General features: G+C 46.1%; 2 protein-coding genes across 5 annotated transcripts in view; one reads left to right on the plus strand and one right to left on the minus strand.

The window, feature by feature from the left end:
- Positions 1-291: 291 nt before the first annotated feature.
- On the minus strand, positions 292-178,599 carry B4GALT4 (beta-1,4-galactosyltransferase 4). Of its 2 annotated transcripts, none has more exons than XM_089654744.1 (7): positions 178,501-178,599; positions 93,289-93,711; positions 68,135-68,367; positions 63,686-63,873; positions 24,837-24,959; positions 17,029-17,133; positions 292-7,342 (listed from the first exon to the last, which is right to left on the minus strand). In XM_089654744.1, the coding sequence occupies exons 2-7, from the start codon at positions 93,557-93,559 to the stop codon at positions 7,207-7,209; spliced, it is 1,056 nt and encodes a 351-aa protein (XP_089510870.1). In that variant the 5' UTR covers positions 93,560-93,711; positions 178,501-178,599; the 3' UTR covers positions 292-7,206. The 2 variants fall into 2 exon arrangements, with proteins under 2 accessions (XP_089510870.1, XP_089510871.1); XM_089654745.1 differs by lacking the exon at positions 178,501-178,599 and adding an exon at positions 138,188-138,292.
- A 38,067-nt stretch (positions 178,600-216,666) lies between these two features.
- TMEM39A (transmembrane protein 39A) overlaps positions 216,667-250,165 on the plus strand; it is an 83,598-nt gene continuing 50,099 nt past the window's right edge. The window contains exon 1 of one of the 3 annotated variants that reach the window (XM_089654746.1): positions 216,667-216,873. The gene's annotated coding sequence lies outside the window, so the exon portion shown is untranslated. Of the gene's footprint in view, positions 216,874-217,432; positions 217,456-219,205; positions 219,223-250,165 lie in introns of those variants that run through there. The other 2 variants (XM_089654747.1, XM_089654748.1) reach the window with 2 other exon arrangements.

Consider the following 250,165-nt stretch of genomic DNA (forward strand, 5'->3'; position numbering starts at 1 on the left):
AGCACACACTCCTTCCTTTGCTTTCACTGCGCTCAGCTATTGAGCAGTCTAACGTCTCCTAGTGCCAATGACAGATCCGGTCTGAGCTCTGAGCCTGCTCAGCAAGACGGCCCTGGGGGACACACTCGCCCCCACCATAATTTCCACTTGCCATTGGGGAGCAGGCGAGTGGAAATTTCAAGGCCTGCTGTAAGGCCTCCTGCAACCAAAAACCTGATTACTTTTTGTCTTGAATGACTTCTGAGCCTAAAAGAAAGAAGTAGCAGAAGTACAAAGCGGCACAGGTGACGATTTTGTTGAAAAAAAACAGTCTATATTTTTTATTAATTGTTGGTAGAAATACATAAATAAGTGTGTGCAATGTACCTGGTAAGAAGTGTAAAACAAAATGGGAGAATGTGATTTTTGAAAATTCCAAATATTAAGATCAACGGTGTGGAATCTTCACAAGCGTCCTTGGAATTGTCTCAAGACACAAAATGCACTATGAATGTTGCCAAGGCTCTTCAGTCCCAAACTGAACTTTGTATGGCACAGTAAACCTCTCTGAAACAGAAGGTATGCACATGTCTTATTCCATCACGTATCCCAAAAATAAGAGGACGGTTCCTCATTTCTGGACAAGGGGTGGAGCCATGAAATACATTCCTTCACACCCTATTGGCCAAATGCCCATCCAGAACCACTGTTGTATAGTAAAAATATAGCCAGATATTAGAGCCATTTGGAATCTATAACAGTCTCCAAACTGTGACCCATGGAGCACTGTGTCCTCCACAGATATTGCACTATTCTTTCCATTGACACCAGTGATGGGGAACTATTCCTCCCACTGACACCAATGATAGGGCACCATTCCTTCCACTAATACCAATGATGGGGCACCATTCCTACCACTGACACCAATGATGGGGCACCATTCCTACCACTGACACCAATGATGGGGCACCATTCCTCCCACTGACACCAATGATGGGGCACTATTCCTCCCCTGATACCAATGATGGGGCACTATTCCTCCCCTGACACCAATGATGGGGCACTATTCCTCCCGTAACACCAATGATGGGGCACTATTCCTCCCCTAACACCAATGATGGGGCACTATTCCTCCCACTGACACCAACAATGGGGCATAATTCCTCCCACTGACACCAACGATGGTGCATAATTCCTCCCACTGACACCAAAGATGGTGCACAATTCCTCCCACTGATAACCAATGGAGCACTATTCCTCCCACTGACACCAACGATGGGGCACTAATCTTCCCACTGAAACCAATGATGAGGCACCATTCCTCCCATTGACACCAATGATGCGGCACTATTTCTCCTACTGACACCAACAATGGGGCATTATTCCTTCCACTGACACCAACAATGGGGCATAATTCCTCACACTGAGACCAGTGATGGGGCACAATTCCTTCTCCTACTGACCACAGGCACTCTGTAATTTATTTTTTCACATTGACCACCAAGCATGAGACATGGTCTACTCCCACTGGCCACAGTCCGATTCCTCCCCTAAAGTCTTGAGGACAGTAAACTGGACCTTTGTTTCGACAGTTCGGAGACCCCTGCTACATAATAGTAGGCTATATTTGCACTATACACCAGTGGTTCTGTAAATCTGGTGGGTGTAAAGGAATGAAAATAGGAATAATCATCTTATTTTTGGGGGACATGATGGAATGAGACACGTGAAGACCTTCTGTTCTAAGAAAGCATTGCTATGAACAGATTTGGTTGAAGGGTTTTTCAATCCCTTTAATCTATTTACTGGAATGGTTATAATATCTTGTAAGCAATCTTTGTGTGATTCAACATGATATGTGGTCTTCGGAAATTTGGTGTTTTATACCATAACCTGTATAATAGTCTTCAAAGGGTCAGTCCACTCACAACAACATTCGAGTTTTTGATGGATCTGGAGAGTCTGAGTCTCCAATAGTCTCTTCCATCTCTTGAGGACTCTTTCAGTGAGATCTTTGTCCTCAGTTCCTGGGTCTGCACACCTGATGCGCCCACTATGAGGGGTTCCCAACATCTCTGCTAGTCATTGTACTTGTTTTATACTATGGAAATTTAACTTGGGGATCCATTATACACAGTATTGGGCAGAAACACCCAAAACTTCTAGGTGAATAGGAATTATGGCAGAAAGAGCTCACTGGTTGAAGGATCCAAGACACAAAGAAGGGCAAGGACTGATTCAGCCCACAAGGATCCAGCTTTAGGCTTCTGGGCGGACTGACCCTTTAAAGGATAACTTTAATACGAACAAGCTCCCAGCAATAGGTGGCAGGTATGCTGCTAATGTATAGGCAACTGTGAGTATTAATAAGTAGTAGAAATTGTTTGCTCACCATCCAGGCTTGTAAAGGGTCAGTATCACCATCCTCCTGCATTAGTTGCAAGATATGGGCACCTAATCCATGATAATAATGGGTGGCAGGGGACTGTGTCAGGCTGATCATTATGGGCCTTATATTGACCAGGTGGCCTTATATAGAACAGGTGTCCCCCACTGAGCATGCTCCTACCCTAATTTACCAATTATAGAAGTGCCAGCAGGCACAAAGGCTACTTTGCTCCCAGACAAGTCAAGCAGATGTATGAACACATCAGCCACTCACATAAACATATATACATATACATTGTCAGCATAAAGGCCATCTATTCCACAGAAGCTTCTTCACATTAAGCTTAGCTACAGCCAAATCCTGATTATTTTTTTCAGCTTTGGATAGATGGTGGAAGGTTTTCCTATTGGTCATTTTCTTATTGCATGTAGAATAGGTTACCAAGCACACCTTTGTGACATACACCTTGATAGTGGAACCCATTGTAATCAATCAATATAGTGATTTATTAAAGTGCAAAGTGGATAAGCAGCAAAAGGCTAAAGCAGCAATTTTCAACTGGGGTGCTGCTAACACGAGATGTAGTTTGCCCTGGATCAGCGTCATGTATTGTAATGGTGCAGGTAGGCCACCAGCACCATAGCACCCAATGAAGTTCTTGGGCCAAGCACCAAACTCTTGACATCGATCCAGGGAAGGTGACATGCATGGCTGCTCCCAGCATTCAGGAGAGAACAGAAGTGCACCTCTGTCTAGATCTGCTGCGCCTTCTGCATTTCTCAAATGGGGTGCCACTAACATGAGACACAGTGTACCCTGGATCAGCATTATGTGTTGCAATGGTGCTGACAGTCCAGCCACCAGCACCATAACAACCAATGAAACTGTAGGGCCGGGCATCAAACTCATGATCCTGATCCTGGAAAGACGACATGCAGTGCTGCCCCAAGCATTGGGTAGACAATGGAAGTGCACCTCTGTCCAAGTCTGCTCTACCTCCCGCCCTCTGCCATGTTGCTGGAGCCATTAGCTATAAGGCTTCTGATGGAAAGAGAGTCTGTGATGGGTGACTTTCAATAGAAGGGTGTGATTTCAGGATTGATGGAAGAATTCTGTGATGGAGGGACTTCTAATGGAATGGATGGGGGGGGTGACATGTACTCGGAGGGAGTCCAATGTGATGATGGGACTCTAGGAAGGGGGGACTATGATGGATGTGATCAGGGGAACTTTAATGAAATGGGAAAAGGAAGGGAAGGCTTCTTATGTGATAGGAGACGCCGAGGAAAAGGAAACTCTGACATGAAGGTAGCACCTCTAATGTAAAGCGGTATTTCTGATAAGAATTTTATTTCATCAAGGAAATTGGTTGCATCATCCCTGGTTCAGGTTTCCCATTGATGGCAAGTAACATTTCTCATTTCTGTATGGTGTAAATGATTGCATAGAGGTAATTAAAAGCAAGCCTTTCCTTCCACTTTAATAAACCACTATATTAACTGAGCATATTGGTTTACAATATTCAGAACATCACATCTCTTTATTATGTGCTCTACGCCAATGGTGGGGCACCTCCTCCCACTGACCAATGATAGGGTGCTATTCCTTCCACCAATATCAGCAATGGGGCAGTATTATTCCCACCAATAGCAACAACGGGGCACCATTTCTTCCACCGATCCCAACAACAGGACACCATTTCTTCCACCAATCCCAACAACGGGGCACCATTTCTTCCATCGATCCCAACAACGGGGCACAATTTCTTCCTCCAATCCCAACAACGGGACACCATTTCTTCCAACGATACCAACAATAGGGCACCATTTCTTCCAACGATACCAACAACAGGGCACCATTTCTTCCAACGATACCAACAACAGGGCACCATTTCTTCCAACGATTCCAACAGGGCACCAGTCCTTTCACCAATACCAACAATGCGGCACTATTACTCCCACTAAGACCAATGATGGGGTATTGTTTACTCCCACTGGCCACAGTTTAGCCCCCTAAAGTTTGAAGGATGGTAAACTGGCCCTTTATTTAGAAAGCTTGAAGACCCCTGGTCTACACTAAAATAAAATATACTTCAAATGAAGAATGTGTACTTTCAACATATTCTATGTTCTCAAAAATGCCCTTCATTAGTTAATAAAGCACCTTCCCCGTAAAGGTTTGGCCCAGTATGGTGTCCGGGGGAGAGTTATTGTTCCTATTTCGAGGACTTTATCTCCCTTCCTGTCTATTTGATGGTGGTCAAATATAACAGACAATAAAGGAGAATGTCCCTGCTTCCACTCTGACATGGTGTCAGCACAGAACATGAACCAGGAGGTGCTAAGGAGGAGCTGCGCATGTCACATTGTAGGACATTTTATGCACGTGCCTGTGTCTGCTGCAGTCACAATAAGCAGACTAGTACTACTATCACTGTGGCTGTATCACCGGTGCTCAGGCAGAGGCAATGGTCAGTCCACCAAAGAAAGCTGGCACCATGGTGAATGCTCTGCAATCATAGGCTTTATTCATACGAGCAACAGCCATAAGATGTCAACGTGTTTCAACCAATTACAGCCTTAATCATGACAGAGGCCGTAATTGGCTGAAACACGTTGACATCTTATGGCTCTTACGTGTATACCCACTAAAAAAATAGCCTCTGATCAGGGGCGGACTGACAACTCATGGGGCCCCCAGGCAATAGGGGGTCATGGGGCCCCTGTGTCCTTGCCCAAACTCAAAAAAGCCTATGAAAAAAGGTACTAAGGGCATCCCATGGGGCCCCCTACTGACCCGGGCCCTCGAGCAGTGCCCAAATTTCCAAATGGTCAGTCCGCCCTTGCCTCGGATTGGTATTCACCTTGGTGTCAGTTTCCTGTGTCTATTGCAGCCCTTTTGCCAATGATGCAGAACATTTATAAATATCTAAGTAAACATTCAAATTTCACATTCACAGACGTTTGCTGTGCAGCCTATGAAAGAAGACATTTGAGACTTTAAAAAAAAAAAAAAAAAAAAAAAAGAGTACGTTGGCAGTTTATCTCTGGAAGTTGTCTGGACTGGAAATCAGCTGTAATAAAATATTGATCTCCAGTGTGACGTCTTCATTTGGAATGTACTCATTTATGAAAAGTCCCTGAAAAGGTTTACATTTGTATTCATGAACATTACTAAAAGTTCTTCCACATCTGTGAACTTGAACCTTTAGCACTCTTTACTGCATTGAAGTACATTGCAGTTAGGCAATCCATTCATTTTGAATGCACTGCCCATGCAACACAACGCAGATTTTAGTATGGGCACAGGTTGGGTTGGGCTCCATGATCCCATTCACACTAGTATGTTGCAAAACATGTGTGTTATGCTGCTTGATACAGCAACACATGAAACATGGTGTTGTCCTTTTGTGTATTATAGAAAAAAAAAAGAGAGAGAGAGACAAGTCCAGCTTAAAGGCTCAGTCCATCTTTTCCAACAAATGTAGTAAATGTAGCAATACTGAGATTATTGATCCAATGTGCATTTACTACTTTTTTTTTTTGCATTAAAGCAGGTGCAATGCACAGGTTCTTACAGGGTTTACCCCCAGCCCCAGATTTGTACAGAGGTACAAACCTTCTTATGGGGCCATCACTGCCCTGCTAAGTCCTTCTGCCAAGTTGGTGGATGGAACTTGAAGGAACTTCCATTCTTCATTCCCAGACCTGGATGGCATGGCTAACAAAACCCAAATAGCAGCACTGAATAAGATAAAAAAAAGACTCCCCAGTATGATGCACCCCGTAATTCAGGTAAGGAGGTGGTGAGGGTTCAGAGGTTGGGTGATGTAGCCATGTTTCATTTAATACGCTAAAGGTAGACATACAAACACCAATGTGGGAATATTGCAATTATTGCACTGCTGCAACATACTAGAGTGAATGGGCCCATAGTGCCCCTTTTAACTGCACCTGTATGCCATTATGAGCAAGAAACAACTCTCAGCCCATCGATCTTCTAGGAAATAGTAAGGCAGGAGTGATGTCACCAGTTCCTAGTGATTTGATAGGCAACATTCCCCATATGATTGGTTTATGGCTCAGAATGGATTATCTTTAAAAATGTTCAGTGAAGTCTTCATCTACCTGGAAGAGGTCTCCAACAAGATATATTGGTGGAGCACTGGACCCCAGGCCAGGAAGCTATGGAGGCGAGTATTCAGCTTTTGGAGACAGTTCTCTGTCAACTGAGGTGTCCTAGGGGGTCCCTGGAGTGGTTTGAAGGGCAATAAAAGGAAGAAAGCACCTCAAAACGTAAACAAGTCCAGTAACATTTTTTTTTTTTTCCTTTCACAAGAGGACAAAAAGCCAACATGTTTTGGTGGCTCAGAACTCCCTTTTTATCAGGGGTTTAAGGAGTAAATTAAAGATATTGAACAACAGTTGCAAAGTGAGACAGTGCTTTAGGTTGCCAGATTGAAACCAAACCCTGAAACGCTCCTATTATCTGTTGACTTTCCAGCTTTACTGTTATCATTCATGCCCAAGGAATGGAGAGCTTTGAGCCCTGAAATGTGTTGCCTTCTTCACCTCTTGTTGAAAAAAATTAGATCTTACTGGACTTGTTCAAGGCTTGTGGAGTTCTCATCCATTTAATGTTCTCCTGATAATAGTCTTTAGAAAAGATTTTCTTCCCTTGGAGTTTGAATTGTTGATTGGTGGGAGTTTTCGGAGCTTCTGCTCTTCTTATATGTGAAACGGAGCTAGAGTACAAAATATAGCTCTGTAGCATCAGGTCAGTTCCAGTTGCACAGCCTGCAGTCTCTATAGCAATACTAGTCATGAGTCAAGGTCCAGCTAATACTGTGGCTTTCCTATGTCCACTGTGAAGTTTATATAAAGGGGTTCATGTTCAATCGACAGTAGCTTGTAGGTACAGGAATTCAGACCATCTGTCTTCCAGACCTTGGACACTTCCTTCAAGAGCTTCATCCTGTGTATGAGAAAAGAGATTATGTGATATGTTGATTGATGGAATACCTTAATGCAGTCTTTCTCAACCATTTTACCCCAAAGAAACCCTTGCAGTGATTTTCAGATATCAGGAAACCCCTGCTAAGACTAGTCTACTGGTGGTCATTAGGGAAAATTACTCTTATATTAGTGGTGGTCAATGGGAGGTTATCGTCCTGGCTCTGTCAAGTGGTGTTGGCCCTGGAACTAAGCAGCCACCATCACATACATAGGAGGCCAGTCATCCACAATTCAAGGAACCCCTGGCCAACTCTGGAGAAACCCTAGGTTTCCACAGAACCCTGGTTGAGAATGGCTGCCTTAAATTACAAACCAGTGTAGATCTATGCCTCTGGTGCCCAACCTGCAGCCCTTTGGTATTTTTTGTGTGGCCCTTGGACCCCATCAGTTGGTAATGGCTTGTAAAGGAGAAATAGCAGTGATCTATACTAGCCTCAGGTCCCTAGTCTCCCACTGTCTTCTGAAGCATGTCTCCATCCTAACCACAGGCCCTGACCATCATCCCCTATAGGCAAGCTTTTCTCAACCAGGGTTCCTCGAGTTGTGGCTGGCTGGCTGGCTGGCCTCCGATCCGATTGTGCCTGCATAGTTCCAGGCCAACATTGCTTGGCGGAGCCAGCGACATGACACCAATAATCTTTTTAGCGGTCTGTGAGGGTCGCATTCTGACCACTACTGAAAGGGGGATATTCGTTCCACTGACCATCAATGTAAGGGGAATGTTCCCAATGACCCCTATGCATTATTTTAGCAGGGGTTCCCTGAGACCTAAAAAAATATTTTAAGAGTTCCTCTAGTGTAAAGATGTTGAGAAAGGCCACTCTAGCCTATTAGCAGTCTCTGACAGTCCTTTCTAGCATTACATATACTGAACATCATTATATTAGTGCTGCTCTTTGCATCATTGATGACTGCACACCACTGGAGAAGATCCACTAAGAGACAAAGGGACCCTGCCTGTAACTTGACTCAGCCCAAAGACTTCTGGAAAAAAAGTAACTGTGGGCCCATTAAAAGGTTTGCTTTAGTGCTAACCCTAAAATAAATAAATAAATACAAAAAGTAAAAAAATTAGATATACACTGCTCAAAAAAATGAAAGGAACCCATTTTAATCAGAGTCTAGGATCAATTCATTGAAACTCCTGGAATATCATTCTGGTCAGGTAAGTAGCAGAGGGGGTTCTAAATCAGTTTCAGCTGCTTTGGTGTTAATGAAATTAACAACAGGTGCACTAGATGGGCAACAATCAGACCACCCCCAAAACAGGAATGGTTTTACAGGTGGAGGCCACTGACATTTATTCCCTACTCATCTTTTCTGACTTTTTCACTAGTTTTGCATTTGACTATGGTCAGTGTCACTACTGGTAGCATGAGGCCATACCTGGACCCTACAGAGGTTGCACAGGCAGTCCAACTCCTCCAGGATGGCACATCAATATGTGCCATTGCCAGAAGGTTTGCTGTGTCTCCCAGCACAGTCTCAAGAGCATGGAGGAGATTCCAGGAGACAGGCAATTACTCTAGGAGAGCTGGACAGGGCCGTAGAAGGTCCTTAACCCATCAGCAGAACCGGTATCTGCTCCTTTGTGCAAGGAGGAACAGGATGAGCACTGCCAGAGCCCTACAAAATGACCTCCAGCAGGCCACTGGTGTGAATGTCTCTGACCAAACAATCAGAAACAGACTTCATGAGGGTGGTCTGAGGGCCTGACGTCCTCTAGTAGACCCTGTGCTCACAGTCTGGCACCATAGAGCTTGATTGGCTTTTGCCATTGAACAGCAGAATTGGCAGGTCCACCACTGGCACCCTGTGCTTTTCACAGATGAGAGCAGGTTCACCCTGAGCACATGTGACAGACATGAAAGGGTCTGGAAAAGCCGTGGAGAACGTTCTGCTGCCTGTAACATGGTTCAGCATGACCCTTTTGGTGGTGGGTCAGTGATGGTCCGGGGAGGCATATCCATGGAGGGTTGCACAGACCTCTACAGGCTAGACAATGGCACCCTGACTGCCATTAGGTATCGGGATGAAATCCTTGGACCCATTGTCAGACCCTACGCTGGTGTAGTGGGTCCTGGGTTCCTCCTGGTGCATGACAATGCCTGGCCTCATGTGGGGAGAGTATGCAGGCAGTTCCTGGAGGATGAAGGAATTGATACCATTGAATGGCCCCCACATTCACCTGACCTAAATCCAATACAACACCTCTGAGATATCATGTTTCAGTCCATCCGATGTCGCCAGGTCGCACCTTAGATAGTCCAGATCTGCTCTGGTCCAGATTTGGGAGGAAATACCCCAGGACACCGTCCATTGTCTCATTAGGAGCATGTCCCTAAAATTTCCCTTTTCCTGGTTCCTGTCTTCGGGTGCCTCCATTCTCTTACAGGCCCCATGGAGCCACCTATAGTGCATGTTCCTTGCTGGCAACACAATAAATTCTCCTTATGTCTATACTAACGCACAGTCCTGGCCACAAGTCACTCCCCTGCTTCCCTCTTCTGCAAGCTAGTGACTAGAGCCTGTACTGTCCCTGCTGCTCTGTGCATGTGACAGGCACAGGGTGCACATTACCAGGAAGTTCAGGGAAATATTGTGGGACCTAGTGCCAGCGAACAGGGAACATGCAGTCCTGGCCACAACTTATTCCCCTGCTCCCTCCTCCTCCTCCGGAGTGATTGAAACCTGTGCTGTCCCTGCTTCTCTAGGCATGTGAAAGGCACAGGGTACACGCTGCAAGGAAGTTCAGGGAAGCGGCACTGTGGGACATGGAGTCAGCGACGGTGAACATGGAACATGCAATCCCAGCCTGCTCCCCCCTCCTCCATGTGTTTGGAGCATGTGCTGTCCCTACTTCTCTTTGTATGTAAAGGACATAGAAAGCACACTTCCAGAATGTTCAGGAAAGCGGCATTGTGGGACATGGAGTCAGCGGTTGTGAACAGGGAACATGCAGTCCTGGACAAACCTCATACCCCTGCTCCCCCCTTTTCCAAGTGTGTGGTTGGAGCCTGTGCTGTCCCTGCTTCTCTATGCAGGAAGTACGGTGAAGGAAGTTCAGGGAAGCAGCACTGTGGAAACCAAAAGGAGAAGTGAACAGGGAACATGCAGTGCAGGCCACAACTGATTCCCCTGCCCCTACCACCCCACCCCCCCCTCCATTGACATAAACTCAAACCTCAGAGAACATGTGATTGTATAAATCCATGAGCAGAGTTCTGACAATATGGCAGGGGGCAGTTGTATTGCGGCCAAATCACCTTCTAAATTCTGCAGCCAGCCTAAATCTGCAGCCTCAATTCCCTGGCTAGGTGAGGGTTATCTTCTCTGCCATTGCAGCTCATCTGATTCATCTTTGTTCCCGGATATTGTGATCCGTCTGTCAGGAAATGCCACATCAGTCTGCACATTCCCTGAAAAACAACTCCGCCAGATGCTGGAAAAGAGCATCTGATTGCTGGTCACATCTCACAGTGATAACCTGACGCCACAAAATACGGCAACTCCAGGGATCAGGGGAGATCAATCAGTGATCTGTCAATGCTATCCGCTGAGATATCCTACCCCTGGATTAAAGAGACCCTGTCACCAGACCATTCATTTCAACAATTGTTCCATAAGATAATATTTGTCTTTAACCACTTGCCCTCCAGAGGATTTACCCCCCCCCCACCCCTTCCTGACCAGGCGCAGCGTTACTTTGACAATTGCGCGGTCGTGCAATGCTGTACATAAATAAAATTAATGTCTTTTTCCCCATAAATAGAGCTTTCCTTTGGTGGTATTTGATCACCTCTACGGTTTTTATTTTTTGTGCTATAAATAAAAAAATGCCGACAATTTTGAAAAAAAAAAAACAGTATTTTTTACTTTTTGCTATAAAATATATCCAATAAAAAAGTTTTTTTTATCAAATTGCCTCATAAATTTAGGCCAAAATTTATTCTGCTAAAAAAAAAAAATCCAAATACGTGTAAATTAATTGGTTTACATGAAAGCTATAGAGTCTACAAATGGCGGTATAGATACTGGAATTTTTATTTTTTTGTACTAGTTATGGCAGCGATCAGCGACTTATAGTGGGACTGCGGCAGGCATTCTGGCACTGGGGGGGGGGAACTGACTAACTGTCACTGACATCCCTAGTGGCACTAATACAGTGATCAGTGCTAATAAAAAGCACTGACACTGTACTAATAGCACTGGGCAGGAAGGGGTTAACGTGTGGCAATTAAGGAGTTAAATATGTGCCTTACGTGTTTGTGTGTGTACTGTGTGCTGCTTTTACTGTGGATCTAGTTGTTTAAAATCAACTAGATCGCCTGTCACTGAACACAGTGACACAAATACAGTGATCAGTGCTAATAAAAAGCACTGACGCTGTACTAATGGCACTGGGCAGGAAGGGGTTAACATCTGGGGTGATCAAAGGGTTAACTGTGTGCTGGGTGTGTTTTACTACAGAGACATGCCGCTTTGTATTTCTGTGATGTGCAGAGAGATACAAAGCAGCATATCCTTGCTGGGAGGAGAGAGACTTGTTTGTAAACAATACGACAATCACCAGGTGGTGGCGGGGAATCTCCACCCCGGACCCGGTGATTGACATCCTTAGCCGCCAATGGCGGTGTGGGTAGGGCGGCGCACACACCCCCTACCCAGAAATGCAAATCACATATATATACACACGTGATTTTGTGCAGCCCCTGTAGAAGTAGTTCTACTATAGGGCGGCGGGCAAGCGGTTAACATATGTTATCCATTTTAACTACCTGTAGGACCCTCTCTCACATAGACATCCAAATACCCCGAGACTGCTGCTGGGTGCCCCCAGCTTGCATGTGATGTCAGCAGACACAGAAGTCTCAGAAATGTGTCCCCCTATAGTATTCTCCCACGATCCTTCCCCGGCGGTTATATAAAAGGTTATGTAGGGAGGCAGGAATGAAGTAAAAGATCATATAGTAGTCCGGGCTGCCAGCCCATATGGATAGACCAAAAAAACAATTATTATGTAAAGAGCTCTATTGATAAATTAATCATTTCTGTAAAGGGCGCTATTGATAAATTAATAATTTCTGTAAAGAGCTCTATTGATAAATTAATAATTTCTGTAAAGAGCTCTATTGATAAATTAATAATTTCTGTAAAGGGCGCTATTGATAAATTAATAATTTCTGTAAAGAGCTCTATTGATAAATTAATAATTTCTGTAAAGGGCTCTATTGATAAATTAGTAATTTCTGTAAAGGGCTTTATTGATAAATTAATCATTTCTGAAAAAAGGCGCTATTGATAAATTAATAATTTCTTTAAAGGGCGCTATTGATAAATTAATAATTTCTGAAAAGGGCTCTATTGATAAATTAATAATTTCTGAAAAAGGCATGATTGATAAATTAATAATTTCTGAAAAGAGCTCTATTGATAAATTAATCATTTCTGTAAAGCGCTCTATTGATAAATTAATAATTTCTGAAAAAGGCGTGATTGATAAATTAATAATTTCTGTAAAAGGCGCTATTGATAAATGAATAATTTCTGTAAAGGGCTCTATTGATAAATTAATAATTTCTGTAAAGGGCGCTATTGATAAATTAATAATTTCTGAAAAAGGCGTGATTGATAAATTAATAATTTCTGTAAAAGGCGCTATTGATAAATTAATAATTTCTGTAAAGGGCGCTATTGATAAATTAATCATTTCTGTAAAGGGCGCTATTGATAAATTAATAATTTCTGAAAAAGGCGTGATTGATAAATTAATAATTTCTGTAAAAGGCGCTATTGATAAATTAATAATTTCTGTAAAGGGCGCTATTGATAAATTAATCATTTCTGAAAAGGCGCGATTGATAAATTAATCATTTCTGTAAAGGGCGTTATTGATAAATTATTAATTTATCAATAGAGCCCTTTACAGAAATTATTAATTTCTGAAAAAAGGCGCTATTGATAAATTAATAATTTCTGTAAAAGGCGCTATTGATAAATTAATAATTTCTGTAAAGGACTCTATTGATAAATTAATAATTTCTGAAAAAGGCGCTATTGATAAATAATTTCTGTAAGGGCTCTATTGATAAATTAATAATTTCTGTAAAGGGCTCTATTGATAAATTAATAATTTCTGAAAAAGGCGCGATTGATAAATTAATAATTTCTGTAAAGGGCTCTATTGATAAATTAATAATTTCTGAAAAAGGCGCGATTGATAAATTAATAATTTCTGTAAAGGGCTCTATTGATAAATTAATAATTTCTGAAAACTCTATTGATAACCACTTGGAATATATTTATCAAATTAAGATTATATATAAAAAAAATACTTTATAAGCTGCTGGGGTCTACGCGTTTCAAATAAAAACCTAGAAAGTAGTTTTCCACAAAATGCGTAGACCCCAGCATTTATAATATATTGGACTTCAGTTCTTTCGATCATGGAGTCCCAGCATCACATGTGGGCATTACCTGTGTATAAGTAGCCTGCCTAAGAACACCCACTTCTCCAGACTGACACCCACCCAAGGAAATTTGATATTTGTATAACTCCTCCCAAGAGCGGAGGAGCCTATTGCTTGCATCAGGGCTCTTGAGAGGAGTACTGAGGCAGGTTGTTGTGATGTTTTCAGAAAGCTATGTACAGCACCCTGTTAGCCACTCCCACAAGCCATGATTTGCCTGCATTGCATAGAGAAGCAAAGAGAACCAGTGATGATGTCACTATGTCTGATTATATAGATTATGTAATTTATATTATTATACAGTATTTATATAGTGCCAACAGTTCGCTCAGTGCTGTACATTACAATGGGAGACAATACATGAGACAGAACAATAACAATACAATGAGATACACGAGGGGTTCGAGGGCCCTGCTCCTTGGAGCTTACAATCTAGGAGAAATGTAATGAAATGGTAAGCACTTAGCATGTCGATGAGAGGGAAAGGAGGAACATGGAAAGGGGGAGGGAGAAAGGAGGAACTGGGGAATGCAAAATATAGACAGATTAGACTTTATCTTAACCCCTTCATGCCTAAGGGTAAAACAAATCTAAATGCCTAAGCACAATTTTGCAATGTTGACACGTGTTAGTAAAACTGTACATATCATCACAACTACTTTGTACATCCAGGTGACTTATACCGCTTTTTTTCAGGACAAATTGGGCTTTCATTTGGTGGTAAATGGTAATGGATATCTCCTGATTTTTTTTTTATTATCAAAGGAAAACTGGCCCAAAATAGTAAAAAAAAAAAATTTTTTTAATTTAGCTGTGTGTTTCTTGTTACTACCATAACGTACCACCAAACAACAACCCAAAATAATTTCTCCAGCTCTTGACGATCGCAGTGATACCATATATGTGTACAGGGGCAGACTGACAACTCATGGGGCCCCCGGGCAATAGGGGATCATGGGGCCCCTGTGTCCTTGCCCAAGCTCAAAAAAGCCTATGAAAAAAAGGTACCAGAGGCATCTCATGGGGCCCCCTACTGACCCTGGGCCCTTGGGCAGTGCCCGAGTTTCCAAATGGTCAGTCCGCCCCTGTATGTGTATGTTATTTGTTGTTTGTACCCAGAGTACAGCCCAGAAACAATTGTGCACATCTTGTTTTTGTCTTTTTATTTTTTTTTTTTACCTAAAACACACTGACACCAATACCATTTTTTTTTTAAATCCTGACCTTTGACCCCAACACTAATCCTGGCACTGAACTAGATCAAACCTTGATCTAGGTATTTTTTCTTTATTTTTTAATATTTATCTTTTTTTTTAAACATTTTTTTATCTCTCTATGCCAGGAGTTAGAGAGATACAATGTATCTCTTTTCTCCATTCACAGAGATAAACAAACAAGGGGGCTGGGCTGCACAGTGACTGATCACTGTGATAGCCAATCAGAGGCTATCACAGCAATCACGTGACCCGGAATCGGGAGTCCCGGGTCCCGATCGTTAGAACGGGACCCGGGGCTCTCAGTGACACCGCGGTCTTTGTGCTGGGAGCGCGCCGTGTGGCAAACTCCCAGCACAAAGACAGGTACAGAAATATGCAGCCCCACGGAAAAAAGCCCAGTTCCTTGAGGCCATCGGCGTCAAGGGGTTAAAGTGATATTAAAGTCTTGAGGTTTTATTTGTAATAACAAACATTATTATTATTATTATTATAATACAGGTTTGCTCAGCGCTGTACATTATAGTGGGGGACAGAACACGAGACAAACATGTTATACTTACCTGCTCTGTGCAGTGGGTTTACACAGAGCAGCCCGGACCCTCCTCTTCTTGGGTCCCCCACTGGTGCTCCTGCTGCCCAAGCAGGCACGCTCCTGAGCCGCGGCTCTGCGTGTCCAATCACAGAGTCGTGGCTCAGCCCCGCCCCTTCTCTCTTCTGACTGGCTCACTGGCTGTGACTGACAGCAGTGGGAGCCAATGGCCATTCGGGAGAGAAAGTCCCCAGAGAACTGAGACTCTCGTGGACATCGCTGGATCAGAGGAGGGGGCTCAGTAAGTGGTGGGGGGGTCGCTGCTACACACAGGTTTTTTACCTTCATACATAAAAAAAAAAAAAAAATTCCTGTTTTGCTACAAAACGCCTAAATTTCATTTTACCTGCTTGGAAGATGAAGATTAATCCCTGGTTCACACTGCTGCAACTTCTGGTGTGAGTTGCTGTGACCTGTGACTCACAAAGTCGCAAGTAAAAACACAGTCATTTCAATGGCCGCCATTTTATTTGCTGCGACTCAAGTTGCTGTGACAAAAAAAAAAATAGTTCCTGCACTACTATTCTGCATCTTTGGTGCGATACGAGTGCCGTAGACTACAGTGTTAAAATCACACAAGTCACAAGGTCGTCATATCTGTCTTATCTTTGCGACTTCAGAGGGTTTTTAAATCCAACGTTGCAAAATATTGAAGTCGCATCAGGTCGCAAGCTAATCACAATGCAAAGTTGCAGTGGAAGTTGCATGACTTGGGGGGTCACAGCAGTGTGAACGGGGGCCTAAGGTCCCATTAACACATAGTGGGAATTAGTCATTTTGTAATTTTCACTCAACTTTCATGGCAAAGAAGCTCAGGGACCAAGTCTTGGCCCTGAGCCAGGCATGATTTACGCACTTATTTTGTCACGCGACAATTGCGGCAAAATCACACTGCATTTGGGCTGCCAGCAAGGTTGGACTGACAGCTCATGGGGCCCCCGGGCAATAAGGGATCATGGGGCCCGTGTCCTTGCCCAAACTCAAAAAAGCCTATGAAAAAGGTACCAGGGGCATCTCATGGGGCACCCTACTGACCCCGGGCCCTCAATAGGGGATCATAGGGCCCCTGTGTCCTTGCCCAAACTCAAAATAGCCTATGAAAAAGGTACCAGGGGCATCTCATGGGGCCCCCTACTGACCCCGGGCCCTCGGGCAGTGCCCGAGTTTTCAAATAGTCAGTCAGCCCCTGGGTGCCAGTCAGGATGCTTGCCACCCAAACGCATGTTGTGCGTTTTGACACGTTTTGGAAGCATGAATAGGTCCTAATGCAGTCATGGAACGGGGACCACGGCATGTAGTATTTGGCTGGAACACTCAGAAGGGATAACAAGAGCCGAGTACAGAAGGTTACAATGTATCACCATCTCACCGCCTGTTGTTGATCTCATTTCCGGAGTCTCTGGTGTGAAAGACCATGGTGTATCGGGCAATCTCCGAGGCCGGCCGGACTACCACCATCTTATTATAGGTCACCCTGGAAATAAACATGAACGCTGGGTTTAAATAAAGACTTAAAGAACAACTACAGGCATATCACAAGCAGCAATTAAGTCACCGATCACACCACTGCGATTTAAAATCACGCGATTTGTGTGCAATTTCTGCACGATTTCAGCTGCGATTTTCAATGATTTCTTGCAATTTGCAGAGCGATTTCCATTATATTCTATGTATGTGAAATTGCAACAAAACTGCAGAAAAAGTAATGCAAGAGCTACTTTAGAAATCACGCTGCAACAAATCGCACATGTTAAGACACTGACATTCACAATCAGTAAATGCGATTTCAATTCGCAAATCGCATCTGAAATTGTACCGCTGTGACTGGGCACTTACATGATTAACAGAAAGGTAAAAGTCTTTAGAAATGCTTGTCACAAAAAAAACAAAAAGCCCTTTATGTGTCTTTCACTAAGGCTCCCTACCTGTGTGGTCAGCATTAATGTTACCTATGGAATAAATAAATATATATATATATATATATATATATATATTTATTTGGACACAATTTTAGATTTTTTCAGGTATTGACCAAAACATATTCAAGCTATAGTAATGGATATGGGCTGAAAGTGCGCACTCTCGGTATGTACAGTTGTGTTGAAAAAAGTGAATAAAGCTGAAAATCCTTCTAATAGCTTTTATTTCCATCCACACAAATGCATTGGGAACACGACACATTCTATTCCAAATCAAAACAGGAAGAAAAATACATCAAATTTGTGTTGTTCCTCTAAAAAAATTGAAGAAAAGTGAATATTAGACGGTTCAAAAAAATCGCAGTGTTTGTGTTCTTCTTTACAAACTCAAACATTCACTATATAAACTGAGAAATGTTTGAAGATTTTGCTTTCCTTTGAATGACTTCATGAATATTTAGTTGTAGTCGCACTGTTTCTGAGAACTGCTGTACATCTGTGTTGCATGGAGTCACCCAACTTCTGGCCCCTGTGATCAGGTATTCCAGCCCAGGATGATTGGACCACATTCCACAGTTCTTCTCTATTTCTTGGTTTTGCCTCAGAAACGGCATTTTTGATGTCACCCCACAAGTTTTCTATTGGATTAAGATCCGGGGATTGGGCTGGCCACTCCATAACGTCCATCTTGTTGGTCTGGAACCAAGATGTTACACGTTTACTGGTGTGTTTGGGGTCGTTGTCTTGTTGGAACACCCATTTCAAGGGCATTTCCTCTTCAGCATAAGGCAGCATGACCTCTTCAAGTATTCTGATGTATTCAAACTGATCCATGATCCCTGGTATGCGATAAATAGGCCCAACACCGTAGTATGAGAAACATCCCCATATCATGATGCTTGCACCACCATGCTTCACTGTCTTCACAGTGTACTGTGGCTTGAATTCAGTGTTTGGGGGTCGTCTGACAAACTGTCTCCGCCCACTAGACCCAAAAAGAACAATCTTACTTTCATCAGTCCACAAAATGTTGTACCATTTCTCTTTAGGCCAGTCAATGTGCTCTTTGGCAGATTGTAACCTCTTCAGCACACGTCTTTTTTTCCAACAGTGGGACTTTGCGGGGGCTTCTTGCAGATAGCTTGGCTTCACATAGGCGTCTTCTAATTGTAACAGTCCTCACAGGGAACGTCACACCTTCTTTCATCTTCCTGGAGCTGATTGTTGGCTGAGTCCGCGCCATTTTGGCTATTCTTCTATCCATTCGAATGGTAGTTTTTCGCTTTCTTCCACGTCTTTCAGGTTTTAGTTGCCATTTTAAAGCATTTGTGATCATTTTAGCTGAGCAGCCGATCATTTTCTGCACTTCTTTATATGTTTTCCCCTCTCCAATCAACTTTTTAATCAAGGTACGCTGTTCTTCTGAACAATGTCTGGAACGACCCATTTTCCTCAGAATTTCAGAGAGAAATGCACTGTAACCAGCATGTACAACATTTGCTGCCTTCCTTCCTTAAATAAGGGCAATAATTGCCACCTGTTTTTCAAAGAATGAATGACCTCACTAATAGAACTCCACACTACTATTATTTTGACCACGCCCCTTTCAATGAGTGATTCAATGACACAGAATCAGCCGCATGCATGTCATGACTGTTGGGTCTGTTGGATTTCTATTACTCTACTACACCTGCTAGGAAATTATTTGCCATGTAGAAATATCATTTCTACCAAAAACAGTGATTGATCCGGTTAGTGATGTCTGACTGCTATTATTTTGAACACAACTGTATATATATATAAATAAATAAAAGTTTTTATTTTGATATTGCATTGAGAGAGAGACGAGACAACATGCATACGTCCTCCTTGGTAAATTAAGTGATATGGGACATTGACCTTTAATTGGCATTGTAACCCGTGTGTGTCACCTTGTGTGTCTGTACCAAGGCCAAACATTCCAGGGGAGGGAAACCTTTGTTCTGGCCATTTAGGTGATTTCTGTTATCATTATGATTTATAAGGCAGTGAACAACTATGTGATAATAAATGGCTTCATACCATCACTATCCTTAACCCCTCACCCTCCAGAGGATTTAACCCCCTTTCCTGACCAGGCCAGTTTTTGCAATAAGGCGCTGCATTACTTTAACTGACAATTTCCCCCCCACAAGTAGAGCTTTCTTTCAGTGGTATTTGATCACCTGTGTGTTTTTTATTTTTTTGCGCTATAAACAAAAATAAAACGACAATTTTCGAAAAAAAACAAAACAATATTTTTGACTTTTTGCCATAAATCATGTCCAGTAAAAAATGTAAAACATCAAATTTCGTCATAAATTTAGGCCAAAATGTATTCTGCTCCATGTCTTTGCTAAAAAAAAATCCCAATATGTGTAAATTAATTGGTTTACTTGAAAGTTATAGCATTTACAAATGGCGGTATAGATACTGGAATATTTATTGATACTGTAAAAGCAATCAGTGTAAAAAAAAAAACAAATCTTCATCACCCCCCCACTAGTAGTACAGTGTCACCATGGTGACACTGTACTGCTAGGGTGACAGTATATAGAAAAAAATAAATCACAGCTCACACAGTAGTTCTCAATGGCTGCAAGAATGCAGCCAGAGAGAAGGAGAAATTATTGCTTTTACAGCCTTTGTGGGTGTAAAAGCAATCAGTGTAAAAAAAAAAAATCTTCATCACCCCCCCACAAGTAGTACAGTGTCACCATGGTGACACTGTACTGCTAGGGTGACAGTATGTAGAAAAAAAAACAAATAATATTAAAAAAAAATAAAAATGTAAAAAAAAAAAGTTTAAAAGTTATAATTTTGGTTATAAACTAATTTGGGTTATTTTTTTTTTTTTTTACTAAAAAGATAACTGAATACATTTTGGCCAAGATTTATGATGAAATATTATTTATTTGCAAAATTTTATAAGAAAAACACTTTTTTTTCCAAATTTTTGGACATTTTTATATATATATATAGCAAAAAAAATGAAAATCCCAGTGGTGAATAAATACCACCAAAATAAAGATTTATCTGTCTCAAAAAAATGCTAAAAATTTCATATGGGTAAAGTGTTGCATGACCGCGCAATTGTCATTCAAAGTGTGATAGCGCTGAAAGCTGAAAATTGGCCTGGACAGGAAGGGGGTGAAAGTGTCCGGACTGGAAGTGGTTAAAAGTTAGTAGCATAGCCACATCAATATTTTTGAATTACAGGATCCAAAATGGATGCAGCAAAACAAAAAAAGCAAACATGGCTCCTGATCAACGACATGCTCTCTCTGCTATCAAAATGGTGACGAAACAACTACACAATGACTATGCCAAGGTGCATTGTGGGAAAGTGGGGGTTACAAATAGCAAAGTGGTGTTTTGTGCTAACACAAATGCTAATGTGGCTAAACGCTAATAAATGTGGAAAAACGTGCGTTTTTAACATGACTTTATACAGCTAATGCTACTGCCATTTTTTAAAATGCTCAGTGTGCATAAGGCCTGAGGTTGCAAAATCTATGATTCTTGATAGGCAACTAAGGCCCCATGTACACGGGACATTTCTGAACGATGGAAATTGACTGCTGCGTTTATGCGCGTTTAGAAGCGTTTTTTAAAGAGAAGCACAGGAGAACCTCCCAAATGCCCAGAATGCACTGAAAACTGGTAAATGATTAACTATTTCAGACTGTTTCAGAGAAATACAGAGAGTAGAAGCAGAGACAGCAGTACGTGTTGAGATAATTAACTGTGAGTTGCTCATTAAACATTTCTTTTGTTTCCAAGGGTGGGAAAGGTGTCTGGTGGAGGGAGTCATTAAGGCCACCTGGCAGGGGGTCTTCATGAGGAATTTGAGTTGTGAATGGTCATTAACATATCTTTTGTTTCCAAGGGTGGGAGAGGTCTGAGGTGTGAATGGTCATTAACATATCTTTTGTTTCCAAGGGTGGGAGAGGTCTGAGGTGTGAATTGGTCATTACAATGTGTGACAAACTTGGTAGGAACATCCTGTGTTCAGTGTTTTGTCCATCTGAGCACCTTGAAAATGCTTTGCATGCATTTTTCATGAAGAAAAAAAGGCTCTGGACAGCATTGGGAACTGGAAGAGTTAAAAAAAACATTTCAAACGCAAATGCTTATAAACGCAATTTGCTGCATTTAGACGCATTTGCAAGCGTTTTGCGTTTGAAACGCTGATAAAATCGACAACTGAACGCAAGTTTGTTGCTTTAAAAAAAAAAGACTGTAAACTGAACTGCCTGTAATGACTGTAAACAAAGATGTGTACATGGACACATAGAAAAACATTAGGGTGAGTTCAGGGGCTGCTGAAAAAAACGCTGAACAGATCCTAAACGTGAGTTTACCAGCTGCAGCGTACATGAACCCTAAGAGATTGTAAACTGGGTTCTCCCTTTTGAAAAAGTCACCCATATGCATGTCTTCGCTTCTCTTTTAAAAATAAAAAAAAAATTAAAATGTGTTTTTTTTCATGTATACAGATTTACGAACGTCTGCTTTATTTACCAGTCTTGTCCTCCTATAACCTCCCATTGCCCGGGCCCAGTCCAGTCCACTGAGATCTGTACGTCTTGTGGGATTAATGGATGGTTATTAGGTAATCGGTTTTCTGCCTGAACACGTTCTCCATTCATCCAGGGACAATGTGGACTGTTCATGGGCTGATTTCTCATACTGATAGGGCGTCCTCATTTCTCATAGAGGCATTATACCTTCCACAATCAACATTTATTTCATCAGGAGCTTGAAACAGACGGAAGGAGGGAAAGAGGATTTTCATGTCCGCTCATACAGAATCGAAAATTATCATACGTGGATTTAAGGATAAAAAGTTTGGGGAGATTTTCTAACATCTAGACATAAAATAAAGCTGATGTATAAAGAAGCGACTTCCTGTTCATAATTTAGTTGGACGAATGTTGTCATACTGGGCCCTCCATTTGCCTGACATAGCAGTTAACAATGACACCGAGTGCCGGAGCCTGAGCATATACCTGGAGATCTTCAAGAATGCCCTCTTGAGTGCAGTATTGGGACTAGCATCTTTTATTGGTAGGTGGCATGATGAAATCATGCCGTCAAGGACCAATCAGAGGTTGGGTACAGGCTGTGAAATTTTGGGCAATCCAGACTTTTCCATTTATAGATCTCTGGAGGTCTCCTCAGCTCTGGATCAGTGCAGGGGCTTCCTATTTAAAACTGAAGAAAGGCTTGAGTGGCTTCATAGCCAACCAAATCACTTCTACAGTTAGACAGCCCAGCCATGAAATTTAAAATGAAGTTCACTGATCTGGCTGCAACCATGAGCTGGTGGTCACTTGGGGTCCAGGCATAGCATATTTGACCTTCAAATAAAAACACACACATAATTGCACACTGTGAAACTGGTAAATGGTCCTTTGGAACTTCATACCAGTTCATTGAGTTAACTGGTCCATGGTATAAAGAGCTGAATTCCTGTTCCTAATTCCATTGGACTAATGTTTCTGTGTTGGGGCCAACTTTCACCTAACGTGGCAGCTGAACCAGTGTGCATATACCTGGAGGTCTTGACGACTGCCCACTTCTAAGCAGTTTTAGTACTGGCCTCTCCGACTGGTAGGGGACATGCCTTCTAGCTGCAATCAGAGGTTGGGTACAGGCTCTAAAATTCTCGACAATTACAGCCTTTTCAATTTTTAGATCTCTAGAGGTCTACTGAAGTAGGAGTTGAGTGGCTTTGTAACCAACCAATCACTTTTTCAGCACAGTCACAAAATTTGAAGGAAGGATCATAAATTCCATTGTAGCTATGAGCTGGTGTTGTAATTTGGGTTCCCGGCAAAGTATAATTGGCCCTTTAAATAAAAGAACTCACATAAATGTGTACTCTGAGCTGTATCAGGATTGGCCTCATCGATTGATAGGTGGCATGACAAGGTCATGTCTCCTAAGACCAATTAGAGATCTGGAACAGGCTTTAAACTTCTGGGCATCCCAACATTTTCTATTTATAGATTTCTGGAGGTCTCCTCAGCTCTGGACTAGTTCAGGGACTGCAAAGATACAGAATCCTGAATTTTCCTGCTTACCTAGTGCCGGGAAACAATGAGAAAATACTTAGTGGTCTTCAGGACCGCTGACTTCTGAGAAGTAGCAGGACTGGCTTCTCTGATTGTAGGGGGGCATGGTGAAGTCCTGCATTCTAGGACTAACCGGAGGCTGGGCAAAGGCTTTGAAATTCAGGGCATTTCAGACTTTTCTATTTAAAGCTTTCAGGTGCTCTCTCCAACTCTGGACCAATGCAGGAACTTCATATTTAAAGCTGAAGAAGTTGAGTGGCTTGAAATAAAAAGTAGAGTTCCCAGATGCAGTTAAAGCCAAGATCTGGTGTGGTCATTGAAGGTCCATGACAAACTATAAAATGTCCCTCTAAATAAAAGCATAAATATAGCTTTGTACTCTGCAATATTGGGGTGAACTATTAAATGGTCATTTAGACCTCCTTACTTCACTGAGCAAACTGGTCCATGTGACCTTGTTTTTGTCCCAACCTAGTATGCTGTCATCAATATTTCCAGCCAAAAGGTTTTGACCACTTCCTGATCTTTTTATTTTAAATGCTTTTTATTGATATGGAAAACGTCATTGGAGCAATCTCTTGGGCATGGTGTCCACAAACAACAAAAAAAACCTAGTCTTAACCCTTTGAGGACCAAGGGACGTATTTGTCCCATGTTTTTAATTGCGTGTATCATTTGATTAAGAATTTAAAACTCTTTTTTTTTTTTGGTTTGAGTCAAAATATTAGTTCTTATCAACAAACAACAAATAGATCTAGCTTTTTGCCAATTATTTCATGAAATGGCTTAGTTACAGCAACTGAAGCGTACGAACTTTAAAAACAAAAAAATGTATTCTTTTGGCATTCCAAAATCTTACGGTCCTCAAAGGGTTAATCCCTAGTTTTGCCTACAGGTTTACTTTAAGCAAGGATACGAACTTTATTCTTTAATGTGGAAATGGATAATAGAGGGTCCCGTTACCAAACTGTATACACAAATTAGGTAGCGAAATATGAAACACAGCAAACATGTTTTTATTTTTCAGAGATGTACAATTTACAGCAGGGCTTAGGAGGATAAAATTGGGTGGAGTAAAGTAGTGATAAAAGGTCAATAAGCTGCATCACACAAAAGTACAGCAAGAACCTTGCAGTCCACCGGGCTGGATATTTCCTCACCTGAGCCGTAGGTCATCGTCCTCACCTCCCCAGCCCCAGTAATTGTTCGAATAGCCGTTCACCTTGGCAAACTGGTTCCTGGTCATGGCAGTGACGCCTCCGAAATACCCTTTATACAACAACCTGCAGGGGAAGAGACACATGAGTCAGAAGGGAAGGAATGCAGCAGATTCTCAAAAGAGAACAAATGTCAAAGAAATCCACAAAAACATATCACCCTTTAGGTTATGTACTCTTGTCATGCGATTAATGTAAAATCTGAGACATCTCAAAAAGTTAAACCAAGCATTATACCATTGAAAGTATTGTTCAGCAAGTACAATCCTGCCAGAAAACTTGTGAGCTGATAAGTTCCTGTGTTCTGTGGCTGTGTTGCACTCTTACCAGTTAGCATTGTTCATGGTTCCCAACAATGTCGTTGGATTACAAAACACCTTATGGAGAGAAGAGGAGAAGGAGGTCTTCTGTAGTCCTAGTCTAGGGTGGCATTGCAGCTCCTCCATGGATACAGTATGGAGAGTGAGTGTTGTCACCTTAGCAGAGGCAGTGTGCTACTAGCAGGATCACCAAGTGAACATAATGGAAACCAATCCTGAAAAAAGGAAAACAAATGCAACTACGTCTAAGGACTGGTAAACTGTAATAGAATTTTTTGCTTTGAATTCACTTTAAAGCAGTTGTAAAGTCTACCACCATTTTTTTATGGCTCCCTGTAGTGTTATTCCAGAATGTGCTAGTATGCACCATATACTATCACACTATGGCAGTCTTACTGCCAGGAATCACACCCAGGTCTTGGATCACCTGCTGATGGCAATGCTGCTTCCAAAGCCAAAGGGTGCAGTTCCAATGGCCACCAGCGGTTGTCTCTCGCAAGCCATCTGATGTCAGTAATTAGGCTCCTCCTGATATTGGCTGCTGGGAAGACAGTCCTTGGTAGCCATTGACACTGCGCCATTTGGCAGGGACTTAGTTTTACACCACACTAGCTCAAGAGCACGGCTATGTCTTGAGACTTCTGATGTCAGTTTGCTAGGGTTGTAGCAGCTGAGGCCTAAATCTGTATGTAGAGAGGAGGGCAAGCGTGTTTAGAGAGGATAGGCTTGAGCCGTTGTAGACAGAAGTGGCCAGGTTAGGGGAGAAAGGGGCTTAGGTTTTTGTTGTAGTCCACAGCAGAATAGAAGGTTAAAATTCCCCACCTTTGACAGATTTTAACCACCTCCATCAGTGCCCCATCATTGGTATTAGTGGTATAAATAGTGCCCCATCATTGGTATTAGTGGTATAAATAGTGCCCCATTATTGGTATTAGTGGGAGGAATAGTGCCCCATCATTGGTATCAGTTGAAGACCTAGTGCTCCATTGTTGGAGTCAGTGGGAGGAATAGTGCCCCATCACTGGTATTAGTGGGAGGAATAGTGCCCCATCATTGGTATCAGTGCGAGGAATAGTGCCCCATCATTGGTATAAGTGCGAGGAATAGTGCCCCATCATTGGTATCAGTTGAATACCTAGTGCTCCATCGTTGGTGTCAGTGGGAGGAATAGTGCCCCATCATTGGTATCAGTGGGAGGAATAGTGCCCCATCATTGGTATTAGTGGCATAAATAGTGCCCCATCATTGGTATTAGTGGGCGGAATAGTGCCCCATCATTGGTATTAGTGGTATAAATAGTGCCCCATCATTGGTATTAGTGGTATAAATAGTGCCCCATCATTGGTATCAGTGGGAAGAATAGTGCCCCATCATTGGTATCAGTGGGAGGAATAGTGCCCCATCATTGGTATCACTGGGAGGAATAGTGCCCCATCATTGGTGTCAGTGGGAGGAATAGTGCCCCATCATTGGTATCAGTGGGATGAATAGTGCCCCATCATTGGTATCAGTGGGAGGAATAGTGCCCCATCATTGGTATCACTGGGAGGAATAGTGCCCCATCATTGGTGTCAGTGGGATGAATAGTGCCCCATCATTGGTATCAGTATGAGGAATAGTGCCCCATCATTGGTATTAGAGATGAGCGAATCGAAGTATCCGAAGTGGAATTCGAGTCGAATATCGGAAAAATTTCGATTCGTGCCGAATCCGAAAAACAGCCTAATTCGGACGCGCGAATCGAAATTTTTCCGAAAATGGCGGCTGACATGTGCGGCGACGGAGCGGGGATGTCGGGGAAGGCGCGCAGACAAGGCGCGCTGCCCCATAATGCATTCCTCAACGACATGTGATCGCATCAGCCAATCAGCAGCCAGCCAGCCAGCACTGTGTAATGGTCGAGGTATATATAGCGGCCATTTTGGAAATCTTCATTTGCCTGCAGTCATTGAACAGAGGCAGACCGCTCTGTACTAGGGACAGGGACAGAGTTAGGGCCACAGAAACGAGAATTGGGGACAGAGAGAAGTTACTTAGGGACAGAGAACCATTACTCAGGGACACAGACTTGTTAATGAGGGCCACAGAATCGTTATTTAGGGACAAAGAAACGCTAGTTAGGGCCACAGAATTCATACTCAGGGACAGACAGAATTTTCACTCAGTGCCAGAGAATTGTTACTTAGGGCCACAGAAACGTTATTAGGGCCACAGAATTTTTACTCAGGGACAGACAGAATTGTTACTGAGTGCCAGAGAATTGTTACTCAGGGACAGACAGAATTGTTACTGAGTGCCAGAGAATTCTTACTCAGGGCCACAGAATTCATACTCAGGGACAGACAGAATTGTTACTCAGGGACAGACAGAATTGTTACTGAGTGCCAGAGAATTGTTACTCAGGGACAGACAGAATTGTTACTGAGTGCCAGAGAATTGTTACTCAGGGACAGACAGAATTGTTACTGAGTGCCAGAGAATTGTTACTCAGGGACAGACAGAATTGTTACTGAGTGCCAGAGAATTGTTACTCGCACAGACACAAAATTGTTACTTGCACAGACACAGAATTGTTACTCGCACAGACAGAATTGTTACTCAGGGCCACAGAATTCATACTCAGGGACAGACAGAATTGTTACTGAGTGCCAGAGAATTGTTACTCAGGGACAGACAGAATTGTTACTGAGTGCCAGAGAATTGTTACTCAGGGACAGACAGAATTGTTACTGAGTGCCAGAGAATTGTTACTCAGGGACAGACAGAATTGTTACTGAGTGCCAGAGAATTGTTACTCGCACAGACACAAAATTGTTACTTGCACAGACACAGAATTGTTACTCGCACAGACACAGAATTGTTACTCAGGGCCACAGAATTCATACTCAGGGACAGACAGAATTGTTACTGAGTGCCAGAGAATTGTTACTCAGGGACAGACAGAATTGTTACTGAGTGCCAGAGAATTGTTACTCAGGGACAGACAGAATTGTTACTGAGTGCCAGAGAATTGTTACTCGCACAGACACAAAATTGTTACTTGCACAGACACAGAATTGTTACTCGCACAGACACAGAATTGTTACTGAGTGCCAGAGAATTGTTACTCAGGGACAGACAGAATTGTTACTGAGTGCCAGAGAATTGTTACTCAGGGACAGACAGAATTGTTACTGAGTGCCAGAGAATTGTTACTCAGGGACAGACAGAATTGTTACTGAGTGCCAGAGAATTGTTACTCGCACAGACACAAAATTGTTACTTGCACAGACACAGAATTGTTACTCGCACAGACACAGAATTGTTACTCAGGGCCACAGAATTCATACTCAGGGACAGACAGAATTGTTACTGAGTGCCAGAGAATTGTTACTCAGGGACAGACAGAATTGTTACTGAGTGCCAGAGAATTGTTACTCAGGGACAGACAGAATTGTTACTGAGTGCCAGAGAATTGTTACTCGCACAGACACAAAATTGTTACTTGCACAGACACAGAATTGTTACTCGCACAGACACAGAATTGTTACTCAGGGCCACAGAATTCATACTCAGGGACAGACAGAATTGTTACTGAGTGCCAGAGAATTGTTACTTAGGGACAGACAGAATTGTTACTGAGTGCCAGAGAATTGTTACTCAGGGACAGACAGAATTGTTACTGAGTGCCAGAGAATTGTTACTCGCACAGACACAAAATTGTTACTTGCACAGACACAGAATTGTTACTCGCACAGACACAGAATTGTTACTCAGGGCCACAGAATTCATACTCAGGGACAGACAGAATTGTTACTGAGTGCCAGAGAATTGTTACTCAGGGACAGACAGAATTGTTACTGAGTGCCAGAGAATTGTTACTCAGGGACAGACAGAATTGTTACTGAGTGCCAGAGAATTGTTACTCGCACAGACACAAAATTGTTACTTGCACAGACACAGAATTGTTACTCGCACAGACACAGAATTGTTACTCAGGGCCACAGAATTCATACTCAGGGACAGACAGAATTGTTACTGAGTGCCAGAGAATTGTTACTCAGGGACAGACAGAATTGTTACTGAGTGCCAGAGAATTGTTACTCAGGGACAGACAGAATTGTTACTGAGTGCCAGAGAATTGTTACTCAGGGACAGACAGAATTGTTACTGAGTGCCAGAGAATTGTTACTCAGGGACAGACAGAATTGTTACTGAGTGCCAGAGAATTGTTACTCGCACAGACACAAAATTGTTACTTGCACAGACACAGAATTGTTACTCGCACAGACACAGAATTGTTACTCAGGGCCACAGAATTCATACTCAGGGACAGACAGAATTGTTACTGAGTGCCAGAGAATTGTTACTCAGGGACACCTAATCGTTGAATTAAATAGTATGTCAGACAACATGCAGAGGAGTGGCAGAGGAGGCAATGTTTTAGGAGCGAGCAGACGTGGCAGCAGAGGAAGGGGTCGAGGCAGCAGTATTCGCAGCCAGAGGCCAGTGCTCCCGGTGTCATCCAGCGGTCGTGTCTCCACCGACAACCCTGCCGTCATTGATTGGTTGGCTCGGTCGTCTTCCTCTTCCCAGGTCACCTCTGACACCTACAGCCAACGGTCGGTGGGTACGTCAGACACAACCGTTAGTTGGCATGGCCCGGGAGCAAGCCCACTGAAATCACGTGTCCTCTACCTGCCCCTGTCCTTTGCTGTTCCCTCACCAAGCGAAGTATCGCATGCTGTGGGCTCAGCCCCACTGTACAGTGAGGAAGAGCTAACAGAGGGCGGTCAGGAACGGGGGGAGACATCGGCCTTTTCAGCAGCCAAGCGAACAAGTACTGGCGAGGAGAGTGGCTCGGTAGCCGGTCTAGAGACAGGTCTGTCTCCTGACCCAGACGCAGCCGAGGGGGCTAGTAGTGAGGCGGAGACCCTACTTGATGATGAGGAGGTTGATCGCACTTGGCAGCCTCGTCGTCATCAGGCAATTTCTTCCGCATCATCAGGAGAAGAGGGTGGCAGCTTGGCAGCGAGCAAAACAGTCGGTGGGTTGCCCAGGAGACAGCAGCAGGGTCGCATCAGTGTCAGTGGAGCCAAACGTCCACGGAGTAGAGCACCAGCTCCACTGCAGCCTACCACCACGGCCAGTAGTGGTGCCGGTGCGCACGGAGGAAGTAGCAGTCAGCCAGTGAAGAGTAGCGGGGGCAAAGTTTCCTACTCGGTGGTGTGGCAATTTTTCCTCAAGCCGCCCGAGGAAGTAAACGTAGCCGTATGTCGACTATGTGGCCAGAAATGCAAGCGTGGCCAGGGGGCCCATGTTGGGACTACAGCGTTGCGTCAGCATATGTAGCGTCACCATTCGGTGGCCTGGGAAAACCGTGATAAACATACGGCGGTTCTGCCTGCCCCAGCCCCCGCTCCATCACCCGCTCCGTTACTTGCTCCGTCACCCGACGTCGTCAATCGCCCTCTATCAGCCAGTCAAGGCTCCAACACCTCTGCTGAGGGGAGTTGTCGCTCGTTGGCATCTTCCGCTCGTTCAGATGCTCCTTCTCCTGCTACTCCTCTTCTCGGATTCCGTCAACAGTCTTTCTTGGAATCCGTATCCAAGAGACAACAGTTTGCGAGCACGCACCCGACGGTGCAAAAGCTGAACGTCCTCCTGTCCAAGTTGCTGGTGCTGCAGTCCCTCCCTTTCCAACTGGTGGACTCAGCACCTTTCCGAGAAATGATGGCTTGTGCCGCGCCGCGGTGGAGAGTGCCAAGCCGTCATTTCTTTGCCCAAAAGGCAGTGCCAGCCCTGCATTCACATGTAGAAGAGATGGTGGGCCAGTCTTTGAGCATGTCGGTCTCTGCCAAAGTGCACGGCAGCGCCGACGTGTGGAGCTGTAACTACGGTCAGGGACAGTACATGTCATTTACGGCCCACTGGGTGAACGTGGTGCCGGCACAGCCGCACCAGCAACTTGGACAGGTCACGACGCTTTTGCCTCCACGTTTGCACGTCCTTGGTCCAGCAAGCATGTCCGCCTCTACCACCTCTTTTTCCGCCGTGTCCTCAGCCGCCACCCCCGTGCCAAGTCCCATTACCCGACCGGCATATCACATGTGCAGGGCGCAACGGTGTCACGCTGTGCTGCACCTGGTATGCCTTGGCGAACGTAGTCACACAGGGGAGGAACTGCTGAGTGTAATGAACAGAGAAATCGACAGATGGCTGTCTCCGCGCAAACTAAAAATCGGAACCATGTTGACTGACAACGGAAAGAACATGGTGTCTGCTCTGCGTCAAGGAAGGTTGTGCCATGCGCCATGCATGGCTCACGTGTTCAATCTGGTTGTCAAGCGGTTCCTAAAATCCACCATCCCACTGCAAGACATCCTTAAAATGTCACGTAAACTGTGCATGCATTTCAGCCATTCCTACACCGCAAAGAACACCCTCATTGAGCTGCAGCGGCAGAACGGAATTCCACAGCATCGCCTGATCTGCGACGTTGCAACAAGGTGGAATTCAACCCTACACATGTTAGACCGCCTTTACGAGCAGCGAAAGGCCATCACCGATTTCCTGATGTTACAAGCGGATAAAGGTACTCCCCTGTGTAACTTAGATGTCAGCCATTGGCAGCTCATGCGTGACACCTGCCGCTTGCTCAGGCCCTTTGAGGAGGCCACGCTATTCGTGAGTCGGCAGGACTATGGGATGAACGACGTCATTCCTCTGTTGCACGTCCTGGAACAAATGCTGTTAACAATGGCTGGTCAGGGTGCGGTAGACGTGGCGCACAGATCTCAACGCCACATGACCCCTGTGGGGGCAGGACAGGAAGAAGAGGAGGAGGTAGAGGAGGACATTTGTGCTCAGGAATTATTGAGTGAAATGGGTGGTTTTTCCACTCAGCGGACAGGAGTGGAGGAGCAGGAGCATCTGGTAGAGGAGGAGGAGGAGGAGACAGAGGACCCAGACGCACCGTGGCAGTATGCTGTGGAGATGGAGGCAGGGAGTCCCTCGCATTCCTTGGCACAAATGGCCCATAGCATGCTCGGTTGCTTGCGTAGCGACAGCCGAATAATAACCATCAGACAGAGGGATGACTTTTGGCTGTCCACCTTGTTGGACCCTCGCTACCGGTCCAAAATGGTGGCCTTTTTCACACCTGCTGAGAGGGAGGCCAAAATTACGTACTATAAAAACCACCTATGTAGTCAGTTGGTCTCTGCCTTTGTGCGCCAACGTCCATCCTCAGACACTGTGGGCCCTGTGCGCTCGCGTTCCGCTGGCATGGCAGCAGGGGAGGGGTGGGGTGGTAGGAGCAGTGGCAGCTCCACCAGCAGCGGCTGCCTCAGTCTGCAGTCGATGATGAGTAGCTTTCTTCACCAGCGCAGTGAGGAAACTACTAACCAGCCGCAGCAGCAGCAGCAGCATCAGGTGGACCTGGAGCAGGAGCTCAAACAACAGGCTTGGGCCTACTTGGACAGCACCCTGCCAACCGAGGTAGACAATCCCCTTGACTACTGGGCAACGAAACTTGACCTTTGGCCCCAACTAGCTGAATTTGCCCTTGAAAGGCTGTCATGCCCGGCCAGTAGCGTGGCATCGGAGCGCGTGTTTAGTGCGGCAGGAGGTATTGTAACTCCGCGGAGGACACGACTGTCCACCCAAAGTGTGGAGAGACTCACGTTTGTGAAAATGAATCAGGCGTGGATTAGTCTGGATTTCAAACCACCAGTTCCTGACACAACTGACTAAATCCGCCATGAATCATGCCTCAAACATGTGCCACTTTCAGGTCTCCTCACACTGCTGGTGTGTTTAATTTTTTGACATAGGGTGCTGGCAGATTACGGGCCTCCTATAGCTGCTGCCAGGCCCCTAATCTGCCATAGGCCCCTATATACCGCCTCCTCATGCTGCTGCTAGGTCCAGAGTCTCTCATGGGTCCCTGTACGGCCTCCCATTGCTGCTGTCTCCATCGCCACACTCTGCTGCCATGTGCCACTTTCAGGTCTCTTCACACTGCTGGTGTGTTTAATTTTTTGACATAGGGTGCAGGCAGATTACGGGCCTCACATAGCTGCTGCCAGGCCCCTAATCTGCCATGGGCCCCTATATACCGCCTCCTCATGCTGCTGCCAAGTCCAGAGTCTCTCATGGGTCCCTGTACGGCCTCCCATTGCTGCTGTCTCCATCGCCACACTCTGCTGCCATGTGCCACTTTCAGGTCTCTTCACACTGCTGGTGTGTTTAATTTTTTGACATAGGGTGCAGGCAGATTACGGGCCTCACATAGCTGCTGCCAGGCCCCTAATCTGCCATGGGCCCCTATATACCGCCTCCTCATGCTGCTGCCAAGTCTAGAGTCTCTCATGGGTCCCTGTACGGCCTCCCATTGCTGCTGTCTCCATCGCCACACTCTGCTGCCATGTGCCACTTTCAGGTCTCTTCACACTGCTGGTGTGTTTAATTTTTTGACATAGGGTGCAGGCAGATTACGGGCCTCACATAGCTGCTGCCAGGCCCCTAATCTGCCATGGGCCCCTATATACCGCCTCCTCATGCTGCTGCCAAGTCTAGAGTCTCTCATGGGTCCCTGTACGGCCTCCCATTGCTGCTGTCTCCATCGCCACACTCTGCTGCCATGTGCCACTTTCAGGTCTCTTCACACTGCTGGTGTGTTTAATTTTTTGACATAGGGTGCAGGCAGATTACGGGCCTCACATAGCTGCTGCCAGGCCCCTAATCTGCCATGGGCCCCTATATACCGCCTCCTCATGCTGCTGCCAAGTCTAGAGTCTCTCATGGGTCCCTGTACGGCCTCCCATTGCTGCTGTCTCCATCGCCACACTCTGCTGCCATGTGCCACTTTCAGGTCTCTTCACACTGCTGGTGTGTTTAATTTTTTGACATAGGGTGCAGGCAGATTACGGGCCTCACATAGCTGCTGCCAGGCCCCTAATCTGCCATGGGCCCCTATATACCGCCTCCTCATGCTGCTGCCAAGTCTAGAGTCTCTCATGGGTCCCTGTACGGCCTCCCATTGCTGCTGTCTCCATCGCCACACTCTGCTGCCATGTGCCACTTTCAGGTCTCTTCACACTGCTGGTGTGTTTAATTTTTTGACATAGGGTGCTGGCAGATTACGGGCCTCCTATTGCTGCTGCCAGACATGTAATCTGCCATGGGCCCCTATATACCGCCTCCTCATGCTGCTGCCAAGTCTAGAGTCTCTCATGGGTCCCTGTACGGCCTCCCATTGCTGCTGTCTCCATCGCCACACTCTGCTGCCATGTGCCACTTTCAGGTCTCTTCACACTGCTGGTGTGTTTAATTTTTTGACATAGGGTGCTGGCAGATTACGGGCCTCCTATTGCTGCTGCCAGACATGTAATCTGCCATGGGCCCCCGTACCGACTCCTCATGCTGTGACGTTGCAACAAGGTGTAATTCAACCCTACATATGTTAGACCGCCTTTACGAACAGCTAAAGGCCATCACAGATTTCCTGATGTTAAAAGCGGATAAAGGTACTCCCTGTGTAACTTAGATGTCAGCCATTGTCAGCTCATGTGTGACACCTGCGCTTGCTCAGGCCCTTTGAGGAGGCCACGCTATTCGTGAGTCGGCAGGACTATGGGATGAATGAGGTCAAATCGGCCATGGGCCCCCGTACCGCCTGTTCACGCTGATGCTGGTCCCACAGTGTGACCTGGGTCCCTGTACGGCCTCCCATTGCTTCCACTCTGCCATGTACCTCTTTGAAATCTCCTCACACTCCTGCGGTTGTCCATTTTGTCATAGGTTGCTGGCAGATTAGCGGCCTTCCATAGGTGCCGCCAGGCCCCATATCGACCATGGGCCCCCGTACCTCCTGGTCACGCTGCTGCTGAGCCCACAGTGTGACCTGGGTCCCTGTACGGCCTCCCATTGCTTCCACTCTGCCATGTGCCACTTTGAAATCTCCTCACACTCCTGCGGTTGTCCATTTTGTCATAGGTTGCTGGCAGATTACAGGCCTTCCATAGGTGCCACCAAGCCCCATATCGGCCATGGGCCCCCGTACCGCCTGGTCACGCTGCTGCTGGGCCCACAGTGTGACCTGGGTCCCTGTACCGCCTCCCATTGCTCCCACTCTGCCATGTGCCACTTTCAGGTCTCCTCACGCTCCTGCTGGTTTCCATTTTGTCATAGGTTGCTGTATGGCCTCCCATTGCTGCTGCCTCCACCGCCACACTGTGGCTCCAAACACTGGTTTTGGCCCCGTGACTGGCCAAAGGAGTGAAGTGTGCAGTGATTCTAAGATCGACGGCACTCATCTGCATGTCATACTGACAGACAGTATTATTTCTCTTCCCCAGCAGACTCCAAGGGCATTTAAATTAAAGGTACAGTGTTCTGCACTAATATTAAGTCTCTCTGAAGCCTAGAAACACCCTTTTTTAAGTTAAATTCACAGCGAATTTATTCGACTCGAATCGAATATTGTCCACGAATTCGCCGAATCAGTCGAATCGAATTTTTCATTTCTTCGCTCATCTCTAATTGGTATCACTGGGAGGAATAGTGCCCCATCATTGGTGTCTGTGGGAGGAATAGTGCCCCATCATTGGTATTAGTGGCATAAATAGTGCCCCATCATTGGTATCAGTGGGAGGAATAGTGCCCCATCATTGGTATTAGTGGCATAAATAGTGCCCCATCATTGGTATCAGTTGAAGACCTAGTGCTCCATTGTTGGAGTCAGTGGGAGAAATACTGTTGCATCATTAATATTGGTAAGATGTATAGTGCCCCATCATTCATTTCGGTGATAGGAATTATGCCCCAATGTTGATGGAGGAATAGTCCCCAAGGGCCAGATAAAGGCAAGCAAAGGGCCGTATCTGGCTCGGGCCACAGTTTGGAGACCACTGCCCAAGACTGCAGGTGTTGAAGAAATACAGCATCACCTGGGCCTTTGCACACAGGACCTTTCACAGCTGCGTCTTCAGGTTCAGGTTACGGAATTTTGCTGTCACTTAACAACGTATGACTGGCCAGGTCAATGGGACAAAATGTTCTTTAATGTCATTTCTCTTTGGATAGAAGACAATAGAACATAATACACGCTTCTGTAAACTCTGGCAGGCTTCCCGCACCCTCATACGGTGAGGAGATGAAGTCAAGGACAGCAAGATTCAGCGGTATTAAACCCAAAACCAAAAATGTTATATATTGCAACTTACCATTCATTAGAGGTGGTGGCTGCATTAGTGTTTTTTAGGCCTTTTTTCTCTGTTTTCACCTGGTGATCCAGCAAGTAACACCCCTCCTGTATTAGAGCACCCCCCCCCACTCTGGATGAAGGAGCACAGGGGGCACATTTGGACAGCAGCATTGTCATTCTAGAGGGGAGTGGAGTGTTAGATGTGCTGGCAGGTTTAAATACACTAACACATTGAAGCCAAAATCCAGCTCACGCTTTATAATCCGTTACAGCACACATTTTTTTCTTTTGGGATAAAGGTTTTACACAAATAAATAAAAGCGGAGCATTGTAAGCACCCCTGTTAGTGATAAATGGTTTGTCTCAACCCTCTAAACGGCTACATATGCAGGAGAGCTTGTTCTGTTGAAAAACAAACTTACTGGCCAGATCACTTGATGAAAATAAAAGAAAGCCTGAAAAAGAAAACTAATGTAATTAATCTAAGACATGGTAACCTGCCATATAATAAAGGTTTGCTTTTTGGGTTTAATACCGCTTAAAACAAGCTCATTGCTGCACCCATGACCTTGGTATAATTTTTTTCAGCCAATGATCGGCTGTTCTGTAAAAGTGAACAATGGCCCAGATCAATTTTACTGAAGTGAGAAGAGAATCCACCCTCTACCTGCCGCTGTCCACGATGGTACCTGGGCCCGTCTGTTCCTTTGTTTCCTATGGGACCCCGGTAAACTGCCACAACCGGGGGGAGCAGGAGGAGACAGAAGAACCAGCCGTTCTCCAATCTCCTCTGCAAGTATTGAATCTGGAAACAATGAGGATTTCATCACTTCTGGATTCAGTTTACTACTGTTATCGGGAAAGCAGCTAATCAAGCACAATCTGTGCTGTAGGCTATAATATAATTGTTCCCTCTGTTTTCACCTGGTGATTTGACCAGTAACACACCTCCTGTATTAAAGCACTCCTACTCTGGATGAAGGAGCACAGGGGGCACAGTATTGCCAGTCTGGAGGGAGGGGATGGTTAGGTGTACTAGTAGATTTAAATACACTAACCAACTGAAGCCAAAATCTAGGTAATACTTTATAATCAGTTAGAGCAAACAGTTTTTTTCCTTTTGGGATAAATGTTTTACATAAGTAAATAAAAACTTAAAGAAGAACTCTGGGATCATCAAAATTCACCCATTCGTACACCCCCTACACAAGGACTAAACAGTTAACATTTTTAAAAGCCTTACCATTGAGGAGAAACTTCTTATTGAATTTTCATGACCTCATCTCTGTAATTCAAAGATAACAGCATCTGCTCTGCCAAGGAGGAGGTATAGCAGCAGTGATGCATCATTTTCTCTCTCTTCTCTCTCTCCCCCCCTCTTCTCTCTATTTCTCCCCCCTCTTCTCTCTCCCCTCTTCTCCCCCCCCCCTCTTCTCTCTCTCTCTCCCCCCTCTTTTCTCTCTCTCTCTCTCTCTCCCCCCCTCTTCTCTCTCTCCCCCTCTTCTCCCTCCCCCGCTCTTCTTGCTCTCCCCCCCCCTCTTCTCGCTCTCTCCCCCCCTCTTCTCCCCCCCCCCCCTCTTCTCTCTCCCCCCCTTCTCTCTCTCCTCCTCTCTCCTCCTCTTCTCTCCCTCTTCTCTCTTCAGTAAAAAGAAACTGCAGTTCCCATCAACCACAGGGAATTGTAGTGAATGTGGGCAGGTACACTAGGCCTAGTGACAATGTTATCACCATGACAGGCAAAAAAGGAAGCCTGCCAGAGTTATGTTCTATTGTCTTCTATCCAAAGAGAAATGACATTAAAAGAACATTTTGTCCCATTGACCTGGCCAGTCATACGTTGTTAAGTGACAGCAAAATTCCGTAACCTGAACTTGAAGACGCAGCTGTGAGAGGTCCTGTGTACAAAGGCCCAGGTGATGCTGTATTTCTTCAACACCTGCAGTCTTGGGCAGTGGTCTCCAAACCGTGCCTCCAGGGCCAGATACGGCCCTTTGCTTGCCTTTATCCGGCCCTTGGAGACTATTCCTCCATCAACATTGGGGCATAATTCCTATCACCAAAATGAATGATGGGGCACTATACCTCTTATCAATATTAATGATGCAACAATATTTCTCCCACTGAAACCAACAATGGAGCACTAGGTCTTCAACTGATACCAATGATGGGGCACTATTCCTCCCAATGATACCAATGATGGGACACTATTCCTCCCACTGATACCAATGATGGGACACTATTCCTCCCACTGATACCAATGATGGGACACTATTCCTCCCACTGATACCAATGATGGGGCACTATTCCTCCCACTGACACCAATGATGGGGCACTATTCCTCCCACTGATACCAATGATGGGACACTATTCTTCCCACTGATACCAATGATGGGGCACTATTCCTCCCACTGACACCAATGATGGGGCACTATTCCTCCCACTGATACTAATGATGGGACACTATTCCTCCCACTGATACCAATGATGGGGCACTATTCTTCCCACTGATACCAATGATGGGACACTATTCCTCCCACTGATACCAATGATGGGACACTATTCTTCCCACTGATACCAATGATGGGGCACTATTTATGCCACTAATACCAATGATGGGACACTATTCCTCCCACTGATACCAATGATGGGGCACTATTAATGCCACTAATACCAATGATGGGACACTATTCCTCCCACTGATACCAATGATGGGGCACTATTCCTCCCACTGACACCAATGATGGGGCACTATTCCTCCCACTGATACCAATGATGGGACACTAGTCCTCTCACTGATACCAATGATGGGGCACTATTCCTCCCACTGACACCAATGATGGGGCACTATTCCTCCCACTGACACCAATGATGGGGCACTATTCCTCCCACTGACACCAATGATGGGGCCCTATTCCTCCCACTGATACCAATGATGGGGCACTATTCCTTCTGCTGATACCAATGATGGGGCACTATTCCTCCCACTGACACCAATTATGGGGCACTATTCCTCCCACTGACACCAATTATGGGGCACTATTCCTCCCACTGACACCAATGATGGGGCACTATTCCTTCCACTGACACCAATCATGGGGCACTATTCCTCCCACTGACACCAATTATGGGGCACTATTCCTCCCACTGACACCAATGATGGGGCACTATTCTTTCCACTGACACCAATCATGGGGCACTATTCCTCCCACTGACACCAATGATGGGGCACTATTCCTTCTACTGATACCAATGATGGGGCACTATTCCTCCCACTGATACCAATCATGGGGCACTATTCCTCTCACTGATACCAATCATGGGGCACTATTCCGCCCACTGATACCCTGGCCCTTTGTATATATATATATATATATATATATATATATATATATATATATGCCCAACCGATGCCTATTGATGTGATTGGTTTGATTATGCCTATTTAATTTTAAACCTCATCCTCCCCCCCACCCTTTCCCCCCCCCCCTCTTCCCTATATATTTGTCCTCTTTGTTCCACCTCACCTCATTATAATATTACCTTTCATATTCTTCCTCCATTCCAGTGCTCTTCTCTTTCTATTCTTTTCTTTCTCTCTTTCGCAGCCCCCTTCTTTATATTCTATCTAGCTATATTTTTCATCAGGTACGGAGCACTCATAGATGTACAGGTGTAACAATAATCCACAAAACTAACCCACACTTTTCGGATATGGAAACATAGAACACATGTGCCTTGAGATGACACTTTTGTCTTGCACTTCACAGTCCTGTTATTTGAGCTCTCCCTACACAAGGAATAGCGTACACCGTATTCATCTAAATTGCATATTGTTATCATTATTGCTATGGTTATATATAGAGATGAGCGAAGAAATGAAAAATTCGATTCGGCTGATTCGGCGAATTCCAGTGTGAAATTCGATTCGATGCGAATTTCTCCGCTACGAAGATGACTTATTTAAAGGGTTTCTAGGCTTCAGAGAGCCTTTAAATTAGTGCAGAACACTGTACCTTTAATTTAAATGCCCTTGGAGATGAGGAAGGAGAAGGAGAAGGAGAAGGATGAGAAGAAGGAGAAGGAGAAGGATGAGAAGAAGGAGAAGGAGAAGGATGAGAAGAAGGAGAAGGATGAGAAGAAGGAGAAGGATGAGAAGAAGGAGAAGGAGAAGGAGAAGGATGAGAAGAAGGAGAAGGAGAAGGATGAGAAGAAGGAGAAGGAGAAGGATGAGAAGAAGGAGAAGGATGAGAAGGAGAAGGATGAGAAGAAGAAGGATGAGAAGAAGGAGAAGGATGAGAAGAAGGAGAAGGAGAAGGATGAGAAGAAGGAGAAGGAGAAGGATGAGAAGAAAGAGAAGGATGAGAAGGAGAAGGATGAGAAGAAGAAGGATGAGAAGAAGGAGAAGGATGAGAAGAAGAAGGATGAGAAGAAGGAAAAGGATGAGAAGAAGAAGGATGAGAAGAAGGAGAAGGATGAGAAGAAGGAGAATGATGAGAAGAAGGAGAAGGATGATAAGAAGGAGAAGGAAGAGAAGAAGGAGAAGGAAGAGAAGAAGGAGAAGGAGAAGGATGAGAAGAAGGAGAAGGATGAGAAGAAGGAGAAGGATGAGAAGAAGGAGAAGGATGAGAAGAAGGAGAAGGAGAAGGATGAGAAGAAGGAGAAGGAGAAGGATGAGAAGAAGGAGAAGGATGAGAAGAAGAAGGATGAGAAGAAGGATGAGAAGAAGGAGGAGAAGGATGAGAAGAAGAAGGATGAGAAGAAGGAGAAGGATGAGAAGAAGGAGAATGATGAGAAGAAGGAGAAGGATGAGAAGAAGGAGAAGGATGAGAAGAAGGAGAAGGATGAGAAGAAGGAGAAGGATGAGAAGAAGGAGAAGGAGAAGGATGAGAAGAAAAAGGATGAGAAGAAGGAGAAGGAGAAGGATGAGAAGAAGGAGAAGGATGAGAAGGAGAAGGATGAGAAGAAGGAGAAGGAGAAGGATGAGAAGAAGGAGAAGGATGAGAAGAAGGAGAAGGATGAGAAGAAGGAGAAGGAGAAGCAGAAGAAGAAGGATGAGAAGAAGGAGAAGGAGAAGGATGAGAAGAAGGAGAAGGAGAAGGATGAGAAGAAGGAGAAGGAGAAGGATGAGAAGAAGGAGAAGGATGAGAAGAAGGATGAGCAGAAGGAGAAGGATGAGAAGAAGGAGAAGGATGAGAAGAAGGAGAAGGATGAGAAGAAGGATGAGAAGAAGGATGAGAAGAAGGAGAAGGATGAGAAGAAGGACAGTTCTGTGACAGTTTCTGTCTATTTCTGACAGTTCTGGGACATTCACTCCATACAGCGGTTTCAACCGCTGTATGGAGGGAATGTCATAGAACTGTCAGAAATAGACTATTAATGACAGTTCTGGGACTGTCCTTCCATGCAGCGGTTGAAACATTGTATGTATTTGTTTCCATAAATGGATCCATTTATGGAAACAAATACATACAATGTTTCAACCGCTGCATGGAAGGACAGTCCCAGAACTGTCATTAATAGTCTATTTCTGACAGTTCCATGACATTCCCTCCATACAGCGGTTAAAACAGCTGTATGCAGTGAATGTCCCAGAACTGTCATAAATAGTCTATTTCTGACAGATCTGGGACATTCACTCCATACAGCTGTTTTAACCGCTGTATGGAGGGAATGTCATGGAACTGTCAGAAATAGACTATTAATGACAGTTGTGGGACTGTCCTTCCATACAGCGGTTGAAACATTGTATGTATTTGTTTCCATAAATGGATCCATTTATGGAAACAAATACATACAATGTTTCAACCGCTGCATTGAAGGACAGTCCCAGAACTGTCATTAATAGTCTATTTCTGACAGTTCCATGACATTCCCTCCATACAGCGGTTAAAACAGCTGTATGCAGTGAATGTCCCAGAACTGTCATAAATAGTCTATTTCTGACAGTTCTGGGACATTCACTCCATACAGCGGTTTCCGGCAAAAAGTGTATGTGCAGAGTTCCTCTATTCTGCAGATACACTTAGAGGAGCTCTGCACATACACTTTTTTCCGGTTTGGAATTATTCTTATTTTCATCCTACTTCTTCTTCTTCATCCTCATCCTCTTCTTCTTCTGAGGATGAGGATGAGGATGAAGAAGAAGAAGAAGAAGAAGAAGAAGAAGTAGGATGAAAATAAGATTAATTCCAAGCCGGCAAAAAGTGTATGTGCAGAGCTCCTCTAAGTGTATCTGCAGAGCTCCTCTAAGTGTATCTGCAGAATAGAGGAACTCTGCACATACACTTTTTGCCGGCTTGGAATTATTCTTCTTTTCATCCTACTTCTTCTTCTTCTTCTTCATCCTCAGAAGAAGAGGAAGAGGAAGAGGAAGAGGAAGAGGAAGAGGAAGAGGAAGAGGAAGAGGAAGAGGAAGAGGAAGAGGAAGAGGAAGAGGAAGAAGAAGAAGAAGAAGAAGAAGAAGAAGTATAATGAAAAGAAGAATAATTCCATGCCGGCAAAAAGTGTATGTGCAGAGTTCCTCTATTTCTGACAGTTCTCTCACAGCTTCTTCACATGTACAGCGGTTGAAATATCTGTATCCTAAATGGAAACTAATAGATACAATGTTTCAACCGCTAAACATGTGTTCCTTCTGTCAGAGAACTGTCAGAAATAGCGGAGCTCACTGCAGGGACACTTTTGCCGGCTGATCGGGAAATGTTCGATTCGCGCACCCGAAGTAGGCAAAATTTCGGTTTCGACACGAATCGAATATTTCCTGAAATTCGACTCGAATTCCGGTTCGCCTAGTTCGATTCGCTCATCTCTAGTTATATATTTTGCATCTGCCTGACTGTGGAACTTCGTTTCTGGATGATCTACAATGTACTTAAATGTCTTGAGCCCGTCTGCATTACGGGAGAACATGTAAGATGTGCGCGGACTGCGATCCGTATCTGTCTATGACTTTTTTTGCCTGTCATACTTCAATAAAACTTTTTTGGAAAAAAAAATACATATATATATATATAGATGTGGTGGCAGTATTCTTTTTCTTTTTTAGGCTTTCTTCAATTATGATCTGGTGATCCTTGCTAGTACGTCTGTTTTTTCAAAAGCACATGCTGTCCAGCTGAGAGTAGCTGTATCGGTTCCAGGGATGAGACAAACCATTTTACAACTATTCCTTTTACAGTGAGTTTTCAGATTCATGGAAATGCACTACAGTCTATTTTCCATATTTCCTATGGGTCACCTTCACATCTGCGCGTTTTGAACCGGTGTATTTTTTTGTAGAAAGCGTCACGGAACTTTTTGCCCACGGCAGGCTGCCGTTTTGTTCCATAGACCTCAATGGAAGAGTATCAAAAATGCATGTAAATGCTTTCTTGGTGCGCTTGACAACATGACAATGACAACAGACACCTCCTCCTAGCAACATTAACACATCCCAAAAATCCATTATAAATGCATCAAAAAATTGCGAAAAACTGCAAAAACGCACCAGAAAAATGGACCAACTGCAACCTGCATAGACGTGAACATAACTTTATTTATTCATGTAAAAACTATCCCAAAAGGAACAAAATTGTTTGCTTTAAGTGCCTATAAAGTGTTAGCTGGAATTTGGCTTTATTAGTGTATTTCAATCTGCTAGTACATCTTACATTCCCCTCCCCCCAGACTGACAATGCTGCTGTCCAAAGGTGTCCCCTTTGCTCCTTCATCCAGAGTGGGGGCGCTCTAATACAGGAGGTGTACTATTGGCCAGATCACCAGGTGAAAACAGAGGGCAAAAAAAGCCTAAAAAAAAAAACGAATGCAGCTGCCACATCTAATGATTGATAAGCTGCAATAAATTACATCTTTGGTGTCGCTGTAAAACTTCAAACACAGTAGGGTGCCCTTTAAAGTAATAAAAGGTACAAAAAGCGTTAAACAACAATTAAAGTAAATACAGAGCAAAAACTGCTTCCCACGCGCCCATTGCCTATAGACCGCCTATGGGAAGCTGTGCCGAATGTCCAATTTTAGCTGCCAGGAACATAAAGTATATGAGATTCTGAGTAGGTCTGGAGGCATCAGAAATGGATTTGTTCAGAAGCGCAATTGTAGGGTTTTGATGACATTGATCATGGTCACTGGAAAAATCAGGGCATCAAATCATATCCTAAACCGCCTGACTTTAGGGCAAACATTTGGAAGATTTCTAAGAAGAATCTATTACTGATAGCAGGTCTTTGAGACCCAACTGCATTTAAAGTTATGTTTTGGGTTTTTTTTTGTTAAAATACAAAAATCATGTTATACTTACCTGCTCTGTGCAATGAGATTGCACAGAGCGGTCCCTTACCTTCCGTTTGGCATTCCCCTACCAGGGCTGTCTGCTTCTCCTTGCTATGGGTGCCTCCATAGCAAGCTGGGTGCTAAGGTGTAGCCCAAGCATGTGTGCTCCCAAACCAGGCTGTGTGCATCCATAGACAAGGGTGTATTTACCACAAGGCAAATAAGGCATTTGCCTAGGGCGGCATTTTTCAGGGGGGCAGCGCTGTCCCCTGAAATAAGGAAAGGAAGAAGGGACACACACAGCACGGGGACCAGGTGGGATCTGAGAGAGGCTGTGGGCTGCTTGATGGTGTATACAGAGCCTGACTCCTGTTCCTAGGGATGTCCGGAGCTGTGAAGGTGAGTGTCTTATCTCTTGTCGAGATGGGGGTTGCCAGTGTATGGGGGGCGGTGGTAGTGGAAGGCTCTCTTGGGTGGGGGTGAGGGGTGCTGAGGTGTTGTTGGTCAATGGGGGGAGCCAATTTTTGTGTTGCCTAGGGCAGCACGAATCCTAAATACACCACTGCATAGACACACACAGTGTTGATAAGCCACGCCCCCCCCCCCCCCCAACTCCCTCCTCACAGGAGTTTAACTGACAGCAGCTGAAGTCTATGGCTCCCACTGCTGCCTGTGTCTCCTGTGAGAGCACGGAGAGAGAGGGGCGGTGTTGGGGCAGAGACAGCGCTGCAACGGTGCAAGGAGCCAGGTAAGTGGTTAAGGAATGCATTACATAGTTAGTCTGGCTGAAAAAAAGACAAAAGTCCATCCAGTTCAACCATTGAAGTCCATCCACAGGTAAAAAAAAAAAAGACTTTAGAACCACTTTAGGGTCAATGAGTTCTGATGGGTGACCTGGCAGGCACCGTGTGTAGTGTGTACACAAGTCACAGTCATGGATTTATTTTCTGCAGAAATGACAGATACATTGATATACAGAGCGGATTAACAATAGTTTGTTGATTCTTTGAAGATGAAAAATACACAATATTGTTTGAATTATTTTTTTTTTTCAAAACGCAACATTGTTACCAGTTTGGACATTTTATGTTCCATTTGGTTGGGCAGTATTTGTACTTTGAAAGGCGCAAGCATCTGTAGAACTTAGGGGCATCATTTCTAGAGGGGTGTTAGTGGTTCCGGTTGTTATGTTGAATATTTGCATTGGGCTTGAAAGGATAAGTTCAGCTTTGGGAACATGTTACATGTTCTACCCATTTTAGGGTGCAACATGTAACATGTTTCTGCTCCTGCAGCCTTTCTCCGACGACCATCCCCATTGTGACAGCGAGACGGGGATCTTCTCCCTGCACCCGCTGTCACGAATTGAAAAAAGTGCGGCTATTCGAGGCTCATTCAAGTTCTGTGAATAAATACACTACAAGTACCGACAGGCTTTGCAGCTGGCGGATTGTCATTCTTAGTGAACTACCACGGCGCTGGTGAGCATCCTCATAGTTCATTGATTCTTCCTGGACTGAAGTAACTGCCTGCCCACATGAAGTACGGTCACACAGTCTGCAGGAGCCTGACATTGCACCCACGATCTGCTGATCATGGGTGCAATGCTTTACGGGCTCCTTAAAAGAAAAAAATGCACATTTTTACATGGCATTTATGTTTATTTAAGGTGAACTTATCCTTGAAGCTCTACATGCTTTTTGAGTACAATACTTTTTATCGCTAAATAAAAGGTGTTGTGGTTATTGCACAAAGCTGGTGCACCCTCTTTGTGTTTCTATGTATACTGCTTTTGGATTCTGCTGAAAAAAGGTGGGCAGCAAGACCAAATGGATGTTAGAAGACCAGGACCTGGGCTACGGGCCGGAGACACTTGGAATTTAGAGAAAGTTTCTTCATAAGGACTGGTGCCATACCTTAGCACAGAAGTGACATTGCTATATATTTTGTAGTTAATATACAGTGGGGCAAAAAAGTATTTAGTCACCACCAATTGTGCAAGTTCTCCCACTTAAAAAGATAAGAGAGGCCTGTAATTGGCATCATAGGTAGACCTCAACTATGAGAGACAAAATGAGAAAAAAAATCCACACAATCACATTGGCTGATTTGGAAAGAATTTATTTGCAAATTATGGTGGAAAATAAGTATTTGGTCACCTACAAACAAGCAAGATTTCTGGCTCTCACAGACCTGTACCACCTTCTTTAAGAGGCTCCTCTGTGCTGCACTCATTACCTGTATCAATGGCACCTGTTTGAACTTGTTATCAGTATAAAAGACACATGTCCACAACCTCAAACAGTCACACTCCAAACTCCACTATGGTGAAGACCAAAGAGCGGTCGAAGGACAAAAGAAACAAAATTGTAGACCTGCACCAGGCTGGGAAGACTGAATCTGCAATAGGCAAGCAGCTTGGTGTGAACAAATCAACTGTGGGAGCAAAAATTAGAAAATGGAAGACATACAAGACCACTGATAATCTCCCTCGATCTGGGGCTCCACGCAAGATCTCACCCCGTGGGGTCAAAATGATCACAAGAACGATGAGCAAAAATCCCAGGACCACACGGGGGGACCTAGTGAATGACCTGCAGAGAGCTGGGACCAACGTAACAAAGGCTACCATCAGTAACACACTACGCCGCCAGGGACTCAGATCCTGCAGTGCCAGACGTGTCCCCCTGCTTAAGCCAGTACATGTCCGGGCCCATCTGAAGTTTGCTAGAGAGCATTTGGATGATCCAGAAGAGGATTAGGAGAATGTCATATGGTCAGATGAAACCAAAATAGAACTGTTTGGTAGAAACACAACTCGTCGTGTTTGGAGGAGAGAGAATGCTGAGTTGCATCCAAAGAACACCATACCTACTGTGAAGCATGGGGGTGGCAACATCATGCTTTGGGGCTGTTTCTCTGCAAAGGGACCAGGACGACTGATCCATGTACAGGACACAATGAATGGGGCCATGTATCGTGAGATTTTGAGTGCAAACCTCCTTCCATCAGCAGGGGCATTGAAAATGTATCGTGGCTGGGTCTTCCAACATGACAATGATTCCAAACATACCACCCGGGCAACGAAGGAGTGGCTTCGTAAGAAGCATTTCAAGGTCCTGGAGTGGCCTAGCCAGTCTCCAGATCTCAACCCCATAGAAAACCTTTGGAGGGAGTTGAAAGTCCGTGTTGCCCAGCGACAGCCCCAAAACATCACTGCTCTAGAGGAGATCTGCATGGAGGATGGGCCAACATACCAGCAACAGTGTGTGCCAACCTTGTGAAGACTTACAGGAAACGTTTGACCTCTGTCATTGCTAACAAAGGATATATAACAAAGTATTGAGTTGAACTTTTGATATTGACCAAATACTTATTTTCCACAATAATTTGCAAATAAATTCTTTCCAAATCAGCCAATGTGATTGTCTGGATTTTTTTTCTCATTTTGTCTCTCATAGTTGAGGTCTCCCTATGATGCCAATTACAGGCCTCTCTCATCTTTTTAAGTGGGAGAACTTGCACAATTGGTGGCTGACTAAATACTTTTTTGCCCCACTGTAGGTGATAGATGGGAATCGGAGACATTTTAAGCTTAGTAGATCTAGCTCTTCAGAAAATAAATGATTTGGAGGAGAGGAGGCTTGCATTAGAGAAGGGTTGGGTGGGCATTTGGGCTGGTGGGGGTACTTCACCATTCAGACCTCAGCCAAAGCAGGACCTGCAATCAATGATACATTTTGGACTTTGCAGAGCTAAGTGCTCCTTGTTTAAACCCAAGATCACAGCAACCGTCAGAGGGAAGTCTTCCAGCATCAAGTCTCTCTGCAGCTCTGAGATATCTTTTGACCAAATGCTGAGAGCCAATGAAGAATGACTTGACCAGGAATTCCACGATAAGCCATGATGGTTAGTACCATCCACTCTTCCCCATGACTAATCACTTTGCATGGTAAACTTTCTTTAAATCGGTGTTTGGCCCCCAGAGGTTAGCAGTCCTCCATTGGGTTGGGAAGGGTCACGTGAGAAAAGAAGCTTGGCCATCATTTGGAGACAATGTGGTCACCTGGTTGTTGGCAAAAGACTGCGGCCAGCTATACTATTGTAATCTTCCCCCCATACACACACACGACTGCTGTGCTACAAGGATGCACTTTTTAATGCCTGTTACTACCTACTGTCTTCAAATAAACTACACTGGTGTCGCCCTCCACCCTGTGCTCTCTCAGGGTAGCTTGCTCAGTCATAAGAAAAGCAAGGAACCTGCAATTACTGACCTATGCATTTAAAATGTTGGCCCTCTTGTTCCAAAACTTGATCAAGACCTGAGAACTTTCCGTTTCAATTGAGAAATTGATTTACGGATTTTTGAAGGAATAGGTCAATAAAGCTGTTCTTACAGAGTACAGCGGAGAAAAAGGTTTAATGGAACCTTCAATCATTCTCATTTAAACAGAGCAAAGTTTTGTTATTCCTTGGGTGAGCTGCCAGCAGAGACGTAAATTTAAAGCTGAACACAAATGAGTGCAGCTCTAATCATCAATACATACACTAGATTGCCAAACGTATTGGGACACCTGTATTTACATGTACATGAACTTTAATGGCATCCCAGTCTTAGCCCGTAGGGTTCAATATTGAGTTGGCCCCGCCCTTTGCAGCTATAATAGCTTCAACTCTTCTGAAAAGGCCGTCCACAAGGTTTAGGAGTGTGTCTATGGGAAGGTTGGACCATTCTTCCAGAAGCACATTTGTGAGGTCAGGCACTGATGTCGGGGGAGGAGGCCTGGCTCACAGTCTCCGCTCTAATTCATACCAAAGGTGTTTTATCGGTTTGAGGTCAGGACTCTGTGCAGGCCAGTCAAGTTCCTCCACCCCAAACTCGCTCATCCATGTCTTTATGAACCTTGCTTTGTGCACTGGTGGTCATGTTGGAACAAGTAGGGGCCTGTTGGAGATACAACAGCATGTACTATTTAGTATTGTGTGTTAATATCACTTGACCAGTAGATGGCACTGTACACTAAGGTTACCAGTTGTGCATATGTGTAAAACTTGTTGGTTCTCTCTCATCCTATTCCTCTCTTCAAAACCAAGATGTCTGTTGAAATGTGTTCTGTATGTTGGCAACTTAAGCCACAGAAGTAAAACAGAGTTCTGCCTCATCACAAGCTACCAGTGTCTTCTCTAACACATAACCAACAGGGCCCTCCCTAAACTGTTCCCACAAAGTTGGGAGCATGAAATTGTCTAAAATGTCTTTGTATGCTGACGCTTTAAGAGTCGCAACAACTTGAGGCTCCGGGTCCTCCCAGAGGCCACAGGCCCGGATCAACTGTGAGACACTATCACAGTGATCTTTCGCAAAATTCTGGATAATACCCCTCCGGCAGACCTAGAGATAGAAGAGTACACAGGACGCTGGGCCTGAAACCTTCTGACCTGAATCACCCGAGGGATGTAATCTGTCGACTCCACCACTACACCCAGAAGGAATCTATTCTCCATAAAGTCTGGCTGCAAGGTGACACGGACTTTCATGGGGTTTTCATCAAGATCTTGCCTGACATCTCCTGGGCTACTTTACAGAGACATGCTCTACTTCATCCGCTTCTGGATAAGATTCGCCATGCTGGCCTGACCTACCACTGGGGATCCCTGTTGACTGTCTCAATACGAAAGAGGCCTCACTACTTTACCTTGCGATCCACGGAAGACCTGCCAGCACTTTTCTCTTTCATGGAGGTAGATCTGATTGAGGTGCCCAACTGGCTGCTGCTCTTGCCCCGGCAATTGGGCAGGCCTTCACAACTGGGCTCTCTCTCCGACCTCCCGCCCCGACCGCCTAGAAGACGTCATAGACCCCGCTCACCATCCGTTGAAGGTCGACATGAGTCCTGAACTACCCATCTTTCATATATGCAAATGGAAAAACCTATGCGCTGCTATTTTCCTACTATAGTAATAATATCAGGGAAGAAGAATGCTGCACTCACTACTCTGGTGTACTCACACTCAAAATTAAATAAATAACAAAAATGTGGTGCGCTAATCATAAATGGAACCATAAGCTTTAGAAACACTAAGTGACAGTCCAAGAAATATTATTTTTTTAAATTAAATTTTTCTCCAATAATAAAAGTCCAATCCAGTATATGTTGTGCTTGACTTGTGGCCTCACTCCCTGCTCACCTTGACTATTGACCTATAGATCATAATAGGCCAAAAACACACTTTATAAGGAAAATGTGTCTACAAACGTCTGATCTGTGACGTGTTCCTTCCACGTATTAGGCTTCTTTAAACTCCAAACGTCCTACAGGATATAAAGACCCGTATATGGAATTCCTTTCCATTGGATGTAGTGGTAAACATTTCCAGTTTTTGATTGTTATTTTTTTTATTTTTGCAAGTATAGCACTTTATTGCATGGATAGAAGCTTTTCCCATCAAAGAGTGTCCATGTTTTCCCAATTTATTTATTTATTTTTTTATTTACATCTTTAACATATGTCCAGTCATAGACCAATATACGTTAAACCGTGGAACGCCACCTGCCGATGAAAATACTGTATGCTCCTTCGCTAACTTTTCATCATTTACAAGGGCTTTGTACCTTAATTTTTCTTTCTCCCTCTCTCCCATGGGGAGAGGATCCCTGCTTTTTCAAGACATATCAACGGGGATGCACTATAATGTCTAATCTGGGCTCATCTTCTGTATGTTTCTCCGTCACATCCAACATCGCTACCATCAAACCCGCCCTGTAGGCCAGAGTACTTGGTGTCATTCTGGACTCCAACCTATCCTTTCAACCCCAAGTCCAATCTTTAACAAACTCGTGCAGACTCCACCTCCGCAACATCACCAAAATCTGCACGTTCCTAACCACAGAAACCACTAAACAGCTCATCCACTCCCTCATCATATCACGACTCGACTACTGCAACTCCCTCCTCACTGGCCTGCCTCGCCGCTGGCTATTCCCGCTTCAGTCCATCCTGAATACGGCTGCCAGACTCATTCACCTTTCCAACCGCTCCATCTCCGCCACCCCCCTCTGCCAATCCCTCCACTGGCTTCCGATTGCACAACAGATCAAATTCAAAATCCTAACACTGACGTACAAAGCTGTCCACCATACTGCCCCGTACTACATCACTGACCTAATATCCAAGTACCACCCAGCACGCACACTCCGCTCCTCACAAGACCTCCTTCTCTCTAGTTCCCTGGTCTCCTCCTCCCATGCCCGCCTCCAGGACTTCTCCAGGGTGTCACCCATCCTCTGGAACTCCCTGCCCCAACCCATCAGATTATCACCTACTCTCCTCTCCTTTAGGCGCACCCTGAAAACCCATCTCTTCAGGGAAGCCTACCCCACCCCCTGCTAACTTGCCGACCTCCTCCACTCTTCCTACCACTCCATCCCCCACAGCCATCTCCTCCTGTGCCACTATCCCCTCCCTCCTAGATTGTAAGCTTGAAAGAGCAGGGCCCTCGATCCCCTCATGTTTTGCATTGTATTGGTATTGTTCTGTCACATGTTCTGTCCCCCTTTGTAATGTACAGCGCTGAGCGAACTATTGGCGCTTTATAAATACTGTATAATAATAATAATAATACGTTTGTAAGGACTGGGAGTCCTAATGTTTTTAATGCTGGTTGGTTGGGGAGGAGTTCTCCTGCCCAGACTGGAGTCTTGCGGTGGGGGTGGGGGGCCCACCCTATCTGCCTCATGTTGATCTTGGGCTGCCCCTCGGGACATGATTGTTAGCTCTTCATTGTGTATGTGTCCTGGTTAAGGAGTTCCGCATCTGTATGGCTGGGGAAACTTGGGAGGCGGAGGTTGGACTACCCCGGGTGCTCTGTCTATATACCCCTGGGGCCCAGGCCATGCGACTTCATTGACTTCATTTGGGCAAAGAAAAAAAACGCGGACCCAACGTAAGCTCTTATCGCTACCTAAATGGTATGGAGGACTGGCAGTCCCAGACTTATGCAAATATTACCAAGCGGCACACCTGAGTAGACTGATAGACTGGTGCCACCATGGTGACATTAAATTATGGACAAACATCGAGCAGGCTCAAACTTGGGTTTCTCTCAGTAAGGCTCCATGGTGCAGTGGCACTTCTTCCCTCAAGATGCATCCATTGATAGGTATGACGTCTCGTATATGCTATTCTCTTTTCGCTTCAACCTCCCTATCACATGGAAACACAATTATTTTAGTAAATATAAACTGCTAAATACCTTTTCTCATCAGCAGTATATAGCAGTCTTCTGACTTCTATCAGTGTCCAGCAAAGCACTGATTAATCTTGTAGGAGGAGTTTTCATTCTCCTCTGACTGTCCTATCAGGCTGCATGACCCCTGACCCTCTGGACAGCGCTGATTGGCCCTGTGCTGATCACATTCCCCCCCAAAAAAAAACAAAACAGAAAACAAAAAAAAACAAGAAAAAAAAACACACCAAATGTGCAGCTTGCCCCTAAGGCTCTGTTCTATCAGATGAGTTGGGGACACTAGAAGAAGGGGGAGATCAGAGAAGACAGGATTAAACATCCTTTTTACACAATGCAGAGGATTAACCCCTTAGGTTCCACAGTGTGCATAACAAGCACAGGGGCGGACTGACCCTCTGGTCAGCACTGATTGGCCCTGTGCTAATCACATGCACCCTCCTCTAAAAAGCAAAACAAAGCAAACTGTGCATGTGCAAAGTGACTCCTAGGTCTCTGTTCTATCAGCAGATGAATTGGGGACAGTAGAAGAAAGGGAGGATCAGAGAACACGGGATTAAAAAGCGCTTTTTACACAATGCAGAAGATTAACCCCGTAGATTCCACAGTGAGTATAACAAGCATGCTTTATTGCATATACAGACTGATTGTACTGTAGGGGGTTTGGTAACACTTTAAAATTGTTCTCCCGTGGGCTGGAAATTCTCTGTGTAGGTGTATGGGGAGACTGGATGTGTAACCATCACATTCTATTAGGATCTGACAGTGAAACGTTCACAACCACCATTAGTGCCTGGTTTAGGTAACAGTAGAGTGCAGAGACCAACACTGTAATTAGCGGTAATCACAACCTGCTAAAAAAAGTAACACCTTAACCACTTGCAATTTTGAAATTTTCCACACGCATGCTATAATCAACATTTTTTGGTTGAAAATTACTTAAAGCCCCCAAATATAATATATTTTCTGAAATCAGAGGCCCTGGAGGAGAAAATGGTGTTTGCTGAAAACTGTATGATATTTGCGCAGCGGTTTATGGCATCCAAAATTTCTGGAAAAAAAAATAGACTAAAATGAATTGTAGGACACACAAACACAATATAATACCCGATTTTTGGTAAAATATAAAAAGATGATGTTGCATCGAGTAAATAGATACCAAACATGTCACGCTTTAGGCTTTATACACATTTGTCGTTTTTGACGCTACTGAGAGGGGCGGCAGGCTTTTTATTTTTTCTTTACTGCCTCTAAACTCTGCATTATGTTATCCTGGTGTCCATGCACACATAGGCTTTTTGCAGCATTTTGTGGTAGGAGCGTTTAGTGACAGAAGGAAAAAACCCACTGCCAGGGGCACCCTAGAGCACTAACGTTCTGGATGTAAAAAATGCTGACGCGCTTAAACACATGTAAACGCTCCTAAAAGTTACATAGCCAGGCTGAAAAAAGACAAAAGTCCATCCAGTTCAACCATTAAAAAAAAAAAAGTTATAATCTTACACCCACAGTTGATCCAGAGGAAGGCAAAAAACCCAGCAAAGCATGATCCAATTTGCTCCTACAGGGGAAAAAATTCCTTCCTGACCCCCCGAGAGGCAATCGGATATTCCCTGGATCAACTTTACCTATAAATGTTAGTTAAAAAAGTAAAAAGTAGGCGTGTTTATCGCTTAATGGTTAACCACTTGACCTCCAGAGGATTTACCCCCCTTAATGACCAGGCCTCTTTTTGCTACTCGGCGCTGCACTAATTCAACTGATAATTGCGCGGTCATGCAACGCTGCACCCAAACGAAATTTACGTCCTTTTTTTCACACAAATAGAGCTTTCTTTCGGTGGTATTTGATCACCTGTGCGCTTTTTATTTTTCACGCTATAAACCTCCCTATCACCAGAATGTTCCCCCCTCTACCCCATACTGGGCAATCCCAAATTTGAACCGGGCCTCCATCATGGTCCATTTATGTCCCTATACCGCTTGGGGCAGATTCAGGCCTGTCACTTCCTAGTAAACAGAACATGGCCCTCTCTACTACTTCTCTGTGATCCAATGGGCTCCTACAACCTGACTTTCTGGATAGCTTTCAAACTGCGACATTTCTTGAGCTCGCTTCCCTCTCCTGTTGGCTTCCGGCATCCGCTCACTGAGCTAGAGGAATACTGCTCTGCCGGGGGCGCTACGCCCCATGCCTTGTTTATAATCTACTTCTTGAGATGTCTGCAGACTTTACCCCCTCTTACCTTCTGAAGTGGGAACTGGATCTCGGAGGACCCTTCTCGGAGACCCAAAAATCGAATATTCTTTTATTCTCGCTGAAATCGTCTTTGTGCACGACAGTACAAGAGAACAACTTTAAGATATTGTCTCGATGGTACAGAACTCCTGTGGTGTTACAGATGCTCTCTCCCTCCAACTCTAATCTCTGCTGGAGATGTCAGCAGGCAGAGGGGACACTTCTCCATATATTCTGGTTGTGCCCTTGGCTAGCAAACTACTGGGCAGGGTTCATCGTATCATCCAAAAATTCACGGACTACTCCGTGCCTATCGATCTGGCATTTTTTCTGTTACATGTCACCAATGTACCACCCAGAATTTACAAGCGGTCAATTGTACATCACCTATTGAATGTAGCCAAATCTTGTATCTCATTATGTTGGCGAAAGATGCAACCTCCATCGCTTGGGCTTTGTCTACATAAAGTGGAGGAAACGAACCATATGAAAGACCTGATACTTACGCATCAACATAAACGTGATGTTTATTCTAAAACCTGGACCCTTTGGAACCTGTTTGCCTACTCGGAGGAGGGGAGGTCTCTCCTGGAAAGGGGGGAGAGGAGTAACCGGCTTCTACCTAGCATTAAAATAGTGTACATGTGTCGTTCCTGCCCCCCCCTCCCCCCCATACTGGCCCTTTGCTGATCACATGCATCCTCCCAAAGGAAAAACAAAACTCTCTAGCAATACACACTAACCTGAGCATGCGCAGGGTGACTCCAAAGACTCTTATCAGGAGATGAGTCGGGGGCAATAGAAGAAGGGGAGGATCAAAGAAGACAGGATTAAAAAACGCTTTTACACAATGCAGAGGATTAACCCCTTAGGTTCCACAGTGAGTATAACAAGCATGCTTTACTGCATATACAGACTGATTTTACTGTAGGGGTACGGTATTATTCAATTGTGCGATTGCCTAAAGTGTTATTAACACTGTGAGGACCCTGCATTCACTATATCTAATCTCCCCGGACCCTGCATTCACTACATGTGGTCTCCCCGGACCCTGCATTCACTATATGTGGTCTCCCCGGACCCTGCATTCACTATATCTGGTCTCCCTGGACCCTGCATTCACTATATCTGATCTCCCTGGACCCTGCATTCACTATATCTGGTCTCTCCGGACCCTGCATTCACTATATCCGGTCTCCCTGGACCCTGCATTCACTATATCCGGTCTCCCTGGACCCTGCATTCACTATATCTGGTCTCCCTGGACCCTGCATTCACTATATCCGGTCTCCCTGGACCCTGCATTCACTATATCTGGTCTCTCCGGACCCTGTATTCACTATATCTGGTCTCCCTGGACCCTGCATTCACTATACCTGGTCACCCAGGATCCTGCATTCACTATACCTGGTCTCCCAGGATCCTGCATTCACTATATCTGCTCTCCCCGGACCCTGCATTCACTATATCTGGTCCCCCGCAGTACACAGAATATGGAAACGCAATTATTTTAGTATATATAAACTTCTAAATACCTTTTCTCATCAGCAGTATATAGCAGTCTTCTGACTTCTATCAGTGTCCAGCAAAGCACTGGTTAATCTTGTAGGAGGAGTTTTCATTCTCCTCTGACTGTCCTATGAGGCTGCATGACCCCTGACCCTCTGGACAGCACTGATTGGCCCTGTGCTGATCACATTCCCCCCCCCCAAAAAAAACAAAACAGAAAACAAAAAAAAAACCTCTCTAGCAATACACACCAAATGTGCAGCTTGCCCCTAAGGTTCTGTTCTATCAGGAGATGAGTTGGGGACACTAGAAGAAGGGGAGGGTCAGAGAAGACAGGATTAAACATCCTTTTTACACAATGCAGAGGATTAACCCCTTAGCTTCCACAGTGTGCATAACAAGCACAGGAGCGGACTGACCCTCTGGTCAGCACTGATTGGCCCTGTGCTGATCACATGCACCCTCCCCCAAAAAGCAAAACAAAACAAACTGTGCATTTCACTGTTCTATCAGCAGATGAATTGGGGACAGTAGAAGAAAGGGAGGATCAGAGAACACGGGATTAAAAAGCGCTTTTTACACAATGCAGAGGATTAACCCCTTAGGTTCCACAGTGAGTATAACAAGCATGCTTTACTGCATCTACAGACTGATTGTACTGTAGGGGGTTTGGTAACACTTTAAAATTGTTCTCCCGTGGGCTGGAAATTCTCTGTGTAGGTGTATGGGGAGACTGGATGTGTAACCATCACATTCTGGTAGGATCTGACAGTGAAACGTTCACAACCACCATTAGTGCCTGGTTTAGGTAACAGTAGAGTGCAGAGACCAACACTGTAATTAGCGGTAATCACAACCTGCTAAAAAAAGTAACACCTTAACCACTTGCAATTTTGAAATTTTCCACACGCATGCTATAATCAACATTTTTTGGTTGAAAATTACTTAAAGCCCCCAAATATAATATATTTTCTGAAATCAGAGGCCCTGGAGGAGAAAATGGTGTTTGCTGAAAATTTTATGATATTTGCGCAGCCGTTTATGGAATCCAAAATTTCTGGAAAAAAAAAAATAGACTAAAATGAATTGTAGGACACACAAACACAATAGAATACCCGATTTTTGGTAAAATATAAAAAGATGATGTTGCATCGAGTAAATAGATACCAAACATGTCACGCTTTAGGCTTTATACACATTCGTCATTTTTGACGCTACTGAGAGGGGCGGCAGGCTTTTTTTTTTCTTTACTGCCTCTAAACTCCGCATTATGTTATCCTGGTGTCCATGCACACATAGGCTTTTTGCAGCATTTTGTGGTAGGAGCATTTAGTGGCAGAAGAAAAAAACCCACTGCCAGGGGGACCCTAGAGCACTAGCGTTCTGGATACAAAAAATGCTGACGCGCTTAAACACATGTAAACGCTCCTAAAAGTTACAGAGCCAGGCTGAAAAAAGACAAAAGTCCATCCAGTTCAACCATTTAAAAAAAAAAAAGTTCTAGTCCTACACCCACAGTTGATGCAGAGGAAGGCAAAAAACCCAGCAAAGCATGATCCAATTTGCTCCTGCTGGGAAAAAAATCCCTTCCTGATCCCCCGAGAGGCAATCTGATATTCCCTGGATCACCTTTACCTATAAATGTTAGTTAAAAAAGTAAAAAGTAGGCGTGTTTATCGCTTAATGGTTAACCACTTGACCTCCAGAGGATTTACCCCCCTTAATGACTGGGCCTCTTTTTGCTACTCGGCGCTGCACTAATTCAACTGATAATTGCGCGGTCATGCAATGCTGCACCCAAACGAAATTTACGTCCTTTTTTTCACACAAATAGAGCTTTCTTTCGGTGGTATTTGATCACCTGTGCGCTTTTTATTTTTCACGCTATAAACAAAAAAAGGCCAAACATTTTGAAGAAAAACAATATTTTTTACTTTCAGCTATAAAAAATATATAGTAAACTCAAAGTTAGTTATAAATTTAGGCCAAAATGTATTCTGCTCCATGTTTTTGTTAAAAAAAAATCCCAATAAGTGTATATTGATTGCTTTGTGTGGAAGTTATAGCGTCTATAAACTATGGTATAAATACTGCAATTTACGCCATTTTTTTACTATACAGCGCTGCGCTAGTTTAACGGACAATTGCGCGATCATGCAATATGGTACATAAATTAAATTTACATGCTTTTTTTCCCCACAAATTGAGCTTTCTTTCGGTGGTATTTGATCGCCTGTGCGGTTTTTATTTTCTGCGCTATAAGAAAAAAGGCTGACAATTTTGAGGAAAAAAAAACAATATTTTGGGCCTTTTTGCTATAAAACATGTTCAGTAAAAAAAAATGTAAAAATCAAATTTAGTCATAAATTTCTGTCAAAATGCATTCTGCGACATGTCTTTGCTAAAAAAAAAAACCCAATACATGTAAATTAATTGGTTTACGTGAAAGTTATAGCGTTTACAAATGGTGGGAAAGATACTGGGATTTTTAGGTTTTTTTTATACTAATAATGGCGGCGATTAGCGACTTATGGCGGCGATCAATGACTTATGGCGGCGATCAGCGACTTATGGCGGGACTACGGCGGACGTTCTGACATTGGGGGGTACTGACTTGGGGTCACTGACATCCCCAGTGACATCAATACAGTGATCAGTGCAAAAAAAAAACACTGACACTGTACTAATGGCACTGGGGAGGAAGGTGTTAAGTTTATTTTTCAGGGAAAGGGTTAACTGTGTGAGGGGAGTGTTTTACTAGGGGGTGTGTACTACAGGGAACACCGCTGATTGGGAGAGATAAACTCTTCTGTCCCGATCAGCGTGTCCTGGAGCTGTCAGGGAACTGACAGAAAGCACAGCTACTGCAGCTGTGCTCTCTGTCAGGGATTGCCGCCGATCACCGGGACATAGACTGTAACGACCGGCTGTGACCCGGCGACTGATATCCGCGGCTGTGATCGGCGTGACAGGTAGGGCGGCGGCGCGCCTCGCGCGCGCCCCCAACCTGTTTACAAAACACATGTTTTTAAAACATGCTTTTGCCCAGCCGTGCCACCCTGCCGCCGTATTTATACAGTGGCTGGGCGGCATGTGGTTAATTTGGTTCAATGGCCAGAATAAATTATTTATTCTGGCCAATGAAATGAATTAACATCCAACGTTTGATGCATGTAAACGTGTTTAAACACTTGTAAAAGCATTAAACAGCATTTTTCTGCAAAAACACTGATGGCTTCCAGCAGAGTTAAAAAAAAAAGTCCTGTGTTCATGAGGCCTTAAAATTGTGCACGTTTGTGACATGGCAACAAACTATTGTACCTAAATTCATCCATAGGTGGCGCTTTAAAAGCCTTTACAGATTATCAGTTTAGAGTTCATCGTGAATTAGGACCCTAGGATTTTTGCTCTCATGCTTGGACGTGGCGGCTTTTACATATTTTTCATTTATTGTATTTACATTATATTTAAATTTTTTTCATTTAACTTTATTGCTATCACAAGAACGTGAACCAGCAGGTTTGTGATAGCTTAGGGCAGTAACATATACTCTTTATGGAGAGATCAGGGGTTTATTAGATCCCTGATGTGTCTCCTGTCCTGGTTCTGTACCAGAATAGTGTCTGGTTACAGCAGAAAGTGTCATCAGGTGCTAGGACCCTTTTAGTTAGAGTCCTCCTGCAGTGGTGTCATGGGTGAGGCAGCTCCCACATATAAGCCAGGTTGGGAGGAACTCTTACTTTCTTGGAGCATGGGAGCCAAACACCCCACAGCAGCACAGATCTAACCAGAGCATGCAGGTCTGGGACAGGGCAGGAGGCCAGGGAGTAGACCTGCACCCAAGAGAGTTGACTGTAGACTTTCTGTCTCTTAGGCCCCTTTCACATGAGCGGACCGATGTCCGTTTTTCAGGCAGACCCGATCGGTCCATCCATAGACTTCTATGGACCGGCAGGTGTCAGTGGACTATTGCAGGCATCCGATCCGATCCTGTACGCCAAAAAGAAAAAACAGATAGGGTTCCATTCCCCATCCATCCTGCAGACTGGATGACAATCAGATGGAAACAGACTGGCGGTCCGTTTCCATCCGACCATTCCATTGAAATCAGCGGGCAGCATCTGTGTCTGCTCTGCAGCAGCAGAGCGGACAGAGACCTGCCAACCGTCTGCTCAGCAGGGATCAGCGGAGAGATCCCCCACTGAGCAGGCGGATTTGCGCCATCTGAAAGGGGCCTTATGGAGGTGGGGGCTAGGGTAGATTGCAAAAGGCCTTTTAGGCCAAGCCATGAGTTGTGAGGCTATTCCCCTGGAGGGTCCCGGCCAGGGGCGGACTGACAACTCATGGGGCCCCCGGGCAATAGGGGATCATGGGGCCCCTGTGTCCTTGCCCAAACTCAAAAAAGCCTATGAAAAAGGTACCAGGGGCATCTCATGGGGCCCCCTACTGACCCCGGGCGCTCGGGCAGTGCCCGAGTTTCCAAATGGTCAGTCCACCCCTGGTCCCGGCAGATTGGATGACAATCAGGTGGAAACAGACAGACAGTCCATTTCCATCCTACCATCCCATTGAAATCAGCGGGCAGCGTCTGTGTCTGCTCTGCAGCGGCAGAGCACATAGAGACCTGTCGACAATCTGCTCAGCAGGGATCAGCGGAGAGATCCCCCGCTGAGCAGGCGGATCACGCTGACGGATCTGCCCCATCTAAAAGGGGCCTTATGAAGGTGGGGGGCTAGGGCAGATTGCAAAAGGCCTTTTAGGCCAAGCCATGAGTTGTGAGGCTATTCCCCTGGAGGGTCCCAGAAGAGGTGTACCTAAAGAGAAGGTGACTAAAGACAGCACAGTCCTGTAAGTACTAATGACCTTGGGTGGAAGGAGAGACTGTCAGACGGAGATGACTGTTTAAAGTGAGGTATATGCATTTACATGTGACTGCTGCGAACTGTCCACTAAATGTGATTGACTGTGTATTGTCAAGTGACTCAGGATTGTATAGTGATGTGACTGGTATGCCATTCTTTGAATTCCTCCAGTAAAGTGCAGCAATTCTACTTACATATGTGGACATTCTTTCTTTGGGGATATAAAGGTCACTGTCCAGGAATGTCATGTGAAGGCCTCTGGCATGGAGTGGGGAACAATATGGTGGAGGGATTGGCGTCAGCAGGAGGGACAGTGTACTAGCAGGACAGGAGAGGAGGTAGGGATAGGTCTTGCCGCCAATTCCAGCCAACCTCAAAGACGCTCTTACAATCGATATCAGTTTTCCCAACTTCTGTGAATTACACAACCCCTATTCCCTTTGTTATGAAGATAAGGAAGTGTTTGCAGCCCAATAATCCTGTAGGTAAGCTGCAATATATCACCTAATGCTCTTAGGTTTAGATACACTTCAACTCACACATGCTGTGGCTGTGCATCCATACCCAAAACTTTGGAGAAGGTTAGAGTCAGGTTTCTCCTCACATAGACAATTAAAAAGAAAAAAACACTGACACTTCTAGCATTCCCACACTTAAGTTAAAAAAATGCATTTTTAATGAGGTCTTTGCTGCCCTTAGAGATTTACTTCCTGGGCAACCTTTTTCGCCAGATGGGAAGTGAAGGAATCTCTCCAATGGAGCCTCCAACTGCAGTAAGACCTAAGAGGAGATCTCATCCTCCTCCACTTTATACCCAAAACATTGTTTTTTAACATTTTGGATAGATACGTTTTAACCACTTCCTGTCCGGACACTTTCACCCCCTTCCTGTCCAGGGCAATTTTCAGCTTTCAGCGCTATCACACTTTGAATGACAATTGTGCGGTCATGCAACACTGTACCCAAATGAATTTTTTACCATTTTTTGAGACAGACAAAGCTTTATTTTGGTGGTATTTATTCACCGCTGGGATTTTCATTTTTTTTACTATGTAAATGAAAAAGTCCCAAAATTTTGAAAAAAAGTGTTTTTTTTAATAAAATTTAGCAAATAAATAATATTTCATCATAAATCTTGGCCAAAATTTATTCCGTTATTTTTTTAGTAAAAAAAAAAATCCAAATTAGTTTATAACCAAAAATTATAATTTTTACATTTTTATTTTATTTTTTTTATATTATTTTTTATTTTTATTTTATTTTTTACATACTGTCACCCTAGCAGTACAGTGTCACCATGGTGACACTGTACTACTTGTGGGGGGTGATGAAGATTTTTTTTTTTTTTACACTGATTGCTTTTACACCCATATAGGATGTAAAAGCAATCATTTCTCTTTCTCTCTGTCTGCATTCTTGCAGTCATTGAGAAGTACTGAGTGAGCTGCGATTGGTCACAGCTTGCCACATGGTAAAAGGCTGTTGTGAATAGCCCTGTACCATGTGACCTCTGTGATCCTTCACAGATTTCACACGTAGTAAGCAATGATGTCACAAGTGACATCTTGCTTACTACTTTGCATGTGATCACTGATTCGCCAATCAGTGATCACATGATCGGGACCTCGTACAGAGGTCCCGTCCGACGATCAGTGTTTCACTGTGTCCGGAGGACACAGCGGGCACCGGATCGCGGTGTTGCACGCTCCCAGGGAGCGCGCACAGCTAGAAAAGGCGGGTGCCGTTTATGAACGGCAACCCGCCCCTGGACTGCCACCGTCCTGCCCTTTATAAACAGCAGGCGGACGGTAAGAGGTTAAGTTAGGCCTTGGCATCTAGGCATCAATCTGGGCATGAAGGGTTAACTAAAAAAAACACAAACAAAAAAAACAAAGAGAAAACAAAAAACCCAACATGTATTAAAAAAGAAAAAAAAAAAGGCAACAGACTTGATGGACCACTTGGCCTAGCTTATTTATAATAAATGACTAATATTTCAAATTATAAAATGGTCGAATAGCCCTCATGCAGCTGAGGTGAGGAGCACCCACTGACCTAAAATTGTACAAATGCTCTCTTCTCTCTTCTTATAAACAAATATATCAGACAGGCTAAACCATCGACCAAACAAAATGATGGCTTGAGTATTTGCTTTCTTACTTGTATCCGGTGACGTTGCGGCCAACCACCAGGTGTTTGGGCTCAGTGTCGCACAGGTAGGTGTTGAAATCATTCTCAGGTACCAGGTCCACATCATGAAAGATGAAACAGTCCCATTTCTCCTCTTTCAGTGCTTCTAAGTAACCCACGTTGAGTAACTTGGCTCTGTTGAATTTCCCATCACCAACCTGCAGGGAAAATAAAACAGGACATTTTTTCTCAGTTACTAAGACAAGCATTTAAAGGGATACTTTAAAACAATAATTCTCAACCTGGGTGCCATAGAGCGTTAGGGTTTCTCCAGAGGTTGCTAGGGGTTCCTTAATAAGATTGACCTCCCATTTGATACTTCGATAGATCTAGGGCCAACAACACTTAGCAGAGCAGACACCAATGATCTTTTTAAGCTGTCTGTAAGGGTGCTATTTTGACTACCAAAGTATGGGAGAAATGCTTTCCTCTGACCACCACTGGGACGGTCCTTCTTCCCACTGACCATCAATGTAAGGAGCATTCTTTCCATTGACCAGGAATGTAAAGAACATTGTTCCCACTGACTACCAATGTAAGGAGCATTCTTCCCACTGACCACCAATGTATGGGACATTCTTCCCACTGACCACCAATGTAAGGAGCATTCTTCCCACTGACCACCAATGTAAGGAGCATTCTTTCCACTGACCACCAATGTATAGGACATTCTTCCCACTGACCACCAATGTAAGGAGCATTCTTCTCACTGACCACCAATGTAAGGAGCATTCTTCCCACTGACCACCAATGTAAGGAGCATTCTTCCCACTGACCACCAATGTAAGGAGCATTCTTCCCACTGACCACCAATGTAAGGAGCATTCTTCCCACTGACCACCAATGTAAGGAGCATTCTTCCCACTGACCACCAATGTAAGGAGCATGCTTCCCACTGACCACCAATGTAAGGAGCATGCTTCCTACTGGCCACCAATGTAAAAAGCATTCTTCCCACTGATCACCAATGTAAGGAGCATTCTTCCCACTGACCACCAATGTAAGGAGCATTGTTCCCACTGGCCACCAATATAAGGAGCATTCTTCCTACTGGCCACCAATGTAAGGAGCATGCTTCCCACTGACCACCAATGTAAGGAGCATGCTTCCCACTGACCACCAATGTAAGGAGCATGCTTCCCACTGACCACCAATGTAAGGAGCATGCTTCCTACTGGCCACCAATGTAAAAAGCATTCTTCCCACTGATCACCAATGTAAGGAGCATTCTTCCCACTGACCACCAATGTAGGGAGCATTCTTCCCACTGACCACCAATGTAAGGAGCATTGTTCCCACTGGCCACCAATGTAAGGAGCATTCTTCCTACTGGCCACCAATGTAGGGGACATTCTTCCCACTGACCAACAATGTAAAGAACATTCTTCTTACTGACCACCAATGTAAGGAGCATTCTTCCCATTGACCACCAATGTAAGGAGCATTCTTCCCATTGACCACCAATGTAAGGAGCATTCTTCCCATTGACCACCAATGTAAGGAGCATTCTTCCCATTGACCACCAATGTAAGGAGCATTCTTCCCACTGGCCACCAATATAAAGGGCATTTTTTTACTGACCCTAAATGAAGTAGTTTTAAGCAGGGGTTTCTCGACACCTGAAAATTATTTCAAGGGTTCCTCCATAGTGAAAAAATTGAAAAAGCCTTTTTCAAGATGAGAAAGAGGCCAGGCACTGACAACAGCAGGTCTTGCATCGTACGCTATTACTACACACATTAGACTATGAACAAGGGTGGAATTTGCATACCAGCGTTCTACATGTTTGCACAGAATTTTATTACCAACTTTGCAGGACTTGCTTTATTACAGTGGACAGTTTATATATGGCAGACTTTGTTTGTGGACATGCCTCTTTTTGTGACATTCATAGCCAGCTGCAGACACCAATGATCTTTTTAAGCTGTCTATAAGGGTGGTATTTTGACTACCAATGTGTGGGACAAATGCTTTCCTCTGACCACCACTGTAACGGTCCTTCTTACCACTGACCACCAATGTAAAGAACATTCTTCTCACTGACCACCAATGTAAGGAGCATTCTTCCTACTGACAACCAATGTAAAGAGCATTCTTCCTACTGACAACCAATGTAAGGAGCATTCTTCCCACTGACCACCAATGTAGGGAGCATTCTTCCCACTGGCCACCAATGTAAGGAGCATTCTTCCTACTTGCCACCAATGTAGGGGACATTCTTCCCACTGACCAACAATGTAAAGAACATTCTTCCTACTGACCACCAATGTAAGGAGCATTCTTCCCACTGACCACCAATGTAAGGGGCATTCTTCCCATTGACCACCAATGTAAGGAGCATTCTTTCCATTGACCACCAATGTAAGGAGCATTCTTCCCATTGGACACCAATGTAAGGAGCATTCTTCCCATTGACCACCAATGTAAGGAGCATTTTTCCCACTGATCACCAATGTAAGGAGCATTCTTCCCACTGGACACCAATATAAGGGGCATTTTTTTACTGACCCTAAATGAATTAGTTTTAAGCAGGGGTTTCTCGACACCTGAAAATTATTTCAAGGGTTCCTCCATAGTGAAAAAATTGAAAAAGCCTTTTTCATGATGAGAAAGAGGCCAGGCACTGACAACAGCAGGTCTTGCATCGTACGCTATTACTACACACATTTGACTATGAACAAGGGTGGAATTTGCATACCAGCGTTCTACATGTTTGCACAGAATTGTATTACCAACTTTGGAGGACTTGCTTTATTACAGAGGACAGTTAATATATGGCAGACTTTGTTTGTGGACATTCATAGCGTAAGGAACACAGTTTGAATATATGAAGCACATACAGGCAGGTATGAGCACAATATATCTGCCATGCTTACCTAGCCTTTGTGCCAATGGGATACATGAATGATGTGTAATATGAGATACATTGAAGTCTTTATGGATTTTTTCTTTTGAGGAGTCCACATATATGTAATTCATTGTTGTACTTGACCGAGGGTATCCAAATTTGCTAAACAAGGGGTCAGATTTAAATCTGTGAGGAATAGTGCCCCATCATTGGTGTCAGTGGAAGGAACAGTGCTCTATCATTGCTATCAGTGGGAAGAATAATGTCCTATCAATGTTATCAGTGGGAAGAATACTGCCCTATCATTGGCATTAGCATGTATAAAATGTGTTTTTTGCTGGATGAGAGGAGGTAAAAAGCCCATCGGATGGCAATGGCACCCGGTGTAATGTGTCTAACAATGGGTCGGAGGTCTTCAAACTTTTCAAAGGGAAAGTTTACTGTCCTTCAGACTTTAGGAGGACTGGATTGTGGTCAGTGGGGGTATGAAATGTTCTGTGCCTGGCATCAGGGAGAAGAAGCATGGCCTCAGGGTTGGTAACAGTAAGGGGAGGAGTAGTGCCCTATCATTGGTGTCAGTTAGAGGAATAGTGCCCCTTCATTGGTATTAGTGGGAAGAATAGTGTCCTGTGAATGGTATTTGTGGGAGGAATAGTGTTTATGTTTGCAAGCTCCATATAATGGATATAATGGATTGAAAAGCTTTGCAAACCTGTAAAAGTGGTTTTATAATGAACATTTGTTCATCTTTTCCTATTTTGTATTATTGGTTTTTTTTTTGTTTTTTGTTTTTTTTAACTCCAGTCAGCTCTTAAAATTGACAAGTCAGTGCCATCCCTTATATGAGCTCCCCTATCACCTTCGAAGGCCAAACACTGGGTCAGAGCTTACACAGAGCTAAGGACCTTCCCACTGTCCCCACATAACTGCTCTTGGGCCAGCAGATTGGTCATTCAGGCAGAGTGCTGCACTTTGGGAAGGGATGGGTAGGAGTCCCATATACATGCGTCAGATAGGGCCTGCCTCATTTCCTGCCTGGAGGATGCCCAGAATCATCTAGCCTTTTCCTCCCCAGTCAGGCTGTTCCTAGTCCATCCCCTTCATTCACTGAATTTCAGTTCTTTCAATTGGGAAGATTCAGCACCACATGTGGCCGCTACCTAGGATGGCCTGCATGCAAATGCAGCTTGCTTTTCATTCATTGGATTTCAGTTTTTTCAATCATGGAGGCTCAGCCTCACATGTAGGTATAACCTGGGACAGTCTATAGGCAAATGCAACCTGACTCGCAATACCCACACCGCCAGACTGACATCCACCCATCAAGGAATTTTAATATTTGCATAACCTTCTCAAGAGCTTTCCCACTGCTTGCATCAGGGCTGAAGGCTCTTGGGAGGAGTACTGAGGTTGGGTGATGTGATGATGTCACTGGATCTAAAATAAGGCATCTACTGAAAAATGGTATAAATGAAAAAACATTTTATGAAGTATGGGAAAGGAGGAACTAGGGAAGGCAAAATATAAGATGATTAAATGTCAGCATTAAATATAAGTCAATGTGGTCTCACCTGATGAATGACGTAAATGCCGTAGTCCAGCTGCTGCCTTTGCAGGAAGGGGTGGAGGTTGTCCAGTAGGTAGAGGAGGTGTTTTTCCCGGTTCCGATGTGGGATAAGAATGGCCACGCGTTGCTGGGCTCTGCAGCTGTCTGGGTGGTAGCGACCACTGTCCACTTTGGGGTACTTTGTCCTTACAACTTCTAAATTCAAGGCAGGGTCAAAAGAGAGTGGTATGGTCCCCTCTGTAAAATGAAAGGCCAGTACTGTAAAGGCAGTAGTCAATCCAATAGTATGTATTCCCTGTCTTAACCCTTTATGTCTACACAGGCTTGAAGTGTTCAAATGGTGAATGCACAGGATATACACGCATGATGATAAATACAACAGTACACACAAAGTGGATGGTTTCTCCCTTTCCGATGTCAACTGACATAGCAATTTGAGCCTTGACCCTTTCCCTCAAGATTTTAAAGCATAGCTCCAGCCAGTACAGTCTTTGGTATAGCAGAAAAGCAGATCTGGGAATGGGGGGGGGGGGCAGGAGAGCCAGCTGCCCAAGGCACAGTGTTTTTCATGTAGGGGTTCAAGGTCCACCAGAGATGACAAGTGTTGGGCAGATCCCCTGTTCTGCCAGTCTCACTAGCCCACCCAACTACATTGAGACCTCCATCAGCAGGGGATTGCCACTATCATTCGTGAGCACAGGAGCCAGCAGAGGAAGTCTTCCACTACTCCTCTCCTCTGCATCTTTGACAGTAGGCATCTATTGCAGAATGCGGCAGAGGAGGAGAGGAGGTGAATAGTGGAGGACTTCCCATGCTGGCTTCTGGTGATTGAGTGAGCTTTGGGGGGGGGGGGGGGGGGCGTCTAAGCTGGGTGGTCTGCTTCACATGAAGTGGGAAATTTTTCGGTGGTGTACTACCTGCATTAGGAGGAGGGGCTCATGGCAGTAATACACTCCAAGTGTGTGTGCAAGGGCGAATGTGCCTGTTTGACCAATGTGCTCATGGTATGAAAAAGGGGGGGGGCATGTCTTACTGGCACACTTTTCGCATGGAGAGGGCATACGAGTGGATCAACGCTGGCATGGGGGGGGCGGCATCAGAGTGAAATAGTCCGACATTGGAGTCTCCCAACTAAGTGCCTGCTCTATGAGCAGTTGACTCTTGCAGAGAGTTTCTTCCTTCAATAGTAGATCCCTTCCAGCAACAATAGACCGCCATGCAAAAATAGATCCCCTCCAGTGACAATAGATCCCCCCACAGCCAGCATTAATAGATCCTCCAGCACACCCCAGCACTGCTTGCCATTACATACATTCAGTACTGAAGGTGCCAGAACTGTGTTCCCCCACGTTACTGCTGAAAAAAAGCTCTGGTAGTACAAGACGCTTTACACTAGGAGGCCTCTATAAGTATTTTATTTTTACCTTTGTAGCACCCTCCTAGGTAGGTGCTAGTGTTAGATAGATTTTGGATAGATACTTTTTACTACCGTCTTAAAGCTCCACTGTTTGATTCAAGCAAGGACTCCAAACATAGCTTATCCTGAAGATTGGGTAAAGTCCTCAATGTATATAGTTCCTATTTTTTTGAGTATCCCACTCATCTCCCTCATCGCTATCCATGTTCTCCAAAAATAAAAATAACACCCCTAGACTGGTTGTTGGAGAAATGTGTGAATGAGCCTATGTGCCTGCCTATGAGGCATAGTAACTGGGGAGGACCTGGACAGTATTCCTGTGGCTCCTACAGGAGTAGCACTACACCTTCATTATTAATCAGTAGCTCCAGTCTACATGTACATTGTTGAATTCCTGGATCTCTGTGTAAAGTCCACATGCCCCATCCATAATGCTCCTCATCGTATGTTGTAGATGTGGATGTAATCTATTCAGCATACAAACGAATAGGGCTTGTTCACACCAGAAGACTCGTGTTAATGCATCTTGCCATACAATGTGTGGGACTATGCCCATTTGGAAATTAGAGTTTTCACGTCTATGGATATTGTCAATGCTGGAAAATGCAGTGAAATGTTACACAGTACAACTCATCTGGTGTGGACAAGCGCACTTCTTTGTTGGACTGCTATGTTATATCCATAGCTGTGTAGTTGTTACAGGATATACTGTTGGAGAATGACTGGCAGAACTGGTTATGTGAGAGGTCATTCTTGGATGGACAATAACAAAACAGCCAAGCGTTGTTGGTGCTGTCCACTGAACCAACACCCATAGGTTGGTAAAATAAAGATCTTAGCAATGGGTTTTACTGCAATGCCATTAAAATTTATACTAAAGTCAAACACAGTAAAAATTATATTGCAAGTGCTAAATCAGATAACATGTAGATATAGCCATTCTGATTTAACTGTGGGTTAATGGGATGCAAAGGAGGAAAAGCATTGGTTTATTCCTGACTGGTGTAATCCTCCATGCTGAACTGTACATGGAAATGTCTTCACTCATTGGCACCCAACTTGCCATTGAGTGCAGGGATGTCTTTTCCTTTTGTTCCCTGCAGCTACCATGTTCCACCAACTGCTTAGCCTGTAAGAGACAGGGGCCCCGAAGAGAAGATCTTCTGTATTGCCAGTCACATTGGGTCACCCAACCTCATACAGACCTCCTTCAGAAAGGGACCCAACACGGGATTTGACAGCTCACCCGATCGTCGCTGTCACTTGAAAAAAAACAAAAGCCGGCAGAGGAAGTCTTCTACTACTCAATTCCTTTGCTGCATTTTGCAACATATGTCATTAGTCAGAGCCACAGAAGAAGCGAGTTTTGGAAGATTTCCGCTGCTGGCCAACTTGATTACAAATGATAGCTATGACTGAGCGGACTGTCAAATCCCATGTGGGTCCCGCACTGATGGAGGTCTTGATGCAGTCAGCCTAAGCAGCAAAAGAAAGTATTTTTTAAGATCTTTTGCAACTATTCTCCACTTTCTAACTCTGATGTATGAGGGGCCTTCAAGTCAAACCAGGACCTTTGAGTGTATATAATAAAAAGGACAAATTTCAAGGAGTGGAAACTGTATTGATTTTTCAACATATTCCCCTGCTACATTTATACACTTATCTCAGCATTTAATTAATGCCTGGAAAGCTTCGGCATACAAATATTCATTAGTACACCTAGGACATCATCCTACATCCTAACACAGCCAGCTTCACTTCGTCATCATAGTGTTCACTGTTCCCACAGAAAGATTAGTCTCCTGTGCAATTTCACGGCAGGTTTTGTGTCGATTATCTGAGATCAGGCGTTCCACACGCTGAATGTTCACAGGAATGAATGCTGTGGGCTGGGAACCACCATGGCCTGGATCGTCACTGATGGACGTACAGCCATCTTTGAAATGTTTACACCATTCAGATGTCTTACTGTGGCTGAGTGTCTCATCACCGTACTGAGCTTGAAGTCTTCTGTAGATATCCGGAGGTTTTACACCTTCGTTCACAAGAAACTCCATCACCACATGCTGTTCCATGCACACACTAACACTGTTATCTACCATCTTGATTAATGGTCTCTGGACTGGCTCTTGACGTGCGCTGCTCATCAGTAATAGGACACACTTGCCACTTACTACTGCATGTACTACCGTCACACCAGCATCCCTTTTTATACTTGTAAAATTAAAAGTCCCGGTTTGATTTGAACACCCCTCATATGCTCCCTTTGCTGCAGTTTAGTCTGCCATGCTGTACAATCTCCATTCTGCACCTCACTACCTATCCACATAGAATATTCTGCACCAGCTAATTCCCTATGCAATGCTCTGCAATCCCTGTTCTGCACCACCTCATTAGGTATGTAATGCTGTACATTTCGTATTCCCTCATTCTTTATGCAATGCTGTGCATTCCCTATTTCACACTCCCTCATTCTGTATGCAAAGCTGTACATTCCCTATTCCACACTCCCTCGTTCTGTATGCAATGCTGTACATTCCCTATTCCACATTCCCTCGTTCTGTATGCAATGCTGTACATTCCCTATTCCACATTCCCTTGTTCTGTATGAAATGCTGTACATTCCCTATTCCACACTCCCTCGTACTGTATGCAATGCTGTACATTCTCTATTCCACACTCCCTCGTTCTGTATGCAATGCTGTACATTTCCTATTCTTTACACTCGCATTACATATACAATGTTGTACAATTCCTATTTCACACTCTCTCATTCTGTATGCAATGCTGTATATTCCCTATTTCACACTTCCTCATTCTTTATGCAATGCTGTACATTCCCTATTTCACATACCCTCATGCTGTATGCAATGCTATACATTCCTTATTCTACATTCACTCATTCTGTATGCAATGCTGTACATTCCTTATTCCACACTCCCTCCTTCTGTATGCAATGCTGTACAGTTCCTATTCACATTCCCTCTTTCTCTATGCAATGCTGTACATTCCCTATTCCACATTCCCTCATTCTGTATGCAATGCTGTACATTCCCTATTCTACATTCACTCATTCTGTATACAATGCTGTACATTCCCTATTCCACACTCCCTCATTCTGTATGCAATGCTGTACATTCCCTATTCCACACTCCCTCATTCTGTATGCAATGCTGTACATTCCCTATTTTTTACCCTTGCATTACATATACAATGCTGTACAATTCCTATTCCACACTCTCTCATTCTGTATGCAATGTTGTACATTCCCTATTCTACATTCCCTCATTCTGTATGCAATGCTGTACATTCCCTATTCTTTACCTCCCCACATTACATATACAATGCTGTACAATTCCTATTCCACACTCACTCATTCCGTATTCCATGCTGTACATTCTCTAGCTGTGGGAGCCGGCCTCCTCCCATTGCTTTCAATGGGGCCACCTTCCGCAGCGAATCGTCAGGAAACCCTGCATGTAAGCCACGTTAGGCTCATTTGCAAATGTGAATGTGGCCTAGTTGTCCAGGAACATGAACACCAGATTTCTGGCAGGATCAACATGTATTTTTCTGTGTTTAGAGAAAAGTTCTTAGCCTGAATAAAGAAAAATAGAGCAGTCAACAAGACTAAGGACTAGTAAGTTGCAATATATTGATTTTTTGTTCTTGGGTTTAGACATACCAAAGTTCCATTTGGTGAACGACGACTGCATTATCAGTCCCTAGATATGCAAACTTTACTAAAAACCAGATATTTCTGGTGTAGCCTACTTATTGCACAAAGTCAAGTGCTGAGATCCATATTGCATGCAAATTAGGGAGCTATTGTTGGGCGCACAGTCCTGCTAAAGCAGCTTTAGTGGAAAGAGCCGAACACCTAAAGAGGGACCATACAGCAGCCTTGTAGAGATCTTGTACTGGCGGTAGATGATTCATTATTGAACTGTGATCAGCCTGCCATCTTATCCCCTCACATACTTTCTCAGTAACAGGATCGCTTACAGATAAGCATCACACAACACATTCACTTCTTCCCAGGTAAGTTTACTTAGGTATTTAAACAGTGCCAGAGATAACAAATGTCAGGAAAAACCATTGATAGAAAGTAAACAGACAGAAAGCAGAACCAGTAAAAAACACAATCTCATTACAGGTGTTACTCTGTGGTGTGTTAAAAATTTAATATGTTGCAGATTACCAGCCCTTAGATGAGGCGACTGCTTTACTTTTCTTTTCTCAGACTAAGAACATGTTCAGCGAGTACAGAAAATACCCGTTGATCTTGCTAGAAATACAGTGTTCTTGTCATATCTTCTAAGCTGAATTGGAAGTAAAAACAAAAGGTTTCCAGGGGTTCCTTGGGAAATGAGAACTTTCTACCTCTCAGATAAGTAACCACTGACACCAATCTTCTTTTAAGCTACCTGTAAGAGTGAGATTTTTCTCAAAGACCACAAAGGTAAGGATTGTTCTCAATGATGGGGTGGCACAGTGGCTTAGTGGTTAGCACGTCTGCCTTGCAGTAAATGGGTCATGGGTTCGATTCCCGACCATGGCTCCTCCTGTATGGAGTTTGCATGTGCTCCTGGTGCCTGCGTGGGTTTCCTCCGGGTGCTCCGGTTTCCTCCAACACTCCAAAGACATGCTGGTAGGTTAATTGGCTCCTGTCTAAATTGTCCCTAATATGTGTATGTATGAATGTAAGATAGGGACCTTAGATTGCACGCCCCTCAGGGGCGGACTGACCATTTGGAAACTCGGGCACTGCCCGAGGGCCCGGGGTCAGTAGGGGGCCCCATGAGATGCCCCTGGTACCTTTTTCATAGGCTTTTTTGAGTGTGGGCAAGGACACAGGGGCCCCATGATCCCCTATTGCCCGGGGGCCCCATGAGTTGTCAGTCCGCCCCTGACGCCCCTTGAGGGTTAGGGACTGATGTGAATGTTTAATATATGTGAAGCGCTGCCTAATTTGACAGCGCTATATAATTACCTGAAATAAATGATATCACACCAATATGGTCAGCTGCTGACCAATCAGATGCCACCTAGCCTGAACTGTCATCGCTACAAGGAGAGGAAAGAAAGTGGTGGGGATTTAAAATTCCTGCCGCTGTCTCTCCTCTCCTACCACCAAGGTTCAGCATGGGAGGCCTGCAGGGAGGTTTCCTGCACCGCTTCTGTGTGAATTTGGGCAATGACAAGCCTGGGTTCACACAGGAACAGTGGGTTAACCACATGCAGTTTGGACAGGAATCGCATTCCTGTTCAACTTGCATACTAATCTTTGTGGTGCAATTTGCAGCCATTAACTCAAATCACACCACAAAATATTGGTTAATTGGTAACAGGAGTATTTTCGCAAGTATGAATACTAATGAAAATGCTCAGTATCGGTGTATCCTTAGTAGATATTGCCGTATTCTAGCCTAGGGTGACCACCATGGCAGTAATACAATGAAGGACTGAGCATAGCCTCCCAGAGAAAGGAAGTGTAATGCACCTCTAGTTAGCTAGGGGGAGCTAGATAGGTTTTTAAGATAGAGGATGAATAGCAGCCTGGGATGAAGCAGCCTTGGCATGAGTCAGCCAGGTCACCTTTGGGTCAGGGCTGAGGGCTCTGCAGATCAGTTTCCTGATACCTCCTCCTGCTCTTGAGAGAAGTTTCTAGAAGGCAGTGGGTGGGGGTGAGGAGGGGCTGATCTGCACACTTAAGGGACTCCAGCCAATCCCCTGGCAGGAGGCTTGGCATGGGGCTGGGGCAGCCTTTAAGTGTGATTGAGCCTGCTCAGCAGCAGGAGAGTTCGGGTGGAAGATAGAGTGAGGCTGAGATGCAGGAGCCCGAGATGGGGCCTACCTACAGGCAGAGTTGCTGGACAGGAGGACCACTTAACCTCACCCAGAGGATCACCTGCAGAGCCAGGGACGGAGCCAGCCAACCAAAAGGCTTGAAGGCAGCCACCAACTCAACTAGCCTGCAGATGAGGAACAGTAAGGAATCCTACACCCCTTGGGCCAGATAAGGGGAGAGGGCATTCTAGTGGGAAACCTGACTTGCCCCCATCCGGGACAGTGCATTTAAAGCAACAGATTCTATGAGCCCTTGCTCAAGGATTCCCTCAGTACAGCTGGATGAGAAGAGGATTCATCTGGGGTCTGGGATGGTACACCAGGAGAGGCTGGAGAGCTCTCCAAGAAGAGATCTGTTATAGAGACTAGTACATAGTTGTTAATGAGTTGTCCTCAGCTGCAGTTCACTTGGGCATCCCATACACCCCTCAACCCTATCCAAGTTCAATACACCTAACAAAACTACAAAAACAAGCTCAAGGACTGTTTACTGTCTCCTGTGTGTGAGGTCTGAAGAAAATGAGTGTTGCCTGGCTGTGCAGGACTTTAGGGGGACCCAAAACTCAGCGACTCCTAAGGAGGTAGTGCTACAGAAGCATGATATTCGAAGGATCAGCAGCTGAAAATAAAGAAAAATAGGAAAACTAATGCAACCACTGCATCTAATAACTGGTGAGCTGTAACAAATTACAGTTCTGTTCTTTGAGATTAGATATGCTTTAAGACAATGCCAGGTGACTGCATTTCCCAATGCCTCCTTGGACACTGTAAAAAGGAGATTGGTCATCCTGATTTCATGCTGTCACTAGGCTGTTGGAAGCCACAGTCACATGGCACCGAGGAGTAAGCATGTTGGCATTATGTATAGGTGCTGCATACCATGACAGCAAGAGACAGGACCCATGTCTGACCCAATTACTCGATACAAAGAAAACAAACAGAGGGTGCACCGGCCTAGTGCATTATCGTAAAAAATATTTATTAAAAGGATAAAAAGTAAGTATCGTACTTGCAACTGACATACAGGACAAAAGGCACATCACACTAAACAGCGGTGTCCAATCCACACTCCATAAAAGTCCATAAATGGAACCCTGGACTTCCAACTGGCTAACATGTGTTGAGGACTCAAAGGAAGAGGCTGAGTCCTTGAAACGCGTTAGCCAGTTGGAAGTCCAGGGTTCCATTTATGGACTTTTATGCAGTGTGGATTGGACACCGCTGTTTAGTGTGATGTGTCTTTGTTCTGTATGTCAATTGTGAGTATGATACTTACTTTTTATCCTTTTATATTCCAATGGTTTTTATTAATTTTTAAACATTTTATAAAACAGAGGCAATAAAACACGCCCACACAGGGGCTATCAATTGCACAGAGAGAAAAGAAAAAAAAAAATGTGCAAAATAAAAAGAAAAAACAGTGCTCTAACGCCAACAGGGCAAAAGGTACGCCCACGCAGGGGCTATCAATGGCACATAAGGTACAAAACATTAATGCAACTGACTCTAACAACTAAAGGCAGCTGTCCAGTCACACCAAAAACAGAGAGAGAAAGAGAAAGGGGGAAAAAAAAAAAAGGGGGGCAAAAGGCAGGGGTCCAAGAGCGCCAGTACCGAACGCCATTACATCCCCAGGCTAGCCGGGGGGAGTGTGGGAAAGGCATATGGCAGCCACGGCTCCCATATTTTCAAAGATTTACGGTGGGAGTCATTGCGGATACTCGACATGTGTTCGTTGAGCATCATAGTAGTCATACGATCCCGCACTCCCTGAATAGGGACAAACGGACTCTTCCATGCCTGAGCAATTGTTCTAGTGGCCGATAAAAACAAATAAGAAGCCAACTTCTGCTGGTGAGCCAAGAGGCCCGGTATGGGGCAATGAAGCAAGGCATACCGGGCATCCCGGCGTATGGAGAGATGGAACAAAGTGAAAAGGAGGCCAAACACACGAGACCAAAAGCGAAACAGTCTCGGGCATGACCACCATATATGCAATACATCTCCACGATGGCCACAACCCCGGAAACATCGATCACTACAGGCAGGGTTAGCCCGGGCCAACCGAGCCGGAACCCAGTACCACCGAAACAATACCTTATAGGCTGCCTCCAGCATGGTCGTATTAAATGAACATTTAGCTATGAGTGACCAGGCCTTATTCCAGTCCTCCGGATCTACAGCCATTCCCAGATCGCGCTCCCACTGAACAACATATGAAAGAGAAGTATGCGGCGAGCGTCTGTTCAGAGCTGCATAAAGAAGGGATATAAGGCTCAGAGCGCCCGGACGCTGTTGGCAAAGCTGTTCAAAGGCAGATTTCTGGTACGGGAAAGCAGAAGTGCCCCGCAACGAGAGTATCGAAAGAATTCCGCCGGGGGGACATTCCGCGATTCCCGAAGAGAGTTCCAGGTGGGAAAGGACCGAGAAACTTTTTATCCTTTTAATAAATATTTTTTATGATAATGCACTAGACCGGTGTGCCCTCTATTTGTTTTCTTTGTATCCAGTGACTTTGGACTACCCCGGTCCATTGAAGGCAGCAAGAAGTGCATATTCCAGGACATCTGAATTGTTACCATAGCCTTTGCTGAGTCCATCCCCAGCGCAGGAGTACAGAGTTTGCTGTGACCCAATTACTCACCAGAATTCCAGCCAGATATTTAAAAAATCCAATTGAAAAGTACAAAGATATAAGATGATAAATACTCCACAGAGAACTATTTGCATTGATCTCAATTCAATCCATCCAATGAGCCAGCTATAACATTGCATCACCAGTATATTACCGGTATATTACACTGCATCACCAGTATATTACCAGTTTGTGAGAGATAACTAGTCGACATGAGATGGATTTCAGCTAATAAAGGTTAAGAATTTATCACAAAAGTGACATTGCTGTTCTTAAGCTACCTGCCAAAAAAAGAATGTACTACAGTTACATAATAAAATTGACATCTTGTTGTACATTCAATAAAGTTTTGGAAAAGGTAACCATATCCTGTGTGGTTGGTGTGTCCACGCCAAGTTTATTCAGTGCGACATTGAAATTAAGGAGACACGATACTGTGTGGTTTGAAAGCGTGTGCCAAGTTTATTCAGTGCAATGCTGAATTTATGGGTACGTGATAATGGTGTAAAGTTCTTATATTGGGAACAAAAGGAGAGGTTCAACAACCAGCATTATGTGGAACCTTGGTGCCAAAACCGAAAATTCAAAATGTACTTGGTCGAAAACCGAAATGCGCAGTTTTTAAAAATGAACATATATTTTTTGGAACAAAATACACTTTGATTTAAAAAAACAATATATACCCTAATTGTTTTGTAAAATATGTTACAGCGAGTAAATAGATACCCAACATGTCACGCTTTAAAATTGCACACGCTCGTGGAATGGCATGAAACTCTCCATGGGTGATGCTTTAAAAAATTCTACAGGTCAGCAGTGTAAAGTTACAGAGGAGGTCTAGTGTGAGAATTATTGCTCTTGCTCTGATGTTCGCGGTGACCTCACATGTGTGGTTTGAACACTATTTACATATGTGGGCATGGCCTACATATGCGTTCACCACTACGTGCGCACCGGGGGGACATGGGCACTTTAAAAATGTATTTAATGGGTTTTTTTGCACTGTTCCTTTTAAAACAAATTGGTAATCACTTTTATTCTTATCACAATAAATGCATGCATCCCCTGTGATCGGAATAATTAGTGACAAGTTCTCTTTATGGAAAGATATGGGGTCAATAAGACCCCACATCTCTCCTCTGCAATGTAAAGAATTAGATCAAAAAAGCATTCATCTAGTGCACAAAAAAAAAAATGGCCGGAACCGGAAGAGACATTGCTCTGATCCTCCAAGGGCATAGAGATGTGTGGTGGCCATCTTTCCTTCACCATCTCTATGCCCAGCACCGGGATCGATGGTTTCTCAGGTAAGACTGAACTACCAAGCGACGGACAGGCGGTTTTGAGGGGGCGGGTTTTTTCAACACCTGTATCGGTGCTTTTTTTTTTAATTTCGGCCGACAGCCGAAAGGGGTGTTTTCAGCCAAAACGTTTCAGCCACCAGAATTTCGGTGCATCCCTAGTAGAGAACAAAAACAGAGCGCACCAACCTTGTGCATTACCTCAATAAACAATTAGTGGATTAACTGATTTAAGAGATATACTCACAAAAGTAACATATAACGGGCATATATAATCCAAAACCGAATCATACGATAAGGAGACACGTGCGAATCCCAATCGGAAGAGGAGACTCTCAGTGGCTCTGACGCGTTTCAAAGGGGGGGGGGTCTCTTCTTCATCAGAGCTAACCAGACGGAGATAACCCTCCTCTATATATAGTCAGTATCTACAGTTGCAAGAAAAAGTATGTGAACCCCTTGGGATTACATGGAGTTTTGCATGAATTGGGCATAAAATGTGCTCTGAACGTCATCTAAGTCACAACAATAGAAGAACACAGTCTGCTGAACATAATACTACACAAACGTTATATGTTGCCAAGGTTTAATTGCACATAACATGTAAACATTCACAGTGCAGGGAGGAAAAAGTATGTGAGGCCCTAGCCTAATGACTTCTCCCAGAGCTAATTGGAGCCAGGAGTGAGCCAACCTTGACTCCAATCAGTGTGATGATATTGGATGTGTTGCTGACAGCTGTCCTGCCCTTAAAAAACACACACCTGTGTTGCGTTTACTGGTTTCAAGAAGCACTGTCTGATGTGAACCATACCTCGCAGAAAAGAGCTCTCAGAAGACCTACGATCAAGAATTGTTGACTTGCATGAAGCTGGAAAGGGTTACAAAAGTATCTCCAAAAGCCTTGATGTTCATGTGTCCACGGTAAGACAGACTGTCTACAAATGGAGAAAGTTTAGCACTGTTGCTACTCTCCCTAGGCGCGGTCGTCCTGTAAAAATGACTGCAAGAGCACAGCGCAGAATGCTGCATGAGGTAAAGAAGAATCCCAGAGTGTCAGCTAAAGACCTACAGAAATCTCTGGCACATGCTAACATTTTTGTTGACACATCTACAATAAGGAAAACATTAAACAAGAATGGAGTACGTGGGAGGACACCACGGAGGAAGCCATTGCTGTCCAAAAAGAATATTGCAGCACGTTTGAAGTTTGCAAAAGAGCACCTGGATGTTCCACAGCACTACTGGCAAAATATACTGTGGACAGATTAAACCAAGATTGAGTTGTTTGGGAAGAACACACAACACTATGTGTGGAGAAAAAAAGGCACAGCACACCAACATCAAAACCTCATCCCCACTGTAAAACATGGCGGAGGGAGCATCATGGTTTGGGGCTGCTTTGCTGCCTCAGGGCCTGGACGGATTGTTGTCATTGATGGGAAAATGAATTCCAGAGTTTATCAAGACATTTTGCAGGAAAACGTACGACCATCTGTCCGCCAACTGAAGCTCCGCAGAGGATGGGTGATGCAACAGGACAATGACCCAAAGCATACAAGTAATTCAACAAAACAATGGCTGCAACAGCACAGAATACGCCTTCTGGAGTGGCCCAGTCAGAGTCCTGACCTCAACCCGATTGAAATGCTGTGGCATGACCTTAAGAGAGCGATTCACACCAGACATCCCAAGAATATTGCTACACTGAAACAGTTTTGTGAAGAGAGTGGTCCAAAATGACTCCAGATCGTTGTGCAGGTCTGATCTGCAACTACAGGAAACGTTTGGTTGAGGTTATTGCTGCCAAAGGAGGGTCAACCAGTTATTAAGTCCAAAGGTTCACATACTTTTTCCTCCCTGCACTGTGAATGTTTACATGCTATGTGCAATTAAACCATGGCAACATCTAATGTTTGTGTAGTATTATGTTCAGCAGACTGTGTTCTTCTATTGTTGTGACTTAGATGACATTCAGAGCACATTTTATGCCCAATTTATGCAAAACTCCACGTAATCCCAAGGGGTTCACATACTTTTTCTTGCAACTGTATGTGTGAGCCTTCCCAAATGGGCGGGACAAACACATCCTAGAAGGTGGGGCCAACGTGTTAAAAGATACAAATAAATATATATACCTTAGATTGTACGCACCTTGAGGGTTAGGGACTGATGTGAATGTACAATATATATGTAAAGTGCTGCGTAAATTGACAGCGCTATATAAGTACCTGAAATAAATAAATATATATATATATATATATATATATACATATATATAACATAAAAATGTATGTAGACATAAAATTTGAATAAAAATATACATACAATTGTAGATATAGGACTACCAATAAAAACAAGCTAAAAAGATTTGAAAATTATGTACATTATACTTGATACAATAATTGATTTGAACCAGGGGCGGACTGACCATTTGGAAACTCAAGCACTGCCCGAAGGCCCGGGGTCAGTAGGGGGCCCCATGAGATGCCCCTGGTACCTTTTTCATAGGCTTTTTTGAGTTTGGGAAAGGACACAGGGGCCCCATGATCCCCTATTGCCCAGGGGCCCCATGAGTTGTCAGTCCGCTCCTGACTTGAACGTTACTATAGTTATATGTACATACTAAATTTAAAAAAAAGAATATATATATACACAGTGGGGATCGAAAGTTTGGGCACCCCAGCTAAAACTTTAAATTAATGTGCATAAAGAAGCCAAGGAAAGATGGAAAAATCTCCAAAAGGCATCAAATTACAGATTAGACATTCTTATAATATGTCAACAAAAGTTAGATTTTATTTCCATCATTTACACTTTCAAACTAACAGAAAACAAAAAAATGGCGTCTGCAAAAGTTTGGGCACCCTGCAGAGTTAATATCTTGTACTGCCCCCTTTGGCAAGTATCACAGCTTGTAAACGCTTTTTGTAGCCAGCCCCCATGGATTTCGAGGTGTGTTTAGGATCATTATCCATTTGTAGAAGCCATCCTCTCTTTAACTTCAGCTTTTTCACAGATGGCATCAAGTTACCATCCAAAATTTGCTGAAATTTTATTGAATCCATTTTTCCTTCTACTCGTGAGATGTTCCCTGTGCCATTGGCTGCAACACAACCCCAAAGCATGATTGATCCAACCCCATGCTTAACAGTTGGACAGAGGTTCTTTTCATTAAATTCTGTGCCCCTTCTTTTCCAAACGTACCTTTGCTCATTCCGGCCAAAAAGTTCAATTTTAACCTCATCGGTCCACAGAACTTGTTTCCAAAATGCATCAGGCTTGTCTATATGTTCATTTGCAAAGTTCAAACGATGATTTTTGTGGTGAGGACGTAGAAGAGGTTTTCTTCTGATGACTCTTCCATGAAGACCATATTTGTACAAGTATCTCTTTATAGTGGAATAGTGTACCACAACTCCAGTGTCTGCCAGATCTTTCTGGAGGGATCGTGCAGTCAAACGTGGGTTTTGAATTGTTTTTCTCACAATCCTCCGAGCTGTTCTGTCTGATATTTTTCTTGGTCTTCCAGATCTTGCTTTAACTTCCACTGTTCCTGATGACTGCCATTTCTTAATTACATTCTGAACAGAGGATATTGACATCTGAAAACGCTTTGCTATCTTCTTATAGCCTTCTCCAGCTTTGTGAGCGTCAACTATTTTCAGTTTCAGTTTTCTAGACAACTGCTTAGAAGAACCCATGGTGCTGATTGTTGGGGCAAGGTCAGATGAGTCTGGGCATTTAAAACCTTTGAGATTGACATCACCTGGTCTTCCCAGACGATTATTGAGAACAATCCATGACACTGGCAGGTCTCAGCTTTGCAAAGGGGGCAGTGCATGCTATAAATTCTGCAGGGTGCCCAAACTTTTGCAGACGCCATTTTTTTGTTTTCTGTTATTTTGAAAGTGTAAATGATGGAAATAAAATCTAACTTTTGTTGACATATTATAAGAATGTCTAATCTGTAATTTGATGCCTTTTGGAGATTTTTCCATCTTTCCTTGGCTTCTTTATGTCTTTATGCACATTAATACAAATTTTTAGCTGGGGTGCCCAAACTTTCGATCCCACTGTGTATATATATATATATATATATATATATATATATATATATATATATATATATATATATCACAAAACCACGCCCAGTTCATAGGTACCATAAAAATTAAAACTTTAAATTAAAATTGATTACTGCAAAGGTAATAAAATGACCTGAATAAAATATTATATTATTATTACCTTAAAGGTTTAAATATGGTCACTTGTATAGTGGTTTATATTGATTTCTTTTTAGAACCAAGTAGAAAGGACTTTTAAAAGCTCTCAGCAATGACATTTTGAAGTTTTATACTATTTTAGATCGGTCAGCTAGTAACTGGAAGCCATTCTGGCAAAGTGTGCTGTTCCATGTGTCAGATTAGCAAAATGGCAGTGGAGAGAGGAATTTAAACTGAAGAGTTAGTTCAGGTGGCGGTGGAACGCATGCTGCCATCTGAGACCCTTCTGCACATGCACGATGCTGTCAGGGACCATCGCGACGCATGGGTCTACACATGCGTAGGTGTCTGTCAAGACATGCAGGCGGCAGGGCACTAGGACCCAGGCGCACCCGTCATCTATGACAGTACTGGGCAGGCATTAGGACCCAGGCTGCGCCTGTCAGGTGCAGTGCGGGCTACTTAAACCAGCCCTGCACAGACACTTGTTGCCGAATGGTCTTTGTGTATCCTGTTGCCTGTGTTGTGAGTACTCTGATCTGGATTGTCTGACCTTGTTGCCTTCTCCTGTCCTGACCCCTTGGCTTGCCTGACTCTGCTCCTGGATGCTCCCTTATAGATCTGATCTTCTGGTATTGACCCTGCGTGTGACCCGACTATCCCTTGCCTACCGTCTTGTACCGCACTGACCCGCTAGTTACCGACACGGCCTGTTTGACTCTGGCAGACTCCTCTACCTCTGGTAGAGATACCCGGTAGCTGCGACCTGGTCCTGGAACGCTCCAAGTCCATCCCCACCATCAGGGGCCCTGGTGAACAAGTGTTCTGGTACTTAGATTCCGCACTCTGGGGAGGCTCTATTAGGGGACTGATAGAGGTGCTGTCCGGTGGTCCGTCACAGATGCATTCCATTTTGACAAAGAGATCGTCACAAGAGGAACGGCCCATTTCCGCGCATGCGCACTACCCTCCGGGCACCGTTCAGCGCCGCTCATGTGAGAGTCAGAGGGGAGAGAAGAAACCGCGGTTGCACACAGCCTCAGGCTATTAGGAGCCGACTCACACAGGACCGGGGAGCACAGAGACACAAGTCTCTGTTCGATCCCCTAAATAAGGGGGAGGGGGAAGGAAGGAAAAAATAGTAATACTAAAATGGAAATAAGGTCCCTAGCCTATAATGAATAAAAAGTAGTAACCATGGGAAAACCGAGGGAGGAGAGGGGACAGAAATTGTGATTAATCTATAATGAGTGCTGGCTGTAAATTAATAAATAAGTTAATAAATACATAATTAGTAACTGAATAACCGGTACATTCTCAGTCTATCAGAATTGCCAGAAATAGAGATACATAATGAAATAAAATAGAATAAAGAATAAGAGAATTACTACAGATATTGGAGATATAGAGGATACTTAAGATACATAAAATTGAGTATAAAAATTAAGTGATAAAATTGCATAAGGAGTCCTTCCTGTATACAGTACCTGAAATGACAAATAAAAATTCTCATATAGACTATACCAAGGTGTGTGTTTCTAGATCATTCAAACCCCTAGGGGATAAAGTGTCTAATGTAAAAATCCAAACGTTCTCTCTCCTGCAGAGTCTTTGGTGTCTCCTGCCATTATCCAGATCTGTCGGTATGGCCTCTACCCCAAAGACTCTGATTCCACAGTAGTTACTCTCGTGGACTTGGGACTGAATATTTATCTTCGCAATTCTTAATATTACTTTTATGCTCGCTGGGGGCGAGACGTACGGCCTATATAGAGTAGGCCACATGGGCACATAAGACCATACACAACGAAAGACGTCCCACAGTTGATAAACTGTTTAATGGCATATTTCTTGCCATCATACCCAGTAATGTCGCGCTTGCGATGCCAGGTGAACTCGCAAGTGCCACAGTTAGGAACACCACATTTATAGTTGCCTTTTTGATCAAAGAAGCCAGACCATGCACCCAAAACCAATTTTGGGAGGCTTATGGACCTTCGAAGCCTACTATGGGCTAGAATACGTCTAAGGTCTCTGGGTTTCCTAAAGATCAAACAAGGTTTCTCTGGGAGCGAGTTGCCCGGGGTGGGATCATTCTTAAAGATGTTCCAATTTTTGGAAAGGATCTGTTTGATGGCCCAGAACAGAACCGTATTTCCAGTAAACCACCATTACTGTCGTGGCTCAGGGATTGTGAACAGGTGGTCTGGTTTGTAGAATAGTTATCGTACATACAGGGGCGGACTGACCATTTGGAAACTCGGGCACTGCTCGAGGGCCTGGGGTCAGTAAGGGGCCCCATGAGATGCCCCTGGTACCTTTTTCATAGGCTTTATTGAGTTTGGGCAAGGACACAGGGGCCCCATGATCCCCTATTGCCCGGGGGCCCCATGAGTTGTCAGTCCGCCCCTGCGTACATATGTAAACATTTATTGAATGCTGTCTCGATGTGCGTGTTGTCATAGCCCATCTCTTTAAATGTATTTTTAAGAATTGAACTTTGTTCAATGTAGTCCTATTTCAAAGTGCATGTGTCTTCTAATCTGCAGAATTGCCCATATGGGACATTCCTAATCCACTGTGGGTGAGGATTACGTCTTGCGTGTAAGTAGGAGTTCCCAGCTGTGGGTTTAAAGTGCGTTTTGGAGCAGGCATGTCCACTGTTATCATGTTTTAATTCAAGATCTAGGAATACTAGTTGGTTTTCATCTATCACATGGGTCAAAGAAATTGCATACAGGTTATTGTCACAATGATTCAGAAACCCTTGTAACTGAAGATCAGTATCATTCCAAATAAATATAATGTCATCTATATACCGAGCATATAAAATGAGATTTTTGCTGTAGGGATTGTTAGCCCAGATATAGTGGTTTTCCCAATAGCCTATAAATAAGTTTGCATAGCTGGGAGCAAATCTGGCTCCCATAGCAGTGCCTTGGATTTGTCTATAATGGGTGTCCAGAAATGAAAAGTGATTGTGTTTTAAGGCAAATTCTATACAGATAAAGAGAAATTGGGCTTGTGTGTAATGGAATGATAAATCCTTGGCTAGAAAATACTGTATTGCGGGTATTGCTAGTCTTACGAGCAATCTTGCCTGCTATATTGACTATTCCCTGAAAGAGAACGTGGTTAATCTTCCATCTTATGTTAACTAGTTGCAGACCGCAGATAGCCGAATGATGGCTGCACTACGGCTGGCCAGTTCTGGGAGGCCGTCATAGGACGTCCTCCCAGAACGCGCTCTCCTGCGTGCCCCCGGGGGCGTGCACCTGGCGATTTCCATGATCGCTGTGTCCTATGGACACAGCTAATCACGTGATGTTGGTAAAAGGCCAATCACAACGGCCTTTTACCACGTGATCAGCCATGTCCAATGACATGCTGATCACCGGGAAATGCAGTTGCTGGTTCTCGGCTGCACTTTCCTCACGCTGTCAGAGCGTGAGGAAAGTACTGCCGAGGACCAGCAGTTGTCAGAGCAGGGATCGGCACTGATGATCAGTGCCCTGATGATCGGTGCCCACCATTGCCACCCACCAGTTCCCCCCACAAGTGCCCAGCAGTGCCGCCTACCTGTGCTTTGCCGTGCCACCCTCCTGTGCCTAGCAGTGCCCACCAGTGCAGCCCAGTCAGTGCTGACTATCAGCACCCATCATCAGTGCCGCCTATCCATGCAGCCTATCCGTGCCGCCTATCAGTGCCAATCAATACTGCCTATCAGTGCCAATCAATACTGCCTATCAGTGCTGCCTATCAGTGCAGCCTCAGCAATGCACATCAGTGAAGGAGAAAAATTACCCGTTTGCAAAATTTTATAATAGAAACAAAGAAACTTTTTTTTTTTTTTTAATTTCCTTGCTCTTTTTTTTGTTTATAGCACAAAAAAGTAAAAAAACACCCAGAGGCAAGTAAATACCACCAAAAGAAAGCTCTCTTTATGAGGAAAAAAATGATTAAAATTTCATATGAGTACAATGTTGCATGACCGCGCAATTGTCAAAGTGCGACAGCGCTGAAAGCTGAAAATTGGCCTGGTAAGGAAGGGGGTATAAGTGCCCAGCAGGCGAGGGGTTAAAGACTCCAACCACATACTTGAGATACTATCTGAGTATACGTGGCAACAGGGATATAGATGGTTATCTTTGGATGTAGTGTCACTTTACACTCCCATAAAGCATGAATATGGCCTTAGAGCAATACAGTATTTTCTAGCCAAAGATTTACTTTTGTGAGCATCTCTCTTAAATCAATAAATCTACTGTTTACTGAGGTAATGCGCAAGGTTGGTGCGCTCTGTTTTTGTTCTCTACTACAGTTTGTATCGAGATTCCCCAGCTTCGTGTTGAAGCTGCACAACCTTTGATCGGTCTTGGACTCTCGTATTATTGGTCCATCGGCCCTCTACTGATCTGAGTCCCTGAGTGCAGGAGGTGTTGCATCAGTGTTCCCTCTAAAATTGTTAGGGTTCCTTAAGCAGTGAGCAATGGTGAATTGATCTCCCACCAACACTGACCACCAATGAAACGGGACAATTTTCCACTAGCCACCAATGTAAGGGGTCACTTCATCACAGACCACTAATTTTGGAAGACATTACACATTTTACTGCCTGCCTAACTTTTTCTGCAGCTAACATTTACTATGGGAATACCAATGAAAATTATTTCATAGGGGGTTGGTGTAACCTGGAGGAACCCTTGAAATAACATTTTGGGTTCAGGAAACTCCTGATAATAATTCTGTATCTATAGCCAGAGCTTTCACCCAAAAATAGTTGTAGGAACTGCCTACTTTGAGTCACCCCTTGTCTCTGCCCCCTGCCCACCTACGAGCACCATCCTTTAGTTCCAACGCCCACCCACCTACCAGTACCAACCCTTTTAGTGAATACAGAATCAAGTATCCTTTTGTAGTGTTAAAGGAGAAGTACAGCCAATCCTATGGATCACAGGAGTGCAGTTTGTTCTGCACTCCTGTGACCCGTTTTCAGCTGAACAGCGGGCTAAAGCCCACTGCTGGATGACAGCACTCAGCTGGTCCAGGCTGAGGAAAGATCCTGACTTTAAAGTCAGGATCCACCCCAGAGTCTGGAGCGGCACCTGGCTCAGCCTGTTAGTGATCTGCTGAGAAATTGAGCAAGACGCCCCCTCCACAGCCCAGCTCTCCAGTGAGTGGGTGAGTGGGGGGCGGGGCAGAGAGACACCCGTGACTGACTCTCTCACACTTAGAGCGTGCGGGGGACAGATCCAGCATCGGACCAATGCTTCATCCACCTAGGTAAGTATAATTTGAGGGGAAAATAACCCCAAACTTCTCTTTAAAGCAATTTGTATGGAAATTTGCTAAAGATAAAGTAGATCCCCCTGCTGCCAGCAACAAAATACCTCCCCAGCAACAATAGACCCACTTCAGCAACAATAGACCCCCACAAGCAACAATAGATTTCCAAGCAGCCATCAACAACAGACCCCTCCCTCAACAGTAGATCCCTCCCAGCAACAACAGACCCCGCCCTCATCAAGAGGTTCCCACCCCCCCTCCTTAGCAACAATAACTCCCCCAGCATCAATAGACCCTCCAGCATACCCCATCACATATATTTAGTGCTGGAGGTGCCGAAACTGCGTTCCCTGTATTCCCACTGGACAAAACCCTGTCTATAGCTCACAGTACATTACTGTGATGGTCAGTAGGAGGAATGCTCCTTACATTTGTGTTTGCTGGGAAGAATTACCCCCTTACTGATAGCTACAAATATCAGTGGTGTCAGCGGTTACTCATCTAAGAGGCAGAAATTGCTCATTGCTTAAGGAACCCCTAGCAGCCTTTGGAGAAACCCTAGGGTTCCACCTTGGTTGAGAAAGGCTTTGCTAGGTACTCTACAATACGTATTCTTATATTTAAAACTGTCTTGGTCATGCTAATATACTATAAGCTCTAAGCAGAAGAACCCTTTTTAGCATATGTTCCTCTGGGGTTCTTCTGGGGTAAAGAGGTTGAGAAAGGCAGGCTTAGTATAATAATAGGATATTCAGACAGAGAATCAAGGATAAAAAACCCAAGGGGAAAATATGGGTAGGCGGTGAGCAATGGATGAATGGATGGAATGGGTAGGTGGAGCAAGAAGGAAAGAAGAGATATTAAGGAGAAGAAGATTGGTTGGAGAAGGATAGGATCCTCATGGTCACAGATGTGGGTGAGGATGAGGCATGGTGCCATAATACCATCACCATTACATAGATATAAAATTACTCTGGCTGAAAAAAGACAAAAGTCCACCCAGTTCAACCATTAAAAAAAAGAAGTTATAATCCTATACCCACAGTTGAAGGCAAAAAAAACCCAACAAAGCATGAACCAATTTGCTCCTGCTGGGGAAAATATTCCTTCCTGATCCCCCGAGAGGCAATCGGATATTCCCTGCATCAACTTTACCTATAAATGTTATATCCAGTTATATTCTGTGTATCCAAGAAAGAATCCAGGACTTTAAAGCAATCCACTGAGCTGGCCAGAACCAACTCTTGAGGGAGTCTATTCCACATTTTCACAGCTCTCACTGTGAAGAAACCTTTATACCAGCCATACTGTACATTACTTACTTACCTTTTTTTTCATTCAGCCATGTTTGAGGTGGATGGGGAAATACTCCCCGTTGAGTCATTGTATGACAGCTGGTCTCCCCTGCCATCAAAACACACTAAACAGCACTGCAGCCTATTGGCTGCAAGAGCTGATCGAGTGGAAGTTTTCCAACAAGCCTGTCCATGAAAAGACAACCGATAGATCAACTTCTAATTATTATTATTATACAGTATTTATAAAGCGCCAATAGTTCACTCAGCACTGTACATTACAAAGGGGGACAGAACATGTGACAGAACAATAACAATACAATGCAAAACATGAGGGGATCGAGGGCCCTGCTCTTTCGAGCTTACAATCTAGAAGGGACGGGATAGTGGTACAGGAGGAGATAGCTGTGGGGGATGGGGTGGTAGGAAGAGTGGAGGAGGTTGGCAAGTTAGCAGGGGGTGGGGTAGGCTTCCCTGAAGATATGGGTTTTCAGGGTGCGCCGAAAGGAGAGGAGAGTAGGTGATAATCTGATGGGTTGGGGCAGGGAGTTCCAGAGGATGGGTGACACCCTGGAGAAGTCTTGGAGGCGGGCATGGGAGGAGGAGACCAGGGAACTAGAGAGAAGGAGGTCTTGTGAGGAGCGGAGTGTGCGTGTTGGGTGGTACTTGGATATTAGGTCAGTGATGTAGTTCGGGGCAGTATGGTGGACGGCTTTGTACGTTAGCGTTAGGATTTTAAATTTGATCCGTTGCGCAATCGGAAGCCAGTGGAGGGATTGGCAGAGGGGGGTGGCGGAAACGGAGCGCTTGGAAAGGTGAATGAGTTTGGCAGCCGTATTCAGGATCGACTGAAGCGGGGATAGCCAGCGGCGAGGCAGGCCAGTGAGTCTAACTTCTAATGAACAGGAATGGCAATACGTGGATCAAAATTCAACTGGTTACAAGGCTTGGTTCTGTATCACAGCTGGCTTTAGAACCAATTTGTTCTCCAGCTTAAGAGATCTCAATATACTTGAATAACATATACAGTATGTAAAATTTTGCCAGTAGATCCATATCTTCCGAAACCCATCCCCCTGGAAAGGTTACATTAGGATCATCCATGGATTTGATTATTGTCCAGTAGTTAACCATTGACTAATGGTGGTGACTGTTTCCATTTTGTTGGAAGGCAACCAAAACATAGCCTACCTTGTATATTATTATACTTATACATACAGACAAGATCTTTTAATGGAAAATGTACCTTTTCAGCATTGTTAGTTCTTGTCATGTGGGGTTCAAGTAAATCTAACATGAGATTAAAGTTATTTAAATCACATTTAGAGCTAAAATATGAAATATTTCCCTGCTGTGCTTGAATAGTGCAATATGTACTAGAAAGGGTAGGTACAGACCAGGCTACACTGGTACCAAAAACAAACCTCTATTCTAGTTTATAACTGATAAATTATGTTTATAACTGATATTGTTGCTTTCATTACACTATTGCTATTCTTAGTACTTTTTCCCCCAATATTTTCTAGAAGAGAGAGTGTCTTGTTGACTGCTTTGAGTACCAGCCTGTATATACGTCTTCATTACCAGGCCGTTTTTTACCGTGTTTCAGTGCTGTGATAGGTTGACTGACAACTACTACGTCAAGTAACATTGTACCCAATTGAAATGTTAAAAGGGTTCAAAATGATCCCGCACTGAATTTAACCCCTTCCCTCCCAGCCTCAGTGTCCCTTTATGTCCAGGAAATGGAGGCGGGCTGTCACAATGGTCACAAGATCGGGGATCCATCTCACCAGCTGCTATTCATAGCTAGAGACTGAGAGCTGTCTATGGCAGCATGGTCACCATCCTGGACATGCGCAATGAGCATGCGGTCAGCACAGAAACCTCGGCCATCCATGGACACATAGGTGTGGCATGTGGGCGTTAAAGCACACCCTCTTTTCCATCACACAAATGCCTTACGGTGGCGGCAAGTAGACCTGCGCGATTCAGTTAGTTTTGACTAGTTTTTCAGAAAAAAAAATTCATTTTCGAAGATTCAGATGTATACGAATCTCCAAATGGACACTGAAGCGAATGGCAACGAATCTTAAAAATGTTATAACTAAATTACCGAATGAATTTGTTTCAGATGACGTCACATGATACGACAGCAGTTCAGGCCCATGGGATAATGAATTACGTTTTCAAATTCGTTCCATAATTCGGATTTGGATAATGAATGGATCCAAATTTTTTTCCATTCCTTAATTCAGATGCACATGATGCCAGTCAATATTGTTCAATCAGCTCATGCCATTTCTCTTGGTGGGTTGGACTAGCGTCCGAAAATATTGAATTTGTCCAATTGGATAATATATCGAATACATACAGTAGCAATCCTCTGGGAAAAACTGCAAAATTTGTCTTATTCAACGAATATAGTAAATGAATGCTCAGGATACAAAGCAAATTACGAAAATGAATTGGTTCAACATGACAAAATGACAATCTTCAATTAACAAATGCATCCGAAATGAAACAAAAATTTCCAGCATGCACAAATCTAGCGGCAAGAGGTTTATTAAAACCTCCTACCGGGGGCGGACTGACCATTTGGAAACTCGGGCATGGCCCGAGGGCCCGGGGTCAGTAGGGGGCCCCATGAGATGCCCCTGGTACCTTTTTCATAGGCTTTTTTGACTGTGGGCAAGGACACATGGGCCCCATGATCCCCTATTGCCCGGGGGCCCCATGAGTTGTCAGTCCGCCCCTGCCTCCTAGCTTCTTTCATTATTCCCAACACTCATGAAACCTCATTCCTCCCCTTCTTCTGTTGTGAGAAGAAGGGGAGGGCTTCTAAATGTAAAACACATGCAGTGTTTATATTTGTAATAGCTGTGATTGGGCATCATAGCAATCACAAGGGCACAAAGTCGTTCAGATAGGCTTCGAGCATTTTGCCTGTGATCTGCGTTTTTTTAATGGTCGCGTGATCACAGGCAATCCAGAAATGTACATCCACCTTCCTGCCTTTTTTCCATGTGGCAGTAATTGTTTAAATATCCTCCCTTTAATTTACAACAAACAGCCTAAAATACTCAGTCCACCCCAGTGTCATTTTTAGTGTCTTATGGCCGTAACCAGAACACCGTAGTATACTCACTCAGATTTGGAGACAGAGCAGGGCAAACTTTCACCTCTGATTCTTCTTTGGTGGTCTGTTCCACAGACGATGGAGGGGTTTTGTCTTCTGCCCTCTTGTCAGCTGACGGGCACCTCCAAAAATGATCTGGCGGTTGTTTATATTTGGAGATATATTGTGCACTGTCCCGCAGGTAGAAGCTGGCCCAGCCAACTACTACCAAACACACAGCGATGAACAGCAAGAGTCTTATCCTACAGAAGAAATTGACAATGGTGCTACTCAGTCCCATCGCTGATTCCGATTTGCCGCACCACTAACACCAAATCACAAACTGCAGCGCAGTCCTATGTCAGGTCATCTCATCTTTGAAGGTTGACCAACAAGCAGTCCATCCATAAGGCAGGTCTCACCGCTCATTTTCCAACACACTGAGAATCCAACCTGTAAGAACGAATGAGATCAAATTAGTGCTTTCCAGCAATGCAAAGGATGTTTTCCTAACCTGGCCACTGAAAATGAAGTACCGGTGATAATCAAGTCTCTAAGGCAAAACCTTTAGAGCTTAGAGTGGTTTTAATTCTTTAAAGGAAGTGTTGGAAGCACTAGTAATGGCTGATATAAGATGGAGTATCACATGGACAGATTGTGGTCTTCAGCTAGTTCTGGAGTTACCCGTGACTTTCTTCTGTCTTCCCAAGTATGACCTGGCTTGCCTTTCACTGGTCTTTGAATGCTTGTCCTCCCATTGTGACCTCAACCTGTGTTTTGGATTCTCCTCCCTTGCCTTCTGGTTTGATACCTTTATTCTCAGCTGTAGACAGGACCAAACAAACGTGGGCATAACCTTTCATTCTGGGTACCACCAACAGGCCTCTTGCCCTAATTTTTCCTTCCACTATTACCAATGATGGGGCACTATTCCTCCCGCTAGTATCAATGATGGGGCACTATTCCTCCAACTAGTATCAATGATGGGGCACTATTCCTCCCACTGACACCAACAATGGGGCACCATTCCTCCCACTGACACCAATGATGGGGCACTATTCCTCCCACTAATACCAATGATGGGGCACTATTCCTCCCACTGATACCAATGATGGGGCACTATTCCTCCCACTGATACCAATGATGGGGCACTATTCCTCCCACTTATACGAATGACGGGGCACTATTCCTCCCACTGATACCAATGATGGGGCACTATTCCTCCCACTGATACCAATGACGGGGCACTATTCCTCCCACTTATACGAATGATGGGGCACTATTCCTCCCACTGATACCAATGTTGGGACACTATTCCTTCCACTAATACCAATGATGGGGCACTATTCCTCCCGCTTATACGAATGATGGGGCACTATTCCTCCCACTTATACAAATGATGGGACACTATTCCTCCTACTAATACCAATGATGGGGCACTATTCCTCCCACTAATACTAATGATGGGGCACTATTCCTCCCACTAATACCAATGATGGGGCACTATTCCTCCCACTAATACTAATGATGGGGCACTATTCCTCCCACTAATACCAATGATGGGGCACTATTCCTCCCACTAATACTAATGATGGGACACTATTCCTCCCACTAATACTAATGATGGGGCACTATTCCTCCCACTGATACCAATGATGGGGCACTATTCCTCCCACTGACACCAATGATGGGGTACTATTCCTCCCACTAATACTAATGATGGGGCACTATTCCTTCCACCAACACCAATGATGGGACACTATTCCTTCCACTAATACGAATGATGGGGAACTATTCCTTCCACCAACACCAATGATGGGGCACTATTCCTCCCACTGAAAGCAATGATAGGGCTCTACTGCTCCCCTTATTGACCAACAACCCTGAGGCCTTGCTTATTCTCCCTGATGCTAGGCCCGGGACATTTTCTACCCCCACTGGCAACAATCCAGCCCCCCTAAAGTCTGAAGGATAGTAAACTGGCCCTTGGAAAAGTTTGAAGACCCCTGGTCTAACTTAATGACTCCAACCCATTATTAGATGCACTACACCTGGTGCCATTGCCTCCAACCCATTATTAGATGCACTACTCCGGGTGCCATTGCCTCCAACCCATTATTAGATGCACTACACCGGGTGCCATTGCCATCCGATAGGCTTTTTACCTCCTCTCGTCCTACCAAAAGACAACATATGTGGCCCCACTAAAATGGAAACACAATAAAAAAAATTCTAATTTAACACGAGATATGAATGTGGGCAGCATAATGGAGAAAAACTGGGTACTACAATTGTTGCATTCACCGATTAAAACCAACAATAAATAATTATTTATCCGCATTGGGAGAACAGCTAATAGGCAGACTCAAGACCAGAAAGCCTGGGAAATGCTGTCCCCGTCCCTTTGCTATAAAACAGTTTTCAGACAGCAGAACACGGAATTTCCTATTGCATCATGGGAACGTAGCGATTTTGTTCCTGGATCAGCTTTAATATATAGAGGAGTAACAAGTACATTTTGATTTTTTTTGTTATCAGTTTAAGTGCAAATTACATTTTTATTTTTATCATTATCTTTATGATACTCTTGTACCGCACTAAACATGAGATTATTCATTACAGTAAATTACATACAAAGAGGAGTTTGGCATTTTTTTTAGCCTGTAAAAGCACCTCCATGTTAGCCTATGTGTCCCCAGGCATTTCCAGGCATATTAAAAAAGAAGCCTTTAGAGGCAGTAAAAAAGAACATAAAAACCGCTGGACATACCTAAACGCATCTAAAAGTATTTGAGAGTTATTGCATTCCAATGGCCAGAATACATTAATATCCTGTCCAATGGAATCCTTTAACGCTCAAATTCCTGACACACCTAAACTTGGGTGCAATACGCGGCTATAGGCACGCTTTTCAAGCGGAGGTGTTTAGAGCGGCTACACAGACATCCTGTGTGCATGAAGCCCTTGAGTGTCACAGACATTTCTATTTGGAATTATGAGGCCTTTCTTGAAAACTCCCTTCGGAATATGCAAGTTGCCTGGCTGTCTCTGTCTTGGGTGCTTACTGTGCCACTTACTCAGAACAAGCATGCAGCAAGTGAAGTCAGCACTCCCGATCTCAGGCCAGTTCTTGGTCAATGATTTAAAGCACTGAAGTGGGGTTCCAATGATGGATTTGCATGCACCTTCCATCATAACAGGTACTACCAGTATAGGAAGGGGAATTCTCTACAGTGGGGGCAATAAAACCTGAATGAGGTTTTAACTGTCTGTCTGTAATCTTGTTCCTCCTTCCTCGGCACCAGACTGCGATCTTGTTCCTCCTTCCTCGGCACCAGGCTGCGATCTTGTTCCCCCTTCCTCGGTACCAGACTGCGATCTTGTTCCCCCCTTCCTCGGTACCAGACTGCGATCTTGTTCCCCCTTCCTCGGCACCAGACTGCGATCTTGTTCCCCCTTCCTCGGCACCAGACTGCGATCTTGTTCCTCCTTCCTTGGCACCAGACTGCGATCTTGTTCCCCCTTCCTCGGCACCAGACTGCGATCTTGTTCCCCTTTCCTCGGCACCAGACTGCGATCTTGTTCCTCCTTCCTCGCCACTAGACTGCTATCTTGTTCCTCCTTCCTCGGCACCAGACTGCGATCTTGTTCCTCCTTCCTCGGCACCAGACTGCGATCTTGTTCCTCCTTCCTCGGCACCAGGCTGCGATCTTGTTCCTCCTTCCTCGGTACCAGACTGCAGTCTTGTTACTCCTTCCTCGGTACCAGGCTGCGATCTTGCTCCTCCTTCCTCGGTACCAGACTGCAGTCTTGTTACTCCTTCCTCGGTACCAGGCTGCGATCTTGTTCCTCCTTCCTCAGCACCAGACTGCGATCTGGAAGGAGGGAAGCCAGCAGCACTGTGGGATTGGGGGCACACAGGGGGCCCTGGGCTACAGGGGGAAACGTTTGGACTGCGATCTTGTTCCTCCTTCCTCGGCACCAGACTGCGATCTTGTTACTCCTTCCTCGGCACCAGGCTGCGATCTTGTTCCCCCTTCCTCGGCACCAGACTGCGATCTTGTTCCCCCTTCCTCGGCACCAGACTGCGATCTTGTTCCCCCTTCCTCGGCACCAGACTGCGATCTTGTTCCCCCTTCCTCGGCACCAGACTGCGATCTTGTTCCTCCTTCCTCGGCACCAGACTGCGATCTTGTTCCCCTTTCCTCTGCACCAGACTGCGATCTTGTTCCTCCTTCCTCGCCACTAGACTGCTATCTTGTTCCTCCTTCCTCGGCACCAGACTGCGATCTTGTTCCTCCTTCCTCGGCACCAGACTGCGATCTTGTTCCTCCTTCCTCGGCACCAGACTGCGATCTTGTTCCTCCTTCCTCGGCACCAGACTGCGATCTTGTTCCTCCTTCCTCGGCACCAGACTGCGATCTTGTTCCTCCTACCTCGGCACCAGACTGCGATCTTGTTCCTCCTACCTCGGCACCAGACTGCGATCTTGTTCCTCCTTCCTCGGCACCAGACTGCGATCTTGTTCCTCCTTCCTCGGCACCAGACTGCGATCTTGTTCCTCCTACCTCGGCACCAGACTGCGATCTTGTTCCTCCTACCTCGGCACCAGACTGCGATCTTGTTCCTCCTTCCTCGGCACCAGACTGCGATCTTGTTCCTCCTTCCTCGGCACCAGACTGCGATCTGGAAGGAGGGAAGCCAGCAGCACTGTGGGATTGGGGGCACACAGGGGGCCCTGGGCTACAGAGGGAAACGTTTGGACTGCGATCTTGTTCCTCCTTCCTCGGCACCAGACTGCGATCTTGTTACTCCTTCCTCGGCACCAGGCTGCGATCTTGTTCCCCCTTCCTCGGTACCAGACTGCGATCTTGTTCCCCCTTCCGCGGCACCAGACTCCGATCTTGTTCCCCCCTTCCTCGGTACCAGACTGCGATCTTGTTCCCCCTTCCTCGGCACCAGACTGCGATCTTGTTCCTCCTTCCTCGGCACCAGACTGCGATCTTGTTCCTCCTTCCTCGGCACCAGACTGCGATCTTGTTCCCCCTTCCTCGGCACCAGACTGCGATCTTGTTCCCCCTTCCTCGGCACCAGACTGCGATCTTGTTCCTCCTTCCTCGGCACCAGACTGCGATCTTGTTCCCCCTTCCTCTGCACCAGACTGCGATCTTGTTCCCCTTTCCTCGGCACCAGACTGCGATCTTGTTCCTCCTTCCTCGGCACCAGACTGCGATCTTGTTCCTCCTTCCTCGGCACCAGGCTGCGATCTTGTTCCTCCTTCCTCGGTACCAGACTGCAGTCTTGTTACTCCTTCCTCGGTACCAGGCTGCGATCTTGCTCCTCCTTCCTCGGTACCAGACTGCAGTCTTGTTACTCCTTCCTCGGTACCAGGCTGCGATCTTGTTCCTCCTTCCTCAGCACCAGACTGCGATCTGGAAGGAGGGAAGCCAGCAGCACTGTGGGATTGGGGGCACACAGGGGGCCCTGGGCTACAGGGGGAAACGTTTGGACTGCGATCTTGTTCCTCCTTCCTCGGCACCAGACTGCGATCTTGTTACTCCTTCCTCGGCACCAGGCTGCGATCTTGTTCCCCCTTCCTCGGTACCAGACTGCGATCTTGTTCCCCCTTCCGCGGCACCAGACTCCGATCTTGTTCCCCCCTTCCTCGGTACCAGACTGCGATCTTGTTCCCCCTTCCTCGGCACCAGACTGCGATCTTGTTCCCCCTTCCTCGGCACCAGACTGCGATCTTGTTCCCCCTTCCTCGGCACCAGACTGCGATCTTGTTCCCCCTTCCTCGGCACCAGACTGCGATCTTGTTCCTCCTTCCTCGGCACCAGACTGCGATCTTGTTCCCCCTTCCTCTGCACCAGACTGCGATCTTGTTCCCCTTTCCTCGGCACCAGACTGCGATCTTGTTCCTCCTTCCTCGCCACTAGACTGCTATCTTGTTCCTCCTTCCTCGGCACCAGACTGCGATCTTGTTCCTCCTTCCTCGGCACCAGACTGCGATCTTGTTCCTCCTTCCTCGGCACCAGACTGCGATCTTGTTCCTCCTTCCTCGGCACCAGACTGCGATCTTGTTCCTCCTACCTCGGCACCAGACTGCGATCTTGTTCCTCCTACCTCGGCACCAGACTGCGATCTTGTTCCTCCTTCCTCAGCACCAGACTGCGATCTTGTTCCTCCTTCCTCGGCACCAGACTGCGATCTGGAAGGAGGGAAGCCAGCAGCACTGTGGGATTGGGGGCACACAGGGGGCCCTGGGCTACAGAGGGAAACGTTTGGACTGCGATCTTGTTCCTCCTTCCTCGGCACCAGACTGCGATCTTGTTACTCCTTCCTCGGCACCAGGCTGCGATCTTGTTCCCCCTTCCTCGGTACCAGACTGCGATCTTGTTCCCCCTTCCGCGGCACCAGACTCCGATCTTGTTCCCCCCTTCCTCGGTACCAGACTGCGATCTTGTTCCCCCTTCCTCGGCACCAGACTGCGATCTTGTTCCCCCTTCCTCGGCACCAGACTGCGATCTTGTTCCCCCTTCCTCGGCACCAGACTGCGATCTTGTTCCCCCTTCCTCGGCACCAGACTGCGATCTTGTTCCTCCTTCCTCGGCACCAGACTGCGATCTTGTTCCCCCTTCCTCTGCACCAGACTGCGATCTTGTTCCCCTTTCCTCGGCACCAGACTGCGATCTTGTTCCTCCTTCCTCGCCACTAGACTGCTATCTTGTTCCTCCTTCCTCGGCACCAGACTGCGATCTTGTTCCTCCTTCCTCGGCACCAGACTGCGATCTTGTTCCTCCTTCCTCGGCACCAGACTGCGATCTTGTTCCTCCTTCCTCGGCACCAGACTGCGATCTTGTTCCTCCTACCTCGGCACCAGACTGCGATCTTGTTCCTCCTACCTCGGCACCAGACTGCGATCTTGTTCCTCCTTCCTCGGCACCAGACTGCGATCTTGTTCCTCCTTCCTCGGCACCAGACTGCGATCTGGAAGGAGGGAAGCCAGCAGCACTGTGGGATTGGGGGCACACAGGGGGCCCTGGGCTACAGAGGGAAACGTTTGGTGTACAGGAAGGTGATGGGTGCAGTGGGGGGCAGCTACTTGAACCAATCCCCTGTATGGCTCTCTCTACAGCAGCTGAAAGTCAGCAGGAGGGAGAGGAGAAGTAGCCAGCCTTCAGTTGCTGCAGAGGAAGCCACACAGGGGATTGGTTCCAGTAATTGCCTCCCTCCAACCGCTCCCTGGCCAAATCCAATTCATCCAGCTGCACTCAGACAAGGCCTTGGCCTGGGCGAATCCCTTATGGGAGAGGAATGACCCGGTGATTCATGAGTTTTCCGGTTTTGTCGACACCTTCTGTAGGGTATTCGATGTGCCGGCTCGCTCCGCCTCGGCTGCCAAGCTGCTCATGTCCATGCATCAGGGGTCACGGACCGTTGCCGAGCACACCATAGAGTTTCGTACCCTGGCGGCAGAGGTGGGTTGGAACAATGAGGCTTTGGTGGCTGCTTTTTCTCATGGTCTTTCAGATGCGTTGAAGGACGAGATTGCAGCCAAGGAACTGCCTGTAGAGCTGGAAGCACTCATTTCCTTCCTAATCCTGATTGACACCAGGCTCAGGGAGAGGCCTTCACTCAAGGATAAACCACTGATCACCGTTGTCCTTTCTTGGGCGGAGGGCTTGGTGACGGGCCAGGCGTTGGTAGATTCTGGGGCCAGCGGGTTGTTTATGGACAGCTTATTTGCCGCCCAGCACTCCATTCCCCTGCAGGCTCGAGTTACCCCATTGGTTCTCGAGGCGATAGATGGCAGGCCCCTGCAACCGCCGCAGGTTACCCAGAAGACTCTGCCGGTTGAAGTAGCTATCTTATGTAACGGCATGTTCGGTCTGTGCCCAGAATAAATCTCCACGGCATCTCCCATTGGGTCTTCTGCAACCCATTCCCAGTGGGGAGCATCCTTGGTCACACCTGGGCATGGATTTTATTGTAGACCTCCCTGTGTCTCGGGGTCATACGGTCATTCTCATGGTCGTCGATTGTTTTTCCAAAATGTGCCATTGTGTTCCGCTCAAGAGATTACCAACGGCGCAAGAACTGGCCACGGTTTTTTCCAGGGAGATTTTTCGCCTGCATGGGTTGCCCAGGGTAATTGTCTCGGACCGTGGGAGTCAGTTCGTGTCCAGGTTCTGGCGTGCCTTCTGCTCCCAGTTGGGTATCAGGCTCTCCTTCTCTTCGGCCTACCACCCGCAGTCCAATGGGGCTGCGGAGCATTCCAACCAGGCCCTGGAACAATTCCTTCGCTGCTATGTCTCGGACCATCAAGACGATTGGGCCGATCTCCTGCCATGGGCGGAGTTTGCCAGGAACTCGGCTGTCAACTCCTCCTCCGGGATGTCTTTCTTCATGGCCAACTATGGGTTGCAACCTGCGGTATTACCTGAGAGGTTCTCACCACAGGACATTCCGGCTGTGGAGAACCATCTTGCTGCCCTGCGTTCTTCATGGAGGAAGATCCAGAGGTCCTTGAGGGACTCGGCACAGTGCCAGAAGTTTCAGGCTGATCGCAGTCGGCTGCCCGCTCCTTCATACCAGGTCGGAGATCGGGTGTGGTTGTCTACTCGCAGCCTCAATCTTCGGGTGGCTGCACCCAAACTGGCCCCCCGTTTTGTTGGCCCTTTTCGCATCCTCCGCAAGGTGAATCCGGTTGCCTATGCCCTTGCCCTTCCTCCTGGGATGCGGATCTCCAATGTCTTCCATGTATCCCTGTTGAAGCCTCTGGTCTGCAATCGCTTCACTACCTCTCTGCCTTGGCCCCGTCCCATCCAAGTTGACGGTCATGAGGAGTATGAGGTGAGCTGGATCCTGGACTCTCGATTGGTGCACGGTCGGGTGCAGTTCCTGGTTCATTGGCGCGGTTATGGTCCCGAGGAGCATTCCTGGGTTCCTTCCATGGATGTTCACGCTCCTGCCCTCCTCCGCGCTTTTCATGCCCGCTTTCCTCAGAAGCCTTTTGTTGAGCCGCGGAGGGGGAGGGGTCCTTGAGGAGGAGGTACTGTCAAGGTCCTACCTTTTCCCAGAGGTTGTGCTGCTCCATGTGCTGGCATCCATCTTGGATTTCTGCAGAGCATGATGGGAGTCTTTTATGCCTTCAGGCCTCTGCGGTCCATCCCGCAGAGGGGTGTGGTTGATCACATATAAGCCTGTTGTCCGCACGTGCTCTTTGCATTTGTGTCTTGTATGTTCGTGTTGCAACAAGCTGTGTTTATACTCTCGTGGCTCTCCTGGAAACTGACTCAGCTTTTGACTAGACTATTCTCTGCCTTATCCCTTTATCTGACCTCCCGTTGCTGAACCCGGCTTGTGACCTGTTATTCTTGTCTACCGTTCTATACTGTCTGTCCCGTTGTTATCGACCCGGCCTACCCGACTACGCTATTGTCTTCTGGTTCCTACCAGCTATACGCCATTGGCGGTGGCCATTACCGCAGCTGGGGTGTCTCGGGGGCCGCGACCTGGTCCCTGGCTGCGTCAAGTCCGTCCCCACCATCAGGGGCCCCGGTGAAGGGCAGCCTGGGACTTAGACTCCACTCCCTGAGGGACTCCGGTCTGTGGGTGGTGGTTGTCGTCAGTCGGTGCGTGACCCTGCCATTAGGCCTGCCTGTCCGTTCCATAGCTCCGGTCCTGACAAATATAAAGCTGGACCCAATTAGATATACCTATTCGCTCCATATGACGCACTTTTTTCACAAAAAATGAGGGAAAATGTCTGTGCGTCTTATGGAGCGAATATGGTGCGTCCGGCCCGGTATTCCCACCGCGTTAGAATACCGGGCCGACCGCTCACCTCTTCTGTGCAGCAGAACCAGCTCCTCGGTCCTATCTGTTGCTCGGTCCAGCGTTGTCCTCACCGTCTTCTCTCCCTGGCGCCGGCATCTTTAGTGTGGGCACCCGGCTGTGACAGCTTGCGGCTTCACAGCCGGGTGCCCACTACGCATGCGCGAGAAGCGCTGGGCTTTGTGAATGGTCTGGCAGTCATCTGGGACCTGTCACGTGTCCCAGAAGACGGGGAGGGAGAACAACTCCGCAGAAGTGGCAGCGGGTACCTGTCAAATTCAGGTACCCACTCCCCATTCTGCTCCCCAAAGGTCTGCAGTCTCTGGTCATCCCCTGTACTGTGTACGCAGTCTCTAGTCATCTCCTGTACTGTGTCTGCAGTCTCTGGTCATCCCCTGTAGTATGCCCGCAGTCTCTGGTCATCCCCTGTAGTATGCCCGCAGTCTCTGGTCATCTCCTGTACCGTGTCCGCAGTCTCTGGTCATCCCCTGTAGTATGCCCGCAGTCTCTGGTCATCCCCTGTACCGTGTCCGTAGTCTCTGGTCATCCCCTGTACCGTGTCCGTAGTCTCTGGTCATACCCTGTACTGTGTCCGTAGTCTCTGGTCATCTCCTGTACCGTGTCCGCAGTCTCTGGTCATCTCCTGTACCGTGTCCGCAGTCTCTGGTCATCTCCTGTACCGTGTCCGCAGTCTCTGGTCATCTCCTGCACTGTGTCCGCAGTCTCTGGTCATCTCCTGCGCTATGTCCGCAGTCTCTGGTCATCTCCTGCGCTATGTCCGCAGTCTCTGGTCATCTCCTGCGCTATGTCCGCAGTCTCTGGTCATCTCCTGCGCTATGTCCGCAGTCTCTGGTCATCTCCTGCGCTATGTCCGCAGTCTCTGGTCATCTCCTGCACTATGTCCGCAGTCTCTGGTCATCTCCTGTACTGTGTCCGCAGTCTCTGGTCATCTCCTGTACTGTGTCCGCAGTCTCTGGTCATCTCCTGTACTATGTCCGCAGTCTCTGGTCATCCCCTGTACTATGTATGCAGTCCGTTGGTTCAGAATATTTTTTTTCTTGTTTTCCTCCTCTAAAACCTAGGTGCGCCTTATGGTGCGAAAAATACGGTAGTTGTGGGTCTATTAAACAGTAGATAGCGCGTCTTGAACCAACAGGATGGACAGAGACCTAATTCACTTGTGGCTTCCTTTCACTGGATTGAAGCTTAGTCCAGAGAGGTAAATGTAAAGAGAAAAGAGGGGAAAGCACCAATAAGTGTGAACTGGAAACTTTTTATTGCACATAAAAGAGAGCAACTTACAGGAGGGTAGATAAAAACAGGCACATTGATATTCCATCAATGAGAGTCCGCCACGGTGAACAGCATAGTGTGCAGTAGTCATCTGTCAGTATCAGGTGAGCTGGCAAGATGGAGAGGGCCGGGTACCGAAGTTAGGAACGCACAGCGGAGTGCAGCATGTGCGCGATGACGTCACCGGGCATCGCTGCAACGCGTTTCCTGCGTATGCGCTGTGAGATGACCGTCCTAGCGCACTCCTTTGTGAAGCTGACGGGATACAGGGAGGTTGTGCCTATATATATGTTATCAATAAACGATGGTTACAATTGTAAAGAGCTGTCAGGGATCCGGGTGTGACCAGAAATGTTTGGACTGACACAGGGAAGTAGCAGGCTTCAGGAACACAGGCGTAGTCAGGGCTGGAGAGGTGGAATGGTCAGGGGGGCCGTAAGGTGCTGTCAGGCACCGCCCGGCGGGATCTCTAGTGACCCACAGAACAGGATTCCCCAGGGCGCGGAGTCTAAGCCCCAGTCTGCCTTTTCACCAGAGCCCCTGATGGTGGAGATGGACTTGGCGCAGGACTGAGACCAGGTCGCGGCTCCTGAGTGCACCCAACTGTGGTAGAGGGGTCCGCCGAGGGTATGTACCGGGGGAAAGCCTGATGTGAAGGGGATGGCAGGTTTGGACAGTAGTGACTGGATCCGTGCGGGATGGATGGATCGTCTGGGTAGCGTCAGGCGTAGTCAGGCAGGCCAGGTCAGCAACGTGCGGGCAGTGAGGTACCGGAGGAGCAGGCAGAGAATAGTCAGGGTCACAAGCCGGGTTCAGTAACTCACGGGCAGCGCGGTACAGAGGATCAGGCAGAAGGATGGTCAGGCAAGCCAGGGGTTCAACAGGAGATGGTCAGCAGAGGTCAGGATCAAAGCAGGGTCAGCAACTAGGCAGATAGGCAGGAACACAGGATACCAGGTACAGGGGCTCATGGGAAACATACACCAAGGCCCTGACTGCAGGTCTGGCCATTCCTTAAATACACCTCCTGCAATCAGCCCCAGGTGTTGGCTGATTGCAGGAGTGAGCTTCTGGCTGCTGAGAGCACCCACTGGTCAGCCCTGGTACTGAAGCCCACAGGGCAGGTGAGTCCCACCACCAGTGCTGAGTCCATTCCTGACAAGAGCCCACTGGCTAATTTAAGCTGGATAATATATGTGCATATTCACAGATAATATAAAACAATAAAAAATAATTGAATAAAATTGTCATGATATATATACATATACTTAGACTAATATTGCCACATAAAAATATATTATACATACCAGCAAGGTATAATTTAAAAATGTAGAATAAAACTAAAATAGTGAAAGAATAATAATTATGGGATAATCCCTCTGCAGGTAAAATAACCATTGGATAAACAATTATTAATTTGTTGCACAACCAATAATCACTTCTAAAAAAATGATTGGGAACATACCGACAATCAATAAAATATAAATTAATATGGTCTATAAACAAATGGGGGCCCCTGAGAAAGCCCAATATGGTGGAGCTTAGGAGTTTTGAGGTCATCCCTCTTTCCCCCGGTTTACATATATGCGGCTGTGCGGGCCACGTTTTGAATGGGATCCCAGCCTCCTGACACGCAGGGAAGAAGTCTCTGCATGTCACGATCTGCCTGGCGGCGTCTCTATCGGTCCACAGCACGGATTTCCTCAGGGTGCGGGGTCTAAATCCCAATCTTCTTATTCACCAGGGCCCCTGATAGTGGGGATGGACTTGGAGCAGAGTGAGACCAGGTCGCGACCCCTGAGTTCGTCCGACAATGGTAGAGAGCACTGTCAGAGGAGTGCGGGGTAAGGAGTCTGCTGTGAAGAGGCTGGCAGACCTGGTAACCAGGAACGATCCCTGCGGGATGGATGGATCGTCTGGGTGGCTGGAAGCGTAGTCAGGCGGGCCAGATCAGCAACGTGCGGGCAGCGAGGTACCGGAGGAGAAGGCAGAGAGTGGTCGAGGTCACAAGCCGGGTTCAGTAACTAGCGGACAGCGTGGTACAAAGGGGTCAGGCAGAAGGATGGTCAGGCAAGCCAAGGGTTAAGCAGGATACAATCAGCAGGGTCAGGTACAAAGCAGAGGTCGGCAACGGAGTAACACAGGATCAGGTATCAGGAACAGAGCACAAAAGACCAAACGGCAATTTGACATACCTCTGTTCCCGTTTAAATAGCCCGCCCTGAGCTGTCATTGGTGCCAGGCGCGCGTCCGCGAGTGCGCATGCGCAGCCATCGCGATCGCCCGGGTCCTGCTGCCCGCTGATTAGAACGCATCGGTGTCCTGCGCATGCGCCGCCCGGCATATCGCGGCAGGGACACCGATCCCTGACACTGCACTTATTCTGAAAACGCAGCCCGCACGGGAACCTCGGTTCCCAGCACGGTTGTGTTTTCCAGTGCGGGTGGAGTGCCATTTGAACTAATGGCACTCGCTCGTGGGTCCGCATTGCTCTGTGCGGGTGGTGCAGCTGCACAGATTTTCGTGCGGATCCGAGCTGGGCCCTCGTAATCCTCCTGTATTCATTTGTATTGTAATTGTACTGTCTGCCCTTATGTTGTACAGCGCTGCATAAACTGTTGGCACTATGTAAATCCTGTATAATAATAATAATAATTCTGGGGCTTTTTTTCCGTCTCATGCGATAACCCTAGTTCTTGATTGATTGCCTCTTCCTTTAATTGGTTTGAAAAGCTTTGAATACAAAAAGTTAGAACAATGTTTTCATTGCATGAACGTTTTTTATTGCATGCTTCAACATTTTAAATAATATCCTTGGCACATATCCTGGGTTTTGGACAAATTGTCCTGCAGATGCTGGAGATTTCATCGCACTAGTGACTTGCCAGAAGTGTATGTTAACCTCTGTAAATGCACATTGAGGTCTAGCTATCTGGCTGTCAGTGCTACCGTATTTTCTGGCATATAAGACGACTTTTTAACCCATGAAAATCATCTAAAAAGTCAGGAGTCGTCTTATACGCCGGTATACGGCGAGCTGGTGTCAGGGCGGCACTTTTTCGGGGGGGCAGCGCGGTGCCACCCCCCCTTCCAATAAAAGGGACACTAAGTACAGGGGCGGGCAGGGGGCTGCTGTTTCTTACCTGGCTACGGTCCCGGTCCCACGACGATCCAGTCCAGGGAGCGTGGCTGCTCCTTCATTAAGTTTGGCCGTTGCACACTTACCAGCCGCTCCCTCACTCGATTTTCGCGGGGGCGCTCGGCTCCGCCTCCTCACCGGTAATTGGGCGCCAGAACTGTAGCTCAGGAAAGGCACACAGGCGAGGAGGCGGAGCCGAGTGCCCCCGCGAAAATCGAGTGAGGGAGCGGCTGGTAAGTGTGCAGCAGCACCATGCTGGAACACTATTGGCACTATTCCTCCCCCCCCCCACTGACACCAACGATGGGGCACTATTCCTCCCCCACTGACACCAACGATGAGGCACTATTCCTCCTCCCCACTGACACCAACGATGGGGCACTATTCCTCCCCCCCCCCCCCACTGACACCAACGATGGGGCACTATTTCTCCCCCCCCCCACTGACACCAACGATGGGGCACTATTTCTCCCCCCCCCCACTGACACCAACGATGGGGCACTATTCCTCCCCCCCACTGACACCAATGATGGGGCACTATTCCACCCCCACTGACACCAATGATGGGGCACTATTCCACCCCCACTGACACAAATGATGGGGCACTATTCCTTCCTCCCACTGACACCAAAGATGGGGCACTAATCCTCCCACTGACACCAAAGATGGGGCACTAATCCTCCCACTGACACCAATGATGGGGCACTATTTCTCCCCCCCCCCACTGACACCAACGATGGGGCACTATTCCTCCCCCCCCCCCCACTGACACCAACGATGGGGCACTATTTCTCCCCCCCCCCACTGACACCAACGATGGGGCACTATTTCTCCCCCCCCCCACTGACACCAACGATGGGGCACTATTCCTCCCCCCCACTGACACCAATGATGGGGCACTATTCCACCCCCACTGACACCAATGATGGGGCACTATTCCACCCCCACTGACACAAATGATGGGGCACTATTCCTTCCTCCCACTGACACCAAAGATGGGGCACTAATCCTCCCACTGACACCAAAGATGGGGCACTAATCCTCCCACTGACACCAATGATGGGGCACTAATCCTCCCACTGACACCAATGATGGGGCACGATTCCTCCCACTGACACTAATGATGGGACACTATTCCTCACACACTGACACTAAAGATGGGGCACCATCATTGGTGTCAGTGGGAGGAATAGTGCCCCATCATTGGTGTCAGTGGGAGGAATAGTGCCCCATCATTGGTGTCAGTGGGAGGAATCGTGCCCCATCATTGGAATACCATACCATATTGAAATCAAATCTGATGTTTTTTCATTTTTATTTGGTGTGCGTTGGAAGAGGGGTAGTCTTATACGGTGAGTATAGCCCAAACCCTATATTTTAACAGGAAAAGTAGGGGGGTCGTCTTATACGCCGGAAAATACGGTACTTACTTTCCTCGATCAAGAGCCACGTCTATTCCTAAGGTACGCAGCTGTGCACACTTCCAGTTTTTACCAAGAGTGTCCCGCCTATGTCCAGCCAGAGCTTGGACCACCTACTGTCAGCATGCAACTAATGGTCATCTGCTGCATTTTCCTTCCAACTTTCGGCTAGTTACTGGTTATGCATTTCTGCTGCCCGCCCCGACCTCTGGCTCACTCCTAGTGTAGTGCGATCCCCGAACAGGCCACTGAGAATATGACCAGATCCTCCTAAATTGTACAGAGGGTGACCGTCACACAAGTTTAGTTCCATGCGCACCAACTACTCAGGCGAAGTCTAGGGGATGTCTTTTTAGGGTTTATTGCTGAAGAACTTTAACAGGAGACGGGCTTAGGGTCACGTAATACTCTAAAACAATCAGTAGCAACCAGGGGAGGACTGACCATTTGGAAACTCGGGCACTGCCCGAGGGCCCGGGGTCAATAGAGGGCCCCATGAGATGCCCCTGGTACCTTTTTCATAGGCTTTTTTGAGTTTGGGCAAGGACACAGGGGCCCCATGAACCCCTATTGCACGGGGGCCCCATGAGTTGTCAGTCCGCCCCTGGTAGCAACAATAGGAGGACAAAACTTCAAATTAAAGCTTTTCTGGAGATAGCAGTGAATGGTCAGTATATTTAGGACCCTACCACAGCAGTCCATATAGCAACCTCTGGCACTTGCGCAGCTAATCCCCAGCAAGATCTTTACTCACAGTTTCCTGGAATTTGTCTGCCATCCAGCATCTGCAGGTAGATCATAAGTGAAGATTCTTTTCCAGACCCAGAAACTCAGTGTAGTGCCCTTCAACAAATGTAATCCTTAAGCAATCGTCCCCAGGCACTCACTCCAGCAGCTACTGAGGCCCAGACAACAATTTCTTGCCTCAGTAGAGCTGCCTTAAGGAGCAGAAACCCCAAGAGAACCTGGAACCCTCCATAAAGTGGTTGTAAACCTCAGACATAAAATGTGAACAATGCATATTTCTCTATAGTGTGTATTTGTCTCAATCCAGAGCACTATGTGTCATTACTGTCTGCTGCCGTTTTCCTTTGCTATCAGCAAGAGTATTTTCCTGACACCGAGAGAAAAAAAGGTGACAGGGGAGAGATCTCTAGCTGATTGACAGCCTCAGCTCTGTTCCTGTGAGCTGTAACGAGGAAGGAGTGTCCCTTTCCTCCAATCAGCTTTCAGAGCTCTCCTCATTAAGCTGTGCAGATTTTAGCTCTCCACCCCCTTTTTTCTGACAGCTCAGATAAGCTTTAAATATTCTGGACTTTGAATAAATATAGAGCAGAAAAGGTTTCAGATAAAAAAGGTACAACTTATGTAGGATGATTTGTTTTTATCTCTGTGTATCACCTGAGGCCAGTCACTTCACTGGGTATATGAGGGTTTACAACCACTTTAAAAGGGAAATAATAATCTGCTCAGGCCTCCTGCACATGTATCACCTCCCCAGCCACCTTCTGGATGCCTCCACCCAAGGATTGGCTGGGGCATGATAAAATATTCAGCTGGTCATTTGAATCTACCCATCCTACGCTCCGGAAACTTTTTACAGAGGCGGGTGGGAATAATCAGACCCTCATCTCAGGAAACTTCTAACAGACAATTCACTACGATGGAGCTAAAGACTAAACTTGCCTAGCAATATAGCCAAAAGAGGGCGCTACACTGGTTATTCGGCCTTTTGCCCATAATGACCTCTAGCTTGTTCCACACTATCCTTGCCTCAGTCAGCCCTCACCTCAGGACTGTTCCTGGTTACCCGACTTATGGTCACCTTAGGGTAGAGTGAACCCAACTTTCGCAACCTAGGGTCAACCTGATGAACGCAGACGTTACAATCTGCTGAAAACCAAGGTTCGCAACCTAGGGTCAACCTGATGAACGCAGACGTTACAATCTGATGAAAACCAAGTGTTGCAACCTAGGCTCAACCTGACGAATGCAGGTGTTGCAGTCTGATGAAAGCCAAGGGTCACAACCTAGGGTCAACCTGATGAATGCAGAGGCTGCAATCTGATGAAAGCCAAGAGTCACAACCTAGGGTCAACCTGATGGACGCAGACGTTACAATCTGATGAAAACCAAGTGTTGCAACCTAGGCTCAACCTGACGAATGCAGGTGTTGCAGTCTGATGAAAGCCAAGGGTCACAACCTAGGGTCAACCTGATGAATGCAGAGGCTGCAATCTGATGAAAACCAAGGGTCACAACCTAGGGTCAACCTGACAAATGCAGGTGTTGCAGTCTGATGAAAGCCAAGGGTCACAACCTAGGTTCAACCTGACTAATGCAGGTGTTGCAATCTGATGAAAGCCAAGGGTCACAACCTAGGGTCAACCTGATGAATGCAGAGGCTGCAATCTGATGAAAGCCAAGAGTCACAAACTAGGGTTAACCTGATGAACGCAGACGTTACAATCCAAACAATGAAAACCAAGTGTTGCAACCTAGGTTCAACCTGACGAATGCAGGTGTTGCAGACTGATGAAAGCCAAGGGTCACAACCTAGGGTCAACCTGATGAATACAGAGGCTGCAATCTGATGAAAGCCAAGTGTCACAAACTAGGGTCAATCTGATGAACTCAAGGGTTGCAATCTGATTAATACCATCTGGCTTCTAGACTCCGCACCCAGGGGGATCCTGGGTCACCTGCTCTCATGTGGGACCATCTTTCTATTTCAGAAAGTCTTGATCATATTATCTGATCTTAGCTGTTGCAAAGCAATCCTAGTTCAATTTCCAGGACTTCCTTTTTCCAGCGTGCTCCAGTGTGGTTCCTACTCAACAGACCCAGCTTCCAAGTCTAACCTGTTCAATGATGCTCAGCTCTACACTTCTCGGGTTGGGCTTCATCCACACTTGTGCAACTTCAAAATAGTGCGCTTTTCAGTGCAACTTTACAGTGTGACTTTGGCTTTGACCAAGGATAAATCTTTTTGCTGTACAAAGTCGCACAGATGTTGCATGTATATCATTCAGGTGCAACTTTGGAAGGTTTACATTGACGTCTATGGCCCTTAGGTCGCATGAAAGTAAGACCAAAGTAGTGCAGGAACTACTTTCAAGTCACTACGACTTGAAGTTGCACAGATATGAATGGTATTCATTGGGAAACATGGGGTGCGGACTTGTCATGTGACTTTGGACCCCAAAGTCGAATGACAAGTTGGCACAAGTGTGAATGGGCTAGCAGCTCTCATGGGGTATCCCTTACATTGTGGTCGGAGGGTCCATATTGGCACTGGTAAGTCTGAATTTCAGTTTGAGGTGGAGGACACGGCTTTCCTTCTGCAGAAGAGTTGAATTGCATCATGACATAAGCAGATATTTCAAGATTTAGGTTCAGATGTGTACATACCTTACATTGCCAGCTGCTGTGTTACAACCTAGAGAAAGGCGAAGTCCTTTTTTTCTTCAGGCGCATAAAAAACTACTCAGCTAGTTGATTAAAAAAAAAATAAAAAAAATGGCACCAACACAGGAGTCCTTCCAAAACTAGCAGAGTGCTTCACAAAGGAAGGCATTCCATCATGAAGGGAAAACACAGCTGTGCAACTTAACAAGCAGCTGACGTTCTTCCCATTCTCCCCCCTGAATACTAATTACAGAGGAGGTTCTAGCACTGCCCTGCCTGCGGGCTGACGTCCATCCCAGGCCCAAGAACCAATAAAGACACATCCCTGGGTGGGGGAGATGTAGAAACATACATGGACCCATGGAGCCTGGCCGCCCAGTGGGTTCAACCGGTCCAGGCTTCAAGAATGCGGTTAAAAAGCATTAAAACTATTAAGTTCCACAATTGTCCTTTTGTTTATTCCTTCTACCTAACCCAAGGTCCACACTTAAAGGCTCATGGACACTGCAGCTGAGAAACTCACGTTTAGGAGCTTTTCTGCGTTTTTTTTTCAGCAGCCCCTGAACTCTCCCTAATGTTTTCCTATGTGTCCATGTACACATCGTCGTTTACAGGCAGTTGAGTTAACCGTGGTTTTTTTGAACGCAGAAAACTTGCGTTCAGGAGGAGATTTTATCAGCGTTTCAAATGCCAAACGCTTGTAAACGTGGCTAACCGCGTTTATAAGGGTTTGCACTTGAATTTTTTTTTTCAACTCTTCCATTTCCAAATGCTGTCCAGAGCCTTTTTTCATTTATTTATTTATTTCAGGTACTTATATAGCGCCGTCAATTTACGCAGCACTTTACATATATATTGAACATTCACATCAGTCCCTAAACCTCAAGGGGCGTACAATCTAAGGTCCCTAACCCTCAAGGGGCGTACAATTTAAGGTCCCTAACCCTCAAGGGGCATACAATCTAAGGTCCCTAACTCACATTCATACATACAGATATTAGGGCCAATTTAGACAGGATCCAATTAACCTGCCAGCATGTCTTTCGAGTGTGGGAGGAATCCGGAGCACCCGGAGGAAACCCACGCAAGCACAGGGAGAACATGCAAACTCCATGCAGGAGGCACCATGGTCGGGAATCGAACCCATGACTCATTTACTGCAAGGCAGACGTGCTAACCACTAAGCCACTGTGCCGCCCATCATGAAAAATGCATGCAAAGCGTTTTCCTGGTACTCAAATGGACCCGGTACACCGTACTTTGATGTTTCTCATGAAAGAAAATATTTTAGACACAGCTGCAATAATTTCTGCACAGAAATGAGCTGGAACACATCCAAACACCACAAAAACAGCTAATCTCAACAAATACTGCTCTCTCTGCTTCTGCTCTCTTTATTTCTCTCAAAATGTCTGAAATAGTTAATTTTTTACTGTTTTTTCAGTGCATTCTGGGCATTTTGGAAGGTTTCCTGAGGTTACCTTAAAAAAAACGCTTCTAAAACGCAAAGGCTGTATGCAAATGAGGCTAAACAGATGTATTTAACCTACGTTTTCCAGCAGTCAGTTTCCATCGTTCAGAAGTGTCCCGTGTACATGGAGCCTAAGTGTTTTCCGCAGCGTTTTGCAGAAATGCAGTACAGTGCATGTAACATGATTTCCTATGGGACATGTTTACACCTGTGCGTTTTCACCAGTTGTTTTTTGGAAAGGGGGACTTTTTTGAACGCAAAAAGTTGCGCTTTTGGTTCTATAGACTTATTAATATACAGGATTTATATCGCGCCAACAGTCTGCTCAGCGCTTTACAATATGACAGGAGACAATACAGCAGCAACACAGTTCAATACAAGAGGGTTAGGAGCAGGGGCGGACTGACAACTCATGGGGCCCTTGGGCAATAGGGGATCATGGGGCCCCTGTTTCCTTGCCCAAACTCAAAAAAGCCTATGAAAAAGGTACCAGGGGCATCTCATGGGGCCCCCTACTGACCCCGGCCCTCAATAGGGGATCATGGGACCCCTGTGTCCTTGCCCAAACTCAAAAAAGCCTATGAAAAAGGTACCAGGGGCATCTCATGGGGCCCCCTACTGACCCCAGGCCCTCGGGCAGTGCCCAAGTTTCCAAATGGTCAGTCCGCCCCTGGTTAGGAGGGCCCTGCTCCTTGGAGCTTACAATCTAAGACTTCAATGAAAACGCTGCAGAAAAGCATGTAGTGCATTTTTGCCATGTTTTTAATGCATTTTAAATCTGCCTAGCAACAAGAAAAATAAAAATAAATTTAAAAAAAAAACCCGCAAAATGCTTAAAAATGTAGGTGCACAAACATGCATAAACAGCTCAAATGCAACCTACATAGGCGTAAGGCTGGCCATACACTGGTGGATTCTCCTGTTGGTATTGGGAACAAATCAACATTCATTTTTGACCAGATGGACAGGAAAATTGGAAGGCTCGGGATGGAAGTTTTTTTTTGTTGTTTCTTATCAGAACTAACAAACTGTTAATATGGTGTTTAGTTGGGGGAAAAAACATTTTTATCGTATTTCTATACTATTGTAAAAGGATCAAAAATCAAACAAAATTCTATGCATTGATATGGCAATCCAACGAAGATTTGTTGAGTCAATGATGGGCACACCAAATGCTCTGCTGAACGACTGAAGGCTGAAGTCAGACGGGTGACTCTGTTGCTACTGATCCTGCCACTGACAATCTGATGAAATCGCCAGCCACAGGATCGCCAAGAGGCTGCCGGCTTCTTTGGATGCAATCACTCCCCCTGTAGCTGAAGCAGGGAGATGTTGCTCCGATTGCTAGTGATTGAGGTTTAGCACCTTGCTATATCTTGTAGCAGGGGCGGACTGACAACTCATGGGTCCCCCGGGCAACAGGGGATCATGGGGCCCCTGTGTCCTTGCCCAAACTCAAAAAAGCCTATGAAAAAGGTACCAGGGGCATCTCATGGGGCCCCCTACTGACCCCGGGCCCTCGGGCAGTGCCCCGAGTTTCCAAATGGTCAGTCCGCCCCTGCTGGTAGCCTCTTTAGCGATCCTGCTGTTGGTGGCTTGTCTCTAGTGGCAGAAGTGCATATTTTACCATTGGCCTAACTGAAGCAGATAAAATCCAAAACTGATATCCGCCGATTTCCATGACGTTAGGGAAGAGGGGGACAAGGGATACCAATGACTCACAGGGAAGGGGGTTCAGCGGATGGCAAGGAGTCATAGGCAAAGTGGTACATGGGATGCCGAAGAGTTAGAGAGAAGGGGGTACAGGGGATGTAAGGAGTAAGAGGGAGGGGGTACATGAGATGCCGAGGAGTCAGAGGTAAGAGGGTACAGGGGATGCTTAGGAGTCAGAGGGAAAGGGGTACAAGGGTTGCCAAGGATTCAGGCAGAAGGGGGTACAAGATATGCCGAGGATTCAGACAGAAGGGGGTAAAAGGGATGCTCAGGATTCGAATGGAAGGGGGTACAGAGGATGCTGAAGATTCAAACGGAAGGGGGTACAGAGGATGCCGAGGAGTCAGATGGAAGGGGGTACAGGGGATGCCGAGGATTCAGATGGAAGGGGGTACATGAGATGCTGAGGATTCAGATGAAAGGGGGTACAAGAGATGCTGAGGATTCAGATTAAAGGGGGTACAAGAGATGCTGAGGATTCAGATGAAAGGGGGTACAAGAGATGCTGAGGATTCAGATGAAAGGGGGTACGAGAGATGCTGAGGATTCAGATGAAAGGGGGTACGAGAGCTGCTGAGGATTCAGATGAAAGGGGGTACGAGAGCTGCTGAGGATTCAGATGAAAGGGGGTACGAGAGCTGCTGAGGATTCAGATGAAAGGGGGTACAAGGGATGCCGAGGAGTCTATTGGAAGGGGGTGCAAGGGATGCCGAGGAGTCAGACGGAAGGGGGTGCAAGGGATGTTGAGGATTCAAATGGAAGGGGGTACAAGAGATGCCGAGGAGTCAGATAGAAGGGAGTATAAGGGATGATGAGGATTCAAATGGAAGGGGGTACAAGAGATGCCGAGGAGTCAGACGGAAGGGGTACAAGAAATGCAGAAGATTCAGATGGAAGGGGTACGAGAAACGACGAAGATTCAGATGGAAGGGAGTACAAGGGATGCCAAGGAGTCAAACAGAAGGGGGTACAAGGAGTCTGGAATAACAATCCATTCCTGAAGGATTCAAGCTATAAAATCAGAATATCTCAATCTCACCTGAAGTTCCAGCAACCAGCAGACATTACGCTGACCATGCAGGTAGCAGTGACCGGTCCTCACCTGGTGGAGAGTGTGCACTCCGAACATATCAGGTGAGGGCTGGGAGCACCTAGCTACCTCCGTATACAAAACACACCGCTACAGACAGGACGGGCCACATATCTGAAGGAGAAGGAATTCCGAGCCTTTCAGGGCCATAAATGACTGTGAAACTGATATCGACACATACGAAAAGACAAGAATGAGCAGCTATTGTTTCCAGGTTCATTCAAAACGTTTGAAGCGATTCAGACCATGCCACCTTCTTCCATTGCTCCGTGGTCCAAGTCTGATGCCCACATGCCCATTGTAGACTTTATTTTTTTTAGCGGAGGACACGGGTCAGCATGGGCACCCTGACTGGTCTGCGGCTACCTAGCCCCTTACACCGCAAACTGCGATGCCTTATAACTCTGCTTTCAACACATTGACTTCAGGGACAACATGTTTACTTGCTACCTAATATATCCCACCCACTTTCAGATGCCATGGTGACAAGATAATTGACTTAAAGTGGTTGTAAGCCTCGGGCAGGAAATATGAACAAAGCACATCCTTCTATAGTGTGTACTTGTCTCTATCCAGAGCACCAAGTGTCATTTCTGCCCACGGCTTTATTCCTCTGCTATCTGCATGAATCACTTTTCCTGACACCAAGAGTAACATGGTGACAGAGAAGCGCACAGCCTCTGATTGACAGCCTTCAACTGTGTGGAGGGGCGGTGGGGGTGTCCCTTCGCACCAATCAGCTCTCAGAGCTCTCCTCACTGAGCTCTCCAGTTTGTAATTTCAGCTCTCCTCCCCCTTTATTTGAAAGCTCAGATAAGCTGTATAAATTCTGGACTTTAAATGGATGTAGAGAAGAGAAGACTGCAGAAAAACAGGTACAACTTATATAAGATGATTTGTTTCAGCTCTGTGTATCCCCCTGAAGCCAGTCATTTCACTGGGTATATGTAAGGGTTTACAACTACTTTAAAGGATATGCAAACCCAACATTTCCTATTCCTGATATGTGCTGGCTGTGCCATGTACTTGTATGAAAAAGTCTCCTTTTCTCTTTCTATTGCTTCCTTTGTGTGAAATCCCTGGTGATCCTGCCAGTCCTTCTGCTTTCCTATTAAAACTAACCACACTAGGCATGAGAACACAGCGTGGTCAGTTCTCCAGCTGTGCTGTGAAATCAGCCTGCTCTCCTCCAATTCTCAGATTTGTCCTGAAACCCCCGTCCCCCCTTCTGGCCATTCACTGGGAAGACTAAGGACCTGATGTTTCTCCTCCCCCAGCTCTTAGGCAACTGATGCAGGGTACAGGTATTTAATGTGTATATATCAGGGGCGGACTGACCATTTGGAAACTCGGGCACTGCCCGAGGGCCCGGGGTCAGTAGGGGGCCCTATGAGATGCCCCTGGTACCTTTTTTCATAGGCTTTTTTGAGTTTGGGCAAGGACACAGGGGCCCCATGATCCCCTACTGCCTGGGGACCCCATGAGTTGTCAGTCCACCCCTGGTGTGTGTGTGTGTGTGTATATATATATATATATATACATACACACACACACACATACATATATATACATACACACGTTTTAGCGTTTATTTCTATTTTCACCATTTCAGGACCGTCCAATAGCAGATGTACTGCTACAGGGCAGCCGCGCAAAATCACATATAAATATGTGATTTTTCATTACTGGGTAGGGGCACGCACGCTGCCCTACCTGTGCTGTCATTGGCTCCCAGAGATGTCAATCACAGGGTCCCAACCAACGGTTCATGGCCGGGACTCGGTGATCGGCCCATAAGCTGACAAGAGAGAGATCTGTGTGTAAACAACACAGATCTCTCTCCTGTCGGCAGGGACGTGCTGCTAAGCAGAGATATAGAAAGCAGCACGCCCCCTAGTAAAACATTACACAGTATTCAAAAATCGCCCCAGATATTAACCCCTTCCTGCTCAGTGCCATTAGTACAGTGTCAGTGTCACTGGGGATGTCAGTGTCAGTTAGTGTCAGATTGCCTGCCACACTATCACAGTCCTGCTATAAGTGATCACTGCCATTACTTGTATAATAAATTAATTAATTAATTAATTAATTAATTAATTAAAATTCCATTCCAAACTGCCATTTGTAAACATTATAACTTTCATGTAAACCATTTAATATACACTTATTGGGGTTTTTGTTAACCTCCCTAGCGGTCTGATTATGTCCATATTTCTGTGCTCAAAACGTAAATTTTTTTTGCATGGAAATGTTTTTTTTTTTTATTGTAGGCCTGTAATTTTTAGGAATAACTCACTGAAATCTGTCCGAACAAGAGTCTAGTAAACATCCCGGGTATGTTAAATTTGAAACACGAAATCATAAATTATAATTTAAGAAATAATCATAAAAAATAATAATAATATAATAATAATAAATTTAATTCAATAATATAATCAAACCAAAAACACTGAAATGTGAAATATAGCGCCAAGTTCGCACATCGCTGAGCAAAGTCGCAAAATCGTTTTCAGTGTCTGATGATGAATTTCCCCCACGAATCATTATCACTCAATTCTGCAAGTGGTTCTGATTTACTATCGCTGTTCTCTAGCCGGTCTAAAACCGCTTTTGACCTAAAGGGACGCTTTTTGGACGCCATGGACGTTTCTCAGTTTCCAGGCAGAAAGAACAGTAAAAATGCAGACAGGGCGCCGGACAAAGCACTCGGGACAAAATGTATGTGAAATGGTTTGATACAGGAATGTTATACTATGTGATTTTAGTGTATTTAGTGAATGTCACTTTTTTTAATTTTCAAATTTCCTGCCATTCCGTCCCCAGTACGTCCCGACGTCCCAGGAAACGGAACCCAGAAGACAGATGCCGACATCGGCCAGAGGACATTACCGGGGACACTGCAGGGGGGACATCGCGGGAGCGCAGGACAAGGTAAGTGAAGAAGAGATCCCGGAGCAACGCCGCATGGTAAGCCCGAGTGTAGCTCGGGGTCACCGCTTGTGGTGCTGAAACTTTACCCCGAGCTACACTCGGGAATACCGCCGGGGGGGTAACCAAAGACATGGAGCAGAATACATTTTGGCCTAAATTTATGAAGGAATTTTGTTCTTTTATTGGATATGTTTCAGAGCAAAAAAGTCAAAAATACGGGTTTTTTCCAAAAGTGTCAGATTTTTTTCGTTTATAGCGCAAAAAATAAAAAACCGCAGAGGTGATCAGATACCACCAAAAGAAAGCTCTATTTGCGGGGGGGGGGAATGACATACGTTTTATTTACATACAGCATTGCATGACCGCGCAATTGTCAGTTAAAGTAACGCAGCGCGTATCGCAAAAAATGGCCTGGTCAGGAAGGAGGGGAAATCTTCTGGAGGGCGAATGGTATTTTAACCTGCCAGCGGTTACGCTATGGCTGGTTAGTGTACGTTATCCGGTGCGCAGTAGAATCCAATCTTTGTTTTAGAGGAATAATTAAAGGGGCTGGAAGAAGCAAAAAAAAAAGAAAAAAAAAGAAGAGGGGGATCCACGAAATAAATGAGTACACCATGCGGGTCTTGCAGCTCTGCCTAATGACTTGGAAGCAACGGTCAACAATATAAAACCAACAATAGCACAGCAACCTCGTGCAATACGGGCGCTTTAATCAAATTACAAATCAATCATTAAATGTATTCACAATTGTGTAGTATAAAAAGCGCCTATCTGAGGCCCAAGAAGTGATCTCTGTATGAAGTCCAGGAGCCCCGCTCACCATGGCCAGCAGCCATCACCTGGCGGCATTCAGGGATGCCGGGATCGGCAAGAAGAAAAGGGACCTGCTGTAGAATGTCCATGGTATGCCAAGCCCTGGTCACACCTGAGCGATGCAGAATTGTGAGCAAAATTGTGCAATTTTGCCCGCGATTCTGGATCGTACTAAAAACGCGTCAAAATGCACACCACATGTTATTGTTAGTAGTGCCCCAAATGCCAATAAAAGTTAGAATGTACTAACATGCATACATTTTATTTTAACCACTTGCCGCCCACCCACAGTACTTTGGCCAGGCTCAGCGCGGCAGTGAGCAGCTCCCGTAACCGCTGTGTCCTGTGATTCCTGGTATCTGACAGCATTGAATGTAGCCGGGGGGAAATCAAATGATCACAATGCCAACAAAGCTAATGAATTCCATTCATAACAGCTGTGATTCCTATAGTGATGCTGTGATCACAGCTATCACATGGTACTGGGCTAATCACAGCAGCACTAGAGCAACCACAGCTGTTATGAATGAAATCCATTTGTGATCATTCAAATTCAATGTAAAAAACAAAACAAACAAACAAAAAAAAAACCTATGTCGTGTGTTTTGTAATCCGATTGGGCCACTATTGATTTCGAAATTCAACCAACCAGGCCTTTAATTTCACCTCATGTTGCTACAGAAAAGAATTTTCTTTTCTTTTCAGGTCACAGCTCAATGTTATTTCTTTTTCAATTACATTTCTCGCACGATTCTCCCATCATTGATTCGAAATTAGTAGGTTTTTTTCAAAACATTTTCAACATGCCCGATCACTCAAATTTGATGGTCACTCAAAAATTGGCCGTTGCTGTGGCCCACTAACGGTGCAAGATTCGATTGAAAATTCTTGGAAAAGGTTTTCAAAAGAAATTTCGGAATTCGGCCCATGTATGGCCGGCCTAAAGTGTTCCTAAACCCTGGACCCTGCATTCACTATATCTGCTCTCCCGGACCCTGCATTCACTATATATGGTCTCCCCGGACCCTGCATTCACTATATCCGGTCTCCCCGGACCCTGCATTCACTATATCCGGTCTCCCCGGACCCTGCATTCATTATATCCGGTCTCCCCGGACCCTGCATTCACAATATCCGGTCTCCCCGGACCCTGCATCCACTATATCCGCTCTCCCCGGACCCTGCATTCACAATATCCGGTCTCCCCGGACCCTGCATTCACAATATCCGGTCTCCCCGGACCCTGCATTCACAATATCCGGTCTCCCCGGACCCTGCATTCACTATATCCGCTCTCCCCGGACCCCGCATTCACTATATCCAGACCCTGCATTCACTATATCCGGTCTCCCCGGACCCTGCATTCACTATATCCGGTCTCCCCGGACCCTGCATTCACTATATCCGGTCTCCCTGGATCCTGCAGTCACTATATCCGGTCTCCCCGGACCCTGCATTCACTATATCCGGTCTCCCCGGACCCTGCATTCACTGTATCCGGTCTCCCTGGATCCTACACATTCACTATATCCGGTCTCCCCGGACCCTGCATTCACTATATCTGGTCCCCCAGGACCCTGCATTCACTATATCTTGTCCCCCAGGACCCTGCATTCACTATATCTGGTCTCCCCGGACCCTGCATTCACTATATCTGGTCCCCCAGGACCCTGCATTCACTATATCTGGTCTCCCCGGACCCTGCATTCACTATATCTGGTCTCCCCGGACCCTGCATTCACTATATCTGGTCTCCCCGGACCCTGCATTCACTATATCTGGTCTCCCCGGACCCTGCATTCACTATATCTGGTCTCCCCGGACCCTGCATTCACTATATCTGGTCTCCCCGGACCCTGCATTCACTATATCTGGTCTCCCTGGACCCTGCATTCACTATATCTGGTCTCCGTGGACCCTGCATTCACTATATCTGGTCGGACCAAAGTAGTGCAGGAATTGCTTTCAAGTCGCTGCGACTTGAAGTCACAAAGATTTGAATGGTACTCCCCATATGGAAGAAAAATATATCTGAAATATATTTTTAAAATATTCTTCCCAAATAAATATATATATATATATATATATATATATATATATATATAGATAGATAGATATATATAGATATATATATATATTTTTTTTTTATTACACATACACACACACACACACACACACTGTATGTTGAAATGCATTTTTATTACAAAATATATTTTAAAAAAATGTTAAAATACATTTCAAATATACTGTATGTCTTTAAAAATACAGATCTACATTTTTTGGAATGAATTTACAAATATATGTAAAAATATATTTTAAAATGACTTTTTTATTTTTTTTTGTTTAAATATATTCTTCCGATTTCTTTTAACATATAAAAAAAGTAAGTTTAACATACATTTTTACATATATTTGTAAATGCATCCCAAAAATGTAGATTTGTACAGTATTTTTAAAGACATACAGTATATTTGAAATTTATTTTTTAAAAATATTTTTCCAATATTTTGTAAATCAGTTTGTAATAAAAATGCATTTCAATATATATATATATATTGTAATATATTGAACATGGCCAAAATTGTAGTATTTCAAATATTTGGCAATATATTTTGGGAAGAATATTTTGAAAATATATTTCAAATGTATTTTTCTTCCATGTGGGTCCTTGGGAAACATGGGGTGTGACTTTGAACCCCAAAGTCGAAACATGGGGTGTGACTTTGGACCCCAAAGATCGTATGCAAGTCGCACAAGTTTGAATGGACTCAAAGACACGTTTTTCTTTCGGATAATTTTTGCACGGACACTTCTGTGATATCACATATTCGTGTTATGTGATTTATTAATTATATGTAAGATTATATACTGTATGTATATTATATATTATATTTAATATAATAATAATTTAATATATAATAATAATAATTGATTATATATGTATATGATTATATATGTAGTATTATAGGTAAGAATTTATTTTTTCTAAAATATTAGTGCAGTGCTAAAAAATGCATGTCATATATTCCATAAACGCATGCGACTTACACGCATACGTGAGTAAAATGCTGAAATGATGTAAGAATTTATTGTTTCTATTTTACACGATAATGGCTTTGTAATCATCACTTGTTGATTTTAGCTCTGCTTTTTGTTTTTTATCCCGAATAATTGTTATCACAGTTCACAGCGGCTGCTTACCCACATGCATTGGTATCTTAGCGTGGATTTAATTTTGGTTATTAATTCAATCAAAACAATCAAATCCACAAATATTCGAGTAGCCACAACTTCCCTTTTCGATCGATTTTGATCACATCTGATTAATCCGAGTTGATAGGACAAAGTGGAAATCATTTTGCGTCAATCGGGGGGCAGGAATTTCACGTTTTGCCACAATACTCCCAAAGGGTTAAATACCTCGACAGGGATGCAGAAATTGTAGCTTCTCTCATCAGAACACTAACACCCAGGGGCGGACTGACCATTTGGAAACTCGGGCACTGCCCGAGGGCCCGGGGTCAGTAGGGGGCCCCATGCGATTCCCCAGGTACCTTTTTCAGAGGCTTTTTTGAGTTTGGGCAAGGACACAGGGGCCCCATGATCCCCTATTGCCCGGGGGCCCCATGAGTTGTCAGTCCGCCCCTGCTAATACCCCGGTCGTACCAAAAGCCGATTTTGAAATATTGCGTCTTACAGTGAAGTCGCACGATTTCAAAGTCGGGGTGACTTGTCGATTTGAGGTGCGATTTGCAAGACATCTGACATAGATGTCTATGCAAATCGTACCAAAAGCAGGGCATGCACTACTTTAGAAATTGGTGCGACTCCGGTCAAGTTGGAACCGCACAGATAGGACCGCTCTAATAGCGGACAATAGCGTGCCACTTGGCAAGTCACATGGCATGCAAATCGCATGCCAAGTCGCACCCGATGTGCCCGGGGTGTAAAGCCGGCCATACACGGGTCGAGTTCCGAAACAATTTTCTTTTGAAAATCTTTTCTAAGAATTTTCATTCGAATTTCACACCATTAATGGGGCCACAGCAACAGCCAATCATCGAGTTTGAGTGATCGGGCATGTTGCAGGTGTGGTTGCAGTCCAGGTGCGTTTTGCATGTGCATTTTTGGCTCGTTCTGGTGCATTTTTGACACGTTCCAGTGCGTTTTTAATGCATTCCAGTTCATTTTTTCCCCCTCTCTTTTTCTTCAATTTAATTAGGGACATGTGAGTTCCGGTGCATTTTACCGCGTTCCAGTACAATTCTGTGCAGGAAAAATGCAGCCTGTTGTACTTTTTTTTCTGCATCTGGAACTCACTGGAACTGCAAGCACTGATGTGAACTATGACATTGTAACCTCTAACATGTAGCCTACTTTCTGTGCATTTTGCATGCAGAAAAAAAAGCAACTAAAAACGCATGTAGTGTGAACTGGCCTGGAAATTTTTGAAAAAAACAAACGAATTTCTAATCATTGGGAGAATTGTGCGAAATGTAATTGAAAAAGAAATGGAGCATGAGCTGTGACCTGGAAAGGAAAGAAAATTTTTGGCCATGTGGCAACATAAGTTGAAATTGAAGGCTTGGTTGGTCGAATTGCGCACTTACACGGGAACAGATCAAACAAGGCATCAATCACGTGTGCTGATATGCTGATATGGGTGTGATATGGGATGGGTCTCCCTGATGAAGTCACGTGACAGTGATGTAACGCGTAGGTCGGAGAGCGGAATTTGGTGACGTCATTTCCGACACGAACGGGCGCAGCCGTATTGGTACACCCAGTACACCCATATCAGCACATGTGATTGATACCTGTTACATGGGAACAGATCAAACAAGGCATCAATCACATGTGCCAATATGGGTGAGATATGGGATAGGTCTCCCTGATGAAGTCACGTGACAGTGATGTAACGCATAGGTCGGAGAGCGGAATGTGGTGACGTCATTTGTGACATGAACAGTGGCAGCCATATTGGTACACCCATATCAGCACATGAGATTGATGCCCGTTACATGGGAACAGATCAAACAAGACATCAATCACGTGCTGATATGGGTGTGATATGGGATGGGTCTCCCTGATGAAGTCACGTGACAGTGATGTAACGCATAGGTCGGAGAGCGGAATGTGGTGATGTCATTTCCGACACGAATGGCCACAGCCATATCGGTACACCCAGTACACCCATATCAGCACATGTGCTGATATGGGATGGGTCTCCCTGATGAAGTCATGTGACAGTGATGTAATATGTAGGTCGGAGAGTGGAATGTGGTGATGTCATGACTATTGCACCAGAGATAGGCTCGTCCACTTCCCCATTATCACCATTACCGTTCCGCGCTAACCCCCTTCCCCTTAACCAATTGTACTAACAAAAGACATAACACCAATTTTGGAGTAAATGGCCAACATGGCCTTTTAATAACAACTCAAGTTACAATACACCAACCATTCCTTATAACAGAAACTCCCAGAATTGTTGTTGGTCTTCGAAGGCACCCCAAAATGATCCGAAATGCACCTGCGGACAACCATATACACTAGGCCTCCAGCCGCAACCAACCAGCTCGGAGACAACCATACCGTCCGCAGTGCAGCACCACCACCTACCAGTTAAACCTTGGTTAACTGGGAATGTCCCCGGGCATCCCATACCACCGATGGGTCCCACACCATTGTTGTATACCGTCCAAATAAGAACCGCCTCCAAAGACCAACAACCGCCACCAACCATTCCGTATAACAGAAACCCCCAGAATTGTTGTTGGTCTTCGAAGGCACCCCAAAAAGATCCGAAATGCACCTGCGGACAACCATATACACTAGGCCTCCAGCCGCAACCAACCAGCTCGGAGACAACCATACCGTCCGCAGTGCAGCACCACCACCTTCCAGTTAAACCTCGGTTAACTGGGAATGTCCCCGGGCATCCCATACCACGGATGGGTCCCACACCATTGTTGTATACCGTCCAAATAAGAACCGCCTCCAAAGACCAACAACCGTCCATGAACCAACATAATCCCCCCCTTCACCTGGAGGGACCCAAAACTCACCCAAACAGGGAGGGCGGGAGGGAAGCTCACACTCTTGCCGTCCAGCTAACTGACGCCCCCTCACAGAACCTCCCACCCTAAGGTGCAGCAAAACCCCACCTACACCAACCTCTACCAATCAGCTACCCCCCACTAACAATAACAAATCCCCCTGGAGCTACCTTAACCCTTTCTGCTCTCCTTCCCCCACTCTGGGCCTAGTCATGTATGCCCTGCGCTATTCTTCTTTATTTCGCTACGGGCATTTCTTTTCCGACATGAACGGCCGCAGCCATATTGGTACACCCAGTACACCCATATCAGCACATGTGATTGATGCCTTGTTTGATCTGTTCCCATGTAAGTGCGCATTTGTCTTTACAAAAAATTTTATTCATTTACAATATTACACTATGGAAGCTCTTTTTCTTGTCTCCCTGAGAATGCTGTGAGCTGGCTGTTTTTTCTGGTCCAACGGAACCCTGGCAGGAGTTCTGTGCGCTGGCTGATTTCCGTGTCCAAAGGGGAAAGATATATTACCACTGCTGAACAGTATGGTCCACCAGTGAGATGGATATCATCCCTACATTGCTGTTTGGGATTCCACTTCAAGGGCCCCTGCAGTGAGTGTCCTCAAAGCCTTTTGGCCCCTTGGGGTCTGGGCGCGGAGGAGAGAAGGCATTTTAGCCGGTGTGGGATGCATTAATCATTTACTTATCCAGGTTGTTTTTTTGTTTGGATGCGTTTTTGCTGGAGGTTTTTGCACGTGGACTTTATGTCGCATTTATGCTATTGTTTTAGTCACATTATTTATTTCTTCATTGTGTTATTGTATTTATGGTGCACAGTAATACATTCATTTGGTTTCACTGTGCGTTTGTATCACCATTTCCTGTTTTATACTAGTTGCACACTATATACAGATGAAACTCGAAAAATTTGAATATCGTGCAAAAGTTCATTTATTTTAGTAATGCAACTTAAAAGGTGAAACTAATATATGAGATAGACTCATTACATGCAAAGCAAGATAGTTCAAGCCGTGATTTGTCATCATTGTGATGATTATGGCTTACAGCTCATGAAAACCCCAAATCCACAATCTCAGAAAATGAGAATATTGTGAAAAGGTGGAATATTCTCAGCTCAAAGTGTCCCACTCTAATCAGATAATTAAGCCATAACACCTGCAAAGGGTTCCTGAGCCTTTAAATGATCTCTCAGTCTGGTTCTGTAGGAATCACAATCATGGGAAAGACTGCTGACCTGACACCATCATTGACACCCTCCATAAGGAGGGAAAGCCTCAAAAGGTAATTGCAAAAGAAGTTGGATGTTCCCAAAGTGTTGTATCAAAGCACATTAATAGAAAGGTATGTGGAAGGGAAAAGTGTGGAAGAAAAAGGTGCACAAGCAGCAGGGATGACCGCAGCCTGGAGAGGATTGTCAGGAAAAGGTCATTCAAAAGTGTTGGGGACTTTCACAAGGAGTGGACTGAGGCTGGAGTCAGTGCATCAAGAGCCATCACACACAGACGGATCCTGGACATGGGCTTCAAATGTCGTATTCCTCTTGTCAAGCCGCCCCTGAACAACAAACAACGTCAGAAGCGTCTTACTGTACCTGGGCTAAAGAAAAACAGACCTGGTCTGTTGCTCAGTGGTCCAAAGTCCTCTTTTCTGATGAGAGCAACTTTTGCATCTCATTTGGAAACCAAGGACCCCGAGTATGGAGGAAGAATGGAGAGGCCCAAGGACCCCGAGTATGGAGGAAGAATGGAGAGGCCCAAGGACCCCGAGTATGGAGGAAGAATGGAGAGGCCCAAGGACCCAGAGTATGGAGGAAGAATAGAGAGGCCCAAGGACCCCTAGTATGGAGGAAGAATGGAGAGGCACAAGGACCCCGAGTATGGAGGAAGAATGGAGAGGCCCAAGGACCCCGAGTATGGAGGAAGAATGGAGAGGCCCAAGGACCCCGAGTATGGAGGAAGAATGGAGAGGCCCAAGGACCCCGAGTATGGAGGAAGAATGGAGAGGCCCAAGGACCCCGAGTATGGAGGAAGAATGGAGAGGCACACACTGCAAGATGCTTGAAGTCCAGTGTGAAGTTTCCACAGTCTGTGTTGATTTGGGGAGCCATGTCATCTGCTGGTGTTGGTCCACTGTGCTTCATTAAGTCCAGGGTCAAAGCAGCCGTCTACCAGGAGATTTTGGAGCACTTCATGCTTCCTTCCGCAGACGAGATTTATGGGGATGCGGACTTCATTTCCCAGCAGGACTTGGCACCGCCCACACTGCCAAAAGCAACAAAACCTGGTTCAATGACCGTGGGATTACTGTGCTTGATTGGCCAGCAAACTCGCCTGACCTGAACCCCATAGAGAATCTATGGGGCATTGCCAAGAGAAAGATGAGAGACATGAGACCGAACAATGCAGAAGAGCTGAAGGCCGCTATTGAAGCATTCTGGTCTTCCATAACACCTCAGCAGTGCCACAGGCTGATAGCTTCCATGCCACGCTGCATTGAGGCAGTAATTGCTGCAAAAGGGGCCCAAACCAAGTACTGAGTACATATGCAGCTTCTACTTTTCAGAGGTCCGATATTGTTCTATGTACAATCCGTGTTTTATTGATTGCATGGAATATTCTCATTTTCTGAGATTGTGGATTTGGGGTTTTCATGAGCTGTAAGCCATAATCATCACAATGATGACAAATCACGGCTTGAACTATCTTGCTTTGCATGTAATGAGTCTCATATATTAGTTTCACCTTTTAAGTTGCATCACTGAAATAAATGAACTTTTGCACCATATTCTGATTTTTCGAGTTTCACCTGTATGTTTGCCACATTTATTTCTGGTATTTATATGGTCACTAATTAGTCGTTCTATGTCACATGGCCTTATGATGCACATTGTGTTATGACCCTTTAGTCGCATAGTCACATTTTTTTACCTCACTGTGCGTTGTTATCATTCTTCTGTGATAAGTAGTTTGTCCACTTTTTAAGCACTCTATTTTTCACATTTTGCTCCACTTTCCAATTAGTTGTATTCACGTTATTTCATTTCTGTGATGACGGACTCCTATGTCCCACTATTACTGTGATTTAGTTAATATTTTATTTGTCCCCGATCATTTCCGTGCGTTTTGCCCGCGGTCACGGTTTATTGTCTGTTACACCTTTTGTTCTTCATTTTGGACCTTTATTATTTCACCTTTCCCTCCACTCCCATGTTCCTTCCATTTCATTATGTGTCTTGGAATGTCTGTGGCATTATTGTGATTAGCAATACATGACATCACTTACAAAAAGTCTCATACAACTGAATAGAAGTTTGGAAGTTGTGTAACCTCTTTTTTTTCAACATGGAGACCGGCATGTAAAAACAAACAAAGAAAAAAACAAAAACAGATGATCACTTGTCTGATATTCTCGTCGTGTGTACTAGGCATCAGATAAAAGTCAGATTTTGGGCACCCCCTGCAACAGAAATGTCATTTTTGGTGAGATGCTCCCAAAGGGAAATCACGTCTAAAAGGGATGCAGACCCTGCAAGTGCAGCAGCTAATTAATAATTATGGAGTCACTCCCAGTCACATTCTCTCTGCACATGGACACAGACAGTTATTTCTTCAGAATAGCAAAAGGTAGGAATCTGCAACAAAGTTTGTTAAAATCCCTGCCATGAACATACTATATTGCCAAAAGTATTGGCCCCACCCTCCAAATCATTGGATTCAGGTATTCCAATCCCCTCCATGGACACAGGTGTATACAATCAAGCCCCTCGGCATGCAGACTGTTTCTACAAACATTGGTGAAAGAATGGGTCGCTCTCAGGAGCTCAGTGACTCCAAGCGTGGTCCCGTGATAGGTGGTCACCTGTGCAATAAGTCCATCCGTGACATTTCCTGGCTACTAAATAATCCACACTGAACTGTTAGTGGGATTTTAACAAAGTGGAAGCAACTGGGAACAACAGCAACTCAGTCACCAAGTGGTAGGCCACGTCACATGACAGAGCGGGATCAGCGCATGCTGAAGCGCACAGTGCGCAGAAGTCACCAACTGTCTGCAGAGTCAATAGCTAAAGACCTCCAAACTTGGTGTGGCCTTCAGATTAGCACAACAACAATGTGTAGAGAGCTTCATGGAATGGGTTTCCATGGCCGAGCAGCTGCATCCAAGCCTTACATCACCAAGTGCAATGCAAACGTCGGATGCCGTGGTGTAAAGCACGCTGCCACTGGACTCTAGAGCAGAGGAGACGTGTTCTCTGGAGGGACCAATCACGCTTCTCTGTCTGGCAATCCGATGGACGTGTCTGGGTTTGGCGGTTGCCAGGAGAACGGTACTTGCCTGACTGCATTGTGCCAAGTGTAAAGTTTGGTGGAGGGAGGAATATGGTGTGGGGTTGGTTTTCAGGGGTTGGGCTTGGCCCCCTAGTTCCAGTGAAGGGAACTCTTAAGGCGTCAGCATACCAAGACATTTTAGACAATTTCATGCTCCCAACTTTGTGTGAAGAGTTTGGGGATGGCCCCTTCCTGTTCCAACATGACTGCACACCAGTGCACAAAGCAAGGTCCATAAACACATGGAGGAGCCAGTTTGGGGTGGAGGAACTTGACTGGCCTGCACAGAGTCCTGACCTCAACCCCATAGAACACCTTTGGGATGAATTAGAGTGGAGACTGTGAGCCAGGCCTCCTCCCCCGACATCAGTGCCTGACCTCACAAATGTGCTTCTGGAAGAATGGTCCAACCTTCCCATAGACACCCTCCTAAACCTTGTGGACGGCCTTCCCAGAAGAGTTGAAGCTGTTATAGCTGCAAAGGGCGGGGCCAACTCAATATTGAACCCTACGGACTAAGACTGGGGGGCCAATAAAGTTCATGTGTGTGGAAAGGCAGGCGGCCCAAAACTTTTGGCAGTATAGTGTAGATCACCCAGAGGGGAAGGTTATTTTCTCACCGAAAGTGGAATTACTCTGTAAAGCGTCATGGCTTTGGAATGTGTCGCCTTTGTAGCTTAAGGGGAAGGGGGGGGGCGGGGGACAAAATACCGCTCCTGTTTTAACTGCCCCCCAAAAGTGTAAGTGCGCGAAGAGGGTATTTCCCTAATGATTCATTCATACTTGTGATTGGGGTGGGTGGTAAAAACACGTGGCCATGGCAAAATGAAACTCCATGTTGTGCTCAGCAGGCATTACCATCTACAGCTCTGGTGCTCAACCTGTGGCCCCTTTGGTATATGATATGCAGTCCTCGGACCTCAGCAGTCTGTATTTGGACCATTGATGAGGGTAACAGCATTGATCTCTACTAGCCGCATGTAACATGTTCCCAGTTTCGTACTGTCTTCCCCACCAACAATGTATCCAGTCTGCACTCTCTGACCTTCCTTTCCTCTATTGGGTCGGCAGTTTCTGATAGCCCAGCACTATATATATATTGAACATTATGTGTGGCCCCTTGGTGATGTCAGGGGCCACATTTAAAGCCCCCCCTTTAGGTCATAAATTGACAACCAATGACCTACAGACCGCAATCCATTCAAATAAATGGGGCTGAACTGCAACTACTCCACATGTGGTGTCATGGAGGTGCAGGCTTTTAAGGGTAAAAACAAGCAGCGAGGAGGTGACCAAATGCATCCTCATCATCTGTCAAACACCCTCTAAAAAGCGATCCACTGCAGATCACTCTTCAGAGGGCAACGCTAATGTAGACCCGCCCTTCGAGGGGAATTCCCTCACATTGATAAGGTATCCTCTTACTTCTCATTGGGGGGGGGGGGGGGTACTAAAACTGGAGCACTCGGAATCTGGTGCAGCTGTGCATGGCAGCCAATCAGCTTCTAACTTCAGCTAAACTTTGAGAATAAAACCTGGAAGCGGATTGGTTTCTATGCAGAGCTGCACCAGATTTAAATAATTTATTCTGGCCATTGAAATGAATTAACGCGCACGCAGGGGTGGACTGACAACTCATGGGGCCCCCGGGCAATAGGGGATCATGGGGCCCCCGTGTCCTTGCCCAAACTCAAAAAAGCCTATGAAAAAGGTACCAGGGACATCTCATGGGGCCCCCTACTGACCCCGGGCCCTCGGGCAGTGCCCGCGTTTCCAAATGGTCAGTCCACCTCTGCGCGCACGCTTGCCATTAATGCCAGTTCAGATGCGTTAACATGCGTTTACACGCAGAACTTTTTTTCTGCCAAAACGCCGCTGCTCCTGGAACGCTGGCAACGGAAGGGTTTTCTCTGCCTCTCAGCTCCTCCAAACGCATGTGTGCGCATGGTCATATAGGCCAACATGCATTTAGGGCCGGCTCACGCTACAGAGATGCAGTTCAGATGCGTTTCTAACGTGTTCCAGTGAGTTTTTTATGCATTCCAGTTATTTTTTTCCCCTCTCTTTTTTCCCAATTAAATAGGGACATGTGAGCTCCGGTGCGTTTCTGATGCGTTTTACCGCGTTCCAGTACAGGTCTGTGCAGAAAAAAATGCAGCCTGTTCTACTTTTTTTTTTCTGCATCCCGAACGCACTGGTGTGAACTATGACAATGACAACCATATAACTGACTTTCTGTGCGTTTTGGATGCAGAAAAAAAAGCAACTCATATGAACTGGCCCTTAGAGGCAAAAAAACTAACAAACCAAAAAAAAACACCAAAACGCCCCATCATCAAAAACATCCCGTGTGCATGAGGCCTAAGAAGGCCTGGATAGAACCCATCTGAAGAACATTCGATCAGAAGAGAAAATACCCAAACATTCGATTTTGCCCTATTCACACAACAGCCTCAGCTATGCAAGAAGAACCCTCAGGGCTCAGTCAGACGCGGGTGAGGTGTGGGGAGCAGGCGATAAAAATCGGGTGGTTGAGCCAGTTTTACTGCCCCCCCCCCCCCCAACATCACACCCAAGCAAGTAGATGCAGCCAGGGGCGTCCCTAGGGTTAGTGTCACCCAGTGCGATAACACTTGAGTGACACCCCCTCCGATGATCCCCGCAGGATGGATCGGATCTGCGGATTGAGAATAATGGATCAGACTCCGATCTAGTATGCTCCCCAATCCACAGATCCGATCCATCCTGCGGGGATCGTCGGCTTTCTTTACAACTTACCTTTTCTTGAAGCGGGTCCGGTGTCACCCCGTATAGGTTGCATGCCGACAATCCCCGCAGGATGGATTGGATTTGCGGATTGAGAATAATGGATCGGACTCCGATCTATTATGCTCCCCAATCCGCAGATCCCATCCATCCTGCGGGGATCGTCGGCTTTCTTTACAACTTACCTTTTCGTGGAGCGGGTCCGGTGTCACCCCGTATAGGTTGCATGCCGACGATCCCCGCAGGATGGATCGGATCTGCGGATTGAGAATAATGGATCGGAGTCCGATCCATTATCCTCCCCAATCTGCAGATCTGATCCATCCTGCAGGTATCATCAGATTGCAACCTACTGTATACGGGGTTAAATGATCTCTCCACGAGCTTCACAAAAAGGTAAGTTGAAAAGAAAGCCGACGATCCCCGCAGGATGGATGGGATCTGCGGATTGAGCATAATGGATCGGAGTCTGATCCATTATGCTCCCCAATCCACAGATCCGATCCATCCTGCAGGAACCGTCAGCTTGCTTTACAACTTATCTTTTCATGGAGCGGGTCCAGTGTCACCCCGTGCGGTCGGTGTCACCCGCTGCGGCCCCCCCCCCACATCTGCCTCGGGACGCCACTGGATGCAGCCGTTCAGGGCATAATGCATCAAAAACTAAACAATATGTTGCATTCAGATTCAGAAGGGGAGTGATTAGGATCAGGGGCATACTGACAACTCATGGGGCCCCCAGGCAATAGGGGATCATGGGGCCCCTGTGTCCTCGCCCAAACCCAAAAAAGCCTATGAAAAAAGTACCAGGGGCATCTCATGGGGCCCCCTACTGACCCCGGGCCCTCGGGCAGTGCCAGAGTTTCCAAATGGTCAGTCCGCCCCTGATTAGGATACAGATACATTTAGACTCCGTTCTCACTGGTGCGACTTCCCATGGTGACTTTGGACACATGAGAACCCCTCCAGCACCTGATAGATAAATGCATGAACACGCTCTTGAGATTTGCGCATAGGTACCCTATATCTTGTTTCTTTTGGACACAAAGTCGCATGACAAGTCACAGCCCATTGATCTCAATGGCACCTGTCCCAATCTATGTCACCTAAAGTTGCAGCAACTTTAAAAAGATTCCTGCACTACTATGATGCGCCTTTCTTGCGATTTGAGTGCCAGAGTGTAAAGTTGCATGAAATTCACATCAAAGTCGCTCTCGAAATCGTGCGCCAATGGAGTCGCACTAATGTGAACCGAGCCGCAACAAAGACAAACAAAAAAGCACAATAACAAAAAGAAACCACAATAAAAATGACTAAAAAGTCAATATATCAGCTTGCCGACCAGTAAAGCTACAGTGCGGGCCGGCTGCGCAGAATCAATCATAGATATGCGATTCTGTTCTTCTGAATAGGGGGCGCACGCTCCCACCTACCCGCAATGTCACCGATTCCTTTCCCTGATGATCAACCGAGGATTCATGGCTGGGACCCGCTGATCGTTGGAGCAAGATCTGTGTTAGTAAATAACACAGATTTCTCTACTGACAGCGGGGACGTGCCAGTTTTTGTCTCCCTGCAAAGCAGGGAATAAAAACAGTCACATCCCCTAACAAAACAGCACCTATTGCACACATTACACATAGTTAGGCACACAGTTAACCCTTTGATGGCCCCAGATGTTAACCCCTTCTTTCCCAGTGTCATTAGTGGGACTGACCAGGGATCAATATTAGTCCGGCACAGAGGCGGACTGACCATTTGGAAACTCGGGCGATGCCCGAGGGCCCGGAGTCAGTAGGGGGCCCCATGAGATGCCCCTGGTACCTTTTTCATAGGCTTTTTTGAGTTTGGGCAAGGACACAGGGGCCCCATGATCCCCTATTGCCCGGGGGGCCCCATGAGTTGTCAGTCCACCCCTGGTCCAGCATACTGTGCCTTCGTTTAAAAACTTAGCGGCTGCTCTTTCTATCCCTGTCTGTGCTCTCTGACTGTCCCGTTGTTCTGAGAGCTCTCAGCTTGGATTGGTATCCAATGAATATAATACAAAGATACGATATTTATCAAACATTTGTGTCTGTTGATCCAAGAGATCTTTATTGATCTTCAGCTGCAGCCCTTGACACTTTTTAATGAGTGTGTTTATGTGTTCAATGTGTATTCGCTTTTAACGAATTCATTAATAAAATGTATTATTAGTTAAAGATATTTGTCGGTACAGAGAATATTATCATTTTTTATTTTGGACAGATGAGTAAAAAAAATGTTTCTAGGGTTGAGGCGTTGAGTTAAATCCATGCTTTTTTATGTCAGAGTTTTTTTGTGCCCAGTGTCATTAGTACAGTGTCAGTGCATTTTATTAGCAGTCAGGGTTAGTATGCCCACCGCACGATCACAGTCTTACTAGAAGTTGCTGATCACCACCATTACTAGTATTTAAAAAAAAAAACAAATTCCAGTATATATACACCGCCATTTAAAAAAAAAGTCCAGTATATATACACCGCCATTTAAAATAAAATTATTCCAGTATATATACACTACCATTTAAAAAAAAAAATTCCAGTATATATACACCGCCATTTAAAAAAAAATTCCAGATATATACACCACCATTTAAAAAAAATTCTAGTATATATACCGCCATTTAAAAAAAAATTCCAGTATATATACACCGCCATTTAAAAAAAAAGTCCAGTATATATACACCGCCATTTAAAATAAAATTATTCCAGTATATATACCACCATTTAAAAAAAAAATTCCAGTATATATACACCGCCATTTAAAAAACAAATTCCAGTATATATACACCGCCATTTAAAATAAAATTATTCCAGTATATATACCACCATTTAAAAAAAAAAATTCCAGTATATATACACCGCCATTTAAAAAAACAATTCTAGTATATATACCGCCATTTAAAAAAAAATTCCAGTATATATACACCGCCATTTAAAAAAACAATTCTAGTATATACACCGCCATTTAAAAAAAAAGTCCAGTATATATACACCGCCATTTAAAAAACAAAATTCCAGTATACATACTGCCATTTAAAAAAAACAAATCCAGTATATATACCGCCATTTAAAAAACAAATTCCAGTATATATACACTGCCATTTTTTTTTACTACTAGTATTTAAAAAAAAATTTAAATTCCAGCACATATACAGCCATTTGTAGACGCTATAACATTCACGCAAACCGATTAATATACACTTATTGGGATTTTTTTTTTTTTTTTACCAAAGATGTAGCATTTTGGCCTAAAATTATGAAGAATTTATTTTTATTGGATATGTTTTATAGTAAAAAGTATTGGGTTTTTTGCTAGAATTTTTTTGTCCTTTTTATCATTTATAGCGCAAAAAATTAAAAACCCAGTGGTGATAAAATACTACCAAAAGAATGCTCTATTTGTGTGGAAAAAAATTATATAAATTTCAGTGTTGCATGACCGCGCAATTGTCAGGTAAAGTAGCGCAGAGCCATATAGCAAAAAATGGCCTGATAGTGAGGGGGGGGGGTAAATCTTCCAGAAGCAGAGGCGGACTGACCATTTGGAAACTCAGGCACTGCCCGAGGGCCCAGGGTCAATAGGGGGCCCCATGAGATGCTCCTGGTACCTTTTTCATAGGCTTTTTTGAGTTTGGGCAAGGACACAGGGGCCCCATGATCCCCTATTGCCCGGGGACCCCATGAGTTGTCAGTCCGCCCCTGTGCGGAAGGCAAGTGGATATACAGTGACCATGAATTAAAATAAACTATACAGTTAGCACAGCTCCAGGGGCAGTACTGCCACCGCATGCAATCCATTCAAGTGAAAGGGGCTGCATCGCACCTGCATGCAATGCATAAGTTGCATCGTGATGGGTCGCCATTTTTCAAGGTTACAACAGGTGGTGAGTTAGCAACATATCACCCACAAAATGCCTCTGAAAAGCGAGCCACCATGGATTGCTTTTTAGCTCTGGTTCGCATATATGTGATTTGGATGCATTTTGACGCACATGCAATTTGCATGACATCCAGCCGCAGTGCATATTTAAAAAGAGTCAGGTGCGATTTCAAATGCCATACACTTTTAAAAGCCTAGGTCCACCCCTGTGCAGTGCAGGACACCGTATGTAATTCGCGCAGGAGTTGTACCGCATTCCCTTTTTTTTCCCCGCACCCGATTCGCATCGCATGGTTGCCCACACCCACGCGATGCAAATTCTGGTACTCACTGCATTTTGCAATCTTTTTCGGGGTGTCTGTAATTTAACATTGACACCCGCACCAGATCGCATGGATGCCGTGCGATTGCAATGCAGTGTGGGAAACGCACAGGATTTGCTGCGTTTCCCGCACTGCGTTAGTGTGAACACCAGACTCCTTTGAAAAAATTTTTTTTTTTAAAAATCGCACTGAAACTGGCCCCGTACATATGTGAACCTGGTCCTAGAGGGGTGGTAACAATATCCGCATTTATGAATGAGCCCTAAAATGAAGGAGCGATTGCCGGTTCATTCTCACAGGACGAATGTAGATGCCGTATCACCGCACAGCGATGCGATTTTATTTTTATAAATACACCCCTTAAAGGCTTCACAGTGGACAAATATGGCGACTTAAAGGGTCTCCACTCACCGGACGAGTGTCATCCTTCCAAGCAGCGGATCGGGAGCTCCTCTCGGTGACAATGGGGCCTCTGTGCCGAGACTTTTCTGGCAGCTCAGAATAACTAGTGAACATCTCTGTGTGCAGAGCGAGCGAGGACTGTGTGAGGAGCGACACTCCTCCGATCCTCCCCCTCCTCCTCCTCTCCCCATGTACACAGGGCAGCCTCTGTGCCATGTGGCAGACAGCCTGGGTCGCTGCCTTACCACACAGGCACAGCAGAGGGGATTCTGGGGGCATAACTGGGGAAAGCACAATGTAGGCATGGGTGACGACACGGCGTATGCGTGCGACATAAGACGCGGCATTCCACACGCCTGTCCCGGCACGACTGCAGCTCACGGTCATTTCCATCACATTTGTTTTTTGTACGCTTTCAGTTTCACCTCAATCAGCATTTGTCCGTTTTTTGCGCTTTTTTTTTTTTTAACCAACAGGGGAAAGTGCAATGTAGGCATGGGTGACGAGACAGTGTATGTGTGCGACATAAAACGTCGCATTCCACACGCCTGCAGCTAACGGTCATTTTCATCACATTTTTTTTTGTACGCTTTCAGGTTCACCTCGATCTGCAGTTATCCGTTTTTTGCGCTTTTTTAACCAACTGGAGAAAGTGCAATGTAGGCATGGGTGACGACACGGCGTATGTGTGCGACATAAGACGCCGCATTCCACACGCCTGTCTCAGCACGACTGCAGCTCACAGTCATTTCCATCACATTTTGTTTTTTGTACGCTTTCAGTTTCACCTCGATCAGCATTTGTCCATTTTTTGCGCTTTTTTTTTTAACCAACAGGGGAAAGCGCAATGTAGGCATGGGTGATGACACGGCGTATGTGTGAGACATAAAACGTCGCATTCCACACGCCTGCAGCTAATGGTCATTTCCATCACATTTTTTTTATTGTACGCTTTCAGGTTCACCTCAATCTGCATTTGTCCGTTTTTTGCGCTTTTTTTTTAACCAACTGGGGAAAGCGCAATGTAGGCATGGGTGACAACACGGCGTATGTGTGAGACATAAGATGCCGCATTCCACACGCCTGTCCCAGCACGACTTCAGCTCACGGTCATTTCCATCACATTTTTTTTGTACATTTTCAGGTTCACCTCAATCTGCATGTTTCCGGTTTTTGCGCTTTTTTTTAACCAACTGGGGAAAGTGCAATGTAGGCATGGGTGACGAGACAGTGTATGTGTGCGACATAAGACGCCGCATTTCACACGATTGCAGCTCACGGTCATTTCCATCTCATTTTTTTTTTGCATACTTTCAGTTTCACCTCAATCTGCATGTGTTTGTTTTTTGTGCTTTTTTTTCAAACCAACTGGGGAAATCGCAATGTAGACATGGGTGATGACACGGCGTATGTGTGCGACATAAGACGCCGCATTTCACACGACTGCAGCTCACGGTCATTTCCATCACATTTTTTTTTTTTGTACGCTTTCAGTTTTGCCCTGATCTGCTTTTGCCCATTTTTTGCGCTCCTCCCAAACTCAACATATAGCTTCATTTTTGCTGCGAAGCAACGCAAGCGCTACAGGTGAACAGCTCTGCCCGCTGTCCATATTATCTATTGTAGGCTGCTTTGCGCCCCAAATGCCTGTTTCTAATGCCAGTGTGAACGGAGGCCTAAATGACCCCTGATGTCTCATTAAAGAAGCCCAGTCACAACATTACAACACTTAAAGGACGTTAGGTCCCCTATGTGATAAAACAACAATAAATTATTAATAATAATAGAATCTAAAACTGATTATATGCATTGGTGGGGTACAGTGCCATTTATTCTGATCGGCATCCCAACACATTCTGCTGCAATGCACTGGAAATTAATTGGCTGCCTAGGGCACCTTTAACACAGATCACAAGTCCAGGGCATTTTGCAGCCCAAGCAAATGAATGGGCCGTCAAAATACAGGTGGGAATCACACAGGAGTCTGATTCGGTGTGAACTGGCCCTTAGGCAAGAAACATATGTAACCTGGACAGTAGCTGAAAATTGCCGTGGAACTTCTTCTTCCTTTTTGCCTCTGTATTATCATTCAGCAGTGTGGACAGGGTTGAATTGAATATTCATTAATGCAGAAGGACAGCAGCCATCTTTAAGGAGACCACTTTGCAATGCTTGTCTATGGAGTGTCTCCAGTGCAGTGGCAGCCATCTTTGCTGGATCTGGATCGATCCTGGAAGGACGGTGATTGGCTAACACAAAAAAAGCAAGAGGAAGATATGCAGGCTGCTGGAGAGGAAGAGAGAGGACAGTCTTAAAGTGTTGCTAAACCCACAACAGTAAAATCAGTCTGTATATGCAGTAAAGAATGCTTGTTTAGGGGCAGACTGACCATTCGGGCATTGCCTGAGGGCCCGGGTCAGAGGCCCGGTGAGAGGCTCACTGGACACAATTCACTAAGTGGTATCTTACTGCATCCAAGTATGTGGTAGGATACCGCACAGCATTTTTATTTTTGAAGTTTGAATCCACCAAAAAACGCTACTAAAACACCACGAGTTATTTTATCAAGTCATGCAGCATTTTAGTAGTGAAAACCATGCGTTTCAGCTGTCAGCAGTTCCCCACTGACAGCTGAATATAAAAGAATTGCCGGCAATTAAAAAAAATATTAAAAACTGGCAAGGGGTCCGCCCTCCATCCATACTAAGCCCTTCGTGTCTGGTATGGATTTTGATGGGAACCCCCATGGCAAAAAAAAAAAAAAAATTGGTGGGGGTTCCCCCCAAAATCCATAAGAGACCCTTATCAGAGCATGCAGCCCGGCAGGTCAGAAAAGGGGGGGGGGGGGGAGACGAGCAAGCGCTCCCCCCCTCCTGAACCATACCAGGCCACCCAGATCCAGCATCCCTCACCCTATGTGAATGAGTATGGGGTACATGGTACCGCTACCCATTCACAAAAAAAAAAAAAGGGTAGTGTGAAAAAAAACAGGAGACAGTCTTTGACAAGTCCTTTATTAAAAGAAGAAAAATAAACAAATCTCCTAGATTGTAAGCTCCCAGGATCAGGGCCCTCCTATCCCTCTTGTATTGAACTGTATTGTTGCTGTATTGTCTCCCATTATAATGTACAGCGCTGCGCAAACTGTTGGCGCCATAAATCCTGTATAATAATAATAATGTCCCCAAAGTAGATCCAATGTCAATCACGATGCCTGCCGCCACTACCCGAAAAAAGAGAAAAAAAAAAAAAGTCTCTGTCCCCACGCTGGCTCCATCACATGTGACCCCACCCCTTGTGGTGTCATCAACTGGGGCATGCTGGGTCAATTAAGTCACAAGGAGATGGGACCACACGCGTGATGTCACTGGGCGGCCCCGCCCCTTACATATTTAAGAATTAGCAAGCTAGCGGAGCAATCAGACGGCCGGGAAGGAGCCTTTTTTTTCCCTTTCTCATTTGCAGGTAGCGGCAGCGGGCATTGTGATTGACATTGGATCTACTTTGGGGGACATTCTTTTATTTTTCTTCTTTTAATAAAAAGGATTTGTCAAAGACTGTCTCCTGTCTTTTTTCACACTACACTTTTTTTTTGTGGTACCATGTACCCCATACTCATTCACATACTGTAGGGGGGGCAGGGATTTGGGGGCCCCCTTGCTAAAGGGGGCTTCCAGATTCCAATAAGCCCCTCGCCCACAGACCCCACAACCACAGGCCAGAGTTGTGGGGAAGAGGTCAAAAATAAGTGCCAGGTCAAAAAAGGTATAAATACCTATCATGACTTCTCTGAGTCACCATAATTATAGATGTGGATTATTAACCGAACAAGTAGCATATAAAAAAGAAGCAGTTGATTAGAGCAAAGTGCAAAAAAGTCGGTGGATATAAATCCAAAGCAGAGTACAAAATACATCAATATGGATGCAAATAAGTATCTTTATTGTGATCGCAATGATCCTGTGAAGGGTATACTTATAACAAGGTGAACACACGGTCAATCACAGATAAAAACAGCGTACTAAAACAATGGTGCACAGCATACACGTCACTGAAAAATATAAAGCAGTGATGGGCTTGGAAACCGATATTCACCCTCTAGGGAAAAAGGAAAAATTCCTAGCTAGGAAAAAAGTGACAACATGACTGCATAGAATGATCTAGAGCAGTGTTTCTCAACCTTTCCTCAGTCAAGTCACCCTTTAAAATTATGGATAGTTTTGAGGCACCCCATTCTAAAATGTGAAAAACTATAATAGTTTTATATAACGCAGCGACATCCACACATGTAGGACAGCCAACATTAGAGAGGATTTATTCTTCCAAAGCAAATACACTTTCGCACCCTGGTACTGACTAGTATTCCAATGTTTCTCTTCTCCCTCAATGTTTCCTCCATCACTGAGCGAATGTGACCCCAGCACCGATGGAAAGGGCAAGCGAGGGTCAAACTAGGATGCTGTGCAGGCAACTGACATCCTCCGTATCAACTGATGCCATTGGTTGTCAGGAAGCTGGCGGCTAGAAGGTCGTAATGGTGCACAATGGAAACCTGTGGCTTTGTGTAACTAAAAGGCAGGCTTGTTCCACCCGCTGGTTTGTATACAAGTTTTGGGCAATTTTTAGACATTTTGCCAAGGTAACCCTGATGAAACCTCAAGGCACCCCTGATGAAACCTCAAGGCACCCCTGATGAAACCTCAAGGCACCCCAGGGTGCCTGGGCACCCCTGATGAAACCTCAAGGCACCCTTGATGAAACCTCAAGGTATCCCAGGGTGCCTGGGCACCCCTGATGAAACCTCAAGGCACCCCTGATGAAACCTCAAGGTATCTCAGGGTGCCTGGGCACCCCTGATGAAACCTCAAGGCACCCCTGATGAAACCTCAAGGTACCCCAGGGTGCCTGGGCACCCCTGATGAAACCTCAAGGTACCCCAGGGTGCCTGGGCACCCCTGATGAAACCTCAAGGCACCCCTGATGAAACCTCAAGGTACCCCAGGGTGCCTGGGCACCCCTGATGAAACCTCAAGGCACCCCTGATGAAACCTCAAGGTATCCCAGGGTGCCTGGGCACCCCTGATGAAACCTCAAGGTATCCCTGGGTGCCTGGGCACCCCTGATGAAACCTCAAGGTACCCCAAGGTGCCTGGGCACCCCTGATGAAACCTCAAGGCACCCTTGATGAAACCTCAAGGTATCCAAGGGTGCCTGGGCGCCCCTGATGAAACCTCAAGGCACCATTGATGAAACCTCAAGGTATCCCAGGGTGCCTGGGCACCCCTGATGAAACCTCAAGGCACCCCTGATGAAACCTCAAGGCACCCCTGATGAAACCTGAAGGTATCCCAGGGTGCCTGGGCACCCCTGATGAAACCTCAAGGCACCCCTGATGAAACCTCAAGGTACCCCAGGGTGCCTGGGCACCCCTGATGAAACCTCAAGGCACTCTGGTTGAGAAAGGCTAATCTAGAGTTCTCTCTGATTGTCATCAGGGTGTAGTGTCTTCATTGCTTGAGTACCTTACAGATTTCCAGTGATGGCATAAATAAAGAAAAATATTCATCAATCTTGGATAGTATAATGGTACATAGGATTAGTCCTGAAAGATCAACATATTCGATGAATCAATCGGTGAGATATAGGTCAATGCATTGCTATACATATCAGCAAAAAGGAGTCATGCATACAAGGGTTCAAGTTTCAACTACGATCTTATCGCTAGATTACTATGTGTATAGAACTCCATAGTCAGAAGATTGTAGTTGGAGCTTGAACTAATTTTTGCTGATATGTATAGCAATGCATTGACCTATATCTCACCGAATGATTCATCGAATATGTTGATCTTTCAGGACTAATCCTATGTACTATCTTTAGGACTAATCCTATATACTATCCAAGATTGAGGAATATTTCCAAGCGGTGAAACCACTTCTTTTTCTTTATTTATGCCATCACTGGAAATCTGTAAGGTACTCAAGCAATGAAGACACCACACCCTGATGATAATCAGACAGAACTCTAGATCATTCTATGCAGTCCTGTTGTCACTTTTTTCACAAGTGAGAATATTTCCTTTTCCCCTAGAGCAGTGGTTCTCAACCTTTCTAATGCCGCGACCCCTTAATACAGTTCCTCATGTTGTGGTGACCCCCAACCATAAAATTATTTTCATTGCTACTTCATAACTGTAATTTTGCAGTGGGAGGAGTAGTGCCATGTCATTGGTGTCAGTGGAAGGAGTAGTGCCCCATCACTGATGTCAGTGGGATGAATAGTGCCCCATCCTTGGTATCAGTGGGAGGAATAGTGCCCCATCGTTGGTATCAGTGGGAGGAATAGTGCCCCATCACTGATGTCAGTGGGATGCATAGTGCCCCATCGTTGGTGTCAGTGGGATGCATAGTGCCCCATCGTTGGTGTCAGTGGGATGCATAGTGCCCCATCGTTGGTGTCAGTGGGATGCATAGTGCCCCATCGTTGGTGTCAGTGGGATGCATAGTGCCCCATCGTTGGTGTCAGTGGGATGCATAGTGCCCCATCGTTGGTGTCAGTGGGATGCATAGTGCCCCATCGTTGGTGTCAGTGGGATGCATAGTGCCCCATCGTTGGTGTCAGTGGGATGCATAGTGCCCCATCGTTGGTGTCAGTGGGATGCATAGTGCCCCATCGTTGGTGTCAGTGGGATGCATAGTGCCCCATCGTTGGTGTCAGTGGGATGCATAGTGCCCCATCGTTGGTGTCAGTGGGATGCATAGTGCCCCATCGTTGGTGTCAGTGGGATGCATAGTGCCCCATCGTTGGTGTCAGTGGGATGCATAGTGCCCCATCGTTGGTGTCAGTGGGATGCATAGTGCCCCATCGTTGGTGTCAGTGGGATGCATAGTGCCCCATCGTTGGTGTCAGTGGGATGCATAGTGCCCCATCGTTGGTGTCAGTGGGATGCATAGTGCCCCATCGTTGGTGTCAGTGGGATGCATAGTGCCCCATCGTTGGTGTCAGTGGGATGCATAGTGCCCCATCGTTGGTGTCAGTGGGATGCATAGTGCCCCATCGTTGGTGTCAGTGGGATGCATAGTGCCCCATCGTTGGTGTCAGTGGGATGCATAGTGCCCCATCGTTGGTGTCAGTGGGAGGAATAGTGCCCCATCGTTGGTGTCAGTGGGAGGAATAGTGCCCCATCGTTGGGGTCAGTGGGAGGAATAGTGCCCCATCGTTGGGGTCAGTGGGAGGAATAGTGCCCCATCGTTGGTGTCAGTGGGAGGAATAGTGCCCCATCGTTGGTGTCAGTGGGAGGAATAGTGCCCCATCGTTGGTGTCAGTGGGAGGAATAGTGCCCCATCGTTGGTGTCAGTGGGAGGAATAGTGCCCCATCGTTGGTGTCAGTGGGAGGAATAGTGCCCCATCGTTGGTGTCAGTGGGAGGAATAGTGCCCCATCGTTGGTGTCAGTGGGAGGAATAGTGCCCCATCGTTGGTGTCAGTGGGAGGAATAGTGCCCCATCGTTGGTGTCAGTGGGAGGAATAGTGCCCCATCGTTGGTGTCAGTGGGAGGAATAGTGCCCCATCGTTGGTGTCAGTGGGAGGAATAGTGCCCCATCGTTGGTGTCAGTGGGAGGAATAGTGCCCCATCGTTGGTGTCAGTGGGAGGAATAGTGCCCCATCGTTGGTGTCAGTGGGAGGAATAGTGCCCCATCGTTGGTGTCAGTGGGAGGAATAGTGCCCCATCGTTGGTGTCAGTGGGAGGAATAGTGCCCCATCGTTGGTGTCAGTGGGAGGAATAGTGCCCCATCGTTGGTGTCAGTGGGAGGAATAGTGCCCCATCGTTGGTGTCAGTGGGAGGAATAGTGCCCCATCGTTGGTGTCAGTGGGAGGAATAGTGCCCCATCGTTGGTGTCAGTGGGAGGAATAGTGCCCCATCGTTGGTGTCAGTGGGAGGAATAGTGCCCCATCGTTGGTGTCAGTGGGAGGAATAGTGCCCCATCGTTGGTGTCAGTGGGAGGAATAGTGCCCCATCGTTGGTGTCAGTGGGAGGAATAGTGCCCCATCGTTGGTGTCAGTGGGAGGAATAGTGCCCCATCGTTGGTGTCAGTGGGAGGAATAGTGCCCCATCGTTGGTGTCAGTGGGAGGAATAGTGCCCCATCGTTGGTGTCAGTGGGAGGAATAGTGCCCCATCGTTGGTGTCAGTGGGAGGAATAGTGCCCCATCGTTGGTGTCAGTGGGAGGAATAGTGCCCCATCGTTGGTGTCAGTGGGAGGAATAGTGCCCCATCGTTGGTGTCAGTGGGAGGAATAGTGCCCCATCGTTGGTGTCAGTGGGAGGAATAGTGCCCCATCGTTGGTGTCAGTGGGAGGAATAGTGCCCCATCGTTGGTGTCAGTGGGAGGAATAGTGCCCCATCGTTGGTGTCAGTGGGAGGAATAGTGCCCCATCGTTGGTGTCAGTGGGAGGAATAGTGCCCCATCGTTGGTGTCAGTGGGAGGAATAGTGCCCCATCGTTGGTGTCAGTGGGAGGAATAGTGCCCCATCGTTGGTGTCAGTGGGAGGAATAGTGCCCCATCGTTGGTGTCAGTGGGAGGAATAGTGCCCCATCGTTGGTGTCAGTGGGAGGAATAGTGCCCCATCGTTGGTGTCAGTGGGAGGAATAGTGCCCCATCGTTGGTGTCAGTGGGAGGAATAGTGCCCCATCGTTGGTGTCAGTGGGAGGAATAGTGCCCCATCGTTGGTGTCAGTGGGAGGAATAGTGCCCCATCGTTGGTGTCAGTGGGAGGAATAGTGCCCCATCGTTGGTGTCAGTGGGAGGAATAGTGCCCCATCGTTGGTGTCAGTGGGAGGAATAGTGCCCCATCGTTGGTGTCAGTGGGAGGAATAGTGCCCCATCGTTGGTGTCAGTGGGAGGAATAGTGCCCCATCGTTGGTGTCAGTGGGAGGAATAGTGCCCCATCGTTGGTGCCAGTGGGAGGAATAGTGCCCCATCGTTGGTGCCAGTGGGAGGAATAGTGCCCCATCGTTGGTGCCAGTGGGAGGAATAGTGCCCCATCGTTGGTGCCAGTGGGAGGAATAGTGCCCCATCGTTGGTGTCAGTGGGAGGAATAGTGCCCCATCGTTGGTGTCAGTGGGAGGAATAGTGCCCCATCGTTGGTGTCAGTGGGAGGAGTAGTGCTCCATCACTGGTGTCAGTGGGAGGAATAGTGCCACATCACTGGTGTCAGTGGGAGGAATAGTGCCCCATCATTGGTGTCAGTGGGGGGAGTAGTGCCCCATCATTGGTGTCAGTGGGGGGAGTAGTGCCCCATCACTGGTGTCAGTGGGGGGAGTAGTGCCCCATCACTGGTGTCAGTGGGAGGAGTAGTGCCCCATCACTGGTGTCAGTGGGAGGAATAGTGCCACATCACTGGTGTCAGTGGGAGGAATAGTGCCCCATCATTGGTGTCAGTGGGGGGAGTAGTGCCCCATCATTGGTGTCAGTGGGGGGAGTAGTGCCCCATCATTGGTGTCAGTGGGGGGAGTAGTGCCCCATCATTGGTGTCAGTGGGAGGAATAGTGCCCCATCACTGGTGTCAGTGGGGGGAGTAGTGCCCCATCGTTGGTGTCAGTGGGAGGAATAGTGCCCCATCGTTGGTGTCAGTGGGAGGAATAGTGCCCCATCGTTGGTGTCAGTGGGAGGAATAGTGCCCCATCGTTGGTGTCAGTGGGAGGAATAGTGCCCCATCGTTGGTGTCAGTGGGAGGAATAGTGCCCCATCGTTGGAGTCAGTGGGAGGAATAGTGCCCCATCGTTGGTGTCAGTGGGAGGAATAGTGCCCCATCATTGGTGTCAGTGGGGGGAGTAGTGCCCCATCATTGGTGTCAGTGGGGGGAGTAGTGCCCCATCATTGGTGTCAGTGGGGGGAGTAGTGCCCCATCATTGGTGTCAGTGGGGGGAGTAGTGCCCCATCATTGGTGTCAGTGGGGGGAGTAGTGCCCCATCATTGGTGTCAGTGGGGGGAGTAGTGTTCCATCACTGGTGTCAGTGGGGGGAGTAGTGCCCCATCACTGGTGTCAGTGGGAGGAGTAGTGCCCCATCACTGGTGTCAGTGGGAGGAGTAGTGCCACATCATTGGTGTCAGTGGGAGGAATAGTGCCCCATCATTGGTGTCAGTGGGAGGAGTAGTGCCCCATCATTGGTGTCAGTGGGAGGAGTAGTGCCCCATCATTGGTGTCAGTGGGAGGAGTAGTGCCCCATCATTGGTGTCAGTGGGAGGAGTAGTGCCCCATCATTGGTGTCAGTGGGGGGAGTAGTGCCCCATCATTGGTGTCAGTGGGGGGAGTAGTGCCCCATCACTGGTGTCAGTGGGGGGAGTAGTGCCCCATCACTGGTGTCAGTGGGAGGAGTAGTGCCCCATCACTGGTGTCAGTGGGAGGAGTAGTGCCACATCACTGGTGTCAGTGGGAGGAGTAGTGCCCCATCATTGGTGTCAGTGGGGGGAGTAGTGCCCCATCATTGGTGTCAGTGGGGGGAGTAGTGCCCCATCATTGGTGTCAGTGGGGGGAGTAGTGCCCCATCATTGGTGTCAGTGGGGGGAGTAGTGCCCCATCATTGGTGTCAGTGGGAGGAATAGTGCCCCATCACTGGTGTCAGTGGGGGGAGTAGTGCCCCATCACTGGTGTCAGTGGGAGTAGTGCCCCATCACTGGTGTCAGTGGGAGTAGTGCCCCATCACTGGTGTCAGTGGGAGGAATAGTGCCACATCACTGGTGTCAGTGGAAGGAATAGTGCCCCATCATTGGTGTCAGTGGGAGGAATAGTGCCCCATCATTGATGTCAGTGTGGTGGAGGGGAGAATAGTGCCCCATCATTGGGGTCAGGGGGGGGGGAAATAGTGTCCCATCGTTGGTGTCAGTGGGGGGAGGAATAGTGTCCCATCGTTGGTGTCAGTGGGGGGAGGAATAGTGCCCCATCATTGGTGTCAGTGGGAGGAATAGTGCCCCATCATTGATGTCAGTGTGGTGGAGGGGAGAATAGTGCCCCATCGTTGGGGTCAGGGGGGGGGAAATAGTGCCCCATCGTTGGTGTCAGTGGGGGGAGGAATAGTGCCCCATCGTTGGTGTCAGTGGGGGGAGGAATAGTGCCCCATCGTTGGTGTCAGTGGGGGGAGGAATAGTGCCCCATCGTTGGTGTCAGTGGGGGGAGGAATAGTGCCCCATCGTTGGTGTCAGTGGGGGGAGGAATAGTGCCCCATCGTTGGTGTCAGTGGGGGGAGGAATAGTGCCCCATCGTTGGTGTCAGTGGGGGGAGGAATAGTGCCCCATCGTTGGTGTCAGTGGGGGGAGGAATAGTGCCCCATCGTTGGTGTCAGTGGGGGGAGGAATAGTGCCCCATCGTTGGTGTCAGTGGGGGGAGGAATAGTGCCCCATCGTTGGTGTCAGTGGGGGGAGGAATAGTGCCCCATCGTTGGTGTCAGTGGGGGGAGGAATAGTGCCCCATCGTTGGTGTCAGTGGGGGGAGGAATAGTGCCCCATCGTTGGTGTCAGTGGGGGGAGGAATAGTGCCCCATCGTTGGTGTCAGTGGGGGGAGGAATAGTGCCCCATCGTTGGTGTCAGTGGGGGGAGGAATAGTGCCCCATCGTTGGTGTCAGTGGGGGGAGGAATAGTGCCCCATCGTTGGTGTCAGTGGGGGGAGGAATAGTGCCCCATCGTTGGTGTCAGTGGGGGGAGGAATAGTGCCCCATCGTTGGTGTCAGTGGGGGGAGGAATAGTGCCCCATCGTTGGTGTCAGTGGGGGGAGGAATAGTGCCCCATCGTTGGTGTCAGTGGGGGGAGGAATAGTGCCCCATCGTTGGTGTCAGTGGGGGGAGGAATAGTGCCCCATCGTTGGTGTCAGTGGGGGGAGGAATAGTGCCCCATCGTTGGTGTCAGTGGGGGGAGGAATAGTGCCCCATCGTTGGTGTCAGTGGGGGGAGGAATAGTGCCCCATCGTTGGTGTCAGTGGGGGGAGGAATAGTGCCCCATCGTTGGTGTCAGTGGGGGGAGGAATAGTGCCCCATCGTTGGTGTCAGTGGGGGGAGGAATAGTGCCCCATCGTTGGTGTCAGTGGGGGGAGGAATAGTGCCCCATCGTTGGTGTCAGTGGGGGGAGGAATAGTGCCCCATCGTTGGTGTCAGTGGGGGGAGGAATAGTGCCCCATCGTTGGTGTCAGTGGGGGGAGGAATAGTGCCCCATCGTTGGTGTCAGTGGGGGGAGGAATAGTGCCCCATCGTTGGTGTCAGTGGGGGGAGGAATAGTGCCCCATCGTTGGTGTCAGTGGGGGGAGGAATAGTGCCCCATCGTTGGTGTCAGTGGGGGGAGGAATAGTGCCCCATCGTTGGTGTCAGTGGGGGGAGGAATAGTGCCCCATCGTTGGTGTCAGTGGGGGGAGGAATAGTGCCCCATCGTTGGTGTCAGTGGGGGGAGGAATAGTGCCCCATCGTTGGTGTCAGTGGGGGGAGGAATAGTGCCACATCGTTGGTGTCAGTGGGGGGAGGAATAGTGCCCCATCGTTGGTGTCAGTGGGGGGAGGAATAGTGCCCCATCGTTGGTGTCAGTGGGGGGAGGAATAGTGCCCCATCGTTGGTGTCAGTGGGGGGAGGAATAGTGACACATCGTTGGTGTCAGTGGGGGGAGGAATAGTGCCACATCGTTGGTGTCAGTGGGGGGAGGAATAGTGCCACATCGTTGGTGTCAGTGGGGGGAGGAATAGTGCCCCATCGTTGGTGTCAGTGGGGGGAGGAATAGTGCCCCATCGTTGGTGTCAGTGGGGGGAGGAATAGTGCCCCATCGTTGGTGTCAGTGGGGGGAGGAATAGTGCCCCATCGTTGGTATTAGTGACACAAATGATGGCGCACTATTCCTCCCACTGACACCAATGATACTTACTTTGCTGACCCCTGCTCCAGCCTGGGCTCGCTCTCTCACTTACCTGTCAGCTGTCTTCCTTCTCTGGCCGCTCTCCTCTTCACTCGCTCCGGCAGCTCCCTCGGTCTTCTTTGATGTACGCGCGCTGCCGCTCGGCTCCTCCTCTCCAAGCTCCACCTCCTCGCCGGTGATTGGCCGCCTGTGTGCCTCTCCTGAGCTACAGTTCCGGTGGCCAATCAGCGGCGAGGAGGCGGAGCTGCTGAGCGATCCCGGAGGTGTGGCCAGGTGACAGCAGCGTATCATCCCGCCCACACATCGCCGGAGACTGCAGCGGTGTCTCGGTTCCTAAGACCATCGGAAATATGTGTTTTCCGATGGTCTTAGGCGACCCCTGGGAAATGGTCGTTCGACCCCCAAAGGGGTCGCGACCCCCAGGTTGAGAACCGCTGCCCTAGAGGGTTATTATCGGTTTCCAAGCCTATCACTGCTTTGTATTTTTCAGCTAAGTGACCATTGTTTTTAGTATACGGTTTTTATCTGTGACTGACCGTGTGTTCACCTTGTTATAAGTATACCCTTCACAGGATCATTGCGATCACAATAAAGATACTTATTTGCACCCATATTGATGTATTTTGTCCTCTGCTTTGGATTTACATCCACCGACTTCTTTGAACTTTGCTCTAATCAACTGCTTTCTTTTCATATGCTACTTGTTCGGTTACTAATCCACATCTATAATTATGGTGAGTCAGAGAAGTCATGATAGGTATTTATACCTTTTTGACCTGGCACTTATTTTTTGACCTCTTCCCCACAACTCTGGCCTGTGGTTGTGGGGGTCTGCGGGCAGGGAACCTATTGGAATCTGGAAGCCCCTTTAGCAAGGGGGCCCCCAGATCCTGCCCCCCCCCCCCATGTGAATGCGTATGGGGTACATGGTACCGCTACCCATTCACAAAAAAAAAAAAAGTGTAGTGTGAAAAAAAGACAGGAGACAGTCTTTGACAAGTCCTTTTTATTAAAAGAAGATAAATAAAGGAATGTCCCCGAAGTAGATCCAACGTCAATCATGATGCCCGCCGCCGCTACCTGAAAATGAGAAAGGGAAAAAAAAGGCTCCTCTCCTGACACTGGCTCCCGGTCGTCTGACTGCTCCGCTGGATTGCTAATTCTTAAATTTGTAAGGGGCGGGGCCGCCCAGTGACATCACACATGTGTCTCCACCTCCTTGTGGTATAATTGACCTAACATGCCCCGGTTGATGACGCCACAAGGTGTTGGGGTCACACGTGATGGAGCCAGCGTCGGGACGGAGCCTTTATTTTTTTTTTTTCAGGTAGTGGCGGCAGGCATTGTGATTGACGTTGGATCTACTTCGGGGACATTCTTTTATTTTTCTTTTTTTAATAAAAGGACTTGTCAAAGACTGTCTCCTGTCTTTTTTTTCACACTACACTTTTTTTTGTGAATGGGTAGCGGTAGCATGTACCCCATACTCATTCACATAGGGCGAGGTGGGCAGGATCTGGGTGGCCTGGTATGGTTCAGGAGGGGGCGTCACCCCCCCCCCCGCCCTCTCCTTTTCTGACCTGCTGGGCTGCATGCTCTGATACCAGCAATTTTTTTTTTGTTTTTAATTTTGCCATGGGGGTTCCCCTCAAAATCCATACCAGACCCGAAGGGCTTGGTATGGATGGAGGGGGGACCCCTTGCCGTTTTTTTACATTTTTTTTTAATTGCCGGCAATTTTTCTTTTACATTCAGCTGTAAGCGGGGAACTCCGCTGACAGCTGAAACATTAACGCATGGTTTTCACTACTAAAATGCTGCACGACTTGATAAAATAACTCATGTAGTGTTTTAGTAGCGTTTTTTGGATCAGGAGGGGGGAAGCGCTTGCTTGTCTCCCCCCCCCCTTTTCTGATCTGCCGGGCTGCATGCTCTGATAAGGGTCTGGTATTGATTTTGGGGGGAACCCCCACCAATTTTTATTTTTTTTTAAATTTTGCCGTTGAGGTTCCCCTTAAAATCCATACCAGACCCGAAGGGCTTGGTATGGATGGAGGGGGGACCCCTTGCCGTTTTTTTAAATAATTTTTTTAATGGCCGGCAATTCTTTCTTTTACATTCAGCTTTCAGTGGGGAACTCCGCTGACAGCTGAAACATTAACGCATGGTTTTCACTACTAAAATGCTGCATGACTTGATAAAATAACTCATGAAGTGTTTTAGTAGCATTTTTTGGTGAATTCAAAGTTTAAAAATAAAAATGCTGTGCGGTATCCTACCACATACTCGGATGCGGCTTAGTGAATTGTGTCCAGTGAGCCTCTCACCGGGCCCCCTACTAAACCCGGGCCCTCGGGCAATGCCCGAATGGTCAGTCCGCCCCTGAACAAGGATTCTTTACTGCAAATACAGACTGATTTTACTGTTGTGGGTTTAGCAACACTTTAAGACTGTCCTCTCTCTTCCTCTCCAGCAGAGTGCATATCTTCCTCTTGCTTTTTTTGCATTAGCCACTTATTTTTTTTACCTTTTCCGCACAACCCTGGCCTGTGGTTGTGGGGTCTGCAGGCGGGGGGCTTATTGGAATCTGGAAGCCCCCTTTAGCAAGGGGGCCCCCAGATCCCGCCCCCCCATGTGAAAGAGTATGGGTACATGGTACCGCTACCCGTTCACAAAATAAAAGTGTAGTGTGAAAAAAGTCTGTCAATCACAAAAAAAAGATACGTATTTGCACCCATATTGATGTATTTTGTACTCCGCTTTGGATTTATATCCACCGACTTTTTTGCAGTTTTCTCTAGTCAACTGCTCCCTTTTTTATATTGTGGGGAAGGCGCCATGTCCCCATCAACATGAGGACAAGATGCTTTGTGGGCGGACCCCCTCCCCCTTTTCTGACCTGCATGCTCAGATAAGGGTCTGATATGGATCTTGGGGGGGGACCCCACGCCATTTTTTCTTAATCTTGGCATGGGGGTTCCCCTCAAAACCCATACCAGACCCGAAGGGCTTGGTATGAATGGAGGGGGACCCCACGACTTTGTTTTATTATTTTTTAAATTATTGTTAATGCCCTTTATATGCAGCTGAGCTGCAATATGTAGGCAGGGTGTTGTGTGGGTGTGGCTTTGGCTTTAGTGTAGGCGGAGACACAGGGGGCCCCATTATCTCTTATTGCCCAGGGGCCCCATGAGTTGTCAGTCCGCCCTTGTGCTTGTTATACACACTTTGGAACCTAAGGGGATAATCATCTGCATTGTGTAAAAAGGATGTTTAATCCTGTCTTCTCTAATCTTCCCCTTCTTCTAGTGTCCCCAACTCATCTCCTGATAGAACAGAGCCTTAGGGGCAAGATGCACATTTGGTGTGTATTACTAGAGAGGGTTTTTTTCTTTTTTTTTTGTTTGCTGTTGGATTTTTTTTCTTTTTTTTTCTTTTTTTGGGGGGGGGGGTGCATGTGATCAGCACAGGGCCAATCAGCACTGTCCAGACAGAGGGTCAGGGGGTATGCAGCCTCATAGGACAATCAGGGGAGAATGAAAACTCCTCCTACAAGCTTTAACCAGTGCTCTGCTGGATATTGATAGAAGTCACACGAATGCTACATACTGTTGATGAGGAAAGGTATTTAGCAGTTTCTATTAACTAAATTAATTGCATTTCCATGTTCTGTGGGAGACCAGATATAGTGAATGCAGGGTCCTGGGAGACCAGATATAGTGAATGCAGGGTCCGGGGAGACCGGATATAGTGAATGCAGGGTCCGGGGAGACCGGATATAGTGAATGCAGGGTCCTGGGAGACCAGATATAGTGAATGCAGGGTCCTGGGAGACCAGATATAGTGAATGCAGGGACCCCGCATTCACTAGATCTGGTCTCCCCGGACCCCGCATTCACTAGATCTGGTCTCCACGGACCCTGCATTCACAAGATCTGGTCTCCCTGGACCCCGCATTTACTATATCCGGTCTCCCCGGACCCCGCATTCACTATATCTGGTCTCCCAGGACCCTGCATTCACTATATCCAGTCTCCCCGGACCCTGCATTCACTATATCTGGTCTCCCTGGACCCTGCATTCACTATATCTGGTCTCCCCGGACCCCGCATTCACTATATCTGATCTCCCCGGACCCCGCATTTACTATATCCGGTCTCCCCGGACCCCGCATTCACTATATCTGGTCTCCCAGGACCCTGCATTCACTATATCCAGTCCCCCCGGACCCTGCATTCACTAGATCTGGTCTCTCCGGACCCTGCATTCACTATATCTGGTCTCCCCGGACCCTGCATTCACTAGATCTGCTCTCCCCAGACCCCGCATTCACTAGATCTGGTCTCCCAGGACCCTGCATTTACTAGATCTGGTCTCCCACAGTACACAAAACATGGAAATGCAATTATTTTAGTAAATATAAACTGCTAAATACCTTTTCTCATCAGCAGTTAGATCAGTCTTGTGACTTCAGCAGAGCACTGGTTAAAGCTTGTAGGAGGAGTTTTCTTTCTGCTCTAGGAAGATGTGAAACCCTTGACCCTCTGATTGGCCCTTTGTTGAGGACATGCACACCAAACTGAGCATGTGCATGTGACTACAGATTCAGTCTGTATCAGGTGGTCATTTCAACAAGAGGAGGGGCAGAGAAGACAGGATCAAACAGCCTTTTTACACAATGCAGAGGATTAACCCCTTAGGTCCCACACTGAGTATAACAAGCATGCTTTACTGCATCTACAGACTGATTGTACTGTTGTGGGTCTAGTAACACTTTACGTCCTGTCATTCAGAATACTGCAGGTGTTACCCCATAGTAATGTTATGGTCGTATTGATTGTCTGTATCAGTACATCTGCTGGTCCTCTCTTCTTCCAGAACCGGTTCACACAGAAACGCATGCCGTGTTCCTGTGCCATTCCTGCACCATGTGAATCTGCAATCACCATATTTCAACAACTGAATCATAAAGAGATGTAGACGGATGTAACCTGAACTGAAGATGGATATGTACACTGAGAGATCCAGAATCTGTTTTCTCACGGAATGTCACTGATCTGATGATTAGGAAAACATGACCGGTGCAACCTTCCCTGCTGGTGACTTCTCAGGAAAATATCAGGAAGCAACGAGTGAAAAATTGTAAAACAAATGTTGTAATAACACCATCCACAATAATAAAGTGTGAGAGTAGGAGAACCCTTTAGCCTTGAAATAGAAATGCGAGGAGATCGGGGTATACTGTATCTCTATCTTTCTTTTTTGTAAGTGATCACATGACTTCTGTTCTCAGCTAAATAACAGACTTAGAGAGGGGTGGGGGTGGAATCTCCCTCAGGCACAGTCCAGTGTAACGTGCAGAGACAGAAGTACACTGTGATGAGCTGTGTGAAGTGGAGGGGAGGGTGCGCCACCAGCAAAAGACAAGGAAACAGCAGTACACTGATCTTCCAAGTGAAAAGATGTGCAGGGAGGCGTGTGAGCATGAGGCAGGGAAACAGCAGCACACTGATCTTCCCAGTGAAAAGATGCGCAGGGAGGCATGTGAGCATGAGGCAGGGAAACAGCAGCACACTGATCTTACCAGTGAAAAGATGTGCAGGAAGGCGTGTGAGCAGGAGGCAGGGAAACAGCAGCACACTGATCTTCCCAGTGAAAAGATGCGCAGGAAGGCGTGTGAGCAGGAGGCAGGGAAACAGCAGCACACTGATCTTCCCAGTGAAAAGATGCGCAGGGAGGCGTGTGAGCATGAGGCAGGGAAACAGCAGCACACTGATCTTCCCAGTGAAAAGATGTGCAGGAAGGCGTGTGAGCAGGAGGCAGGGAAACAGCAGCACACTGATCTTCCCAGTGAAAAGATGTGCAGGGAGGCGTGTGAGCATGAGGCAGGGAAACAGCAGCACACTGATCTTCCCAGTGAAAAGATGTGCAGGAAGGCGTGTGAGCAGGAGGCAGGGAAACAGCAGCACACTGATCTTCCCAGTGAAAAGATGTGCAGGAAGGCGTGTGAGCAGGAGGCAGGGAAACAGCAGGACATTGATCTTCCCAGTGAAAAGATGCGCAGGGAGGCGTGTGAGCAGGAGGCAGGGAAACAGCAGGACACTGATCTTCCCAGTGAAAAGATGTGCAGCGAGGCATGTGAGCAGGAGGCAGGGAAACAGCAGCACACTGATCTTCCCAGTGAAAAGATGTGCAGGGAGGTGTGTGAGCAGGAGGAATGCAAACAGCAGGACACTGATCTTCCCAGTGAAAAGATGCGCAGGGAGGCATGTGAGCATGAGGCAGGGAAACAGCAGCACACTGATCTTCCCAGTGAAAAGATGTGCAGGAGGGCGTGTGAGCAGGAGGCAGGGAAACAGCAGCACACTGATCTTCCCAGTGAAAAGATGCGCAGGAAGGCGTGTGAGCAGGAGGCAGGGAAACAGCAGCACACTGATCTTCCCAGTGAAAAGATGCGCAGGGAGGCGTGTGAGCATGAGGCAGGGAAACAGCAGCACACTGATCTTCCCAGTGAAAAGATGCGCAGGAAGGCGTGTGAGCAGGAGGCAGGGAAACAGCAGCACACTGATCTTCCCAGTGAAAAGATGTGCAGGAAGGCGTGTGAGCAGGAGGCAGGGAAACAGCAGCACACTGATCTTCCCAGTGAAAAGATGTGCAGGGAGGCGTGTGAGCATGAGGCAGGGAAACAGCAGCAAACTGATCTTCCCAGTGAAAAAATGCGCAGGGAGGCGTGTGAGCAGGAGGCAGGGAAACAGCAGGACATTGATCTTCCCAGTGAAAAGATGCGCAGGGAGGCGTGTGAGCAGGAGGCAGGGAAACAGCAGGACACTGATCTTCCCAGTGAAAAGATGTGCAGCGAGGCATGTGAGCAGGAGGCAGGGAAACAGCAGCACACTGATCTTCCCAGTGAAAAGATGTGCAGGGAGGTGTGTGAGCAGGAGGAATGCAAACAGCAGGACACTGATCTTCCCAGTGAAAAGATGTGCAGGAAAGCATGTGAGCAGGAGGCAGGGAAACAGCAGCACACTGATCTTCCTAGTGAAAAGATGTGCAGGGAGGTGTGTGAGCATAAGGCAGGGAAAAAGCAGCACACTGATCTTCCCAGTGAAAAGATGTGCAGGGAGGCGTGTGAGCAGGAGGCTGGGAAACAGCAGCACACTGATCTTCCCAGTGAAAAGATGTGCAGGGAGGCGTGTGAGCAGGAGGCAGGGAAACAGCAGCACACTGATCTTCCCAGTGAAAAGATGTGCAGGGAGGCGTGTGAGCAGGAGGCAGGGAAACAGCAGCACACTGATCTTCCTAGTAAAAAGATGTGCAGGGAGGCGTGTGAGCAGGAGGCAGGGAAACAGCAGCACACTGATCTTCCCAGTGAAAAGATGCGCAGGGAGGCGTGTGAGCATGAGGCAGGGAAACAGCAGCACACTGATCTTCCCAGTGAAAAGATGTGCAGGAAGGCGTGTGAGCAGGAGGCAGGGAAACAGCAGCACACTGATCTTCCCAGTGAAAAGATGTGCAGGAAGGCGTGTGAGCAGGAGGCAGGGAAACAGCAGCACACTGATCTTCCCAGTGAAAAGATGTGCAGGGAGGCGTGTGAGCATGAGGCAGGGAAACAGCAGCAAACTGATCTTCCCAGTGAAAAAATGCACAGGGAGGCGTGTGAGCAGGAGGCAGGGAAACAGCAGGACATTGATTTTCCCAGTGAAAAGATGTGCAGGGAGGCGTGTGAGCATGAGGCAGGGAAACAGCAGCAAACTGATCTTCCCAGTGAAAAAATGCACAGGGAGGCGTGTGAGCAGGAGGCAGGGAAACAGCAGGACATTGATCTTCCCAGTGAAAAGATGCGCAGGGAGGCGTGTGAGCAGGAGGCAGGGAAACAGCAGGACACTGATCTTCCCAGTGAAAAGATGTGCAGCGAGGCATGTGAGCAGGAGGCAGGGAAACAGCAGCACACTGATCTTCCCAGTGAAAAGATGTGCAGGGAGGTGTGTGAGCAGGAGGAATGCAAACAGCAGGACACTGATCTTCCCAGTGAAAAGATGTGCAGGAAAGCATGTGAGCAGGAGGCAGGGAAACAGCAGCACACTGATCTTCCTAGTGAAAAGATGTGCAGGGAGGTGTGTGAGCATAAGGCAGGGAAAAAGCAGCACACTGATCTTCCCAGTGAAAAGATGTGCAGGGAGGCGTGTGAGCAGGAGGCTGGGAAACAGCAGCACACTGATCTTCCCAGTGAAAAGATGTGCAGGGAGGCATGTGAGCAGGAGGCAGGGAAACAGCAGCACAATGATCTTCCCAATGAAGAGCTGTGTGGGGATGGGGGGGGGGCATGTCTGTAGAGAAAAAGCAGTACACTAATCTTCCCAATGAAGAGCTGTGTGTCGGTGGGGGGGGGGGGGGGTGTCAGCAGGAGGTAGAGAAACTGCAGTACACTGATCTTTCCAGTGAAGAGCTATGCAGGACAACAGGTCAGCAGGAGGCAGAGAAACAGTAATACATTGATCTTCCCATGAAAAGCTGTGTGTGAGGAAACGGAGGGGGGACATGTGAGCAAGAGGCAGAAAAACGACAGTACACTAATCTCCAAATGCAGAGCAGTGCAGGTGGATGTGTCAGTAAGAGGCAGAGAAATGGTAGTACACCAATTGTCCTTCTGAACAGCTATAAAGGAGGGCAGATCAGCAGGAGGCAGAGAAACAGTAGTACACTGATCTTTCCTGTGAAGAGCTGTGTAGGAGGACATATCAGCAGGAGGCAGAGGAACAGTAGTACACTGATCTTTCCTGTGAAGAGCTGTGTAGGAGGACATATCAGCAGGAGGCAGAGGAACAGTAGTACCCTGATCTTTCCTATGAAAAGCTGTATGTGAGGGGACAGAGGGGGGACATGTGAGCAAGAGGCAGAAAAACAGCAATACACTAATCTCTAAATGCCGAGCGGTGCAGGCAGAGGTGTCAGTAGGAGCAGGGGCGGACTGACCATTTGGAAACTCGGGCACTGCCCGAGGGCCCGGGGTCAGTAGGGGCCCCATGAGATGCCCCTGGTACCTTTTTCATAGGCTTTTTTGAGTGTGGGCAAGGACACAGGGGCCCCATGATCCCCTATTGCCCGGGGGCCCCATGAGTTCTCAGTCCGCCCCTGAGTAGGAGGCAGAGAAATGGTAGTACACCGATTGTCCTACTGAAGAGCTATACAGGAGTGCATGTTAGCAGGAGGCAGAGAAACAGTAGTACACTGATCTTTCCTGTGAAGAGCTATACAGGAGGACATGTCAGCAGGAGGCAGAGAAACAGCAATACACTGCTCTTCACAATGAAAAGGTGTGCGGGGGGGGGGGGGGGCAGGGGGGGGGGGGGGTTGTGAGCAGAAGGCAGAATACCAGCAGAACACGAATCACAAATGAAGAGTGATGCGGGCAGATCTGTCAGCAGCTGCTTGAAATAGGAAAGCAGGAGGACTGTCAGGATCAACAGGTATATCACACAAAGGAGGCGCTGCAAAGATCCTGTACTTTGTAATACAGGTAGATGGTAACACAGACACATCAGACGTATTACATTTTGGGGTAACATCCACTTTAAAAAAGGTAAAAAAAAACTGTTTGAGCTTCATTTACATGAGTGCCAAGCCCCATTCAAGCTGTACAAGTGTCAGCCGCCATGTGAATGAAAATTGTATCTAAAGCCAAGAATCAGAATGTACTATATTGCAGCTTACCAGTCCTTAGATGTGGTGGCTGCATTTTATTGGGCTTTTTTCTTTCCTTTTCACCTGGTGATCCTGCCAGTAACACCCTTTGTTCTTCGGGTGACAACGCTCACTGTATTGTATCTATAAAAGAGCAGTGATGTCACCCTAGCACTGAACTACAGAACAACTCCCCCTCTCCTTTTCACCTTGACATAGAAGAGAGCCTTCAGGGATAGCTGGGAACAGGGGCGGACTGACAACTCATGGGGCCCCCGGGCAATAGGGGATCATGGGGCCCCTGTGTCCTTGCCCAAACTCATAAAAGCCTATCAAAAAAGGTACCAGGGGCATCTCATGGGGTCCCCTACTGACCCCGGGCCCTCAGGCAGTGCCCGAGTTTCCAAATGGTCAGTCCGCCCCTGGCTGGGAACAATGTAACTGATAAGAATGCAGCACAGGCAGAGAGTATAGGACATTAGAGGAAATGGAGCAGCAGCGTTGTCACCCTAAGAAGTGTGTTACTACAGAAAACATCCCCCTTCTCATCTCCATGACCTGATGGGGAGGGGGCTCTGTAGTTCAGAGAGATAGCTAGAATGAATGTAAACGGCAGAGAGCACAGGAAGTTATCAGCTGATAACATTTCTGGCAGGATCTTTTTGTTTTTGCACGCATTCATTGGCAGGATTTTAAGCGGTTTTTAACCCAAAACCAAAAAATTTAATATATCGCAGTTTACCAATCATTAGATGTGGTGGCTGATCGTTTTCTTTTTACCTGGTGATCTGGCCACACCTCCTATATCAGAGTGGCGCCCCTGCTCTGGATAAAGGAGCACAGGTGGTGCCTTTGGACAGCAGTATTGTCCGTCTGGGGGGGGGGGGGGGGGGGGAGCTTGGTCTGTTAAATAACAACAGACGTACTGGCTGGATCACCAGATGAAAAAAAGAAAGAAGCCTAAAAAAGAAAAACAAATGCAGCCATCACATCTAAGAATTGGTAAGCTGCAATATAATAACTGTTTGTTTTTGTGTTTCATACTGCTTTAAACAGCTTCAGCTCCTACCATCCCCCAACCCCGTTTACTACCCCCACCTATTAAAAAAAAAAAAAAACACTTTTTTATTTTCTTGTTTTGTTTTTGATGCACAAATTTGGCCCATAGTGCAGTAACACAGGGCAAAGTTAAAGCAGAACTCCGGGTCCCCCCCCCCCCCACAACTTTAAATACCCAAAGAAACTTGCGCAGTTCCTGGACATATATTATATAAAAGAATACAAAAATGGTGCCACCTGGTGGTCAGATACAGCACTGCAAATTTAGAGTACATGTAAATCCGCTCACCAAAATCTCCGACAAACTTTAATAGGCTGATATCATTTCAGACGTCATTCCCAATATTTTGTCAGTCTGCAGCTATTAAAGAATCCTTGGTGATCCCATCACGAAGGCCCCTGCACACATGCTTCATAGTAAAAAGTGACAGCTCTCAGACTGATGACATCATCTCAGGCTAGTTCAAGTCACTGGGCTGATTTTACTCAATAATAGCTTTTTATTGATTAAAAAAAAAAAATAATAAAATGGTTGTAGTATATTATGATATGCCATATTATTCATACAGAGTACAAGGTGGGGGGAGAGGTTCACTTTAAAGAAAGCCTAAGTGGAGAAAACGCATAAAACACGCCGCTGACCTCCAGGGCCATCTATAGACATCCTGATGCTCTAGGCACACCCGAAGGATGATGCCCTTTTGTACAAGCTCTGCCCTTTGTGTGACTTCCAGAATGACTAACGACACAATATACTATTGGAGGCAGACATTGGTGTCAACAGTTCAGACATTCAAAAAAGAGAACAGAAAGATGGTTTCATACTGAAGTGTAAAGAGCTTGGAGAATACCCTCAGCATCCCTTGCACCCCCTTCCCTCTGACTCCTCAGCCTCCCCTGTACCCCCTTCCCTCTGACTCCTCAGCCTCCCCTGTACCCCCTTCCTTGTGACTCCTCAGCATCCCTTGCACCCCCTTCCCTCTGACTCCTCAGCCTCTCCTGTACCCCCTTTCATTGTGACTCCTCAGCATTCCTTGTACCTCTTTCCCTGTGACTCTTCAGTCTCCCTTGCATCCCCTTCCTACTGTCTCCTTGGTTTGCCTTATACCCCCTTCCCTCTGGCTTCTCAGCCTCCCTTGCACCCCTTCCCTCTGACTCCTAAGCATGCTTTGCACCCCCTTCCCTCTAACTCCTCAGACTCCCTTGCACCCCCTTCCCTCTGACTCCTCAGCCTCCCTTGCACCCCCTTCCCTCTGACTCCTCAGCCTCCCTTGCACCCCCTTCCCTCTGACTCCTCAGCCTCCCTTGCACCCCCTTCCCTCTGACTCCTCAGCCTCCCTGGCACGCCCTTACCTCTGACTATTCAGCATTCTTTGCACCTCCTTTCCTCTGACTCCTCAACACCACTAGTACCCCCTTCCCTCTGATTACTCAGCCTCCCCTGCACCCCCTTCCCACTGACTCTTCAGCACCCACTGCACCCCCTTCCTACTGACTCCTCAGCACTTGTTTGAGGCAGTGGCGTCCCAAGGCAGGTGCGGGGGTGCGTGCCACACGGGGTGGCACCTACCGTACGGGGTGACACCGGACCTGCTCCATGAAAAGGTAACTTGTAAAGCAAGCCGACGATCCCCGCAGTATGAATCCGATCCATCCTACGGGGATCGTCGGCTTTCTTTACAACTTACAAATCGGATCTGTGGATTGGGGAGCATAATGGATCGGACTCTGATCCATTATGCTCAATCCGCAGATCCAAACCATCCTGCGGGGATCGTCGGCATGCAACCTATACGGGGCGACACCCGTACAAAAAGGTAAGTTATAAAGAAAGCCGACGATCTCCGCAGGATGGATCGGATCTGCGGATTGGGGAGCATAATGGATCGGAGTCTGATCCATTATGCTAAATCCGCAGATCCGATCCATTCTGTGGGGATCGTCGGAGGGGGTGTCACTAAGTGTTACCGCACCGGGTGACACCAACCCTAGGGACGCCCCTGCTTTGAGGACACCGCTGTTCTGAGCAGTGGCCTGCAAGAGCATTGTGGTTTAAGTGTCTGTAAACCCCAACAATTCCCTTTGCTTTTCTTACCCCATTTGGTCTGTTGAATATCCCATTGAAAGTGTTTTTTTATTCATCAGCTCAGTTCATGCATAAAATCTACACATTGATCCTGCCAGAAATCCTGTAAGCTGATAACTTCCTGCACTCTTATGACTTACATTGTTGACAGTGATTCCTGAAGACTACGGAACCCCGACCCTCTATGTTATGGAGAAAAGCCGAGGGGGAGTTGTTTTTTAGTTTTGTCCAAGGATGACAACACTGCTCCTCTGTACATACAGTACAATGAGCATGGGTTGTCACCTTAGGATGTGGAATGTGTTACTGGCAGGATCACCAGGAGAAAATCAAGGAGAAAAAAAAAAGCCTGAAAAAACTAATGCAGCCACCGCATCTATAGACTGGTAAGTTGCAATATATTACATTGCTGCTCTTTGGTTTAGATACTCTTTATATCTCAGTTCACACTACTGCGACCTGAAAGTCATGCAACTTTGCCAGGCACTTCCTGGATACTTGAGTACTTTGATGCGACTTTGAAGTGACTTTAAATCACTTGCCTACCGGGCGCTTATACCCCCTTCCTGTCCAGGCCAATTTTCAGCTTTCAGTGCTGTCGCACTTTGAATGACAATTGCGCGGTCATGCAACACTGTACCAATATGAAAGTGTTTATCATTTTTTGAGACAGATAGAGCTTTCTTTTGGTGGTATTTAATCACCTCTGGGTTTTTTTTATTTTTTACTAAACAAACAAAAAGCAACTGAAAATTTTGAACAAAAAAAGTTTTTTCTTAGTTTCTGTTATAACATTTTGTAAATAAGTGATTTTTCTCCTTCACTGATGTGCGCTAATGAGGCTGCAGTGATGGGCACTGATAGGCTGCATTGATGAGTATTGACAGGCATCACTGCTGGGCACTGAAAGGCAGCATAGGTGGCACTGATAGGCGGCTCAGATGGGCACTGATATGTGGCATTGATGTGCACTGATGTGGCATTGATGGGCACTGGCAGGAGGCACTGATCATCGGGGCACACTGATCATCAGTGCCCTGATGATCAGTGTAGATGTCCCCTATGAGTAATGCCGATTACCGGCTCTCCTCTCCTCAGGAGCTGTCAGCTGATCTACATGCGATCAGCTGTGATTGGACACAGCTGATCACATGACAGAGCCGACGTCATTGATGGGCACTGGCAGGAGGCACTGATCATCGGGGCACACTGATCATCAGTGCCCTGATGATCAGTGTAGATGTCCCCTATGAGTAATGCCGATTACCGGCTCTCCTCTCCTCAGGAGCTGTCAGCTGATCTACATGCGATCAGCTGTGATTGGACACAGCTGATCACATGACAGAGCCGACGTCATCGGCTCTTTCCATTGATCGCTGCGCTGTGTGGCCCCAGGGGCGCGCACGCGCGGTTAGAGAGGGAGGACGTCATATGAGGTCCTCCCAGAACGAGAGAACCACCTTGCGCCCGTCATTTCCTTATATGGTGGGCGGGAGGTGGTTAAGGGAATGCCCGGGTAATCTCCTTATAATGTCGGATCCAAATCGCATCAATATTGACGAGGATCCGACTCGGAGGCGACTTCTATTAAAGTCTATGGGCACGAGTCAGGTAGAAGTCGCCTTGAAGTAGCACAGGAACCTTTTCTAAAGTTGGTGCGTGTTCAGTAGTGTGAATTAAGACCACTCTTTCACATGTCATGCGACTTGGGGGTCTCACAAGTCGGATCCCAAGTCGCGGCAGGGTGATCCGAGCCTAACACAGCGCTGCTAATCTATAAAGTATGTAGATTGGGACTTTCATTTCACTTGCTGCATGCTTGTTGTAGAAAAGCATTGCAGCCAGGTATTTTTAGAAGGCGGCAGCCAGCTGTCTATGTATTTCTCCAATCGCAATTTTTTTTTTTTCCCTAAAGAATAGGCCTCATTCCAGCTGTGCTGATCTCATCATGTTTCCAGCAAAGCCTTGTTAGCATGCAGTCAGAGCCTCTCCCAGGCTGCCAGATGATGGGTGTGATGTCACAGCGTATCCACCCGTTCCTTCGCCTGGATCCTGGAAGTCATCCCCTAGGGTCTGCCCTATGAGCCGACATGGAGGAAGTTCTCACTGGCTCCGGTGCCAAGGCTGAGTGCCTCCTGAATGCCGCCGTTTGTTCCTGGATTACTTGCAGAGGCCTGACTTTCCCATCCAGCTTCAGTGCGAGTTTCAGGGCGTAGCGTTCCCGGCTTTTGTAGATGAACTTGGAGTCCTGCACAGGGAATCTGATCCATGGAACTCTGGAAGACACCCTGTTGGCAGCAGAATACCCAAAATGGAGTCTTCATATTGGCTCATCCATCAAAGTACAGCACCAGCCGGGGCCATATTTATGTGTGATGGGGTCCTAGGGGGCAAAGCCATTAAAGTGTGAACCCCCAGCAGGGGTTTTCTCTTCTTGGTTTCTTTTGGTCTGTTAAATATACCATTGAAAGTGTTGTTATATCTGTTCAAGCAGTGCAAAAAAATACTAGTTGATCCTGCCATAAATCGTGTGCGCCGATTGTTGCAAACATGCGCATCAGAGATGGACGCGGTTCAACCATTTTGTTAGGCATCTACATTTTCTCCCCTCATCTTTCCACCCCTCCCTCCCACTGAGAGGAGACATGTGGTCAGAGTGTGTGTACTGTGTATGGGTCACTGGCAGGGCAAGCCATCCCTAGTTCGGTGCCGAGCGGTCTGCGAAAGTGTAGCCTTTCTCACCTAGGCCAGGATAAGGCCAGAGTTCCCAAGAGAATTGGAGCCTCACTGACCAACGTGCCTGTGTAGTTTCACACCTTGTAAAACAGATAGCAAGCCTTTCCAGAAGTTGAAAGAAATGCTGACCTGATGAGCCGAACTCAGTGGAGGTGACAGAATCAGATAATGTCTCATATCTTGGAATATGAGAGACGTACATAAAAACCAGACATCCCGTCAGGTTGGCTAGGAGCAGGCAAACAGTTTGATGGGTCATTCGAATTATCTCGGACCATCAGGGGAGCCGAAACATAGAACTCGTGAACCGTGCAACATATAATTTCATAATTCATATCTAGATAATCCTCAGACTTGTCTGCATAATAATATACCTGCGGGTAAATTGTCACGTGTGCAGCTGGGAAGTTATAGACCAGAATATGAATTATGAAAGAGGTTGGTTCCAATTTTGGGTTCCGCCTGCCGATCCTTCCCTAAACAGAGTATTGGTCAGTTACTCAGAACCACCCCCTGATGGGAAACTTTAAAGCAGGCTGTCAAGCCTAAGAGAAGAGAGTTGAAGAATTCTCCCATTTTTCCATCGTAACATAGGGAGATCAAAGCACCCTCCTGCTCTGACTTGGATCAGCTAAACCCAGGACTTTGGCAAGTACTTTAACCCTTTCACCTCTCTCTGATATCTCTTTACTGTGCTGTGGTTCTCTGTATATATATATATATATATATATATATATATATATATATATATATATATATATCTTAGTTACATCTTCTCTGTAAATATTTTATTGCACCTGTTTGACCCTTTTAGTAATAAATCTCTCTTTCTGAAAGTTTCTATAGTTCTTAATTGCAATTTACGAATCCCTGCCTTTGAAGAGACGCTACTGTTTGTTTAAACCTCTGTATAACCGGCCTGCGGACCGTTTTATATAGACGATTATTTCAATCATTATAGTGTTATAACTGATAATGCGAGTTTCCTCTTCCTCTGTAAAAAAAGGAGGTAGTGGCAGTGTGGAGGGTTAGTTGCGTAATTAACCCGACCCAGTAACAATCGCTCAGGTTGCAGGTACATAGATTGTAGTACATTAGCTGGAAAATCTTTGTGCAGGGTGCAGCTGGGCGTGGTATTGTTACGCACGTCACATCGCAGTTTGGTTCAGCCAGTCCTTCAGTCACGAGTTTGGTGAGAAGGTCTTGGGTCTGATGCTGCGATCGTGACACTGATAACTTCCTGCGCTCACTGCCCACGCTACACCAACATACGATGTATTCCCCCAAACACAGATACACGCCATACATGCATGCATGTGTTCAAGCTGATGCACTAAAGTCGTGGTCTGCAAACTGTGGCCCTTTGTTTGCCTTTATCTGGCTCCTGGGGCACGGTTCCTCCCACTGATATGAGAACCTATTCCTTGCATTGACACTAGTGATGAGGCACCATTTCCTCCACTGATACCACCAGTGGGGCGCTATTCCTCCCACTGACACAAAACGATAGGACACAATTCCTCCCACCGACACCAACGATGGGTCAATGGCACTATTCCCCCTACTGACAACAACGATGGGGCACTATTCCCCCTACTGACAACAACGATGGGGCACTATTCCCCTTACTGACAACAACGATGGGGCACTATTCCCCCTACTGACAACGATGGGGCACTATTCCCCCTACTGACAACGATGGGGCACTATTCTTCCCACTGACACCAGCAATGGGGCACTATTCCTCCCACCGACACCAACAATGGGGCACTATTCCTCCCACCAACACCAACAATGGGGCACTATTGCTCCCACCGACACAAACAATGGGGCACTAGTGCTCCCACCGACACAAACAATGGGGCACTAGTGCTCCCACCGACACAAACAATGGGGCACTAGTGCTCCCACCGACACAAACAATGGGGCACTAGTCCTACCACTGACACCAGTGGTGGGGCACTAATCTTCCAACAATGGGGCACTATTCCCCCTACTGACAACGATGGGGCACTATTCTTCCCACTGACACCAGCAATGGGGCACGATTTCTCTTACTGATACCAATGATGGGGCACTATTTCTCCCACTGACACCAAAGATGGAGCACTATTTCTCCCACTGACACCAAAGACGGAGCACTATTTCTCCCACTGACATGAACAATGGGGCACCATGTCTATTACTTACTCCCATTGATCATCAAGTCTGAGATGTTTTCTACTCCCACTGACAAAAGTCCGCTCCTCCAACAGTCTGCTTTGTTTAGAGAGTTTGGAGACCCCTGCACCCGAGTACAGCCATTCACTTCTATGGCTGGTGGTACGTGCACCTGCAGCTCCCTAGACGCTAGGCATATATTTATGCCTCAGTATGTGAATGAGACCCTAGGATGGGCACAGGAAAGTTACAAATCTTAGATGCACATTCAGCTCTGTATTTTGTTCTTACTCTTTTACGATTCAACATCGACTCGATTATTGAGGTCACATGGTAAAGGACTAGACAAAGTTAGAATGATCTTCTGCACACAAAGATTGTGCCAGTAAAACATTCTATGAGTACACTGTACTATCCAGTCTAAATGAAGGGATGGACGCTGCTCAACCGACCCCAGGAGTCCAATGTTGAGGTATGGCCTCAGCTGCCGTACTTGCCACGCCCTCTGATGCATTTTCCCCTGCCCACCGGGGGCTTGGTCACACTATTACATATAAATACACTGCTCAAAAAAAATTAAAGGAACACTTTGAAAACCCATCAGATCTCAATGGGGGGAAATCTCCTGCTGGATCTCTATACTGATATGGATGGGGTAATGTGTTAGGAACGTAAGGATGTCCCATCATTTGATGGAAATGATAATGATCGACCTACAGAGGACTGAATTCAAAGACACCCCGAAAATCAAAGTGAAAAAATTATGCAGCAGGCGAGTCCATTTTGCTGAAATTTCATTGCACCAACTCAGAATGGTCCTCAGTAGTTTGTATGGCCCCCATGTGCTTGTATGCACATTGTCAGCCATGGTCCTAATGAGATGACAAATGGTGTCCTGGGGTATTTCCTCCCAGATCTGGATCAGGGCATCACTGAGCTCCTAGACAGTCTGCGGTGCAACCTGGCGGCTTCGGATGGACTGAAACATGATCTCCCAGAGGTGTCCTATTGGATTTAGGTCAGGCGAGTGTGGGGGCCATTCCATGGTATCAATTCCTTCACTCTCCAGGAGCAGCCTGCATACTCTCACCACATGAGGCCGGGCATTGTCATGCACCAGGAGGAACCCGGAAACCACTGTAACAGCGTAGGGTCTGACAATGGGTCCAAGGATTTCATCCCGATACCTAATGGCAGTCAGGATGCCATTGTCTAGCCCAGGGTTTCCCAACCAGAGTTCTGTGGAACCCTAGGGTTCCTCCAGAGGTTGCCAGAGGTTCCTTGCGCAATGAGCAATTTTTGCCTCTCAGGTAAGTTCTCACTGACACCATTGATCTTGTTAGCAATCTGTAAGGGGGTAATTATTCCCAATGACCACAAGTGTAAAGAGCATGCTTACCACTGACTATCACACCAATGTATCATGAATGGTAGATAAAGTCATTTTTAGCACAGGTTCCCGGAGACCAGAAGGGTTCCTCCACGTTGAAAAAGTTGAGAAAGGCTGGCCTATCCTGTAGAGGTCTGTGCGTCCCTCCATGGATATGCCTCCCCAGACCATCACTGACCCACCACCAAAGCGGTCATGCTGAACCATGTTACAGGCAGCAGATTGTTCTCCATGGCTTCTCCAGACCCTTTCACGTCTGTCACATGTGCTCAGGGTGAACCTGCTCTCATCTGTGAGAAGCACAGGGAGCCAGTGGTGGACCTGCCAATTTTGGTGTTCAATGGCAAATGCCAATCCAGCTCTATGGTGCAAGACAGTAAGCACGGGGCCCACTAGAGGACGTGGGGCCCTCAGGCCACCCTCTTAAAGTCAGTTCTGATTGTTTGGTCAGAGACATTCACACCAGTGGCCTGCTGGAGGTCATTTTGTAGGGCTCTGGCAGTGCTCATCCTGTTCCTCCTTGCACAAAGGAGCAGATATCAGTCCTGCTGATGGGTAAGGACCTTCTACGGCCCTGTCCAGCTCTCCTAGAGTAACTGCCTGTCTCCTGGAATCTCCTCCATGCTCTTTTTTTTTTTTTTTTACTAGTAATGGTGGCAATTAGCGACTTATAGCGGGACTGCGGCAGGCATTCTGACACTGGGGGGAACTAACTTGGTGTCACTGATATCCCCAGTGACACCAGTACAGTGATCAGTGCTAATAAAAAGCACTGACACTGTATTAATGACACTGGGCAGGAAGGGGTTAACATGTGGGGGCAATCAAAGGGTTAACTGTGTGCATGCTTCACTGTAATCACAATGTGTGCTTCACTGTAATCACACTGCTTTGGATGGCTGTGTTGTGCACAGCCATGCAAAGCAGTGTGCAGAAGCTGACAGGGAGGAGAACTGTTTTGTTTAATAATAATGGCAATCACCGGGCGTCGGCAAGTAATCACTGACTGGGACCTGGTGACTGACAGCTGCAGTGCGGGTAGGGCATGTGCGCCCCCTACCCTAAACAATGCAAAATCACTTATATCTACATGTGATTTTGCACACAGCTGCCGCCCTGTAGCAGTATTTCTGCTATGGGGCAGAGCTAAAGCGATTAATATAGCGCCAACAGCGCTTTACAATATAACAGGAGACAATACAGCAACAATACAGTTCAATACAAGAGGGTTAGGAGGGCCCTGATCCTGGGAGCTTACAATCTAAGAGATGGATATCGTTGTGGTATACGTGGTCAATGCAAACTATTGGTCGAGAAAGTACACATTTTTTCCTGCTGATACTAATGTTTTAACCCTTTCGCTGCTGGAGCCGTTTTTGCAATTTTTTTTTGCACACATTAAAAAAAACAAAATCATTTTAGGCCTAAAGAGTACAAAAAACTCCCACAACATGATATATTTTTGGAAAGCAGACACCCTAGAGAAAAAAAAATGGTGGTAGTTCTGAGTTTTTAAGGCACATGATATTACCGCAAAGGTCTAGGAAACACGAAATTTCAGTAAAAAACACACTATAGTGATTCTTAGGGTAACGAAACCCAATAAATCACCTAAATTGTTGGTAAAATATAAAAAGACGAGGTTGTGCCGAGTAAATCAATACCTAACATGCCAAACCTTAAAGTGGTAGTTTTTCGTAAAAAATAAACCATTAGAAACAAACATGTCTATACTTACCTGCTGTGTGCGGTGGTTTTGCACAGACCAGCCTTGATCCTCATCTTCTCGGGTCCCCCGCAGGCTCTCCTGGCTCCTCCTTTCTTTCAGGTGCCCCCACAGCAAGCTGCTTGCTATGGGAGCACCTGCTGCTCCATGTATCCATTCACACACGGAGCCGCGGCTCAGCCCTGCCCCGCTCTCTCTTCTCATTGGCTCACTGGCTATGATTGACAGCAGTGGAAACTAATGGCTCCTGCTTCTGTCTCAGCCAATGAGAAGAGGGAGTCCCGTGATAGCACATTGCTGCATCAAGAGGGTGCTTAGGTGAGTATTACAGGGGGCTGGGGGGGTGATGCTGCACAGAGGTTTTTTACCTCAACAGCCCCCTATAGGTCATCAGTTCAGTGTTACAGAGGTCTGGTGCTAGAATGATTGCTCTCACCCCAGTGTGTGCGGCGATATGTACCGTGTCTATTGCAATTGACGTTTTCACGTGCGCGTAGGTGCCCTGACGTGTGCATTTACATTCGTACATGTATATATATGGGGGTGGGGGGCCTCAAAAAAATTCTTTTGGGGGGGATGTTATGTGCTTGGGGGTAACTCATTTTTTGCAATAACATTTTTTTTCCCCATCAAATAGGGGATACAAAGTCCCCTATATGATGATGTTTAGGTGACAGGTTCTCTTTATTGAGACATGCAGGGTCTAAAAGACCCCCAAATGTCTCCACTGGGCTCCACTGGATGTACTGCAATGCAGACTGGAATACATGGCTTCTTGGCTGCGCTAGCCGAGAAATTGACAGCGGTGACCCGGAAGTGACGTCATACACGTTGCCTTCTGGGCCATAGAAAGAAGGGGAGGACAACGGATGTTCTCCATCCACCATGGCGCTCCCAGGGCCTACAGATGGGCAAGCGGGGCCCAGATACATGGCGGGAGCGCACATGTGTGTGGGGGAGGGGGAGCAGGTACTAACCGGTCTATTGATGCTGGCTGATGGGGAATCTATTGTCTCTGGAGGGGTTCTATTTTTGCATGGTGGTCTATTGTTGCTGGTGGGGGATAAATTGTTGCTTGAAGGGATCTAATGTTGAGGGAGGCGTCTATTGATGCTGGCTGCTGGAAGAAAATCTATTGTTGTTGGGGTGGATCTGTTGTTGCTGGGGGATCTACTGTTGCTGGGTACAGAGAATCTAATGTACTGATTTTCTTGTTATCATTAACAAATTCCATACAAATTACTGGAGCACCACATACTTGGCTCTGTATGCTCTATAAGGAGCAGTACTGGGAGGTGGGTGGGGGGGTGAAACTAAGGGATGGTGCTCAGAGGTGGGTAGGGGGGGTGAAACTAAGGGATGGTGCTCAGAGGTGGGTAGGGGGGGTGAAACTAAGGGATGGTGCTCAGAGGTGGGTAGGGGGGGTGAAACTAAGGGATGGTGCTCAGAGGTGGGTAGGGGGGGTGAAACTAAGGGATGGTGCTCAGAGGTGGGTAGGGGGGGTGAAACTAAGGGATGGTGCTCAGAGGTGGGTAGGGGGGTGGAACTAAGGGATGGTGCTCAGAGGTGGGTAGGGGGGTGGAACTAAGGGACGGTGCTCAGAGGTGGGTAGGGGGGTGGAACTAGGGGACGGTGCTCAGAGGTGGGTAGGGGGGTGGAACTAAGGGACGGTGCTCAGAGGTGGGTAGGGGGGTGGAACTAAGGGACGGTGCTCAGAGGTGGGTAGGGGGGTGGAACTAAGGGACGGTGCTCAGAGGTGGGTAGGGGGGTGGAACTAAGGGATGGTGCTCAGAGGTGGGTAGGGGGGTGGAACTAAGGGATGGTGCTCAGAGGTGAGTGGGGGGGGGGGGGGGAATAGACAAAAAATTATTCAGAAAGAGAGAATTCCTACACCTATTCTCTGAGAAAAACACGCCCTGCCTAGAAGCTTTGCTTTTGGTCATTCCCACATAAAAACAACCCTTTCTACTTCCTTCCTACATCAGTGTGAAGCATTTCTGCGTACAATACTCTAGATCAGGGATCTCCAAACATTCTAAACAAAGGGTCACTTTACTGTCCTTCAAAAGTTAGGGGACTGTGGATAGTGGAAGTACATAATGCCTTAAGCTTGGTGGTCCAGTGGGAGTAAAAAATTACAGCGTACCCCTGTTAGGTGGAAGAGGAATAATGGTGTCAGTGGGAGGAATAGTGCTCCATCTTTGGTGTCAGCGGGAGCAATAGTGCCCCATCTAAGGTGTCAGCGGGAGCAATAGTGCCCCATCTAAGGTGTCAGCGGGAGCAATAGTGCCCCATCTATGGTGTCAGCGGGAGCAATAGTGCCCCATCTATGGTGTCAGCGGGAGCAATAGTGCCCCATCTTTGGTGTCAGCGGGGAGCAATAGTGCTCCATCTTTGGTGTCAGCGGGGAGCAATAGTGCCCCATCTTTGGTGTCAGCGGGGAGCAATAGTGCTCCATCTTTGGTGTCAGCGGGGAGCAATAGTGCTCCATCTTTGGTGTCAGCGGGGAGCAATAGTGCTCCATCTTTGGTGTCAGCGGGGAGCAATAGTGCTCCATCTTTGGTGTCAGCGGGGAGCAATAGTGCTCCATCTTTGGTGTCAGCGGGGAGCAATAGTGCTCCATCTTTGGTGTCAGCGGGGAGCAATAGTGCTCCATCTTTGGTGTCAGCGGGGAGCAATAGTGCTCCATCTTTGGTGTCAGCGGGGAGCAATAGTGCTCCATCTTTGGTGTCAGCGGGGAGCAATAGTGCTCCATCTTTGGTGTCAGTGGGAGGAATAGTGCCCCATCCTGGTGTCAGTGGAAGAAATAGTGCCCCATCTTTGGTGTCAGGGGGAGGAATAGTGCCCCATCTTTGGTGTCAGGGGGAGGAATAGTGCCCCATCTTTGGTGTCAGGGGGAGGAATAGTGCCCCATCTTTGGTGTCAGTGGGAGGAACAGTGTCCCATCTTTGGTGTCAGTGGGAGGAACAGTGCCCCATCTTTGGTGTCAGTGGGAGGAATAGTGCCCCATCTTTGGTGTCAGAGGAAGGAATAGTGCCCCATCTTTGTTGTCAGATGAAGGAATAGTGCCCCATCTTTGGTGTCGGGGAGGAATAGTGCCCCATCTTTGGTGTCAGTGGGAGGAACAGTGTCCTATCTTTGGTGTCAGTGGGAGGAACAGTGTCCCATCTTTGGTGTCAGTGGGAGGAATAGTGCCCCATCTTTGGTGTCAGTGGCAGGAATAGTGCCCCATCTTTGGTGTCAGTGGGAGGAATAATACCCCAATGTTGATGTCAGAGGGAAGAATAGTGTTCTAAGGGTCAGATAAAGGCAAGCAAAGGACTGCTGTTTTGGAGACAACTGTTCTGGATGACCGTGTACCACCATAACTGACATTAATATGGTGTAGTACCATAAATGAAAAATATATGGAAAGGTCAGGTTGTCTTTTTAGCAAGCTACAATTAACTTCTTGCCACCCATATGACACAGATGTACTTTTATTTCCTATGAGCATCAGCTATACCTAGTGGCCATAATATGCTATTATTCGTGATGGCTGTGTGATTGCCTAAAGTGTTATTAACACTGAGGAACCTGCATCCACTATATCTGGTCTCCCTGGACCCTGCATTCACTATATACGGTCTCCCCGGACCCTGCATTCACTATATATGGTCTCCCCGGACCCTGCATCCACTATATACGGTCTCCCCGGACCCTGCATTCACTATATCTGGTCTCCCCGGACCCTGCATTCACTATATCTGGTCTCCCCGGACCCTGCATTCACTATATCCGGTCTCCCCGGACCCCGCATTCACTATATCCGGTCTCCCCGGACCCTGCATCCACTATATCTGGTCTCCCCGGACCCTGCATCCACTATATCTGGTCTCCCCGGACCCTGCATTCACTATATCTGCTCTCCCCGGAACTTGCATTCACTATATCTGGTCTCCCACAGTACACACAACATGGAAATGCAATTATTTTAGTAAATATAAACTGCTAAATACCTTTCTCATCAGCAGTTAGAGCAGTCTTCGAACTTCTACCAGTGTCCAGCAGAGCACTGGTTAATCTTATGGGAGGAGTTTTCATTCTCCTCTGACTGTCCTATGAGGCTGCATGACCCCTGACCCTCTGGACAGCTCTGAATAGCCCTGTGCTGATCACATGCACTCTCCCCCAAAAAGCAAAACAAAACAAAAACCTATCAATACACACCAAACTGAGCATGTGCAAAGTGACTCCTAGGTCTCTGTTCTATCAGCAGATGGATTGGGAACAGTAGAAGAGGAGGATCAGAGAAGACAGGATCAAACAGCATTTTTACACAATGCAGAGGATTAACCCCTTAGGTTCCACAGTGAGTATAACAAGCATGCTTAACTGCATCTACAGACTGATTGTACTGTTGTGGGTTTAGTAACACTTTAAGTCTTTTTTGTAAATAGACCCTATGGGGTTAAATTACTTAAGGGGGAGAGTGCAAAAATCTGATGCGGCTCTGTCTAGAAGCCAATCAGCTTCCAGGTTTTGTCAAAACTTCATTGAACAAGCTGAAGTTGGAAGCTGATTGGCTGCCATACACAGCTGCACCGGATTCTGAGTGCTCCAGTTTTAGTAAAGCACCCCCTATGGGTCACTGGTTCAGATACAGGGGCGGACTGACCATTCGGACACTAGGGCACTGCCCAAGGGCCAGGGGTCAGTAGGGGGCCCCATGAGAAACCCCTGGTACCTTTCATAGGCTCTTTTGGGTGTGGTTTGAGCGTGGGCGAGGACATAGGGGCCCCATGAGTTGTCAGTCCGCCCCTGTTCAGGTACATCACGGTCATCTGTAGACCAGGGGCGGACTGACCATTCAGGAGCTCGGGCACTGCCGAGGGCTCGGGGTCAGTAGGGGGCCCCATGAGATGTCCCTGGTACCATTAATAGGCTCTTTTGGGTGTGGTTTGAGCGTGGGCGAGGACATAGGGGCCCCATGAGTTGTCAGTCCGCCCCTGTTCAGGTATATCACGGTCATCTGTAGACCAGGGGCGGACTGACCATTCAGGCGCTCGGGGTCAGTAGGGGGCCCCATGAGATACCCCTGGTACCTTTAACAGGCTTTTTTGGGTGTGGTTTGAGTGTGGGCGAGGACACAGGGGCCCCATGATCCCCTATTGCCCGGGGGCCCCATGAGTTGTTAGTCCACCCCTACTGTAGACAGTGTCTGAATGACGATCTAATGTTTGCCGGTCAGTGGGCTGTGCGTTCCATGGGGTGCACTTACTTTTTCACATGGCTGTAAGTAAACGGCAGGCTCTAGGATTTCCCAGACGCTACCCAGTACATGGGGTCTTCCCATCTGGATGTAGAGAATACAGATCAGGTACACAGACTGTCATCCCGGTCACACAGATCCCCACTTTGAAACAGTGAAGTCGCACGATTTCAGAGTCGGATGAGATGCCAATATCAGGTGCGATTTGCAAGACATTTGACACAGATATCTATGCAAATCGCACCAGAAATAGCGCATGTACTACTTTAGAAATCAGCGCAGGTCCAACCAAGTCAGAACCGCACCGATATGACCGCTGTAATTGCGCACAAAAGGATGCGATTTGCAAGGCGTGCAAATCTCATGCCAATTCGCATCCAGTGTGACTGGGGACCAAGGGTGGACTGTCAACTCATGGGGCCCCCAGGCAATACAGGATCATGGGGCCCCTGTTGTCCTTGCCCAAACTCAAAAAGCCTATGAAAAAAGGTACCAGGGGCATCTCATGGGGCCCCCTATTGACCCCGGGCCCACGGGCAGTGCCCGAGTTTCCAAATGGTCACTCCGCCCCTGCTGGGGACTATATGGCTGGTGGGAAATTGCTGACCACACCCACACCACACCTCAGCCAATTGTTTTTATCAACTAAATGCCCAAACCCTTCGGTCCATATTAAAGCGTAAATTCGGTGCCATCAAACCGATTATTTTCAAAGTGCGGAGAATCGTGGGAATAAAAGAACAAAATTGAACTTGAAAAAAAGTGCGATTATTTCAGGACCGATCTCCCCGCACACCGCAAAATCAGCTTACAAGCAGACGGGACTTTCCGACGCGCCTGAACGCTTTTGCCTCGGTTGCGATTTTGGTAGAAGACGCGTTCATGTGCAGCAATGAAGAGCGAGAAGATTCGGTCCTGGATATCGGATTAGCTGTCGCAGCGAGCAGGACATTGCGCAATCAGATCCTACGGCGAGCGCTCAGAAACGCCGTCTACACCACAAAGTGTCCCCAGCCAAGCATGCACACAGGTGTCACCAATACATCAGCTGTGGATTCGGATTATCCATCCAACGATCACCAACTCAGCTTCAACAGCTTGGAGGAGGCCTCTGGCACCTGTAGAACTACAAGTCCCAGCATTCCTTGCAGCCCCCCCCCCCCCACATGGACTTCCTTAGCAACATACAGCTCTGGATTGGTGAAGCCCAAGCTCCGAGCACACAGGAACACACAGATACAATGTATACAAAACTGATACAATGTATACAAAAACTGATACAATGTATACAAAAACTGATACAATGTTACTAACAACAATCACCGGCGGGTAAACAGAGTGTACTTACAGGCAGTGAACACAGGAGGGCGCCGCTACCTATGGTATATACGGGGAGCTCTCATCTGCCTCTCCCCCAGGCACTCGCTGCTGCTCCAGTCCCGTTATGAACCATAGAGAGCGGGAGGACTGGCCGGACAGAGCGGCATGTACAGAGGAGATCAGCTGGTGTGCTGGGCAGGAAGTATGGCAGCCACCATGTTTGTGAAGGGCAACTGAGACACACATTGCCTAATCCTAGGTTCACACCTAAGCAATTTGCGCAACATTTTGCAGAAACGCACAGCAGTCCATTTAACATGATTTCCTATGAGACAAGTTCACATCTCCACGTTATCACCCGGGGTGTTTTTTGGAACGGGTAAGGGACTTTTTTGAATGCAAAAAGTAACATTTTTGATTCTATAGACTTTAATGGAAATGATGCAGAAAAGCATGTAGTTCATTTTTTCTGCAGCAAAAACACTTGTGGAAAAATGCAAAACACACTGCAGAAATGGATCTAACACAAACCGCATAGGTGTGAACCTAGCCTAAGATACACTTTAGGTTCAGGATTGCAGAGGGTTCTGCCTGGCTGGGATGGCTGGGAATTGTAGTAACAAACAATAAACAAACGTTTATGCATGTATATTTAAGACTTAATAAAAAAAAAATATGAAAGAATAGCAATATAAAGTAGTAAATAGAAAATAGATACAATAAATTAATAAATAAATAAAAAATAATATAATAAATGTGAAAAAAAATATATACTGTGTGTGTGTGTGTGTATATATATATATATATATAGATAGATATACATGAATATATATAGATAGATAGATATATGAATATATATAGATAGATATAGATAGATATATATATATATATATGAATATACACACATCTATCTATCTATATATATATTATTATATAGTATTTATATAGCGCCAAAGGGTATGCTCAGCGCTGTACAGTAGCAGGGGGGACAGAACATGAGACAAGACAGTAACAGTACAATACACGAGGGGATCGAGGGCCCTGCTCTATCGAGCTCACAATCTAGGAATATATTTATCTATCTATCTCATTTGTGAAAGAATGGGTCGCTCTCAGGAGCTCAGTGACTCCAAGCGTGGTCCCGTGATAGGTTGCCACCTGTGCAATAAGTCCATCCGTGACATTTCCTGGCTACTAAATATTCCACGCTCACCTGTTAGTGGGATTATAACAAAGTGGAAGCAACTGGGAACAACAGCAACTCAGCCACCAAGTGGTAGGCCATGTAACATGACAGAGCGGGGTCAGCGCATGTTGAAGCGCACAGTGCGCAGAAGTCGCCAGCTGTCTGCAGAGTCAATAGCTAAAGACCTCCAAACTTGGTGTGGCTTTCAGATTAGCACAACAACAGTGTGTAGAGAGCTTCATGGAATGGGTTTCCATGGCCGAGCAGCTGCATCCAAGCCTTACATCACCAAGTGCAATGCAAAGCGGTGGATGCAGTGGTGTAAAGCACGCCACCACTGGACTCTAGAGCAGTGGAGACGTGTTCTCTGGAGTGACTAATCACGCTTCTCTAGCAGTCTGATGGACATGTCTGGGTTTGGTGGTTGCCAGGAGAACGGTACTTGCCTGACTGCATTGTGCCAAGTGTAAAGTTTGGTGGAGGGGGGATTATGGTGTGGGGCTGTTTTTCAGGGGTTTGGCTTGGCCCCCTAGTTCCAATGAAGGGAACTCTTAAGACTTAGCATACAGACATTTTGGACAGTTTGAAGCTGTTATAGCTGCAAAGGGTGGGCCAACTCAATATTGAACCCTACGGACTAAGACTGGGATGCCATTAATGTTCATGTACGTGTAAGGGCAGGCGTCCCAATACTTTTGGCAATATAGTGTATATACAGTGCTCGGCATAAAGGAGTACACCCCTTTTGAAAAGTAAGATTTTAATCAATATTTCAACACAAGAACAATTTCCAAAATTTGACAAAACTGAGTTTTATAGAACATTTGTTTCGCTCATTACATGACAGTAAGGTTAATAATATAACTTAGATTACAAAATCTTCAATTTTACTTAAATTAGTTTAATGCAAAAATGAATCCACCCCACAACAAAAACTACTCCATCTAGTATTCTGTATGACCTCCATGATTTGTGAGGACAGCACCAAGTCGTCTAGGCATGGAATGAACAAGTTGGCGACAAATTGCAACATCAATCTTTTTCTATTCTCAAGAACGACCTCTTTAGAGTCTGGATGCTGGATGGAGAGTGATGATCAACTTGTCTCTTCAGAATTCCTCATAGGTGTTGGATTGGGTTCAGATCAGGAGACATACTTGGACATGGAATCACTTTCACCCTGTTCTTCTTCAGAAATCCAACAGTGGCCTTAGATGTGTGTTTTGGATCATTGTCATGTTGGAAAATTGCACAACGACCGAGGGAACAGAGTGATGGTAGCATCTTCTCTTTCAATACAGAGCAGTACATCTGTGAATTCATGACACCAGAAGCTCTCATGCAGCTCCCCGACACCAGAAGCACTAATGCAGCCCCACAGAAGGACACCGCCACCACCATGTTTCATGTAGGCACCATGCATTTTTCTTTGTACTCCTCACCTTTGCCACCTCATACAGCTTTGAAGCCATCAGTTCCAAAAACATTTATCTTGGTCTCATCCCTCCAGAGTACAGAGTCCCAGTAGTCTTCTTCTTTTTCAGCATGGGCCCTTGCAAATTCTAGGTGGGATTTTTTCATGCATGGGCTTTAGGAGAGGCTTCGTTCGTGGATGACACCCATGCATGCCATTCCTCTGTAGTGTACGCCGTATTGTGTCACAGGAAATAATCACCCCAGTTTGGCTTTCTACTTCTTTAGCTAACTGCAGTGAACTTGTATGGGGATTTTCTTCAACCCTTCTCATCAGAAGACACTCCTGTCGAGATGTTAATGTCCATGGATGGCCTGGACGTCTGTGAGATGGTTGCAGTTCCATCTTTGTTAAATGTTTATCACTTTTGCTCCAGTATTCTAAGTAAAGATTTGCTGATCTTCTTGTAGCCTTCACCTTTATTGTGTAAAGAAATTATTCTCTTTCTCAGGCCTTGTGACATTTCTCTTCCATGTGGTGCCATTGCTGACAGCATGAAATGGGAGGGGTTAAGTAACGTCCACCTGTTTAATGAATAATTAGACTCCCCTGTAGTTGAATTTTTGCTAATCAGGATTTTGCTGTCTAAAATTTAGCTTTGCTCCTAAGACTTTCATTGGGGTGTATTCATTTTTGCAACATGGTCGTGAATTAATTTGTTATGAAAAATGTGTGAAAATGAACAAATCTTGTTTGCAATCAATGGCCGGCATTTGTGGGAGTATTTTGTAGTATAGTTTCCCATAAAAAAAATATTGATTCTGAAAGGAAAGGAAAGGTTTCCTAACAAATCTGTCGGGATGTACTCATTTATGCTGAGCACTGTATATATATATATATACGCTTAAAGACCAAGCAATATAGAAGATTATTTAGAACCCCCAAACATTATATAATATATATATATATTTTTTTTAAGCGAAGACCCTAGAATGAATTGGCGACTGTTGCATATTTTTATGTCATATGGTATTTGCGCAGCAGTTTTTCAAACGCAATTTTTTTGGGAAAAAATACACTTTAGCAAATTTAAAAAAAAAACAAGATATACCCCAATTGTTTTGTAAAATATGAAAGAGAATGTTAAGGCAAATAAACAGATACCTAACATGTCATGCTGTAAAATTGCGCACACTTGTGTTACAGAGGAGGTCTAGCACTAGAATTTTTGCTCTCACTCTAACGTTCACGGCGATACCACACATGTGTGCTGCAAACACCATTTACATATGTGTGCGCGATTTACGTATGAGTTCACTTCTGCATTTGAGTACAGTTGGGATGGGGGCGCTTTAACCACTTGCCGCCCAGCCACTGTACATATACGGCGGCAGGGTGGCACTCGCAGGCAAAATCACGTTTTAAAACGTGTGTTTTGTAAACAAATAGGGGGCGCGTGCGAGGTGCGCCGCCGCCCTATCTGTCCCGCCGATCACCGCCGCAGATGTGAGTCGCCGGGTCACAGCCACTCCTTAGCGGCTGTTTCCCAGGGATCGGCGGCAAACAGTGACAGAGAGCACAGCTGCAGTAGCTGTGCTGTCTGTCACTTCCCTGTCAGCTCGAGGATGAGCTGATCGAGAAAGAACAGTTTCTCTTTCTTGATCAGCCTTGTCCTGCCCAGTACACACTCCGCCCCCTAGTAAAACACTCCCCTCACTCCTATAACCCTTCCCTGCAAAATAAAGTTAACCCCTTCCTCCCCAGTGCCATTAGTACAGTGTCAGTGTTTTTTTTTTTGCACTGATCACTGTATTAGTGTTTTTGGGGATGTCAGTGACCCCAAGTCAGTACCCCCTAATGTCAGAATGTCCGCCGCAGTCCCGCAGTCTTGTCATAAGTCCCTGATCGCCGCCATAATTTGCTGATCGCCGCCATTATTAGTATAAAAAAACCCTTAAAAATCCCAGTATCTTTCCCGCTATTTGTAAACGCTATAACTTGCACGTAAACCAATTAATTTACACGTATTGGTTTTTTTTAGCAAAGACATGTTGCAGAATGCATTTTGGCAGAAATTTATGACTAAATTTGATTTTTGCATTTTTTTTTACTGGACATGTTTTATAGCAAAAAGTCCAAAATATTGTTTTTTTTTCCTCAAAATTGTCAGCCTTTTTTTTTATAGCGCAAAAAATAAAAAACGCACAGGCGATCAAATACCACCGAAAAAAGCTCAATTTGTGGGAAAAAAAGGATGTAAATTTCATTTATGTACCGTATTGCATGACCGCGCAATTGTCTGTTAAACTAGCGCAGCGCTGTATAGCAGAAAATGGCGTAAATTGCAGTATCTATACCATAGTTTGTAGACGCTATAACTTCCACACAAAGCAATCAATATACACTTATTGGGATTTTTTTTACCAAAAACATGGAGCAGAATACATTTTGGGCTAAATTTATAACCAACTTTGAGTTTACTATATATTTTTTATAGCTGAAAGTAAAAAATATTGTTTTTCTTCAAAATTTTTGGCCTTTTTTTGTTTATAGCGTGAAAAATAAAAAGCGCACAGGTGATCAAATTACACCAAAAGAAAGCTCTATTTGTGTGAAAAAAAGGACGTAAATTTTGTTTGGGTGCAGCATTGCATGACCGCGCAATTATCAGTTGAATTAGTGCAGCGCCGAGTAGCAAAAAGAGGCCTGGTCATTAAGGGGGGTAAATCCTCAGGCGCTCAAGTGGTTAAAAAATGTTTTTTTTTAATTTCTTATGTTTACACTGTCTCTTTTAATTTTGTTTTTTTATTTAACCACTTTTAATCATATTACAAGGAATGTAAACATCCCTTGTAATAGAAATATACATAACAGGTCCTCTTTAAGAAGAGATTTGGGGTCAAGTTCCAAAAAAATGTTTTTTTTTAACTATTGCTTTAAAAAAGAAAAAAATGTGGATGTGAGCTCATGACATTGCTCGGGTCCTCCATCATGATAGAGGTGATCAAAGACCATAGACTCTTTCATCGCCCCCATCTTCTTGGGCTGGCCGATGTTAACAGTAAGCCCGAGAAACACCGGTGAGCTGCTGAGGGGGGGACCTCCTTCTGCTGATACGGAAATAAGTAATAATTATGCATTTAAGAAAAATTTTGTGCAAAATTGTTTTCACCCCTGCACGCTAACATTCTTGCAAATGGACTGTTCCTGTTGTCATCATACCCATAGGCCAGCTCTGGACATGAGGATGGCAGGAAAAGTCCACCTCTGGATGTGGGGGAGTGCGAATTTCCAAAGGATCGGAGCCCCTGGACAAAAACAAGCACTTAACCCGTGCAGTGTGGGCACAGCCCCACAGCATGGGAAAATAAAAGTTTTGACCGGAGATGTGCTTTAAAAATGATACCTGAATTATTTAAAGTAGCACTATGGACAAAACTTTTTTTTTTTTCATTTTGAATAGAGTAAGAGAGGGTCCAGAAGCATGGTGATGCCACTTCCTGTTGTGGACGGCAGCCGCCATCTTGCTACCCCCAGTCCATGTGTATTGCTTTTTAGTCCTTATGCACACTGGGCATTTTTACAGCGGCTGTTTTGGGTGTCAGGCGTTTTTTTCTATAGCCAGTAAACTCCCCAGCATGTTATCCTATGTGTCCATGCACACATAGGCTTTTATCAGCATTTTTTCTCAGGGGCGTTTCCAGGCTGGAAAAAAAAAACAAAACAGAATTACCGCGTTTGAAGAGGAGTTTTTCTGTTGTAAAAACGCTCTAAGGGCTCATGTACACTGTAGCTGCTAAACTGAAGTTTAGGAGCTGTTGCGCATTTTTATCAGCAGCACCTGAACTCTTCTTTATGTTTTCCTATGTGTCCATGTACACATTGTCATTTACTGTCGTTTACAGGCAGTTGAGGTTAAAGGCATTTTTTTGAAAGCACAAAAATCGCGTTCAGGAGTAGAGTTTACTGGCATTCCAAAAGCTAAATGCTTGTAAATGCGTGTAAACGTGTGCGCATTTAGGCGCGTTTATGGGCTAGTCCATATCCAGATGCTGTCCAGAGCCTTTTTTCTTCATCAAATGTATTCAAATGGACCCAGTACACCAGCGCAGTCAGTTCCAGATTTCGCGTGAAGGAAAAAATGGTAGAACGTCACGCATTATGCTCATGATGGGATCCATAGTGAATACAACCAGAAAAGATCATTTTTCAGTGCATTCTGGGTATTTGGGAAGGTGCCATGAGGTTATCTTTAAAAAATGCTTCTAAACACAAACGCACATAAACGCGGTAGGTAAACGCAGGTAAACTGACGATTTTAACCTACTTTTTCTAGCAGTCAGTTTCCAGCGGTCAGAAAAGTTTTTCAAACACCCCGTGTACATGAGCCCTTAGGTTTCATATACACAGGCAGCTCCTAAGCTCGAGTTTAGGAGCATTTGGCATTTTTTTTCCAAATCTCCTAAACTCGACTCCATAAAAGCCTGTGTATCCATGTACAGATAGGCTTTTAGCAGAGTTTAGGAGCTGCCGTGTTTAGGTGAGGTTAAGGGCTCATGTACACGGGGCGTTTGGAAAACTCTTCAGAATGATGGAAACTGATGGAAAACGTCGGTTAAAAAACGCCAGTTTAGCCGCATTTGCATACCGTGTTTATGTGCGTTTGCGTTTAGAAGCGTTTTTAAAAGATAACCTCAGGAGACCTTCCAAAATACCCAGAATGCACTGAAAAACAGTAAAATTAACTATTTTGAGAGGAATAGAGAGAGCAGAAGCAGAGAGAGCAGTATGTGTTGAGATGGCCTGTCTTTTCTGGTTGTATTCACTATGGATCCCATCATGAGCATAATGCAGCACGTTCTACCATTTTTTCCTTCATGTGAAATCTGGAACTGACTGCGCTGGTGTACCGGGTCCATTTGAATACATGGAAATGCTTTGCATGCATTTCTGATGATGAAAAAAGGCTCCGGATAGCATCTGGACATGGAACAGTTAAAAAACGCTTATAAACGCAAATGCTTATAAACGCAGTTAACTGCGTTTACAAGCGTTTATAAGCTGTGATGGAAGCATAGGTAGGACAGAACACACAAAGAAGATGGTAAACACACACAAAACTTTATTGAACTATGGAAGGCACTTAATCAGGCAGTTCGTGGCATTCAGCAACATGCGGCTTGTAGGGACACTCACGGTAAGCGGGCTCACGGGGGCTCAACGGGACCTTGGATGTGGGGTCTGACCTCAGCACAGCTCCCACACAGCTCTCTAGGGACAACACCAGGCTCACGGGGACTCAGCGGGACTTTGGCTGTGGGGTCTGATTCGGGTAGCGATGGCTCAAGCACACAGGGGGGGCAGTCCAGGTAGCTATAATCCGGACACGCAAAGGGGCAGTTCAGGTAAGGGTAGTCTGAGCACACAATAGGGGCAGTTCATGGCTTCTAGGGACACTCACGGGAGGCGGCTTGTAGGGACACTCACGGGAGGCGGCTTGCAGACACTCAGCAGCAGGCGGCTTGTAGGGACACTCACGGGAGGCGGCTTGCAGACACTCAGCAGCAGGCGGCTTGTAGGGACGCTCACAGCAATCAGCGGACAGGGACCCTCACAGCAGTCAGCTTTCCAGGGACAACAGCGGTCAGCGGCACTCACAGCGGTCAGCTTGAGACAGGGCCCTCACAGCAGTCAGCTTTCCAGGGACAGCAGCAGTCAGCAGCCCTCACAGCAGTCAGCTTGAGACAGGGGCCCTCACAGCGGTCAGCTTTCCAGGGACAGCAGCGGTCAGCGGCCCTCACAGTGGTCAGCTTGAGACAGGGGACCTCACAGTGGTCAGCTTTCCAGGGACAGCAACAATCAGCAGACAGGGGCCCTCACAGCAGTCAGCTTGCCAGGGACAGCAGCTGGAGTCCTGGCTGTGGGGTCTGGCCTCAGCTCAGACCCCACACAGCGCTTCTCCCGAGCGCAGATCAACACAGCAGGCTTGCAGGTAGGGACACAGCAGGCTTCAGGGCTCGGCAGGGTCTTGGCTGTGGGGTCTGGCCTCAGCACAGCCCCAGCACAGCACCCTGTCCTGAGCAGGCATCGAGCACAAACGCAGCCACGGACAGCTACCAGGGACACTCCCAGCCCTGGAGTATTAGCAGAATGGCAGCGGGTAATGGTTCTGACCTTTAGGGGGGGTCTCTTGCAGAATGCCCAGCGGGGATGGCTGCGGAGGTCCGGTCCCCACTCGGACCTCTTAACGGAACAGCTGCGACGAAAACAGAAGACCGGGTCCCACGCTGGCCTTTTCAAGGCCAGCCAGGACGCTTCCCGGTTGCCCCCTTAACTTGGGCCATGCTCGCATGAGCACAGCCTGTGTCTCCTGGCAGGTGCAGAGCGCGGGAAAGTCTCGGGCCCGCGCTGTTCCAGCCAGGGGGCGTGCGGCGACCGGTTGGCGGCCCCACGCCGGAATCTCTCAGCGGGGTGTCACCCCTCCTCGGCTATGCGGCCGTAGAGGTGTGAGGTCCGCCGCAGGGGTCACTTCTGTCCCATACTGCGTGGCCTGCCTTCAAAGGCCGCGTCAGGATGTGAGGAGGCGACAAGGGGGTTGGAAGAGAAGCAGGCACTCCGTGACACAAGCGTTTGGTGTTTGAAACGCCGGTAAAATCTACTCCTGCTACTTTAAAAAAAATGACTGTAAACTCAACTGCCTGTAAATGACTGTAAAGGACATGGACACATAGGAAAGCAGTAGGGAGAGTTGATGGGCTGCTGAAAAAAATGCAGAACAGCTCCTGAACGTCAGTTTAGAAGCTGCAGTGTACATGAGCCTTAAGCCTCCCTCTCCTGAACGTAGAAGAATCGCGTTCCGGATAGGAACGTTTTGACCGCCAACCGCAGGAAAACAAAAATCGCGGCAAAATCGCAGTACCACAGTTGCCGCGATTTGCGTTTTCCCGCGGCCAACGGTCAGGGTAGGCTCGTGTACATGGAGCCAGGAGTGGACTGACTATTTGGAAACTCGGGCACTGCCCGAGGGCCCGGGGTCAGTAAGGGACCCCATGAGATGTCCCTGGTACCTTTTTCATAGGCTTTTTTGAGTTTGGACAAGGACACAGGGGCCCCATGATCCCCTATTGCCCGGGGGCCCCATGAGTTGTCAGTCCGCCCCTGGTGTGGAGATGTAATGCAGGCCATAGATGGGATGATAATCGGCCGGAAAAAAAAATCGGACGATTTTCGGATCGTTAGTGCGGTAGTCGGTCGGCCGTTTTTAGTGATTTTTGCCCTTCTCAATTACCGGTCCTGCTGAAAAAAACTCGGCCAAATTAGTCGTTCTGCCGATTTTCGCGGCAATGATGGACGAATCTGCCAATCTTTTTCAGATTTTAAATGCGCATGAGCCGTGACATGAAAGAAGAAGGAAAAGAAGTAAAGGAAAAAATAGAATATGAATGAGAAGAAGAAATAGAATATGATGAAGAAGAAGAAGAAAAAGAAGAAAGAATATGAAGAATAGGAAAAAAAAGAATTTTAGTCCGATTATTATATTTGACATTTAAAAGTATAGCAACATTGTATCTATTTGTATTCGAATAGAAACATCTGTATCCGAAATGGATACAAATAAATACAATGTTGCAACTTTTTCTTCTTATTATTCATATTCTATTTCTTCTTCTTCTGCATATTCTATATAATTGCCGGCCGTAGACGGGATGAAAATCAGCCGACTTTTTTTTACCAACGGTGGTAATGTCGGCTGATTGAACGACCGATTTTTCGTTTTTCTAAAAAAAAACGGCCGGTTTTCTACCCGTCTATGGCCTGCATAAAGATTCATCTGGTGATTGAACTGATAAAAGTGCATTTAACCTATATAATCTATAGGTCATCCATTAGGCCTCATGCACCCTGGGCATTTCAGGGCATTTCAAAAATTCCAGTATTGTTAGCTGTAAAAAGTCATGTTAGAAACGTGAAAAAAAGTTTTTCTGCATTTGATATCATTTTTACATTAGCATTTAGCCTCGTTCAGCCACGTTAGCGTTTTTTAACAGAAAAAAAAATTGGGCTCAAAAACGCTGGTTTGCAGTGTTTTACCGCGTTTGCCAGCGTTAGAGCATTTTTATACAGCTAAAAAACTCCTCTTGAAATCCACTAGTTCTGGGGTTTTTTTTTTGCTGCAGCCAAACAAACGCTGATTAAAGCCTATGTGTGCATGAACACATAGGATAACATGCTGGGGAGTTTACTGGCTGTAGAAAAAAAACACCTGATGCCAAAAACAGCCGCTGTAAAAACACCCAGCATGCATGAGGCCTTAAAGTGTAACTAAACCCACAACAGTAAAATCAGTCTGTAGATGCAGTAAAGCATGTCTGTTATACTCACTGAGGAACCTAAGGGTTTAATCCTCTGCATTGTGTAAAAACGCTGTTTGATCCTGTCTGTTCTGATCATCCCCTTCTTCCAGTGCCCCCCTCTTATCTCCTGATAAGACATATTGTGTGGAGACACTCTGAACATGCTCAGTTTGGTGTGCATTGCTAGAGAGGTTTTGTTTTGTTTTGTTTTTCCCCTGGGAGAGTGCATGTGATCAGCACAGGGACAGTCAGTGCTGTCCAGACAGAGGTCAGGGGTTCTGCATCCTCCTAGAGCAGAATTAAAACTTCTACAAGCTTTAACCAGTGCTCTGTTGGACAGTGATAGAAGTCACAAGACTGCTCTAACTGCTGATGAGAAAAGTTATTTAGCAGTTTATATTTACTAAAATAATTGCATTTATGTGTTCTGTGTACTGTGGGAGACCAGATATAGTGAATGCAGGGTCCGGGGAGCCCAGATATAGTGAATGCAGGGTCTGGGGAGACCAGATATAGTGAATGCAGGGTCCGGGGAGCCCGAATATAGTGAATGCAGGGTCCTGGGAGACCAGATATAGTGAATGCAGGGTCCGGGGAAGCAGATATAGTGAATGCAGGATCCGGGGAGAGCAGATATAGTGAATGCAGGGTCTGGGGAGACCAGATATAGTGAATGCGGGGTCCGGGGAGAGCAGATATGGTGAATGCAGGGTCCTGGGAGACCAGATATAGTGAATGCAGGGTCCGGGGAGACCAGATATAGTGAATGCAGGGTCCTGGGAGACCGGATATAGTGAATGCAGGATCTGGGGAGACCAGATATAGTGAATGCAGGGTCCGGGGAGACCAGATATAGTGAATGCAGGGTCCAGGGAGAGCAGATATAGGGAATGCAGGGTCCGGGGAGACCAGATATAGTGAATGCAGGGTCCGGGGAGACCAGATATAGGGAATGCAGGGTCCAGGGAGACCAGATATAGTGAATGCAGGGTCCTGGGAGACCGGATATAGTGAATGCAGGGTCCGGGGAGACCAGATATAGTGAATGCAGGGTCCGGGGAGACCAGATATAGTGAATGCAGGGTCCGGGGAGACCGGATATAGTGAATGCAGGGTCCGGGGAGAGCGGATATAGTGAATGCAGGGTCCGGGGAGACCAGATATAGGGAATGCAGGGTCCAGGGAGACCAGATATAGTGAATGCAGGGTCCTGGGAGACCGGATATAGTGAATGCAGGGTCCGGGGAGACCAGATATAGTGAATGCAGGGTCCGGGGAGACCAGATATAGTGAATGCAGGGTCCGGGGAGACCGGATATAGTGAATGCAGGGTCCGAGGAGAGCGGATATAGTGAATGCAGAGTTCGGCGGGGAGACCAGATATAGTGGATGCAGGGCCCTGGGTTTAGTAACACTTTAAAGCGAGCCTGCATGCTGGAAGGCAGAAGAGCACATGTGGTGATTATCTGAATGTCACCGGTGAATTTGCGTAAAGATTTGAAGATTCTGGGCTTAAAGACTATTTTACCTATATACCTCTGATTATATACTGGGACTATATTTGCCTATTGCATTCACAATGTGTATTAGTGTCACGGTTTGGGTGGGGTGCTCAGCCGGGTGTTTACTATTCTTCATGTTCACTATTTATGTTTAAGAATAATTAATGTTTATTCATTCAGACATTTATCTGCACCCGCTTTACATTTTACTTTGAATGTTTCTCACTTTGTTTGATGGTTGATTACTACCAGTGTGATCACCCTTTCATAAGGATTATTTATGTCACTTATTTAGGGCTTTGATACTCAGTCTGGAATCTAGTTTTTCATTTATGTTATTGATAAATAAACTTTGCATTGCTTTCATTTTATAATTTTATATCATTTGAGGATCTCAGCCAGGTGTTTTCTGTTCTCATACAGTGCCTTGAAAAAGTCTTCATACCCCTTGAGATTTTCCACATTTTGTCATGTTATAACCAAAAACGTAAATGTATTTTATTGGGATTTGATGTGATTGACCAACACAAAGTGGCACATAATTGTGAAGTGGAAGGAAAATGATAAATGGTTTTCAACATTTTATACAAATAAAGTGGGCCAACCGGTGTATTCAGGCCCCCGGAGTCAATACTTTGTAGGACCCCCTTTCTCTGCAATTCCAGCTGCAATTCTTTTTGGGGATGTCTCTCCCAGCTTTGCACATCTAGAGAGGGACATTTCTGTTCGTTCTTCTTTGCAAAATAGCTCAAGCTGTCAGATTGGATGGAGAGTGTCTGGGAACAGCAATCTTCAAGTCTTGCCACAGATTCTCCATTGGATTTAGGTCTGGACTGTGACTGGGCCATTCTAACACATGAAGATGCTTTGATCTAAACCATTCCATTGTAGCTCTGGCTGGATGTTTCGGGTCGTTGTCCTGCTGGAAGGTGAACGTCCACTCCAGTCTCAAGTCTTTTGCAGACTCTAACAGGTATTCTTCTAAGGTTGCCCTGTATTTGGCTCCATCCATCTTCCCATCAACTCTGACCAGATTCCCTGTCCCTGCTGAAGAAAAGCATCCCTACAACATGATGCTGCCACCACCATGTTTCACAGTGGGGATGGTGTGTTCAGGGTGATGTGCAGTGTTAGTTTTCGGCCACACATAGCATTTTGCTTTTAGGCCAATAAGTTAAATTTTGGTCTCATCTGACCAGAGCCCCTTCTTCCACATGTTTGCTGTGTCCCCCTCATGGCTTCTCGCACACTGCAAACAGGACTTCTTATGGCTTTCCTTCAACAATGGCTTTCTTCTTCCACTCTTCCATAAAGGGCAGATTTGTGGAGTGCACAACCAATAGTTATCCTGTGGACAGAGTCTCCCACCTGAACTGTGGATCTCTGCACCTCCTCCAGAGTTACCATGGGCCTCTTGGCTGCTTCTCTGATTGATGCTTTGTGAGATGTTCAAAGCTTGGGATCATTTTTTATAACCTAACCCTGCTTTAAACTTCTCCACAACTTTATCCCTGACCTGTCTGGTGTGTTCCTTGGCCTTCATGATGCTGTTTGTTCACTAATGTTCTCTAACAAACCTCTGAAGGCTTCACAGAACAGCTATATTTATACTGAGATTAAATTACACACAGGTGAACTCTTCTAATTAGGTGATTTATGAAGGCAATTGGTTCCACTAGATTTTAGTTAGGGGTAGCAGAGTAAAGGGGGCTGAATACAAATGCACGCCACACTTTTCAGATATTTATTTGTAAAAAAGTTTGAAAAACATTTATCATTTTCCTTTGACTTCACAATTATGTGCCACTTTGTGTTGGTCTATTACAAAAAATCCCAATAAAATATATTTATGTATTTGGCTGTAACATTAAAACCGCTAATAGACAGTTGTCACCAGAACAGGTTTCCCCTCTATTCCCGAACCCAAAAAGTGGGATTTCCCATCACTTTCCTAAGACAGTGGTTACCAGGACAAGTAGAAAAGGCCTATCACCCCAGAGGAGACACAGTCAGGGGTCCTAACTCTTCCATATTCAACTAAAAAACTTTACATGCATTTTAAAAAAAGAACTAAAGACAACATTTTTAAAAAGTTTTGGATAACAAAAGAGATGGTTATAAACCCTGTTGGGTTTTTCTTTTGCCATCGGTGTCCCATTGGGGAGATTTTCCATTACTTCCTATTCATGGCCAAAACAGGACGTGAGAGGAAATCCCTCCAAAGTGTCATCATTGGAAGATTCCCCTCTATTCCTGTTTTGGGGACAACCCAAAATTTGGGATTTTCTTTTACTTTCACTCTCGGTAATACCAGTTAACAGGACAAATGAAGAGGGTGAATCCCCCTAATGGGAGCACAGACGACAATAATACCCTGACAGGGGTTCTCATTCCTCTCCACTCTATCCAAAACGTTAAAGAATTGCCTTTAGTTATACTTTAAATACTTTTTACATAATCCGGTTCCCTGGTGCCTGCTTGGCAGCAAACATTTGGTAATATCTCCACCCTCTAACATAATGGACGTTACCATGGTTAGGCGTCAGGAAAGGGAAATTGCGGCAAGTATGGAATCAATTGTAGCTGAACGGCTTTTCGCATGTAGTGTCACAGAAGAGCCATTAGAGGGCCTCATAATATACATTATACTTCATATTACAATGGTCACAGGCTGGGCACATATGTGATCATTTATCCCTGCTGTGTATTGTAGAGCGGGGGGGGGGGGGGTCTCCAAATGCTTTAGTACGAGGCCACATTATTATTATACAGGATTTATATAGCACCAACAGTTTGCTCAGCGCTTTACAATATAATGGGAGACAATACAGCGACAATACAGTTCAATACAAGAGGGATAGGAGGGCCCTGATCCTGGGAGCTTACAATCTAGGAGGGAGGGGCTAGTGGTACAAAAGGTAGTAACTGTGGGGGATGGACTGGTAGGAAGAGTAGAAGATTCCATTATTAGCTGAGGGCAGGATAGGCTTCCCTGAAGAGAGAGGTTTTCAGAGATCACCTAAAAGTGAGCAGAGTAGGGGATAGATAAATTGGGGTAGAGAGTTCCAGAGGATGGGGGAAGCTCTAGAAAAGTCCTGTTGATGAGCATGGGAGGAGGAGACAAGGGAGCTAGAGAGCAGGAGGTCGTGGGAGGAGCAGAGAGGATGGTTTGGGTGATATTTGGAGACAAGATCGGTGATGTAATTTGGGGCAGAGTTATAAATGGCTTTATATGTTATTGTTAATGTTTTGAATTTTATCCGTTGGGCAACGGGAAGCCAGTGGAGGGATTGGCAGAGAGGGGTGGAGGACACTGAGTGGGGGCCAGTGGAGGGATTGGCAGAGAGGGGTGGAGGACACTGAGTGGGGGCCAGTGGAGGGATTGGCAGAGAGGGGTGGAGGACACTGAGTGGAAGCCAGAGGAGGGATTGGCAGAGAGGGGTGGAGGACACTGAGTGGAGGCCAGTGGAGGGATTGGCAGAGAGGGGTGGAGGACACTGAGTGGAGGTCAGTGGAGGGATTAGCAGAGAGGGGTGGAGGACACTGAATGGGGGCCAGTGGAGGGATTAGCAGAGAGGGGTGGAGGACACTGAGTGGGGGCCAGTGGAGGGATTGGCAGAGAGGGGTGGCTGATACAGAACGGTTAGTAAGGTGGATGAGTCTGGCAGCAGCATTCATGATGGACATCTTATATTTTACAAATATTTGTGGACTGAAAAAAAATCACCTTTATAAATAAATGATGACATTTTTTTTTTAAATGAATATGTTTTACTCTTTTTTGTAATCAGTGTGGTAGGATTATGAACAACAGAGAAAGAACTTCAGTAAAACAAAGCAAAGATATACAAATTAATCCTGAGCCCTACAGAGTCCCCCTTACATCAGAGTCCCCACCAGGGTCCCCCTTACATCAAAGTCCCCACCAGAGTCCCCTTCATAATACAGTCCCCATCAGAGTTCCCCCTTACAGTACAGTCCCCATCAGAGTTCCCCCTTACAGTACAGTCCCCATAAGATTCCGCCTGATATCGGGGTCCCCACCAGGGGTCCCCCTTACATCAAAGTCCCCATTAGAGTCTCCCTTACAATAGTCTCCATCAGAGTTCCCCCTTACAATACAGTCCCCATAAGGGTCCCCTCTTACATCAGGGTCCCCATCAGAGTTCCCCCTTACAGTAGAGTCCCCATCAGAGTCCGCCTTATATTGGGGTCCCCAGTAGAGTCTGCCTTACATCAGGGTCCCCATCATAGTCCCCCTCACATCACAGTCCCCATCAGAGTCCCCCCTTATATCTGAATCCCCCTTACATTGGGGTCCCCATCAGAGTTCCCCTTACATTACAATCCCTGTCAGATTCCCCCTTTCTTTATAGTCCCCATCAGAGTCAACCCTTACATTACAATTCCCATCAGGATCCCCTCTTACATCAGGGTCCCCGTCGAAGTTCTCCCTTACAGTTCAGTCTCCATCAGGGTCCCCCCTTACATCAGGGTCCCCATCAGAGTTCCCCATTCAAGTACAGTCCCCTTCAGAGTCCCCTCTTACATCAGAGTTTCCCCTTATATCACAGTGCACATCAGAATCCCCTTATACCAGGGTCCCCATCAGAGTTTCCCCTGACATTACAGTACTCATCAGAGTTCCCCCTTACAGTACAGTCCCCAACAGAGTCCCCCTTATATCAGAGTTCCCCCTTACATCACAGTACCCATCAGAACCCCCTTATATCACAGTCCCCATCAGAGTTCCAACTTGCATTACAGTGTTCATCAAAGTTCCACCTTTCAGTACAGTCCCCATCAGGATCCCCCCTTACATCAGGGTCCCCATCAGAGTTCCCCATTCAAGTACAGTCCCCTTCAGAGTCCCCTCTTACATCAGAGTTTCCCCTTATATCACAGTGCACATCAGAATCCCCTTATACCAGGGTCCCCATCAGAGTTTCCCCTGACATTACAGTACTCATCAGAGTTCCCCCTTACAGTACAGTCCCCAACAGAGTCCCCCTTATATCAGAGTTCCCCCTTACATCACAGTACCCATCAGAACCCCCTTATATCACAGTCCCCATCAGAGTTCTAACTTGCATTACAGTGTTCATCAAAGTTCCACCTTTCAGTACAGTCCCCATCAGGATCCCCCCTTACATCAGGGTCCCCATCAGAGTTCCCCCTTACATTACAGTACTCACCAGAGTCCGCCTTACATCGGGGTCCCCATCAGAGTCCCTCTTACATCAGGGTACTCTTCAGAGTTCCACCTTAAAATACAGTCCCCATCAGAGTCCCCCCCCCTTATATCAGAGTTCCCCCGTACATCACAGTACCCCCTTATCCCAGAGTCCCCAAAAGTGTTCCCCCTTACATTACAGTATTCATTAAAGTTCCCCCTTACAGTACAGTCCCCATTAGGGTCCCACCTACATCAGGGTCCCCATCAGATTCCTGCTACATCAGAGTCCCTATTAGCCTCTCACTTTATATGAGAGTCCCCATCAGAGTCCACCCTTACCTCACACACCTACAACATGGCTGGGATCCTGGAGAGTCCAGGAGCATGGTTGGAGCAGCAGGAGAAGGTGCAGCAGTTCTGGATGAAGGATGTATCATCCTCCTGTGCATGCTGGGGCAAGAGTATGGTTGGCTATTATGATGCTGGTGATCCTAGAAGCCAACAACAGCACAAGTACAGTGCAGCCTGCTGCCATGTTACAGCACATCGCACTGCTTACTCTTTTTTTTTAACTTTATTCAAAGTGTTACATAGTGACATATCATTCATGTTTTCACACAGCAGGGTGGTGCATTGTGCTGCGGTGCGGTGACCTGCAGTGACATCCACTGCGCTGCAGGAAAATTATTAAGTGTTCTTGAATGGCGACCACTTCCTGTTATCTCACATATATATATTCTTATAGCCAAATTTACCGCCCTAACTCCTCCCACAGTTTTTACACTACATAGACAGTAATATACCGAAATGTGCGGATTGTTCCCGATTGGTGTGCTATTACTTTGTGGAACGTTTCGCCGAATGGTTCACGAAATATCGCCGTTTTTGTGGTGAAATTGGTCCCATAGGAATGAATGGCGGAATGTTCAAAACTAGAGTGGGAGCTGACAAAAGCTAGAGTGTGAGCTGAAAAATCAGGACATGATTTCTAAACTGCCATCACTCCCTAATTTTCAAGCCCACCTACACAAATCTTGTATCAAAACGTTCAGCTATCCCCGCTGTCACTAAAAATGTCCACGGCTAAGCCATAGTACTGATAGTTTTCACAATATGACCATTTATTTGCAACTCACGCCGCCCATTGACATTCATTGAAACTGCACTCTAGCCACCTCAAATTTGAAGGGAAATTTCTAAACTGCGACTGTGCCTTCATTGTTATAATTTCAGAGACATACTATGCATCAAAATGTAGGTCTGGGTCTTGTGATTCTCACAATATAAAGCTCTTCACTATAGGATTTATAGTTTTTAAAACTACGACCATTTGAAGACGCCAGTAAAGTGAGCAATTTGGAGCAGTTTGTTTTTAACCGCTCTTCTCTTCCCTATTTGAAATCTAATTTTGAATTGGTGACAGTTTGGCCGGCTTCTGGTTAAAGGTTTGGAAATAAGTTATCTACAGTAGAGAGTATTTGAGATGTTTCAACTAGCTACATTTATGAAAAGAAATTAGACTTTTCACAGTTACTCAAGCCACTCCTCCCAGTTACTCCGCCCACTCCACCCAGTTACTCCGCCCACTCCAGTTGTAGACTACTGGTGGAGGCAAGAACACTTCACACAATTATATATTATTATTATACAGGATTTATATATTATTATTATTATACAGGATTTATATATTATTATTATATAGGATTTATATATTATTATTATTATACAGGATTTATATATTATTATTATATAGGATTTATATATTATTATTATTATACAGGATTTATATATTATTATTATACAGGATTTATATATTATTATTATACAGGATTTATATATTATTATTATACAGGATTTATATATTATTATTATATAGGATTTATATATTATTATTATTATACAGGATTTATATATTATTATTATACAGGATTTATATATTATTATTATACAGGATTTATATATTATTATTATTATTATACAGGATTTATATATTATTATTATATAGGATTTATATATTATTATTATTATACAGGATTTATGGCACCAACAGTTTGCTCAGCGCTTTACAATATAACGGGAGACAATACAGCAACAATACAGTTCAATACAAGAGGGATAGGAGGGCCCTGATCCTGGGAGCTTACAATCTAGGAAAATGCAGATATCCGGTGCGAAAAAAAATACAGGTCACCGCAGAGAGTGTAAATGAGCCCCAAAGGTCTTGTTTAGCTGACTTGCTGTCTATAAGGGGAGCTTAGTAGACTGTTCTGATATCCACCAAGCACCCCCAAATCAGACCAGGGGTGGAGGGAGCTTACAGTAAAAGCACAGAAAGTTTTCAAGAAGTCCCTCAATTAGGAATGAGTCAATGTCAAAAATGGCTCCATTAAAATAAAATAACTTGGACTTACACTCAAAAAATGGAAATCTTTCTACAGCAAGGGCTTGTCCCCTAGAAGTCACAAGAACAGGTGTCCCCATTGGGAATCTGTTCTGGTGACAACTGTAAAATTTTGGACTTCCTTCCACTATCTATCTTGGTGACAATGATCAACAGGGGAAATACAGAGAATGTCCCCAGCAAGGACAGCAATAAAACCTGACAGAGGTTCCAACCCCCTTCCCCCCCATCAAAACAAAAAACTAAAAAGGTTTTGGCTTTTGATAAACATAATATAATGTAATCCAAATCTACATGTGAAATTCAAGATCAATTCAATCATTCTTACCTATCTCACTGCACCTTCAGTGTCACTTACAACTCTACTTCCTCCTCTCCTACTACTTACCGTCGGGGTCCCCTAAGGTTCTGTCCTTTGGACCAGGCCAGGACTGGGACAAACAATAGGCCCGGCACTTTGGACTGAGCAGCTCAAAGCCTGGGGACCCTTTCCTTGGAGCCCGCTGGCAGAACGCAAGGCCCTGGTCGCAAGAGTGACCTTTGTGACCCTAGTAATTCTGCCACTAGTGTCAGTAGGTTTTTATTTTTATTCCATTTTTCACAATTTTATATTTAATTATTTTTGTACATTTTTTTTATAGTAGGCGATAAAGAAAGAGGGAAAGACGGGGAGAGAGAGAGAAAGAGGGAAAGACAGAGAGAGAAAGAGGGAAAGACAGAGAGAGAGAAAAAGAGGGAAAGACAGAGGGAGGGAGAGAGAGAGAGAGAGAGAGGGGGGGGGGGAGACAGAGAGAGGGTAATAAAAGAAAGGAGAAAAACAAGAGACAATGAGAAAGAAAGAAGGAAGGAGGGAAACAGGAGACAGAGAGAGAAAGTAGAATAGATGTATAGAAGGAGAGAAAGAAGGAAAGAAAGAAAGAAAGAAAGAAAGAAAGAAAGAAGGAGAGAAAGAAGGAGAGAAAGAAAGAAAGAAAGAAAGAAAGAAAGAAAGAGAGAAAGAAGGAGAGAAAGAAAGAAAGAAAGAAAGAAAGAAAGAAAGAAAGAAAGGAAGAAAGAAAGAAAGAAGGGAAATAAATAGAAGACAGTAGAGAGAGAGAAAGAAAGAGAGAAAGAAAGAAAGAAAGAAAGAACGAAAGAAAGAAAGAAAGAAAGAAAGAAAGAGAAAGAAAGAAAGAAAGAAAGGAGGGGAATAAATAAATAGAAGACAGCAAGAGAGAGAGTGAGAGAAAGAAAGAGATGAGGGAGGGGGCCACTGGAGGAGATAAGGGGGGGGGGCGCTGGAGTAGATGAGGGAGGAGACCGCTGGAGAAGATGAGGGAAGGGCCGCTAGAGGAGATGAGGTTTGCCACTGGAGGAGATGAGGGAGGGCATCACTAGAGGAGGTGAGGTTGGCCACTGGAGGAGATGAGGGAGGGGGCCGCTGGAGGAGATGAGGGAGGGAGCCGCTGGAAGAGATGAGGGGGGGGCGCTGGAAGAGATGAGCGGGGGACCGCTGGAGGAGATGAGGGGGGCTGCTGGAGGAGATGAGGGAGGGGTCCTCTGGAGAAGACGAGGGAAAGGCCGCTGGAGGAGATGAGGGGGGGCGCTGGAGGAGATGGGGGTGGGGGGCGCTGGAGGAGATGAGGGAGGGGGGCGGCCGCGGAGGGGGGGAGTATACAGGAGCTGACCGCGTGCAGAAGATTGATAGGAAAGGCGGCAGTGCGGCACATAGAGGAACTGAGAAATGCATGTATGTACCGCCTGGCTGCCTCTCCTATCCAGGTGGCGCCAGCCAACCGGGCAAATGCCCGGTGTGCCCTATGGCCAGTCCGGGCCTGCTTTGGACCTCTCCTATTCTTGATCTATACCTCTTCCTTGGGTCAGCTGATAGCTTCCCATTGTTCCCACTACCATTTCTGTGCTGATGGCACCCAACTCTATCTCTCTACTCCTCAACTCACCCCATCAGTTTCCTCACGTATCACTGATTTACTAACAGACGTATCAGACTGGATGTCACACCACTTTTTAAAACTCAATCTATCCAAAACTGAGCTCAGAATATTTCCTCCCTCTCATGCTTCTTCCCCTGAATCCTCGGTCAGGATTAATGCCACAAATATCAACCCATCCCTGCATGCCAGAGTGCTAGGGGGTAACCCTGGATTCTGAACTATCCTTTCAGGCCCACATCCAATCCCTGCCCAAATCATGCCACCTCAACCTCCGCAACATCTCCAGAATACGCCCCTTGTAACCAATGACACCACAAAGCTCCTAATTCACTCCCTGGTTATCTCTGACCTCGACTACTGCAACTCCCTCCTCATTGGCTTACCTTTACATAGGCTATCCCCCCTCCAGTCCATCATGAATACTGCTGCCAGGGTCATCCACCTTGCCAACCATTCAGTGCCTGCTACCCCTCTCTGCCAATCCCTCCACTGGCTTCCACTCGCCCCAACAAATAAAATTCAAAATACTAACAACTTACAAAGCCATCCACAACTCTGCCCCCAGCTACATCACCAACCTGGTCTCAAAATATCAACCAAACGGCTCTCTTCGATCCTCCTGAGACCTTCTGCTCTCTAGTTCCTGTGTCATCTCCTCCCATGCTCGCCTTCAGGACTTCTCTCGAGCTTCTCCCATCCTATGGAACTCCCTACCTCAATCTGTTCGATTATCTCCTAATATATCCAGCATAAGACGATCACTGAAAACCCTTCTCTTTAAAGAAGCCTATCCTGCTTCTAACTAGTAAACGGCCATTTATTTCCTCCATCAGCTCATCCCCCCCACAGCTATTACCTTTTGTATCACTCAACCCTTCCTCCTAGATTGTAAGCTCTAAGGAGCCGGGCCCTCTGTTTCCTCTTGTGCCAAATTGTATTGTAACTTTAATATCTACCTTCATTTTGTAAAGCGCTGCGCAAATTGTTGGCGCTATATAAATCCTGTATAATAATAATATTTAATAGTAATCGTTTCATTTCAATTGCAAATTGTGCAACGCCAAAATGGAAATGGACGCTGTCCCTTTTAGAGACTGGAGGGGGCGTGTCAGTGACATGACTGGTGGCAGAAAGAAAAGCCAATGGGGTTGATTTACTAAAGGCAAATAGACTGGGCACTTTGATTTCCACAATCCAATCATGTGCAAGCAAATATGCTGTTTTTTTTTCCTTGCATGTGATTGGGTATTCTTTGCAAAGTGAAGCTTTGCCTCATTTGCTAAGCCCTGGAGCCAGGGGCGGACTGACAACTCATGGGGCCCCCGGGCAATAGGGGATCATGGGGCCCCTGTGTCCTTGCCCAAACTCAAAAAAGCCTTTGAAAAAGGTACCAGGGGCATCTCATGGGGCCCCCTACTGACCCCGGGCCTCGGGCAGTGCCCGAGTTTCCAAATAGTCAGCCCGCCCCTGCCTGGAGCAACTGCACTTGCAAAGTGCCCAACCTATTTGCCTTTAGTAAAGTAACCCCACTGTCTCTTGGCTACAACCATAGTGGAAAAAGAGAGCACACATTGTCAAAGCCTCTGTACATTTTCCTTTGTGACTCCCTTCCTTTTAAGCCTCGGTTCACATATATGCGATGCAGGAAATGCAGAGAACCCTGTGCGTTTTCCGCACCACATTGAAACTGCCCGGCGTTCATGCGATCTGCTTCAGATGTCAATCTTAAAATAAGGACACCCCAAAACAGCTCGCACAATGCAGTGCGATTGCCTGAATCAGATCGCATGGGTGGGAACACCCATGCGATCTGATTCAGGTGCGGCCAAAAAAAGGGTCCTGCACTATTTTGGTGCAGATGCGGTGCGATTTGAGCAATATAAAATGAATGGCTTAAATCGCACCACACAGATTCCTGTGCAAATCACATGCGGTGTCCCACACTGCACAAGTGTGAACCAAGACTAAAGGTTTTATTTTATTCCCCTTTTCCGAAGTTTTTAGACTGATCATGTGACCGCTCTGATTTGCGCAAGCACGAGAGCCCATTCATTCATTCATTCATTTGAATGGGATGCCATGCCCCGGGACATGCAGGAAAAAAGTTCCTGCACTATTTTTGAAATCGCAGCTCGCATGGGAACTGAAGTTCCCAGTACGCTTGCGATTTCCAGTGCAGGCGTCGTGCCATTAGGATTAATGACACCCACCCACGCTTCAGCATTTCTCTGTGTGGGTGGTTGCAGCTTCCAGTATTTGTGCAGGTCCTGTGGTGGCACCACCCACACAGGTGTGAACCTAGCTTTATTCAGATGGTGGCACTGATGTGAAGACTACTCTCTGCATCATTACCCAGTGAATTCAAGGTTCCCTGGGGACAACCTTTCAGTGGGCAGGCTAATGACACCCTGCACTCACTGTATGTCCTCAATCTTCCAATTTGTTGCTGGTCATCACTTGAAGACTGAGGACATCTTGTGGTCAAAATACATTACTGCTCCAGATTGAAGGTAAGCACTGAGTTGCTTTTTCCCCTTTCACACAGACTGGGGGACACTTAAAAAAAAATTTTTTTTTAAATTAGTTCAGAGTTGGGCTTTAGGGCAAACAATTTGGTAATGGCTCTGAATGTGTGCTCAGTTCATATTATCCAGAGTTGCCTTTTAACAGAGGACATTCATAGGTCTGACATGGTTTTTTGCTACATGGAATGGAATGAGTGTCTGGATCCCCTCTGCTTTTAACTCTGTGAAAGAATTATCATGGAAGAACCCAAACAGGAATGATGTGACACAGGGGAGACCTGGAGGCTGAATGTCTATGTCACCCGTTCCCAGCTACCCGAAGAAAGGACAGTCAGGACTCTCACAGAGTGTTAGTTGTAGATGGCAAAGGATGATCCAGATTTCATTTTATACTAGTGCATTTCTGTATGATAGCTTTACATTTGCATGATTGTTAAAGGAAGCCATTATACAGTGAGGAACAGAAGTACAGTATTTGAACACCCTGCGATTTTGAAAGTTCTCCCACTTAGAAATCATGGAGGGGTCTGATATTCACATTGTAGGTGCATTCCCACTCTGAGAGACAGAATTAAAAAAAAAATTCAGGAAATCACATTGTATGATTTGTAAAGAATTTATTTGTCTTGCACTGCTGAACATAAGTATTTGAACACCTGAGAAGATCCGTGTTAATATTTGGTACAGAAGCCTTTGTTTGCAATTACAGAGGTCAGACGTTTCCTGTAGTTCTTGACCAGGTTTGCACTGCAACAGGGATTTTGGCCCCCTCCTCCACACATCTCCTCTAGACCTGTCAGGTTTCGGGGCTGTCGCTGAGCAACACGGAGTTTCAGCTCCCTCCAAAGATGTTCTATTGGATTTAGGTCTGGAGACTGGCTAGGCCACTCCAGAACCTTGATATGCTTCTTACGGAGCCACTCCTTGGTTATCCTGGCTGCGTGCTTCGGGTCGTTGTCATGTTGGAAGACCCAGCCACGACCCATCTTCAATGCTCTGACTGAGGGAAGGAGGTTGTTGCTCAAAATCTCACAATAAATGGCCCCATTCATCCTCTCCTTAATACAGTGCAGTCGTCCTGTCCCCTTTGCAGAAAAGCACCCCCAAAGCATGATGTTACCACCCCCATGCTTCACAGTAGGGATGGTGTTCTTGGGATGCAACTCATCCTTCTTTTTCCTCCAAAAACGATGAGTGAAGTTTAGACCAAAAAGTTCTACTTTGGTCTCATCTGACCACATGACTTTCTCCCATGCCTCCTCTGGATCATCCAGATGGTCATTGGCAAACTTCAGACGGACCTGGACATGTGATGACTTGAGCAGGGGAACCTTCCGTGCAATGCATGATTTGAAACCATGACGGCGTAGTGTTCTACCGACAGTGATCTTTGAAACTGTGGTCCCAGCTCTCTTCATGTCATTGACCAGCTCCTCCCTTGTAATTCTGGGCTGATTCCTCACCTTTCTTATCATCAGTGATACCCCACGAGGTGAGATCTTGTATGGAGCCCCAGTCCGAGGGAGACTGACAGTCGTCTTTAGCCTCTTCCATTTTCTAACAATTGCTCCATCAGTTGATCTATTTTCACAAAGCTGCTTGGCATTTGCCCCGTAGCCCTTTCCAGCCTTGTGGAGGTCCACAATTTTGTCTCTGGTGTCTTTTGACAGCTCTTTGGTCTTGCCCATGGTAGTAGTTGGTGTCTGACTGACTGTGGGGTGGACAGGTGTCTTTAAAGAGCTCAGACAGGTGCTACTAAGTTAGATTAATGAGTGGAGTAGAGGTGGGCTTTTTAAAGGCACAGTAACAGGTCTTTGAGAGCCAGAATTCTTGCTGTTTCTTAGGTGTTCAAATACTTATGTTCAGCAGTGCAAGACAAATAAATTCTTTAAAAATCATACAATGAGATTTCCTGAATTTCTTTTTTATTCTGTCTCTCAGAGTGGGAATGCCCCTACAATGTGAACTTCAGACCCCTCCATGATTTCTAAGTGGGAGAACTTGCAAAATCGCAGGGTGTTCAAATACTTTTGTTCCTCACTGTGTATATATATATATATATATATATATGCCAAAAGTATTGATCCAGCCCTCCAAATCATTGGATTCAGGTGTTCCAATCACCTCCATGGCCACAGGTGTATAAAATTCATGAAGACTGCTTCTACAAACATTTGTGAAAGAATGGGTTCCTCTCAGGAGCTCAGTGACTCCAAGCGTGGTCCCGTGATAGGTGGCCACCTGTGCAATAACTCCATCCATGACATTTCCTGGCTACTAAATATTCCACGGTCAACTGTTAGTGGGATTATAACAAAGTGGAAGCAACTGGGAACAACAGCCACTCAGCCACCAAGTGGTAGGCCACGTCACATGACAGAGCGGGGTCAGCGCATGCTGAAGCGCATAGTGTGCAGAAGTCACCAACTGTCTGCAGAGTCAAAAAGATCTCCAAACTTGGTGTGGCCTTCAGATTAGCACAACAACAGTGCGTAGAGAGCTTCATGGAATGGGTTTCCATGGCCGAGCAGCTGCATCCAAGCCTTACATCACCAAGTGCAATGCAAAGCGTTGGATGCCGTGGTGTAAAGCACGCCGCCACTGGACTCTAGAGCAGTGGAGACATGTCCTCTGGAGTGACCAATCACTCTTCTCTGTCTGGCAATCCGATGGACATGTCTGGGTTTGGCGGTTGCCAGGAGAACGATGCTTGCCTGACTGCATTGTGCCAAGTATAAAGTTTGGTGGAGGGAGGATTATGGTGTGTGGTTGTTTTTCAGGGATTGGACTTGGCCCCCTAGTTCCAGTGAACAGAACTCTTAAGGCATCAGCATACCAAGACATTTTAGACAATTTCATGCTCCTAACTTTGTGGGAAGAGTTTGGGGATGGCCCCTTCCTGTTCCAACATGACTGCGCACCAGTGCACAAAGCAAGGTCCATAAAGACATGGAGGAGCCAGTTTGGGGTGGGAGAACTTGACTGGCCTGCACACCTGATAGAACACATTTGGGATGAATTAATAGCGGAGACTGTGAGCCAGGCCTTCTCGTCCGACATCAGTGCCTGACCTCACAAATGTGCTTCTGGAAGAATGTTCCAACCTTCCCATAGACACCCTCCTAAACCTTGTGGATGGCCTTCCCAGAAGAGTTGAAGATGTTTAGCTGCAAAGGGCGGGGCCAACTCAATATTGAACCCTACGGACTAAGACTGGGATGCCATTAACCACTTGCCGCCCAGCCACTGTAGATATACGGCGGCAGGGCGGCACTCGCAGGCAAAACCAAACAAATAGGGGGCGCGCGCGAGGCGCGCCACCACCCTATCTGTCCCGCCGATCACTGCCGCAGATGTGAGTCGCCGGGTCACAGCCGGTCCTTAGCGGCTGTTTCCCGGCGATCGGCGGCAAACAGTGACAGACAGCACAGCTGCAGTAGCTGTGCTGTCTGTCACTTCCCTGTCAGTTCGAGGATGAGCTGATCAAGAAAGAACAGTTTCTCTTTCTCGATCAGCCTTCTCCCGCCCAGTACACACTCCCGCCCCCTAGTAAAACACTCCCCTCACTCCTATAACCCTTCCCTGCAAAATAAAGTTAACCCCTTCCTCCCCATTGCCATTAGTACAGTGTCAGTGTTTTTTTTTTTGCACTGATCACTGTATTAGTGTTTTTGGGGATGTCAGTGACCCCAAGTCAGTACCCCCCAATGTCAGAATGTCTGCCGCAGTCCCGCCATAAGTCGCTGGTCGCTGCCATAAGTCCCTGATCGCGGTCATAATTCGCTGATCGCCGCCATTATTAGTATAAAAAAAACCCTAAAAATCCCAGTATCTTTCCCGCCATTTGTAAACGCTATAACTTTCGCGTAAACCAATTAATTTACACGTATTGGGTTTTTTTTTTAGCAAAGACATGGAGCAGAATGCATTTTGGCAGAAATTTATGACTAAATTTGATTTTTGCATTTTTTTTTTACTGGACATGTTTTATAGCAAAAAGTCCAAAATATTGTTTTTTTTTTCTCAAAATTGCCAGCCTTTTTTTTTATAGCGCAAAAAATAAAAACCGCACAGGCAATCAAATACCACCGAAAGAAAGCTCAATTTGTGGGGAAAAAAAGAATGTAAATTTCATTTATGTACCGTATTGCATGACCGTGCAATTGTCCGTTAAACTAGCGCAGAAAAATGTCGTAAATTGCAGTATTTATACCATAGTTTGTAGACGCTATAACTTCCACACAAAGCAATCAATATACACTTATTGGGATTTTTTTTACCAAAAACATGGAGCAGAATACATTTTAGCCTAAATTCATAACCAACTTTGAGTTTACTACTGTATATATTTTTTATAGCTGAAAGTAAAAAATATTGTTTTTCTTAAAAATTTTTGGCCTTTTCTTGTTTATAACGTGAAAAATAAAAAGCGCACAGGTGATCAAATTACACTGAAAGAAAGCTCTATTTGTGTGAAAAAAAGGACGTAAATTTTGTTTGGGTGCAGCATTGCATGACCGCGCAATTATCAGTTGAATTAGTGCAGCGCCGAGTAGCAAAAAGAGGCCTGGTCATTAAGGGAGGTAAATCCTCTGGAGCTCAAGTGGTTAAAGTTCATGTGCGTGGAAAGGCTGGCGGCCCAATACTTTTAGCAATATAGTGTAAATGGCTAATGGACCAATTACATTTTTGCAGTGTGTTAACAAATAGTATGTGTTAACATTAATGTGCGTTGCGTTCAGGCTGCCCATTAGGCCACTTTCACACTGCCATGCTGTGGCTTGACCATAGTGTGGGTGCAGTGCAGTGTACCCATGGGTTTTGTGTGGGTGACCCGCGGTTTCCCATTGACTTCTGTTATGTCCCACATTTTAAGCGTGTTCTGAACGCACACCAAAGATGCAACATGCAGGACTTTTGGTTTGCTTTCAGAGAATGCGGCAAAATCACAGGACTTAAAAGAAGTTTCTGAAAAACCACGGGTACACTGCACTGCACTGCACCTGCACTGCGGCCAAACTGCAGAGCAGCAGTGTGATAACAGCCTTAGGGACCCATTTTTTTATGTGTTATGTCGCACATTATCGTGGGTTGCTATAAGCGGTATTAATCCCAAAGTCAAACATGTAATATGCAGCTAACCAATTATTAGATGTGGTGACTGTGGTGTCCATTTATGAACCAGCGGTAATAGATCGCTGCTCAGTTCTCCGGCATTCTCGGAGAACACAGTTCTCCTGTGAATGCAGTTTATGAAGCAGTTCTCCAAACGAAGGGAGAACGATCTCCAAACGCTGGAGAACGGTCTACAAACTCTGGAAAACGGCTGATTTTACTATAATCTCGTGAGATTACAGTAAAAAATCAGTTTACTAAACAGAGGTAAATTATCTCTGCTTAGTTTGCGGTCCCTCCAATTCTCCAGCTCTGGGCTGGAGAATCTGGAGGGAGAACACAGATCTCCAGCGAAGGGCTGACATGATCTCCTGAGTGTCATAAACTGTGAATGACCAGAGAATAGCTGAGATCCGTTGAATCGCAGCTATTCTCTGTGTCATAAACGGACACCTGTATTAGTTTTCTTTTTGTATGCTTTTTTCCCCTCTGTTTTCCCCTGGGGATCTGGCCATTAACACACCTCCTGTACTAGAGTGCCCCCGCTCTGGATGAAAGAACAAAGGGGGCACCTCTGGACAGCAGCATTGTCAGTTTCAGGGGGGTTAGATGGACTAACAGATTTAGATACGCTAACAAATTGAAGCCAAACTCCGGCTCACACTTTATAAGCAGTTAAAGCAAACAGTTTTTTTATTCCTTTTAGGATAAAGATTTTACGTAAATAAATAAAAGCTGATCATTCTAAGCACCCCTGACAGTGGTAAATGGTTTGTCTCAGCCCTCTAATTGCTACATCTGCAGGACAGCTTTTTCTGTTGAAAAACAAAAGACTTACTGGGTGGATTATACCAGGTTAAAATAAAAGAAAGAAAGTTTAAAATAGAAAACTAATGCAGCCATCACATCTAAGAATTGGTAAGCTGCAATATAATAAATGTTTGCTTTTGGGTTTAATACTGCTTTAAAGAATATGTAAACCCAACATTTCCTATTCCTGATATGTGCCTGCTGTACCATGTACTTGTATGAAAAGGTCTCCTGTTCTCTTTGTATTGCTTCCTATGTGTGAAATAAATGGTGATCCTGCACAGTGTGGTCAGTTTTCTGGCTATGCTGGAACTCAGCCTGCTCTCCTCCAATGATCAGACCTGTCATGACATGCCCCCTCTGCCCACGGAAGACCAGTGTCATGCTGTTTCTCCTCCCCTAGTTTCAAAAGCTTTACTGAAAAGTTCTGAACATTAGAAAGTCCAAAATAAATACAGTCTTTCCTAATGTCCCTAATCCCGAACTCATGCTTATTGGCTGCCCCGGCATACCTGCATAGGCTCCTTGTGCTCTGAGCTCCTTGTGCAGCTGATAACAGGGGGTATGTAAAGAAAAAGGGTGTTTATAATGTTTTTTTATATGTTTATATGTAGGCAGGTGGTCTGCTTCTAATTTAGCTAGGTGCTACCCCAGATGGGAAGGTTAGGGTTAATTATGTTCCCCTTGGGTCCAACCCATTGGTCCTGTGCCAATATAAGGGGACAGTGGTCTGGAGCTCAGGAGCCTGCCGTTCGCCGCCGTCGCTGCCAGCATTGGGGTTCCCTGCTGATACCAATGCCAGAATACTTGCTCAAGATTTCCTGCCATTAGGAGTCTTCCACAATGTAAGGGGACTGCTGAGACTCGCAGTCTACCCTGAAGATGCCAAGGCTGGATTCTGCCATAATGGACACTACCAAGCGTGGACCTTTGCCTATGCAGGTATGCCGGGGCAGCCAATAAGCCTGAGTTCGGGATTAGGGACATTAGGAAAGACTGTATTTATTTTGGACTTTCTAATGTTCAGAACTTTTCAGTAAAGCTTTTGAAACTTTGTCCTTTTTCTGGTCTGAAGTTACTAAAGAGGTGTAATGCAAGTAACCGGCACCACACATAGTCTACAGCGGGGGTCAGCAACCAGTAGATCGCAATCTACCAGTAGATCTCAGCCAGGTGACTGGTAGAACATGGTCTTGGCTTGCTGACCCGCCATCCCAGAACATCAGAGTGCAATGCAAAGGGACTACTTGTACACCTCAGTCACGCTGGGTGCGACTTGGCATGTGGTTTGCCATGCCATGCGACTTGCAAATCACATGGCAAGTCGCACCCTATTGTCCGCAACTACAGCGGACATATCGGTGCGATTCCCATTTGGTTGGAGCCGCACCGATTTCTAAAGTGGTGCATTCACTACTTTAGCTGCAACTTGCATAGACATCTGTGTCTTGCAAGCCGCAGATATCTTGCAAGTCGCACCTCAAGTCGGAATACCATCCGACCTTGAAATCGTGTGACTTCACTGGAAGTTGCACAATTTCAAAGTCGGATTGGTGTGACCGGGGTGGAAACATTGGAGCTGTAGTAGGGAGCAAGAGCTGCATAAACCAATGCCTCCTGTGTAGTAGAGGCTCCTGTCCCATGCAGAGTGATACCATCTGCACCCCACCTCTTATCCCGGTTAGCAGCCTCCAGAGTGGTGCCAGTAGGAGGAAAGAGGAGATCTTCAGGTCAGTGTGAAGCAATAGACTGGGCAGAATAGTTTGGGCTGCTTTCACACTGATATGCTGCAGTCTACCCACACCGCGGGTGCAGTGCAGTGTATCTTCAGCTTTCCTGCGGGTTTGCAGCACTTAGCCATAGACTTTTATTATATCCTGCGGATTTGCTGCACTCAGCCATAGACTTTTATTATATCCTGCGGGTTTGCTACACTTAGCCATAGACTTTTATTATGTCCTGCGAGTTTGCTGCACTCAGCCATAGACTTTTATTATGTCCTGCGAGTTTGGTGCCCTTAGCCATAGACTTTTATTATATCCTGCGGGTTTGCTGCACTTAGCCATAGACTTTTTATATGTCCTGCGAGTTTGGTGCACTTAGCCATAGACTTTTATTATATCCTGCAGGTTTGCTGCACTCAGCCATAGACTTTTATTATATCCTGCGGGTTTGGTGCTCTTAGCCATAGACTTTTATTATATCCTGCGGGTTTGCTGCACTTAGCCATAGACTTTTATTATATCCTGCGGGTTTGGTGCCCTTAGCCGTAGACTTTTAGTATGTCCTGCGGGTTTGCTGCACTTAGCCGTAGACTTTTATTATATCCTGCGGGTTTGCTGCACTTAGCCATAGACTTTTATTATATCCTGCGGGTTTGCTGCACTTAGCCATAGACTTTTATTATATCCTGCGGGTTTGCTGCACTCAGCTGTAGACTTTTATTATATCCTGCGGGTTTGGTGCTCTTAGCCATAGACTTTTATTATATCCTGCGGGTTTGCTGCACTTAGCCATAGACTTTTAGTATGTCCTGCGGGTTTGCTGCACTTAGCCGTAGACTTTTATTATATCCTGCGGGTTTGCTGCACTTAGCCGTAGACTTTTATTATATCCTGCGGGTTTGCTGCACTCAGCCATAGACTTTTATTATGTCCTGCGGGTTTGGTGCTCTTAGCCATAGACTTTTATTATATCCTGTGGGTTTGCTGCACTCAGCCGTAGACTTTTATTATGTCCTGCGGGTTTGCTGCACTCAGCCGTAGACTTTTATTACATCCTGCGGGTTTGCTGCACTTAGCCATAGACTTTTATTATATCCTGCGGGTTTGCTGCACTCAGCCATAGACTTTTATTATATCCTGTGGGTTTGCTGCACTTAGCCATAGACTTTTATTATATCCTGCGGGTTTGCTGCACTTAGCCATAGACTTTTATTATGTCCTGCTGGTTTGGTGCACTTAGCCATAGATTTGTATTATATCCTGCGTGTTTGCTGCACTTAGCCCTAACTTTTATTATGTCCTGTGGGTTTGCTGCACTTTCTGAAAGTGCACCAAAACACCTGAAAGCATAAAAATAGATAAAGCATAAAGAAAGATATAAAAGAAGTCTATGGCAAAAGCGCAGCTAACCTGGGAAAGTCACAGATGCACTGTGCTGCACCTTAGGTGCAGGTAAACCGCAGATCATCAGTGTGATAGGGGGCTCAGAACAGTAAGGGTTTACATTTGCAGTTTGGGAGGTGGTAAAACCTCATAGTTAAGATGTGTCTTTACCACCCCTGTACCAACCGCTGCAGTGGTTAGGGGTGTACACATTTTGCAGCTGCAGTTGTACGACCTGTCATGGTTGGTGGGTGTAGCACCAGCAAAGCATGGCCCATTTAAGTGAGTGAGGGCCGGTTCACACTATAGAAACGCAGTCCAGATGCATTCCCGATGCATTTTGCATTCACGTTTTTGGCGCGTTTTTAATGTGTCTTTGACGCGTTTTTATGCATGTTAATTTTTCCCCTCTTTTTCTTCAATTTACCCCTTCCCGCCTGCGCCTACCGGCCCTTTAAGAGTTTCAGACGCCGGGAGGCGGGTGGGGCGTGGTTTAGGGATCATGTGACCGCAATGACGCGCCATCACGGCGGTCACATGATCGGGAAAGGTCCCGATCGAAAGAGCAGACTGGGACCTTTCCGTGAGTACCGGACATGTGTGCTGGGAGCGCGCAGGGCGCGCGCTCTCAGCACATATGTTTTTTCTTACATGAACACAAATGTGCGGCCACTCGACGTCTAGGCCCAGACGCCGTGAGGCCGCACATTTGTGTGCGGCCGGCGTAAAAGGGTTAAATAGGGACATATGCATTTCAGTGCGTTCCAGCGCGTTCCGGTTTGTTTTTGATGCGTTTTACCACATTCCAGTACAGTTCTGTGCAGAAAAAATGCAGCCTGTTCTACTTTTTTTTTTCTGCAACTGGAACGCACTGGAACTGCAAGCACTGCTGTGAACTATGACATTGGCAACCATATAATCTACTTTCTGTGCGTTTTGGATGTAGAAAAATAGCAATTGAAATGCATGTAGTGTGAACTGACCCTGAGGCTGTAATACAGTTGCAAGAAAAAGTATGTGAGCCCCTTGGGATTACGTGGAGTTTTGCATGAATTGGGCATAAAATGTGCTCTGAACGTCATCTAAGTCACAACAATAGAAGAACACAGTCTGCTGAACATAATACTACACAAACATTAGATGTTGCCATGGTTTAATTGCACATAACATGTAAACATTCACAGTGCAGGGAGGAAAAAGTATGTGAACCTTTGGACTTAATAACTGGTTGACCCTCCTTTGGCAGCAATAACCTCAACCAAACGTTTCCTGTAGTTGCAGATCAGACCTGCACAACGATCTGGAGTAATTTTGGACCACTCCTCTTCACAAAACTGTTTCAGTGTAGCAATATTCTTGGGATGTCTGGTGTGAATCGCTCTCTTAAGGTCATGCCACAGCATTTCAATCGGGTTGAGGTCAGGACTCTGACTGGGCCACTCCAGAAGGCGTATTCTGTGCTGTTGCAGCCATTGTTTTGTTGAATGACTTGTATGCTTTGGGTCATTGTCCTGTTGCATCACCCATCCTCTGCGGAGCTTCAGTTGGCGGACAGATGGTCGTACGTTTTCCTGCAAAATGTCTTGATAAACTCTGGAATTCATTTTCCCATCAATGACAACAATCCGTCCAGGCCCTGAGGCAGCAAAGCAGCCCCAAACCATGATGCTCCCTCCGCCACGTTTCACAGTGGGGATGAGGTTTTGATGTTGGTGTGCTGTGCCTTTTTTTCTCCACACATAGTGTTGTGTGTTCTTCCCAAACAACTCAATCTTGGTTTCATCTGTCCACAGTATATTTTGCCAGTAGTGCTGTGGAACATCCAGGTGCTCTTTTGCAAACTTCAAACGTGCTGCAATCTTCTTTTTGGACAGCAATGGCTTCCTTCATGGTGTCCTCCCATGTACTCCATTCTTGTTTAATGTTTTCCTTATTGTAGATGTGTCAACAAAAATGTTAGCATGTGCCAGAGATTTCTGTACGTCTTTAGCTGACACTCTGGGATTCTTCTTTACCTCATGCAGCATTCTGCACTGTGCTCTTGCAGTCATTTTTACAGGACGACCACGCCTAGAGAGAGTAGCAACAGTGCTAAACTTTCTCCATTTGTAGACAGTCTGTCTTACCGTGGACACATGAACATCAAGGCTTTTGGAGATACTTTTGTAACCCTTTCCAGCTTCATGCAAGTCAACAATTCTTGATCGTAGGTCTTCTGAAAGCTCTTTTCTGCGAGGCATGGTTCACATCAGACAGTGCTTCTTGAAACCAGTAAACCCAAAACAGGTGTGTGTTTTTTAAGGGCAGGACAGCTGTCAGCAACACATCCAATATCATCACACTGATTGGAGTCAAGGTTGGCTCACTCATGTTTCCAATTAGCTCTGGGAGAAGTCATTAAGCTAGGGCCTCACATACTTTTTCCTCCCTGCACTGTGAATGTTTACATGTTATGTGCAATTAAACCATGGCAACATCTAATGTTTGTGTAGTATTATGTTCAGCAGACTGTGTTCTTCTATTGTTGTGACTTAGATGACGTTCAGAGCACATTTTATGCCCAATTCATGCAAAACTCCACGTAATCCCAAGGGGTTCACATACTTTTTCTTGCAACTGTAGGTGGGACAGCCTCTTGCAGCGAGAGAGATGTTGTCGGCACTCTATCCCGGAGCGGTCTGTCTCCCATAGCAACAGGAGCAGATCGGCGTAGGTCAAAACTGTGTATGGGGCTGTCTGGTGGCCATTGCTGGGTTTTGACAGGCAGCTGAGGCACATTCCTAATCACCTGGCTTTGTCACAAGACCATCCCCGTGTGAAAGGGGCCTTGCCATTTGCCTTCATGCTAGTGTGTCGCTCTTCTTCCACCTTGTATCTTGTGACACCATTTTCAAAAGATGTCATCAGTGGCTGGCTTCTTCCTTGTTCGGTGCAGGATCACTGATGAAGGCACTCCCGATCTCGTGCGTGTGCTGTACAAGGTCTGGCGCATGCAAAAATAAAGTCTATGGGGGAGATAAAGGGTTAATTCACCTTTACTAAAAAGGTGTGAGGGGCGCCTGCAGAAAAAAACTAACTGTGCAGCTTTGAATAAACTTTAAAAACATCCTTGCTACAGGCGTAGGCTATTTACCTACCTCTTGAAGCATGTCCAAAAAACTCCCAGAGATGGCATCATGCCCTCTTGCCTGGTTGCTAGGGCATCACTAAGACGCTCCCAGCCCCCACCATCACAGGAGCGAGCTCTCAAACCTCCGCACATGTGTGGTCCACTATCTCCTTCATCACAGCATCGCTCAGCTCAGAACCACTGACACAGGGGAGAAAGGGTGCATGCAAGTGGGTTTGAATTGGCCGGGAGTGTCTTAGCAACATGCTAGCAACAGGACGGGGCAGGGTGATGCCGTCTGTGGGATTTCTTCTGGCCAGGCTTCAGGAGGTACACAAATGACCTATTGCTCAGCTCAGAACCAATGAAACAGGGGAGAAAGGGTGCAAGGAAGTGTGTTTGAATTGGCTGGGAGTGTCTTAGCAACGTCCTTGCAACAAGATGGGGCTAGGTGATGCCATCCCTGGGGGTTTTTTGGCCAGACTTTGGGAGGTACGCAAATGGCCTATCGCTCAGCTCAGAACCACTGATACAGGGGAGAAAGGATGCATGCAAGTGGGTTTGAAGTGGCTGGGAGTGTCTTAGCAACATGCTAGCAACAGGACGGGGCAGGGTGATGCCAGCTCTGGGAGTTTTTTGGCCAGGCTTCAGGAGGTACACAAATGGCCTATCGCTCAGCTCAGAACCACTGAAACAGGGGAGAAAGGGTGCAAGGAAGTGGGTTTGAATTGGCTGGGAGTGTCTTAGCAACGTCCTTGCAACAAGATGGGGCTAGGTGAAGCCATCCCCGGGAGTTTTTTGGCCAGACTTTGGGAGGTACGCAAATGGCCTATCGCTCAGCTCAGAACCACTGATACAGGGGAGAAAGGGTGCATGCAAGTGGGTTTAAATTGGCTGGGAGTGTCTTAGTAACGTCCTAGCAACAGGACGGGGCAGAGTGATGTCGTCTGTGGGATTTTTTCTGGCCAGGCTTCAGGAGGTACACAAATGGCCTACACCTATAGTAAGAATATTATCCAACTTTAGTCAAAGCTGCAGAGTTTGTTTTTATCTACAGTGCCCCTTACCTGCATAGGCCATTTGTTGGTAAAGGAGAACCAAACCGCTTCAAAGCGAGGTCTATTCATCAGTGTATGGGGGTTTGGTTCCAATTGGGGTTCAGATGGGACATATATAGCTGTGATTTCAAATATCTTGGGAAACAGAATAATAAATGTATTTATTTATTAATTGGTATTGTATTGGGTAATCACAAAGCACTATTCCTACAACTAAGAACTTATACAGATGTTATTATTATGTGGTGTTGCATACAGCTGTGCCACAACCAAGATGGCGCCTCTCATTCCATAGAAGGTTTGGCTTCATATCTGAACAACGAGAACCCCCCCATATACTGTGGAATAACAGAAACCCCTTAGGCTCTGCCTGTCCGGTCACATCTCTTCTTGTATCAACTGGTAAACAGCCCCGGCCTCTACGTCCCCTCAAACCCGTGCCACAAGCAAGATGGCGAAGGGGAATCCCCGCCTGCAGCACTGAGCATGCCTGCCGAGGGTCGCCGGCTGATGACGGATGAGTTCGCTCTGCCACGTCTCTCCTGGGCAGCTGCAGAAAGAGGGAAGAAGAGAGAGAGGGGGAGAGAGGCTGCTGTACCGGTACCCCCCCTCCACCTACACAACATGAGCCAGTCCGGAGCTCCCTGCTGGGGGGAAGAGAAGAGTCACAACTGATGTCTGAGCCACCCCCTCCCCCCACCTGTACATGTGTGAGTATTATTACCACCCCCCACCTGCACATGTGTGAGTATTATTACCTCCCCTGTATATTTGTGAGTATTATTACCCCCCACACACACACCTGTACATGTATGAGTATTATTACCACCCCCCACCTGCACATGTGTGAGTATTATTACCTCCCCTGTATATTTGTGAGTATTATTACCCCCCCCACACACACACACCTGTACATGTGAGTATTATTACCACCCCCCACCTGCACATGTGTGAGTATTATTACCCCCCCCCCCCCCGTCCATGTGTGAGGATTATTACCCCCACTGTACATGAGTATTATTACCCCCCCCCCCAATATATACACTCCTCCCCCCACCTGTACATGTGTGAGTATTGTTACCTCTCCCTCTCCCCACCTGCACATTGTACATGTGTGTTATTACCCCTACCTCCCCATAGTATATATACACACACCTTCCCCCCATCTGTACATGTGTGAGTATTATTAGCACCCCCCAATAGAATATACACACCTCCCCCCACCTGTACATGTGTGAGTGTTATTACACCCCCCCAATAGTATATACACACCTCCCCCCACCTGTACATGTGTGAGTGTTATTACCACCCCCCCCCCCAATAGTATATACACACACCTTCTCCTCCACCTGTATATGTGTGAGTATTATTACCACCCCCCATAACAGAAAGTGCCTTGAAAAAGTATTCATACCCCTTGAAATTTTCCACATTGTGTCATGTTACACCCAAAAATGTCAATGTATTATTATATTGGGATTGGATGTGATAGACCAACACAAAGTGGCACATAATTGTGAAGTGGAAGGAAAATGATAAATGGTTTTCAACATTATTTACTAATATCTGAAAAGTGTGGTGTGCATTTGTATTCAGCCCCCTTTACTCTGATACCCCTAACTAAAATCTAGTGGAACCAATTGCCTTCAGAAGTCACCTAATTAGTAAATAGAGTCCACCTGTGTGTAATGTAATCTCAGTATAAATACAGCTGTTCTGTGAATCCCTCAAGAGGTTTGTTAGAGAACATTAGTGAACAAACATCATCATGGAGGCCAATGAACACACCAGACAGATCAGGGATAAAGTTTAAAGCAGGGTTAGGTTCTAAACAAATATCCCAAGCTTTGAACATCTCACGGAGCACTGTTCAGTCCATCATCCGAAAATGGACAGAGTATGGTACAACTTCAAACCTACCAAGACATGGGCGTCCACCGAAACTGACAGGCCGGGCAAGGAGAACATTCATCAGAGAAGCAGCCAAGAGGCCCATGGTAACTCTGGAGGAGCTGCAGAGATCCACAGCTCAGGGGGGAGAATCTGTCCACAGGATAACTATTAGTCGTGCACTCCACAAATCTGCCCTTTATGGAAGAGTGGCAAGAAGAAAGCCATTGTTGAAAGAAAGCCATAAGAAGTCCTGTTTACAGTTTGTGAGAAGCCATGTGGGGGACACAGCAAACATGTGGAAGAAGGTGCTCTGGTCAGATGAGACCAACATTGAACCTTTCGGCCTAAAAGCAAAACGCTATGTTTGGCGGAAAACTAACTGCACATAACTCTGAACACACCATCCCCACCGTGAAACATGGTGGTGGAAGCATCATGTTGTGGGGATGCTTTTCTTCAGCAGAGACAGGGAAGCTGGTCAGAGTTGATGGGAAGATGGATGGAGCCAAATACAGGGTAATCTTAGAAGAAAACCTGTTAGAGTCTGCAAAAGACTTGAGACCGGGGTGGAGGTTCACCTTCCAGCAGGACAACGACCCGAAACATCCAGCCAGAGCTACAATGGAATGGTTTAGATCAAAACATATTCATGTGTTAGAATGGTCCAGTCACAGTCCAGACCTAAATCCAATGGAGACTCTGTGGCAAGACTTGAAGATTGCTGTTCACAGACGCTCTCCATCCAATCTGACAGAGCTTGAGCGATTCTGCAGAGAAGAAGAATGGGCAGAAATGTCCCTCTCTAGATGTGCAAAGCTGGTAGAGACATCCCCAAAAAGACTTGCAGCTGGAATTGCAGAGAAAGGGGGTCCTACAAAGTACTGACTCCGGGGGGCTGAATACAAATGCACCCCACGTTTTTCACAGATTTATTTGTATAAATTGTTTAGAACCATTTCTCATTTTCCTTCCACTTCACAATTATGTGCCACTTTGTGTTGGTCCATCACATCAAATCCCAATAAAATACATTTACATGTTAGGTTGTAACATGACACAATGTGGTAAATCTCAAGGGGGAGGAAGACTTTTTCAAGGCACTGTACATGCGTGACTATTATTACCCCCCCCCCAATATATACACCGCTCTCCCCACCTGTACATGTGTGGCTATTATTACCCCCTCCTCACCTGTACATGTGAGTATTATTACCACTCCCCATAACATATACACCCCCTCCCCCCACCTGTACATGTGAGTATTATTACCCCCTCCCCCCCTCCATAACATATACACCCCTCCCCACCTGTACTTGTGTGAGTATTATTAACCCCCCCCCCCTTCCATTTCATAGACACCCCTCCCACCACATGTATATGTGTGAGTATTATTACCACCCCCCACAACATATACCCTTACATGTGCGAATATTATCACTCCCCCCTATGTGTGAGTTTTATTACCACACTCCCAAAAGTATATACACCCCCTCCCCGCACCTGTACACGTGCGAGTATTATTTCCCCCTCCCCCATCTGTACTCATGCAAGTATTATTATCACCCCCACCCCAATAGGTATATACACCCCCTCCCCGCACATGTACATGTGCGAGTATTATTTCCCCCTCCCCCCATCTGTACTCATGCAAGTACTATTATCACCCCCACCCCAACAGGTATATACACCCCCTCCCCGCACATGTACATGAGCGAGTATTATTTCCCCCTCCCCCCATCTGTACTCATGCAAGTATTATTATCACCCCCACCCCAATAGGTATATACACCCCCTCCCCACACCTGTACCTATGAGTATTTATAATATAGATGCCCCCAGGCCCTCTGTGTGTGTGTGTACATATGTATGACACCCCCCCCCCCAACAGTATGTGTGCACCCCCTTCCATCTGCCTGTTCATGTGACTATGACCCCTCCCCCATATAATCTATACTCTCTGCCGTAGCTTGGTGTATCGGTGGAAGGCCGACTCTGAGCTCTCATTCACACTCCAGTGTACAGCTGTGTGGGGGGGGCCACGCTCACCGGCGCAGGGATCCAGAGGAGGTGGGTGTGTCCCCGTGCAGGAGGTCGCTTCCCCGTCAGTTGAGATGCAGCCGCTGCTTCCGGTGTGACATCTCTGTGGGTGCCGGTCCCACATTCACTGTCTGCGGTCAGGGCTAAGAATCCGCATTGATGTGCAATTGGAAGCAGCGTCTGTTCACACAGCTGCCGCATCTCCGTTGACGCAAAGCCTGCTGCACACCATTGCGGGTGAGGGGACCAAAGCTGTTCCTGCAAAAGTGTGAACCGTGCAAGAGCACCATATGATTTCCCGGCTGCTGCGTTTTAAAAATGCTTCAGAAACCTCTTCAAATGAATGGACTGCTCTGTCCACGCAAATGCGGCCTGCAAACCCGCAACAGTGAGAACCTTGCCTGAATAGCACGTCCTGCATGAGGATGACGGGACACCAGTACAACCCTGTGCAGGTAAACATGTACCTCACACACACAGGTGTACGGCCCATGCCCCTGTGAATGGGGCCTAATCCAACATATGGACCATCTTTCCTGGCAGTGTAATCTGAAATCTGATTGGTTACTGTTTCTAACTGTTCCTGTGATTAGGCTGGAAGTTGAAAAATAAATAATTAGAATGAATCACTGTATAGGAGGTGCAATGTCTTCTTATGAGCCCCCCAACCCCCCATGTCCAAACCAGTCCAGGGACTACCACTGCTAATCCCTGCGGGAAATGCCATCTGCCTGGCAAACGCTAGCTTCATTCATTTATGAGTCGGTGGCCTGCAACAATAGCAGACACTTCTCTCTTGACCAATTTCTTAGTCATAAAGATCCTCAGGGGTGGGGCCATTCTTGACTCTAGTGAATGGATAGGCTGCATTCTCAGTGATGTCACCGCTCTCTAGTGAATGGATAGGCTGCATTCTCAGTGATGTCACCGCTCTCTAGTGAATGGATAGGCTGCATTCTCGGTGATGTCACCGCTCTCTAGTGAATGGATTGGCTGCATTCTCAGTGATGTCACCGCTCTCTAGTGAATGGATAGGCTGCATTCTTAGTGATGTCACTGCTCTCTAGTGAATGGATAGGCTGCATTCTTGGTGATGTCACCGCTCTCTAGTGAATGGATAGGCTGCATTCTTGGTGATGTCACCGCTCTCTAGTGAATGGATAGGCTGCATTCTCAGTGATGTCACCGCTCTCTAGTGAATGGATAGGCTGCATTCTCGGTGATGTCACCGCTCTCTAGTGAATGGATTGGCTGCATTCTCAGTGATGTCACCGCTCTCTAGTGAACGGATAGGCTGCATTCTTAGTGATGTCACCGCTCTCTAGTGAATGGAAAGGCTGCATTCTCAGTGATGTCACAGCTCTCTAGTGAATGGATAGGCTTCATTCTCAGTGATGTCACTGGTCTCTAGTGAATGGATAGGCTGCATTCTTGGTGGTGTCACTGCTCTCTAGTGAATGGACAGGCTGCACAGAGGACTGTCTGACACCTTATAACTAATCTCCTCTCACCATGCTGTTACACTTCCTGAAAATTTGGAGTTCAATTTCAGAGGAACCAGTTTGCTGTAATACTTGCTTTACATGTGTCCTGTGTGATTAATTACACCTTGTCATATAGGCAGCCATTGGCCGCACTCCCATTTTCTGTGTGGTTAATTTGTGCCCGGAGGTGATTTTTATTTGTGCTCCGGCCCCTTTTTTTTCACAGTAGTTTGCAATCTGTTTAAATCTCTAGATTTGTGCTGTTTGTTTTTTGTTTTTTTTTTGTCTGCAGTGAAGCTGGAAGGACTACTACAATACAGACAAGTACATTCTCTAAAGTAGATACCCACAATCATGTATTGCCTGTCCTGACCTGCTTCAATGCAAAGTAGAACTCTAGTGGGTGGTGGCAGTGACAACATTTAGAATAAACACTCGCCTCTGGGTTTGCTCTTCTTAACATGTTACTAATCCCCGGATCTTGCATTCACTATATCCGGTCTCCCCGGACCCTGCATTCACTATATGTGGTCTCCCCGGACCCTGCGTTCACTATATGTGGTCTCCCCGGACCCTGCGTTCACTATATGTGGTCTCCCCGGACCCTGCATTCACTATATGTGGTCTCCCCGGACCCTGCATTCACTATATGTGGTCTCCCCGGACCCTGCATTCACTATATGTGGTCTCCCCGGACCCTGCGTTCACTATATGTGGTCTCCCCGGACCCTGCATTCACTATATGTGGTCTCCCCGGACCCTGCGTTCACTATATGTGGTCTCCCCGGACCCTGCGTTCACTATATGTGGTCTCCCCGGACCCTGCGTTCACTATATGTGGTCTCCCCGGACCCTGCGTTCACTATATGTGGTCTCCCCGGACCCTGCGTTCACTATATGTGGTCTCCCCGGACCCTGCGTTCACTATATGTGGTCTCCCCGGACCCTGCGTTCACTATATGTGGTCTCCCCGGACCCTGCGTTCACTATATGTGGTCTCCCCGGACCCTGCGTTCACTATATGTGGTCTCCCCGCACCCTGCGTTCACTATATGTGGTCTCCCCGGACCCTGCGTTCACTATATGTGGTCTCCCCGGACCCTGCGTTCACTATATGTGGTCTCCCCGGACCCTGCGTTCACTATATGTGGTCTCCCCGGACCCTGCGTTCACTATATGTGGTCTCCCCGGACCCTGCGTTCACTATATGTGGTCTCCCCGGACCCTGCGTTCACTATATGTGGTCTCCCCGGACCCTGCGTTCACTATATGTGGTCTCCCCGGACCCTGCGTTCACTATATGTGGTCTCCCCGGACCCTGCGTTCACTATATGTGGTCTCCCCGGACCCTGCGTTCACTATATGTGGTCTCCCCGGACCCTGCGTTCACTATATGTGGTCTCCCCGGACCCTGCGTTCACTATATGTGGTCTCCCCGCACCCTGCGTTCACTATATGTGGTCTCCCCGCACCCTGCGTTCACTATATGTGGTCTCCCCGCACCCTGCGTTCACTATATGTGGTTTCCCCGGACCCTGCGTTCACTATATGTGGTCTCCCCGGACCCTGCGTTCACTATATGTGGTCTCCCCGGACCCTGCGTTCACTATATGTGGTCTCCCCGGACCCTGCGTTCACTATATGTGGTCTCCCCGGACCCTGCGTTCACTATATGTGGTCTCCCCGGACCCTGCGTTCACTATATGTGGTCTCCCCGGACCCTGCGTTCACTATATGTGGTCTCCCCGGACCCTGCGTTCACTATATGTGGTCTCCCCGGACCCTGCGTTCACTGTATGTGGTCTCCCCGGACCCTGCGTTCACTGTATGTGGTCTCCCCGGACCCTGCGTTCACTGTATGTGGTCTCCCCGGACCCTGCGTTCACTGTATGTGGTCTCCCCGGACCCCGCGTTCACTGTATGTGGTCTCCCCGGACCCCGCGTTCACTGTATGTGGTCTCCCCGGACCCCGCGTTCACTGTATGTGGTCTCCCCGGACCCCGCGTTCACTGTATGTGGTCTCCCCGGACCCCGCGTTCACTGTATGTGGTCTCCCCGGACCCCGCGTTCACTGTATGTGGTCTCCCCGGACCCCGCGTTCACTGTATGTGGTCTCCCCGGACCCCGCGTTCACTATATGTGGTCTCCCCGGACCCCGCGTTCACTATATGTGGTCTCCCCGGACCCCGCGTTCACTATATGTGGTCTCCCCGGACCCCGCGTTCACTATATGTGGTCTCCCCGGACCCCGCGTTCACTATATGTGGTCTCCCCGGACCCCGCGTTCTATTGGTGTGTAAGATTAACAGGCAAATTATTTTTTTTTTTGCTGCAGAAGACACATTGAAAGTCTTTTCTTTAAAAAAAAAAAACTTGTTTGCAATTTTTTTGTACTGTAACTTTAGATCTGCTTTAAAAAGAGTCAGTGGGAGGTGACACCAGTGACAACCATGACTTGAAGAGGCGCAGCTCCTGTTTGACCTTTAACCACATATATGTAAAAAATCTACTTTTATTTTTTTCCTAGAAAATTACTTACCGTATAATTTTTTTTTTTAAGCAGAGGCTTAAAAAATGGTGGGTGATAATAAAATGGTGGGTGTTGCAATTTTTGGTCACATGGCATTTGAGCAGGGGTTTTTCAAACGCATTTTTTCGGGCAAAAAATATACTTTCATGAATTTTCGTAAACACACTAAACATACCCATTTTTTGTGATATATAAAAGATTGTTATGTCGAGTAGATAGATACCTAACGTGTCACACTTTAAAATTGTATACGCCTGTGGAACTGTGCCAAAGAAGGTACCTAAAAAACTCAGTTGGTGGCGTTTTTTAAAGCCTCTACAGGTTACCAGTTTAGAGTTTCACAGAAGGTCTGGAAGCAAAATGATTTCTCTCGGTCTGATGTTTGCGGTGATGCCTCACGTGTGTGGTGCGATCACTGTTTACATATGCGTACGGGACTTATGTATGACTTTGCATGTGAGTGGGGAGGGGCGCTTTAAATTATTTATTTTAAAAGTTATTTTTCCACTCTTTAATTTTTTTTAATAAACTTTATTGGTAGCACAAAGCATGAACAACATCCCTTGTGATAGCAATAAGCATGACAGGTCCTCTTTATGGAGAGATCTGGTGTCTGTTAGACCCCAGATTTCTCCTTTGGCCTCCATTTGCAGCTGATCAAACCGATTTTGCTGGTAACAGCTTGTAAGCATCAAACCGAAACTGGAAGTGACAAAATTCTTGTTTTCCAGTTTCTGATCTCACAGAGAGTGAGGAACAATGTCAGTTCCTCGTGTGGCTCACTAGATCCCATTGGTCGGAATGGTTTTCGGGCTCTCCGGTGGGATGGGAGAGCCTGGGAAAGGCGACGGCAGGAGGGACCCCTTTCCGCTACCTGTAGAAGTGATTGTATAGCCGCTGAAATCACTTCTACATGAATGAGCATTGGCTGAAAATTCTGATACTGGGATGATGTCTGCAGCCGCAGCCCAGTATCACCACTTAAACCGGAGTTCCAGTAATTTTTTTGTTTTATTCAAAGTCAGCAGCTACAAAAACTGTAGCTGCTGACTTTTAACCACTTCCAGTCCGGACACTTTCACCCCCTTCCAGTCCGGACACTTTCACCCCCTTCCAGTCCGGACACTTTCACCCCCTTCCAGTCCGGACACTTTCACCCCCTTCCAGTCCGGACACTTTCACCCCCTTCCAGTCCGGACACTTTCACCCCCTTCCAGTCCGGACACTTTCACCCCCTTCCAGTCCGGACACTTTCACCCCCTTCCAGTCCGGACACTTTCACCCCCTTCCAGTCCGGACACTTTCACCCCCTTCCAGTCCGGACACTTTCACCCCCTTCCAGTCCGGACACTTTCACCCCCTTCCAGTCCGGACACTTTTACCCCCTTCCTGCCCAGGCCAATTTTCAGCTTTCAGCGCTATCACACTTTGAATGACAATTGCGCGGTCATGCAACACTGTACCCATATGAATTGTTTAGCATTTTTTTGAGACAGATAAAGCTTTATTTTGGTGGTATTTATTCACCGCTGGGATTTTTATTTATTTTGCTATGTAAATGAAAAAGCCCAAAAATTTTGAAAAGTGTTTTTCTTATAAAATTTTGTAAATAAATAATATTTCATCATAAATCTTGGCCAAAATCTATTCCATTATCTTTTTGGTAAAAAAAAAAAAAAATAACCCAAATTAGTTTTTAACCAAAAATTAGACCCATGAAGGCTGTAAAAGCAATCATTTCTCCTTCTCTCTGGCTGCATTCTTGCAGCCATGGAGAACTACTGTGTGAGCTGTGATTGGTCACAGCTTGTCACATGATACAAGGCTGTTGTGAATAGCCTTGTACCATGTGACCTCTGTGATCATTCACAGATTTCACACGTAGTAAGCAATGATGTCACAAGTGACATCTTGCTTACTACTCTGCATGTGATCACTGATTGGCCAATCGGTGATCACATGATCGGGACCTCACACAGAGGTCCCGTACAACGATCGGTGTTCCACTGTGTCCGGAGGACACAGCGGGCACCAGATCACGATACTGCACGCTCCCAGGGAGCCCTCACAAGCAGGGGGCGGGGAGGCCGTTTATATACATGGGCCGGACGGGAAGTGGTTAACCCCAACATTTACCCCAACCATAACATGGCTTTGGGCACCTAGAGGTTCCTCCACTACTTTGATGCCACTTTTATGCTACTTAGGTGCCAGAGAGTGTTAAAGTCGCACTACATGAACAGATCTGTCATACTTTCCTATTCGCTAAAAAGAGAAAAAATACAATCCGCATAAAAATAATCATCGAAAACACATGTTCCAAAATGTGCCAACCGCAACCTGCACAGATGTGAACCTAGCCTGAAGGCCGCGTCCTCTAAAAGATCTGTCTTAAATTTCTATGTTGGATCAGAAGCCAATCAGAATCCTGAGAGCAGTGCGCAGCCACACCCCTCCCATCCCTTGCAGGGGATTGTGTTTATCAGGATTCTCTTAGATCCTCCGCTGCCCCATCACTCACTGGCAGTTATTGGCTCTCATTCATTCCGGAGGACACAGCGGGCACCGGATCGCGGTGCTGCGCGCTCCCAGGGAGCGTGCACAAGCAGGGTGCGGGGAGGCCGTTTATAGACGGCCACCCGACCCTGCAGTGCCACCGTCCGGCCGTTTATATACAACGGCCGGTCGGGAAGTGGTTAATAAACACACACTTGCCTATCTCAAGGTCCAGCAATGTGCTCTCCCTGGTGTCGGCATCACAACTGTGGGCACCAGGCTGCGGCAGCTTGAGGATTCACATCCGGGTGCCCACTGCGCATGCGCTTGTCGTGCTGCACATCCTGATTGGTCCAGCAGCCTTCTGCCAGACTGCTGATGGTAACTGAGCCAGAAGTGGGAGCGGGTACCTGTCAAAACCGCTATCCGCTCCCCCCCCAAAAAAAAGTGCCAATTATGGCAGTGGAGGGGGGAGGAGGTAAACAAACTGAGATTCAACTTTTGGATGGAACTCCGCTTTAAACCTGAGGACATCATATGACTTCCACCCGGGGATAAATGATTAGAGTATGACTAAAGGCAAAACTGTTTTCACACAGAGGACATTTGCACTGATCATCAGGGCACTGATGATCAGTGCCCAGCAGTGCCGCTCAGCAGTTGCGCCCATCACTGCACCTATCAGTGGCCATCATTGCTGCATATCAGTGTAGCATCATCAATGCCTACTCATCAGTGCCCATCAGTACTGCCTATCCGTGCCACCTCATCAGTGCAGCCTCATCAATGCACATCAGTGAAGGAAAAAAATTACCTGTTTGCAAAATTTTATAATAGAAACAAAAAACTTTTTTTTTTTTTTTTCAAATCTTTTTGCTTTTTTTTTTTTTTTTTTTTTTTTTTTATAGTGCAAATTGGTGACCATTAAATACCACTAAAAGAAAGCTCTGTTTGTGTGAAAAAATTATAAAAATTTCATATGGGTACAGTGTTGCATGACCGCGCAATTGTCATTCAAACTGTGACAGCGCTGAAACTAAAAATTGGCCTGGGCAGGAAGGGGGTAAAAGTGCCCGGTAGCCAAAGGGTTAAAAAAAAAAGATCAACAAATATTCTTCTGTACATGTTGTGATATGAATGCCTTTAACCACTTGCCCTCCTGAGGATTTTCCCCCCCTCCTGACCACGCCATTTTTTTCATTACGGCTCTGCATTACTTTAACTGACAATTGTGCAGTCATGCAACGCTGCACCCAAATGAAATTTATGTCCTTTTTTTTCCCCTACGAATAGAGCTTTCTTTCGGGGGTATTTGATCACCTGTGCGGAATTTATTTTTTCTGCTATAAAAAATAAAATACCGACAATTTTGAGAAAAAAAACAATATTTTTGACTTTTTGTTTTTAAACATGTCCTGTAAAAAAATTTTAAAAATTAATTTTCGGCCAAAATGTATTCTGTTCCATGTCTTTGCTAAAAAAAAAATCCCAATACATGTAAATGAATTGGTTTACATGAAATTTATAACGTTTACAAATGACAGTATATATACTGGGATTTTTAATTTTTACACGTAATGGCAGCAATCAGCGACTTATAGCGGGACTGCGGCAGGCATTCTGACACTGGGGGGGAACTGACTTGGTGTCACTGACATCCCCAGTGACACCAATACAGTGATCAGTGCTAATAAAAAGCACTGACACTGTACTAATGGCACTGGGCAGGAAGGGGTTAACATGTGGGGCGATCAAAGGGTTAACTGTGTGCTGTATTACTATGTGGGCTGTGTTTGTGCTTTACTGTAAGCACACTGCTTTGCATGGCTGTGCTCAGCCATGCAAAGCAGTGTGCAGGAGCTGACACGGGAGAGAACTGTTTTGTTTACAAACAGTTCTCCCTCCGTCATAGATGCTCGGCAATCACCGGGTGCCGGCGAGTAAACACCGTCCGGAATCCGGTGATGGACAGCTGCGGCCACGAATGGCGGCACGGGTAGGCTCCCCCTACCCGGAAATGCGAAATCACGTGTGTATATATATATATATATATATATATATATATATATATATATATATATATATATGTGTGATTTTGCGCACCTGTGCCGCCCTGTAGCAGTACTTCTGTTATAGGGCGGACGGCTAAATAGTTTGTTCTAGTTATAAAATAGGGATGTGGCATTGTCGGAGCGTACCCACGTTTTGATTACAGCAAGGGTTTGGTTTTGGAGGGATTCCCTCTTACTTCCTGTTTGGCTGTAAGACAGAAACTGAAGGGAAATCTCTCCAAGGGGACACAGATAACCATAAAAACAGACAGGGGTTATAACCCTTCCTTACTCTATCCAATTAAAAGCACTGAGGGGGGGTGTGAAACACTTCAGAGGCATGGCTTAGTATGAGCCTAGGGTGCGGCTGCTTCCTACTACCAACACGCACTGGGCTAGTGGGAGTGCGGTGCCTTCACATTGTACAGACACTATGGGGTTTATTTACTAAAGCTGGAGAGTCCAAAATCAGACTCCCTTCTGCATAGAAACCAATCAGCTTCCAGGTTTCATTGCCAAAGCTTCATTGAACAAGCTGAGGTTAGAAGCTGATTGGTTTCTATGCAGAAGGGAGTCTGATTTTGGACTCTCCAGCTTTAGTAAATAAACCCCTATGCCTTTTGGATGAGCACTTTTACGCCAGTACCCATCGAAGCAGAGGATCACATCCAGCACTTGGCACAGTTCTCCAAGCTATTAGAACAGGTCTCACGGTGATTGTCTATGACATTTTATTTATTACAGGTGCTTACAAAATGCCGTCAATTTACGCAGTTCTATATATATATATATATATATATATATATATATAACATTCACATCAGTCCCTAACCCTCAAGGGGCGTACAATCTAAGGTCCCTAACTCACATTCATACATACACATACTAGGGCCAATTAACCTACCAGCATGTCTTTGGAATGTGGAAGGAAACCGGAGTACCCGGAGGAAACCCACACAGGGAGAACATGCAAAATCCAAGCAGGTGGTGCTGTGGTTGGGATTCAAACCAACAACCCTAGTAATGCCAGGTGGGAGTGCTAACCACTTAGCCCACTGTGTTGCCCTGCTGGCTTTTGATAACTAGAGACTGGGAGCTGTCTGTGAGAGCTTGGTCATTGTGAGACCTTAGTCATCCATGGACACGCATGTACGGCGTGTGGGTATTAAAGCCCACTCTGTTTGCCTCTTATTCACCACATGGACAGCAATAGGTTAAAAGAATGGGGACTCCATGAACAACATATACTGTATGTAGGAAGACGTTCTTTATTTTTGCAGATTGCATTCGGGTTACAAGGTGAAATTTGTATGACAATTCCAATTATCTGTAAAAAAAACAAAAAACAAAACAAACACAATAAAACAATACTGCACTGATTTATATTGTTGCTCGAGTACAATAATGAGGCAAACCTGCTACTACCACATATACAATACAGTCCTGGACAGTTAGCCCTGTTCAGCAATCCTTGCTTTTTTTAGGTAAATAGTGCTTCTACATCACTTTATTTTTGGTGGTCACATGACCGCCGATACCTTGCAGGGGCTCCTGCAGCCAGAGAGAAGGAGAAATGATTGCTTTTACAGCCTTTATGGCTTCATCACCCCCCACAAGTGGTACAGTGTCACCATGGTGACACTGTACCGCTAGGGTGACAGTATGTGTAAAAAAAAAAAAAAACCAAATATTATAAAAAAATAAAATAAAAATGTATAAAAATTTTTTAAAAATGATAATTTTTGGTTTTAAACTAATTTGGGTTTTTTTTTTTTTACTAAAAAGATAACGGAATACATTTTGGCCAGGATTTATGATGAAATAATATTTACTCTGATATCACTTCTGACATCATTGCTTACTACGTGTGAAATCTGTGAATGATCACAGAGGTCACATGGTGCAAGGCTATTCACAACAGCCTTGTACCATGTGACCAGTCGCAGCTCACACAGTAGTTCTCAATGGCTGCAAGAATGCAGCCAGAGAGAAGGAGAAATGATTGCTTTTACAGTCTTTATGGGTGTAAAAGCAATCAGTGTTAAAAACAAAAAAAAAATCTTTATCACCCCCTACAAGTAGTACAGTGTCGCCATGGTGGCACTGTACTGCTAGGGTGACAGTATGTAAAAAAAAACATAAATAAAAATAGAAAAAAATATGTTTAAAAATGATAATTTTTGGTTATAAACTAATTTGGGTTATTTTTTTTACTAAAAAGATAACGGAATACATTTTGGCCAAGATTTATGATGAAATATTATTTGCAAAATTTTGCAAGAAAAACATTTTTTCAAAATTTTTGGACTTTTTCATTTACATAGCAAAAAAAATAAAAATCCCAGCAGTGAATAAATACCACCAAAATAAACCTTTATCTGTCTCAAAAAAATGTTAAAACATTTATATGGGTACAGTGTTGCATGACTGCGCAATTGTCATTCAAAGTGTAACAGCACTGAAAGCTGAAAATTGGCCTGGACTGGAAGGGGGTAAAAGTATCCGGACTGGAAGTGGTTAAATGCATAGAATGCATGAAGAAAAAAAAAACTTTCAGCCTTCAGAACCACTTTAAATGTTTTTGTGTTGTGCGCATTTTCGATGCGTTTGCCAGCATTTACGTCTGTGTGCAGTGCGGTGTTTCTAAGCATGTTTGGCATGGGGAAGGACAGCTTATTAAAGGAGCCAAACTTGTTTTTTTCCCCCTCAGGGTTGTGTTCTGTTGCAATTACATGTGTTGACACAGCAAAAAATGAAGCTTGCCCCAAGCCAGGGGTTTCCAAACTTTTCAAACAAAGGGCCGGTTTAATGTCTTTCAAACTTTAGGGGGGCGGATTGGTGACATTGGTGAGAACTAACATGGCTTCAGGAGTGGTGGTCAGTAGGAGGAGAAGTAGTGCCCCATAATTGGAGTCAGTGGGAGGAATAGTGCTCCATCATTGGTGTCAGTGGGAGGAATAGTGCTCCATCATTGGTGTCAGTGGGAGGAATAGTGCTCCATCATTGGTGTCAGTGGGAGGAATAGTGTCCCATCATTGGTGTCAGTGGAAGGATGAGTGCCCCATAATTGGAGTCAGTGGGAGGAATAGTGCCCCATCATTGGAGTCAGTGGGAGGAATAGTGCCCCATCATTGGAGTCAGTGGGAGGAATAGTGCTCCATCATTGGTGTCAGTGGAGGGAATAGTGTCCCATCATTGGTGTCAGTGGGAGGAATAGTGTCCCATCATTGGTGTCAGTGAGAGGAATAGTGCCCCATAATTGGAGTCAGTGGAAGGAATAGTGCCCTATCATTGGTGTCAGTGGGAGGAATATTGTCCCATCATTGGTGTCAGTGAGAGGAATAGTGCCCCATAATTGGAGTCAGTGAGAGGAATAGTGCCCTATCATTGGTGTCAGTGGGAGGAATAGTGTCCCATCATTGGTGTCAGTGGGAGGAATAGTGTCCCATCATTGGTGTCAGTGGGAGGAATAGTGTCCCATCATTGGTGTCAGTGGAAGGAATAGTGTCCCATCATTGGTGTCAGTGGAAGGAATAGTGTCCCATCAGTGGTATCAGTGGAAGAAATAGTGCCCCATAATTGGTGTCAGTGGAAGGAATAGTGCCCCATAATTGGTGAGAGTGGGAGAAATAGTGCCTGATGATTGGAGTCAGTGGGAGGAATAGTGCCCCATAATTGGTGTCAGTGGGAGGAATAGCACCCCATCATTGGTGTCAGTGGGAGGAATAGCACCCCATCATTGGTGTCAGTGGGAGGAATACCACCCCATCATTGGTGTCAGTGGGAGGAATACCACCCCATCATTGGTGTCAGTGGGAAGAATAGTGGCAGATGATTGGAGTCAGTGGGAGCAATACTGCCTGATGAGTGTCAGTAATTATGCCCCAGTGTTGGTGTCAGTTGGAGGAACAGTACCTCATGTCACTAGGAGGAATAGTGCCCCAGATAAAGGCTAGCAAGGTGCCATATCTGGCCCTCGGCCTGCATTTTGGAGACCACTGCTATAGCCAATGGCATGCAATGTGCTCACTGCCTGAGATGGATTTTGGACTGTCTATGCAATGTTAACGCGTTCAGAAACGCATCCCCCTGCATGTGGTTTGAATGAGCCCTGAATAAGTCACATCACATACAGTACAGGTGGATGCAGTGATGTGATGACGCCACTTCTAAGATCAATAAGCTTTCATTGGCTGAATCCTTTTCCCCACAGTGTCTCTAAGTTGAACGTGATGACGTCACCGCAAAGGTAAATGAGGAAACTAAGATTTGCAGGGCTGACAATGCTGCAGATTCAGCCATGGAAATAAGTTGATAAAAGTAACACTGGCAGGATCAACAGATAAATAACTGACGGGACTATTAACAGTATCAGGTTTTTATGTTGTGTGGTACAAGCATCAAGCGTTCTTCTTCCATACGGGTCGGGGTTACCTTTCTTCTTCAGACTGGAGTCAGCTGTGGTTTCCTTTGACCCTCAGACCGTTTCTAATTACTTTTCCTTGTTACTAAAGTGACAGCATTTATCTAGAAGACAGGATTTCCTGGGAATCCTCCTCCCCCTGCTCCTGTAATACGCTTATTGTCCTGTCACAGAAGTCATAATTAGGCTTGAGGTCAGACTCCAGGCAGCTGATTGGTTGGAATACGGCCTCCCAAACGCAGTCCTTCGATACAACTCAAGGTGCCCTGGAAGGGAAGTGCTCCATACTACAGAAGTCAGACTGATAATGTCATAAAACGGACCTGTCATTGACAGAACACAAAGCTCGCCGGTGATAGCCGTCCTCCAATTTCCTGTTCATCACTGGAGTGCCTTGAGCTGGCCACAGATGGGTCAAATTCTGAACGAAAATTCTTAGGAATAGAATGTTCTAATAAAATGTGATTTGTTTTTTGTTTTTTTTTTATTGTTTTTTTTTAATCATTACTGGAGTCAAATCTACTATTGTTTTCAACTAAATTCGAACGAGCAGGAAGGAAAATTTTCCATTTAATGGATAGGCTGCATTCTCAGTGATGTCACCGCTCTCTAGTGAATGGATAGGCTGCTCTCGCAGTGATGTCACCAGTCTCTAGTGATTAGATAGGCTGCATCTTCAGTGATGTCACCGCTCTCTAGTGAATGGATAGGCTGCTTTCTCAGTGATGTCACTGCTCTCTAGTGATTGGATAGGCTGCATCTTCAGTGATGTCACCGCTCTCTAGTGAATGGATAGGCTGCTCTCGCAGTGATGTCACCGCTCTCTAGTGAATAGGCTGCTTTCTCAGTGATGTCACCGCTCTCTAGTAAATGGATAGGCTGCATCTTCAGTGATGTCACTGGTCTATAGTGATTGGATAGGCTGCATCTTCAGTGATGTCACCAGTCTCTAGTGATTGGATAGGTTGCATTCTCAGTGATGTCATCACTCTCTAGTGAATGGATAGGCTGCATTCTCAGTGGTGTCACTGGGCTCTGATTGGATAGGCTGCATTCTCAATGATGTCACCGCTCTCTAGTGTTCTCAGCCACACAATTTAAGTCAACAGACTTGTGCTGTTACAGGTAAATTGCCTTGATGCCTTTTGCCGGTGCAGTGAGAGGTTGGTTAAATCTGCCAAACAATTGCTCAATGCACAGCCAACGCGCCAATGAATGTTTAGTTTTGGGTAGACCTCCTTTGCTTTGGGTCATTCAGACCTGTCAATGAAGCAAGACTGGACAGATTGAAATCTTGCATTTAAACTGACTTGGTAAAAACAAGCTCTCTTATCTTTCTCTTGGCAATGCCCCATAGATTCTCTATGGGGTTCAGGCGAGTTTGCTGGCCAATCAAGCACAGTAATCCCACGGTCATTGAACCAGGTTTTGGTGCTTTTGGCAGTGTGGGAGGTGCCAAGTCCTGCTGGAAAATGAAGTCAGCATCCCCATAAAGCTTGTCTGCAGAAGGAAGCATGAAGTGCTCCAAAATCTCCTGGTAGACGGCTGCGTTGACCCTGGACTTAATGAAGCACAGTGGGCCAACACCAGCAGATGACATGGCTCCCCAAATTAACACAGACTGTGGAAACTTCACACTGGACTTCAAGCATCTTGCAGTGTGTGCCTCTCCATTCTTCCTCCATACTCGGGGTCCTTGGGCCTCTCCATTCTTCCTCCATACTCTAGGTCCTTGGGCCTCTCCATTCTTCCTCCATACTCTGGGTCCTTGTGCCTCTCCATTCTTCCTCCATACTCGGGGTCCTTGGGTCTCTCCATTCTTCCTCCATACTCGGGGTCCTTGGGCCTCTCCATTCTTCCTCCATACTCGGGGTCCTTGGGCCTCTCCATTCTTCCTCCATACTCGGGGTCTTTGGGCCTCTCCATTCTTCCTCCATACTCTGGGTCCTTGGGCCTCTCCATTCTTCCTCCATACTCTGGGTCCTTGGGCCTCTCCATTCTTCCTCCATACTGGGGGTCCTTGGGCCTCTCCATTCTTCCTCCATACTCGGGGTCCTTGGTTTCCAAAGGAGATGTAAAAGCTGCTCTTATCAGAAAACAGGACTTTGGACCACTGAGCAACAGACCAGGTCTGTTTTTCTTTAGCCCAGGTAAGACGCTTCTGACCTTTGTTGTTCAGGGGCGGCTTGACAAGGGGAATACAACATTTGAAACCCATGTCCAGGATCCGTCTGTGTGTGGTGGCTCTTGATGCACTGACTCCAGCCTCAGTCCACTCCTTGTGAAAGTCTCCAACACTTTTGAATGGCCTTTTCCTGACAATCCTCTCCAGGCTGCGTTCATCCCTGCTGCTTGTGCACCTTTTTCTTCCACACTTTTCCCTTCCACATACCTTTCTATTAATGTGCTTTGATACAGCACTTTGGGAACATCCAACTTCTTTTGCAATTACCTTCTGAGGCTTTCCCTCCTTATGGAGGGTGTCAATGATGGTTTTCTGCACAACTGTCAGGTCAGCAGTCTTTCCCATGATTGTGATTCCTACTGAACCAGACTGAGAGACCATTTAAAGGCTCAGGAACCCTTTGAAGGTGTTATGGCTGAATTATCTGATTAGAGTGGGACACTTTGAGCTGAGAATATTGCACCTTTTCACAATATTCTCATTTTCTGAGATTGTGGATTTGGGGTTTTCATGAGCTGTAAGCCATAATCACCACAATGATGACAAATCACGGCTTGAACTATCTTGCTTTGCATGTAATGAGTCTCATATATTAGTTTCACCTTTTCAGTTGCATTCCTGAAATAAATGAACTTTTGCACGATATTCTAATTTTTTGAGTTTCACCTGTAAGTCTTCGAAAACCCACACTAGGTGTTCCCAGGTTTCAGCACCGCCCTCTGAATTAATTTCTGGTTTTAGCATGATTGCAGTGCTTTCTGGATGGGATTCGCGGTCCCCTGGCTGACTTGTCCCCTGGAGTTGATGTTTTTATGTAAAGTAACTACAACTGTCCTCATGACCACAGTCCTGCTTCCATCAGTTCCTTATTGGCAGGTTCTCAGGGAACTCTGTTCATTTACTTTGTACACAATAGTAATACGTGCTCAACTCGCTCTTTCACGTGTTTGGCTTTGTTTCTGCTGGTGTTGGAACAACTTTACCAACGTCCAAGAAAAACACTGATCTGTGTACCTACCTCCACAATGACAGCCAGGCTTCTGACAATTTTTAATTTTGGTTTAGATTTGGAAAGAATTGGGAAGGGGTAGATCCTGTGCCAAGTTTTTATATGCATATACTGCTGGTGTACAACCTGGGGCCCTTTGGCACTTTGTGCAGATCTCGGAGCCCCTGCAGAAACCAATATGCGTTTCCCTATTGCATTGTTATGGCAGAGATCTCTATCAGTCTCATGTAATGTGTCTCAACTCTATGCCTGTCTTTTGAGGTATATTTACAGTCTCCAACAACTGCTGTATCATGTCCAGTCTCCTGAAGTATGTCCACAGACTCTGACCATCTCTTGCATCATGCCTGCAGTCTCTGACCATCTCTTGCAACATGCCTGCAGTCTCTGGCCAGTTCTTTCATCATGCCTGCAGTCTCTGACCAGCTCCTGCATCGTGTCTGCAGTCTCTAGCCAGCTCCTGCATCGTGTCTGCAGTCTCTAGCCAGCTCCTGCATCGTGTCTGCAGTCTCTAGCCAGCTCCTGCATCGTGTCTTCAGTCTCTAACCATCTCCTGCATCGTGTCTTCAGTCTCTGACCATCTCTTGCATCGTGCCCGCGGTCTCTGACCATCTCTTGCATCGTGCCCGCGGTCTCCGACCATCTCTTGCATCGTGCCCGCGGTCTCTGACCATCTCTTGCATCGTGCCCGCGGTCTCTGACCATCTCTTGCATCGTGCCCGCGGTCTCTGACCATCTCTTGCATCGTGCCCGCGGTCTCTGACCATCTCTTGCATCGTGCCCGCGGTCTCTGACCATCTCTTGCATCGTGCCCGCGGTCTCTGACCATCTCTTGCACCGTGCCCGCGGTCTCTGACCAACTCTTGCATCGTGCCCGCGGTCTCTGACCAACTCTTGCATTGTGCCTGCATGCCTGCCGTGTGTCTGAGACCGAATATTTACTTTTTTTTGGTGGCCCTTCGGTGATCGTCAAGGCCGCAATTGAGGCCCCCAATATCAAAGTTAATCACCACTGATATGTACAGTCTAAGAAGCGTGTCAAACAAACATTCAAGAGTCCAGAATCGTTTAGAATTTGAATTAGTTCTCTGCAGGATAACTTAAATTTTCAGTGTGTTTCAGGGCCCAACAAACTCCCATTTCTATAGGGCTCAGGTGTTGTAGGCGATAGGACTCAAGGCAAAATCAACAGCAATAATTCAGAATTGTATAAAAGGTACAGGATACTAGGAATGCGTATATCAGAAAAAAGTATTCCTGGTGAAGGTGCCTTCCTAGAGTCCTACCACAAACCATAATACCTGGACCCTGAAGAAGGGCTTTTTGAGCGCCCAAAACGTGTGAAGTGTTTTTGTGTTATCCTGCTGTGAACTAATATTCTTGTTTTAAAAAGTTTGGGAGTCTTAGATTTTTGTTTTGTGCTTTAATTACGTTATATACATGGCTTATTAAAGCGGAACCAAACCCATCAATTTATCAGTTTCAGAAAACAGTTACATTCCTGGCATGTCGCAGGCTATCCCCACTTCAGTCCATTATGAATGCTGCTGCCAGACTCATCCACCTTACTAACCGTTCTGTATCAGCCACCCCTCTCTGCCAATCCCTCCATTCAGTGTCCTCCACCCCTCTCTGCCAATCCCTCCACTGGCCTCCATTCAGTGTCCTCCACCCCTCTCTGCCAATCCCTCCACTGGCCTCCATTCAGTGTCCTCCACCCCTCTCTGCCAATCCCTCCACTGACCTCCACTCAGTGTCCTCCACCCCTCTCTGCCATTCCCTCCACTGGCCTCCATTCAGTGTCCTCCACCCCTCTCTGCCAATCCCTCCACTGGCCTCCATTCAGTGTCCTCCACCCCTCTCTGCCAATCCCTCCACTGACCTCCACTCAGTGTCCTCCACCCCTCTCTGCCAATCCCTCCACTGACCTCCATTCAGTGTCCTCCACCCCTCACTGCCAATCCCTCCACTGGCCTCCATTCAGTGTCCTCCACCCCTCTCTGCCAATCCCTCCATTGGCCTCCACTCGGTGTCCTCCACCCCTCTCTGCTGATCCCTCCACTGCCCTCCACTCAGTGTCCTCCACCCTTCTCTGCCAATCCCTCCATTGGCCTCCACTCAGTGTCCTCCACCCCTCTCTGCCAATCCCTCCATTGGCCTCCACTCAGTGTCCTCCACCCCTCTCTGCCGATCCCTCCACTGGCTTCCCGTTGCCCACCGGATAAAATTCAAAACAATAACGTATAAAGCCATTTATAACTTCGCCCCAAATTACATCAACGATCTTGTCTCCAAATATCACCCAAACCGTCCTCTCCGCTCCTCGCAAGACCTCCTACTCTCTAGCTCCCTTGTTTCCTCCTCCCATGCTCGTCTCCAGGATTTCTCCAGGGCTTCTCCCATCCTCTGGAACTCCCTACCCCAATCTATCAGACTATCGCCTACTCTGCTCACTTTTAGGAGCACTCTGAAAACCTATTTCTTCAGGGAAGCCTACCCCGCCCCCAGCTAATACTGGAATCCTCTACTCTTCCAACCAGTCCATCCCCCACAGTTATTACCTTTTGTACCACTCACCCCTCCCTCCTAGATAGTAAGCTCCCAGGATCAGGGCCCTCCTATCCCTCTTGTATTGAACTGTATTATTACTGTACTGTCTCCCTCCATAATGTAAAGTGCTGAGCAAACTGACGGCGCTATATAAATCCTGTATAATAATAATATAATGTCGGGAATGCTAACCGTGACTTTTGCTTGTGCTCTCAACCAAACTGTTACACCATCAAATGGCCGGTGTCATAACTGATCATCACACTAGTGTGTGGCACTATGGCAGTTGCAAATCAGACAGAAGTTCCTTGGCTGTACAGGAGAGGAGGGTTTAGTTCCGCTGTAAGACTGGGTTCACGCTGATGCGGTGCAGGACACTTGTGCCAATGACATGCAAGCAGTGCGATTTGAGCCACACATTTTTGTATGGCTCAAACTGCATTGCATCCACACCAAAATGGTGCAGGACTTCCCGCACTGGTCGCAGTGTTTCCCGCACCGCATCGGTGTGAACCCGGTCTAAAGGCCATATCCAAGGAAGTGGGGCCATGCCTGTACTATGCAAGGGTTATCTGTTTGTTTCGTTTAGGGGAGAGAAAACACAGTTTCACTTATGTGATCCTTCTCTTTTCCCCCCCATGCTCCAACATTGGACTGCTTCTTGGATTCTGCATGCCTAGCGCAGGGCTGTGGGCCCTGCATTTGTCTAGGTGGGGGAGAAGATGCTGCACAGACAAGTCTTGCAGAGCAAGACGATCGCGTAAGTAAATCTACTCTTCCATGTCCTCAAGACCTAAACGAGCAGACAACACTTCCGCCTGGCAGTACTAGGGCTGTCAGTTTGAATCCCAACCATTGCACCACCTGCCTAGAGTTTGCATGTTCTCCCTGTGCCTGCGTGGGTTTCTTCCGGGTACTCCAGTTTCCTCCCATACTCCAAAGACATGCTGGTAGGTTAATTGGCTCCTGTCTAAATTGTCCCTAGTATGTGTATGTATGAATGTGAGTTAGGAACCTTAGATTGTACGCCCCTTGAGGGTTAGGGACCTTAGATTGTACACCCCTTGAGGGTTAGGAACCTTAGATTGTACGCCCCTTGAGGGTTAGGGACTGATGTGAATGTACAATATATATGTAAAGTGCTGCGTAAATTGACAGCACTGAAATAAATACCTGAAATAAGTACCTGAAATAAATAAATAATAAACACTTCCGGTTTGGACACAGCAAGGGAGAATAAATAAATCCGCTTCAAAGCTACAACACACAACCTAACTTTGCCTAATGCTGATTTTTTTGATCTTCTATCACATGTGAGAAAAACCTGATTTCCTCCCTAAGATTTATTCTACTCATTCCCCAGTTAAATATATAAAGGCACAATTGGCGCAGTGCTTCCCCCTCCTGAGTGTATCCAGAGAAATGGCTGCTAAACATCAGTAGTGTTTCTCCCCGCACCATACATAATTACCATATGTAGAACGTAGTGCAATCTCATATCCAGAGAGATATTTCAACTGATCAGCATCCGTCTTCTGCTGTTGCTCAACTCTCACAGGTATGAGGACATGCAAACAAAAAACAATATAGTGCTCTCCGTGCACACTAGAAACTTCAAAATCCTTACGTAATACACTCACGTTCTATTCGTATATATGTGCAAGTAAACAATCCTCACTTCTCAATACACACTGGCTGCTCACCTCCTCCTATGGATTGCAATACACATACAGTGCCTTGAAAAAGTATTCACACCCCTTGATATTTTCCACATTGTGTCATGTTACAACCAAAAACGTAAATGTGTTTTATTGGGATTTGATGTGATAGACAAACACAAAGTGGCACATAATTGTGAAGTGGAAGAAAAATGAGAAATGGTTTTCAGAATTTTTTACAAATCTATGAAAAGTGTGGTGACATTTGTATTCAGCCCCCCGGAGTCAATACTTTGTAGGACCCCCTTTCACTGCAATTCCTATTGCAAGTCTTTTTGGGGATGTCTCTACCAGCTTTGCACATCTAGAGAGGGACATTTCTGCCCATTCTTCTCTACAGAATCGCTCAAGCTCTGTCAGATTGGATGGAGAGCATCTGGGAACAGCAATTTTCAAGTCTTGCCACAGATTCTCCATTGGATTTAGGTCTGGACTGTGACTGGGCCATTCTAACACATGACTATGCTTTTGATCTAAACCATTCCATTGTAGCTCTGGCTGGATGTTTCGGGTCGTTGTCCTGCTGGAAGGTGAACCTCCGCCCCGGTCTCAAGTCTTTTGCAGACTCCAACAGGTTTTGTTCTAAGATTGCCCTGTATTTGGCTCCATCCATCTTCCCATCAACTCTGACCAGCTTCCCTGTCCCTGCTGCAGAAAAGCATCCCCACAACATGATGCTCCCACCACCATGTTTCACGGTGGAGATGGTGTGTTCAGGGTGATGTGCAGTGTTAGTTTTCTGCTACACATAGCGTTTTGCTTTTAGGCCAGAAAGTTCTATACTGGTCTCATCTGACCAGAGCACCTTCTTCCACATGTTTGCTGTGTCCCCCACATGGCTTCTCGCAAACTGCAGACGGGACTTATTATGGTTTTCTTTCCACAATGGCTTTCTTCTTGCCACTCTTCCATAAAGGCAGATTTGAGGAGTGCACAACCAGTAGTTGTCCTGTGGACAGATTCTCCCATCTGAGCTGTGGATCTCTGCAGCTGCTCCAAAGTTACCATGGACCTCTTGGATGCTTCTCTGATGAATGCTCTCCTTGCCTGAACTGTTAGTCTAGGTGGACGGCCATGTCTTGGTAGGTTTGCAGTTGTGCCATACTCTTTCCATTTTCAGATGATGGATTAAACAGTGCTCCATGGGATGCTCAAAACTTGGGATTTTTTTTTATAACCTAACCCTGCTTTAAACTTCTCCACAACTTTATCCCTGACCTGTCTGGTGTATTCCTTGTCCTTCATGATGCGGTTTGTTCACTAATGTTCTCTAACAAACCTCTGATGTCTTCACAGAACAGCTGTATTTATACTGAGATTACGTTACACACAGGTGGACTCCATTTACTAATTAGGTGACTTCTGAAGGCAATTGGTTCCACTAGATTTTAATTAGAGGTATCAGAGTAAAGGGGGCTGAATACAAATGCCGCCACACTTTTCAGATATTTTGTTTGTAAAAAAACTTAGAAAACCATTTATAATTTTCCTTCCACTTCTCAATTATGTGCCACTTTGTGTTGGTCTATCACTTAATATCCCAGTAAAATACAATTACGTTTTTGGTTGTAACATGAAAAAATGTGGAAAATTTCAAGGGGTATGAATACTTTTTCAAGGCACTGTATCAAGGTCATAAGAGATTATGCTACTACTTCCACAGCAGCGTTCCCATTATTTCTCTCTGCTAACCTCCTTCTCCATCCCATGGAGCTCACAAAACCCAATGTATTGCACTCACACTTGCATAAAAAAAAAAATCTCTAAGTGCTATGAACTGCGTTTTAACAGATTCTGCATCCATAGGGACCCAATACACATCATATCAAAAAGCCTGGATCACAGACACAAATCACAGTGTGGTTCCGCCCCAGTGTGGTTACTCCCTCTGGGCTTTAGTAGGCTACTGAAGAAGCCCAGAGGGCGTAACACGTACAAGGGTGTATACGCTCTTAAGAACTTGATATGTGTATTAAAGTCCATTGGAGGAGGTGAGCAGCAAGTTTGTATTGAGTCAGGATTGTTTACTTGCACACATATATGTATAGAATTTGAGTGTATCACTTAGAGAAGTGTGGTATGGTGTTTCTTTTTTTGTTTAATTATGCTTACCTAAGTGGACATGAGAGTTCACCACCGCTGTGAGCAGAGAATGATGACTTTGTCACCGATGTGTCCGCTCTGCCTTGCTGTCAGCTGAAAACTGACAGCGGCTGTCAGCTGACAACAGGTCGCAGGAGTGCACAACAAACTGCACTCCTCTTATTCATTGGAGAAGTACAGCCAAAAGAACTTTGACTGTACTTCTCCTTTTAAGGATTTTGAAGTTTTTGCTGTGCACAGAGAGCACTATTTTTTGTTTCTTTTTGTTAGCATGTCCTCATTCCTGTGAGAGTTGACTGACAACAGGAGAAGTAGAAGAAGGATGCTAATCCGTTGAAATAGCTCTCTGGATATGAGAACACATGCTCTTATGACCTCAACCACTTCCAGTCCGGACACTTTTACCCCCTTCCTGTCCGGACACTTTCCCCCCCCCTTCCAGTCCGGACACTTTTACCCCCTTCCTGTCCGGACACTTTTACCCCCTTCCTGTCCGGACACTTTCCCCCCCCCCCCCCCTTCCAGTCCGGACACTTTTACCCCCTTCCTGTCCGGACACTTTTACCCCCTTCCTGTCCGGACACTTTTACCCCCTTCCTGTCCGGACACTTTTACCCCCTTCCTGTCCGGACACTTTCCCCCCCCCTTCCAGTCCGGACACTTTTAACCCCATCCTGTCCAGGCCAATTTTCAGTTTTCAGCGCTTTCACACTTTGAATGACAATTGCACGGTCATGCAACACTGTACCCTTATGAATTTTTTAGCATTTTTTTGAGACAGATAAAACTTTATTTTGGTGGTATTTATTCACCACTGGGATTTGTATTTTTTTTGCTATGTAAATGAAAAAGTCCAAACATTTTGAAAAAAGTTTTTTTTTTTATTTTTTTATTATTTTGCAAATAATATTTCATCATACATCTTGGCCAACATTTATTCCGTTATATTTTTAGTAAAAAAAATAACCCAAATTAGTTTATAACCAAAAACTAACATTTTTAAACATTTTTTTTCTATTATTATTTGTTTTTTTTTTACATACTGTCATCCTAGCAGTACAGTGCCACTGTACTACTTTTGGGGGGTGAAGTTTTTTTTTTTTTTTTTTACACTGATTGCTTTTGCACCCATAAAGGCTGTAAAAGCAATCATTTCTCCTTCTCTCTGGCTGCATTCTTGCAGCCATTGAGAACTACTGTATGAGCTGTGATTGGTCACAGCTTGTCACATGGTACAAGGCTGTTGTGAATAGCCCTGTGCCATGTGACATCTGTGATCATTCACAGATTTCACACGTAGTAAGCAATGATATCAGAAGTGACATCTTGCTTACTACTCTGCATGTGATCACTGATCGGCCAAACAGTGATCACACGATCAGGACCTCGCACAGAGGTCCCGTCCGACGATCGGTGTTCCACTGTGTCCGGAGGACACAGTTGGCACCGGATTGCGGTGCTGCGCTCTCCCAGGGAGCGCGCACAAGCAGGGGGCGGGTGGTCATTTATAAACAACCACCCGACCCTGCACTGCCACCGTCTGGCCGTTTATATACAACGGCCGGACGGGAGGTGGTTAAAGCGCAGTTACAGTCAAACTGTAAAAAAAAATAAAAAGCAGCATCTACAAAAACTGTAGCTGCTGACTTTTAAAAAAGCAGCCAGTCACCTGTCCATCGATTCCGCAGTGTCCTCCCCGCAGCCCCTTTCACTGGCCATCCTGTGTTCCCGGCATTTTCAGTGTGGGCACCTGGCTGTGACAGCTTGTGGCTTCACAGCTGGGTGCCCACTCTACATGCGTGAGTAGCGCTGCGCTTTCTGAATGGTCCCGTAGTCTTCTGGGACCTGTCATATGTCCAAGAAGACTATGGAGAGGGAGGGAGGGGGGGGGGGTAGGACAACCTCTGCTTCCGATTGCTTAGGTGATCACAGTGGAAGTGGGAGCGGGTACCTGTAAATTTCTGCTACCCGCTCCCCAAAGGTGCCAATCCTTAATGGGGAGCAGGGGACCAGCCCTTAAAACAGAACTTCCCCCTTTTGGGTGGAGTTCCGCTTTAATTGATATTGGGGTCAGCTATAGAAGGTGAGTGTAGGTATTGTACGAGTGATCAGAATAGTAAGAGGAATGTTTGAAGACTATTGAAGATCTCAGTCCATCTATTGGTGATGGACTAATGACACTGTATCAGAAGGACTTTTACTTTATTAGTCTCATTCTTCTTTGTTTGGATTGAGATCTTGCGTTACATTCTATGTATGGTCATTCCCCAGTTAAATAACAAATATACTAAAATCTTTATGCGATTTGGCATGAAAACTGCACCATCAGTTGTGTAGCAGAAGCGACCCTTTTGCACTTAGTTCAAACTGTTTCTGATTGCCACCATATTGCCTGTCCCAGGGCGCTGTGCCTGTTGTACAATGAACACCTTTCAAGCCTTTGTCCTTTTTGCATGTTTGTCTTGGGAGTTAACGCCGTTCCGCTGAATGAAAAGTGTTTCACCTCCTCCCATTAATTAAAGGGATATTATATGGTTTATGGGAGATTATATTCAGTGATGCACGGGCACGCAGTATGACGATAATGCTACGGATATAGATCATTGGGCAGGTTGTGTCAAACCTGGGCAGTGCACACTGATTTTGCAAAAGATGGATCTCCAAATGACTAATAGATGTGAGGAAAGGCAGCTAAAATATGCTAATCTTGACCAATACCCTTCCTATAAATGCGTCTTCTTGACTCCACCCACATTTAGTCTTTTAGGCTGAACTTCGGGTCGGGGAAATGACAAAACTACCCTCGCAGTGGGACAACCAGCTCCCCCTCAAAGCCCTCTCTTTTCAGTGCTCCGTCCATTTGGTTGCACCAATTGTCATCACTAAGGCCTTGTTCACATGGGCTTACTTAAGCATACGCGTTTGCAAGGGTTGTGTTTGCCCACACAGGTGTTCCGTACATCCCCATGCAGGCAGTCCCATGCACAGGGGCGAACTGACCGTTTGGAAACTCGGGCACTGCCCGAGGGCCCGGGGTCAGTAGGGGGCCCCATGAGATGCCCTTGGTACCTTTTTTTTTTTTTCATAGGCTTTTTTGAGTTTGGGCAAAGACACAGGTGCCCCATGATCCCCTATTGCCCGGGGGCCCCGTGAGTTGTCAGTCCGCCCCTGCCCATGCATGTCAGCCAGGATGCAGTGGCTACACGGACATAGCCACTTCTTCCAGTTTTACCGACATGCAGGTGTTCTGCCAGAATGCACTGCATTCTACATTCAGGGCCACGCTTCCAGACCCAAGTTGTAAGCAGCAGTTGTGTCCATGTAGCTGCTGTGTCCCAATAAACACCAATGGAACTGCCTGCACAGAAAGGGAGGGAAGAGCACCGGCTGCCTGGGGAGTTAGAGGTAAGGAAAGTAAAATGGTGACAAAAATTGTCCCTTGCGGGGTGTGGTGGTGATGGGGGGGGGGGGGGTGTCTGTAGTTCAGCTTGATACCCAGGCCAAATTCAACATGCATTGGTTAACTTGACAGTAACCTAAACAATTTCTATCTGTGAAAGGCTTTTATTTTCTGTACCGTTTTTTAATCCTAGTATGAGGGATGTGCAGATTTTTAAATAAATTCATTGTTTTTTTTTTTTTAATGCTATATTTGTGTTTAACAGTTACAGTCTTAAAAAGATGAACACTTCCACCTTCAGGCTGAAAGTGATATTAAAGGCAGGTTTTTGTTTTTTGGTGGTGGTGGAGGGTGTCTGTAGTTCAGCTTGATACCCAGGCCAAATTCAACATGCATTGGTTAACTTGACAGTAACCTAAATAATTTTGTCGGTGAAAGGCTTTTATTTTCTGTACCGTTTATTAATCCTAGTGAGGGATGTGCAGATTTTTAAATAAATTCATTGGTTTTTTTTTTTAATGCTATATTTGTGTTTTAACAGTTACAGTCTTAAAAAGATGAACACTTCCACCTTCAGGCTGAAAGTGATATTTCAGGCAGGTTTTTGTTTTTTTAAGTAACAAGCATTTCATAATTACCTGCTCTGTGCAGTGGTTTTACAGAGAGCAACCCTGAGCCGCCTCCTTCTTGGGCCCTCTGCCAGCACTCATGGCCCCTCCCTCCTGCAGAGTGCCCCCAGAGCAAGCAATGGTATTGCACAGAGCAGGTGACTATAAGTTTTATTTTACTAAAAAAAAAAAAAAAAAAATCTGGTTTGTCGCTTTACGCCCCGGTCACATCAAACCCAACTTTGAAACTGTGCGACTTACAGTGAAGTCGCACGATTTCAAAGTCGGATGACCTGCTGATTTCAGGTGCGATTTGCCAGAGATCTGATACAGATGTCTGTGCAAATCGCACCAAAAGTAGTGCATGAACCACTTTAGAAATCGATGCGGCTCCGTCCAAGTGCAGATTGTGGTATAGAGATTTATCATTTTGAAGAGCGTGAAGAAGATTTAAACCCTTGTTTTTATTGCTGTGTGTCCATTTGGTGAGATTACTCTTGCTTTTTTTTTCTGTTTTTTGGAGGATTTAAACAACCCCCCCCCCCACTGTAGAAAAGAAAAAAACAAGATTGCTCATTATGTCCCTCTTCTGGTCTATTTGATGGGTGTCAAAACAGGAAGTGAAAGGGGATTCCCCCTGCAGGGGACACAGGGATCAATACAGACTTGACACGGGTTCTAAGGGCTCGTTCAAACTTGTCTTTATTTCTAACTCTTGCCAAACGCCCCTACAGCGTTTGACAGGCGTTAGGGAAGCGTTTTTAACGCTCCCAAAACGCCCTATGCGCGGTTTTGAGGCGGTTGATAGGCGTTTGCCAAGCGTTAAAACCGCACCACAAACGCCTATAATGAAGTTATAGTCGCAGCCGCACCGCAAACTCCTGCTAGGCGTTTGCAGAGCGGCACCATAGACTTGAATGGGAGGCTTCAACTCCTCCCGACTGGACACGAGGCGTCAGATTTGCCGCGACGCTAACGCTTCCGTGTGCTGCCATGTGCAGAATTTTCATAGGCGTTTGAGAAGCGTTAAAAATGCTTCCCAAACGCCTGTCTGACACCTGCTGACAAAGCTAGTGTGAACGTAGCCTAACACTTACTCCATCGAAAACAAGTTGGTCTTTAATGATTTTGCTGCTGCCATCATAACTAGTACACAGCAGTAAAAACCTGCCAGGGTTTCTTATCCTTCCTCACACTATCCAAAACTATAAAAGGTGTTTTTGGTTTTTCATACATTTGTAAGTCCTAGCTGGTTCTAATTCATCACGCTCGATGTTTGGTGACTTTTTGCTTCATCTTAGCGGGTTCTTTCCCTTGCAGCATCCTCTGCTGGGGTTACACACAGGAAGTCTGTGCACACTCTGTAAGATAAGTGTAGTATTTTAGTCTCACCAACTCCTGTACTACATGAAGGTGACGCTTCCCCTGTCAGAGAGAAACCACAGTCGGGGGGGTTAAGTATGGCCGGTACACACACACACGATCTGGGGTGAGATAAACCGCCACTTATCAAAACTTTGCAGTGACAGTCACTTCTAGTTCTAAATGATTGTAGATTTTTATATTTTCCATTTTAGCCGGATGTGAGTGTTAGATGTTGAATGATTGTGTTGTCTTGTTATTTAGGGAAAGGTTACGTTCCAGTTCTTTGTATCAGTTGATTTTTTTTTTACATTGAGATTTTGGTACAGATTCTTTACTCCACTTTATCTCCACGTCGGCTCTCTTTTGCTCGCGCTGGCACTCTTTTGCATGCTCGTCCTTTTTTTTTTTTTTTCTCTCACTCTTTTTTTGTTGTTGTTTACCCAATAGAAAAAAATAAATAGAAAACCTCCATGTATAGAATCCTACTCCAAGAGTTGATGCAGAAGAAGGCCAAAAAACCCTAACACGGTGTGTGTGTGTGTGTGTATATATATATATATGTGTGTGTGTGTATACAGTCAGGTCCATAAATATTGGGACATCGACACAATTCTAACATTTTTGGCTCTATACACCACCACAATGGATTTGAAATGAAACGAACAAGATGTGCTTTAACTGCAGACTGTCAGCTTTAATTTGAGGGTATTTACATCCAAATCAGGTGAACGGTGTAGGAATTACAACAGTTTGCATATGTGCCTCCCACTTATTAAGGGACCAAAAGTAATGGGACAATTGGCTTCTCAGCTGTTCCATGGCCAGGTGTGTGTTATTTCCTCATTATCCCAATTACAATGAGCAGATAAAAGGTCCAGAGTTCATTTCAAGTGTGCTATTTGCATTTGGAATCTGTTGCTGTCAACTCTCAAGATGAGATCCAAAGAGCTGTCACTATCAGTGAAGCCATCATTAGGCTGAAAAAACAAAACAAACCCATCAGAGAGATAGCAAAAACATTAGGCGTGGCCAAAACAACTGTTTGGAACATTCTTAAAAGGAAGGAACGCACCGGTGAGCTCAGCAACACCAAAAGACCTGGAAGACCACGGAAAACAACTGTGGTGGATGAGCGAACAATTCTTTCCCTGGTGAAGAAAACACCCTTCACAACAGTTGGCCAGATCAAGAACACTCTCCAGGAGGTAGGTGTATGTGTGTCAAAGTCGACAATCAAGAGAAGACTTCACCAGAGTGAATACAGAGGGTTCACCACAAGATGGAAACCATTGGTGAGCCTCAAAAACAGGAAGGCCAGATTAGAGTTTGCCAAACGACATCTAAAAAAGCCTTCACAGTTCTGGAACAACATCCTATGGACAGATGAGACCGACATCAACTTGTACCAGAGTGATGGGAAGAGAAGAGTATGGAGAAGGAAAGGAACTGCTCATGATCCTAAGCATACCACCTCATCAGTGAAGCATGGTGGTGGTAGTGTCATGGCGTGGCCATGTATGGCTGCCAATGGAACTGCTTCTCTTGTATTTATTGATGATGTGACTGCTGACAAAAGCAGCCGGATGAATTCTGAAGTGTTTCGGGAATATTATCTGCTCATATTCAGCCAAATGCTTCACAACTCATTGGACGCTTCACAGTGCAGATGGACAATGACCCAAAGCAGACTGCAAAAGCAACCAAAGAGTTTTTTAAGGGAAAGAAGTGGAATGTTATGCAATGGCCAAGTCAATCACCTGACCTGAATCCGATTGAGCATGCATTTCCCTTTTTGCTGAAGACAAAACTGAAGGGAAAATGCCCCAAGAACAAGCAGGAACTGAAGACAGTTGCAGTAGAGGCCTGGCAGAGCATCACCAGGGATGAAACCCAGTGTCTGGTGATGTCTATGCGTTCCACACTTCAGGCTGTAATTGACTGCAAAGGATTTGCAACCAAGTATTAAAAAGTGAAAGTTTGATTTATGATTATTATTCTGTCCCATTACTTTTGGTTCCTTAATAAGTGGGAGGCACATATGCAAACTGTTGTAATTCCTACACCGTTCACCTGATTTGGATGTAAATACCCTCAAATTAAAGCTGACAGTCTGCAGTTAAAGCACATCTTGTTCGTTTCATTTCAAATCC

Source organism: Staurois parvus, unplaced genomic scaffold (genome assembly GCF_062004578.1).
Source record: "Staurois parvus isolate SC_StPar_1 unplaced genomic scaffold, SC_StPar_1.0 ptg000795l, whole genome shotgun sequence".
NCBI lineage: Eukaryota > Metazoa > Chordata > Amphibia > Anura > Ranidae > Staurois > Staurois parvus.

Excerpts from the sequence above, each read along its gene's own strand:
- B4GALT4 (XM_089654744.1), bottom strand. The coding sequence starts at position 93,559 with ATGGGACTGAGTAGCACCATTGTCAATTTCTTCTGTAGGATAAGACTC. Across the intron at positions 68,368-93,288 it reads TGCTCTGTCTCCAAATCTGA|AGGGGACCATACCACTCTCT; the intron begins GTGAGTATACTA and ends TTCATTTTACAG. Across the intron at positions 7,343-17,028 it reads AATGAGATCAACAACAGGCG|GATGAAGCTCTTGAAGGAAG; the intron begins GTGAGATGGTGA and ends TCTCATACACAG.